Raw genomic sequence first — 288,358 nt, 5'->3', positions numbered from 1 at the left:
AGAAGTATTCACGGTATTTTCCTCATTGACGTTGGGTAGGGGTCAAATGAACTAGCATGTATAAAGTGCCTAGACAAGTGCCAGGTGTGTGTAAAGTTTTTAACTTTCTGGGGTGCCAAAAATTCCACCTTGAAGAACAAATGGTGGGGAAGAGAGACACGTAATCTTAACAGGATGGTTTGTTGAGGGCTCAGGCAGCATAGAAATTATAAATTTTCAGCAGAGCTCAGCAATCTGGGAGCAGAGGCGAAGAAAGCGGAGTTAGAGAGTAGCCAAGATAGGAAGTCAGCAAGGAAGAACCCAGGGAAGAATAAAGAAAGGGATCCATGGGAACGGACCAGCAGGTCCAGGCTGGATATGAAGGAAGTGAGAGTTTCCGGGGAGGATGAGCAGATGAAGAAATACTTTGACAGGTAGAAAGAAGCTAAAGAAGTTAAATAGGTTGTGGTCCACACGGGGCTATGAGAACTTGAGGTGACGAGCCATTACTGATGCCCGTGTTGAAATTATGTTCATCACAGTGAATGATGGGTTGGGCAGAATTTAGTCATTTGTAATTTTCAAAATGATGGTGAATCCAGGGTGTCTGAAGGGTCCCCTCACCACTCAGGGATAAAATGGCTGGGAAAGCTGTGAGGCAGGATAGGAGGATAGGAAAGTGCCAAAAATCAGTAAACGGTTGGAGAAGGTGGCCTATAAGATGGGACAGCGTGCCCAAGAGACATGGTCTGGAGAAACAGGAACTCCGAACCTGGGGAAAAGAACAGGTTTTTCTCCAAACTTCAACCTCTACCTTCAGGGGAGGTAAGAAGCAACCTCTTCTGGAGAGGACAGGGAAACAAGGCAGATCAGGTTTTCATTTAGGATAAGAAGGTGGAAAGAGTATGTGTTGAAAAGGTGGGGAAGGTAAGGAAACATGTTCACAATTAATGTGCTGTACAGTCCAGGGGCAAGGAGTTAGATGTTCAGTGGCCTAGAAGCAGTTAAGTAGAGCCCAGGCCTGTGGTAGGATTACTGCCTGACAGGAAGGGAGCGTGGGAAGCCAAGTCACGTCTGCACACAGCCCTGCCTGGGCCCACCATCTCAGGACAGGACCCTGCCAGAGGAAAGAACCGTGGCCTGCTGGGTCAGTGCGCTAGGCCTATTTCTGTACATTTGGGCTGCTGAGTAATGGCTCCAAAGGCAGTGCCAGCATCTCACAGGGCACAAGGGGAAAGTGAGAAGTAGGGCTTGGCACCTTATTTTGGGACCTGCCGTCACAGGCCCAGCCCTCCAATTCTGCGTGCCTGACGCTCAGCTGTAGCTCTGACTGTGAGCCTGGATGACCAGCCCCACAGGTCTGGCTAAGATGCCCAGAGAGCCCTCAAGAAAGGAGAGCTCTGTGGTTTCCTCATAGATCGAGAATTCTGAGTCCATATTTCCTGAAGGAGGATTGCCAGTCAGGCCAGTTGGTCAACCCACTAGGCTAGTGCCTCAGCTTAATGGCCCTCAAAAGTGAATCCTGTCTTTCTTGCTATTCAGACATTCTTTTAAAATTACTATGAAATGGGATCCCTGGGTGGCGCAGCGGTTTGGCGCCTGCCTTTGGCCCAGGGCGCGATCCTGGAGACCCGGGATCGAATCCCACGTCAGGCTCCCGGTGCATGGAGCCTGCTTCTCCCTCTGCCTGTGTCTCTGCCTCTCTCTCTCTCACTGTGTGCCTATCATAAATAAATAAATAAATAAATAAATAAATAAATAAATAAATAAATAAATAAATAAATAAAAATAAATTAAAAAAAATAAAATTACTATGAAATAACAGTGACATGCAGGATACCTACAAACACTGCTCCAAACCTGAGGTATCAAGGTATGCAGTTTGAGCTGGAATATACTTTGAGCTAGATTCCACAGGTGAAGATCCACCTGTACTCTCCCAGCCAGTCCCCTGTGTGTCCATGGTGAGTACATGTGTGACTGCTGGCTGGGGCTAGGGCTCAGTCTAATGTTGGAAACAGTCACATACACACAGGTCAAACCTGTGATCCCATGAGCACAGGGCTCTAGCAACTCACGCTAACTGGCCCTGAGAGGCCTTAGGACAAGCCTTTGAGTTAGTTGCTACTGAACAGATAGATCCAAAGACTGCCCTGGCAATGCTTGTGGCTCTTTAATTGTAAGTCTGGTTGCCTTAAACCTTCCAGCCTCCCTTAGATCCATCCATGGCCTCCCAAGGTGAATCCCCATTAATACCTTGACTTCCTCTAAACTTAACCCCTTTTCTTAAAAAGTAAACCTTGTTAATTTCCCGGGATTTCTTAGGAATTCAAGTTTTCTCTTATATTAAATACCTATAAGGAATAAAGAAATTGGGATCCAACAGGTTTGAGTGGTTTGTAGTGAACTCCAGAACTCTACAGCAAAGCAGTGATTAGAGCCCAATGGGAGTTCTGCCTCTTTCACTTGACCCACCTCTGCCTGCTTGCCAGTTTGTGCCAGTCTAAGAACCAAACCATTGGTGACTACAGGTATGGGATCCTTCTTCATCAGTGCCACCTATCTCTCTGACAGTCTTGGGCATCACTGCATCACATAGACATTATCATTACACTAGGGGGAACTTTTTTGACACAGACTTCTGGCAATCACTTTTCTACTTTGTTTTTATAAGTTTGGCTTTTTTTTTTTCTTTTTCTAGTTTTTAGATTCCACGTGTAGCATTTGCCTTTCTCTATTTCACTTTTTTCCCTTAGCAAAATGCCCTCAAGATCCATCCATGTTGCAGGATTTTCTTTTTCCTTATGACCAAGTAATATTCCTCTGTGTGTGTGTGTGTGTGTGTGTGTGTGTGTGTGTGTGTGTGTCATATCTTTATCCATTCATCTATTGATACTTTTATCATTTCCATACCTTGACTATTGTGAATAATGCTGCAATGAACACGGGAGTGCAGATACTGCTTCAAGATCCTGTTTTCATTTCTTTTGGATAAATACTCAGCAGTGGAATTGCTGGATCAAATGGGAGTTCTATTTTTAAATTTTTTGAGGAACCTCCATATTGTTTCCCATAGTGGCTACAATTTGCATTCCCACCAACAGTGTACAGGGTTCCCTTTTCCCTACCTCCCCACCAGCACTTGTTACCTCTTGTCTTTTTGATGATAGCCGTTCTAACAGTAACAGGTGTGAGGTGATAGCTCATTGTGGTTTTTATTTGCATTTCTCTGATAATTAGTGATGTTGAGTACATTCTCATGTACCTATTGGCCATCTGTATACCTTCTTTTGGGAAAATGTCTATTCAGTTCCTCTGACCATTTTTTAATTGAATTGTTTTGAGACTTTTGTTTGTTTCTTTCTGAGTTATAGGAGTTCTTTATGTATTTTAGATATAACCCCTTATATATGACTTGCAAATATTTTCTAACATTTAGTAGGTTGCCTTTTCATTTTGCTGATTATTTCCTTTGCTATTCAGAAGCTTTTAGTTTGATGTAGTCCCACTTATTTTTGCTTTTGTTGTCTTTGCTTTTGTTGTAAAATCCAAAAAAAATCGTTGCCAAGACTGATACAAAGGAGCTTAACTCCTGTTTTCTTGCAGCATTGTTATGGTTTCAGGTTTTATGTTTAAGTCTCTAATCTATTTGAGTTGATCTTTGTGTATGGTGTAAGACAGGAAGTCTGGTTTCTTTGTTTTGCATTTTGTTGCCCAGTTTTCCTGGTGCTATTTATTGAAGAGACTGTACTTTCCCCCACTATAGATTCTTGGGTGGTTAAAACGTTATTGACCATATATGCATGGGTCTATCCTGTTCCCATTGAAGTGTGTCTGTTTTTATGTCAATACCATACTGTTTTAATTACTATAACTTTGTGATATAGTTTGAAATCAGGAAGTGTGATGCTTCCAGCTTTGTTTTTCTCTTACAACATTTCTTTAGCTATTTGGGGTCTTCTGTGATTCCATACAAATTTTAGGATTGTTTGTTCTATTTCTGTGAAATATCCCATTGGAATTTTGATAGAGATTGCAATGAATCTGTAGCTTGCCTTGGGTAGTATGGAGATTTAATAATATTCTTCTTTTAAAAAAAAGATTTTATTTATGTATTTATGAGAGACACAGAGAGAGGCAGAGACATAGGCAGAGGGAAAAGCAGGCTTCACTCAGGGAGCCTGATGTGGGACTGAATCCTGGGACTCTAAGATCATGACCTGGGCCGAAGGCAGCGCTAAACCGCTGAGCTATTCAGGGATCCCCAATATTAATTCTTCTAATCCATGAACATGGAATATCTTTCCATATATTTATGTCTTCTTTGATTTCTTTCATTGGTGTCTTATAGTTTACAGCATACAGATCATTCACCTCCTTGGTTAACTTTATTCCTGGGTATTTCATTATTTCGATGCAACTGTAAATGGGGTTCTTAATTTCCCTGTGATCGTTATTAGTGCATAGAAACACAACTGATTTTTGTAAATTGATTTTGTGTCCTACATCTTTATTGAATTTGTTTATTACAGTTTTTTGGTGGAGTCCTTGGGGTTTTTATATATAATAATCACGTCATCTGCAAATAGAGACAGTTTACTCCTTTCTTTCTTATTCAGATGTCTGTTTATTTCTTTTTCTCACCTACTTGCTCTGGCTGGGACTTCTAACACTATACTAAATTAAAGTAGTGAGAGGGCATCCTTGTCTTGTTTCTCATCTTTAAGGAAACGCTTTCAGCTTTTCACTGTTGAATATATTAGCTGTCATATATGGCCTTTATTATGTTGAGGTACATTCTCATTATATTATATATTATGTGCTTGTCATATATGACCTTTATTATGTTGAGGTACATTCTCTCTATACCAAGTTATTGAGAACTCACATAATCTTTACAACAGCCTGCCAAGGGAATCCTTTTATTAACCTCATCTTAAAGATCAGGAAATTGGCCTTACAGCTTACAAAAAGTTAAGTAATTTCCCCAAAGTTTGCAAGTGACAAAGCCAGAACTGGACCCAGCAGTCTGACCCCTCCAAAGCCCCTTTTGAAAGCTGAAGTAGAAGGCCATGGTGGAAGCAAGCTTTAATTGTCGCTCCTCCAGCCTGCAGCATGCCCAGAGAGAGCTGTCCTGTGGTGTCTGTGTTATTCATTTAGCCGTGGATGATACTGCATGTTATACTATACTTTCCTATGTGTGTGGCTTAGTATTTTTATTTATTTTATTTTTTTTAAGTTTGATTTATTTAGTCATGAGAGACACACAGAGAGGCAGAGACATAGGCAGAGGGAAAAGCAGGCTCCTCGCAAGGAGCTCCATGCAGAACTCAATCCCAGGACCCTGGGATCGTGACCTGAGCCAAAGGCAGACACTCAACCACTGAGCCACCCAGGTGCCCAGTATTTTTAAAAATACATTGTGAGCTCCTTGAGATAGGGATCATGTTCCACTATAGCCCTGCACACATGCCAAGCAAACTGTTCAGTAAGCACACTGTATTTGTCCATTGGGGCTCAAAATTACCCGAGGACAGACACATGCAACACAAAAAATCAGAGCTGTATCTTAAAGATCTTCTAGGCTTCGAGTCTCATTTTACAGTTGACAAAACCAAGGCCTAAAAAGTAGAGTCAGAGCCATGGGGTTCAACACGTTCCTCTGGGTGGAGCCATCCTAAATTATTCTCTCTCCCTTGACCCTTTCTTCTGGGACTGTGCTGGGATTCTGTGTATATCATCTGTGTTAAACCCTCAGAATCCAGTGTCTGTAAAACAGCTAAAATCTGGTGTTAACACCAGTTTAATCAGATTTATACCCAGAATATATCAGCCTTATAGTCAAAAAGAGCCTTAGAAATCATTTCCATTCAACTCTCAGGTTGTAGATGAAGTAACAGGCCCAGAAATGGCAGGCAACCTCCCAGTTCATCAGCTGGCCGGTACTTATCATTTAAATGAGGCTCCTCTGGCCAGAGGGAGCAAAGATACATAGGAAATACACATTGGCCTTCTTCTGGTTGGAGCATGTGTGTCAGATGAGGGTGGAGTGTGACTGTCTTCCCAAGCCAGTGTGCTTGGGGAACATTGTCCACTCTTCAGAGTCAACAGTAGCTCACCCTGTGCTAACCCTCTCTGCGCTGTTCTCTAAGCACTAGAAGTCACAGTTTAGGCCTGTGGGGGAGCTGGAACTTGATTCCCCCACTCTTTCCATTTCTCCAGCCCTTCCTTTCCCAGTGCCAACTCTGGCCCAGCCACCAGGTTAGGAATGTCACACATGTACAAATCATTAACTTCTCTGCCCTGCCCTGTTTCTTCTCCTTGGGTAAAAAGCCTAGACCTAAGGAAAGTAAGTGGCTCCATTCTATTTTGCTTTTCACAGAAGCAAAGGGCCAGAGGAAAGAGAAGCCCCACTGCTTCTTATAGGAAGTGTTGGCACCAGAGTATCAAATGGGTAGTGCATTAAAGAAGGCTGTTTTGTCCTCACTAGAGCTTACCAGTGACCTTCCTCGGGAGTCAAGCCCTGCCCCTCCCATGCACTCACAAGCACAGTATGGATCAAGAAGCAGCACATATAAAAAGACCTTTTCTGAAAACTGAAAGGGATTGTTCCTGACAAGCCTGCAGAAACAGCAAAGAGCATATGGGAGGCTGAGCTCTACATAGGGAAATCTGTCAGACTAACAAAAGACAAGCTTTCCCAGGGACAGGAAGTTTGGAAGGTGGACTTCAGAGAAACTCTTTCAGTGGGGACAGAGGAACCATCCTCTTCCCAATTCCCTCCAGCTGTTCTTGGGCAGCTGGCTCATGCCCACCCACCCAGGCCCGCAAGCAGGTGAGAGACATTTTCATCTCCTGTATGGCTAAATTGCAACCACAAATGAACCATTCTGTCTGTTTCCTTCTTGCCTGCACCCAAATACTACTGAAGACAGTCTCACTGTCAGGCAGATGGGTTACTACATCAGGATCACCAGCCCTACATGGGACGAAAGGGTGGATGAAAGCTTATTACTTGTCTCTGGTCAGGTCACACTCCTATCGACAACTTTTTCAAACCTTCCCTACTCCCCTGCCCTTCTGATGCCCTCTGCATCAACAAGTCAACATTGAGTCTTTCATTTGTGTTACCAAATGTTTAAACCTACCCACATATTCACCCTTCCTTCTTGCTTCGTCTTACAATTGAAAAGTTCTTCCTTCTAATTAACCAAGAGCAGTTCCACAACTTGTATAGCCCATCTTTCACCCACATTTTCATGAACCTCATCTGTAATTTATCCAGTCTTGGTCTTGTGTATCCAGTCTTTCCCTCTCTAATAGATCCATCTTATGGTTACTTAAACTCTTATCTTTCTCAACAAAAAAAGAATCTCTGAACATACATCCTCTGTCTGTGGCCTTCTGTCTCTCTTTCTCTATACAATCTAATTCCTCAGAGTAGTTCCACTTTCTCACCTCCCATTTACCGTTCAGCCCACTCCAGCCTGGCTTTTGCTGTTGTTATTCTGCTAAAATAGCTCTGGCAGTGGCCATCAGTAATATCTATGGTCAATACAGTGGTCATCTTCCAATAGTCATCTTGCCTTTTCAGCATTTGACTCTACTGAATTGTTGAATGACCATTGCTTTTTTCTTAAAAAACAAAACAAACCAAAACTTCGCCTGCCTTCTTCTATGACACAATGCTTTTCTTATATCTTTGACCTGATCTTTGACCCTGATCTTGCTAAATCTCCCTTACATTCTTCTCTACCTAGCCATTAGTTGTTTGAGTTCAAGCTATGGAGCTATCTTTACATCTGTTTATTTGAAAGTGCTTTTAAACATCACACCTTACTGCCTTATTAAAATGTTTAAATCAGGGGCACCTGGGTGGCTCAGTTAATTAAGTGTCCAACTCTTGATTTGGGTTCAGGTCATGATCTCAGGGTCGTGGGATGGAGCCCTGCATCAGGCCCTGTGCTGGGGGTGGAGCCTCCTTAGGATTGTCTCATGCCCTCTCCCCCTTTCCTCCTCTTCCTCTCTTAAAAAAAAAAGAAGTTAAAATCAATGTATTATAAACATCTTCCCATATTTGCAAAATTATTTCTATGAGTGCTTATTGTGGATGTACCACAACTTACTTATTTTGCCTCCTGTTGTTAGTCATGTAGGTCATTTCTAATATTTTTACTTTTATAAATAGTACTGTGATAAAATTCCTTGTCTAGTCCTTTCACATGTGGCTAGACAAATGATATTAATATTGATTACTACCATCCAGTCAATAATAAGTTGCTATGGAGAAGTTGGAGATATTTAGAAAATATACACTTAGTGTTTTGAAGCCAGTGACATAGAGTACAACTAACCAAGTTTGCCCACACAGCAAGTGCCCACACAGCAGGACAAAATCTTTGACAAAAGAAACTGGCTTGGTCAAGGATAATATATCTGCTATTTCTCTGTTCTTCTGAGCTTTCAACATGGGAGGTACTATCACAGATGATAAGGAGTTCTGGCCAAGGAACTGCTCACTCTGAAAGTCATGAGCTATTTGCCTTATTCCCACCCTATACTTTGGCAGGAGTCAGTCCTGATGGAGCCAGTTGGATCTCAAATGACTCCAGAGTAGTCTGAGGACATGGATTGACTAGAGCAGTTTCTGAGGCCCGTATCAATCCTGGAACTGATCCGTCAGGCCCAGACTGGGATGGCCACAGGACCAAACAGGTCAGCAAAAGTCAGAGCCAGAAAATCAGCAAGACAGAATGAGGCACAGTCCTGGGAGTGAGAGAGAATGGGGACGGAGGAGAAGGAGAGTTAGCACAAACAACCCCAGGGTTCCTCTTCGTCTCCCAAATATTTAATATTGAAGTGTCCCAGGTCTTAGTCCTTGGACTTCTCTTTTCTACCTATACTTTCTTCCTTGGTGATCTCATTCAGACTCATGACTTCTAATACCATCTATAGAGACCGTTCCCAATTGCATATTTCTAGCCTGATCTCCAACCTGAACACCTGACTCTTATATCCCCCTGAAAAGTTGACAGCCCCACTTGAATGTTTAACAGGTATTCAGGCTTAACATTTTTAAAACTAAACTCCTAATTTTACTCCCCCCACCCCAATTCTGATCAAACCTTAGGTAATAGCAATGTCACCCTTCTAGTTTTGGATCCAAAAACTTGAAATCATCCTTGATTGATACCTCTCTTTTTCTTACAACCTATATCCAACTTAGAATCAAATTCCATTGGCTTTATCTTCAAAATATAATCAGACTCTGCTTCCATCCATGAAAAAATGGGAAGTACTCTCTCACCATAACCAACTGAAAAACTGGATCAAGGACATGATGCAACTATCTTTAGACATTGGACTAGAGGCAGAACAGGACTGTTCTGATCCCTAAGGGAAGAGAAATAAATGAGATGAACCCTCAGATGTGGAGGAAATTTTCAGATTACTCAGCCTCCATTACAGCACCATTGCACAAATTTTTATAGATTGGAAAAACCCTAACAGAGCCCAGTGATCTTGCTGAACTGAGGAGGCAAGTTAGAATTTGAGGAAGCTAAGTCAGCTAAAATTTGCTAGATAAATATCAAAAAGAAAGAAGCTACATGGAGAAAGAGCTCTATATAAGAAGTTTACTCTTTGTACACCAGTCTGTGTGCAAAGGGTGATACTTCACAACTCTAGGCCAAAGAAAAACTGCTGGAAAAAGACTTAATTCCTGAGAGCCAAAAGCTGAAAAATTCTTAAGACTTATGTAGGGCTGGGAATCATTCAAGTTCTTACCAGCCAGAGTAGAGAGGCCTTGTTGTGGCAGATTGTATTTTCCAGTATCTCCCACACCACATACTCTTCTACAACGTGAGTTGCTATACCCACATCAAGAAGTAGTCTTTTTTTGTTTTGTTTTGTTTTGTCCTTTAATCTTGGAAGGTTTATGACTGTTTCTACCAATTGAACAAGGTAGTGATACTGTGTTGACTTTGAGGCTAGTTTGGAAAGGCAATATAGCTTGCAGACCAGAGTCAACTACCACATTTCCCTCAGCTCCTACTTGGAGACATGAGGTGGGGCTCTTATGATCATCTGATAGAAGAGGAAGAAGCTAAGCTTAGGTCACAGTTGGGTCACACCACAAGTGGACTGGTGCTGCTTTACAGCCCATCCAGGGGCAGCCCTGAAAAACAGTGCTCAGAGGAAACTTTAATAATAGAACTTCCACCCACTTGTCATTCTCTTGTAAGAAAAGATAAATAGCCTAAGGCAAAGAATATATAGGTAGCGATGAATAGCTTAGCTGTATTGGTCAGGGGCCTGGAAAGGACAAAGCTTGGAAGATAAGGGGCAGGGAGGTCTGAGAAAGAGGCATGTGGCTAGACCTATGGAAGTAGGCATGAAGTATGATGTATTTTGCCACATATTAATGGCCACCAGAAAGCAACTGCCACTAAACACAAGTAGATGAAATGACTCAGCCAGTTGATCTCAGATAGCTTCTGTCACTGGCTACCTCTGTGCAAACTCCCAGTCGCAAAGGCTAGTCTAGCTACTGCTTCCACAAATGACCAGCCTGCCAGGAACAGAATCTGATGCTCAGCTCTCAATACAGCACCATCCTTCAAGAACATAAGCCAGACACTTATGGCAAGTTGATAACACTGGAACTTTTTCATTTTGAAAGAGGAAACACCAGGTGACTAGCATTAAGACATATTTCATTAACTCAAATGCATATGCATAACCTCATGCATTAACTCAAAATGGATCACAGACTTACATGTAAAATATAAAGCTACAAAACTAACAACAACAAAATAACAGGAGAAAATGTTTGGGATCTAGAGCTAGGCCAAGAGTGATCCACAAGGAAAAATGGATAAATTTTACCTTATCAAAGTGTAAAATTTTTGTTCTGTGAAAGATCCTATAAAGAGGATTTTAGACAGTAATTGGGAGAAAACGTTTGCAAAACATACAGCTGACAGAGAACTAGTATCTAAAAATATACATAGAAAAATCTTAAAACTCAACAGTTAAAAAAATCCACTTATAAAATGAGCAAACACATGAACAGGTATTTCACCAAAGAAGGTATACAGATGGCAGATAAGCACATGGAAGGATGTTCAATATTATTGCCATTCGAGAAATATAAATTAAAGCCACAGTGAGGTATCACTACATACTTAAATAAGTAAGAAATATGACCTCAAATGCTGGTGAGGATGTAGAAAAACTGGATTGCTCACACATTCCTGGTGGGAATGTAAAATGGTCCAGCTGCACTGGAAAAAATTTTGGTCATTTTTTTATAAAACTAAACATAAAATTACCATATGACCCAACAATTACACTCTTGGCCATTTATCCCAGAGAAATTAAGACTTATGTTCACACAAACATCTGTACACAAATATTCGAAGAAGCTTTTATTCATTACAGCTAAAAAACTGAAAACAGCTCAAATGTCTTCCAGGGAATAAATGGCTAAACAAACTGTAGTATATTCATACCATGGAATACTCAGCAACTGAGAATGAACTATTGATGAACCAGACTTGGATGAATCTTCAGGGAATTATGCTGAGTGATAAAAAGCTAATTCCCAAAACTTATGTCCTGTATGACTCTGTTTATAAAACATTTCAAAATGACAAAATTTTAGAAATGGAGAATAGATCAATGGTTGTCAGGCATCAGGGATGGAAGAACAAAAGGAAAGGCAGCTGTGGTTATAAAAGACCAATATAGAGATCCTTGTGGGGATAGAACTGTTCTAGATCCTGACTGGTGGTAGATATTCAAACCCACATGGGTGATAAAATGCTACAGAACTAAGTGCATGTGTACAACCACACACACACACACGAGTACAAGTAAAATTGGGGCAATCTGAGTTGTACCAATGTTGATATCCAAGTTGTAACATTGTGCTATAGTTTTGCAAGATGTACCATTAAGGGAAACTGGATAAAAGAGTACATGGGATCTCTGTTTTAATTTTTACAACTTCATGTGCATTTACAGTTATCAAATAAAGGTTTCATTTAAAAACAACATATTCCTGGTTGATATTCCATATTTGGATTTGCCATTCTTGCCCGTGGAGCCTTGGCCAACACCACAGTCCAAAGGCTTACAGAACACTAGATCCACTGACATGGGATCAAGCGTGACCTTGCCTCAGACGGTGGGCCTCACCTTTCTGCAAAGGAGATGTGGGAGTGGGCACATGACCATGGTATCCCCTAGTTCTATCTCATACCCAGAAGTTACTGGTCTGATGGAGGGGTGAAGTGGCTGCTTAAAGATGCAGCTGAGGCACCAATTTGGAATTGATAACCTGCAAAGTTGGGGTGTTGTCCCCCAGGATGTGATCTCATCCCAATCAACAATCATTATACAGTACTGTGTCTCCCAATAGGCAGAATGCATAAGTCCAGGAACCAAGAGGAAGAACCATTCACCATCACTCCAGTGGCCTCCTCGGGAAGTCTCTGCTTCCAGTCCTAGCAACTTGTGGCTTTGTGGGTCTAGAGGTCCTGGTTCCCAAAGGGAGAATGCTTCTACCAGGAGGAGCTATAGTAGGAGTTCCAGTAAGCTTTAAGTCACAGCTGCTGCCTGGTCACTTCAGGCTCCTCATCCCAAGAGACTGGCAGACAGAAAAGGATCACCACATTGCCCAAGGTCATCAGGATGCTGTGTTACAGGATGCTGGGAGCAAGGAAGACTGTCTTTGGCACTCAAGTAATCTACTGGAGTGTCTCCTGATACTCCCTCTCCCAAGTATAAAGGTAAATGGAAATGTGCAGCAGCCTTAATCTGGGAAGGCATGGTGACCCACTGCTCAGATCAATAAAGGTCTGGGTCACAACACCAGATTAGCCACTTGGAACAGGGGAGATGCCAGCCAGGGATGAGGAGACTCTAGAATGGGTAGTACAGAAAGGAGATGATGAGTATTGGTTGTGGCCTCAAGACTAGCTGCAGTAGCAGTAGTGGAGACAGATAGAGGTATGGCTAGTTCATCGCACTAACCTTCCTTAAGTTCCCCAAGGAAGCAGACCAACTACAGTTTCAGAGAAGCTGTTCCCAGATGGAGTGGATTTGAACAGCACAAGAAGTTGTTTGTAGTGGATACTATGAGGCAGCATCCAGATTCCCTCAGCACCCATGAGTGTTGCCTGTTGATGGCTCATAGCTCTGTCGCTTTCTGGACAATGTTGTCAGCTAAAGGGAGCTTCCTTGGTTCATTTCTACACCCCCTTACAGGAGGCAGCCCACATCTGAAGCCTGGTCACTGTGGGGCTAGAAAGCCCTGGCCAGTGCTTCAGTTTGGGAATCTTTAAGAAGCATTTCAAAATTAATTCATTCAAAACAAAACTCTTACAGTCCTCTCTGAATCTTTTCCCTTTCCCCATTTCAGTAAATGCCAATTCCCTGCTTCCAGTTTGAGAGCTTTCCTTTGACTCCTCTTTTTCTGGTTCCCCAGATGTCTTAATATACCAGCAAATCTTGTTGGCTTTACCTTCATATCCCCACTTTGACCACATCCCAGCATCACCCATTGCTAACCCTCTGGTCCAAATCTGTATAAATTCTCTCCTAACCAGCCTCCCTGCGTTTGTGTTTGCCTCCTGCCATCTAGTCTATGAAGCAACCAAAGTGAATATTAAGAGCTAAGTCGGATCATGACACTCCTCTATCAAATTCTTCTAGTGGCTTCTCATCACACTTGGACTACAAGCTAGAATCTTTACAACAGCCAAGAAGCCCTACATGGTTTGGCCCTGTGCCATCTGTCTTAACTTCATCTGCCACACTGCTCCAGACTCTGGCCTTCATTCTGTTCCTCAAGCTTGCTGAGAAGGCTCTTGCTACAGGGTCTTTGTACTTGCCTTTCTTTCTTTTTTTTTTCTTAAGGTTTATTTATTTATTTGAGAGAGAGAGAGCGAGCATGAGCAGGAAGGGCAGAAGGAGAGGGAGAGAATCCCAGGCAGATTCCAAGCTTAGTGCAAAGTGGATGTGGGTCTCTGGAACTCCCAACCATGAGACTACCTGAGCAAAACCAAGAGTCATTCACTTAACCAACTGCACCATCCAGGTGCCCTGTACTTGCCTTTCATTCTGTCTGGAATGCTCTTCCCCCCAGATAGCCACATGGCTCCATCCCTCACTTCCTTTGGGTTTCTGCTCCAATATTACCTTATCAAAGACGTGTTTCCTGATCATCTTCTATGTAATAGAAACTCCATTCTCACCTTACCACTACCGGCTCTCCCTACCCACCTTTGCTTAACACTTACCACCTGACAGAATTTTTTGGTTTGTCTATTTCCCTCCACTAGAAGGTAAGCTGCATGAGGACAGGGATTTGACCTTTTCGTTCATTGCATTATATCTCCAGTTTCTATAACAAGGCTTGGCATGTGGTAAATACTCAAAAAAAAAAAAAATTATTGGATGAACCAACAAAGTTTCAGGTACTTTGAAACTGCCCTGGCTCCACTCCAAAACCACCATACCCTGAAGTACAGATACGCTGAGACCACCACAGAAATAGCCATAGTCACATGCAACACACAGCCTTCACTGACCCAATAAATATCTTAGGAGAAAAATATCTCTTTGATTGTGAATTCACTGGCCTGAACCATTTTGACTGCAATGGGCCTCAAAGATTCAGGAAAAAGGAAGAGACCCAAACCTGCAGGAATGGCTCATGGCATGACACCAGAGCCAATGTATCTATCAGGCACAGCGTTAAGGTCCCATGATACTTTTATGGCCCACAAAAAAATATTATAATGTTAATTTCTGTTGAAATCAGAAGAAAAATGAGTATAATAATAATAATGAATAGATGATAATAAACCTAGCTTGGATTATATCTATCTTTTTTTTTAAGATTTTATTTATTTATTCATGAGAGGCACAGGGAGAGAGAGGCAGAGACACAGGCAGAGAGGGCAGAGAGAGAAGCAGGCTCCATGCAGAGAGCCCCACGTGGGACTTGATCCCGGGTCTCCAGGATCATGCCCTGGGTGGAAGGCGGTGCTAAACCGCTGAGCCACCCAGGCTGCCCGGATTATATCAATCTTTATGCCAATGTAGTCATAAAATAGAATTTTTAATATTTTTTATGGACGAAGCAGCCCAGGAAGGCAAAAGGGACACATGAGAGTCATAATGTGGCCCTGTCTGACACAGCTCACCTTTAAGGCTCTGGGGAATATCAAGGGCCAGAAGGATGGAGAGAAGGAGGGGAACTGAGGTTCAGCATACTTTCCCACTTATTTGTAACCCCAACCTAGCATTTTAGTCCCATGCTATCAAAGGGGAAACTGAAGCCCTGAAAACTTAAATGTTTTTGCCAAGGCCATTGGGAGAGTAAATGACTGCACTAGGATTGGCACCTAGGCCATTGGAGACCAGGCCACAGGTCAGCTTATTGCACTGCAGCTGACAAATGGTGCCTGCAAACCCACAGATACGGAAATGTGGTTAGACACTTTGCTCAGATCTGCCCTTGCCTGCCAAAGGCTGCCCTACACTGGGTCCTGCCCCCTGAGTCACCCCAGCTCCACCCTGCTCTTTGGGAGCCCGAATTTCCCTCATCAATTTCATCCCCAACGCCAAGCCCCTGCCCCACCCCAAGTTCCCCATCTTAATCACGAAACTTGGGGAGAAATAGGATCAAGTTGAAATGCCCCACCCTATGAATAGGCACGTTGGCTGCTCCCTCCTGCCTGTCAGTCCTTCCAGAGAACAGTAACTTGGTCCTGAAGGAGAAAAGAACAGCCTGGGAGGGATTCATTCTTATTCCCACCACTGGCTGAGTGCCAACTCCTTCCTTGAGCCCATGGAAAGGTCTTCAAAGACTCTTAGGGCATCTTCTGTCTGCACCTAATCCTCCTCAGCACATGCTTGGGGGTAAGTGAGCTCTTTCCTGAGGCCCAAGCAAAAGTTCTCTAAGGAAGGCCCCCTGTCTGTCTCTCCTCCGTCTCTTTCCCCATTTGGTGAACCCTCAGATAGGAGTGGCTGGGTAGTATTCAACCATCCAGGAGAACTAGGAAGTGAAGCATGCCCTTGGGAACAGAGGGCCCAGTTGAATTCCAGCTACGAATAAATAATTTAACCCCTCCAGGTGTCACTGTAACTTGCTAAACACTAAGAGTGAACAAAAGATTCATCGCATGCTTAATAATACAGATTCTGGAATAGAAATACACCAATAAAAGACTCAGTAATCTTTTATGCCTGTTGTATCTTCCACTCTAATTTGCCTGGTTTGGGGGTTGTCATATTCCTGGGTTTCTCATTAATTCATGACACATTTATTGAACACTTGCTATCTGTCAATCAGTATGTAAGCATTGGAAACACAACACTGAACAGAAGAAATCTTTGTCTTTGAGGATCTCCTGCTCTAGTAGGGATTGCAGAGAAGAGAACAGTCAACTACAACATAGTGTGATCATTGTTGAACTCTGGATCTCAGGCAATGGTGTTGCCATCAGGGAACCAGAAACTCAGCTGGCAGAGAAACTATAAGCCTTCAAAAAGTAGGTAATACGTAGATAAACAAGAAATCAAATCATTAGTACACAAGATGGACCAGGATGAATAATAACAGGACCCTGAAACCTTGCATTTGGCCATTTTATAAAATAAGCAGTGTAAACCTAAGTGTTCCTGGCTATTCCCAAGAGAGAGGCTCCTATTAGGGTTCTGGGGAATTAGCCTTAGGAGTTTTCTAAATTGATAATAGATTATTTATATCAGGGCTGGCTTCATGAGTAAGTGGAGTAGGTTGCCACCCACGTGTATGTTCTGAGAGAAACGAGAGGCTGCCTCAGCCACATACTAAAATGCCTCCTTACGTCACCATTCCTGGAAGTCCATCATTAGAGTCAGTCCTTAGGGATACTTTTAGCGCTCAGAGTCTTCCTTTAGAGGCATGTAGTCCAGAGAGAGATGAGTCTTTGCTCTCACTGTTTGTTTGCGTAGGTTGCTCTTTTCCACATATTCAAATCCTGTCTGTCATTCAGGCCCAGAACACTTCCTCAGTGGTTTTGTTCCAGCCTTGCCTACCCTTGTCTTTGGTACAAGTCTTTGATCCAGCAGGTATGGCCTTGTGCATCTTCTTGGTTGTGTGTGTACACTCTTCCTAATTAGTGTCTATCGATTATCAACTAATGTGTCTATTGTTGCATTACAAACCACACCAAAACTTAGTGACTTAAATGATTATTACTCACAACTCTATAATATGAGCTGGGATCAGTTGAGTGGCATTTTGGCCAGTTGGCTAAGTGTCTCTCATGCAGCCGCAGTCATCTGAAGGCTCAATTGTGATGGGAGATCTAAGAAGGCTTCACTCGCATGTCTAATACTTCAGCTGAGGAGATTAGAACCACTGGGGCTGGCTGGCCCTACTCTCCATATGATGCCTCATTCTCGGGGGCCTCTCCATATAGTCTCCTCTCTAGCAGGTTATCCTGGGCTTCTTTACAGCATGGCAGCTAAGTTCTAAAAGGGAGCATTTCAAGAAGTAGAGCTCCAGTATGCAAGTACTTACCTACCTGCTTCATGTGTGTTAATAGTTCTTTGGCTGAGGAAGCCACCCAGCCAACCCAAGAAGCAATGTGGGAAAGGACTTCAAAAGGTACATGTGGTTTATGGTGTGCCACCAATAGCCACAGTTTATAAACACTTAGAGTAGGCATCACATCTTAAAAAAAAAAAAAAAAAATAGAGTATACTGGTAGGTGCTAAATAGATATTTATTGACTGACAGGTATTGAATATAGTTAACTGCCAGCAAAGCTCTATAGGATGGGCCTTGCAGGCAAGAGCTGGAGGTTGCTCCATTAGGAAAGCAGAAGCCTGAAAGGAAAGGTTATTGAACATCAAATACAAATTGGTAGATTTTAGTGAATTTAACTAAGGCCTTCCCCATTGATTTCAAGGCCAGAAAAATGTAAGCAATAAATATCATAAGAAGCCAAAGTATACTCAGTTCAGTACTATGTTACACCTCATGGAGAACACAGAAGAAAGCAGAGCCTGTGATGCCACTGAAGAAACAAGCAAAAATAGGAAAACTTAAATATTATAAGACCTAATAATGTCCCTAACAGTATTTAGCACATAATAGACACTCAAGAAATGTTCTGGAAAAAAGGAATGGGATGTGGTCAGAAAGAGAAAGATAGGGTAGTCCAGGTTTGGCAAACTACAACCCACAGGCCAAATCTGGGCCTCCATCTGTTTTTGTAAATAAAGTTTTACTGAAACACAGCCATGGCCATTTTTTTACATATTACTCATGACTGCTTTTGCACTATCACAGTAGAACAAAGACTCTAAGGCCTGCAAAGCCTAAAATATGTACTAGCTGGCCCTTTACAGAAGTTTGCCAACCCACAAGTGAGTCTAGTGACTCAGTGAATGCTTCCTAGACTCAGTAAAACTGATACAACTTTCCTTGATGGAGGAGCAGGTAGTTAAGCACTAGGATAGGTGGAAGATGAAATACTTTGTGCTCAAAACCATGAATAGTTCTGGCCCCAGTGAAAAATGTTTTTTGGGATCCTCCGCAAGGAAGGAATTGTGTTGATGTGCAATAATCTCAGGCCTCAGCCCCCTGTTTAGACTAGTGGTCCACGTAATTCCTTCTGGCTTTCTCCCCTTCTCATCACCCTGTTTTGCATATCTACCTCTACATTTTTGACCTATGGTGAGGCAAGGTATCCAGATATCAAACTTGGATAGGAGGGAACCACTAACAAGGTAGATGTACTTTCCATTTGGATATATATCTGGGTTCAAAGGAGGAAAGAGAGAACCAAACTCTAAGGAGAAAGGGCTTGGTACCTTAATCCTTATTCCTTCAGCTTACATGGGCCTCAAGAGGTCATCTTGGTCATTCCTCTGTGGTCAGACTGGATTGATTTTAAATCATCTCCTAAATCTAAATCACACTCACACACACACAGGGATACAGACACACACCCCTCACTGTTCCCATGACCACATGCTTAAAAAGAGCATAGTCTCTCCCCAGAGCTGACTTATCCATAGGCACAGTAGGCACAGTGCCAAGGGTCCCATGAGATTTTTAAGGACCAATAAAAATGTTTCAATTTTAATTTCTTTTAAAACCAGAAGGAAGACTGTATGTAATATCAATGGATATATAATAAGCATCCAGACTGAATTATGCTAATCTTTATACGAATTATATAAAACATAATTTTTAATATTTTTGTATGGAGGGAGGAGCCCACAAAGGCAAAAGTACCGAGGGCCAGCAAAATCCAGAATGCAGCCCTGTCATCCTCAAGGAACATCTCTCAGGGTTCACAGACTTGATGGAGAGAGAATGCTTTGCAAGATCTGAGCAGAGTTCCTTCTGATCATGTCCTTCTTTGGCCCAGTCCTTGGGAGAATTTAATACAGCTGCCTTTGACCTTTGAGTCAGAAGAAAAAAAAACAAAAAAACCTCTCTGGGAAGGAAGCGGAGGCTTGCAGCTAGACAAGAAGAGTGCTGGTGTTGATTCAACTGGCCCCAGGGCCTGGCGAGACCAGACTGCCCAGCAATGCCCCCGCCACCAGTGTGTCCACTCCTGGCAGAGCAGAACCCAGCTCAGACCCTTCATAAACAAATATTGCTTCAGGCCCAAGTGTGTTGACTTAAGAAAGCTTCACCTCTCTCTGGCAATGCAGATTGTTCTAGGGGAGCAGCACTCTGGCTAAGAGTTCTCCAAGGAGTGAGCGCAGCCTGGAATTTGCTTTCAAGCTTGGTCAAGTTTTTAGAGCCATAAGTGCTGCATCTCAGGAGCCAAGGATTCTGTTTGTTGATTAACCAACTGCTTTAATTTTCTTCCGCCCCCAGCCTCCCCACTTCTCGTTTTTTGCCTCATACTGGTCCTTTTTGGAAGAGTAGGGTAACTGAAATTTGCTTTCCTTAGAGTCAGGGCAGTTGGTGCCACTTAAAACTCAACTTAAGATTTACCTGGATGATCTTTGTAATGGGTTGAGTTGTGTGTCCCTCCCCCTCCCCCTGCCATTGCAAAGAAGATGTGTTGAAACCTTAACCCCTAGTACCTTGGAACATGACTTTGTTTGGAAAGAGGCTCATTGCAGGTGAAATCACATTTGGATGCAGTCGTATTAATTTGACATGGTTGGTTTCCTCATGAAAAGAGCACTACTGTGTGGAGAAACAGAGTCACAGAGACAGAAGATGATCAAGGAAAACCAGAAGCAGAGAAAGGAGTTCTGCTGTAAGAAGCCAAAGAAACTGGGGCTACCAGAAGTGGACAAAGCAAGGAAGGATAGTCTCCTAGAGCCTTCAGAGGAAGTATGATCCTACCAATACCTGGATATCAGATTTCTAGCCTCCAGAACTGTGACAGAATAAATTTCTATTGTTCTAAGCCACTGATTTGTGGTACTTTGTTCTCGAAGCCTTAGGAAACTAGTACAGTCTTAAGAGCAAATAATCCACACAGCGAGAGCCTCAGGAATCAGTTGACTTGTGGAGCCCTTGGTCAGTGTAAAAACCTTACTTCTCAGAGTTTTTCTTTCTCCATTACCTCATTTTTACCTCATGAATACTTGGTGACCCAGGGCAGATTTTATTATCACTCATTTTACAGATGGCAAAATCTGGAGCTCAGGATGTAAATCATTTACCCCAGGTCATTTGTTAAGTGTCTCTGTGGCTTAGAAGAAAACAGTGAGTAATAGAAATTCAAAGTCAGTTCTGCCCCTGACTAGATGTATAGGGCCTTTGGTGAGTTACCCAATCCCCAAGGGATCTGAACTTCGGAATTTCAAGTATAGTTATATTTGTTTAAAGAATATTAAAAATTACCTTAAATCCTAAAAAAAAAAAAAAAGAAGAAGACCATAATTTCAGAATTAAAGGCACGTCTTTTAAATAGAGTACATCTAGTTAATTTTTTTTAAACTCACTACATTGTCCTTCCTTCCACCCCCACCCCCATCCCCCAGAAAACAGATATAAGGATTGGCATTTGGGAACCACTTCTGAAATCTCTCTAGGCCTCATTTAGCTTATCAGAGAGTGTTGAATTTCTCCTTGATTCCCTTCTACCACTTAACATTTTATGATTCTCTGACCCAAGCCCAGATTCTCTTTCTACTAACAAATCTGGAAACAGGAACCCCTGTGTCTGGATGGCGACGACAGCCAGAATGCTCTGGTCAGAGGAATGTCCAGGTTGTCCTGGTTGAATGAGTGTCCCAGGTTCTGTGCTGAGACCACACTATACCCTGCTGTATTCTGAGAGAGAGCAACCAAGAGTTGTTTTGGTGGCGTGTCAGGTAAGCCGTGAGAAGAACTGTCTCCCTCTTAGGAAGTGACCCCTTCATATTTGAAGCAAAACCGTGTGGGATTTGATGTGCAAACGGCAGCCTGATTTCTCCCTGCCCCTCCTGCCAGCAGGCTGGTTCTGGCTGGCTTCTCTCTCACCCTGAGCTAGAGGTCTCCTTGGCCCTGCAGGCCATCAGTTCCCCTTGCTGCTCTAGGTCACCTGTTTGGAAAAGCCAACCTGGAGAATCCATGCTCCCACACACAGGCTGCCACCGTGCTAAGCCTGAAGCTTGAATGTGCCTCTTAGGTAAGATCATCAGTGATAATAATAATAATAATCTTCTGCACAGTTTTTGAAGGATTTTTAAATCCGCTCTTTTTTAAGATTTTATTTATTCATGAGAGACACAGAGAGAGGCAGAGACATAGGCAGAGGGAGAAGCAGGCTCCCTGTGGGGATCCCAATGCGGGACTTGATCCCAGGGCCCCAGGATCGAGACCTGAGCGGAAGGCAGATGCTCAACCACTGAGCCACCCAGGTGCCCCAAAATCCAGTATCGTCTCTCCATGATATCAGTGCTCAGGGAGATCTTCATGAAAGAAATGGGGCCGGAAGGGTACCCTGCAAAGGCAGGCGGTATTTGAACCAGGAGTTAGGGATGGGAAGGATGGGAATGGGATGTGGGGCGGCTGGAGGACAGAAGGAGCTGTGCTTACAGCTGAGAAAAGCCCTGCCTGAAGGAGGCACTGAACTCCCCCAGGAACAAGAGGAGATGAGCCCGGAGTGTGGAGATATCACAGGCTTTGGAGGCAGCGTAGTTGGGGGTCAGACCCCCATTGGGTTGCTTACAGGAGTGCTTTGGAGGCAGCCTCATTGGGGGTCAGACCCTCATTGGGTTGCTTACGAGAGTGCTTCCCCCTATCTCCTGCCCCCTCGCTGTGAGGAAAAGCTCCCCAAGGCCAGAAAAGTTAAGTAATCCTGAAAAGTCAGGAAAGGGCAGGAACAGAATGAGTCTGATAGGGATTCTCTGTATTAAAAAGTTGTTTAGGGCAGCGGTCACACTGACTCCACCCTCTCAATCTTCTGACCTGTTTGGGTCCCTCCATCCCCCGCTCCCGGCCCCCCAAGGAGAAGTTTCAGAGTAGCAAAAATCCAAGGAAATCAACAGACGAACTTGACCCCTCCAAGGCCATTTGACCAAATCACCAAGCCAAAGAATAGTCCTGCCGCCCCCCCTCCATGATCTCAGGCGGGGTCCACAATAAGGACTGAGGAAGTGACCTGCTCTCAGGAAGCGGGTGGACAAGTGACCTAAGATTCAGCCCTTCCCTTCTTGGAAGGAACTTATCATCTAAAGAAGGAAAGCTTTAAAATGCATTCCTTTTTCAGTGCAGAAGGAAAAGGAGTGGAGGAAGAATTTAGTGTCCTACAATAGTTTCTAGAATATAGAGGAAAAACTTTTTCTACAAATGGACACCTGCTCCCCCCAATCTGAGCGGAGATTCTGCAGCTTTAAAGAGACCTTTCTCTAGGGGCACCTGGGTGGCTCAGTCAGTCCAGCATCCGAGCATCTGAGCCTCCAATTTCTTGGTTTTCAGTCAGGTCTTGATCTCAGGGTCACGGGATCAGGTTCCACATCAAGCCTCGCAGAGCCTGCTGGGGATTCTTCTCTCTCTTGCTCCCCCTCCATCCCTCCCGACCTCTCTAAAATTAAAAAAAAAAAAATTAACAGAGATCTTTCTCTAGAAAATTTACCTTCTACTTTTATTATTGTCCCAATTGAAACCTAGAGGAATTTTTTTTATCATATATGATGTTGATGTGTTTATTTCTTCATCTGTTTTGTTGCCCATCATCTCCTGTTGCAGCTGTTGAGATTCAGACTTGGCAGTATGTGTCGAGATGAGGCGTGTCAACCTAGGAACCAGAGGAAGATTGGGATCAAACTCCTAATTAATATGTATTTGGTTTGCCATGACTTTATTTGAATTTGCGTTTCTTTTGTGAAAGTAATATATATATGTATATATATATACATATATATATATATATTCAACTTTGTGTTTTGATTATGAAAGTAACTTAAGTACCCATTGGAGAGTTTAAAATGAATACAGGTTCAAAATAAAATAATAAAATAAAATAAAAACTTCCTAGTATGGTCTTGTTCTCCTCCGCAGATACACTCATGGTAATTAGTTCCTTATACATTCTTTTATAAAAAAGCATTTATGTAACTATGAGAGTATATCCTTTCTTAAAAACACACACAAATGGAATTGTACTATGCAGATTTTTACACATCTTGCTTTTTTCACCTAAAAATCGTCCTTGGTGATTATTGTTTATTGATAGTGTGATCATATGTCCTAGTTTGTTTGCCTGGGACAGTCCTAGGTTACACCTGCTGTCCCAGCATACTTATCAATAGAATCTACTATTTTCTACTCTCAAAAGAGATTTTGGTTTGGATAAAGCTTCTGGTCACTCTACTTATCAGGCCAAATGGATCTTTTTTGCTTTCCGTAAGTTCATGGAATGTTACACCATGGATAGCTCAAATGTAATGAATCACCCATCTGTGGAAACTTAAGTTATTTCTTGTTTTTAATGACTAGAAGCCATTCAGCAGAGAGCCTCCTGTATACTTACCTTCAAACTCCTGTGAAGGCACAAGTGCAAAATAAGTTCTTAGCAGTGAAAATTGTGGGGGCTCAAGGATTTGTGCCTTTTATATATTTTTCTGTGAAAATATTTTTTTACCTTTCTAAGTGTGGTATTATACTCTGTTATATAAATATATCACAATTTCTTTATCCACTTTTTACATTTTGGACATTCTAGCTAAATACCTCTCCAAAAAGGAGGAACTGCAGGCAGAAAAACCAGCCCAGAGTCACCCAGATCCTCCCACACATCTTCACTGGACTTCTGACCAACCAGATCATGATCCCCCCTCACCTGATTACAGCAGGCTCTCATCTGACCCATCCTCTCCTCCTGCAAGTACCCAGTCCACTTCCTCCAGGAGGCACTGCCTGGCTCCCCAGCTGTGCTCACTGAGACTGGGATGGCACCCCTTATACTCCCCAGCATCCACTACTTCTCCAATCACCACACTCATCACATTGAACTATAATTTCTCCTTTAAAAAAAGAAGATTTATTTATGTAAGAGAGAAAGGGTTAGAGCAAAGGGAAAAAGAGAGAAAGAATCTCGAAGAAACTCCCTACTGAGCCTGGAGCCCTACATAGGGCTCGATCTCAGGACCCTGAGATCATGACCTGAGCTGAAATCAAAAGTCAGATGCTTAACCAACTGAGCCACCCAGGCATCCCCATAATTTCTTCTTTAATTCCCATCTTCCCACTTGAACTCTGTGTTAGTTTCCTATTGCTGCTATTGCAAATGACCACAAACTTAACAGCTTAAAACAACACAAATGTATTATCTTGCAGTTCTGGAGGTCAGAAGTCTAAAATAGGTCTCACTGGGATAAAAAGAAGGTGTGAGCAGGGCTGTGTTCCTTCTGAAGATTCTAGATAGAATCTGTTTTCTTGCTTTTTTCCAGCATCTAGATAGTGCTCTTATTCTTTAGATCATGGCTCCTTCCACCTTCAAAGGCAGCAATGACCAGTTAAGTCTCCCTTACATCACATCACTCTGACACTGACTCTGTCTCCTTCTACATTTAAAGATCCTGTGATCACATTGGGCCCACCTAAATAATCCAGATTACCCTCTGTATTTTTTTGTTTTAAATAATCTCTTCTCCCAGTGTGGGGCTTGAACTCATGATGTCAAGATCAAGAGTTACATGTTCTACCAACTGAGTCAGCTAGGTGACTTATACTCTATTTTGAAGTCACTTGATTAGCAATCTTAATCTCCCCTGCAGCCTTAATTCACTTTGCTGTGTTGCATAGTATATTCAAAGTATTCAAGGATTAAGACATGGACATCTTTGGGGGCCATTATTTTGCCTACCACAAACTCCAAGCTCTGCAAAGACAGAAAATATTTCATAGTCTCTGTTGCATCCCCAGTACCTGGAGCAGGTTAAGTATTCAATAACTGTTTCTCAACTCACTGCTTCCTGCCCTGTGTGATTCTTGAGGGTCTAGTCAAGAGAGGTGGCTCTAGGAGTGCCTGGGTAGCTCAGTCGGTTAGGCATCTGCCTTCAACTCAGGTCATGATCCCAGGGTCCTGGAATTGGCCCCATATTGGGCTCCCTGCTCACCAGGGAGTCTGCTCCTCCCTCTCCCCCTCCCTCCCCCCTGCTCATGTTGCTCACTTGCTCTCTCGCAAATAAATAAATAAATCTAAAAAAAAGAGCTAGCTCTAGGGCTCCACTCATCAAAGTGGGCAAGAAAACCTTGTAGAGGCTGGACAATCCTTTTACAAAAGACGGGGGCCATCGTAGGTGTCGTTCAAGGCAGGGACCTTGTCTTTCATCTCTGTGTTCCCTAGCACAGAGAACCTGGCACACTTTGCATACTCAATGTGTGTTTGTTGAATGGGTCAGGGTGGGACAAGTCCAGTTGGGAAGAGAAGCTAGTAGCAAGGTGTCCACTAGGGCACAGAGTCCAGGTGAGAGAGTTAGAAGTCAGTTGGGGGTCCCTCCTATGTGACCACAGGTTTCTGAGGCAGACCGTGCTATATTAGTGAGGCCCTGAGAGCCACTGGACAGTCAGGTCAGCAGCCAACAGACGAGGGAGTACAACGTGGTTAGCAAGAGAAGAGATGGGGGCTGAGTTCAAGAACCTGGGCATGGATGTTGGTTAAAATGGAGGGAGCACATCAGAAGCCTGCAAGCAGGTAGGAGCAAGCCCAAACATGCCAGATTCCCGCTCCATGCCCCCAGGTATGTATACTGTTGTTCTGTGCTGGGAACCAACTCCACCTAGCCACAAGCCCCTGGATGGTGCCCATGACACGGGAGCAGTAGCAGCCGCTGAGGGACTCTTAACGCAGACCTGAGCTGGGAGCAACACAACAAGCAGCAGCTATAGTAGATACAAAGCTGAGTATGACACAGTCATGGTCCTTGCAAAGTCACAGTCTGGGACAGCAGCCAGGCACTAACCCACTATTATGCGAGGTATTAGATTAGAATAAAAGGGGACTAAACTAAAGGTCTTTACAAAAAACAAACAAACAAAAAGGGTCTCATTTACTCTTCCCAGTAATGCATGTGGTAGATATTATTTCTTCCATCTTGTAGATGAGAAATGTGCAGCTCAGAGAGGGAGGGTAATTTGCCCAAGGTCACATAGCTGGTAAATAAGTTGTAGAACCAAGATACAACCTCCAATTTCTCTTACTCTTAAGCCTACACTTTTAAACTCTGTTCCATAAAAGCAGAGACTGTTTTGCTGTATTGTGGAGCATAGCACCAAACATATCATTCTTCTGCCCCATTACTTGGCACACATTCCTTTTATAGCTCTATTTTAGCTAAGCTCTTGGTAGAATAAGCACATTTCACTCATGCCAAACAGGACTTGAAACAGGATAGCTATATGTTTCTGAGCTTCCTTTCCTACCAAACTGTGAGCTTCTGGGAGAAGGAACTATGGTAGTCCGCCCTACACACACACACACACCCCTTTTACTGCTTTTTTGCTTTTCCAAGGTTTTAGTTACCCACAGGCAACTGTGGTCTGGAAGTAGATGATCCTCCTTCTGATATATCATCAGGAGGTCAGTAGTAGCCTAATGCTACATCACAATGCCTACGTCATTTATCTTGTTTCATCTTACCACGTAGGCATCTTATCATCTCATGTCATCAGAGGAAGGGTGAGTATGATACAATAAGGCAATTAGAAAGAGAGAGACCACATTCACATTAATTTTAGTTATACTGTTATAATTGTTCTATTTTATTATTGGGTAGGTTGTTAATCTCTTGTGCCTAATTTATAAACTAAACTTTACCATAGGTGTAAAAAAAAAAAAAACAGTATATACAGGATTCGATAATATCCACATTTTCAAGCATCCACCGGGTGTCTTGGAACATATCCTACATGGATAAAAGCAAGCTACTGTATATCATCTTAACCTTTTAGCCTAGCACACAGTAAGTGTTCAGTAACTTACTGTATGAGTAAGTGGAGTTTAACCTGATAGTGTTGTAAATCTGTGGACAGGAGGGGTACAAAGGGGATCTGGGCTGGAATGATGGGGGCCCTCTTTTTCTTGTCAGTGTTAGTACAGTGTCTGGCACTTTAAAAGTACTAGTAAACAGCTACAAAAATGAACAGATGAGTGAATCCTGAATGTACCCTAGTTCTAGTTTATAACAGTAGAATCCTATCCACTCTGGGTAGTTCTAGAACCAATAGAGATACTGTTTTACATTCTGGGGACCCTCCCCAGCCCAAGGAATTTCACACTGTGTCTATAGAATCCCCCCGCCTCCAAAGAAACTACATTTCAGTTCCAAGTAGTTGTACCACAATCATAAACATAACCACAAAGAATGGAAACAAACCACCAAAACACTACAAGTGGGAGGCCCAACTCCTCCCAATCAACCAGTCAAGAGCATTTCCAAACAAACACAAAGGGGTTTACACCTGCTCCAGATCCTGCCAAGAGAATAGAAAGGAAACCCAAGAAAGTCAGACTGGCACCAAGTGAGAACCCAAACAGGAAGTTTCCTAGAGGAGGAGAGATTCCAGGGATTAATAGTAGTAGGAGATTGACCTAATTCTACTATCTTTAAGGGATATAATTGCATGGTCCAATGAATCATACAATTCAGGCACATCGTACAAGCAGAGATGATAATAACAACGGACTTTTATTGAGTGAATATGAGGTTCAATGCTAAGCACTCTTTAACATTAGCTCACTTACTCTTCACGGCAACCCGGAGACCTGCTAAGACTGGGCATTGAGGTAATTAAGTCATGTGAACCAGTAAGGTAGGTGAGAGAAAAGTGAAGGTGAGCACAGTGCCACAGCTGATGGCAGGAAGTCCAGATATCCACAGGCGAGAGACCCAGTACCGGTATCTGCCAGACCTCCAACACTTTAAGCTGATGACTCCCAGACACCAGAGTCCTCTAGGGAAGTTTTCAAAAGACAGCTTTCTGGGTCCCTCTCAGACTGACTCAATCTGCATCTCTAAGTAGGGCTTAGAAATATATATTTTAACCTATATTTTTAAAATCTATATTTAAAAATCTCTATTTTTAAAACAGCCACCCTGAATTCACTCTCATTCATGTGTATGTATGCAATATGCATGGGCCCTTAAGGAAAGTGCGAATGTTAAAGTAGTTCAGGTCCCTGGACTGGCTTATTCCCGACTACTTTCCTTTAATACCAGTTTTACCTGGTCCTGTGGCCTCTGGCTCTGAAACCTCCGCATTTGGGGTCCTATGGAGTTGGCGTTTCTCTGGGCTATACTCAGTTTTTGAATTTGAGTCAATCTGAAACTCCCTGGGACTAACTTGGCTCCCTTTGACATTTACTGCTACCCGAGTGGCTATGTCCTCCCACCCAGCTTTTGCATCCAGCCAAAGCAGTGCTGGATGAGGGAAGGGACAATTTGAATTCAGAGTAACAACAATCAGAGCATCTCATAGTAAGACGAGGGCACTACAAGAACTGGCCCAACCAAAGGCTTGAGATCTACTTTCTATTAGGAGAGGAATAAGTGCAGTCCTGAGCCTACAGAGAAGAGGATGCAAGTGAGGAGGACAATGAGAGGCCTGAACTTGAAGGTGGAGCTAGGACCATCTCAACAACACTCCCAGGTTCTGAGTCCTGTTCATGAGCCTTCATTCTGCATCAGTAACCATCTCCACCAACCCCTGTCTCTGGTCTTTACTACAGGTAAACCACTCTGCTCGTTGTTGGCAACCAACCATGACCCACAGACAAAAATAGACCAGCTGGCCTCTACAAGCACTTTGCCTTCACTGATGAGAAACAAACGCCCATTTGGTTTACTTTCCCTTCAAAAGTCCAGGAAGCCTCTTGACAGAAGGTACTGGGAAGGTTTAGTGAAGGCCAAGGGTTTAAGTTTTGAAATCTAAACCATTTGACAGGTTCTGTAAAGGTGATGAAAGCCAAGAAACTTATGGTCAAATTGAAACCCTCCTACTTTATGTCTCACTAGATGTGGTAAGACATTCATCAGGAATGCTTACATGCAGAAAAACTCATGTGCAGTGAAGCAGGCTTGTGCTCCACAGAAAAAAAAAAAGAGCTTTCTAATAGAGCCTTCTATCAGATGAAGAGTCAGCACTGGCAGGTGTGAAGTCATTTTTATTGGATATAACTCCAACTCATATCTGTCAGCCATGCCACAGGTAAGAGGTTGGAACAAGATGACATTTTGAGATATCTTCCAATCCCTACATCCATGACTCCGTGATCATTATCACCATAAACCTTGAAGGCTTGCCTGAGTACCTTTCCCAAATGGGCCTTGCACCAGAATACAGAGAATAAGTAGCTCAGGAAAGGCCTGGTTGAGAAGCAGAACTAGTCATATTTTAAGGGATATTTCTGTGAAATGCTGAGCCTATGATAACTTACCAATATATAATCCTAGGAATATTTCTGGATTTCAGGTATTGAGAATCCAAGTAGCCTCAGCTCTAAGCAATGTCTGCTCATCAGCTCTTTTTTGAGAAGAGTATCTGTCTTATACATGTTCTTCTCCCTGTCTGCAAACACTTGGACCCTAGTTATCTGCATGTCTTGCTCCCTCTTTTCCTTCAAGTATTTGTTCAATTGTCACCTTTGTAGTGAGGCCTTCCTAGACAATCCTATTTATCAGACTATCTTTTAATGGTAGTATTTAGACCACTTATATTTAGTGTAATTTTTGATACAACTGGGTTTAAGTCCAATCTGTTGCTACTTATTTTTAATTTATCCCATCTGTTCTCTGTTCCTTTTCATCTTCCTTCCTGCTTTCTTTTATATATAGAAAAACATTTTTTGTGTTCCATTATAGGTATTTCTCATGGGGTCTTGTTTATTTTAGTGGTTGCTCTAGAAATTACAATATACATTCATAACTTATCATAGGCATATTTTTGAAATAACATTATAATATTAAATCACTTCATGAATAAGATAAAAAAATACATAATAATACTTATTCCCTTTCTGGCTTTCATATTATTATAGTATATATAGTACCATATTATAGTAGAGTATAGTTATTTCTACATATGTTATAAGCCCCACAAATTGTTAATATTTGGTTAAATGTCAATTGCATAGACTCATTGAATTTATATTCAATGACTTATAATCTATTATTATTATTATTATTATTATTATTATTATTATTATTTTGATTTTCAAATTGTCCCCCATTTGGTCAGGAGGAATCCCTTCAAGTTATCTCTTGTGTCCTTTTGGTAGGTTAGTACTTTGTTACCTTTGGTAATAGGCCCTAGGATCATCTTATACTTCTCTGTCCTTACCCTGAAATTAGCCAATTCCCTTGATTCATTTTAATGCAAGGTGATATTCAAAAACCAGGATCTGGGTGCTCACTGTGCTCCTTCCTACTAGAGTCTCATTCATTGCTTCTACGCCCCTGTACTCTCAGTGGACAGAACTAGGAAATATAAATATAATTATAAATATAAAGAAAAAACCACACATCTATATCTATTTCTATCTATTAAAAACCTTGAGATTTCACCAATACCTCCAATTCCAATCCAACATTGCAGGATTGATCTCAGCTTTCCCTTTTCCATACCTGTAACTCCCTTCACTAACAGTGAGAAATTGGCTTTCATTATCCTCAATATATTACATATATGCATAATCCACCAAATGTAACCAGTGTCCTGGCTACTTTGGGGCCAGTCCTTGGTCCTGCAGTCCCACTGATTCCCACAGTGACATCCTGGTTCTTGAGCTGCTCTAATCCCTGTTGGTCATGTTGGGGCAAAAACCTGTGCCCTAATGAAGGGCTCAATAGCCCTGACATAGAACAAAAGAGATGGTTGCATTGTTTGAGACTGACGACCTGTAAAGAAGATGCACTGGGAAAATCAGGGACCTTGGATGCTAAGAATGCCAGAGCATATGCCATCATATACATGCAGGATGTAAAAGAAAAATATGTTAGGAGGTATGCTGCATTGGTAGAAATGGAGGGGTGGAAGCACTGGAGATCCTGATAAAAATTAAGTTCTCTAGAGAACCCAGTCATTTCCAACTAGCTAGCCAAATGTCTGATTATATCTACACATGAACTGGGCTACAGTGATTCCACTGGAACTTTTACTGTCAAGTGGGTCACATCCGGGAGAATTGCCATTACACATTTTTCCAAACGGGTTACAGGTGCTTCCCCTCCAGTAAATTAAATCCTTAATAGCAGAACTAAAGGAAGCACATGTACACTCATACACAGACTGAATATAATACTGGCCCCCAATCAAAAATCATCAGGAAGTCAGACTTCAAGGCAAGCTCCTGTCCTGAAATGACTCTTTCATGATCAGATAGTGCAGGTATCAAAGAGAAAAGGCATAGATGGAGCTTTTGCAAGTGCCTGAACCCAGAAGGGATGAGGTTCTGAGAGACCAACTGGAAATCAGATCTGTTAATACCTGAATATATGAGTAAATGAGCTGGGCCTTGCAGACTAGGATTTCTGTAAATGAGAAGGAAAAGGAGTAGAATTCACATGTGAAGCAACTAAATCATGGATCCAGAGCAAGCCACAAACACACCAGAACTGTGTGACAGAAGGGTGGATGTATCTGCTACCCTAGAGGCAACAGAGGTCAGGGCCTTGGCAGAGTCACATCTCTATCCAAAGCTAGGTGTTTGGTACCACTTGGTAGTAGCTGTGTTGTTAGTTTCCTTCTTCATTCCATATGGTGGCTAGTCGATATCTCCTCTCTCAGAAGACGAACTTCCTCAATCTCCTGCCTCTGCACCTACAGAGTGTTGCATTTTTTAAACTATTTATTTATTTATTTATTTATTTATTTATTTATTTATTTATTTATTTATTTATTTTAAGTGATCTCTACACCCAACATGGGGTTCAAGCTCACGACCCTGAGATTAAGAGTTGCATGTTCTAGGTGGCTCAGTCAGTTAAGCATCTAACTCTTGGTCTCAGCTTGGATTGTGATCTTGGGGTCGTGGAATTGAGCCCTGAGTTAGGCTTTGTGCTCGGGACAGAGTCTGCTTGAGATTCTCTCTCTCCCTCTGCCCCTCCCCCAGCTTGCCCTCTCGCTCTAAAATAAAAAAATAAATAAATAAAAGCTTTAAAAAAATGTGTGAGATGCATGCTTTACTGGCTGAGCCAAGCAGGTACCCCTGAATTATTGCATTTATACCTACTCACAACGTTTTTCCTTCTTTTTTTTTTTTAGAAGATTTTACTTATTTATTAATGAGAGACACAGAGAAAGAGAGAGGGGCAGAGACACAGGCAGAGGGAGAAGCAGACTCCATGCAGAGAGCCTGATGCGGGACTCAATCCTGAGACTCCAGGATCACGCCCTGAGCCAAAGGCAGATGCTAAACCGCTGAGCCACCCAGGGATCCCCAACTTTTTTCCTTCTTAATCACAGGAAAACATATCCTGTCCAAGGCTGATTCTTCAAACTGCACTCAGGCTCCCTTCCTATCTCCCTCCACACACACACACACAATTATCACACTCAACCCTTTTAGGCTTTTTCAAAAGTCATGAAAGGGCAAATGTCTGTCCCATAAGGAGCACATGAAATATCAATCTTCTACAGTTTAGCTCTTGCCCTTTTTAAAAATCTTTTCTTGAGCAGCAAAACTTGTGTTGTTCTGTTGTTAAATATCATCTTACATGTTTCTCTAATTATAAAGGTAGTTCATGTTCATTATAGAGTATTTGCACAAAACTGTACTGAAAAGAACCTTTGTAATCTTGCCACTCATTGGTGGATTTCCATGTGTATAGATCTATGTCTAACACTTAATAGCTGACATTTCCCTGAGTGCTTTCTGTGTGCCAGGCTCACCAGGATCCAGTGAGAGACATGCCCCCAGTTGTGCATCGAGTCAGTGGCATAGTCTAGACTCAGTCCTAGGAAGTCTGGCTCCAGAGCATAAGCTCTTAAATTAGCTCCTTATGCCTCTACTTTTCACCCGAAGCAGAATCATATTATTATAAGTAGAGGGAACATTTTTCTGTATCACAAAATGTTTTAGAAATGTGATTTCTAAAGCATAACCAATATTTTTTATATAATAGCTGGTCAGTTTCCATTCAGTCATCAACCCACTGCACTTTTGCTCCCAGTCCTCACCACTCAACAATATAAACTGACCTCACAAGTGTTAAAGGTAACTTCTTTGACGCCATATCCAATGGACAAGTTAAAACCATTCCCTTTCTTGACTCCCTGACAATATTTGACACCTTTATCCCTTCCTTCCTTCTGTAATTTAGTCAATAAGTATTTACTGAGCACCAATTATGCTCCAAGCACAGTGCTAAGTATCAGAAACCTCCTTCTCTATTGATTTCTGGGACATATTCTCCTTTGCTTTCCTTCTCCTTCTCTGACAATGTTTTTCTTAGTCTCAAACTGCTTGGTCCTCTGGTCCTCAGCCCTGTGTTGGAGTCTTCACTAGTGTCTCTCAGCCCTGGCTGTGCCTTAAAATCACCTGTAACATGTGCCTGGAGATTCTGGCTCAGGGTACAGCCTAGGCATCAATATTTGAAGATGCAACATGTCCTTTACTCAATGGTTGCTCTTCCTCCTGTGTTCCTCATCCCGGGAAATGGCCATACCTCTCCATCCACTTATTGAAAGCTAGAAACCTTGCTTTCCCCTCCTGTTCCAATCAGTCACTATGTCCTGTTGATTCTACCCACATTCCACATCTCTCCATCTCCTTTGTCATTACTTGTATTCAGCCCACCATCATCTCTTACTTGGATTATTAAAATGCCTTCCCAGGTGATCTTGTCTGAAACTTCACCTTACCCCAATCTCTGTCATTTTTGTTGTTTCGAAATGAAGACAGCTTTGCTGATTTTTTTCCTGATTATATAAATAATACAGCATTAATGTAAAAATAATACAGTCATACAAAAATAAGGATAAAAGAAATGATCACCTGAAATCTCACTACCCTGAGATACTTCTACTCCTCCATCAACTTTTGAATGTTGCTCAACCATATGAGAGAAGATTCTGAATTTGTTCCTTGCTGGGATTCAGATGCCACAGAGTGGAAAGAGTGACCATCTAGTTGTAAATAAATGGGATAATATCATAGTGCTATTTTGTTTTGAATAGAGGGCACTTTTTTTTAAATACTCTTTTCCATACCTTCCCTCCTCTCTTTCTCTACTTCCTGCACCCCACCCCCACCCCAGTTAATCAAAGCTAAGAACTTGGTAGGTGTACTTTCATACCTTTTCCTCATGCTCACCTAATCATATACTGTGCTGGGCTCCTCATAATAGTGACCCAACTGCAGAGGTTTAATCTCTTGAGGGTTTATTCTAGGTATGAAGTCCATGGCTCCATAATGTGATCAGGGAGCCAGGTTCCTTCAAACTATCTGCCTTGCAATCTTTCATGAGTCATATCTTCAAACCCATAAAATAGCTGTCAAAGCGGCAGCTCTCATATACCCCTCTCAGATAAGAAAAGGGGAAGACCGCTTTCTAGCTACATCACTCCCTATGGTATGTGCACACTTTAATTTATTCAGTCATTCCCCTAATGGTGGGCATTCACTTTATTTTCAGTGTTTTGCCAACCACAAACAACACAGCAATAAACACCTTTGTACATGTATCCTTGGTACCATGATTTATTTCTACAGACGAGACAGCCAGCAGTGGGATTGCTGGGTTGAAGGACTTAAGTATCAAAATTTGTATGGTCTTTCTCTGATTGCCAAAAAGTTTTGTAGCAATTCACATTTCATCCAGCAATGTTATAAGTATACGTTTCCTCTTCATTGTCACCTGTAGTAGGTGTTATCACTGTTCCTAATTTTTACCAATCCAGAGGATTTAAAGTGATATCACTTTACTACTTTAATTTTAATTAGCATTTTAAGTGTATTTATTGGACATTTGGATTTTCTCTTCCATGAATTGCATGTTCAGATTATTTGCCCATTTCTATCAGATTTGCCTTTTCTAAGCAGTTTCTGAGAGCTCTTCGTATATTACGGATATTAATCATTAATTAGTATACTAATTTGTATACTAATATACTACATAAAAACTTTATTGGATTCTCTTTGCCTATAGAATTAAATCTAAGTGGTTTAACAAAGCCAGGTGTGTTGCCTGAGTGGGAGATGGTATTTAGATGCCTTTGATAAGAACATTTAGGCAACTCCTTTCTCTCTATGTATATATTTGCATCCTCTGATTTACACAGAAGTTGAATAGTTCAGCTGATGAGGAAGGGTCTGAAGCTTGTTCTTGGCTGGATTTCAGTCATCCAATGGACTGGGGTGGGGAAGGGGTAGTGCCTGAGAGAGGCATGATGATAAGTAGCAGAGGCTCCAAGAGTACTAAGTCATCATAGAGAAGAAGGCATCTGGCTCCTTGAATCAAATGCAGCATTTGGGCCAGAGTGCCCAAGGGGAATGGTATTCTGGGTTCAGGGTGGACGCTAGCACTGGAACTTGTCTCACTAACCACTTTGGCAGCAAGTGTGGCTCCTGGAAGAAAGGCAGCTCATGTGGAATTTTCAAAAGCTATTACAGTGCAGTCAAGCAGCCTCACTGTGGAAGCTTTATTTGACCTGTACCCAATAGAAGCATTTCCCCAGAGCAGTGGCAATACTTTCGGGTCCTCCCATGCAGCAGTGATGCTCCAATGTCAACACTACAAAGCTCAACAGACTGCTAGGTATTTGTACCAATGACAACACGAGTCTTCCAGCCTTAGGTTGGCACTCTTGTTGAAGCATGAAGGCCTGGGACTGCAGAATTGTAGCCTGGCTAGCCATGGGCAAGTGATAACCTAGACTATTTCATCAAAACATGGAAGTACTCCCTAATGAGTTCCCTAAATACATGGTGGAAAAGACCCTGAAAATATCTTTGATTTTCTGCCATGATCTTGACTTCCTTTAGTCAAGTTGGCAGGATGCAGAGCTTGGGAGAACATGATATTGATGGTGGGGTTGCCCCTCCACACACTGACCAGTGGGAGCCTGAAACTGGTCACCTTCATTCTTCTTGTACATCTCATGGCCCCTGCCAACTCTCTGGCCTTACCTCCTGCAGTTTCTCTGTCCTTCTCTGAGTTCTGAATGTGCTAAACCAGTAGAAAAGTCCTCCAAGCACCACACTTTCTTTGTCTGCCAAAACTTTGCAATTGCAGCTCTCTGCCCCTGAAACACTTCAGTCAGATTATTTATTGGCTAACTCCTGCCAGCCACTCTCTCCTTCAGGAAGCCCTCCTTGATTCTTCCCATTTGGGCCTCAGGTTTCTCCGTAATGTCCTCAGAATATCCTGTATGTTCCCATACCCCATGCCTTCTATCAGACTGTGAGCTACTTTCTTCAGCATTGAGTACAGTGCTTGACCCATGATGAATGCTCAGTAATGTTTGTTACCTGAATGAGTTAATTAATAAAAAATTAAATGTCCACATGTGCTCGACATTGTACTCATCTCTTCTAAGAGAAATAAAGGGCATGTCCCCTGCACTCAAGTGACTGATAACTCAATTGAGGAGACAGGGTTTTTTTTGTTTGTTTGTTTATATGTTTTTGCTTTTTTCTCCCCAAAACTAGTAAATAATTATATGTATTTAATATTAAATGTTTAGGAGCAATGAGGGCTGGGAAACTGGGACATAATGGAGTCATATACAGGAGGAAAAGAAAGAACACCCTATTCTGTTAGTGAACATCTCTTTATAGTTCAAAAATAGCCCCCAAATGTGTCAAATATTGACTATGTGAAGCCCACTGTACCAATCACAGAAGCTACAAAGAGGGAAAATTACTGCCCTTGCAGACTTACTATCTAGTTGGAACCACCTCAGATTTTGTTTGGAAGTAGGCAGGGTGAACACAGGAATGAAACAGATAACAAACAAGTGCCATAGCTAGAAAGACAGGACGAAATAGTTACATAAAAATAAAGAAAATCCATTTTCACTTATTTAGAGAGCAAAGATAAGGGGCACCCGAGTGGCTCAGTTAGTTAAGTGTTTTCCTTCAGCTCAGGTCCTGGTCCTAGTGTCTTGGGATGGGGCTCTCTGCTCAGTGGGGAATCTGCTTTTCCCTCCCTCTGCTCTTGCACTCTTACTGTCTCACGCTCTCTATCCCCCCTCGAATAAATAAATAAAATCTTTTTTTTAATAAAAGAGCAAAGATTAAAACAGAGATAATAAAAAAAATTTAAAAATTAAATAATCATAAAGATAAAACAGATAATATGCAGCCTTGGTGGTGGTATGGTAAAATGAGTACTATTGCACACTATTCGTGGGAGGGCAAATTGGTACATATTTTCTGGAGGGCAATTTGGCACCATATATCAAGACTTTCAAAAATACTCCTACTCTTTTGACCTACTGGTTCTATTTCTAGTAATTTATGTTAAGGAAATAATCAGAGGCATGGACACTTATGTACCAAGGATATTAATAGCCGTGTTATTTTTAATGGAAAAAATAAAAACAGTCTAAATGTTGAACAATAGAGAATCAGTTAAGTAACTTATGATTCATCTGTGTGATAGACATTTTACAGCCATTAAAATCCATGTTTTTCTCAGAATTTCAGCATTACGGGAAATTTCTCATGGCATAACATTAAGTGAAAAAGCACACAAAACTATATACATATAATCACCCACATTTTGTGGTTGTGAAAAGAGATACACCCAAAATGTTAGCAGTGGTGGAATTGTAATCTTTTTTTTTCTTCTTTGCATTTATTTTATGTTTTCTGTATGTATTATTTTATAGGTAGAAAATGGTTTTAATCTTTTAATGAAAGAAAATTGGTAGGTAATTTATGCTAAAGCAAGATAAACAAGTGACCATAAAGTCACATTCACACAGAATGGCCAGGAATTGCACCCACTCTTGGTTTTCATGCCATGTAGCTATAGCCTTGTACTCTACAAGCTTCGTAGTGTTTGAGAGGGCAATGCATGATGAACAAAGCAGAGAAGGGACTTGAGAGATTCTCCATGAAACACTTGTCATATTCAAGGGCAACTCAGAGGCCGTGCACTTAACATCCCATACCCCATGCCCCTGTGTCCCCTTTTCTTTTGTCTTGTTTTCTTTTTCTTTTCCTTTCTTTTCTTTTCTCTCTTCACCCCTGTTGAAGAAAAGGCTGGAACAATCTAGAAAATTGAGAGGGTTTGCAAGGTAAGGAGAAAAGACTCTCACACTCACACCAGCAACTTGGGATCCTCATGTCTGTCCCCAGGAGTCCATAATGACCATACAGGAATATCCGACCTGCCCCGGGCATAATGAGGTCAACAATGTCTCAATTTTCTTGACTGATGGAGGAGGGAGACTGAGGTAGAGATTGAGGAACAAAGAAGAAGGAACAGTTTCAGATGTTAGTGCAGGAGGTCAACCTGATAATTACAGACGCTTCAAGCGGATGATCAATGTATGTTTGGCATGCAAAAGCTAGCTTCCATTTGTGTCACTTTGGCCCCTGGTTCATTAAGGGCTTTTAACATTTCTTATTTTATGGATTCTAACCACAACCCTGTGAGGCGTTAGTCCCCTTGTTTTGCAGATGAGATCACTGAGGCTCAACAAGATGAAAGGATCTGCCCAAGGTCTCTCTCGGATTAATAGCACTGGAGCTGGAAACTGGGACTTCAGATTCCTCTTTCTTGTTTGACACACTAGGCTGTGTGAGACACATTTTCATACAAGAACACACAAGTAATATTGAACAATAAGAAAAATGAAAGTGTTGCTAAAAGTCCGTGTTTGTGATCTTTGAAATTATTTTTCATTTCTCAGCCTCTCTCATCAATGCAAAGGAGACACACCACAGACAGACCCAAGACACCGCCTCTGATACTTAATGCCATGTTGTGTTGTGTTGTCCAAGCACAGCTGCAGAGCCTGGGCTTAGGGGGAGTTTCTGGGGATGGCCCTGTTTGCCCAAGGCACTGCTGAAGCACTGGCCATATGGCTCGTGTGTGGTGGGCTCAACATTGGTTCTATGTAGAAGAGTCTCTGGACGAGCTACCATCTTGGATAGGCACCCTGGGTTCAGGTTTTCGTCCCTCCAAATGGCACCTCATTAGAGGAAAGCACAGTTAAGGCCTCACATTGGGCACACCTGTTTATCCAGCTCCATCTCAGGCCATGCCCTCCCACTGTGTTTGCTTCTGACATGCACAGAAATGAAACACCTGGAGCTACTTTTGGCCTCATGCTGCATATTGTCACATTTAATTCTCAGTCCCATCCAAAGGAGTCTCCATTTTATAATTAAGGATCTTGTGGAATCAGAGAGGTTAAGCAACTTATTCAAGGAAACATGACTAATAAGTGGCCCAGATAGGACTGGAGCCCAGTTCTTTCTGTCAACAGAACCCAGGCACATTTCAGTGTGTGACCCAGCCTCCTCGGACAATGGGCGCTCTCTCACCTCAGCTCACTGTGATCTATCAAAGGAGACTCGAACAACTTGAATGTTTAAAAGCTGTACTACCACTGTCCATCAGGCGAGTGCACATGAAGAAACATTTGCAGATCATGCATGAGACAGAATAGAGCTTTTTTTCCCATCAAGGAGATTCAGAATCCCTGTTTTCTAGAAAACCTTCCTGGCCCTACCCAAATCTGCTTAACTTTAGAACACCATACCTCCCTTCTTCCCTGTCTTAACCTCCAAATGATTTTCCCTTGAGACCATTATGGAGCAGTTGCAGAAGCATTTCGGACCAGTCACACGGCAGCTGCCTGCATGTTTGCATGGGGGAAACTGTCACAGGATGGGGGAAACTGTCACAGGATTTGGGCCCACAGAAGGCAGGGGCCTGAGCTGCCTGCATCACTCTAGGTAAGGCAGTGAATCCCAAATCAGCCCTGAACCATATGCATCTACCCACCGCTCCCTGCCAGCTACCTTTCCAGGGGGAACAACTGAGTCATCTTCTCAGCCTTCAGCAAGTTCACATCTTGACCAAAACAATAGCAGAGTCTCTCCTCGGGAGATTTTCAGCCTCAGGTGAGAAAAGAAGAGTTCTTTTCATAGAATTTTCTCCTTCCGATCTGCTCTATAACCAGCTTTTTGGACTTTGGATTAGAATTGCCTGCCTGCCTTCTCCCACATGTGCTCAAAACTTGCCCTCTGTGAACTGTGTGCAGTCTTCAGCCCTCCTGTCAGTGGTTTGGGGCTTGACCAAGGTCTGCGATGATCACACATAAGGCAGAAAGTGGAGGCTTAACTCCATCACTACTTTTCCTGTTGCTTAGCATTTGTACATTTTCAACGGATGTTAATCCAGTCTCCCCCAATAAACAGGAAGATCAGAATGTTAGGGATGGGAGGAACCCTAGTTCACAAAGCACCTCCACAGCCTGCCTGCTCCTAGACACCTCCTGGGTCTTTGGCATTTGACCCAGAACTCTCCCCAATCACTGCAGCAGTTCCTAGGGGAGATGCCTCTTCTTTTCCCTTTGCCTCCCAAACTGTGGCAGGTATCTCACTCCCAAATCAGTGCTCAGTGTTCATGACCAGAGAAGCAGAATCTTCAGGCTCTAATTACCCTCAAGGGACCTCTCAGGTTAGCCAACAGAACTGCAGGTGTGGGCATGGCTGCTTGACTTGATTTTGCAGTGCAAGGAAGGGCAGGCGTGATTTCTCTCTGGGGCTACAAGCCACTCGTCCTCCTCTAGCCGCCACTCCTCTGCCACCATCACAGCCTCCCCCCTGCCCTCCCTGGACTAAGCTGCCTCTGTTCTTGGGAGCAGGGGAGTGGGCCTCCAGCCTAGAGGCTCCTCTATATCCTTTTCTGGACAAATCTTGCCTCCACCCGCCAGCGCCCCGTCCCAGCCTGGGAATCCCAGCAGTTCATTTGTGCTCACTGATGGCTGGGGTTGGCTATGGTACTGACGCCCTGAAGAGGATTAACGAGCTTCCCGGGCCTGTTGGTCGACTCTGCCTTGGGAAGCCGTCCAATCCAGAGCAGGGTCTATCCCCACAGCACAGCATGCTTTTCTATGACTCAGAACTTGCAAATGCTGAAAATACTACCACCATGTTCCTTGGGATGACAAATTCTCCCAATTGCCATCACTACGGACTTCCTTCCATGGCAAGCTTCACACTTGGTCTGCAAATCAACGTAAGCCCTAAGACTCTGAGCATCAGGTGAGTCCATTTGTTGTTGTTGTTGTTGTTGTTGTTGTTGTTGTTGTTACTTCCCAATTATTCCTGCTAGGGAAATCGCCAGTGGTGTGGATAATCCAAAGAGACAGATTATTTAGAAATAATTTAATTCTCTCCCTGGAGTGTGTTAGGTGATTTATTTGTTTTAGGCAGAGCATTTACCTTTGTAATGATACTTAAAGTAGGGTAATGAGGGAAAGAAATGGCATTCCATCATCCCAGATTAGTTAGATAGGCAGCTCTGGAGGTGTGGGAGAAAGGGGAACCAGTGGGGCAGGGTTATAAAACAATGTGTTCAACATCCACCATGGCCAGAGGAACCCCCCACTCACTTCTTACCCAGGCTGTTACATGGGCTCACTGTTTTTGCTCCCAGGGATATGTCCACACATCTTGCCATCTTCCCATTTTGCCATCTTCTCATCAGCATGGAGAGGCCTGCCATCTTGGGAGCCACAGAGGAGCAAATCGGGGAGGGAAAGAAATGCTTCTTATGTCCAAGAAGTTGGGAGCTGTACCCCCAAATAAAAAAAAGTAGGCTGGAATGTTCCTTGTCCAGTAAATATGGGAATATACCCTTGAGAGAGTGAAAGAAAGAGAGCAGGCTCTGGAGTTCATGGATGGCTGACTCCCTATTGCTTATTCTAGGATCTCAGAACTCTTGGCCCTGAACATCAGGACACCAAAAGACTCCAGTGAGCAGAGAGGGGGGAGGGAAGGCAGCTAGAGTGAGAACTATACAGAATTCAGATTCAGAAGAAAAGGGTTGCCTCTTGTTGGCTATGGGATCTTAGGCAAGTTATTAACTGTTCTGACCCTCCATATGCTCATCTACAGAAATTAAAACAACAATAATCAGAGTTAGAGCTTATAGATGAGAGGTAACTAAATAATAATGTTTATGAAAGTATTTTGGAGCTGTAAAGTCCTGTGCCAATTTCAGTTATTACCATTCCTTTGACTTGCTCAGTGAGATCCATCCACAGACCTGGATATGCAACTCAAGGAACATGCCACATTAGAGTGTGAAGGACTGTGTTCAGCACATAAGGGGCATATTCAGCACATAAGGAGCATATTCAGGTGTGTTCAACAGTCCTCTCTTATTCGTGGGAGATTTGTTCCAAAGACCCCCAGTGGACACTAGCAAGCCAAACCCTCCATGTACTGTTTCTTTTCTACACATACCTACCTATACTGAAGTTTATAAATTAGGCACGGAAAGAGATTAACAACAATAACTAATAATAAAACAGAACAATTATAATAATATATCATCATGAAAGTTGTATGGATGTGATTTTCCTCTCGGAATCTCTCATTGTACTGTGCTCATACTTCTTGTGATGATGTGAAATGAAAAAATTTCTCTGAGATGAGAAGTGAGGGGAATAACAGACATTGCGACGTAGCACTAGACTACAACCAACCTTCTGATGACGCATCAGGAGGATCATCTGCTCCTGGCCCACAGTTGGCAAAGGATAACTGAAACTGTGGAGAGCAAAACCATGGATAGTAGGGGGACTACTGCCCTTAATCACTGCTGTTCTCACTCTGACGTAGGTAGAGATAGCACAAGAATCCAGCCTTCCTGCACGTAGTCTTTTCTCAGTTTCCTGACATTTGGATGAATTTGTTAATGATTCTAGATCTCAGCCTCTTCAGAAATGCTTGGCAGTAGAATTACCATCTACTTTGGAAGCCAGGCTGGAACCTGCCCGGACTGTCAATAAGAGGGTACTTCTAAACACTCTGTGTGGGGTCCTTTGTGCAAGATCCTTTCTTCAAAGGATGGGGAGGTGGTAGGGAGATGGGGGAATGGGCAAGAGTAGAAGGAACTAGGGAGGGGGTTGGGGGAGTGATAGCCACTGCTGGCCTGAAGGTTTCCCATGGATGGTCATCTTTTCCCATAGAGAAAAGAGAAAAAATAATCATGACTGAAGGGTCAATATGCCTGTGATTTCCTTCCTGGTCTGAACCCTTATTCCCCTCTCTTATTTTGTCTCCTTCTTTCTTCTGACTGTTGCTCCCACCCCTGGCGTTAATGTTTCTGTTCTCTTGTCCTGTTAAAGCCACAGGGCCTCTGGGCTCAAATGGCAGACTCCTTCAGAGGAAAATATGAGATGTGCTCTGGGACCAGCGAGGTAACCTGTAGGCTCTCATTGTTGCTGAGAACAGGGGCAACAACTTCACGTGGATATTGTCAAACGGGCTACTCTGATTTAGGTGAAGTCTGGCTATTCCTAAATCTTCACAGACTTGTGTTCCTTACCTGTCCAAAGCTGATGGAATCTTAATCCTCCTTCTATGTGTGGTCATCAGCGACAACTAATCCTTCACCTCAGGACCTTTAGTTATCCTTCAACCACTTACCCACCACCTCCCAGTGCTTTCTACCCTTCACGGTAACTTGGCAAATTTCAGATTGTCTTCAGTAAACATAGTGTTTCTATAAATAGAGTTCTATTTTTCTTAGGTTTATTTATTTATGTTAGTAATCTACATTCAATATGGGACTTGAACCCATGACCTCGAGATCAAGAGTCACATGCTCTTCTGACTGACCCAGCTGGGCACCCCTTTACAAATAGAATTCTTAATTAGGATTTAGTAAGTCAGAAACTTTCAGAAGGTTCATATCCTGTTGTAGGCTGACCTAATGTGGAGATTCTTGTGCAGGTGACTTTTGGGGAGAGTGCTCTAGAAGAATCATGAAAGGAGAGAGGGGAGCAGGATAGAGAAGGAGAGAAGTTATACAGGAATGTGGTTTCAGGAGAAATGTGGTCTCAAACTGGTCCTTCTGGGAGCTTTGGAGTATAAATGGCAGCACAGCTTGTCCTGCACTGAGGCAAGGAGGTGGGTGCCTTTGTATCCCCTCACCAGTCAGCCACTGGCTGGTAGGCTGTGGAGAGGTGTCATTCTCAGGCACACGGGGAGATGGTTCTGGTGGGTCAAGGTGTGAGTTGTCAGCAGCAGTGCAGGGGTTGGAAGAAGGACAACTCTTACTGTAAAAGGGATCCCAGGGGTACCAACAGCCTCTGCTACATACCCTCTGACTCTTTAATTCCAGTTCTGGAACTCTGCCATATTGAAATAATTCTAAGTATAGAAGGTAAAAAGAGAAAACAAAAATGTTTAATGCAGTGTCGTTGATGATAAAGCATTTCAAAATGCAAAAACCTAAGTTTCAATAGGACAAGAATAAGTTAATTTATATAGTGGTATAATTAAGTAAATAAATAACACACTTGCATGGTATACTTTGCCCCCACAAAGCCTCGGCCCCTATCTCTCTCCCTGATTTTATCTGGTACTAGTCTTCCCCCTTGCTCACTGTACTCTAACCAAGCGGATCTCTGTTCTTGCGGTACGCTGGGCTTGCTATGTCACTGGGGCTCCTGCACCTGCGTTCCCTCCACCTAGAACACTCTGTGCACAGCTGCTCCTAAATCAGTCAGGGTTTAGATTCCAGATCTCGGAGAGGACTTCCCTAAACACCCATCTTTAATAGCTATCCTTGTCACTCTCTAACATATTGCCCTGTTTTATAGCTCTTATTACTCTGTGGTTTGCTCATTTATTTCTTATCTCTTACCTGTTTTCCCTCCACTAGAGTAAAACCTCTGTGAAAGTGGCAATCTTGCCTGTTTGGTTCAGAGCCTGGAGCATAGGAGTTACTCAACAAGTAGCTGTTTGATAAGTAAACAAGTGTATACACAGTTTAAAACAATGTTTACCAGAATCATACAATGAAATGGAAAAATGGCCAAGATCTACTGTTAAGTGAAAACATAATGATTTAAAATGTCATATATTATATCATTATATCTGCATGGAGAGAACTTCTGCTTTCTGACTGTAATGGAGTAACAGGAACTCCAAGAATTTATTTAACTTGAACAACTAAAAATCTGGACAAGCTATGACACAATGGTTTGGACAATAGTCAGCACAAGACTGTGGTCCCTTAGAGAAGGGAAAAAGAAAAAACCAAGGTCAGTTCCATGACTGCTTCAGCCTACTAGCTGGAGACTGTTCCCAAGCTGCAGTGTCAGGAGGAAGAACCCAAGCGCCTGGGGGTCTTACTGAACTGAGAGATTGGAGTTCAAGGAAGCCAAAAAGACTAGAGTTTGGGAGGCAGCATATCAGAGAGGACAGACCTCCCCGAGTGAGAGCGCTGAAGGTCTGTAGATCAAGTCTTTGGCTGAGTACTGATTCACACATGTATGAGAGAATCCTACATGAAGCTAATGGGGGAATGGTTAGAGAGGGGGGCCCAACAGTGGAAAGCAAGAGCCCCCCAAATTCCTGGAGCCCACAGAATTCTATTCCCCTTAGCCAGAATTGATATACCTCATAATACACACAGTGTCAGGGAGAGTCCACAGAAGGGCATTGTCATACCAGTGGTGCTAAATCAGCTCCAAACTCACTGTCACTGAGGATCCACCCCTAACAAAACTCAAAGCAAGCCTTGCAGGAATCAACTGATTCTAAGTAACTGAACTGAATGTCAGAACAACTTGTGCACCATTTCAAGGATTAGAACAAAACCCAGTGCCCAACAATGTAAAATTCACTGTATCCCACAACCAAGCAAAACCTACCACATATGCATCAAATTAGGAAAATACTATCTGTAACCAGGAGAAAAATCCATTAGTAGAAAAAGACCCAGAAATGACAGAGATGATGGATTTAGCAGACAAGAACATTAACACAGCTGAGGAAGATAGAAACATAAACACAATGAAGGGGAAAATAGAAGATGCAAAAGGACCTAAATAAAATTTCTAGAGAAGGAAGTTGCAATATCTAAAATATACTGAATAGGATTAAAAACAAATCAGATAATATAAAAAAATCAATTAATTAAGGACATAGTAATAGAAACAGTCCAAAGGAAAAAAGACTGGGAAAAAAAAAGAGCTTCAGTTACCTGTGAGTCAGTATCAAGTGATGTAATGTACCTATAATTGTACCTATAATCTGAGTTCAAGGAGAGGAAGGAGAATAGAAAAAAGTTTTTGAAAAAATTATAGTTGAAATTTTCCCCAAATTGATGAAAACTATAAACTCACAGATACAAACAGCTCAATAAATTCCAAGCAGAATAAACAAAAAACTATCAAGACACACCATAATCAAATTGCTAAAAGCTGGTGATAAAAATTAAAAGCCATAAATAAATAAATAAATAAATAAATAAATAAATAAATAAATAAAATCCTAAAAGTAGAGGGGAAAAGGATGTACAGAGGAGCAAAAGACAAGAATGATAGCACTCTTCTTATCAGAAACTTTGCAAGTTCGAGACAGCAGAACCTCCTTAGGATGCTAAAAATAAAAGCTATCAACTTAGAATTCTATACTTGATGAAAATATCTTTTCAGAAACAAAAACAAAAATAAATGCTCTTTAAGACAAAGAAAAGCCAAAAGAATCTTTTGCCAGAAGACTTCCACAAGAAGAAATGTTAAGGGAGTTTTTCAGGTGGAAGGTGATGGAAATTTGGATCTACACAAAGGAATAAAGGGCACCAGATGTGTCAAATAGTAGGGCAACTATAGAAGAAAATTTCTTTTCAATATCTTTAAAAGATAATTGATTCATGTAAAAATAATTACAATGTATCTTGGGGTTTATAGCCTATGTTGGAGTAAAATGTATGGCAATAGCACAAAAGATAGGAGGGAAGAAATGGAAGTAAACTGTTGTCAGTTGCTTTCACTATACATGAAATGATATAAAATTATAAAATTATTTGAAGGTAGATTGATAAGATGCATGTTGAAAACCATAGAGAGCAACCACCAAAAAAAAAAAAAAATTTAAGAGCTACAGCTAATAATCCAATAGTAGAAATAGAATCATTAAAAAATCAACCCAAGAGAGGACAAAGAGGAGAAAAGAAACAAAGAATAAATGGGACATGTGGAAAATAATAGGTTGAACTTTGCAACCAACACAGGAGAATAATATCTCTCCCAACCTCTTGATTCGGGGGAAGGAAAGCCACTTGGTTCAGCCTGAGCCACACTTGAGGCTCTCAAGTGGAAAGGGAGTTATGGTGTGAATCATGGCTATACCAGACCCCCACCCTGGCCACCTTCCTGAACACCATCCTAAAGGATACCACGAAGGAAAACAACCTTGGACCTTCATTTGTCAGCCAGAAAAGTCTGTCCATCAGCCACCCCATCAGGCAAATAGCTGCAGTGAGCACTGCTTGTACAGAGAGAATAGCCAGTGTGCCTGGACAGACCAAGAAGGTCCAAACCACTCATGTGCAGAAGTATCTGCTCCAACAAGGTTTCCTCATGTGTCAGTCTTCTAACTTCATAGGCACTAGAGGGGTACGGTCTGCTGAGACCACCAGGAAAATGTATAGTGAATGAAGAGGAGGGCCCAATGTTGTTTGCATGTTAGCATGGATTAGTTAATTAGGTTGGCTGGATTATGCCTTGGAACTACCAACCCTAGGAGAAAGAATTCTTTTACCAGTAAGTTTTCTGTGTTGCCAGGAAGCCAACAATTGTGGGCAAGAAGGTTACAGCAGGAAGAGGAAATTATACCCTGAAGACCAACACTCTTGTTTCAATTTGCCCTTGGGGCTAGTCCTGTTGAGTTTTTAATGATAGTAGTGTGGTGGTTCGTAGTCTTTTTCAGCTGGAGGCATGTCATTGACTACTAGAACTTGGAGTAAAATATTTGGGAAAAAATAAGACTCAATATGACACCAAAGTCAGCAGTGATTTTTACCTTCAGTCATTTCTAGAACACAGCAAGCCCTCACAGCATCTCCGACAACCATAGACAGAGCACTCATGTTTGACCCTTTGGTCCCCTTTACATCATCATGTCGCTGAAAAGAGCCTGTTTATACCATGTCTTACATAATCCTGAGATGAAGTTCTCATATGTTCCAGTCAACACTGTAGATTTTCTTGGTTGTTGGTGTTTCATGGGTTTTCTGGGAGTAGGGTGGGAGGGTAGTCTCTGGCTCCATGTCATGCCATTCCTTTCTAAAAGAAAGTCTGCATCCCTCTCCATACCCTGTGGATGATCTGCTTGACTCAGCATTCTGACGTATGCTGAATCCTCAGCTGTAGCCAAAAAAAGAACTTTATGCATTAACCAACATTTGGCAGCACCCTAGGAAAAGATCAAGAGGAGCAGAGAGAGTAAATAGGAAACAGAGTTCCAGCCCCAGGAAGTACGACTTGATTCGGGCAAGGCTACCCACCTGCCACAGCCAAGGCCTCGAGCCTGAATGGGTCACACGGGATGGGCTTCTGTCACCGGCAAGAGCTCTTCAGCCTTGAGGCCTATCGCTGGGCTGGGGCACAGCCAGTTGCAAGAAAGGAAATCATTTATGTACGTCAGGGATGTGTTTTCTCTTTCTCCCCGCTTTGCGGAGATGTTCTTGGGAATTCTTTGCCAGGAAGTTGGTCACTTCCTGCCCCAATGAGATTTCCGAGAGGCATAAATAGCTTCTCTTCTGTGGCCCCGAGCAGCTGGCTGCAGATGCCTCCACAGTCCAGAAGGCGGGCCTCAGGGAGGGCGCTTCCCAGCGGTGGGAAAGGTGAGCAACTCGGGAGCACGTGAGCAGGAGTTGCAGGCCCGGCCTTGAGGACTGAGGAAACTGCCAGAAGAAGTGTGGGGAAACACATGAGAAGAAAGAAGAAAAGATGAGGAAGAGTAAGAACATGTGTTTGTAAGGAAGGGTCTCAGGAGACACAGCCAAGTCCCAACAGGCATGTCAGGAACCGGTGGGTGAGGGCCACAGGGGGAGCCACACGCAGAAAGAGTTCGAGTGCGCAAAAAGGTCTAGAAAACAATAGCTGCTAGGACAAAAAGCTGTGACACTCGTCTGTCATGATACCTGGTCAGACCAGATGGAAGAACTCCCCAAGTGTGGGCTGGACACCACATTGAAATTTGTCTTATGCATACGTTATTTTTGTGCAACCTAAATGTGTGCTAAAGTTCCACTGGAAGTTTATCCATGTCGATGATTAAATTATTATAAAATACATCTTATTTCTCCCAAGGTGTTAGCCTACCTCGGCAAGAGGAACCCCTGCCTTGGGTCTATGCTTTCGAATTTTTCCTCTTCAAAGTATGGTCTTGCATCGGGAGGGTTGGCATCACCTAGGAGCGTTTAGAAATGCAGAATCTCAGGCCCTACCCAGACCTACTAAATAAGATGAGTCACATGCACATTAATGTCTGAGAAACATGCTTCCTCCAGGTGCATCACTCCTCACTGGACGAGGAATCCTCAGGGCTAAGGAGATCTGGCCACCCAGAGCCTATCTCCCCTTTTAGACCCTGCTCCTGACAGAGGGGAGGCCAGAATCCTTTGCACAAATTGCCCTGCCCAATCCTGCCTCCAGGATGTGCGAGGCCTTCCCCTGGACCCATCCTCTTGGGGTCCACCTCCCTGCCAGCGTGAGATCACCTGAAGGGTGGCCTTGGAGCAGCTGCTTGCAGGGATGGGTTGCAAGCTGGCGTACGCACAGGCTTGCACATGAGATACCTGAGAGAGAGCCAGGAACAGGAAGAGAGAGAAGCAGGGACAGATGGGATGGGGAGGGAGAGGGGAGTCATCATTCCCTGTGCCGCCCCACTCCAGAGCAGAACTCCAAGGAGTTCAAGCATTCCAAGTTTGAAATTGTCCTCCTACATCATTATAAAGGTATATTTGTCAAAGTAGGAGGATGAAACATACCTTACTCAGCAGTTTATTCTCTCGATGCATCACTTAAATATTTAGGTTTATGTATATGGGACTCCATGTCTGGTTTTGCTTGTGCCCCACCAAAGTTTTTGTTGTACCCAAAACGCACAAATCTGGGAAGAGCCAAATGACCATGCTCACCTTAACCGGTCCCCAGGCAGGATGGGACCGTCCCTGAACAGATCTGTCTATAGGCCACCTACCTGGCTGGTGATAAAGGCAGAAAGTATACTTCAGAAGGTGAAAAAGGGTGTTATAAAGCAAAATATAGATTTTTAAAAAGATTTTATTTATTCATGAGAGACACACAGAGAGAGGCAGAGGGAAAAGCAGGCTCCATGCAGGGAGCCCAACGTGAGACTCGATCCCAGGACTCCAGGATCATGCCCTGGGCTGAAGGCAGATGCTTAACCGCTGAGCCACCCAGGTATCCTGCAAAATATGGATTCTTGAAGGTAGAACAAAAACAGAGCAAGAATCAACCATCAACAGAAGTATAAATAGAATATCCTTTCAGCCCAGAGGAAAATGAGATTATTTCAGCCAGAGATGTTTCTATTGTGAAAGCTGGAATGTCTGAGATGAATTAGGAGTAGTAATTCTGGTGGAAACAAGGTAGGAAAGGGCAGCCTGTAGCTCGGTCCAGCTAGAGAACTGAACATATATAGAAAGTCTCAAGGACCAAGTCTGCCACAGTGAGAGGGACCAGGCCGTAGAGGCTCTTGATTTAAAAGATCAAGGGTTCCCAAATTGCTCTGCAGCCATCTTCATGCTTTGAGAGGTTACTAGGATGTTACTAATATTTTTCTTACAAAATTTCTTTAAATATATATATTAAAAAGATACTGCGTAGGACTACTCTGAATCTACCTGTGAAAAAAATTTTAATTTAGACACTGACCTTATACTTTTCACAAAAATATCGTAGAACTAGGGACGCCTGGGTGGCTCAGCGATTTAGCACCTACCTTCAGCCCAGGACGTGATCCTCGAGTCCCTCACCAGCCTCCCTGCATGGAGCCTGCTTCTCCCTCTGCCTGTGTCTCCAACTCTCTCTCTCTCTATGTCTCTCAAGAATAAATAAATAAAATCTTTAAACAAATACATCAAAGAACTAAAGGTAAAACCCAAAACTGTAATATTCCTAGAAGATAACATACAAGAAAACCTGGATGAGCTTGGGTACGGCAATGGTTTTTTAAAATACAACACCAAAGACACAATTTATGAAACAAATAACTGATGAGCTGGACTTTGTCACAATTGACAACTTCTGCAAAAGACAATATCAAAAGAATGATCCAGAATGATCCAAGTCACAGACTGGGAGAAAATATTTGCAAAAGACATCTGATGAAGGACTCTTATCCACAATACACAAAAAACTCTTGAAACTCAACAATAAGAAAACAACCCAATTTTTTAAATGAGCAAAAAAATGTGAACACAAGCACTTCACCAAAGAAGATACACAGATGGCAAGTAAGCATATGTAAAGATGTTCAGCATCATATGTCATTAGCAAATTACAAACTAAACAATGAGATACCACTATACCCCTATTAGAATGGCCAAAATCCAGAACGCTGGTAACACCAGATGCTGGCAAGGAGGTGGAGCAACGAGAATTCTCATACAGTGCTGGTGGGAATGTAAAAATGGTATTGTCACTTTGGGAGGCAGTTTGACGGTTCCTTCAAAAACTGGGGCAGCCCCGGTGGCTCAACGGTTTAGCGCCACCTTCAGCCCAGGGTCTGATCCTGGAGACCTGGGATCGAGTCCCGCATCGGGCTCCCTGCGTGGAGCCTGCTTCTCCCTCTACCTGTGTCTCCGCCTCTCTCTCTCTCTCTCTCTCTCTCTCTCCCTCCCTCTCTGTCTCTCATGAATAAATAAATAAAATCTTAAAAAAAAAACTACATATACTCTTACCATAGGATCCAGCCATTGTACTCCGTGGCATTTATCCAAATGAATTGGAAAGTTATGTCCACACAAAAACCTGCACACAAAGGCTCATAGCAACTTGATTCATAATTTCCAAAATTTGAAAGGAACCGAGGTTTCCTTCAGTAAGTCAATGGGTAAATTGTGTTACGTCAAACAATGGAATACTATTCAGTACTAAAAAGAAATGAGCTATATAAAGCCATAAAAAGGCATGAAGAAATCATAAATGCATATTACTAAGTGAAAGGAGCCAATTTGAAGAGGCTACGTAGTATACAATTCCAGTTATATGACATTCTGGAAAAAGCAAAACTGTAGACTGTAGGAAGACTGTAGGAAGATTAGTAGTTGCCAGGGGTTGGAGGGAAAGAGATAAATAGGCAGCGCAAGAGGATTTTTAGGGCACTGAAAATATTCTGTATAGGTCCACAGTGGTGGAGGATACATGTCATTATACATTTATCACAATCCATAGAATGTACAACACTAGCTCTATGACCTTGAACCGTTTAGTCCATGCCGGTCTGTGCCTCTGTTTCCTCGTCTGTAAAATGCGAGACATTTATAATATCTATTTTTCATGTTGCTTTGAGGATAAATGTCAGTATATATGAAATTTGTTTATTTATTTTAGAGAGAGAGAGAGAGGGAGAGTGCACAGGCGGGTGGGGGGATCAGAGGGAAACGGAGAGGAGCAGAATTCTGTGCTCAGCGGGGAGCCTGATGTGGGGCTCGATCCCAAGATCCTGAGATCATGACCTGAGCCGAAGCCAAGAATCGGAGGCTCACTGACTGTGCCCCCCAGGAGCCCAAAAGCCAGTATATACGAAGTGCTTAGAACAGTGTTGGCAAGTAAGAATCAGCAAGTGCTTGCTATTATCACCAGTATTATGATGTTGTTCAGGAGCTGCTTCTGGGATTTTTCTCAATATCTTATATATAAAAAGTGTTCTGAAGTCAGATGATGTTGGAGAGATGCTGCAACAATGGGGAAGCTTTTTAAAAATGTCTTGAGCAGGGAGGGTCTGCCTCTAGAGTTCAACTACCTCTGCAGATGTGCCCATCAAAGACACCCGGCCCGAGTGACCATTTCCTTCCTTTGTTCCTTACCTCATTTGTCTGGCTGGAATTTTATGTTCTTGGCACGTTGTGACTTTTAACTTAGAGAGAAAAGAATGAAGTCACATAGTCAACTGCGTAATATTATCATCCTCGGCTCCGCCTCATACTCTCTTTCAAAGGCAGAGAATTACAAATAAAAACAGACATCCAGTGAATCTAGCACTTAGTTATGCATTCGATCCCATTGGAATTCCAAGTACAATTTTCGTTTCTTAACAAATGCCTAACTTTAAACCATACTTAATTTTAGTGGTTATTCTTCCTCCTGACCTAACTTGTGGTGTAGCATAGTTACCGGCTCCCCTTGCCCTTCAATTAGGCTGAAATAGCTTCAACCATCTTCCACCCCTAAGTCTGTTCACTCACATTTTCCATTTTCAACTTGCTGCTCTTATTTTAATGCTTGATATTGTAAAACAGACTGAATTTTTAAGTTTTTAATTATAAAAATGCAGGTAATGAAAAAATGTATCATCTTAACCAAGTGTATGGTTCAGCCCAGACTGCATTTTTTAAAGGTTTTATTTATTTATTTATTTATTTATTTATTTATTTATTTGAGAGCCAGGTGGAAAGGAGAGAGAACCGGGGGTGGGGGTAAAGGGGAGGGAGAGGGAAAGAATCTCAAGCAGCCTCCATGCTGAGCACAGGGCCCAGTGTGGGGCTCAGTTCCAGGACCCTGAGATCATGACCTGAGTTTGAAACAAGAGTCAGACCCTTAACCGCCTAAACCTCCCACGCACCCCAGCCTGGACTGTATTTTTATTGTTAATGCTTGTTGTGTGTGTGTGTGTGTGTGTGTGTGTGTGTGTGTGTGTGTGTGTTTTGTCAATGCTTGTTTTATGAACCTACCTCATTTAACTTGTGAACTGTACAAACACAAGGTATACGTAGTTTTGAAGGTTTTGTTTTTTTAAGTCCTCAGATGCATGGTAACTAACACCTCTAGAGGAAAAGCTGTGGAAGGTTTTTCTTTATTTCCTGGGTTGGTTTTCGTTTTTGTTTCTGTTTTTGCTATTATTACTATTTTTTTAAACAGTCCAGCTCTGTTCAGCAAGAAAAGGTTTGGTTTTCTAAGAAAATCTTAGTAATCTGGATAATGTAATTGCTATCATGAACCTCCCTAAACAGCTGATAATATGTTTCCCTGATACCTTATCTCTCTTAAATAAAACGATAAACATCTCTTTCTCAGCCTTCTGGTGAGGGAAAAAGCAGGACAGGTGAATGTGGCTCCAGTCTGGCTGCAAAGAAGGGAGCCAGGTGTGGAGTCAGAGAAGTGCGGTGTCCCAGGCTGCGCACACTGGGCAGGGAAAGCCCCGGGCCACAGCCAGTGGAGAGCCCACTGAGCTGATCTCTTCTAGAGAGCTCTGTGCTCCGCTCAGCTGGACACATCACGCACACTCCACCCAGCCTGTGCAGGGTCTACAGCCAAGCCAGGAAGGTGAGGTGCACATGTATAAATATAGTAAGAAGCAGCTCGAGGCCATATTTAAGTGGACAAATGAACAGTACAGATGGTAACGGCAGAAACTCTGCGTGTTGGAGGCACAGAGAAAGCTTCTTTGGAGAAATTGGCTTTTGCCATTTGCAAAGGCTGTTTTTTTGCTTCCCACCTGTCCTGAAACCCTCCGGCAACCTCCAGCATGTACCTTTTTACATTTTTGTGAACAAAATAACCAGATCTTTTTGGACATTGGCTTCCTGAGGGTAGAAGTCATGGTCATGATGTGTGATGTGGTTGGGGAAAAAAAAAAAAAACACAAGGATCTGCTCTTTGCATCCAGCCATGCACTGAAGATTAGACTTCCCTCCTGGTAAGGGATGCCTGGGGAGTAGTACTGAGGGTGATCATACCTGCAGACATTTCTGTAGATGGCCATTACTAGATAATCTTGGGAGAATGTCTTCCAGCACTGACTTTGAGCTTCTCCATACAGAGATCATGCGTATTGTCCATGACTGTGTTTATTCAACAGCAGCACTGACCAGTATGGCCTCAGAGTCCAGGACTGGCTCAAGTCTGGACCCTGGAGGCATTGATCAACTTTGTGGTCTCTCTTGACCCTCTCGGATCTCAGTCTGGTTACTCAACGTATCCTGGTCATGTGGTCAGCCAAGAAGAAAGGGCTTCTGGGCAGAATGCCATGAGGAAGATTGTCCCTCAGGAAACAACACACCCTTTTATTTATGGTCTCTTACTAATCCCCCATCAAATCAGATTTTGCTTTCTCACACTGCTGAGGTGAAAGAGACAAAGACTTGTATTTAATATGCAAAAGCAGTAGCTCACATCCAAATTGCTATTATTCCTGCAAAAAGGCTTCTTTCAGGGCTTTACAATCCTTTTGCTATTTACTTGCATTGCATGGGTTACATTTACCTATTTTTTTTGTTGTTGCAAGTTTTATATAGCATAATCCCAAGGGAAGGGAAGCAGTTCTAGACTATTTCTTTTCCTAGCCAGCCATCCCATTGAAGTTTTATTTAAAAAGAAGGAGAAGGAGGAAGAGAAGAAGGAGAAAATTTTACCTGGATTTCATGTAAAAGAATTGCATAATATTTGAATTAAATATCATTATTTTTTTCTTATTTTTTATCTTATTTTTTATCTTACTTGCCAAGACAGACAAGAAAGTTAATAACACATGCAAATGTAAAAGCACTATATGCCTTCAATTTCTTTTGGTTTCCTCCTCTATAAAATGAAAGGTTTGCCCTGAATAGATTGTTTTTAAGTTTCCTTCTAGGTTAGTATTTATGATTCTACAGGAGGATATAATGCTGCTTTTGTTAGAAATTCAAGATGGTAATATCATTTTTTAAAACACACAAAAACTAGCAGGAGAGACCAAAATTTGACCTGGAGTAGACTGGTGACCATTACTTAAGGCCACCCAGATCTACAAATGGTTGGCATTAGCATGGGCAGAAGGGTCAGCAGTCCTTCCATTTCCACCTGGAGTTTAAAATTTGCAGCTAAGGGGCACCGGGGTGGCTCAGTCGGTTAAATGTCCGACTCTTGATTTCAGCTCAGTAGTGGTCTCAGGACTGTGGGATGGAGCCCTGAATCAGGCTCTGCACTCAGCGCAAAGCCTGCTTGAGATTCTCTCCCTCTCCCTCTGCCCCCCACCTGGCTCTTGCACCTGGCTCTATCCCCTCACATAGGTCATTTTAAATTGTCTGGTTGGGGATCCCTGGGTGGCTCAGTGGTTGAGCACCTGCCTTCAGCCCAGGGCATGATCCTGGAGTCCCTGGATCGAGTCCCACATCGGGCTCCCTGCATGGAGCCTGCTTCTCCCTCTGCCTGTGTCTCTGCCTCTCTCTGTGTGTCTCTCATGAATGAATAAATAAAATCTTAAAAATTGTCTGGTAACCACATTAAAATAAGTAAAGCCAATATATCAAAATATTATCATTTCAACTTGAAACACATATAAAAATTATTGAGAAATTTACATTCTTTTTTTCATACAAATCTTCAAAATCTGCTATGTATTTCATGCTTATAGCACATCTCAATTTGAACAATCACGTTTCAAGTGCTCAATAGCTACTGTGGCTACCATATTGGATGGTGAAGTTCTGGAAGTTTCCTTGTTCCATTCTTAGCCTGCTCACAGCCAACCAAAGAAGAGCAAAAGTCCCCAGAGGTTTATCTGTTTCAAGCCTCTTATTGCTGGTTAATTAAATCTCTAAGCAACGACTGAGTCACTTGCAACTGCAGAACACAATTTAAGAATCTGTCTCAAAGCCAAGAACATAGCTCCCCACACACACACAAGGAGAGGAAGGCAAGGCCTTTGGGCGAGATGCCTTGAAGGAGGAGGAGTCTGCATTGAATCAGGTGCTCCTGCAGGAGAGGAGAAGATGTCATTGAGAAGGGGAGAGGAAAGCAGGGAAGAGAAACGGGTCTTATTAAGGTCATCATTTCCCTCCAGTCCACTATAAAGGAGAGTCTGCTGTGCTTTCCTCGCTCAGTCCTCATAATGGTCCATGAGGCAAGTACTATATTATTCCCATTTTATAGAAGAGGAAACTGAATCATAAAAAAGATCACATAGCTAGTAATCAGCAGAGCTAGTGTTCAATCCCAAGTTCTTAACCATGAAGGCTATGCTTACGGTGTTCTCACACCATCTCCAAATACACACGGGGCACGTGAACATTGATTGACAAGTTCACAAGATGTGCATGAGTGTTTGGTGTTCACATAATTTATTATTGTCTACATGATTAAATGGTCTATTTTCAGACACATTTCAAACTAAAACAGCACACTGCTTCCTAATAAAAGTGGTCGTTTCTTAATTTTTCTCTTTGCTATTCCTTTTCCCTCACCCACTGTTTCTGGTGGACTCCTGGGAGCAAAATTGTATGAGGGGGCGACACACAGAGCAAAGAGGAAGGAGGTGAATGCCAAGAACCAGCAGAGCTGGCTATCAGCAGAGGAGCTGGCATATCTATAGCATCGGAGAAGAGGGCAATGTCAAAAATCTTGTTTATTAATTTTCCCTCCCGTGATATTTACCGTTAGAATGGACACCAATACTTGAAATCACACAGTGTCTATGATCCATATGTGGCTTCAGCAGAGATTATACTTGGTTATTTTTCAACATGGGTCGTCCTCAATTTAAGATGGTTCAATTTAGGATTTTTCGACTTTATCACGGATGAGAAAGTAATAAGCATTCAGTAGAAATCACACTTTGAATTTTGATCTTTCCCCCGGGGCTAGCAATATTCGGTATGATACTCTCTTATAATGTTAACATTGCCACAATCATGAGAGTAAACAACCGGTACACTTAACCATTCTATTCCCACACATTTATCCTGTTACTCATTTTCAGTAAACTATTCAATCAATTACATGAGATATTCATCACTTTATCATAAAATAGGCTTTGTGCCAGCTGATATTGCCCAACCATAGGCTAATGGAAGCGTTCTGGGCATGCTTAAGGTAGGCTGGGCTAAGTGATGATGTCCAGAAGGTTAAGTATATATTAAATGCATTTTCAACATATGATGTTTTCAACTTACGATGGGTTTATTAAGGTGTAACCCCATCCTAAGTCAAAGAAAATTTGTATTCCCAGAGATGGTGGCCAGCTCTGGCGTAAAGAAAGGAGCCATTCACAGACTCCGCCTGGGGGTGTCCTGAAGCAAAATGGGAATGACTTGGGTGTTATTTACAGCTTCAGACTCCACAAGATGAAAGGCTATGGGGTGCTTTAGCAGCAGAAACATCCAGGACACCCCCAGACTGGGTGTGGTCTGTGAATGGCTCATTTCTTTGAATGCCTTCATAGTATTCTTTTCACCTCTCAGTTATGAACTATTGAAACCCCTGGCATATAGTGGGCATCTAATACCTTTGAATCATGACACTTGGAAGCCACTAGTGAAATCACTTTGTAAAAAAATAACAGTTGTCATTCATATACTTCATATATATATATATATATATATATATATATATATATATATATACACACACACACACACACATATATATAGGCTTCACACCCAATGTGGGGCTCGAACTCATGACCCTGAGATCAAGACCTGAGCTGAGATCAAGAGTCAGACATTCAGGGACGCTTGGGTGGCTCAGTGGTTGAGCATCTACCTTCTGCTCAGGTCATGATCCTGGGGTCCTAGGATCGAGTCCTGCATTGGGCTCTCCGTGAGTAGCCTGCTTCTCCCTCTGTCTATGTCTCTGCCTCTGTGTGTGCGTGTCTCTCATGAATAAATAAATTAAAAAAAAAAACCAGAGTCAGACACTCAACTGACTGAGTCACCCAGGAGCCCTCATATACTTCTTGATAGAGCATTTTCATAAACCCTATTTGTGTAATTGTCACAACTTCTCTGATTATGAAACAGGAAAGAAAAATCTTATTATATTTTCCTGTAAACAAGTAAATAATCAAACTGGAGTTCAGAAGGCTTAACAAAATGGCCCAAGGTTCATGCAGTTAGTAAATAGAAAGTCTCTTTTGAATTTGGGTTTCAGGTTCCAAGTCCTAAGTGTTTCAGTTGTCTGGAAGCTGGAGGCCATGGAGACCATGGTTTCAAGCTGGAAACCACCTCTTGTTTGCCACTTGCCCAGTTAAGCCAGAGATGGACAGAACCACCTTTTAGAGAAACCTTAACAGAGCTGTCCCTCTCTAAGTGAGTCTTGCTTCCAGAGCAGTACCAAGCCACCCCACTTGTTCAGCACCCATAACTAAAGATGGTTCTGGTGCCAAGTACTATGCTAAGTGTTGGGAATGTGAAGAGGAATAAAGCAGGTGAGAAGCTCACATTCCAGAAGTGGTTCCTCTTGATGTTTCTGCTGCACATCTGACACAGAGATGGGTGTGTAGGCCTTGGAAACAGGGCAAGAGGCATCAATCAGCAGAATAAAGGCAAAATATCAATAAAAGCACTAAAGCAAGAAAAGTTATAATGTGAATAACAAAGAGACAACAGCAAAGAAACTGATACTGACTTCCAAGCTACTCCTCTTCCCATCCTTGTTCCCAGTATCTCCTGTTAGAATGTCCTGTGGCTAGAAAGATATTGGTAAAGACTGGTCATATCTTGAGCTGATTGACAGGAGAAGTGGGGGAGATTTCTCCTTTGAAGGCTTTATCCTTGCCTGGACAAATGGGGGAATTACTGCTGGAGTGTTGAGGCAGGATCTGGGAAATGGGGAGGGGAGGATTGCTTGGTCTTTCATCTCCATGAGGCCAAAGAAGCCTCAGACCCTCTCTTCTTCTGGCTGTGTGTTACTGGTTTTGCATCATAATGTGTGTGAAATCTGTGCATTTAATGCTGAGAATGAGATATCTCATGACAAGACTGTAACTCAAGGAGTGAGTGGAGGGAGATATCACAGGGACTCTTCCCCTGTTTTTTTTGTTTTTTTTTGTTTTTTTTTTTAGATTTTTATTTTATTTATTCATGAGAGACATAGAGGGGGGGGTGTGCGGGGCAGAGACACAGGCAGAGGGAGAAGCAGGCTCCTTGCAGGGAGCCTGATGTGGGACTCGATCCTGGGTCTCCAGGATCTGGCCCTGAGCTGAAGGCAGCACTAAACCACTGAGCCACCCGGACTGCCCTTTATTATTATTATTATTATTATTATTATTATTATTATTATTCCCCTGGTTGAGTAGAAGGGAACACCATCCACCACCAGCGACAACCACAGAGCTCACTTCTCTCTTCAGTAGGGTTCAGCCCAGATGGTGTTTTGTAGGGAGCGAATGCCTAATATGAAGCTCTTTGCTTCTAGAAATGGACCGGAGCTTATTTTTTAGTAATGTAGAAACTAATGAACCTCTCCCCACTGCCTGTCACTGCCCACCCCCTAGCTTCCCTATTGCTGGCACCAATCCTCGGTGACCCACATGCCAGGAACTCTGACCAGCAACGGGCAGCTCTTCCTCCTGAAGAAGAAAATTCAGTTTCCTTCAATGCCTAAAGGTCAGCTACATGTCTGAACAGCTCAATAGCTGCCAGGGATGCTCCCAGAAGCTCCATTTTCCATCTTCTCAGAGGGCGTTGGTGTTGAATAAGTCAGGGCTCCATCCTGAAAAGACAAGTGATGCTAACATTGGTTGACCACCAGTCACTGCTGGGCCTACATTAATCCTCACCAAAGCTATAATGATCTCTACTACACAGACGGGGAAACTGAGGCTCAGAGAGATGAAGTGCCTTCCCCAAAGTCACACAGCCAGAAAGCGACTGGGCCTGAATTTCATCACAGATCTGTCTGGCTTCAAAGCCCGCACCTTTCCCACCATACTGCCTGGTGCTATGGGATTTGGGGCACCCCACAGGTAACTTAATATTCTCGTGCACCAGGGCCAGCCAAGACAGGGGACAATTGTGGCTTGTCTATTACCCCTTGTGTCTTGGGAAAATAAGTCTGTCCAACCTCTAGCGTTTTCCATTCGGTGCAAGGACTGTGCCCTTGTTTTTTAACAAACTTGGCTGGTTCCAACGTGAAAGCCTGGTCAAGGACCACTTAAAGAGGCATTCTCTAATCCCACACTGGGTGCATTGTTGGACTGTTGAGTGCTGAGGGTCCAGGCACTCTATGTTCCTCATCTCATTTAATCCTCCTGAAAACCAGGTAAAGAGTTTCCCAATTAGGTACATTTCAGTAACCTGTACAGGTGCCACAGCTGGAAAGTGGTAGGCTAAGGCCTCAAGCACAGGCAGTCTAGCATGAGAGGCTGCAGGCTTAGCCGCTACCCCGTGTGGCTTCCCCACTTGTCCTGCTACATTTTAATGGGGTAAAAAGAATTGACTAGTGGGAATAACTCACTATCTACAGGGCTGAGGTTGATAGGACATTTTGAGACAAACTAAATTTTCAACATTTCCTTTCTCTCCGCCCCCAAGTCAGATGCCGAAGATGTACCAACTCCTCTGCTGAGAGTCAAGCCCTCTGATTCTTGGCATTCACCTTCTCCTTTGCTCTCTCTGTCTTCCCACCATACAGTTTTGTTTCCAGGGGTTCAGCAGAAAAAGTGAGCGAGTGAAATGGAACAGCAAAGAGAAAGGTTAAGAAAATACTGGTTTATTGGGGAACGGTGATATTGTTTCATTTTTATATTTTTAATAAGATTTTATTTATTCATGAGAGGCAGAGACATAGGCAGAGGGAGAAGCAGACTCCCTGCGGGGGAGCCTGATGTGGAACTCGATCCCAGGACCCCGGGATCATGACCTGAGCCAAAGGCAGACACTCAACCACTGAACCACCCAGGTGCCCCAGTATTGTTTTAGATTGAAATCTGCCTGAAAATAGACCATTCAGTCATGCAGACAGTGATAAATCCTGCTAGCTAAGACTTGCCTTTGCCAATGGGCCAGGCATTCTTTCAAGTGGTTTACAAATCTTAACTCATCTAATCTTTACAAGAGCCCCACCAGGTAGGTTTTGTTACTAGCTTCATTTTCCATAAAGGGACACAGGAGCACAGCATGTTTGAGTAACTTGCCCCATGTCTCTCAGATTTGGGAGATGGAACCATGACTTGAAGCCAGGTAGTCCTGCCCTAAAGAAAACTGAGCAAGCCTCTACGTCTGGAAACAGCCTCTTGGACAGTGGTGGACCTGTGCCCAGAAGGAGGGACAGCCTTCTGAGTAACAGCTCATGGATCACCACCTCTTCTCCAACTTGCTCTCCGGGATTACCCAGTTGTTAGCGGTTTTCCAAGGGTTGGAAAGGAAACTTTCCATTTTTTTGTTCTATTTTGTTACACTTCTTCTTCTTCTTCTTCTTTTTCTTTTCTTTTTTTTTTTTTTTTTTTTTTTTAGATTTTATTTATTTACTCATGGGAGACACAGAGAGAGAGGCAGAGACACAGGGAGAATGAGAAGCAGGCTCCATGCAGGGAGCCCGATGTGGGACTCGATCCCGGGACCCCAGGACCATGACCTGAGCCAAAGGCAGACACTTAACTGACTGAGCTACCCAGGTGTTCTGATACTAAATATATTTAATTTAAAAAAATATATATATTTAATTTATATTCTGCTTGGATGATTCCAATATCTAGAGTCTTTGTAACATGATTCTTCTGTTGACTCTCACTCACAGCATTTTATTTCCTTGTGTGTTTTACGATTTGTTTTTTGAAAACTGCAAGTTTGCATTTATTAGATCTTTACCTGATGGAATTCTCTGAGGCCTGGTTGAGGGTGGTGTCTTCCTCCATAGAGGACTTGCCTTTGCTTCTTCTGGGCACTCAGAATCACTATCTACTTAGGATCCGTGTGTTTGTTTATTTTTAAAGATTTTATTTATTTAGTTGAGAGAGAGAGAGAGCACAAGTAGGGAGGGGGGCAGGGAAGAAGCAGGCTTCCCACTGAGCAGGGAGCCCGACCAACGACCTAGACCTAGACCTAGACCTACTGATGGTGGTGGTGGTGCGGGGAAGGCTTGATCCCAGGCCCCCAGGATCATGGCCTGAGCTGAAGGCAGACACTTAACTAACTGAGCCACCCAGGTGCCCCTGCCCACGATCAATTTAAATGAAATACTCAATTGGAGGTTTTCAGCATATGCAAGTAGAGAGAATCTGGACCTCAAACTGAATTGAGGGCTGCTTTATGGTGACTCATATCTCAAGGAGACATTTTTTTCTCTCAAACTGAGAGCAAAAGCCAAGACAAGTGATTCTTTGTGAAGTCCCTTTGTAGATACCCCACTCACACTGTGGTTCAGCCCTTCAGAAGCCCAGTCTCTGATCTGATCCTTCAGCTTGTGTGGGCTCTGTGGTTGCTAGAAATTGAGAGATTTCCTTCAGGGTGCTTCTGGCTTTAGTACTCACTTACCTCTTTAAATTTGCTATTGCTTTGATTTTTTTTTTTTTTTTTTTTTTTTGCCTTTCAGTTTTTCCTTTTCTTGCTGTGCACCATGTGCACACACACACACACACACACACACACCAAAGCATATCGGCTCAGCGGTACATTTTCAAAATTTAAAATTGGGGCACCTGGGTGGCTCAGTTGGTTAAGTGTCTGCCTTCAGCTCAGGTTACCATCTCCAGGTCCTGAGATCAAGCCCCACATTGGGCTCCTTGCTCACTGGGGAGTCTGCTCCTTCCTCTCCCTCTCCTTCTGCCCCTCCCCACCTCTTGTACTCCCTCCTTCTCTCTCAAATAAATAAATTTTAAAAATAATAACAGTTTAAAAATGTTTTAAGTATTTTTTGATATTTTAGGTATTTGGTAGTGATGGGATTTTTAAGACTATCTGGCCTACTTACAGCAGGAAATGGAAGTTACCTGTTTTTTTTCTAACGTAGTAGCATAAGATAATAAACTAAACCTGGAATCTGGGCTAATTTATTCAAAATGGCTACTATGTGCCAAGCACTGTACTAGACACTGGCAAACAAAGTTCTGCCCTTGCCATCAGAGTGCTGCCTGGTTCCATCTTCTTCATGAAGTCAGAACCAGATTAAATTTGGGCTAAGCTAATACCAGCTATATTTCCTTAAATGCACTTCTTAACCTATAAAAAAAAGGAGAGAGATACCTCATGGGCAGTGCTGAAGACTAAGTGAACTCACCTATAAACACCCGTTGGGATGACTTCTGACACAATTGAATCACATGACCTTGCCCAAGCCAGTCGTTGTCAAGGAAAGTGAAAATATCATAATTAGCTTAGACCAATTAATATCTAGCTTTGGAATTGGAGACGGGTCATCTTTCTCTGACCCTCAAAAGGAAAGAATTGATGAACAAAATTGGGGTTCAGCTAGCAAGGAAGAAAGGGAGAACTGGAAGTTGAGTAGGCAGGCCACCATCATGTCCCTCTACAGTCTGCAAATGCCCAGGACAATGGCCACCACCCCGCAGTTAAACGTCCAAAAAATGTTAGTTACCAGTTCTCTCAACTACATCCAAAACTAACTTATCCAAACTGGTTTGAGGTCAACACCTTAAGACAACTCTTCCCCCAGAAATTAAGTTACTTGACAGGTGCCAATGAAAATCTCTTCAGAAGCTTGAGACTGACCGCCTCTGGTAACGGATGCCAGCTCCTCACACCGTGCTCCATGCTTCACAGCACATTGCCCAGCAGGTGTTCTCGGGTTGGCCGATTGCCTCCTCGGCTCTCCTCTGGGTTGGTGGATCCCTTGAACTTCTATACAGCCTTCCTTGTGCAACGGCAAAAAACGTCTCCTCTGGGATAGAGGCCCCACCATACACACACACACACACCCACGCCTGGGAGGGATGACTTCCAGCCCTGTCCTTTCACTTCAAATAAAATATAATAAGAAAGTAAAACAAAAGAGAGAGACAAAAAGCAGAGCAGACTTGGAAAGACAGAAAAAGGAAAACATATACTTTCAAAAAAGCAAGAGAGAAGAAAAGGAGGCAGAGAGGGAAATATCTGTGTCCACTTGAGCTGTGGGGAAACCAGATTTTTAAAACTACTTTTTAGATTTAAAGATTTATTATTAATCATCCCCTTCCTAATAACCCTCTTTTCAGCAGTTTCTTTATTCTTCTGGAAGCAGAGAGAATGAATAAAGGATCTTTCCTTCTCAAGAAACACTCCCCCCCCCCGCCTTCCTTGTCTCCACACCCCTGCCCTAGGAATCCATGATTCCAGGAAACGTTTTCAGATAAAACAATTCCAGTTACTGGAAAAATCTTAAGGCTTTCCTCTGTGGGTTTATAACAGCCTGGTCTCTGACTCACAAATAAAAGAGATTTACTGAGTTAGTAACACCTTTTATGTAGGCTCAAGTCGCTTTATCTTTCCCAGATTCACTCCTTGATCACACAATGATGAAGTTAGATGAATGGGTTAGTGGTTTTCAAACTGCACATGTGTGCGTGCGTGTGCATGTGCGTTCATGCATGCGTGTGTGTGCGAGTACGTGTTTACTTAACAGAACATCTTTTGGGATGATGATATCTTGTGTAAAACGCCACCATAAAAATCAGATAAAAACAGATGTGCTTTGGTTGAAGGGAGGGTGGGAGGGATAAGGGTGGAGTAGGAGGAAGAGGGGGCCTTTGTTTATTTATTTATTTATTTATTTATTTATTTATTTATTTATTTATTTTTAAGAAGGGGCCTTTAAAGGCCCCAGCAGCACCATGAAGTACTGCCCAGGTGAGGCCTTCCTGGGGCTGTGAGACAATCACTGGCCTAGCTCTTCTCTATGGCCCCTTGGTCTGGTCTAACTCCACTATTCTTTCTTTCCTTCCCTCCTTCCTGCCTTCTTTTCTTTTCCTTTCTTTCCTTCTTTCTTCTTCTTTTCAAGGGTGTGGAGACAAGGAAGGCGGGGGAGTGTTTCTTGAGGAAAGATCCTTTATTCATCTTTCTTTCTTTCTTTCTTTCTTTCTTTCTTTCTTTCTTTCTTTCTTTCTTTCTTTCTTTCTTTCTTTCTTTCTTTCTTTCTTTCTTGATTCTTCCCTTTATAAATTCACCCAGTAGCACAGCACACCTTTCATAGCTATGAAGTAGGAGAAAATACATTCCCTTCCTAACCTTTCTCTTTTTTTGGTAATTTTGAAAAAAAAAATTAATAGAAGGAATAGTATATATGCAGGGAATAACATAATTAACACTTACCATCCACTGAGCTGATCCCCTCAGTGGAATGAGTATTCTCTGATTATTTTGCCATGGTCCCCACCCTACTCTAATGAGAAAATTACAATTTGATATATTTGTCTCAAAAGACTTTTTTAAAGCAAAGAAAGAAAACCTGGCAGACAAAGTTGAGGTTCTCTTATTTGTCTCTGCAATCCTCCTTTCTCCCTCTCCTTAGATGAACTCCATCATAACTGAACAATGCCCCTTGCCAAAGCTATCCTTGTGCTTAACTGTGGATATATTACCTTACATGGCAAATGGGAATTTGCAGATGTAATTAAATTAAGGTTTTTGAGATGGATTATTCTGGATTATCCATCTGAGCCCAATGTAATCACAAGTGTCTTTATTAGAGGGTGTGTCAGAATCAGAGAGACCTGATGGTGGAAGCACAGGTTGGTGGGATGTGGCCAAGAGCCAAGGAATGTGGGCAGCGTCTAGAAGCTGGGACAGGCAAGGGTTCTCTCCTAGAGCGTCCAGAAGAAACACAGCCCTGCAGACCCAGTGTAGACTTCTGAGCTCAGGAACTGTAGGATAATAGAGTGGTGTTCTCTCAAGTTATTAAGTTTGTGCCAATGAGTTAAATCTGCAATAGGAAACTATTACAATGAATTAGACAGGTTTCCATCTGGTCAGTGTTTTTATACTTGAACTAGATAGATAGATGGATGGATGGATAGATAGATAGATAGATAGATAGATAGATAGATAGATAGATGATAGATAGAAATAGAGAAATTCTGTGTAATGTATTCTTTATATTCACCTAATGTTTTTGAGGATCTGTCCATTTGATACATAAACAGCAACTTAATCCAGTTCAACTGCTGTATAGTATTTTGTCATGAATATATCACAATCTACCTATATAATCCTCCAATATGGGAATTAGGATATTTTAAATTTTTCATAGCCATAAACATCCTTGTGTTTAACATAAACATCCTGACACACATACCTCTTTGTACATAGACACAAAAGTTCTGCTAGAACACGAACCTAGCATTTGTGATTCTGTCTTCACCCCAGCTTCCAGATTATAAAGTTCAAAATCTTTAGCATATGTTCCCAGACAGTAGACAGGATTACCTCCAGGAAAGCAAATAGGATTTGAAGAAAAGACAGGGACGAAAGCTTTCACATTCGTCTTAATGTTTTGATGTTTGATTTTTTTACAGGCATGTATCACCGCAGTAAAAAGCAAACAAACAAACAAACAAAAATCTAGGTATTTGAGACTTAAAATAGAGTTTGAAAACAGAGGTCCTCAGACTAGATACAGCTGCCAGACATGTTTTGTTTGGCCCACACCGGTTTTTAAAAATATGGCAATATTCATTTATGTTAAATAATGAGGAGATTTCACAAAGAAATGCAAAGTTTCAACTTTGGAAACATTGGACCTGCATGTTCACATAGCAAAAATTGGCAGCAGCAAAGTTGAGCTGATCCCCTCAGTGGAATGAGTGTTCTCTGATTATGTTGCCATGGTCCCCACCCTACTCTATTGCCTTACACCTGCCCGTGTTACTAATTCATTTTATCTCCTAGTCTTCTATAGGCTGTTGAGTTTGCCACCCTAGCTAGAGTTGCCAGATAAAAACCAGAACTTCCAGTTAAATTTGAACTTCGAATAAGCAACAAGTAATTTTTTTTTAGTATAAGTAGGTCCCAAATGTTGTTGAGCACCCTGTAATTTCATTTGCTTAATCTATCAACTCTAACCCCAGGTTTCCAGCTCTCAATAGCCTGGCCTCCCCCCCGTTCCAACTTTATCTCTCATTGATTTCCTTTATGCTCTGGCCAAACCAGACAGCTCGTCAGTTTCCTGAACATGTTGTTTGCATTCTTCTTCTGTCTTGGAGATCACCCCTCTTCCTCTCCAGCTACCTAAGATTAAATCAGTGCCCTTTAAGACCAAGTTGAAGGTCCAGCTCCTACAGAAATTTTCTCTGCCTTGGGGATCACTTCTTCCACCTTATTCCCATGGATAGAACTCACCTAGCATTTTTCATTTTGAACTGCAGTGTTACTTACCTTTTTACAGGAAGGTATATACCTAGATTATAATCTTTGAATTTTTATTATTATTGTACACCTAACAAATGCTTTGATTGTAAGAGACTGTTGGTTGATAGGAATATATAAGATGTGAGATGTAAGGATAATGTATCAGTTAGCTTTTCATACCAACTACTCCAAAACTTAGTGACTTAAAATAACAAATATATATTATAGTTTATGATTCTGTGGGCCAGTTGGGTGGTTCTTCTGGTCTGGGCTGGTTTTTTGGGGGGTTAGATGGTCTGGGATGGCCTCACTTATATATCTGGGAGCTTGAGTGGAATGCTGGACCAAGGGTGTGGCTAGTGCCTCTTTTCATGGGGTGCCTCTCATCCTCAATGAGGCAGGACCAGGTTTGCCCACATGGTGATATAGAGTTGCCATCAGCAAGAGCCTCTTCAGTGTCAAATTTGCTATTGTCCCATTTGCCAAATAAAGTCATACCACCAAGCCCAGATTCAACAGATAGAGAAATAGACTCTGCTGCTCATGGGAAGAGGGAGAGAGTCACATTGCAGTGGCATGCATTCAGGGAGACAAGAACACATGGGAGGCTATTATCATGATAATCTACCTCACATGATAATAAGAACCCAGTTCCAATGTGCTTAGAAATTCATCTCAATTAAAGAAGTATGCTTATTTTCTTTTATTTTTTTTTAAGTATGCTTCTTTTCAATCTTGGTCTCTGCATATCAGTAAAACTGGACTTCTAGAATGCCAAACTCCCCTACCCCCGTCCCTGGGGCATCTCCTATGCTGTTTCCTCTGCCTGGAATGCTCCTCCCCACCTCCTTGCCAGGCTAATTACTACATTTCCTTCAAGTCCTTTCCTAAAGTCACTTCCTTATCAGGAGCCTCCCCTGACTCTTCCGACCAGTCCAGGTCTCCTATTCTGTGCACTCAGAGAGCACCATGGGTGCTGCTTTCACAGCACTCACTGCCACTGTTATGAATTACTTTGTTGTGTACTTATCTAATGCTATCTCTCCCTCTCAACAGAAAGAGCTCCTGGCCTATCTTGTTCGATGTTGAATCCCTGGCTTCCAACACCATGCCTAGCATATAGTAGCTGCTCAGTAGTGGAAGAATAAATGAATAAACATACAAACACATGGCCTACAATTTGCTCAGAGTGGAAGAGAGCTGTTCAGAGCACCCTGAACTCTGTCAGAGTGGAAGGCAGGGGAAACTGCTGTCAATTGGGGAGATGAGAATGGGTTGCACAAAATTATCCAAGAACGACTCAAGACTAAATAGAGGGTTAAATGCCAGGTGCTGGACTGTAGTTGCCATGGGAGATGAAGACGGAGAGATCATGACAGGCCAGGTGGTTACAGAAGGCTTCACATAGGAGGTAGCATGGGAACTAGGTCCGGGGAAGGAACAGGATTTAGATGTGATGAAATTAGGGAAGGAGTCTAATAAGTCAAGGTCATGAGTTTGAGCCTCTGTAGCTCCAGTTAGACTGGTATCATCATAAGCAATTACTCACAAGAAGGAACAGGCAGGAGCATGAGTGAGGATGGTTAGGCGGAGCCATTCCCACAATCACTGAACCGGCTCTAGAAGATGATGTTTCAGAGGACGTTGCAAAGTTGAAAGCCGTCTACACACATAAGAAAACAGCTCATTCAGAGATCAGACTCCTCTGAGCCAGTAAAGAGAACAACAGTAAACATCTGCTTCTGTTCTTCTGGAAACATTGTGGTCCAGATGCTCTCTCTCTTTCTCTGTCTCTCTCACTCTCTTATGCGTGGGCTCCCTCACTTTTCCTCTCTTTCATGTTTCACTATTTATTATGACAACTTCCAAACATAAACAAAGAAAAGAGTACAAGAAACCCCATCCCAACTTCAACAAGCATCAATACTTTGCCATATTTCTTTCATCTCCCTTCCTCTCCAACCTTTTTTCTTCCCTAAAGCATTCTAAAGCAAATCCTAGATACCGTGTCATAACACTTCTAAATAATTCAGTATGCATCTCTGAAAGAAATCAGGGTATTTTCTTACATAACCACAATGCCTTTTACACACCCAGCAAAACAAAGCATGATTCCTCAGTATCATTTAATACCCAGTCTATAGTCAATGTTTCTTGGTTATCGAAGATGCATCTTTTTACAGTTGGTTTATTTGAGTCATGATCTAAACAAAGTCCACACATTAATTTGGTCAACAAGTCTCTTAAATCTCTTTTAATCTAGACTACTGTTAAATTAATTAAACAAGGAGGCCATTAGACTTATGTGGCTCAAGTGCCCTGGCAGCCTAGGAAAGCAAACCAAAATCTAAGCCTGTAAATACCTCAAGGTTATGAAATCAAAACCCTAAGGACAACCAATTACAGCCAACTAGGCCTTAAGCTATGGACAATCAAATAATTTTCTTTGTTTTTGTACTTTCTACATATAAATCCTTCCTCCGGCTCCTGTTGGTGGAGCACTCCTAACCACTTCTAGTTTGCCGCTGCCTAATCCAAATTGATCTTTGTTTAAATAAACTCCTAAACATTTTAATATGCCTCAGTTTATCTTGTAACACTATGGATGTTCCCCCTTTCATTGAGGCGTCTCTTTGCTGACAACCCACCTCAGCCTCACTGCCTTTTTCTCTCTCCTGGATGGGCAGGGAGTGGAAAGATTAAGATCTCAGTTAGAGAAGAGGATGGGAGGGATGGAGTGAATATCAGAGTCAAAGGCCTTATGAAAAAAATTCTAATTGGCTTCAGGGGAAGCAGATTAAGATAAGAGACTCAAAAACTGGAGTTGACCTGCATGTTTTTTTACCACCTGAGAATGAGCGGAATTTACAGAAATATTTTTTAGAAGATTTTATTTATGTATGTATATATGTATGTGTTTATTTAGAGTGTGCAGGCAGAGGTAGAGAGAGAAAGAATCTCAAGCATGCTTCACGTTCAGTGCAGAGCCTAACCTAGGGCTTGATCCCAGGACCCTGAGATCATGACCTGAGCCAAAATTAAGAGTTGGACACTCAACTGACTGAGCCACCCAAGAGCCCTGAATTTACAGAGATAGGAGTCTGATTCAGCTGCAGGCAAGAAAGGGAGGGTGAATAAAAGGAAATCCAGTTGAATCTAATGGACAACATAGAAACACAGGCAGGATCAGCTACATCATTTGTAGGGCTCTGTGCAAAGCAGAGATCCCAGAACTCTTGTTCACAAATTATTAGTAATTCCGAGATGGCTGCAGAAGAGCACTAAACCAAGTACAGGACTTGTGTGACTGCACAGCCACATGCCCCCATGATGCTGGCCCTGACATAGTCCAGGCCCAGGGAGGAGTTCTACAAAGCAATGCTTTATCAAGTTTTGTCTCATTTGTATTTAAGAAACGTGCAAGGGCAGTAGGAATCATTTCCACATCTGGTAGCCACTGCCAGCATCTCAGACTTACCAGGATGCCTCAGAGTAGTGAATGACTTCTGGAAGGTCATAGAGATCAGTGCTACATAGCTCTCAAATCATGGATAGTGATGGGTCTGGATCCCCTAGAGGCTACTCCAATGAGCATAAGCTCTAGAGCCAGAATGCCTTTTTTTTTTTTTTTTTTTAACCAGACTTTATCATTTATTGGTTAGTATGAAACCTTGGTCAAGTTACTTGACTTCTCTGTGCTTCTGTCTCCTCATGTATAAAATAGGGTCAATAAAAGGACCCATCTTATAGAGTTGTTTGAGAATTAAATTAGTTGATTCTGCTAGACCTGTTTATTAAAATAAATCCGGAGACTAGAGCTGGAAGGGTCCAGACAGAGCTCTGGTAACAGTGCTACCTGCAGGACAAGGACTGACTCTGCTCTTCTATAGAAGAAGGCTGTGCCTGGCATCCTCATTGTTCTCCCTAAGATTTTACACAAGGGTAATTAGCTAAATAAGTATTCAGCACCTCCTGTGTGTCAGACACTTGCTGAGTGGAGAGCAAGCCGCATGTGGTCCTTGTCCTTCTGATGCTGGTTGTCTAGAATAGGGAGGGCTCCACCTGCAGAGTCAAGGCCTGCCCAGGTCTGGCACCAGGCCTTGCTCTAGATTCTCCACTTGTAGCCCACCACCAAGGCAGTTCTGCAGCTGGTGAGCAAGATTGAATTTCAGTATCCTGATTCCATGTTATCAATCTGCTTTGTAACATTCTGTTTCACCAAGCACAAATCTTGATAATTCAGCATTCCCTTTGTAATATCTAATAGTTGATCTCCTGCCCCAGAACCTAGACCCCTAGCTTGAGGTCCCATACTTGTTAAAACCCCAAGATGCTGTTAGCCTCCTGCCTGACTGCCTAACAGAAGCTCCCGGATTCTTGGACGAGGTTGAGCCCACCTTTGGTTAAAGTTAACCATAATCATGTCACATTGGCCTTTGTAGGCTGGCCTGGACCCATGTATGTCCATCTATCAAGCAAGTAGTCCCAGACCTCACCCTCTTATTCTCAACTCCTCACCACAGCTGGACTCTGAACAGAGGTGTGAATTTGGATTCCCATCTCACCAACACTCAATTCTAGGATGTGAAGAATATGGGCAAGAGAGGCTCTGGGAGGGAGCCTTAACAATGTCAGTCTGACATTGAAACCAGACTCCTTCCCATCACATGTGGCCCTCTACCAAAGCCTTTGAGGGGCAGTTTGTGTCTGGATGGCTACAGAGTATAAGTCAGGGTGGTAGAGGTGCAGGGAGAGTGGTGATAGAGACCAGCTGCTTTCCCACTTGCCAGCTCCAACCCCTAGGCCACTTTGATCCTTTCTAGCCGGCAGTCCAGGATCACTGTCTAGGACACCACCATCCTGGCCGAAGGCCTCCAGGCAGTTGGACTCTTCGGTAACTGGTGATACAAAGAAGTGGCAAGTGGAACCTAAGGGAGAGTTTTTCTACATATCCTTCTCCTTCCCCAGATTTGCATTTTAGGATTTCTGAAATGGTGAGACTAAAACAAAACAAAACAAAATAGTTTCCCCGGCGTCACTTTGATAGAAGTCACGTATATGAATTTCCCGCCTGAGGGCCGTAGGGCCATGGTAAAGTTGAGAGCTACCAGTCTTATCGATGAAGTATTATTGGAACAGCAGAGAACCAGACACTGAAAGGATTATCCCCAGAAAAATCAAGGAGGACTTCAATGTGTAAATCTGAATCCTTTGGCCCTGGGAAGGGAAACAGCCCAGGCTGGGAAGGGGCCAAGCAAAAGGACAGACAATGGAGAAGGTGGCCAGGGCACAGGGCCAGGACTTCTATCCTATTAGCCCATGGCTTCCCTGAGATTTCTGAATATAAAGCATTCATCGTACAGAACACTGGGCTTCTTAACAGAGGATAAATAAAGATAGTCTTTTGGCTACATTTTCTCTATAAACTAAGAGACTTTAAAGAATTAGTGTTGATGTCCTAAAGCACCAGTTGACAAATTAATTAACAATATTTCCTAAACAAAACCAAAGGCTGGTTGGGAAAGAGAGGAAGTCAAAAGTGTTACTTCCTGAAAGTATATGATAGTTCAGAAAGATAATGTTTTCAATCCTACAAAATACCAAAAAAAACTTTTTTTACAAAGAGAGAAGTAACGATTTACCGACAAATAAAGCATTCTGAGGTGGCGGGAATGTTTCCTGTCAGGCGGGTATATCTCGGAAGACTTAGGAAAGGCGGAATTTGATCTGGGGAGGAATCTGGGGAGGATCCAGATTCCTTCCACATGATGAAGCACCTACTGGGTGCCAGGCACTGTGCTAAGAACCAGAAGCACAAAGACGAGCACTGTGTGGACTCTGTCCTCAAGGAAGGGTTCATAGTCTATGTGGGCAGCAGGTGTATAAACAGAGGACAAAGCCAAGCCCTGGAAAAAGGTGTGATATTTGGGTGGCTGGGAAAGGAAGCCATGGAGAGAAAGTGTGTGTGTGTGTGTGTGTGTGTGTGTGTGTGTGCGCGCGCATGCGCATGCATGCAGGGCATCTAGTGTGTGGAGAGAGAAAGAAAGAGGGAAAGAGGGAAAGAAGGTAGCTCTGGATGGGCTCCATTGAGGATGTAACATTGAGCTGAGTCTCGAAGCTTCAGTGTAGTCTGTGGACTCAGAAGGGAACAGTGAGTGAGAAGGCATGGACGGACACCACTCATTAGAGACAGGGAGAGAATTTAGAGCAGTCTGTGTAACTGGAACAAGGGAGGTGTGGGGGGCGTAATAGCAGGTGAGTCTGGGAAAAGAGGGCAGGAGAAAGATCCTGAAGGCCTTCAGTGCCAAATTGTGTGTGATCTGGAGCCAGCCACAAGTTTTAAGTAGGAGAGGAATGGGCCCATGCTTACCTTTAGAAAGATCACTGAGAGAAAGGAGTCTGGGAGCTCAGAGAAGCCAGAGGAAGGTGACCAGTGTTGGGGGTTGGTGGGTGGGGTGGGGGGCACTGAGCAGCTGCTCATGGGATGCTCACAGCTGGACAGCAGGCAACAGGGGTTCAAGGCAAGAGAACTAGCTACGTTGAGGGAGACTTTTAGGGGCAACGCCCCATGAAAGCCATTTGTTGGAACAAATACTTTTCCATTGTTCCATTTCTTCCCCCAGGAGCACCTTTCATTTTGGAATTGTTGAAATAGCTGTCAGTTCTGTAGTTTTCTGAAGTTTGGGGAACGTTTTCCTTTTTGTCTCAGTTGAAATGGAATCTGCCTCGCAGAAATATCAGAGTTGACCTCAACGTTTTGTCTGCCAAGGGCTGTTTCAGAATGTGTCACCCTTGTTCTGGGGCTGAGGGAAGGTCTGTGATTGTCACACTGCTCTGAAGTTTCTGGAAACATGTACTAAAATCAATTGGCACAATTGTGTGTGCCGAACAATGATACATTGCCCAGAGACAGGCCCCAAATTCTGTACAAGGAGCCCCTTTGCCCCCCTGCATAAACAGTGGGTCCTGAGTTGCTCAGGATACCCACCAGACAGAGGTTTTCTTTTTTTTTCTTTTTTCTTTTTTTTTTTTTTTTTTTTTTCCAGACAGAGGTTTTCTGAGGGTAGCTCTGTCCTCACCTCTGTCCTCCAAGCTGGGCGGCGTGAAAAGGGCACTGAAGGAAGTGACTTTTGTTCTAATGCCAAATCCCTGGGAGACTGGTGTTTGCAGAGTTTACATTCCTTTTGACTTTTTACATGATTTCTCTAACTCTTATATTTCATACACCAAGAGCAAAATAGAACTTGACCCCCAATTTACTACACGGTCAGTCTGCCAGCCTGGCCTGGGGCCTGCGGCTTTGCGGTGCGCAGGGGCTGGTCAGGAGACTGGAGCAGAGGGCAGGTAAGGTCAAAGTCATGGTGGAAATTCCTGTAGAGGCCAGTAGGCTGTGCCTAGCCTGCCCTTCACTCTCTCTGGCTCTGGTCATAAGGCGGTAGGGGGGTAACAATGACTCAACCCAGCCCAGCCTCGCTCTCTTAAATCACATTGTGTGCCCCGGATAGTGGGTCAGTAATAGGAACTTCAGACATAATTAGACCTTGATTCAGAAATTCTTAGGGAAGGGGCACCTGGTGACTCAGTTGGCTAAGCATCTGCCTTTGGCTCAGGTCATGATCTCGGATTCATGGGATCGAGACCCACGTTGGCCTCCCCGCTCAGTGGAGACTCTGCTTCTCCCTCCCCCTCTGTGGCTCCACTCTACTCTTGTTCTATGTCTTTCTCTCTCTCAAATAAATAAAATCTTTAAAGAAAGAAACCATTAGGGAAGAAAGCACCATTTTATGTCTCCCCTCTGATATTTTTTCCAACCTTCAGTAGTAATGTAGAACACCGTTGATTGTGGCAACTGTTCCACTGAACAGAAAATACTTTGTCTGCTGCTCCAGACAGAAATACCTGCCCAACAGCTTAAATTTGCCCCTAAACAGTTGTGGGTACACAGGGTTAGGCCATGCTTCCGCTCCCCACTTCCTCTTTCTCTGCCCTTTGCTCCCTCACCAATGGCCTCTCTTCCCCTGGCAGCCCCTGGAGGCCCTTCTTCTCTCTAACAAAGCAGGAAAGGCTCTTACAATGGTTGTTTGTACTCATGGGTTGACAGATCGCCCTTCACGGCAATGATTTCTGTTGCTATTACTTCAACCCGACATTGCATTTCAAGGTGTTCCCGGGAGGCCGTGGGTGGAGAGCAGCGGGGAAGAGTGGGTAGTCTGGACCCAGATCAAAGCCAGGTCGGGATCTGGTGCTGACAGTCACCAGCTGTGTGACGTGGGACAAGTACTGCACCTTGCCAAGCCTCGGTTCCCCTCCCTGTAAAGAAAAACCCTGTCATGCAGTGTCGCTGTGCAGACTCAGGGAGAAGACCTGTGTCAACTCAGAATTTCCGGGAAATGTGAGCTAGGGTTTATTTATTGGTTAATTGACACACAAATGACTTTATTCTACTGAAGTCCTTAGTATAACACCCAGCAGGTGCTGAGAGTCGTCTCAATTGTTTTTGCCACAAAAAGCTTCGAATGTGTAGAAAAGTTGAAAGACTAGCACAGTTGACGCTCCCATCCGTCTCCTTAAGGCTACGATTGTTTATTCTACAATTGTTTACATTTTGCCATACATCTATATTTTTGTCTTAACCGTTTCAAAGTAAGGTGTAGACATGACTCCTAAATACTTCAACACCTATCTCTTGAAAAATAAGGGCATTGTCCTACATATTCACAATGATCTTTACTAAAGAAAATTGGTGATAATGGCCTAAATCGCGTTAATTCCCAGTCCATATTAAATTTTCCCAGAGGTTATAGGTCTTCTAATAGATTCTTTTTCCAAAGAAGATCCATATCAAATGTCTTACATTGAGTTTGGTTGAAATGTCCCGTTGGCTTTTAATGTAGAGTGGTAGGTGTGCAGAAATTCGAGAATCACCTTGTTACTGAAACCAGCTATGTGAAGGGTTGGCTGCCAGGTGGAAAGGGCCACGGCTCCCCGTGAAGTCTGCTGGCCCTGGCAGGTGTAGTGACACAGGCCCTGTGATCCAACACCATTGTTGGTTTATTGGATGCGTAGGTTACTAGTTTTTCTACTCAGTCACTTGAAGTTAGGGACTTCTATTTTCGTCGTATTCCCTTTACCTGCTCTGTACCTGATACTCTGTACCTGATGGTCAGTAAAAGCGGATTGGTAGGACAAGAGGCAGGGAGGGAAAGAGGAAAAAGGAGGAGAGTGGGTAAGAGGCTGGCCCAGGTAGGCATCTGCATCCGTGCCTGCAAGGTGGCCAAGGGAGGACAATCTGATCTCCTAGAAGCACCCATTCTCCTTTGAGTCCCTTCTTCCTTCTTCTGCTCCTTTTCTCCTTTTCCTGCCTTCCTCACCTGAGAGCTGGGTGGGCTCCCGAGAGACACCCTGCTAACTCTAGTTTGGTCTCTTCCTCTCTTTCCAGGAACTAGACTAACAGTGGACAGTATTCTAAAAAGTAATCTGTAGTGGGACACCTGGGTGGCTCAGTGGTTGCGCATCTTGCCTTTGGCTCAGATTGTGATACTGGGGTCCTGGGATCGAGTCCCGCTTCTCCCTCTGCCTATGTCTCTGTCTCTTTCTCTGTGTCTCTCGTGAATAAATTAACAAAATCTGTGTTTAAAAAGTAATCTATAATAATTTATCTTTTATATATATATTTATTTCATTGGAATTCAATTTGCCAACATATAGAATAACACCCAGTGCTCATCCCACCAAGTGCCCCCCTCAGTGCCCGCCACCCAGTCACCCCAACCCCCCACCCACCTCCCTTTCCACTTTTTCATTTCCCAGAGTTAGAGTTAGGTGTCTCTCATGTTTTGTCACCCTCACTGATATTTTCACTCATTTTCTCTCCTTTCCCCTTTATTCCCTTTCACTATTTTTTATATTCCCCAAATGAATGAGACCATATAATGTTTGTCCTTCTCTGATTGACTTATTTCACTCAGCATAATACCCTCCAGTTCCATCCACATTGAAGAAAATGGTGGGTATTTGTCATTTCTAATGGCTGAGGAATATTCCATTGCATACATAGACCACATCTTTATCCATTCATCTTTCGATGGACACCGAGGCTCCTTCCACAGTTTGGCTATTGTGGACATTACTGCTATAAACATTGGGGTACAGGTGTCCCAGCGTTTCACTGCATCTGTATCTTTGGGGTAAATCCCCAGCAGTGCAATTACTGGGTGGTAGGGCAGGTCTATTTTTAACTCTTTGAGGAACCTCCACACAGTTCTCCAGAGTGGCTGCACCAGTTCACATTCCCACCAACAGTGCAAGAGGGTTATAATAATTTACCTTTTCCTACAACTACATTCATTTTTCCAATGCTCCTCTCCTATGTGATTTCTACCCTCAGTAATGAAATTCCTGCCCACAAAGCGAATCGTGGACAAAGCCCATTCTTTGTTCAGAGAGATCTCATGGTGTTACTAGGAAGTCATGCTCTGATGAAAGGAGAGGACACATGGATTCGCTCCCAAGCCAAGTGGAATGGTCCTCCAAACACAACCAGCAAAGTTTAGTTCAGATTTCAGGGTTAAACTGTTACTTCTCTTCAGTAGAGAAGAGAACAATGACCACAATGACTGGAATACTCCCAAGTTTGTGGAGCGAACTTTCTCCAGAACTCATCTCTAATCCATCTCTAAAATTCTAAGATAGATAAAGGCAGACAAGATATAGAAAATTAATGCGAGAAACTCAAGATTATCTGCCTGGCGGACCGACTAATCTTCATTCCGGGCTGATCGTGTCGATATGCTTCTCTGTCACCTCTCTTTGCTGAGCAGTTGGCTTCTATTCAAGGTACACAGAGCCATTTAATTATTAATAGGAGCAAAACAGTATTAGGAAAGTTAAACTTTCTTGAGTGTGTCTGTGTGTGTACATATGTGGATACTTTTTATGATTAGCTGGCTGTTTTGTTTTGCTGTTTACCTCTCTGGGCCCCTGCTTTTCTCCATTTGTGGCGATATCTATAAAGTTATGACCAACAAGGAATTCCTAAAGGCTTGTTGGTCCTTCCCCCCGCTCCCCGGGATGTGCGTGGAAATGTTTGTCAGCTGTGGAGGGCTCACGTACACAAAAAGCGGCTGACCTTGACCTTTGAGTGGACTGTGTGTCTGTGACCAGGAAAAAGTGCAGTGTTTGTGTTTGATGATGGTTTTATGCCCTGCTGTCAGTAGAGAGTCCTTTACAGGGCTTGCTGATGGCCAAGGGCTCCAGGAACCATCATGATTATTTAGTCAACTATTTTAATGAGTGTATATAAACTCATTCTATTTTTGTGTTAACAGGGAGGGAAAGGTTGGAAGATTAAATATGGGGGAGGATGGGTTTTAGCTTCCCTGCTCAGGGCCCCTGGGGATTCTACAGATTTCAATCCAGCCTGTTCGTACCATTTTCTTATTTCAATGTCTATCATCCTTTCTTCTTCTTCCCTTCTTCTTCTTTCGTGCTTTCTGTCTTTTCCTCCCCTCCTCCTTCTTTCTTTCTTCAACATTTATTGCATGCTTACTATGTATTAGACACAATGCTAAACGCTGGGGATACACATGCCCTGGCCCTCCTGAAACCTGGTTTAATGGGAGAGGCAGACAGGGACACAAATCATTCCAATGCAATGGGTAATGATAGAGGTAAATTCAAGGGAGGGGCCCTTGGCTTGGGGAAGAAGGCAGAAAGCTTCCTGAAAGAGATAATTGGGTGATTGATTGAGGGAGGAGCAGGGTCCAAGGCCAAGCTATACAACAGATTTTGATGTCACTCACTGGGTGTGGTTAGGACCACACAGGAAGGGTGGAAATGATTCCTGCTTCTACTTTGGTAATATACAGGTGACCCTCCATGAACTTATGGGAATTATGTTCCAAGATGCCTGCTCAGATGGCTGGCCCCAGGGAATCCTGGCAGAAATGAAAGCTAAAATGAAGGAAAGATCATCTTGAAGGCCAGTGCATGACATGTGCTCAGGGATGAAGAGTTATGTAAGGGGAAGCCGGCAGGTACTGATAAAGAGGTATGGATGAGGATCAGTGCTCACCAGGGTGGAACAATGGGGGTTGGTGAGGTGGGGGAGATGTCCTGGCCTCCTAGCAAACAAAGCCTACCTCGTCCTGCAAGCTTTATGGGGAGCTCAGGATTCAGGAGGAGTCCTTCCAGCCAGTAGTCAGACACGTGGCCACATTAATTCCTAGACTCTCCAAGGGCAGAGCCCTATATCGGCTGCTCCATGAGACACAGGAAGCAGGAGACCTTTTATAAACTCAGGAAGGTAAGAGGGAGTTTATTGAGGGAAACTTAATTCCTGCTTCTTAGAGATCTCAATCTAATGGTAGAAAGAGCACATATGAGGCAAAAAGACCTTAGTATCATGTCTAATATTAGCAACTGCAGCAAAATAGTAATAGCCATTTTATATTTAGCATCTACTCTGCAGCAGGGCATTGCATGTATTATTTAATTTAATTTTCACATGACTATAGAATGATATATAACGATAGAAGTTATTATCATTCCCTCCATGTTATAGATGAGGAAATCAAAGCTTGGAGAGGTCATAGGTAGGAAGCCCTAGAATCGCATTTGAACCCAGATCATTCTAATTCTAGAACCTCTGATCTCAACTGCTTTCTTGAAAATAGTATGGCTCATTTTTGACTGGAAATAGTGGAATGGAGAGATGTTAGGGACTGATGGACAGCATTTCTGTAACTCTACTAGTTGTTAGGAAGATGCACAACTTTTAATTTTTTATTTCTCTAATTAGTATAGTCTCAGTATACTTAAAAAATATTAGTATTAACCAAAAACATATCATTCAAGGGAAAAAATGCAGATTTGAAAATAGGTTCTCTGAAGACTGTTGCATTGGTAGGTGTTATGGACTGAATGTCTGTGTCCCCCCACCAAATTCATATGCTGAAGTCCTAATCCCCAGCGTGATGGTATTTGGAGGTGGGGCTTTTGAGAGGTCATTAGATTTAGATGAGGTCATGATGGTGGGGCCCCATGATGGGATTGGTGGCTTTACAAGAAGAGAAAAAAGACACCAAAGCTCTTTCTTGACATACACACTCTAAGGAATGGCCATGGGAGGAATAGTGAAGAAGTAGCTATCTATAGAATGACTTCACCAAGAACTGAATATGCCAGCACCTTGGTCTTGGACTTCCTAGCCTCTAGAACTGTGAGAAGATAGATGTCTGTTAGGTATCCCCCCCGATCTGTATTATTTTGTTGCAGCAGCCCAAATGGATCAAATTAGTAGTTGATATCTGCACCTGGTGTAGACATGCTCCTCATGTGTGTGTTCATGAACTAGATCCTCATAGTCAGGAGGATGTTCATCATATTTTGAGACCCTTCGCTCCCCATCTGAGGTTTGGGTGTTCTTTTTCTTATTGACATTTATGAATAATTTATGCAAAAATGACTTCCGTAGATCCTTCTAGGAAAAATATATGAGTTGCCTTATAACCCTACAACAAAGAAGATGTTGGGTGCTACCTGCTGTCTATAGCTCCAAGATGAATGAACAGGGAGAAATATAGGCGGTTCTACGGAGGGAAGAGGGCTAGGATCTATACAACCCATGGACTGCCTGCCTCACTGCTTGCTCTGTCTTTGATGGCCTGAGGGAAACACACCAAGGGGACTGCAGCTGCAATCCCTCTGAACATGCACCAGATCCCCAGGAGACCACCCAGCTTGAGTCTGGTGTGTGTTCAGAGGGACTGCAGCTGCAGTGCCTTGAGGTGGAGAAACACATCCTCTAGAAACAGACAAGTGGAACGCTGTGGCTTGGGAGGGGAGCATCAGCATGCCTCAGACTTCCTTAGTAACCAGGCCCCCCTTGGGATGGGGGGGCCCACTGCTTCCCAACTGGAGCTGGCCCATGAAATCTTCAAGCAGAAGGAATCTGCAAAGGGCTTTTAGTAGAGGGCTTCTCTGTCCCTTAGGTACCTGTGTTTCCCCTGGAAATTTTGTGAAAGGGGAGATTCTTATTCAGCAGGTCGAGGACAGGACCTCTGAGTCTGCATCTTCGACTGGCTCCCCGGTGAAGCTGATGGTTCTGTCTGGGGACCACACTTTGAATGCCAACGAGTTACTCTATCCCTCTGTGTCAAGGTAGGCTGAATTTCAGTGACCATCTCAGCCAAATAAAAACCCACACTGCTGCAGAGAAGGAAATTGTCCTGTTTAGCAGCTCTCTGACCTTTTAGAATTTCCTACTCGGCCAGGCCAAGTCCCTTCATTCAAGTGGATGGAGGCCATTTTGTCAAGCTCTGTTCTTGCTAGAGATGGAAATCCAAAGGAGCCCTCTCTCATATCACAATCCTCGGTTATTTAAAGACTACTAAGTCAGATCTATTTTTAAAAGCACTGCTTCTCCCTCCGTTCTTACACCTGCATTATCCCGAGTGGTTAGGAGGAGGGAAACTATGGGGGCACGGTTGTCAGAGGAATTGGCAGTTGGGAGTATCGTGGGGCTGCTCATCCAGCCAGCGTGTCCTCACACACCCAGATACTATCTATCCTCCATTCTCTATAATAAAGGAGAGGGTGGAGTTATGAAAGTTAAAATCTGAAGAGAAAAATGAAAATCTCGGTTTAACTTTTAGCCTCATCGCTTATGAACTTGATCATATTGTTCACAGGTCACAAGTGATCTAGTCCAGCCAAAGACCTTTTCTCTCCCCCACCCCCCCACCCCGGCTTTGTATTTCTCCCCTTGAGAGACTTGGAAGCAAGGATTCAGTCATCTACCCCAGCCACACAAAGGAGCCCGAATAATCCACATCGTGAATGAGAGTCAGTAGGTTGTATTTTAAGTACCCAACAATCTGCGGTAGATGCTAAACCTCTTCTGCCCCTGTTTTGATTCCCCTGATTTCTGTCCTCTTTCTGTCCCAGGAAGTTCTGCCAACAGCTTTTTGCAACTTTGTGTAACTTTAAATCAATGTATTTCCTCTCTTGGGGGCACCTGTATTTTTAGACTCTACTCTCTGAGTAAGGGATGAGAAAAATCCTTTGTTACAGAGGCTAACAGTCTCCTAGTGACAGGTTATGTTGTGCACCTGCCTGGATGGCATAGTGGGGCTCCTGCACACATTGCCTACGGTAAAGACGCCTTGGCCACTTCAGGTTCACACTGATCTCCTGGGTGGGGCGGTGGGGGGACACAGACTCTTCCAGTAGAATGTGAGGCTTCCAGCAGAGCCTGCACAATTTCAGGTTTCCAGAGAGCAAGAGTATCCAGAAGTCTACTGTTACCCTGGCTCCACCCTCTGCAGAACATCCTTCGTCATTTCAAGAAGGTAAAATGAGACAGGCAGAGCGGGGGACGAGATGGCAACTTCTGGTTTATTCTGACAGCCAGTGTGTAGGGTGCTCTGTGTGGGGAATATGACTCACCAGCCTTGGTCATGACTCCAGGCCCAGGATTCACAAGTGTTCCAAAATTAGCCACCAACCTTGTACACCCACAGAGTAGTAAGACACTTCCCATTGAAAACAATCAATGGGTAAATACATGGAGAAAGAGAAGGTTAAAAGAGCTGTGGATTATTGTAGTTCTTTTGGTTAGTCTAAAGCATTTTCCTAGAGAGTATAGTCTTCTCTGCTTCACCATTTGTTACCTATTCATCCACCCATTCAAAAAGTTTTTACTGAACACCTCCCCTAATGCCTAGCACTGTTGCGGGTCCGAGGGAGGCAGCAATAATAAGGCAATCCTTTCTCTCGTGGAGATCACAGTACAAAGGGGAAACCTTGGCAGAATGACCTAATCTCTTATAGTTTCTTCACCTGCAAAATGGGAATAATAATGTACTGATTCATTGGAGAAGGTGTGTAAACAAATCATCAGAGTGCCTGACACTTAGCAGACATTTATCTAATGCTGGCTGTTAGCTTCCATTGAGAAACAACTGACATGTGATTAAGATCATCCGTGTCCTGGGGCACCTGGGTGGTTCAGTGGTTGAGCGTCTGCCTTTGGCTCTGGTCGTGATCTCTGGGTCCTGGGATCAAGTCCCGCATCAGGGACTCACCACAGGAAGCCTGCTTCTCCCTCTGCTTATGTCTCTGCTTCTCTCTGTGTCTCTCATGAATGAATAAATAAAATCCTAAAAAAAAAAAAAAAAAGATAGTCCGTGTTCTGATGTGCCATAGTCCAAATCTCCCCGCTGGGAGCCCAGGGCCTCACAATGCCATAGCTGTGGCCCCACTGTGGATGGGACTCAGCTTTGCTGAGCTCAACATAAGCCTCCAGTCCACTGAACCAACCTCCTCCTCATTCTCTCTGAAAAGTGCTGGGTAATCAATTAGTGCTTGCTGCTGGTAATAGCAACAATGATGATAAGAATCTGTAAAGTATAACTCAATTTTATAGTCACCATTCATTTCCTCTTCAGTGTGGGAACCTCCCAATCAGATGACTGCACGTGAGAATAAAGTCTTACAATGCCAAGGTGTGTCACTGGTTATGTTCCCCCAGCCAGAAAGGGGAAAGTGGGATTGCAAAACCAGTGTCACCTGCCCTCAGTTGATAAGCCCTACTGCCTTCCAGGCCTGCAGGTTCTCTAGGTCTCACTTCTTTTCCCCGGGTGGTCAGGTGTCTGGGAGTCTGCAGGCACTGATAGTTTCTGGTTTGAGTGTTCGCATAAAACCGTGCACAGGTATCCGTTAATACAATTTCATGGTATTACCATGATGTATTTGTGAATTTTGTAATAGAGTCTATCATTTCTGTGTTCCTGGTGACCTTCCCAGACCTCCCTCTGATTTGGAAAAGGTGGGTTAGACCCTTTGGCCTTCCCCAGTGAGGACCTGGCCGCCGCTGGTGGCGGTGGTAGGAATTGACAGGCAAAGCCAAGTCTCCAGAGGCATCTGTCCCTTCAGCCTCCTTTATCCAATTCCAGGCAAGCGCCTGAAATAACTCTGCCACTAGCCAGTTCCTCAGTCTCTTTAACAAGGGGGCAAGTCTTCTTCCTCAGGGAGAAATGGTTTCGACATACAATGAGAAGCAACGGTTGCTTTAAATAGCCTTAACAAGGGGCATCAGATCACCACTAAGGTTCCCTCCAGTTCTGTGATTCTAGAATCTTAATGATCATGAGCCAGACACAGTTTGAAAGGAGACTGAAAAAACTCAGTGGGGAGAGAAAAAAAAGTTAGATGGCTTAGAACATGAGCGTGGAGAGTGAGAGCAGCTTTGAAATTTTTCCACTTGGAGTTGTGGCTGCGTTTCGAGCCAGTTTTCGGCTCTGCTGGGTTCTCCTTCCTAAAAGGCACGCCACTGTGGGACTTCAATCGGCCCACCCAGCTAGCTCGCTGGTATGCCCTGAAACCAGCAAAGAACCAGGCAGTCAGAGGTGTGGCTCCTTTGCCGTGCCTCATGCTACTCCCAGCACACCCGACCTGCAGTCGGTGGTGCTCTGGGGTCTCCAGGGGCTTCCTTCCCAAGGCCACTGAGCGGTCTCCAGTCCTTTTACCTGGTCTTGTCTGTGTTGAGGTGCCACACAGCCAGACAAGCCTGGTGGCAAAAATCCAGCCCCTGTGACTTATGTGACCTGAACATGTTTCACCTCTCTGGCCTTCAATTTTCTCCTCCATAAAATGGGCCCACGCTAACCTACGAGCTATTACGAGTTCCCGTGAGAATTAGACGTGCACATGCATACAAGGCCATACTTCACTGTCAGTCAAAAAGCTTTAGGAGTAGCGATGAAGTACGTGCCCAGATGGGCCCCTGGGTGGCTATGGGAACTTAGGGAAGTTACTTTACTTCTCTGTGCCTCAGTTTCCTTGCCTGTGAAATGGAGATAATAGTACTATCTACTCCAATGACTTGGGGTTAATGGTTATTAAATGAGCAAACACATGTAAGATGCTTAGGATAGTAATTGGCAGATGGTATGAGTGTGTGTTAGCTATTACTATTATTGTTATTAGTACTACACAGCACACCCAGCCTAATGCTGGCACAGGGAAGTGCTCAATAATCCCTGACACCTTTATACTAAACTTGCTGCCTGTCCTCTGGAATTCCTGACTTTCTAGTCGCCCGGCTCAGCTGAGCCTCTCTCCAGCTAATATGAATCCAGGGCTTCAGGGGCTGCTCAGCAATCGGACATTAAAGGCCCACATTTGGTGGCCTGCCTCCATGGGTGAGCAGGTGGGGCTGGAGACCAAAGAGGTGGGAAGGACCAGCAGTACTCCAAGAGTAAACTAATAATAGCAGGATATTTGAAGTCCCCAGTGTGTCCTTGCCGATATCGGTGACCTGGAAGCCTCCTGAGATTCCTGAGACTGTAGGTAGGGCAAACCGTACTAGCAGAGCCATAATCATAATGGCATCTGCTGTGTACCAGGCACGCTTCTAAAGGCTCTGACATCTATTACCTCATGTAGTTTTCAGAGGAACCTTTAGTAGTAGGCCTTGTCGTCCTTACTGTCACATGAGGAAACCCAGGAACAGGAAGACTAAGTAGCCTAAGATCGCACAGGTAAGAAGTACAGAGCCAGGATCCGAACTTATGACTCTTAGGCTCTCAGGCTCCAGAGACCACAGCTTTATCCTCCTTGCTACGCTACCTGGAGTCAGGGAGGGGGAACCCTGGGAATCATGCAGGAAGAGATTTCTTCTTCCCCCAGGTGGTAGGAAACCCACTGGTTACTTCAGTGCATGGGGTTTTACCCCACAGATCCATCCCCGTGCCTGCCCCTCCTACGGAGGTCACCTGCCTGTCATGCATTCAACACCCGGAGGGAGAATCTGCTCAGTTAGCTCAGCACCACCCAGGAAAGGAATCCCTCTCCAGGTCACAGGACTCCTGCTAGGCCCCTCATAGGCTTTTGGCTAGCCTCCAGATGGCTGCCTTTGCAGAGGAGAGGATGCCAGTCCAATCAGTTGTGACCAGGGTGGTGGGAGGTCATGTGGTACAGAGGAATTAAATGCTTCCCTGCAACCCGAAAGAGCTTGACTAAGACGGGAACCCACAAGGAAGAGTGTGGCTGCTTTGCATCCCTAATTATATTGAATTGTACTGTCTGTTCACTTAGAAGTCTTAAAATTTAAAAAAAGTAAAAAAAATTATACACACACACAAAGTGTATATATACATACATATATATGATTGTTTAATAATAATGAAAAATAAAACTATCCAGTCGTAGAAGATTGGTTGAATAAATTAAGATCCACCCAAACAGCAGATTGCTATACAGCTATTAAAATCAATAGCTGTATAGCTATTGAATAGCCTGGGTGGCTCAGCGGTTGAGCGTCTGATGCTACTCCCAGCAGACCCGACCTGCAGTCGGTGGTGCTCTGGGGTCTCCAGGGGCTTCCTTCCCAAGGCCGCTGAGCGGTCTCCAGTCCTTTTACCTGGTCTTGTCTGTGTTGAGGTGCCACACAGCCAGACAAGCCTGGTGGCAAAAATCCAGCCCCTGTGACTTATGTGACCTGAACATGTTTCACTTCTCTGGCCTTCAATTTTCTCCTCCATAAAATGGGCCCACGCTAACCTACGAGCTATCTCGTAGGCTCAGGGTGTGATCCTGGAGTCCTGGGATCGAGTCCCACATGGAGCCTGCTTCTCCCTCTGCCTGTGTCTCTGCCTCTCTCTCTCTCTCTTTCTCACATGAATAAATAAATAAAACCTTTAAAAAGAAAAAATAAAATCAATGCTATGTAAGTGTATTTATTAACACAGAAAGATGTTTTCAATATGTCAAGACCAGCTTGAAAAACAAAATGGATATTCTGATCCTGTTTTCATAAAAAGCGTATATATGTGTACAGAAAAATTTCTCATTTATACACACAAAATGTTGAGGCTATCTTTGATAGGAAGTATGATAACTTGAGTTCCTTCCTTTTTACTTACTTATATCTACATTTTCTATAGTGAACATGTGTTTCTTGCATAATAAACTCGGTATTTTAAAAATCTAATAGTATGTTGAAATAGCCTTAATTTTGTCAAAAGATCCATCTCTCCTTAAACGTGAGAAAACAAAATTTTCTGAATTTCTTGTTCTCTTTCATTTGTTCCTCCTGCTTTTGGTGGAAAGCAAACAGTATTCACTGTGGAGAATGACTCGAGGCCAGGAACTTGCCTTGAAGTAATGGCTTATGAGAGAGAGGGGGCAGTTTAGAGATTTATCTAACCCAATTCCTTATTTAGCAGATAAGGAAACTGGACCCACGGACTTAGCTAGTCTTCTAAGTGCCTAGTAGCAAAAGCTCAGCTGCAATGCAGGTCCTCAGATGCCTAGCCCAGGGCATACTCTGCACCATCATGCCAGGCCATGACATCGGCCCTCTTGATGCTGAGAGGAGACTGAAGTCACTTATCATGGAGATGATGACTCTCAGTATAGGAAGAACTATTATGCTAACCACAATCAGTCACAGTTCTTCGGCTCTACAAAGAGGCAGACGTGGAAGTTGGGTTTAACTTACTATAGATACCATGGTGAGAGTTAAGACACTGTGGTGGGTGATAGGAAGATAATTCTGGTACTTCCTTCTGGAAATCTATCTGGAAAGGTTTTGTGTGATTGCACATGAAGGCAGAGGCCCGGACACAAGTCTGGTCCCCAGATTCCTTCCTCTTCTTCAGTAGCTAGGTCATAAATGCTGCTTGGGATATTTTCATTCCTCTTCCCAACACTCATCTTTCTGGAAAGTAGAATAGTGACAGTAAGTCCAGATCAGCATGGTATAAACATTGTTCTTAGCCCTTTGTGAAACCAGTTTTGAGAAGCTGCACTGATAATATTGGTTTGTCAACTTCCCTAGAGAATTCTTGGCATTAGCACTACCACATTCATCAAGATTTTTGGTTGCACACATCAAAAACCCCACTTGACCCAGTTGAGGCAAAAGAGGGACTGTATTAACTCATGGAATTCAAGGAAAGGTTGAGTATCTAAACTATGCAAAGATCAGGGATACATGGAGCTAGGCCTCAGGAATCATGAGAACCGAGGACGTCAGTCCCGGGCAGGCCTTGGTCTCTGTTTCTGGCCTCTGCTTCTCACACATGGTTGCTTCATCCTTTTTTCACTGCAACAGGCTGACTCCACTTCCCATGGCCATACTTCCACCTGACAGTCTCCATCACTAGGCACGAATGTTGCTGGGGATCTCTCACTTGTCCCAAGTTAAGAGATCCCTGTGGAAGGGCCAGTGCGGGTAAGCTATGACCAGGGCGCTGGGACATAGAAATACATGACAATTCCAACGGGAATGCAGTGTTTGTCCTGGAGGAAGAGTCCAGGAGACTAGGAGGTATTTGCTGAGACAAGGATATCCTCTTCCCCCTCCTTAGAGATAAGGGCTTGAGGAGAACAGCCTGAACAATGAGATGGGAGTGGAATCCTTAAGAAGCCGAAATAAAAACTCCCGAGAGGGGAATGTGCCTGGCTAGGGATATCCACCCTTACAATGATTGACATCTGGTGGAAAAAAACCTGGAGCAAATCTCTCCTTGATTGGGCCTCCAAAGAGAGCACCTGGCTGTCTTAGGGAATGAGACAAGTTTCAAGAACCGTGCCCCCCCACCCTTTCCCAACCCACTCTTAGAGAACTAAACCGTGGGGGTAACCATCCTGCCATTTTAACTATATTTATAAATCCCTGATCCTTTATGTAGGGCTTTTTTTCTATTCTGCACTTAGCCCAAATGTTGCTATTTTCACAGAGGAAATCGGAGGAAAGAGGCTGTAATTATAGGTCAGACACCAGTTCCGGAAGCAGCCAAGGCAGCAGAGAGCCCATGGCTCCCTGCCCTCTTCCGGGCTGCACCCTGGACCTCTCCCCCCCTTTGCTCGGGCCTAGGGCAGCGCTCGTGCCTTTGTCCCCTTCTCGTCTCTTCCTTTGTTCACCAGCTCCACATATCACGGGACGGAAAGGGAAAGTTAGAAATAAAAGCCAGTGAATTAAAGCACCACGATGCTTGGACAGACCTGTCTCTTGGAGATAATTCAAATGGAAAAGAAAAGGGGGGAAAAATAACACATACACACACACATTTCAGGTCATTGGCCTTTTTAAACAGACCGCCGGCAATATTTACTCCTCCCGAAATAGCACAGTCACATGAAATAAAACCGTGTTCGGTAAAGCCCGCAAAACAAAAGGACAATTTACAGGCTGGCACACTTACTGAGAGTCCTCTGTTTGCCAGCCCCGGATCAGGGCCTGCAGCTTCCTGACTCTCCTGGCCACCTTCTGCCCAAACCCTGCGGGACATTGGGGGGAGTGGGGGTCAAGGTCACACTGCCTTGGAGACCCTCCTGGACATTTGTCCCCTCCAATAATTTGGGAAGGTGGCCGAAGGGTGGAGAACAGGGCTGTGACAAGGATGTGGCGAATGTGGCCTCCATCATCGAACAGGTGCCTAGAAGTGCAGGTTGCAGACATCACAGGAACAGTGCCCCTCACCAACGGTGGCCCTCACCCTCCGGCATGGCCACCTCTGTCTCCCGTCCCTCCTTTGGCTCTGTCTTTTTTGTTGCCTACCTCCCCCCATCCTCTCTTGACTTTCCTTCATTTACCCCATACCCTTTTTTATATTCCCCCTTTGCCTTCTCTCCTTACCTCTTCGTTGTGCTCGGGCCCCCGGGGGACCTTTCCTGAGCAATCATGCTGTAGCCTGACGGGTCAGTGAGTGGACAGGCACAGGCCAGGTCTGGGCTTGTGGTGACCTCCCATGGGGGCTCAGACCTCACTGAGGTCTCAAGGAAAGCTTCTCAGCTTCACCCTTTGAAACTCTTCTCAGTTGCCCAAGATTCCTTTTACAAAGCCAAAAGCCATTTGAGAAAAAAAAAAAAAAATTCATTAGCTTGGTGAGTATGTTTCCCAAAACCCTTCAAAGCCCCTTCACATTCGCTGATGTAATCTTTACATGGACCTCAGGGAGTGGGCAAAGCAGGGGAGGAAGCAGAAAAATAAGGAGGTTCAGTAACCGATCCCGAATCAGTCAGAGAACCCTGTTCTCTGCTCCCTGGGCTTCTGTGCACAGAGAAAAAAGAGGAAAATAAGAGCCATTCCAGTTGCCAGAGAGAGGCTCTTCTAGTATCCAGGGTGAGAGTTACAACATGAGCCTGAATCGCTGGCTTATCACATGTTGGACACTTGGTTGACAGTGGAGCTCATCACCTGGAACCTCACGAGGCCTCCTTCACGGGGGCTCCACGTTTCCTGCCCTTACATCACAGTCTAGCGGCTGTCACCTTCGTGTGTGTTCACTGCCAAAGCTCGTCCAACGAGGCGCAAGGGGTTAGCCAGTGATGTGCATAACACATACTCCAATTTTTTCAAGTGTTTTGTGGTTGTGAAGAAAATTATCTTGAGGGCTCCAATGAAGTTTGTCTGCCAACTGATCAACCGATCAACCAATCTAGCTATCATCTAGCTATCAACAAATAGTTGCTGAGTCTCAGCATCATGCTACGTGATAGCATGTGTGAGGTTCTGATGTTTGTGGGGAAAGGAAACCTTGCCGAGCCCATGTGCTTTCACTTCTAACAGCCAGCACCTGTGTCTCTATGTCAAAGGGCTGTCCTCAGGCTGTCAGGATGTCCTTTGCCTGGGGACCCTGTGAGGTGAGGGCCTGGACCGTCCACACCCATGGAGCAGCCCTGGACCAGTGACTGACAGGACAGGGGCGTTGGTCCCCAGTGGGACTGAGCTTGTCACTTGATTTCATTCCCTGTTTGGCTTCCACATACTCCCCAGGCTACGTTGCCATACTCCTGATTTTTCCTGGAAACACACCCATAAAAACCACTCTCACCTCAATTCTTGTTTTAGGATGTGCTTGCTTTGTCTTGGGCTCCATCCCACGTTGATATCAAGGATCAGAGTAAACGAGAGAGATGAGGGAGGCAGACCAGGCTCTCCTTCCAGCACCACAGAAGCCTGTCAGTACAAGCTGTAGGTGGGGTCTTCCTAAGGGCCAGCGCCCAGGCAGGGAGGGGAACCATGTTCCCAAGTCTGCACGGGGTACAGCCCCGGGGCGGGGGAGCCAAGGACTGATAGGAACTTAAGATCCTTTGACACCTAGGAGTTTCCAGGTTGAAGAATGCTAGAAGACAAAACCGAGACAAGAGAACATCTGCAAAGTGGCCAGAGATGACAGCCATGAGCATTTCTCCCAAGCAGCTTCCACGGAGCAGAAGTCCCTGGGCAGACCTGGGCCTGAGCATCTGGGAACTACCATCTGGGATGCCCAAAAAGAACTGAGAAAAGGAATGAAGTATTGAGACGTTGATACAACACGCATGAGCCCTGAAAACCCAAAGGAAAGAAGCCAGACAAAAAAGGCTACCTAGTGCACGGTTCCACTTACATGAAATGTGCAGAAATAGGCAAATCCAGGGAGATGGAAAGTAGATCAGCAGTTGCCAGGGGCTGGGGCAGGAGAGGAAGAGGAGTGACTGCTTCATGCACACAGTTTCTTTATCAGTGATGGCGATGTACTGGAATTAGTGGTGATGATCGCAAAAACCTTATGTAAATACTAAAGTCCTATAAACTGTGCACTTTAAAGTGGTAAAATTTGGGATCCTGGGTGGCGCAGCGGTTTGGCGCCTGCCTTTGGCCCAGGGCGCGATCCTGGAGACCTGGGATCGAATCCCACGTCGGGCTCCCGGTGCATGGAGCCTGCTTCTCCCTCTGCCTATGTCTCTGCCTCTGTGTGTGTGTGTGTGACTATCATAAATCAATAAAAAAACAAAAATTTTTTTAAAATTTTTATTTATTTATGATAGTCACAGAGAGAGAGAGAGAGAGAGAGGCAGAGACATAGGCAGAGGGAGAAGCAGGCTCCATGCACCGGGAGCCCGACGTGGGATTCGATCCCAGGTCTCCAGGATCGCGCCCTGGGCCAAAGGCAGGCGCCAAACCACTGCGCCACCCAGGGATCCCTAAAAAAAACAAAATTTAAAAATAAAATAAAATGGTAAAATTTTGTGGTATGTAAATGGTATCTCAACAAAACGTAGGGAGGAAGGAAGGAGAGAGGGAGGGAGGAAGGAAGAAGGGAAGGGAGGAAGGAGAAAGGGAGAACAAACAAAAGAACTGGGAACTTTGGGGCAGTGGAAGGAGAGGCTGGAGTCCTCCTTCATTGGGGCTGCAAGTTAGTAGAATTTTGGATATTAATGTATTAATATGTACTCCTTCCTCTTTTGGCTGGTGATGATTGGAATCATTAGTGTTATGTAAGTGATGAAGGAGGGAGGACCTCTGTGGCTGTACGCGGTGGCGGTCCTGCTCAGTGATATATTTCTGTAAACTTCTTCAGCACCTAAGGTCTCCACTGCCTAAGATATAAGGATGAAGGAGATAGAAGGAGACTTTTTTTCCTAATGATTTCATTAGTGTCCATCTCATTCCCCCAACTACAATGTAAACTTCTGAGGGTAGAGATCATGTCCTTTGAGGGAATTTGGGATTCTCTCTTCTTTTCCTTGACCCTGTGACCTCCCCACGCTGACTCTAAACTGAATGTAGACCTGGGGCCTGACGCCAGGGCCCACGCTGGATGAGTCTTCAATCCTCTGTTCTATTGGCTGCTAATTTCTCTACCTTTTTCTCCAAGGATCAGGGATGGTTCACAGTTCCAGAAACTTCCCTCATTTCTGTCCTAATACTTGGCATTATTTGCTCCCTTCAACAGGAAAGCAAATTTGATTTCTGGAGGTCACGTGATACCTGCTTTTTCTTGCTCACAAGACATGCCAACACGGAGCAAGCATATAATGTGACCACCAGGGTAATATATTTGCTATTAAACTCCAGCAAGATTGAGGCTTATGCATCAAAGCCAGTTCAAAAATCACTACACGTTTTCTCTTTCAGTGGAAAAATAAAGAACTTCCAATTAAACTGTAGAATGGAGCTCCTTCCATCCAGTCCCTCCTGTATTTCCTAAACTTCTGGGAATAAAAATAAGTCCTGTTCGGACTGCAGTTAGTTAGTTCCTTTCTACTCTAGAAACTTCTCCATTGTCCTTTGTGTGCTGTGCTGGGGGCCTGAGGCCTCCACTCCTCACCCCACTCCTCTGCCCGGAGAAACAGACTTGTGCCGCCGGGCCAGGCCTCCATGGGCTCACACTTCATAAGGGGGTCTGTCTCCAGACACCCAGGTCAGGTGTTTACTCAAAGGCTTGGATGAATAGGAATGTCACTTCCTTGTTTCAGAATTGGCAGAGTGCCCACCCCTCCCTACCGGCTGAGGGCCAGAGGTGCGAGGTCTACAGGTCCTCTCTACAGGCACATTCTCTCTCTCTCTCTCTCTCTCTCTCTCTCTCTCTTTAAAGATTTTATTTATTTATTCATGAGAAACACAGACGTAGGCAGAGGGAGAAGCAGGCTTCATGCAGGGAGCCCCATGCGGGACTTGATTCCCGGTCTCCAGGATCACGCCCTGAGCCAAAGGCAGATACTCAACTGCGGAGTCACCCACGCGTCCCTAAGGCACATTCTCAATGTCCCCGAGGCCCAGCTACATCTGGACTCAGAATTTCTGCCTCCTGAGGGAGTATGAGTGTTTGTGTATTTTACATGTGTGCTCATGGGGCTGGTATATGCATACTATAGGTTAGAGTGTTTGGGGGGCATATGATATATATCTACACACACATATATATTTATACACACACAAGAACACATATAGATGTGATTTTTCATAAGTGGTATCAAATGATATATTGGAAAGCTGTTTTCTAAGCAAATAATAATAATGGATATTACCGAGTGCTATGGACTAATCTCATTTAACCTTTAAAGCCATTCTGTGAGGTCGGTACCATTGGTATCCCCATTTCACAGATGAGGAGACTAAACTGTGAACAGAGGGAATAAAGTTAGCCTCTGGGGAGTGGCCATACAGCTAGAAAGGGGGCAGAACCTGGATTTGGACTCCTCTGACTCAAAGACTCTGCTCTTGACCATATAGCCCAGCAACAGTAGGCAACACAGGCTAGCAAGAGTCTTGAAGTTTGTTCATTCATTCATTCATCCATTCATTCAGATAACATTTGCCGAGTGCCTTAACGTGGGCTAGATTATGGGAGTAAAAATATGAACAAGACACAGATCTTCTTGAGACTCAAAGTCTTTTGAAGTAGACAAGGGTATAAATAAATCATTGCAGCTCAGAGTAATGAGGCACATTGCAAAGAGAACAAAAGATAAGCCATTAGTACTACCCAGGGAAGTTATAGATGTGACATTTTAACTGCATCTCAAGAAAAGAAAAAAGAGAAGCTATTTGCTAGAGAGTTAAACTGGAGAAGAGAAAAGCAGGAAAGGCCACTTCAGGCTGAGCAAATAGCATGTGCAAAGTACTAGAAATGTCAAGTGTGTTGTGTGGCTGCAGGTAGAGAGTAAGGGAAGGGAGCTCACAGATGAGCATTCAGACCATGGAGGTCTGGACGCTCTGCTGAGAAGTATCTGCTTCATTGTGTCAGCACAGGGGAGCCACTGGGGCAGCATGATCATGGTGGTGTTTTAAAAGGACAGCTAAAAATAAATAAATAAATAAATAAATAAATAAATAAATAAATAAATAAATAAATTTTTAAAAAAAGGACAGCTAGACAGCATTCTGGAGGAAGTTTTGAAGTGGAGGCAGGATGGGGAGCAGGTGAAGTAGTTATGCATAGAGGCAGTAAAATAGTGGTTCTCAACTCTGACTGCCTAGGAGCATCGCCTGAGGAAGGAGCATGGAGTTCAAGAAACGTCTGGGCTGGAGATATTTTGGGAGAGACATGAACATCTGGGGAGAGAGTTGAAGCTATAGAAGTAGGTAGTGTTTTGATTCAATTGGTCTGGGTTACAAATGGGATAAATGGTAGGCTTTAAAATCTCCCCACTTGATTCTTTCTTTTTAAAAGATTTTATTTATTTATTTATTTATTTATTTATTTATTTATTTATTTATTTATCAGAGAAAGAGAGAGCAGAAACAGAGGGAACAGCAGGCAGAGGGAGAAACAGGCTCTCCATTGAGCAAGGAGTCTGACGCCAGGCTTGATCCCAAGAAGTCTGAGCCTGGGATCATGACCTGACCTAAAGGCAGACGCTTAACCGACTGAGCCACCCCAGTTGATTCTAATATGCATCCCACACTCTCCTACATCTGTACAAGGTACTTTTTTTTTTTTCAAAGATTTTATTTATTTATTCATGAGAGACACAGAGAGGGAGGGAGAGACACAGGCAGAGAGGGAGAAGCAGGCTCCCTATGGGGAGCCCGATGCAGGACTCGATCCCAGGACCCCGGGATCATGACCTGAGCCGAAGGCAGATGCTCAACCACTGAGCCACCCAGGTGCCTCCAGTACAAGGTACTCACCAGGGAACAGAGGACCTTGAGCAAGTTTCTTAGTATTTTTAAGCCTTTTGATTTTCTTGTCTGTAAAAGGGAGATGTTATTAGCTTGTACTTCAATCAGAGAAGGTATCAGAGAAGGTATCTACATGTTTGAGCACTGCTCCTGGCACATAGTAAGTATGCGGTGCCTAGTTAGCAATGATTCAGGAAAGAGATGATGAAGATTGAAACTAAGTCAAAGGCAGGCGAGATTGCAAGGAGGATATGAATTAGAAAGACATTTCAGGAGTGAAAATACAGAGCTTAATGAATGATTAGATAGATGGTGGGTGAGGAAAAGAGAAGACTTGAAGAGAACTCCCTGACTTCAAGCTTGAATACTCAAGAGATGGTGTCCCCATCTTGGATGATGGGGTGCAAGGCCAGAGGAAGGATAAATGTTGAGATGGAGAAAATAAATTAGATTAGACGTATTGAGCATGCTACCTGGAGGCATCTAGCAAGAGGTTGGAGTTATAGTCTGGAGCTCAGGAGGGAGATCTAGGCTGTAGATATTTGGGGAGAGCCACTGGGTGAAAAGTTGAAGCTAAAAAAGTAGCTAATGTTTCTCTAGGAGAATATATATAGTGAGAAGAGTTGCGGGCCAAGTACGGAACACGGTGACTGTCCATAGTTAAGAGATTGATAAGGGAGTCTGTCCTCCAAGAATGAGGTAGGGGGTACAAAGATGAAACAACAGGATAATTTATCATAAGGAAAATACTACTATCTGCAGGGAAAGACATAAGCCTGGTATAGGGAAAGGTCTGGTTGAGAGTTGAGCAAAGTAACAAGTTTTTTTGTTTTTGTTTTTTTTGTTTTTTGTTTTTAGTCACTTTGATTCTAGGATGCTTTTAAAAAACTTTCAAGTTTGGGGCACCTGGGTGGCTCAGTCAGTTAAACATCTGAATCTTGATTTCAGCTCAGGTCATGATCTTAGGGTCATGAGATCAAGCCCTGTGTGGGGCTCTGTGCTCAGCAGGGAGTCTGCTTGGGATTCTCTCTCTCCCTCTCCCTCAGCCCCTCCCTCTGGCCTCTCTCTCTCTCTCTCTCAAATAAATAAACAAATCTTAAAAAAAAATACTTTCAAGTTTTCTCATTTTTCCCACTCCTTCCTAAGGGCATCTTTTCCATCCATATCTGGATACAACACTGGAACAAAAAGCCTTAGCCACATCTTGCCTGTGACAGTCCTATACTGGGGCTGCTGGGAACCCCCATACTGGGCAAAGCTGCATGCATACATATTATATGCAGAGCCCCTGGCTTGAAGCTTTTAAGGATCCAGGCCCCTGATACCCTGCTCCTCTCAAACTTCCTGTGCCTCACAGGGCCTAGCTGACCTCTCCCTCCACTGGAGGAAGCCACTCCTCTATCCCACATTCAGGCTCCCTCATCTCACCCCTATCCACCAGAAAACAAGCCTTCCAAGTAGCAATGTCCCACTGAAAGGTTTCGACAACCCAAGTCACACACCGAGTCTCAGAAGTAGGTAGCCTTGGGAATCAAAGCTGCATAATGGCCTGGGCCCCAGGGACTGTAGAAGACTTTCTGAAGCTCACATCTCATATTAGTGGTTCTCAAAGTTTGACAGCAGCATCACGTGAGAGCCTGTGAGAAATGCAGATTCTCAGGCACATTCCAGACTTACTGAATCAGGAACTCTGGGATGGAGCCTAGCAATCTAGGTTTTTAACAGGCCCCCCAGTTGATTCTGATGCATGTTCAAGTTGGGAAAACCACTGTCCTGCATAATTAACAGCACTGAAAACATGAAGGTTAGAAATCCATCTCTTTATGTACGTCTCTCTCTGGTACATAATTCTGCAGACAGTAGAGCTCAAGAAAGGCTATTTAGCAAGTATTTATTGAGGATCTGGTATGTGAACAACCCTTCATAACAAAAGTACAAATACATACAGATACACACACACACACATGCACTTTTTCTTTGGGAGTTTGTACTTCCAGCGAAATTAGCAGGACAAAGACAAAACTTAGTCAAAGACAGTGTAAGGCAACATATAAGGGTTGAAATGAGTGGTCTGTAAATGACACCACAAGGAAGTGATCAGCCAAATCTAGAATGTTAGACATTACACAGGATAGTTAACCTGGTCTGTTTATTTAATCAATGGCATGGCGGAAAAAGTGGAGGAAGGACTCTTTTAGTTTAGAAGGTGTTAAAAGAGAACTCACAGACGTAACCAAATGCAATGAGAAAGTTCGTTGCTATTTGAATGCTGATTAAAATACACTCAGCTCTAAAAATCATATTTTTAAAGATAATTTAGGGAACTTGACTGTAGACTGAGAAATAGATGGTAGGGAGGAGTTAGTGATTTTATTAGGTGTGAGAATGGCATTGTGGCTGTGTAAAAAAAAAGGTCCCTTTTTTGAGGTGCATGCTGAGATATTTGGGAATAAATTGACAGAATGTCTGGAATTTGCTTTAAAATGGTTTCCTACCCCACCCAGCCCCCCAAATACAGAGGGAGGAGTGATGAAATAAAATATGGCAAAACTTGATGGCTCATAGAAGCCAGCAAATGAGTCCATGAGGGTTTTTTTTATGCACGTTTGGAATTTTCCATGGTAAAAGCTTTGGGGCTTGCTTGTTTGTTTTTTAGTGAGTGTAGACACAGATGGAACAGTTCCCAGGCGGGTGCCCATGGTAAGGACTAGAATGGTTGGTGGAAGAGATGAAGCTGAGCGCTTCCTCCCTCCTGGCCTCCCTCCCTCTCTTGCTTCCCATGAGTTAGTATCTGCCCCCCACCAAGCAGGGTGCAGTATTAAAAGCAGCCCGGTGGGAGCAGTGGGTGTCTTTTGGGGAGTGGGGAGATTGCCTGGGGAAGTTGGCAGCCAGAGCACAGAGGAATGTGGGGAATGCCCAGCTGGGTATCTGGCTGGACTTTGCACCATCCACCCGTGATGGGGCTTCCCTGCAGAAAGGGGAGTGATGAAATCTGTGCTCTGGGTGAATTGATTTTGACACGCCAGGCAGCACAAAATGAGCTGAGAAGTCTGGTAGAGGGTCGTTAGTGAGGTCTAGGCACAAGGAAGTGATAAAGGCTGGGACCGTCTGGGGGTGACCATGACGAGGGGGCCCGTAGAGTGACATCTCAGACGAATCAAGAATCAGCCGAATCTGGTGGCGCCTGTTTATGAGGCTAGCAGGTGTGAGTCAAAGCTTAACTTGAACGGCCGGGCAGATGGTGTTGTGTTTAAGAGAGATGAGGAGACTGGGCTGATTTTGAAGATGAAGGATTGGTTGGGAATGTGCAAAATCTGAGATGAGGACAGAACAGCCGAGCTCCCATATTTCCAAGAATAAACTGTTCCAAACAATAGGCCATTTCATGGGGAGGTGAGGAGACTCAGAGTCAAAAACATTGGTGAAATTTTTCACTTCGGCCTCCCCTCCCCACAACAAAGCCTGATTCAAGTTTGGAAACAGAGGCCCAAAAAGATCTGGAACTGTGAGGGATTTAGCAGAGATAAGAGGTGAAACCGAGGGGAGGGTGGGCAGGCAAGTGGGTATTTCCAAGGTGCTGAAGAAATCTTGCTTTTGACATCTTGCTCTCCCATGACATTTGCTTCCTGTTGTGATAGAACCTTCTCAGGGTTCCACGGGGCACGGCTCCAGTGGGGCACTCAGTCTGCTCTGAGGAGCTGCATCTCAGTTGGTTAACTGATGGCTGGGGAAGGACATTAGACAGGTGCTCCCTGAGGGTGGGACCAGCTCTATGACTCCAGCCCCAAGTACCCGGACACAGCATGTCTTTCTGGAAACGTGGGCTAGCTGCTGATGTCCACACCTCACAAAACTGAGGAATGCTTCTGCCATGATTATTTAATCACTGAGCTAGCAAACAAGAAAAAAAAAGTCACACGGGGCAGGATTTCAAGAGCAGAATTACTTCAGCTGCCTGTGGAAATAACACTGGGTTGTGCAACAAGACTTTTAGGGCGAAAAGGGCACATTAGATCTTGGTCTGAGAGTCTGACCACTCTTTAAAACACAGCCCATTTTTCCTTCTTTGGAACTGCGGATAGGATGCTGGTGAGGCACCCCCTTTGTATTTCCCCCCCAAGAAAAGTCAGAGAGAGAGACCTGATATTTTGTGACACCCCAGAAGCCTTGTGTTGGTTTCTTTCTGATTCTTCATTTCCAGAGAATGATACCAAGAAGCCAATAAGACACATGATAGATTTTTTTCTCAACTGCCTTCCTTCCTGCTGAACCTTCTCAAGCTCTGCCCCTCCCCTCTGCTTACCTCGCTCTCACCCCACCACAAACCCACTTCCTTGGCAGAGTCCTAGCCAGCCCAGTAACACCCCAAGTCTCCCCTGTCCACTGTGTTCTTCCTTCCATGGCTCCAGTTCAGGGGTCATGCCCAGGCAGCCTGATCCTGGCCGAATTTCTTACCTCACTCAGCAGCCCTGCACAGAACTGGCACTGCCAAGCTGGGTCACCTTGGAAGAAGGCAGGCGGGAGCCACTGGGGCAGGCAGGTCGGGGGGGCGGCGCTGAGAGTGCAGCTGACCTGGGCCCTCTCTTGACTTAATCATTTCAAATATGACTTCTTATCATTACGGTTCTTAATGTCATTAATATAGGAAGAAGAGCTACCATTGAGTGAGTGCGTAGCTATATGACAAGCACAGTGCTAAGCACCCACATGCCTTTTCTCATTTAATCCCCTCCCTGCCCCCTGCAAACACATGAAGTAGGTGCTATCACTATCCCCTTTGTAAACATGAGGAAATAAGGTTTAGAGAGGTTGAGCCACTTGCCCAAGACCAGAGAGCAACTAGGTGGCTGTACTGGGATACAGGCTAGGTATGCCTCATTCTCAATCCCCTGCTCTTTACCGTCATGACTCACTGCTTGAAAGGCATTTCACTTGACTTATTCCCACCTGCTGAAGTGGGGAAGACTATTTCAAACATGAAACTATTTGGGGGAAGAAGCCGGACACCAGGGATCTGGGGTCAGCCTGCCCCAGAAGCCAGAAGGACTTGGAACTGGTCATTTGCAGGGTAGCCTGTTCTTTCACAAGTTTGTGATCATCAAGCTCCGGCTTTGCCAGGCCTCTGGGCCTATTTCCTACTTGAGTGAATGGTAATAGGGCCAAGGTCATATTTCTGATTCCTTTGTGGATGAATTCACTTCCATTCCATCCTGTGGTCACGGATGGTAGTCCTGACTTTGGCCAACATTTTTCAAGTGCAGACCACTGCATGAGAACAAAGTGGTTTAATATAGCCCTCTGTTTTGAAAAAGAAAATTAATAAGCAAGCCATAAAAGCATGAACCTACAGATGGATGGTCAAGAGTTACAACCTTGTATAAAGATAGTTTTCTATCTGCAGTAGAGACCTAACATTTTAGTGAATCCCAAAAATCCCTTTTAGTGAAAGGCCAAACCTCGATATGTACTCCTTCTCTCCCAAAAGGTATACTGGGTAATGGTTAGAGGTATTCCAACCCAGTTGAAATATTATATCTTGTTTAATTGTTCTAAGCTTGTTGAGGTCAAGACATATCAACTCATCAAACATCCCTGAGACAGAAGTGAAATCTCTTAGTGTTCAGTAGCTCAGCATAGATCCAGTACAGGGCTCAGTATACAGTGGACATGAAGTGATACAGGGAAAGCTGTACAAATTGGCCTCTTGCAGTGATGGCTAAGATTGCAGAGCTGTGAATTGTCCCAAACAGGCTTTGGACCAGTGAAGGAGGCAACTTGCATTCTGCACACAGCTCTGCAGAGGGCTCGGTGGAGAGCCACGGCCATCTGTCAAACTTTGACCAGAGTGGAGGAGACAGGGAACATACTCATGCATGCAGAGATAGACTCAGAAACTCGCACCCAAAATATAGCACACATAACCATGAAGGGGGCCAAAGAGATGAGGCAAAAGAACCAAGTGGGTTTAAACAGGAAACAGATTTCCAAAAGAGGGAAAGCATGGCCCTCAGAGTTGATGTGTCCAAGTCTAGAAGGTGAGAATAGTGTGAGTCTATGTGGAGAAGGGCCTAGGTTAGAGAGTGCCCAAGGAGCTTCAGTTTGTGCGAAGAGAACTAGAAACAAAGCCAGCTGAGGGATCCTTGGGTGGCGCAGCGGTTTGGCACCTGCCTTTGGCCCGGGGCGTGATCCTGGAGACCCGGGATCGAATCCCACGTCGGGCTCCCGGTGCATGGAGCCTGCTTCTCCCTCTGCCTCTCTCTCTCTCTTTCTCTCTCTCTCTCTCTCTCTGTGTGACTATCATAAATAAATAAAAATTAAAAAAAAAAAGCCAGCTGAATTCTATGGCACCATGCCAACGCTAGTTGGTTGGGATAGTTCTAGCCCCAATCTATACCTAATCAACTAGTTGAACATTTATTGATCTTCTATAAATGAGTGACATTTGTACAAGATGCCAGAAATACAATGATAGTTAATACATAGTCTTCCTTTCGAAGAGCTTATGGCCCAGTCTAGTCAGGAAACAGTAAAGCAAAGAGGTGATAGAGGACCCTGTCATGAAGACCATGATGGACATCTGCCTGGGTGCTCAGAGCTAACAGAGGAGGAAGACCAAGCTCAAGGGGGTATCAGGGACGGCAGCACCTGACTTATCTTAAAGCATAAACAGAAGATGGAAGGCGAAAACGGTGGGAAAGAGCATTCCCAGGGAGAGTTCAGCATGGCAGAGGCACTGAAAGGAGAGAGGTGGGGCAGGGAATGTTGTTGAGAAATGAATTTAAAGGCACAGGCAGGAGGCAGGTTGGAATTTGAATGGCAAACCAAGGATGCAGTGGCAAAAACCTGGAGATGAAAGAGTTTAAGTAGGGAAATCATAGTGTTAGAGTTTAATCCTTCAGCAGTCAGCAGTCATGGATCTAGGGTGAGAAAACAGAAGAGCTTATGGAAAATAATGACAACATCTTCCCAAATGCCCACCAAACCCTCACTCTTACAAAGTTTCTCTCTCTTTTCCTCTTGTACTATTCAGTGTGCATATGGAGAAGATTGGGGAGGGCAGCCTTATTCTACTTGTACTAAGGAACACGAGCAGACCCGGGGTCGAGCTTGAAGGCCTCTATATGAATTTCTAGAATTCATCCAAAGGTGGTCTCCAAAGATACTCAGGAGACTGAGAAATGATTTGCTAGGAAAGTGCCTTCAAAGTTCTTACAGATATCTCTTACGTGCCATTCCAAAATTCCATGAAAGAAAGCTGGCTCTAGGAGTTGTCATATTCATGATCTTTAATGATATTAGCCCAGAACAATCTGAGAGTAGGTAGGATACACGAGAGAGAGACAGAGACAGAGACAGAGAGACAGAGAGAGAGAGAAAGACCAGTACTAGTTTTTGTATCACAATCCTATCCTGCTACCAGCATTTCTCTTTTTAACACTACTGTCTCTTTTGTGAGAACTTTAACCTATTTACATATGATTATTCTTCCTCTAAACCCATGGCTAAAATGCCCATTTGGTTTCTAAGAAGCAGTGGGTATTGGGCGCACGGACTAGCTTTTTAAATGGGTTTGTGTCTTTCAAAACAGGAAGCAGCATTGGCCAACTTCATTAAAAATCAGCATTGGAGAACACTTACTGAGGACTTAATTACGTAATCAGATTTCAGCTTGGGGGCTGGGAATAAAGTGAGAAAGAAAGAGAGAGAAAGAGACTGGTTGTACCTGGGAGGATGGAGAGCGCATGAGCAAGTGATGAAGACAGCTCAATGCCTCCCCTGTGAGCTGGCCTCTGTTAGTCACAGGTCCCTGAGCCTGGTAGCCAAGATAACCAGATCGGAGATGTCCTACTTCCCCAAGCCAAGTGGTTAGTGGCCCTTTTCCCTGGGAAGTGTCCATCCCCTTCCAGGTATGATTGTCATTAGTGCATCATACCTAATGGCAATGGTATTTCTGTAGAATAACAGCAGTTTGACATGAGACAGCACCTCTGCATTTTTCAAATCCAAATGGGTTAGTGCCCAAACTCATACTGAAGTTAGTGTTAAGACCTGAATCTTGCCTTTCCTGACTCCCACCAGGCTGCCTCCCTTTCCCTTTGCCAGTTTGCCCTCACCTTAGAGCAACACAAATGCAAAATAAACTTGAACCTTGTGTTGAAAGTTACATCCATGAGTCATGTTGAACAACAGCCTTTTTTCTCTCCACATTAACTGTATTTTTCCTCCACTGTGGCCCGAACAGGAATCAACCATGTAACATTAGTTCATCCAGTGGTTATGGGGTGCCTGTTATAGGATAGGCACTGTGTTTGGATTCTACAATGACCCGGGCAGGAAGGTGTCTTCTGATAGAATGCCCAGGGGGGATTTGTGAGTGCAGAGGAGAGAAGGTCACCTGAACTCATTCACTTTCAGGTGGTCAGCAAAACTAACGCAGAGGGAAAGATTTCCAAACATCTTAAAAACCCATGTGTGGAGAATGCTCCCAGAGCGAGAGGAAGAAAGCTCTGGGAATAAACCATCTGACATCAGCAAGGGAACTGATTGGGATGAGACCTTGTGTCTCTTTCTAAAATCAGAGTGGTTAGAAATAGCTGTTGGAGGGTGTCTGGGTGGCTCAGGCGGTTAAGCATCTGCCTTCAGCTCAGGTCATGATTCCAGGTCCTGAGATCGGCCCTGCATCAGGCTCCCTGCTCAGTGAGGAGTCTGCTTCTCCCTCTTTCTCTCTCCCTCTGTGTGCTCTTTCTCTCTCTCTCAAATAAACAAATAAATCTTTTAAAAAAGAGAAAGAAATAGCTGTTGGATGGACTGTGGGAAGAAGCAGCTGTGTCCTGAGTTATAGGACTGTCCTTTGGGTGGATGCCCACTTTGCTCTGTCCTACCCCCTCCACCCTTCTCACTTCCCATATCAGTTCTGGCTGGCCATTGCATGCTTATCTCAAAGTTTTGCTTAAAACTTCCTCTCTTCGGTGTACTCTTTGTTCTTTGTAGAAGATACATGGATCTCCCCAGTCAGAACTCTCTATTCCCCCTAATTTTTCCAATAGCTCCCACTTATTGACCAAATGTTTCTTGAACAGTTATCATGTGCTATTGGGGGAATTCACAAATTATAAAACATTCACTCTAACCTGACCAGAGAGACATACCCATGATTACACTAAACAACAATACAAGGTAGTATATGATTAAATGCCAAATATACACAATGGGTGGCAAATATTTCAGGAATTTAGAGGAATTTAGAGAGAGAGAGAGAAAGAGAGAGAGAGAGAGAGATCATACTGGGGGTGGAGTCCAAACTGAGGGCCTTCAGTCTAGATGATAAAAGGATCGAATTAGGGAGGCCCCAAGAAAGGCTAGTTTAGGGAACAAATATTCGAAGCAGGGGTTTCATGGTGGCAAAAAATAAGAATAATGTTTAAGAACTCAAGGGCACCTAATGGTTTGCAACTGCTTTCACACACACACTGTTGAATTTAAGAATGGTGAGCTGAGCCAGATTACAGAGACTTCTGAATGCCAGCCAAGATCTGAAGATTCAGCAAGCACTCGGTGGTCACCTACCTCCTGTCGAGCAGTTTTACATATGATATCTCATTAGTTCAGGAGGACATCTTGTGATGTAGATGCTGTTGTCACTATTTTAGATTTTACTAAATTATGGTTAAGGAACTTTCAAGGTCACAGAGTTAATAGATAATCATAAAAATGACAACAGCAACAGCTATTTCACACTTGCCAGACACAATTTCCCAGTATTCTTATAACCACCCCTTTAGGTAAGAACTATTGTTATCCTCATTTTTTAAAAGGATTTTATTTATTTATTTGAGAGAGAGAGTAGGGTGAGGGGCAAAGGGAGAGGGATGAGCAGACTCCCCATTGAGCAGGTAGGCTGATGTGGGGCTCAATCCCAGGACCTGAGGTCATGACCTGAGCCAAAATCAGATGCTTAATTGACTGAGCCACCCAGGTGCCCCATTGTCCTCATTTTGAGACGGAAAAACACTGAAGCAAATTTGCCCAAGGTACACAACTAGAAGTGTCTGGACTACACTTAAATTCAGGCTGTCGAGTTTCAGAGTCCAGGTTCTGAAACCTCTAATGCAGAAATGCCCATAGAAATATCATGATACAAGGTTGTACGTGAATTTCAGCTCAATAAAACTGGAGCGTTAAAAAAAATACACACCACAAATGTGAGCCACATGTGTAAGTTTAAATGTTCTAGTAGCCTCATGAAAAGGTAAAAAGGAAGAGGTAAAATTGGTTAATTTTAATAATACATATATTTAACCAAACAACTCTAAAATATTAACATTTCAACAATGTAATCAATAATGTCTCATTATAGTTTTCACATTTTTATGTGAAATCTTCTAAATCCAACATGTATTTTTCAACTTAGAGTACATTTCAATTCAAATGCTAAATTTGCATCAGAAATATTTGATCCATATTTATATTTCACATAATTTATAGCTGAAAAAGTAGATTTACATACCCAAGTTTTCCCCAAACTTAAAACTTTTTCAATAACTAAGTTGAATTCTAAAAATCATTCTTTTAATATTTGTCAAAACTGGTTCTTGTATTTTATTTTTTTAATTTTTATTTATTTATGATAGTCACATAGAGAGAGAGAGAGAGAGAGGCAGAGACACAGGCAGAGGGAGAAGCAGGCTCCATGCACCGGGAGCCCGACGTGGGATTCGATCCCGGGTCTCCAGGATCGCGCCCTGGGCCAAAGGCAGGCGCTAAACCGCTGCGCCACCCAGGGATCCCTGGTTCTTGTATTTTAGAAGAAATAATCTGACTTTGAAGCAAATCCTGTGTTTCAAAATTGTTTAAGTTGGAATAATTCACTAACTCTTGTGTCACCTCAGTAGTGTTAACATTGAAATCAGAGTACTGCATAAACTAAAAGCAAGTATAAATTCATAAATAATAGTGGAAGTTTCATATTTTTTTAGTTTTTAAAATTAATTTACATAATTCTCTTGCTTACAACAAAAACTTTCTGTATATTAACTCATGTTAGAAAAATGGGTTAAATTGTTGTTATTATGAAAATTTTCCATTTCATCATAAATTGCTGTACCTTCTAGCAAATACATTTTTCCTTCCTTGGAACTTCAAATTTAGTTCATTCATATCCAATGTGCTATTCAGTAAGGAAATATAAATCACACTACTATCTTTTTGTCTTTGATTATTGAATGTTTGGCAGGTAGTCCTTTCACTTAGAGAAAATCTTCAATCTGAGTTAACAGTATGATAAATCTTTATAAAGGCCCTCCCTTACTCAACCAATGAGCTTTATTTTCTATTTCTACAGTTCCACAAGCTGATAATTCATAGCATTTGTACATTAATGGAACAATTTTAACTACTATAACCATAATACTGTCCAGAAAACTAAACACCAACGTCTCCAGTATGTATCATATAAAAAGAATTAAGCAATAGAAGAAAGATTAGTTTAATACATTAACAACTCAGTAAATCCAGACTTTTGACTACATGGTTGGGGAACACATTACTATGATAGAAACTATGTTTTCATACCAAGATGAAGTTTCTCTTTGACAGACAGAAATAACTCAACCTTATCTACACAATGTGTTCAGTTTTTAAGCTGTGAAATAAGACTTTTTTCAAGTAAATTTGAAAATCTTTTGAGGCAAAACATATCCAAAGTATTAAGTGGACGGCATCTCTTATATTGCATGATTTTTCCAACGCTAAAGAAACTTCTTGCTATGTTTCACACTTTAAATCAATTGAAGTTCGATATAGTAGAAAGATTTTGTATCCAGTGGGCAATTGTTTAGAGACTTAATTGAAGAGCTTTTACTTTTTTTGTAAAACGTCTGTTTTACCTTTTTAAAAATACTTTTTCAACAAAATTTTCATAACTGAGTTTTATTATCTCTTCATGTAAAAAGGATTTTTTTGTGTGTGCAAGAATCTAAGTCATCTTATAGCTGCCAAAGTTAGAAGTTTGAATCCTGCTAAAAATTGTTTTTAGGGGTGCCTGAGTGGCTCAGCTGGTTAAGCATCTGCCTTTGGCTCAGGTCATGATCTCAGGGTCCTGGGATTGAGCCCCATGGAGCGGGCTCCACACTCAGCAGGGAGTCCGCTTCTCCCTATCCCTCTGCGGATCCCCCTGCTTGTACTCTCTCTCTCTAATAAACAAAATAAAATCTTTTTAAAATCGTTTTAAACTTATTTTTTGGACATTGAATTGTAATTTCAGGCACTAATATTGATTCTCTTTTGACTGTTGAGAGGAAACATTTTAGCAAATTCACTGTGTTGGCTGAAACTGTCTCCTAATATTGCCCACTTTATTATCTTTAAAATTATTTCTTACAAGCAAACAGCTTTTTCACTTTGCTTTGCTGCAGCAAATTGCTATTGTCGTTAATTGTGAAATTTGCGACATGCCTTCTTTCAGTCTCTTTTGTCTTTAGTGACTTATTTAGAGTACACCCTAGCTTCTGCATCTCTATTCAATTCTGCATCAGTAGTATGCTTGCACTTTAAGCATGAAAATTTTTCCATACTTATTGTTTTAAACCAGAAACATAAAAAAAATAAACCAGAAACATAATTTCTTATATCAAAATTAAAATCAAGTATTTCAATTTTATTACCAATTATGATTTACATAGGTATCATCGTAACTTGCATTGTCTACATAAAATATTCAAAAAACATTTTAATATTACACTGGTGTGTAAAAAAATTATTCAAACCAGTCAATCCATTGATATCAGTTAGATAAGAGGTGTGTTTATGTGTATGCATGTGCCTGACACTTACACAATATAACAATATCTTCTGCAATGTGTTTAATGGCAAAATGATTTAGAGTGCTTGAGGTTTTATTTTTTTTTTAAGATTTTATTTATTTATTCATGAGAGACAGAGAGAGATGCAGAGGCATAGGCAGAGGGAGAAGCAGGGTCCCTGCAGGGAACCTGATGTGGGACTCAAACCCAGGACCCGGGGATCACAACCAGAGCCAAAGGCAGACGGTCAACCACTGAGCCACCCAGGTGCCCCAAGTGCTTGCTCTAGGTTTTAAATTACAATTTGATTTAATTAAAATTAAATAAAAATTTAAATTCAGTTACTCAGTCATACCAGCCACATTTCCAGTATTGAATAGTCAAAAGTAGCTAGTGGCTATCATATTGGACAACACAGCTCTTGCCTCTCAGCAGAATTGCAGCTATAATTCAAACCCTGATTCTAAGTCCAGTAAGCCTTTCTCAGCTCCCCCTCCCCCTTGCCAGGAATTCTGGCTGCAAAGAGATATCCTGATGGCCTCCCAGTTTCAAGGCCTATGAACTGGGATTAAGAGTGCCAACACAGGTCTTGAACAACTCTGGACATGGAAGAGACTAAAAGGACAGGTGTGGGTCCACTTAGAAGCAAAAGAAGGGAAATGAAGCATAACTTCTGGTTGTTATAATCTATAAACTCATAGAGACTTGGGCTCAAGAAAACAACACAAAGTAGGGAATAACATGAAGCCCTAAAGACAGGAAGCTTTGAGAAACTGAGGGCCAAATCATATCTGTTTAATTGTGGGGAGGCATGGTCCATCCCTGTGGCAGTCTAAGTGTACCAGTTTCTCTAAAGATGTCTGGCAGAGGAATGCTGTGATTCCTTAGGGTAAGAAGGCCACTCTGGCAGCAGTGAACTACAAGATAGACTGGATAGGGAAAAGAATGGAGCTCCAAATCCAGTTCTGAGATGACTATCATCCAGAAATAAGTTATAGTGAGAAGGAGATCAAACAAACAAATATTTTTTTTAAAGGAAGAAACCTAGAGATCCTATTCTAGCCTCCTTTATTCTCATGAGTTTTTCTCCTTGCTCTGCAATATGTTGGTACTTCCCATATTCAGGTTCTCCAGACAGCCCATCTCTTCTCCTTTATTATCTTTCCATATTTGTATCTTCTAGACTGGTTTCTACTTTCTTACATTACAAGTTGTACAGTTACCTCCAACTTACAGATCTTTCCTTTGCCTCCCTGAACTAGCACCTTTAGGTATTGGTCCATTCAGAAAATCACTCCATTGTTGAAAAAACTCAGAGTAAAATTTCTGAATTTGGTGTTTTTAATTCCTACGAATTTTTTATATATTTAAAATGCTATTTATTGTTTAGAAATATATATATAGTTTTGTGTGCATGTGTGTGTACATATATAACTCTATATAAATATACTATCTAGGTATCCCTAAACAATAAATACTGTTTTATGTGTTTTTAAGCTCCATTCATTAATTCATCCAGAGTTATAGCTTTTTGAGCTTCTCTTTCTGGACACAGTAGATAAAACAAAGAGACATTCAATGGAACTCTATTTACCAGGAGCTGAAAGATCTCCTGGAATTATCTTAAGGGACCAAGGAGCAAATACACCTGCATGACCCAATATACAGCCTTGGTCATCTTGGGGAAAGAGCAATTCTGGCTGAAGCAAGGTTTGGTCTTTGGCTCTAGTTCCTGAACACATGGCAGAAATCAGGGGAGAAAAGAAGGTTACAAGGAAGAACTAACTGTACAACTACTACTGATGCTACCGCCACCGCAACTGATCATAATCAGATCTGTCCCACATACCCGTTATGAGCACTGTGGTATTTTTTTAAAGCATTCTTTCTCAAAGTAAACGTAGTCGTTCCTGTTTTTTAGATGAAGAAACTAAGGCCACAAAGACCTTAACCATGTCTTTCTCCTGAACACGGACCCTCATTCCAAGTGTTAGTGAACATCTCCACTTGGAGAGTCCACAGTCGTGTTAAACCCAATTAAGTCTAATATTTCTCTTTGCTTGCAGCCTCTCCTCCCTTCATTTCTCTAACAGCTGGAGGCTAAACATATTATATCCAGGTCTGGTCAATCACTGCCCTGCTCCAAAGTCTATCAACAGCTTCTCACTACTGAGGATTAAATACAAACTCCTTACTCTGGCATTCAAAGCCCCCTGTAGTAGGCCCCCAACCTGTGTTCTACTTTATCTCTTATTACTTTGCTATACGCCAGCCAAACTAATCTACTTCCTGTTCTCCAAATATGCCACACATATTCCCCTCTTAGCAACCTTGCTCATGCTCTTCCCCACCTGAGTAGTTCTCTACCTTTCCTCTCCATATCTATCCATTGAAATTTTATGCATTCTTCAAGGTTAATTTTAAATGGCCCATTCCTCCTTCTTATGTGTTCTTCATTCCCTATTGGATTATCTTTCTTCTTTTAGTTTTTTTTTTTAAGATTTAGTTATTTATTTTAGAGAGAGAGAGAGTGGGGGGAGGGAGAGAGGGAGAGAATCTTCAAGCAGACTCCCAATCTGAGTATGGAGCCTGATGTGGGGCTCAATCCCATATCCATGAGATCATGACTTGAGCCAAAACCAACTTAACTGGACGCTTAACTGACTGTGCCAGCCAGGTAACCCCTTTCCTCCTTTAGTTCTAATTGCATTTTATTTGTGCATTTCTTATCTTAGCTTATACTGTGACTCTCTGTGTTTGATTTTTTCTTCATGAAACTGTAAACTCCAAGAGAACAAAAGCTTTGTCCTCCTCACCTTTATTTTTCTAGCATATGGACTATAGTTCTTAGCATACAGAAGGAAATGATACTATAAATCATGAATTAATGTAGTACTTTCTCTCTTTTGAAGACTAATACTCAATTCATGTTGAAATACGGAGTCCAACATGTGTGAGGACTGGAATCTTATCTTACACAGGTTACAGTTATTCTCCTGTCTGATCCCATATCCTTGGCCCAAAGTAAGCTGGGAAATACAATCACTATAATTCAATGTGAATGAGTGGGTCTTAGCTACTGAGGCCAAGAAAAGGCCTTAGCCAGTCAAGAAGCTGGGAAAGCTGGTAATCTTACATAGTCCTTGCTTGAAACTGGAAGGAAATCCTCAGTCAGTAGATAGATTTTTTGCTTCCCCTATAAAGGCATTGTGAAGAGATTATGTCATAGTTTTGTGTGAAGGACACAAGCAAGTGGGTGAGTGTGTGTTTGTGTGTGCACATTGCACATGTGTGCACACACGGTGTTTTTGGAGGCATGACTGAGCTCTCTTTGTGAATAGTGAGGGATGCCTCATTCCTGATCTTTGGCCCATTGCCGCAGCCGATGCAAGAGGCTGCACTGGGCCCTGGTTCTCTCTTGTGCCATCCCACTGATCATTTGACACTGGAATCTACTGAAGACAGGCTACACATCTTTTACCCATTTGTTTCTGTCATGAATTTTTTTTCTTACAGAGGAAAAAGAAGCTCATGTTGTTTGTGTAATTTCTTTCTTTGCCCTGGCTTACTCCAGGCTGTCAGCCCAGGCTAATCTTCATCTTTCCCCAAATTAATATACAACATGTCATCACCTCCTTTTAAAAATAAAGACTCAGGTCTCCAGCCTCAATGACCTTAAAAAAAACTCTGTTAATTCAACATATGTAGCCTCAGACTCATCTTTGCTTCCTCTTTCCTGCCTTCCTCTGATATTCTTTTCTTCCCCCTCCCACAAAAGAAAACTGGCTTAGCCTTTGGACTTTTTGATTGAGGTCCCCGATCATCTGGCCACCCAATTCAAAACTTTGCCATCATTCATTATTCTTCCCTTTGACTTGCCAACTCCCTTAATTAACTTTTTCCAGTATATCTTTTGTAATGTCTCTCACATCTATTCCCAATGCCATTTTTCATTTAAGCCCATGATCATCAGGGGATGGAGGACAGGGTATGAACAGGGTTGGTGGCAGTGGGGAGAAGGTTGGATTGTCACTTGTGAATTTTTTCAAAGTTACAGTGTAGTCTGAGTAAGTTTCACAGGTGATGTTGACAAACTGCTTAGTACCACTCAGGCAGGCCTTTATCACCTGGACACCTGTTCTCACCTGCAACCAATCTCTTTGGCTTCCACTTCCCAGTATTTTGGGTGAAAATACTACTTTCAGCATGACATCTATTCTTCAAACATTCTTCATTTTCCCCACTGACCTCAGGATAAAGCCCAAACCTGTTAACATGTCATCAGTGGATGCTACCTTCTTTCTCTGCAGCTTTCTCAAATATGGGTACCCTGGGCTTTTTTTCATCCTCCTTCATTCTTAGGCTACACACTCTGCCCAGAACAACAAGGGTATTCTTAGAGCTCATCTATTATCTGTTTACTGATGACTCTAAGATCTCTATGTTCAGCTACATCTCTTTCCTTCCAGACGGCACTATCCAGCTGCTCACTGCATATCTTTCAAAATCAATGTCCAACTTATAATGTTCTGTTATATTCCTCCCCTCTTTGTCTCACTAAATGCCATTGCTGTACACCTGTTACTCAATCCAGATACCCATGAGGCATTCTTTTCTCCTCTCTGTTCCTTACCTCCCCACCCCTACTCCCCAGTAGATTGCTATGTCCTTTGCTTACAATAACTCCTAAGACTGAACTTTCCATCCTACCTCACAAACCTTTTCAAGTTCTCAGTATTCCTCTTCTGGCCTGCTGGTCTACCTATCTCTGGCCTGGCCTTCTGTAATCAATTTATCCTCTACACTGCCAACAATGTAATTTTCCTAGAATGTATCTGTGATTGTGACACTCGCTTTTTAAAAGCCCATCAGTATATCCCAACGGACTTGAGAACAGAGTCCAATAACTGCACACAAGACCCTTCATGACTTGCTTTGCCCTCATCTTCTGTCCACTGTAGAAGGCTCATACCAAATTCCCTTCAGCTTCCTGGTGTATCCCCTTCTCCCAAGGCTCTGCACTTTACATATTCTACTCTAACTTCTTATAATGTTTCCCTTTCTTTTCCTAACTCCTTATAGTTCTTCAGTTCTCAAGTCTAGAACCTTGTACTCTAGAAAGCTTTTCTTGCTTCCAACCCCATAGACTCTGCACTTCTCCTCTGTTGCTTACCTCTGTCATAGTATTAATTGTATTATCTATGCTCCCCCCCCCAAAAAAAATTGTATTATCTATGCTCATTTGTGGGGGTTTTTGGTTTCTGGTTTTCTTTCCCTTGCCAGAATCTCTGAGGAAAAAAAAGCCTGTGGTTTCCCCCCTTTCTATTCCCATAACCTAGACCAGAAAATAGCCAAAAATAAGTGCTGAATGTTTGCCGAGTGAATCAATATAGCTTTTCTAGCTTTCTCCCCACCACTCCTCCAGAAATCACTTTCTTTATTTTATTTTATTTTATTTTTTTAAGATCTATTTATTTATTCATTCAGAGAGAGCGAGAGAGAGGCAGAGACACAGGCAGAGGGAGAAGCAGGCTCCATGCAGGAAGCCCGATGCGGGACTCAATCCCAGTCTCCAGGATCACACCCTGGGCCACAGGCGGCGCCAAACTGCTGCGCCACCAGGGCTGCCCAGAAATCACCTTCTTTAGCCAACACATCTAACTTCCCCTGTATCTGCCTCTGCTTCCCCACGCATGCCTTCATATCACTCCTTCCTTGACTGACTGGTGGACGGTGAACCAAGTAGTGACAGAGAGGGGAGGTAGAGGTGGGAATAATAAGTTGGACATTTTTTGGGGGGGGGGCGAGGACCCGGACTTGCAGAATAAATATTGATGTGGCTGTGGACCGAAAAAAAAAATAAGTTGGACATTTTGAGTTGACAGACACTCATGTAATTATGCCCAACCTTCCAGGTCCAGCTTAAACTCCATCTCTTCCTCAACACAAACACCATCTATGAGCTCTCAGAGTTTATGGTCTCCGCTCTCATGAAGAAAAGTTATCTTTTCCTGGATACATGCATCATCTCTTCCCCTAAGGGCTCATGCTCCCTTAGAGTTGAGACCACAATATTTAGCCATGAGCCTTGGCTCATGATAGGCCTAATAAATAGATGTCATTGCTTGTTTGGTTTATAGGGTGACCAACTGTCCTGGTTTACCCAGGACTTAGGGGGCTCCTGGGACAAGGGACTTTCAGTGTTAGAACTTGGAAAGTCCCTAGTAAACCAGGACCAGTTGGTCACCCTGTTGGTTAGCTAAACAGCTGTGTACATCTGTGTGTTCAATTACATGATGTTTCTTCTGGTGCATATTCCCTACTTTGTTTTCATAATTGAGCATTAATTAATATGAGCTTTCCCCACTGATGGTGAGCTCCATGCAGACAGACTTTGTCTCATCCATGGCTATTCTCCAAGGATCTGGAATGGACAGACACATTATAGGAAGTTAATGGGTATTGTTTGAATGAATGAATGGGAAATATTGAGCACTATTATATCTCTCAATAGTCTCATTTTCTTTCTTGGTAATGGGACTTGGTATACTAAATTGTTACAGTGCTAGGCAATATTATGGTCATGACAGTCCAATCTATTCAGTATCTTTTTGTGTGTGTGAATGACTCTGTATAGAGTGAATAAAAAGAATTTGAATATCCACTGATTTTTACAAAAGAATAATAGAGGACCCCAGAGATGCTGGAATACAAAAAATTGCTCCTGAACATGACAAGAGTCACTAGGACCAAACTCTCAGGGGATCAGAGAGGAGTGTCACACAGATAAGAGAGACTTTAAGAGAGGATCTTGTTTGATCTCTTTTTGCTGGATTCTTCATGAGAATGGTGTTAGTTAAATTTATGGTAGTGATTACACTTATCCATGGCCACAGACGTGTGTATGTGTGTGTGTGTGTGTGTGTGTGTGTGTGTGTTTAAGCTATATCCTTTGGTATAGAAGTCAAAGTTTAGGATCTGAAAATACTGGGGCATTTCCAGTTCAATGTAATACCTGAAAATCCCATACTATTAATATTGCTGCTTTAAATCATAGGCATCACCTGACACTGAAGAAATAATATCAACTTACTGAATTTTTCAAATTGGTTGTTTTTGCAAGTGGGAGCCCAAATAGCAAGCCAATAAGAGAAAACACATTGCTGACATGTAGGAGCTAGATATTTTAAGACAGGGACTGTCTCAAAACCTAGACGCTTCTTTCAGGTGGATAGAAAGGGAAAACCATTTATAGATTTATATAAAATTCACATATGAGTGGAACATTAAGAAAGCATATAGTATTTTTATAATCATTGCTTTGCCAAATATATTCAGAGGGTAGTCATGTTGAATTTAATCTCTGCTTTTTCTTTAACTATCCACCTCCAGGTCAAATTCTGACACAAGGTGTGGCATAGTTGATTCTGTTGCACTGGAATGTCTTCTTGGCAACATATTGTGTGAAATAAGCAAATTCATTGGTGGAGATATGAAAACCTTCTTAGTGATAAAGAAATGTGGGGAAGCTAATTTATTGAATGGCAAGTTTTTGTTGTTGTTGTTGTTTGTCTTATCCATAGGAAAACTGTTTTAAGATTCACTTCAAACATTACTTTTTCTGTTAAGTTTTCTCTGGTCCCCCCTCCCAAAACAAACTCGGATCTTCTTTTCACTGTTTTCACACAACACCATAAGGAACACTTATGATGTAGTCTTCGATCATTTGTTTATGTTGCCCCTCCTCACTAAATTGTAAGGTCCATGCTTTATTTATCTTTCCATTCTTAGTGTCTCGCATATTGCCTGGTACCTAGCAGGCACTTGAAAAATGCTTTCAGGGTTGAATTAAAGTGTGGAGAGTTTGCCAACAACAGGTTTTTTTTTTAGTCACATTCTGCAAGGACAAGAGGATATGGCATGAGCAGAGTCCCTTTAAATTCTATCCTGTTTCCTCATCTATACAGATAAAGGTCTGGGTACATCAGGGGTTTTCAGACATTTATGATTAAAGCCTGTTTAGATGAACCAAAAGACCTCACAGCTATGGGAGATTCCATGATAATCATAACATGTAAGTTTATCAGCATGTTTTGGGAGATTAATAATACCTTCTGCAAGTCCTATGTACTCTTCTTCTAAGATAGATCTCCAATTTAACCCATCTCTACTGCTACTGACCTTGTCTAAACTTCTGGTTGACCAACACAATAGCCTGTATAACAGACTACAATGAACTGATTTAATAATGATAAGCTTGACTAGAAACAATTTATAATTAAAAAGCAAAAGTAGTGGCAACTGAAAACCATGACTGATCTTGCCCTGATAACAAAGGACCCTTCCTGAAAATTGCAGGAATTCTAATCATCTCAGTGAGCACTTGTGCTTGCACAAGGGCCAGAAAGACAACACAGAACTAGAGTCCTTGAAAAATTTTAGAGAAGTGCTGAGTTTAGTTTATGAAAATCAAATTTCAAGAAGCTTTAACTACTTGCATAGTAAGTTATTAGACAATCTCATTGTACATAGAAACAAAAGACTCCTGTAAGATATTTATTAAAAAGGACTTTCCAACTTGGACTAGTTTGCAGCATGTGAAAAGGACCTTCTTGGTCTACCTAGAGTCATGTATCAATTAACCAAACCTGTACTGATCAGCCATTGAGACGCCTTCAGCTTTCTAATTCTGTTGGTGCAGAACATGCAAATATAAATATGTTACATGAGTGAATTAATAAATAAAATAATGAATGAATGAATGAATGAATGAATGAATATGCATAAACCTGTAAGAACTCTAGAAGGCTTACTGAAGTCTGGAGCAGTGTGAAATACCTACAATCATGAGCTTCTTAAAATGTGAGTTTATGAAATCTTAAGGAAGTAAACATATCTCTGAAAAAAAGCACATGTAAGAATCTGATAGCTACCTCTGAGGAGGGCAACTGGATGTTGTGAGACAGGGATGGGAGCAAGACTTTTTCCGACCCTTTTACTCCTTCTAAATTTTAAATAATGAGTGTATTTACACAAAAAAGGAGGTATTAAAAATCAACATTTTTGGGAAAACTGGGTGGCTCAGCGGTTGAGCGTCTGCCTTCAGCTCAGAGCGTGATTCTGGAGTTCTGGGATCGAGTCCTACATCGGGCTCCTGGCATGGTGCCTGCTTCTTCCTCTGCCTGTGTCTCTCCCTCTCTCTCCGTGTTTCTCATGAATAAAAAAATCTTTAAAAAATAAAAACCAACATTTTTATGACAAATCGGATACCTTCTTGATAGTTTCCATTAAAGTGGTAGTGAGAATGAAATTTTTTTTTGGAGTTCAATTTGCCAACATATAGCATATCACCCAGTGCTCATCCTGTCAAGTGCCCCCCTCAGTGCCCGTCACCCAGTCACCCCAACCGCCCGCCCACCTCCCTTTCCAACTACCCCTTGTTCGTTTCCCAGAGTTAGGAGTCCCTCATTTTCTGATATTTCCCACTCATTTTCTCTCCTTTCCCCTTTAATCCCTTTCACTATTTTTTATGAGAATGAAATTTTTAAGAAAAGTATATAGGACAAATTTTTATTTTTGTAAATTTGGAAAACACCATCACTAGTTGATTCTGCAGATAAAGCACATTTGTCTGGTGTTCTGTCAGAGCACAGTTTGGGAATCATGGCTCTTAAGGAAGGAGAATGTTGACAGCCAAAACCTTGCTTGGGTATGTTTTAGAGAATTTCACCGTGATTTGGAAAGAACACTCTCTTTGATGCACTCTTTAAAACTATTAAAGAACCATGATTCTGCTATTGTGGATGTTGTTGTTTCATGAATTGCTCATTTTCCTCAGCAAGCTAGGCATTATGAATACAAGAACGAGATCAGTAACTGTACTTATGTTTATGGACTAAGGAAGTCAAGTCATGTGAGGACAAACCAATCCAAAGAATTTGCCAGTGATGAAGCCTTGGCCTCTGAATCAGTGTCTGCCAAGGGTCTTCACAGATGGAAAGAGGCAGGAGGTCTATGGCATGGAAACATCATCAACACTTTTCTTGCATCAGAGGCTCAAATAGATTAGTACTGCAATTGCAGTTTCCTGATAGATGACTCTTAGTGACCAAATCTCTGTTTAGGACCCAGATAACTTATTTATTCATGTCAGTGCATGAAAAATCATGTGTGTATAAAATTATCATGTGAATAGTTTTTGCTTTCCCAAGTATTTTCTTTTATGGGTCACATTTAAAAATCATGCCAACCCCGTAAGGAAGACTATTCACTTAATTTTTTTCCTGATGTACACATGTGGAAACTAAGGCTCTTGAGAGAGTGAGTGACTTGGCAGGATCATACTACTGGTAAATAATAGAGTCAGGCCTTTCAATTCTCGGGCTATTGTTCTTCCCATCTCCCCCAAGATGGAATGTTATCCTTCTCTCTTTTCATATTTTGACTCACTCTTTCTTTAAAATTGTGCTCAAAATTCTTCCCCAAGGGGCCATTTGGGAAAGCCTTGAGATCTTTGCTGGTTCCGCGTCTCTCAACAACTAGTTTCTGTTATCTATTTTCCATCTATTCTGTTATTTTCCAGTATCCATTATCATATTTCAGGATGAATTTTTAACTTTACTGGTTTGCTTTCTGCTATTTATTTCCCCTTCGTATCCTACATAAATTCTCTTTATCATTAATTATACTACCTCTGACTTCTGGACGTTTACAACCTTTTAAAGTAATATCCAGGGAATCCCTAGGTGGCTCAGTGGTTTAGCGCCTGCCTTTGGCCCAGGGAGCGATCCTGGAGTCCTGGGATCGAGTCCCACGTCAGGCTCCCAGCATGGAGCCTGCTTCTCCATCCTCCTGTGTCTCTGCCTTTCTCTCTCTCTCTGTCATAAGTAAATAAATAAATCTTAAAAAAAAATAAAGTAATATCCAGAGAATAGTAGTTTCAAACATCCGTGTGGATAAATCTAGGGAGCTTATGGATTTCTCAGTGCTTTTCCCATCGGTTCTCATTCTGTGCGTCTGGGACCAAATCCAGGAATCTACATTTTATTTTATTTTATTTTAAAAGATTTTATTTACGAGAGAGAGAGGGAGCACATGCATGGAAGGAGGGACAGATTGAGAGAGGAAGAGAAACTCTTCCTGCTGAGCATGGAGCCCAACACAGGAGCCTGAGATCATGACCTGAGGCGAAATCAAGAGTCAGATGGGACGCTTAACCAACTGAGCCACCCAGGCACTCTGGAATCTGCATTTTAAATAAGTACCTCAGAAGATTCTGATGGTGATCAAATGACCACACTTTCATTAACCCTGCTCTTGAGAACTAAAAATTAGGTTATGTACTATATGTCTGTCCTGGGCTCAATTGGGAATATGAAGGTATAGAAAGACTAAATTCTTGATCTCTTGGTGTTTACAAACTTTCAGAGGAGGAAGAGCATAGTGCCATCTCCAACAGTACGTGAGGACAGGCCATGTGGGTGATGCAGACAATAAATGCTTGGGCAACGTAAAGAAGTGAGACATCACTTCTGGCCAGATGACCATAAATGGCTTCATAAAAGATGGGGATTGAGCTGAGGTTTGAAAAAAATATAGGTTTCAACCAGATGGAGAAAGAAAGATTACTTCAAGATGTCGTAAGAGTAAAGACCACAGGGGTGCGGGGGTGGGGGTGGGTGGTGGATCAAGGGAATATAACTAGTTCTAGGGGATCAGTATACGGAATGATGTGTCTGACCTGAAAAAAGAGTTTGTGTAGGGACATGGTGGGATTTATATCTTGAAAGGTAGTTAGGAGTTAGCTTAAAGAGAGCCTTAAATTTGGACTCTTTCTTCAAACATGTGAATAAGATACGAATGGAGTTTTAAAAGACCGATCTGGCAGGGAAGTTCAAAGCTCTGAAGTATGTTTGGAGCCAATTGTGCAAATTGTGAGAAGGCCTGGTCTGAACGTTTGTGAAGGTAGATTCAATATGGTCTGGAGCTTGACCTGATTGTCAAAACTGGCTGCTGAGATTTGAACCTCCTTGACTAGGAGAGTCGGATACACTTTCACCACTCTTGAATTTGAGGAAAGAATTTTGAAGCGATTTAGTTCTGGATCTAGAATCCAACTTCCTACCCCCCAAGTTGAAATCTTCTGTACATAGGCATCAGGCCACTTTTGTTTAAACACATGGCACCTATTTTTACCAAGTGGAAAGGAAAATGTCTGGAGCTCCTCAGAGAAGGAACGGAGATCTGGGCCCCCCAAGCGCAAAACCCCTAAGCCAAAGGGAGACCGTTGCGCTTACGTATTTCATTCTCACAACTTTTCTAGGCTTACATTTAGGCTTAAAGGTTTTCTAAGACTTCTTCCACTCTGTAGGTGTTTATCCATTTTACATACGTGACAACTCAATTCACGAATTCCGTTTAGTACTAGCGCTTTAGGTAGCCAGAGTCTTATAATAGGTTGGAGAAAGAACATTTGGTTCCCTGTGAGTACTTCTCATACAAATCAACTCACTTATTTTTATTAAACACGATACGCAAAGCACCGCACGTACACACACATACACGGTGACCGATCCTGGTCTTTAAGAGGTTTCAAATCTGGGGATCCCTGGGTGGCTCAGCGGTTTAGCGCCTGCCTTTGGCCCAGGGCGCGATCCTGGAGTCCCGGGATCGAGTCCCACGTCGGGCTCCAGGCATGAAGCCTGCTTCTCCCTCCTCCTGTGTCTCTGCCTCTCTATGTCTATCATGAATAAATAAATAAATCTAAAAAAAAAAAAAAAGAGGTTTCAAATCTAGGCGGAATCTCCAAGGAAGAGACCACGATGAGAGTAAAGAGCAAGCCCCCAAATCCACAAGCCACTGATCATGCACTCTGCACTCGTAACGTGGGAGAAGCTGAAGACCTCCGGTGCAAGAAGAGGTGAAGACGAATGGGATGCCAGGGCACGAGAAACCTCTTCTTGGATGGTGTGGCCGGGGGGGATTCTTTGAAGCAGAAGGTGCTACGTGGCCCGCACCAGGCGCGAGAACAGTTCTTGGAGCCACCGTGCCCGAACCCCTCAAGAGCTACACCTAGCTACACCTTTAGTCCGCCAAGTACCAACTACGCGATTTAGGGCCAGGGGAGGCCCCAGGGCCCGCCCAGAAATCCAGGGCCCAACTCCCGACAGGACCAACTCGCCTCCTCGCCCTCCCCGGGGCCCCGTCGCCCATTAACCCCACCGCCCGCTTCCCCAACCTGACTTCTGCTCCACCCATCTTAGTGATGCAACACACCTGGCGCTCTTTCCCGCCCTAGACCTCAGACAGACCCCATCAGTCGCTTCAGTCCCTCATTGGCCAGCGGGGAGCACAGGGGAAGGGAAAGGGCCTTCCATTTTGCTCTCTGAAACTACCCACTCCGGTTCCCTGGTCTTCTCATAGGCCGTCGGGAGAGCAATGAGAGCCCGGAGCTGCCGCGCACGCGCGCGGAGGAGCCCGCCGGAGGCGGGGCACTTCCCCTTTCTAGCAGGAGCATTCATCGCGCTGTTGTGACGTAGCGGCGCGCCGCTCGCCGTCCTCACTTACGATTGGCTGTGGCAGAAGCCCGTCACACAGCCACGCCCCACTCCTCAGCCTAACCTCCCCGCTTCGGAGCCCGCCCGGGAGGCCACGCCCCACCCCGGTCCCGCCGCTTAGGCCTGCGATTGGCTGAGGGAACCGGCATGGTTACCCGCCTCCTACTCCCTCCCCGAACGTCCGAGGCCGGCGGGACCCCGCGGAAGGGGTCCGTCAATCTCCTCCTTCCCCACCCCTCGCCAGCCCCTCCCCCGGCCGCGCGCACACGCACACGCACACGCGCACACTCTGCCCGCGTCCTGCCCCCTCCCCCCGCCCCTGCGTGCGCCCTCCGCCTTCTCGAGTCGTTAGCGGCCGCTCGCCGGGGCTTGTCCGTGGGCGGCGGAAGGGCGCGCGGCGGAGGGCGCTCGGACCGCGCGGCGCCGCGAGGAGCGAGCGTGCGCGCCCAGAGCCCCGCGGCGGGTCACCGCCCCGGGAGATGAGGGTCCGGCGCTGACGGGGAAGAGCGGGCACCGCGGCGGCGGCGGCTCGGAGGGGCCCCGCGATGGCAGCGCCTCGGGAGGAGGCTGCGGGCAGGGCGGGCAGCGCGGGCAGCGCGGGCAGCGGCCGCTGAGGGGCCGCCGGCCGCAGCGCGGGGCTGAGGAGGAGCGAGGCGCGCGCGGCGTCCGCACCCCCGCGCCGTCGCCGCAGTTGTCCAAACTTCGGGCTCTCTTCCACCCGCCCTCCGCGCCCGGAGTCAACAACTTCTTCACCCCCCTCCGTCCCCGCCCTCGCCTCCGTCAGCCCCGGGAGGCGGCGGCCGCGCGGCGGGGACCAGGAACCGCCGGCCCTGAGATGTGGCCGTGAGGCGGCGGCGGCGGCGGGCGGGCGGCGCGGAGAAGCTCGGCGGCGCCCGGGAGCCGGAGGGCGGCGCGGCCGCGGGGACGGGGACGGGGCGGAGGGGCGCGAGCTCCCCGCGCCTCTCCCCCCGCCTCCTCCTCCTCCTCCTGCCGCTGCCCGTTCCCTGCACGCAGCAGCCGGAGCTGCCAGGCGCCAGGGCCGCGGCGATGTCGTCGTCGTCGTCGCCGCCGCCGCCGCCGCCGCCGGCGGGGGCTGCCGGCGCCGCCATCTCGGCCTCGGAGAAAGTGGACGGCTTCACCCGGAAATCGGTGCGCAAGGCGCAGAGGCAGAAGCGCTCGCAGGGCTCGTCGCAGTTCCGCAGCCAGGGCAGCCAGGCGGAGCTGCACCCCCTGCCCCAGCTCAAAGGTAACCTCCGAGGGGGCCGCCCCGGGGCGGGGGGAGCGGGAGTCGCGTCCCTCGCGTTGCCTCCCGGCGCCCGCGCCCGCATCCAACAGGTTTGCTCTGCAGAGTTTGCTGCAGATGCCAGCCCCCTGCCCACCTGCGCGCTCGCTCACCTGCGCCCGCGCCTGCAGCTCTGCGGCTCAGCCCCCGCCGGGCGGCTCTTCGCGCCGGCCCCGGGCGCGCGGCGCGGGGGGTGGGGGTGGGGGTGGGGGCTCCTCCAGCCTGCCCTGCCCTGCCCTGCCCTCCGAGACCCTCCTCCGCTCTTCCGACGCTTGGCACTGCCCCTTTACTGCTTCAGTCGGCCGGGCGTCTGCGCGCACCCTCGCCTCCCCTTGCCCGCGGAGGGAGCGACCCCAGTTGTCACAGCGAGCGGGCCCTCGGTGGCCGTCCTGCCGCAGACCGCGACGGGGAGTCGGCTGCCCGGCACACCCGCTCCTGAAGAACGGGCGTGAAAACCCCACTCGTTCGTGCAGCGCCTTATTTGCTGGGTCGTTTAGGTTCACGTGGTATCGTTAACTCCGAGAGTGGAAAGACTCCGAATACTTCGTTGCCGGGGAAGATATAGACATAGATACACACACGTACACGGTAAAGTTGGGGAAGTTGCAAAAGAGTCCATAAATCCAGTCGCTTTGCAGCGGATTGGGAACTTGGTTCGCGAAGCAGGGATTCCAGGGGACCGCGTAGGTCTGGACAGTGATTCAGATTCGTGCCCGCGCGCAGGGCTTTGCAGGAGAGCTTGGCGCTCCTCGGCGCGCGCGTACTTTTCCCACAAGGGCTCAGGGGACTTTTAATAAAATGTTTCCCGGTGGTCTGGTTTATTCTTGGTGCGTTATTCTCTTTAAATTTTGTAGTGTTCGTGTCTTCGCTTCTCTGTGAGAGAGAGAAATTCGCTCGGAACGAGAGGATAACCCTCCTAGATATTTCAGACAACTCTTAGCACAAAAGAAACCTGATAGAAATCTAGATCCTCTGTTTTGCGAGGCCTGGAAATTAAAGGCTCATGCTAAAATAGAATCGGCGGTGAGATTTTTCGATCCGTTTCGCCTCCTTCAAGGATAATCTGGTTCTGATTTGTCTTCGGACCTCGCCTGAGTCTGGCTAGGAGTCTAAAGAAAACCCCAGATCGAATCACAGTTGACCTGCGATAGATCTGGAACCCCGTTCAGACCCTATACTGCCCTGTCTTTTGGGGGTGCTTCTAAATCAGGGACCTCCACAGCCAGAATCCAACTAGCTTTTGAAAGGTTTTATTGAAGAAACGTGTAGCGTAACGTGTGTGGCTGCATTTATCGTTTGCCATGCAGCATGCAAAAATGGTTAAAATTTACATATCATAGTCCTTGGTAAACCACAGTGGTAGGCATTGCCAAGATTTTAATTCTTGAGTGATATCATAGCTATAAAAGAATATCGTCTTACCTGTTAGGACATTGGATTGCTATTCATGGATTTCAGTTGTAAACTTAATTAAAACGTTTTTAAGTCATTGATTTTTTCCCATTAAATTGTGGAATTTCTCATAATCGGAAGTTTGCTGCTAGTGTTTTTCATATTTATTAAATTTGCTTTTTTAGTAAGGTATTGTGGGTCCTTACTATTGTCCTTATTAATGTATTTACTTTTATTTAATAAAAATAGTTGAATATTAAACATGGTTAGGAGATGGAGTTTTAATGCAGTTTTTAAAAGCTTGACAAAAATATGCAGAGCCAGTAATCCTTTTAAATTATATGGTGCGTAGTTCAACAAGTTGAAGGTGCCATTGAGTTTTTTTTTTTTTTTTTTTTTTACAGTATTTGGTCACTAGTGGAGAAAAAATAAAATTGGAACTTTAGATTAATTCTGCATATTTAACATGAAAATACAGTGTTCTTTAAAAGGAGAGTTCAGGTATTCGAGGTAAATTTATGCAAATATAATTGTGGAAATAAGACCCTTACTGGGATTACCCACTAATAAGAGCTACTTATACTCCAAATGCCAAAAGGCTTGAAAAGTGCTTTAAAAAAAAAAAAAAATCCAGTTTCTTCACATGGTACTTGGCAGTGTGCTTGATACCACAAAGTTGTGTGCTTTTTTCTGTCTGTAGTAGTTTTTTCCATTTGTGGTCTTAACAAAAACCAGTGGAAAACCCTTTAGTATGTGTATGAAAGAGAATTTTTCTTCCTGCTCTGAAATATAATCTTCCTGTGGAGAGATTCAGATATTTGTGGGCAACCAAGATCTTTCAAGTGTTTATACTAACCTGCTTATGTTACACTTTGTCCACATGGATCTAAGCTGGAAAGGTGCCAGCTATTTTCCTCAAAGCTTACTATGGGTAAGGATTAACAAAATAATCCAACTTTTTCATCTATAAGAAGTTTATTTGTGCAAAATCATTTACCAAGTAGGTTGCAGGATTTTAATAGGGAAAATGTTCAGAGAAAACTATTTAGTTATAGAAAGTTTTTAATAAAAAAGCCTTGTTAAAAGGATTTTTTAAAAAATTAGGACCTGCCATGTGGGTCCTGAAAATTCAACTGCCTGATTTGTATAGCTTAAAAAATTTTTTTTCTAAGCATTTTTAAATGTTCTTGTTATGTTAATTCTATAAGCTCCCCCTGAGAACTATGTACTAGAAAATAAAAACAGAGGCATTTTATCAACCTTTTTTTTTTCCTGTTTTTAAATTTAAGTTAATATAGGACTTAATTTTTCTACCTTAAACTTTTACTCTAGTAACAACAGTTAGGAAACTTTTAACATTAAGAAAATCTGTTATTCAAAATAGGGAAGTTTTCCAGCTTGTTTTAACCTATTTTGTTTAAGTCTCTGGAAGAATTTATTTAGTAAAGTAGTAGCTGCTTTATATTTATATAACTCTTAGCATTTACAAATTGTTTCAGACTTTTTTCCTACAATTATAAAGCAGTATTGTATATAATAAGTGAAACAGTCCAAAGAGGTGGAGTAAAAATAGAGAATCCTTATTCTTGATATACCTTGCTTTTTCACACCTATTAAGGTCATGCTTTTGCATGACAAGCCATAGCTAGGTGTGTTTTTACAAACATTATATTTTACTGGGTCATCCCAGCAACTCTGTGCAAAACCAGTTATCATTTACATTTTATTGATGAGAATGTAGAAGCTTATACAGCTTAGTTTCAAGCCTGTGACTATTTATGTGATATTGCAACTGATATGGGTCCTCAGGTCAAATGATTTCAGTATTTTTGCTGTTAACCTACTTTATAAAAATTTAAACCAGTGTTGTAGAGTTGGGTTATTGAGGTCAGTCTTGGATCGAAGGTAAATTTCTAATCTTTCTGAGTTGTTTTGCTTATCTGTAAAATGGGCATAATATAGCTCCTCAGGATTGTGGGGATTAAGTGAAATAATGTAAAGTATCTAAAAATAGGCAGTGTTAGTTCCCATTCTCTTTGGTATTTGAAAGTCCTGATTAAGAATATTTTTTAATGAAGGACTCATATAAATAGTAAACTTTGCTAGTGTACTTCAAGAATGATTCTATTTTTAACCAGTTTTCAGAAATGATTTATGTGAAGTAAGGTGAAACTATATCATTTTTCAGCATAAGTATGGAACTGGAAATAGGGTGGGGTTAAGATTGTTTAAATTATTAAAAGCTGTAGTTAGAAGATTTTTACCAAGCAAAGTAGTTGAATTAACCAATAGAATTGTATAGATGTGCATTTCTCCTAAGAGACAGCCAGTAAATAGCAAAGAACAATGAAACTGGCTTTGAGATTGAAGTGAAAAATTTCCCAAGTATCACTCAGATTCTTTGTTGGTATATTCTTAGAAACTGGGTCCCAGGCAGCCTCCAGGGGGACTCAGCGATTTAGTACCGCCTTCAGCCCAGGGCTTGATCCTGGAGACCCTGGATGGAGTCCCATGTTGGGCTCCCTGCATGAAGCCTGCTTCTCCCTCTGCCTGTGTCTCTGCCTCTCTCTCTCTGTCTCTCTTGAATAAATAAATAAAATCTTAAAAAAAAAAAAAAAAGAAAGAAAGAAAAAAGAAACTGGGTCCCACTGGTACCCAGGCCAGTAACAGTGATGCTGATATGAAATGCTGTGCTTACCTTGAGGGAAAAAATTTTTTTTTCCCTTGATGAGGTATTTGGTGTTTTAGGATAACTGGAACAAGAATGCTGAATGATCTGAAGTTTCTTAACTATCTTAACTTTCTTGTAGTGGAGGAAACACTACCAACTCATCTTTTAAGATTTATAAGTCTTCTCAAAGTTACTATCATTTTCTATAAACCCCAAACCCCTTTTTATAGTTGGGTTGTCACTAAAGGAGACTTGAAATTCATCTGAATATATCAAGAAAAATGTTTGCAAAGGGATTTAACATTTTTGTCATTTTAGGATTATTTTCTGAAAGTAATGTCATATTTCTTCTAGAAGACTTATTTTTTAGTTAAATTTTAGAATATGTTTGTTAGAGAAATTGATAATGTAGTATCCTTTGCTGCTGGCATCTACATGAAGGAAAATTTTTCTAATTAACATGTACAGAATTCTTATTTAGGGTCAACTTCCTTTTCCCCCCAGTTTTATTACCTCCTCTGATCCTTAATTGAATTTTGGATTATTTTATGAAATGTCTAATTGACTAAAGTGATAATGCAATAAAATGTGTTTAGTTAAAATAGTGTGATCATTATTGGGATAGAGTGCTATCCTGTAAATAGTAAACTTGAGTTGTCTTTTTGCATCAGTTTAATAATTTTTATTTATGAGAATTATATTTTTCCGTGATAAAATAACAAAGATGAATTAGTTCTTAATGAGTTTTTGTCCCTCTTTGAATGACAAAGATAAGTTTATCAACAAAAATAATGTATTTGGGAAATAGATTTTTATGCTTTATTTTAGGAATTTTTTAAATAGTAAAAAGCTGGTAATGGAGACTAGCTTATTTTTATTTTTGTGTTTAGCACTCTGGTTCTCAACCATGTCTGTATACTTGGAGAGCTTTAAAAAATATCAATGCCAGGCCCATCCTCAAGAGATTCTAAATTAATTGGCCTAAGGTAGGATACAGGCATTTGTAGTTTTAAAAGCTCCCAGGGTGACTCTAATGTGCAGCCAGGGTTGAGAATCACTAAGTTAGCATTATCTGTCTATTGATTTAATTCATTAATTGAGACTTTGTCCTTTTCTCTGATACTCATGGCTCATTACCCAGCCTATTAACATTTCCTGCCCTCACTTCACCTCCTGCTATTTACTTTTCACTCTCTTAACTTTGCTGCCCCCTATAGCTAATCAGCTCCTTTCCTTGAAGTGATGTTAGATTCTGGAGTTTTAGGTACAATGAGATGATTCTATAGGATTTTTCTGTAGTTACCATAATTAAAACTCAACTGTTACCATTTTATAATAGGTGGTCCATTTTTCTTTTCTCTGATTTTAGAGCTGTGGCTGAGTAAAATGAAAGTGAGAAGTAAAACGGGGTTTTAATCCCATCATTCAGGGTAACATGATGATTCCTACCACTTTGGATTGTAAAGCTGGTATTTGTTATGCACTAAAGGCATTGTTCTGCTTCTAGCGTATATGTTGAATATTAGATATTGAACCAATGAACTTTTCTTGAACTTAACTGTATTTTTGGTCATGCCTTGTACTTATTCAGTGACAAGAAATTTTTTTTGCACAATATATTTTACTTCTATCATCTTAATCTTGACTACAGCTTTTTATTGAAGATAGAACACCAAGGACCACTTATATTTCATGTTCTTGTTTTGTCTTTGGCCTTTCTGTTATGCAATTTGAGTAAGACTCCTATTTGTTGATTTTTTTAAGTCAGTGTTCAGTTATGGAACAATGTTCTTTCTCCAGAATGAAAGACTTTGAAAGCAGAAGTCATCTGTGTTTTCACATCCTATTGTACCAAATAACAGTATTCTGTGCATAGTAAATATAGTTCTGTAGTTAAAATAACTCTTGTCAAATAAATTACCTGTTAGTTGTCTGACCCTCCTCCCTTAACACTCCTCCCCCTATCTAGTTATTGATTTTCTTTCAGTGATGTTTGTTCAGTGAAGTTTGATGCTATCAGCAGATTGGTTGCCTTCTGTTTTTTGTCTTTAAACATTTGATCTATTCATGAGAGACACAGAGAGAGGGGCAGAGACAATAGGCAGAGGGAGAAGCAGGCTCCCCAGAGGGAGCCCAATGTAGGACTCTATCTGAAGACCCCAGAATCACACCCTGAGCCCAAGACAGATACTCAACTGCTGAGCCACGCAGGCTCCCTCTTTTTTGTTTTTATAGATATAAATATATATCTATATTTTAGCTATATTTGTGTCTAAATATAGTTCAGGGATTTTAAGGAAATAAACTCTGGGCTTTTGATACCATGACAGTAAATAGTAAATGTAGGTTTAAAATGAAGGATGTTTGCTCTTGTATTTTATGCTTTGCAAATAACTGGTTTAAGTGATTCGTAGGTAACATTATTGATAGATTTCCTACTAGGAAAGGTGTTGTGTAAGGTTTGTGTGGAAAAGTAGTACTGAATTGACTCTCAATCTGGACATGTGTATGCAAACATTAAATGAACTCAAATAATTAGTTTGCAGTAATTTCCAAATTTGACTTGCAATCTTTATAAGGATGTCCTTGAAGGAGATGAAAGGAACAGATTTTAAGTATATAATTACTTTTAATGTATTATTGTGTAACAGGGAACCTAAATGCATTGCTGAAAGAGTTTTACATGTCAGAGTAGGTTTATGCAAAATAAATTCTACTTGTCAGAACAGGATATTGACTAATAAGCAGTTTCAAAGCTACTTTTTATGTATATCTGTTTGAAGTCTTTCCTGAAGGAATTTGTTTATGTGGGCTTTTTTGAGTGAGTATTGGTGAATTTTAGAAATCTGCAATTTTGATCAGAAATCCTAAAGAAATGTATTATGATTTTCAGAGGAATAATTTGCTGAATATGATAGGCTCACATGATAATATTCAGAGAACCTATTTCTAACTTGGACACCGAAGGCAAGGGATTTCTTGGGAACACACTCCTCCTACTGGAATGGTGATGCTAATTGCAGCTACTATAACCTCACCATATTATATCTAGTTGAGCCTTCTGGTGGTGAATGGGACCTCGGAAGTCATTGTAGTTTAATCTCCATTGGGAGTCAGTTTCACTCCTATTCAAAGTAAATAGCTTGTCATTTCATCAGGGAAGCTTTTTTTTTAACCTAGGGAGGAGGAAATATGGGGTTTTTAAGCTCTTAGATGTTTTCTCAGATTTTGCTTTATTAATGAATAAACTGTATGGGCAGTACGGAAAAAAGAGGTTAAATGTCTAAAACAAGAATTTTTTAATGGCTGGACTTAAAACTTGTAGTTCAGGAGTATTAGATATGACTTCAAAAATTATACATTTTCTCTTTTAAGTGATTTTGCCTTTGTTTCACACCCATTGGTAAAAGTTAATCTATAATTACAGCTGTTATCAGAAATTAGTGATTATTTGAACACATTGTTAATCTCATGCCTTTAAATTAATAAAGTGAAAAAGATGAAACCGTTTTTGTTGTAAACCCTGAATTTTGATTTAGCAAAACTGAGTGTTTTAGACAGACTTTTCTAATAATAAACATCTGCTGAAGCCATAAATTATAATTTCTGTAGGAATATGTATCTGCTTTTTTAAAAAGATTATTTATTTGAGAGGGGGGGAGACAGAGGGAGCGAGAATTCCAGACAGACTCCCTGCTGAGTGGGCAGCCTGACACAGGGTTTGAGTCCCACAACCCCAAGACCCCTGACCTGAGCTGAAACCAGGAGTAGGATGCTTAACCTCTTAACTGACTGATCTGCCCAGGCGCCCGTGTATCTGCTTAAAACTAACAAAAAACCCAACTTACACTACCATTCTTCTTTTAATTGGCCAGAGGAAAATTTTTGTTTGCCTGCTGTTAAAACTAGATATATATATATATACTTGCTTTCACAGTCTGGTGCAGAAATATTTTCCTATTTTCCTCTCTTTGGTGTTCATAGTACTTAAAATTTAGAGATTAAAACTTAAGTGGATAAGATGAATGCTTTTTAAAAAAATTAAATGTCTTTAGGAGCTTGTAGTTTCGTGGGGAATATAGACATATAAGGCAGTTTGAATTACTATCATGTTTTGTGATAAGAGTAAGCAGTAAGTGGCTAGAGTAGTATATGGGGGACCCAATCCAGTTTTGGTATGTAAGGAGAGAGATCAGGTAAAGTTTCCTGAAGAAAGCAGCAGGTACACTGAGACCTAAAAGAGGTGGTCAGCCAAGACAGATGGGGTCTGAGAGGTCCACCTAAAGGGTAATATGTGTAGCCCTAGAGGTGAATGAGTATAGCATATTTGAGAAACTTCCAGCAGTCTGTGTGGCTGTGATAAAGGATATTGTAACAGGGAACTGATCAGACAAGAGACTGATGAAGCAACAATTAGAGTCTATATCATAATCTTAATGCCATGTGCTGTGTTTACTCCTGATAATAGCACGAAGAGTGTATTGGAGGATGGGAGTAAGGATGTAAGTTAGGATGCTGACACAGTAATTCAGACAAGAGATGACAGTAGCCTTGTCTAAGGCAGGACTTTGTGAGAGGGAAAAACCAATGACGATACATTTCTAACTTGGGCAACCTAGAGGCATAAGAGCAATTTACTGAAAGGGAAGAAAAGAGGAAGATCAGATTTGGGAGAAAATGTTTTTTTGTTGGACAGGTTCAAAGTGAAGCTGTCCACTAGGAAGTTAAATATTTGGTCTACACCTAAACAGAGCTATCCTAGAGAAAACAATTTGAGAGTCTTTAGATTAAAAGTAGCATTTGAAATGATTCACGTAGAAGAAACCACTGAAAATGTGTGGAAAGGGAAGAGGCCAAGGAATACCATCATTTAGATGATGGTCACAGGAAAGGGGGTAATCTCAAGGCAAGAGAGACAGCTTGAGTGGAAGCAAAGGGAGACCGGTAAGAGTAGAGGCAAGGCAGTCACGGGAAGAGAATATTTAAAAGTGGGGGTGGGGGACTAGTAACATTGAAAAAGAGCTGTTGACAAGTCAAATAAGAACTGAAAAGTCTCCATGGGTTTAGTAGTCTTACTAACATTGGTGACTTGAGAGGCATTTCAGAGGATTGATGCGAAATTCCTGTAAAGTGAGGAATGAATGAAAACTATTAAAGTCAAATTAGTAAGTATGGACATCTCTTTCAGGAAGCTTGACAAAGAAAAAAACTACATCATTAGCTCTCGGCTGCAGAACAAGATTTTTAGAAGGGGGACCAGTTAGATTATTTTATTGGGCAAGGCAAGACATGGCATGGCTTCGGCTAAGGGTGGTAGTAGTTGAAAGGAAAAGTAAAGAGATGTATTTGAGATGTATCTTAGATAGGACGTTAATTATTTGAGGGGAGATGGAAAGATAGGAATCAAGGGTGATTTCCAGGTGTTTTAGCTTGGACCACAGAATGGGTAGATCTACCACCACAGAGAAGGAATACATTGAAGAAGGAACCAGATATAGAGGGAAAAATCCAGGATTGCATTTTGGAAATTTGAGGTTGGAGATACCTTTTGGCAATCCAAGTAAGAATATCAAATAGATATTCTTTGGAAAGGGTGAATCGCAGAGTGCCCATTTGGTAATTTCTGTAACTTCTAAACATTAATTAGAAGATTTTCAAGTTTGCCTGTTAGAAAGTGGTCATAGTTTGGGATGTTGGCTACTTGGTCTTCTGGCCTTGTTGGGCTCATCTAGTCACTATTCAGTGGAATGTCTGTGTATACCAGATGGTGTATGTGTGAGGGAGATCACAAAATATGTTGGGACGAATGCATGAGTAAGGTTAGTGTTCTTAGTGTTTTCTGTGTTTAGACTCTAAGTTAACTGGTTTAAGACCTGAGATCTAGACCTTCTCACCAGCATTTAGGTAGTCAGTTCTTGGTTTTATTATTTATTAAATGAAATAATGAAGCAAAAGCTATTAAATTGACTTAAGGAAAAGCACCATTTTGTGTCATACAGTGATTTATAATTTTATACGGACTTACAATGTTTACATACAACCCTAAGTTAAGCATTTTGTTGTTAAATCAAAACAGGTGGGTTGTATATTTGTGTAAGTCAGTATCTTATCAGTTAGTTATTGATTCGTCCTCCGTAATATTAAACTGAAGATATGTATTGCCTGCACTAAAGCAATATTAACATCTTATTTTCTAACAGTACAAAGGAGAAATAATAGTAATTGAGCTTTGTCAAGGTATTGATTTCTTTTAGGTCCTGGGCAGGTAGACCACTACTGAACATAGTTTTTCTAAGAATCTTCAATGCAGAGGATTTTTGTTTCTTAAATTCCTCTGATATAAAAATCTTCATTGATCTTCTTTGGTGTCTCCCTTTTAGCACTTCCTCCTTTTTTTAGAGTAATGAAAACTTTTCATTGGAGAATATTTAACATTTGTTTTATGAATGAGTAGTGAAAAGATGAAGTGAATTTTTAGCACTTTTGTCAGAGCTAGGTTTGGGGCACCTGGGTGGCTTTTGTCAGCACTTTTGTCAGAGCTAGATTTATAATTTAGGGTTAAAGTTACAATCAATAATAAGCAGTTTTAATAAGTTATTATGGGATATCAAGAATTGATCAGACTGTCTACTTGTTTTTGCCTTTCTTTTGGAGAGTTTAGGAAAACTCTCCTATACAAGCTGTGTACACACAGTTTTTGAAAATTTGTATTTGTGGCCATATTAGCGTCGTCTTTCTGATCATCATTTGCCAGTTTGAGAGAGGAAATAAATTGAAGTAAGATAACTGAGACTTGGATATAAAAGTAAATTGGGCTAATTCATCTATCACTTTACTGATTTTATTCTGTAAAACCTCTAAAAAACAAATTGGATGATGTCATCTCCTTAAGTAGTTTTCTACATAGATTTGTCCTTCTAGTGAATTAAGCAGCCTAAATTTGAATCCAAAGTGGAAATAAAGTAGTAAATGTAACAATGTACCTTTTAGGAGGTATTTAGTTTTAATAGTCATATTTCCTTCATAGGAAATTTCTATCATTCACTTAGGAAACTTAAAAATAACCCAGCTTTTACCTAGCTACTGAATACCCAGGCACTGATGTTGGTATTTTTTTTTTTTGATGTTGGTATTTTATATATTTTGATATCCTGTTTTTAATTTGGACCACATGGATGACCTTACACATAACATATTTTGATATTTTGAGAACTGCTTTTTTTCCTTTTTTCTTTTTCTTTTTTTCTTAAGATCTAGAAAAGTAGCTTCTCCTGTGGAATAGGAATGACTATTTTAGGATACAATACTTGCTGTGAGTCATGAGTGAGTTTCAGTTTTCATGGTTTTCTAAAATAAACTCACTTAACGACGTGCCATAAGAAATGTCATATTCTTAACTACCCTATTTCCTTTATAATGGCTTTATTTTTATAAAAACTTACAGACTTCACTGTTAAGTCAAAAAAGAATCTTACAAAGATAGAAATAAAAATTCTCAGAGAAAATGTCTCTTAAAATTTTGAGTATCTTTTTTCTTTTTTTGATTTTTATTTATTTATTCATGAGAGACATAGAGAGAGGCAGAGACATAGGCCTTCCATAGAGGGAGAAGCAGGCTCCCTGCGGGGAGCTGGATACAGACTCAGGATCATGACCTGAGCCAAAGGCAGATGCTCAATCACTGAGCCACCCAGGTGCCCCAAATTTTGAGTACCTTTCTATATTTTCCCATTAAGTGGGATTAAATAATATATGCTGTTCTGTGTGTAACCCATTATTTACTTTAATTGAATATTATAAGTGTGCTTCTGAAAAGAAAAAATTAATTTAGATTTGTTTCTGAATACAGTTTTTATTTCTGGAAATACTAAATCAAATTACTGTAAACCTTGATTAGAAAAATTCCTTATATTAAAAGGAGAGGAAATCATTTCTAAGAACTATACAATCTATAATACAATAATAGATTTAATTTTATGGAGATTATACATGGATATCTTGGAAAACCTGATTAAAGGGATGTATCATCTTGGAAAATATTATATACAATATTGTGTATATAATTTGGGGGTTCTTTGATTCACCACCACCACCACTCTGAAGCCCATCTATGGTCTGATGGTGGAGGGAAGTAGGAGTGTTTTTGTAGACTTTGGGGCCTGTTCTAGAGACTTGAACAACCTTGTTAAGTCATTAGTCCCTTTCCTTAACACGGTAGCAGGTGTTTTTTAGGAGTTACAGGAGGAGTAGTTACCAGATGGAACCTCATCACAGTCATCAAAACTGAAAATAGCTTATAGAGGCATTGATCTGCAAAGATCTGTTTAATACTTCTTGTTCCCCCAAAATTCCAAATGAGAAACAAAAGGCTTCTAGAAATCTATTTTATTTAATGAATAACAGGATTTATATTCAAAATGGAGTCTGGGGGTGGGGAGCGGCTGGAAAAAAAAAAACAAAAAAACAAAATGAATCAAGCAAAAACAATGTTTCATAATTTATCAGAGAAAAAACCCAGATACCAAAAAACAAATTGAATTAAGCAGATGACACAAATATTCCATTTATAGACATAAATCAAAGCTATTGCAGGTTTGATCCCAGACCACCACAATAAAGCAAATATCACAATATAGTGAGTCAAATGAATTTTTAATTTCCCAGTGCATATAAAAATTAACACTGTACTATATAGTCTTTTAAGTGTACAATAGCATTGTCTAAAAATACCTACCTTAATTTAAAAATACTTTGTTGCTAAAAACTGCTAATCATCAGCTCTCAGAAAGTTGTAATCACTGATCATAAGTCACTATAACAAAGTAATGAAAAAGTTTGAAATTTTCCAAGAATTACCAAAATATGACAGAGACATGAAGTGAGCAAATGCTTTTGGAAAAATGGTGCTGACAGACTTGCTCAATGCAGGATTGACACAAACCTTCAATTTGTAAAAAATGCAGTATCTGCAAAGTGCAATGAAATAAGGTATATACCTGTACTCTCTCAGGAGCCTTTCAGTATTCAGCCTTTCAGAAGTCCCAAGTTTCTACATTCCAGGGAATTCATATAACAAGCCCCATTCTCTCATCTTATTTCTTGTTTTCTATTTTATCAGAAGTTATTTCTGAAGACAAAAGATAATAAAGTTCATTTTTTTGAGATAAAAATCGAACAGCACCTTCTTATCCTTCTATAATGCAATAGTTGTGGATGTATTCACATCTGAATAGTAATGGAGTAAAGCATAGAAATATTCTTCAAAGTTTTAGATTGTGTTCTAACAGTTTTCTTAGAACAATATTTGTATACTAGGATTCATTATCAAAATGGTAGGGTGGATGTGTTCAAATTTCCTAACAGGTGATGCGTCCAGTTTTTTCCAACCATTTTTCAATTTTAATGAAATCATAGATCCTTAACTAAGTCCTATTTGCTAAGCTGTGAATCATTTGTTAATAAATGTTTCTATTGTTCCTTTATAATAGTTTGAGCCTCTAAAGTTTAAAATAAAAGCTGATTTTAGAGTCTTAGTTATTAATGTTCTAGGAGTATTGCCAAAAAAAGCTACATGTCCTATATTCTGTGCCAGTTTCTTAAATTAGAATCTTGGATTGCATCTTCAGCGTGTCACTGTAGTGGTATTGCTGGGTTGCTATGATACGATGCTTGTTCTAGAATTTGTAGCATGAATCCTATATGAGCTCCTACTTTAGATTTCAAAAATATGAGCAGCAGTAATTGGAAATATGACATGTTTTTCCTTTAAGGAAAATTATACCTATAAAACTTATTTCTGTTACAAATTATACTTGATCCTTTATTCTTAGATCTAAAATAGAGAATTAACAATGAACAACTTGAAATAATTTGGTTATCCTTTAGTTTTACCACATTGGCTTTTATGAAAATGGGCAAGAAAAAGAAAGGTTTTATGATAATGAGCATATTAAAATCCCATTGTTCTTCTCCTTGATATCTGAGGTCTTAAGAGAAATGAATATAAACTAGATTTTCTGGTAACATGAATTTGAGACCATACCAGCAAAACTACATTACAAAGGAAAACTCCAAGTTATCTTACTTTATGGAACTTATTTTTTTATTCAGTGAACTATTCTTAAAACTAACCTTATGTAGCCCTATTGATAAAATATTCTTTCTCATTTTATGTGGTGGTTTTTGTGTTTCATGTACATATTTCATATAAATTAACATAGGTGGCATAAAGACAAAACAGGGGTATCCTAGGAATGTGTGGTGCATACATTTTTGGTAGAATGAAGTTTTTATTATTATTGGTTAGTAGCATTTGACCTTTAAACCACAACTGATCTTTAAACTTTTACCTCCTTTTAATGCTTTAAACTTTTAATATTTTGCATATTTGATATGAAAGTATTTTAGAGACCAGGACTGAAACAAAAATTTTTAACAGCTTTATTGAGATATAATTCACACACTGTACTATTTCCACACTTAAAGTATACAAATCAGTGGCTTTTAGTATATGTACAGATATGTACAACCATCACTACAGTCAATTTTAGAACATTTTAATCTCAGAAATGCCATACCATTTAACTGTTACTCATCTCATCCATCTCCTGGCCTAAGCAACCAACTAATCTACTTCCTGTCTCTATAGATTTCCCTGGCTGGGCATTTTACATGAATGGAATCATACATAGTCTTTTGTAAATCTTTTATACCAAAGGCTTCTTTTCACCTAACATATTTTCAAGGTTTGTCCGTGTCGTAGATGTTTCAGTACTTTGTTCCTTTTATGGCTAAGTAAGAATCCATTGTATGGCTTTAGCACCACATTTTGTTCATTCATCAGTTGATGGACATTTGGGTTTCCACCTTTTGGTTATTATGAATAATGTTGCTATAAACATTTGTATACAAGTTTTTGTATGGGCATGTGTTTTAATATCTCTTGAGTATATACCTAGGAATAGAATTGCTGGGTCAAATGTAATTTTGTGGGTTTTTTCCCCCCATACATTTATTTATTCATTTGAGAGAGAGGGAGAGAGAATGAATAGGGGGGAGGGGTAGACTTAAACCTAGCTCTATATATTTTAATAATCTTATCAACCTTCATGCTATTTATATTAAATTTAGGGAGCTTGTTGCAGGACTCGATCCCAGAACCCAGGGATCGTAAACTGAGCCAAAGGCAGAAGCTTAACAACTGAGCCACCCAGTTGCCCCTGTTTTGCATGTAGGTAGTCAGATGTCGTAGCACCATTTGTTAAAAAGACTGTGCTTTCCCCCATTAAATGGTCTTGATGCCTTGTTGAAATCACTTGGCATATGGTTTGTATCTGGGCTTTCAATTCTATTCCATTGATCTATATTTTATTGTTTTGTCAGTACCACACTATCTTGATTACTATGCTTTGTAGTACATTTTGAAATGAGTCTTCCTACTTTGTTCTTTTTCAAGATTGTTTTGGCTATTCTGGATCATTTGCAATTGTAAAAGTTAAGTTACTGATTTGAGATCTTTGTTCTTCTATAGGCATTTACAGCTATAAATTTCCTTCTAAACTGCTTTAGCTACATCCCATTTGTTTTGGTATATTATATCTTCATTTTCGTATTTTTGGATTTTCCTTTGCTATCTTCTTTGATGCACTAGTTATTTAGGAATGTGTATGGTTTGATTTCTACAGATTTGTAACTGTCCCAAGTTGTTTTCTGTTACTGGTTTATAATTTCATTTATAATGGTCTGAGGACATCCTTTGATATTACTATTTATATGTTTTTAAATTTGAGGTTGGTTTTATGACCTGGCATATGATCTGTCCTGAGACTTTATGTGCACTTGAGAACATATATTCTGCTGTTGTTGGGTGGGGTATTCTATAGTAAATATAAATTCTATAGTGTTCTATAGAAGTCTGTTAGGTCTGGTTGGGTTTATAGTGTTAAGTATTTCCTTGATCTTCTGTCTAGTTGTTCTATTATTAAAAGTTAAATATTGAGGTCTCTTCAACTGTCATTGTTGAATTAGCCATTTCTTTCTTCACTTCTGTTTTAGCTTAATGTATTTTGAAACTGTTAGTAGGTGAACATATTTTTATAATTATCACATCTTATTCATGGATTAACCCTTTTATCATAAAATGATTCTCTATCTCTAATATACTTTTTTTGTTTTAAAATCTGTGTATCGGGACACATGGGTGACTCAGTGGTTGAGCATTTTCCTTTGGCTCAGGGCATGATCCTGGGGTCCTGGGATTGAGTTCTGCATCGGGCTCCTCACAGGGAGCTTGCTTCTCCCTCTGTGTCTCTCTTTCTCTCTGTGTGTCTCTCATGAATAAATAAAATCTTTAAAATCCATTTATCTAATATCAATATATCTATCACTCCAGCTTTCTTGTGTTTGTTTGCATGATGTATCACTTTCTATCTTTTTACTTTCTGTATGTGTCTTTGAATCTATGGTTTATATTTTGGAGACAGCATATAGTTAGATCTTATTTATTCATCTGAAATCTCTGCCTTTTGATTGGGTTATTTAATCCATTTATATTTAATGTTATTTGTTGATATAGCTGGATTTATGCCTGAAATTTTACTTTTTCCTATGTCTCATGTCTTTTTTGTGCCATATTCTTTCTTTACTGCTTTCTTTAGTATTAAGTAAATATTTTTCAAAGCAGCACTTAAATTTGTTTAATGATTTTTTTTTACCGTATCTATTTTAATTCATTTTTAATTGAACTCACATTGTTCTTGGGCTTACCGTATATATATTAGTAGAATCATCTTTGGATTTATACTAGCTTAGTTCCAGTGAGATCTAAAAACATCACTTCTATGTTCCTCTATTTCCTTTTCCCCTTTATAATACATTATTGTTATTCAGTTACATTTATTGATGTTATAAACCCCAATAGTACATTTTTGTAATTATTACTTCACCATCAGTAGTTATTTCTTTAACCCAGTACATGTTTGCTCCCACCGACTCCTTTGTGCTGTTATTGGCAAATGTATTACACTTCTGTATGGTAATGACTTAAGATGTGTGTGTATATATATATATATACATATTGCTTTATACAGTGTTTTTTTAATCGGTTAAGAGAAATAAGAAAATAAATGCAAAAAAAAAAGAAAATAAAATAAACGCACTAATACTGCTTTTTATAATTATATGATTAACTTTATTGGAGCTCTTTGTGTGTGTGTGTGTGTGTGTGTGTGTATTTGATTACTTTCTATGGTCACTTGCTTTTAGCCTGATGGAATTCCTTTAGTGTTTCTTGTAAGGCAGATTAGGTAGCCAGTCAATTTTTGTTTATTTGGGAATGTTTCTATTTCACCTTAATTTTTGAAGATAACTTTGCTGGATATAGGATTTTTGGGGTGACAGGTTTTTTTTGTTTTGTTATGGGCTTTTTTATTTGTTTTTGAGCAGTCTGAATATGTTTCTTTGTTTTCTAGCCTCTACTGTTTCTGCTGAGAGTCAGTTGTTAATCTTAGCCCTTGTGACTAGTTGTTTTTTTTTTCCTACTTTCATGATTTTCTCTTTGTCTTTGACTTTCACCACTTTTATTTCAGTGTATCTGTGAATCAATCTACTTGTATTTTTCCTTCTTAGAGTTTGTGGAGCTTCCTGGGTACATAGGTTAGCATTATTCAGTAAATTTGGGGAGTTATTGGTCATTATTTCTTTTTCTTTTTTTTTTTCCTGCTCCTTTCTCTCTTTTGGTATTCCTGTTATGTGCATGTAGTATACTTTATGGTGTTCCCCAGATCTCTGAAGTTCTGTTCGTTTTTATTCACCTTTTTTCCTCTAATGAGATTTCATAATTTCTATTTATCTTCAAACTTACCTAATTCTTTCTTCTGCCATTTCACATCTACTGTTGAGTCCTTCTAGTGAGTTTTTCATTTTGTTAATGTATTTTTTAATGCAGAGTTTTCATTTGCTCTTTCTCTCCCTCTCTTTTGTAAATTCTGTTTCTTTATTGATATTCTCTATTTGATGTGACGTTATCACATCTTTCCTTCATTATGGTTATTTTTAGTTCTTTGGATATATATAACAACTTAAGTCATTTTCTATTAGTCCAACATCTGGTTGCTCTCACAGGCAGTTTCTCTTGCCTCTGTTTTGTTTTGTTTTGTTTTTTTCTTTTTCTTTGTACATGGGACATAGTTTTCTGTTTCTTTGTGTATCTTGTAATCTTTTTTGTTGTATACTGAACATTTTAGATAATGTATTTATTGTATTACAGTACATTACTGCAATACAGTACTGGGTACCAGTTCCAGCCCTCAGAGGTGGTGTGATTTGTTTATGTGTTTAGTGACTGGTCTAATGTGCTTCAGAGAGATACAGCTTTAGGTATGCCAGTAGGCACCCTGAGATAACAGTACTTTGAACGGGGCTCTATTTATGTTTTCCTAACTACACCAAGTTTAAATTTCAATGACTTTCATCTTGCTTAATTGTTTTCAACAATGTTCTGGGGCATAAATTGTTTTACTATTTTTTTCTGACTAATCCAGTTAAATTCAGACTCCTCTGAAGGAATAAGAGTTCCTGAGGTCAATGTCTAATATTTGTTCTGACACCAGGATGGCTCCTCCAAGCTGTTTCCCTGGTGTTCTCTTGCAAACTAGCTGGTTAAAACCTATTTCCTCATTGAATCTTCCCATTGCCTTTTGCCACTACCTCCACTGTTTTTGAGAACACCCCTAACTTTGAGCTTTTCTGTGCTCTGTTACAAAAATGTCAGTTCTTCATGAGAGACACCTAACTCTGGGAAATGAACAAGGGGTGGTGGAAAGGGAGGCAAAGGGGCGGTTGGGGTGACTGGGTGATGGGCACTGAGAGGGGGGCACTTGACTGGATGAGCACTGGGTGTTATGCTATGTGTTGGCAAATTGAACTCCAATAAAAAAATATACAAAAAAAAAAAGTAAGTTCTTTTGGGAAGAGACATAACAGCTGTTTTATGGCTTGCTTCTCCCTCCAGGCAAAATTTCTGAGTTAGGACTCTAGAGTTGGCTGGGGAAAGGGACAATGGTATATTTCTCTCTGAGTGATAACCCACTTCAGGAGCTGAACAGGAGGTGGAGAGGGAGCAATAGCCTCAGATCTTTTTGGCTTGCCTCTTCCAGCATGGAACCCCACCACCTTATAGGCCAGGACTAAGATAATGGCAGCACCAGTATTCTCAGTGGTGCTGCTCCAAAGGTAGAGGCTTTGTTCCATGAGTTGGGCAAGAGAAGGGAGCCCCTCTTCTCAACTGCACTGGCTCAGAACATAGTCTCAGTAATAGATAGTTGAGGGCAAAGTGAGAAATGCCAGTGTGATGCTTCTCACTTGAAGAAAGCTGTCTGACAAGGAGCTGATAGTGAAGGGATTCTTGTGTTCTTGGCTGCACCCCTCCATAGTGAAGTATCTGTCTAGCTAAGTTCAGAGGAGAGAGACAGGTAGCTGTCTTTGTTCAAATACCACACATGCTTCTTGTTCTTAACAAATTTGCATAAGTATTCTTGGATAGATGTTTCCTCCTTTGCTCTTTGACTTAGGACCATTTCCAGAGGCTTTCAAAGTATGTTTTAAGAATAATTTTCATTTGTTTCAGTGGGCAGTGTTTCAGTTCTGTGGAGGTTTTTACCTCGTCTTGTTAGAAGTTAGAACTTCCTGTGGACTAAAATTTTAGCTTCTCTTGTAGTAATAATTAGTACCTTGTTCTTACCTAGGAATTTATAGCTTTCAAGTATGTAATCATGCCAACAAATTTGAAAAAGGAATTGGGAAAAATAACTTGAAATAAAGAGCTTTCTGAAACACAAAAAGAAGCAAACATCTGAGTTAAGTCTTATAGCCGTTTAATTGAATCCTAATTAAGAACCCTGACAAGGACATTACAAGAAAATAAAATTACAGACCAATATCCCTTATGAACTTAGATGCAAAGATGTTATACAGAACATTAATAAATTAAATTTAGCAACATATAAATAGGATGATACATCATGATCATATAATATTCATGACAGAATCCAAGGTTGATTTTATATTAAAGATGACTTGCTGGGGTACCTGAGTGGCTCAGTTGATTAAACTTCTGACTCTTGGTTTTGGTTCAGGTCATGATCTTGGGGCTCTGCACATAGCATGGAGTCTGCTTGGGATCCTCTCTCTTTGCCCCTTCCCTCATCCCCACATGTGTGCATATGCTCTCTCTCATTCACCTGCTATTAAAAAAAATTTTTTTAAAGACTTGCTGTGTAAGCAGATTTAAAAAGTGTCATCACTTAAATGTAAACAGAAAAATAGAAATTTCTTCTGTATGGTACCTTTCTCTCTAGTACTTTAATATGTAAATTCTAGGCACCATATTAACCCGGATCTCCACTTACTGCCTATTTAGCTCAGTAAGGCTGCTTGCTATTTTGAGGCTTCTCGCTGTGGTACAGTCTGGAAAGTGTTAACAGAGAGCTGGTATGATTGTGGGCCTCACTCTGTTTCCCTTCTTTCCGGTATCACAGTCCCATATTGCCTCTTTGCCACTGTCTGAAAGCAGTTATTTTACATATTTTGTCCGGTTTTTAGTAGTTTACAGTGGGAACATTAGTCTGCTCGAAGCAGAAGAGTTTCCCACACTTTGTCATTCGTATGCAATGGGTATGAAATGATGTATAGCATTTCATACATAAATTTATAAATATCGTTTTTACATTTTTCTGTTTCCTGTGTGATTGAATGTCTTCATATCTGTTGGTCATTTATGTTTCATGTACCTTTTTCTGTAGATTTGTCCCTTTTTTTGTTTACAGATATTCTTTTGTGCATTTTGGATGCCAGTCCAGAGTTGGTTTTAAAATGAGATGTTTTGTAGTTTTCCTATTCACATTTGGTCTTTTAGCTCTCTGGAGGAAATTAATTTTTATAAATGGTGTGAAGGAGGGATCTATTTTTTTCCTTATGAATAGCCAGTGGTCCTAACATAACTTTTTAAATTAAAATTTACTACTGACTTTTTTTAAAAAAGCCAACTCTATTTATTATATATTAACCTTTTGTTTATGTACACTAGACTGTCCCATGGTACCTTATTTTTTCTTCTCCAGTCTTTTTGTCTCTTTCTGCCCCAAATCATGTAGTTTTAATTACTATAGATTGTTAAGATTAGTCTTCCCTTCTTCATCTTAGAAATCATCTTGGCACTTCTTGGCTCTTCATTTTTCCTGATGAATTTTAAGAGCAATTCTTCAAGTTCCGACAAAACACCCTGCTAATGGCAGCATCATGTTGCAGTCTAAATTGCATTCCCTGTATATTCATTGGGGAAGACATTGAGTCTTTTCATTCACGACTAATGGTATATCTTTGTTATTTACATCTTTTATATATTTCATAAAAATTTTGTAACTTTCGGGATGCCTGGGTGGCTCAGCGGTTGAGCATCTATCTGCCTTCAGCTCAGGGCATGATCCTAGAGTGCTGGGATTGAGTTCTGCATTGGGCTTCCTGCAGGGATGCTGCTTCTCCCTCTCCCTCTGTCTTTGCCTCTCTCTGTGTGTCTCTCATTAATAAATAAAATCTTAAAAAAATTTTTTTTTAACTTTCTTAAGAGTCTTTCTTGTTTTTTGTTAGACTTCTTAAATTCCTTACCCTGGAACTCAGTCACCGTATTGTGAGGAAGCTCCAGCCACATGGAGAGGCCACATGTGGGGTTTCTGGCACTAGCCCCAGGTAGACCTTCAGTCAAAAGCTTGAATTAACTATCAGACATATGAGTGGTTTAGCCTTCACAGGATTCTACCTCTTAGCTTTCTAGTTTTCTAGCTGAGGCCTGAGACATCATAGAGCAGAGATAAGTTGTCCTTGCTGTGTTCTGTTTGAATCTCTGACCCAAAGAAACTGGTAATAAGCCACTAAATTTGAGATAATTTTTACTAAGCAATAGAAAATTAAAATACCAAACATCATTCTGATTATGTTTTGGCTTCTTTAGGTCTGCCTAAGGAACACATAATATAATATTCTAATATTGTACACGGGGGAATGATTTCTTATCCTAAATTAATAAATTGGCATTTATTACTGTGTCATGAATTTGGTTAATTTATATTTGTACTGTGTATGATAAAAAGAAACCATGTATCTGAGTATATAAGACAGAGAAATAGGCTCAGACATTAACTTAAAGCTATCTTGGTAGTCTTCCTAAATAGTTTCATAAATTGACACCAAAGAATATAGTGTAAAACTTCCTTACCACATTTTCCTAAAGATTCTAAATCTTCAAAATTTTTTTTTACAAAGTTTGCTAGTATTAGATGAGTTATTGTAATCATCCAAACAATATACTCAACCACATAGGTATTATTTTTCTCAAACAGTCTGCTCTATGAACCTTGAGGTCTTGTATAACTTACCCTGGTTCTTTTTAGGAAGAACCAGTCTCGAAAGTTATAGGCCTTACTTTTATGACCTAGATTTGGAAGTCGCATACTTCATTCTGCAATACCGAGTCTGTTCTTTAGAAGCAAGTCTCACTAAGTCCAGCCCACATTCATAGGAGAAATAAATTCCACCTTTTGAAGAGAAGAGTGTCAAATAATTTGTGGACAAAATTTAAAACTAGTATACTTGCTGAGCATGAAATTAGAACAAAGGAAATTTTATAAAGAATGGTATTAGGCTAAAATATCCTAGTTCTCTCATAGCAGGGGATATTATCGTGTTTAAACATCGTTAATTGTTCTGGTAGATTTGAAATCCTTTGGCTAAAGTTTTTTCTTATTGGTTAGTGTATAGGTGGGCACTATCTTTATTCGCTTCTGAAGAGGTTGAAGAATAATGATGAGAGAGTGCATTCCAACTGGTTCATGTAAATCAGGAAATTTCAAGTGTCAGTATAAATGGAACATGGGGAGTAATGGGAAATGAACTTGGAAAGGTGGTGCCTTTCAGTTTCTCCTTTTCTCTTTCACCTTCAACTTTAGTCATCTTTACGTTACATTTTTAAGGTTGGTAACATTTTCTACACTATAATTTTCTCTAAATTGTAATTCTAAAAGTCAAAAGTCAGTGAGCATGACTTATGTTGTGTGACTACATAGGCTTCAGAGCCATATAATGTAATTACAGGGATCCCTCGGTGGCGCAGTGGTTTGGCGCCTGCCTTTGGCCCAGGGCGCGATCCTGGAGACCCGGGATCGAATCCCATGTCGGGCTCCCGGTGCATGGAGCCTGCTTCTTCCTCTGCCTGTGTCTCTGCCTCTCTCTCTCTCTGTGACTATCATAAATAAATAAATAAAAATTTAAAAAAAATGTAATTACATTTCCTTATATAGTTGTTTTTTTTTTTTTTTTTTAGTATTTCCTGGAGTTTCCTTTTTTTTTTTTTTTTCCTGGAGTTTCTAATTGTGTTTTTCTTGTACTTTTGACATACTCTCAAGTTTTTCTTCCATGTAATAAGATATCCTATTGATTGATCCTCTAGTAGGCATCACATGGGGCTTATTTCCTCTTGTTCTAAATGGCTTAGTTGCTCTCTAGGACTTTATTGCTTTTCTAGATTGATTCCCCTATTCCTAGATTCCATTTCTTTCTCTTTTTCCTTTATTGTTGCATCATGCCCTTAGGTAATTTCCTAAGAAAGGTGAGGGTGTCAATTTTTCCAAGTATTTGCATGTCTGAAAATATCCTTATTGAATCATTATACTTAATTGATAGTTGGCTAGTTATATAGTTCTAGACTAGGATTCAAATTTGAATGCTATAGCTCCATTATCTTCTGGCATCACTCTTGCTGATAAGAAATCTAATGGATATTCTGCCTCTGGTTCTTTTGTGGTTAATTTTTTTTTTAATCTGAAAGCTTTTAGTCTTTTCTCCTGGGCATCTGAAATTTCAAAGTAATATGCTAAATTAACCCATTGCTTGGAATAATTTTTTCCTGATTGAGTAATCAGGAAATCTTTCATGTTTCAAGGCCATCCTTGACTATCTGGTGATCCTTTATTTTCTGTTAATATTAGTGAACAACAAAAAAAGTCACTTTATAAGTTGGATGGGTTTACTGACTACCTGCTTTTGCTTCGAGCAATTGGTCAGGGGACTAACTAGTAAAAGCTATTTTTCTCTGGGACAGTTGAGTTTCTTTAGGAAGGCCCACCACCACCAGCACCCCCTTTTTTAAATTTTATTTTTTTGCCTAAAGCATGAATGCTTGACTGTTTTTTAGACTGAGATGGTAGATTGTTCAGTACATACGGATTTTTTTTAAAGATTTTATTTCTTTATTCATGAGAGACACAGAGGCAGAAACATAGGCAGAGGGAGAAGCAGGCTCCCTGTGGGCGCCTGATGTGGGACTCAATCCCAGGACCCCGGGATCATGACCTGAGCCAAAGACAGACGCTCAACCACTGAGCCACCCAAGTGCCCCCATACAGATTTCTGTAATCTCCTATTTTCAGTTTATGTTTTAATCTCATCCTGTATTTTACCAGGCAGTTTCTAATTTATTGTGTTTAGGTTTTTTCACTTAGCAGTTCTTATTGTACTTTGAGTTTTCCCAAAATTTGTTGAAGTTTTTTGCCTAAAGGCCTATTCTTCTATTCTCTTTGTTATTGTGGGGTTACACACACACACACACACACACACACACACACATCTGCATTCCTTTTTTGTTTGTTTAGTCTTATTTCAGAGTGAAGGGGAAGAAGTAAACAAATTTGTCATTTTTAACATGCATTGTGAATCTCTAGTTAAGTATTTAGAATATAGCTATTGGAGCAATTGATACTTTTTCAAAGACTATAGTCATATATTTGTTCTTGCATGCTAAGTGATTTGAATCCCATTTTCATTACAGATCTGTTTTGTGATCATGGGCGTGCCTTACATATTGTAAAGTAGTGGCTTTCAAACCTTTTGACTGCAAACTATAATAAACACGTTTTATGGGATCCCTGGGTGGCGCAGCGGTTTGGCGCCTGCCTTTGGCCCAGGGCGCGATCCTGGAGACCCGGGATCGAATCCCACATCGGGCTCCCGGTGCATGGAGCCTGCTTCTCCCTCTGCCTATGTCTCTGCCTCTCTCTCTCTCTGTGACTATCATAAATAAATAAAAAAAAAATTAAAAAAAAAAAAAGAATAAAAAAAAAAAAAACACGTTTTATAAACACTGTACTCATATACATGCAACACATTGTTTTTTTTTTTTAAGATTTATTTATTTGAGAGACAGTGAAGAGTGTACAAGTGAGAGTGGGGGGATAGACAGTGAGAGAAAATCTTCAAGCAGACTCCCCACTGCCCATGATCCCAAGGACGGGGTGGGCTTGATTTCAAGGACCCAATGAGATCTTGATCTGAGCTGAAACCAAGAGTCAAACTTTTAACTGACTGAGCCACTTAGGTGCCCTGCAGCACATTGATATACATTTTAAAATTCTGGTCATGACCCACTAAAATATCTACTCTCCACCTATGAGTTACAATTCACACCTTGGGAAATAGTTCTCTGGAGCAGTATTTCTGTCTTTTTTAAAAATATTTTATTTATTTATGAAAGAGAGAGAGAACATGAGCACAAATGAGGGGAAACAGATGGAGAAGCAGACTCCCCATGAGTGGGGGCCTGACATGGGGTTGGATTCTAGGACCCTGGGATCATGACCTGAGCCAAAGGCAGAGGCTTAACCTGAGCCACCTAGGCATATGACCTGAGGCAAAGGCAGAGGCTTAACCTGAGCCACCTAGGCATACCAGAACAGTATTTCTTAAAATGTGAGCCAGATACATATTCACATTGCATTTTTTTTTTTTAAATGCTTAGAGATAAGTACAGGATTTTTGTGAGTTGCTGTTTTTTTTGTTGTTGTTTGTTTTTAAGATTTATTTTAGACTGAGTGAGTATGCGGGAGCATGTGACTGTTGGAGGGGCAGAGGGAGAGGGAGGGAAAGCATCTTAAGCAGACTCCTCCCACAGGCTCTGTCTCACAACCCTGAGCTCATGACTTAGGCTGAACCTAAGAGTTGGATGCTCAACCGACTGCACTACCAGGTACCCCAGGGCTTTTGTATTTTAAAAGTTGTGTTAATAATTCTTCAAAGATGAAATGTTTCACTTTCCTAAAGTTGTCTTGATTCTCCTTCTGCCTAAGACCATGCAGTTTTACAGTAGTGAGAATTTTTTTAGTGGTATCAAATTTCAGTCTTTATAAATACATAAAGGTATTACTAACTGAGAAAACTCGTGGGTATTTCCTCTACAGTATGAGTTGAGAAGGAGTCTCATAGCTTAAATAATCACTCCTTTTCTAGTGTATAACACATACCAAATCTAATAAGTTTAACATAATTTGGGAAGCTTAAAAAAAGCAGAGGTATTCGTCTTATATTTTTTAAACTAAGTATCAGTATTAAGTAGACATCTCTGTGATTTTTAAAAATTTAATCTCAGTAGTCAAGAAACTTAGAAATTGAGCTAATTGAAGGTCCTTGTTTACAGATGTGAAAGTTCAGGATTGAAGTTTTGTTATTTTTCAAATGTTGGAAACAAAAGGATTTAATATATTTGTTAGAATCAAATCAATATAATGTCCCCATATTTTTGTTAAAAGTAGAAGGTAAAATAATAAGCATTTACTGAGTGTGTATTATGTGCTAGGCACTGTGGTAGATATGAGGTGATTGGGAGGAGGAGGAAGAGGCAAAAATAAAGATCACACTTGTTTCCTATCTTTAGTGGTCTCGTAGTCTAGGTGTATTATACATGTAAAACATAATTGCCATATAGCACAATAAATACTATGGTAGAGGTACTCACCTAAGATACATTTGGGTAAAAGTGGATTAACCAATTAACTTTAGTTGTTTTAGAGTTTCTGAGGAGGGTGTTTCTGCTGAAACTTAATAAATGGGGAGAGTTCCCAGGATGGGAATGTGGGAAAAGGGCATTCCAGGCAGAGGAAACTAAAATCTTCACAAGTTGCAGGGAATATGGTTTAACCAAAGTGAGGGTACATGGCTGAGAAGTGTTGAGAGATGATTGTTGACAGTAGACTGCTGAATTTTATATGCAATCCTGAGGAGTTTGAACTTCAATTTGTAATTTTTGGAAGATCATCGAGAAGTGCTGAATATGATCAGAATGATTCTCCTTTTAGCAAGAGCATAGCTTTTGAGATCGTTTAGAAGATAAATCAGGTGTTGTAGTAGTTAATGGGACCAGGCAAGAGGAGCAGTTAGGATATCACTATTGTATTTTAGATGATGGATGATGAGGATATTAAAATGACAGTGGGAATGACAAGAAAAGGATAGATTCCAGATATGTTAAAGAAACAGAAGGGATCCCTGGGTGGCTGAGTGGTTTAGCCGCCTGCCTTTGGCCCGGGGTGTGATCCCTGGAGTCAACAGGATCGAGTCCCACGTCAGGCTCCCTGCATGGAGCCTGCTTCTCCCTCTGCCTGTGTCTCTGCTTCTCTCTGTGTGTCTCTCATGAATAAAAAAATAAAATCTTAAAAAAAAAAAAATTGGGATGCCTGGTGGCTCAGCGGTTGAGCATCTGCCTTCAGCTCAGGGCGTGATCCCAGTGTCCCGGGATCAAGGTCCACATCGGGCTCCCTTGTGAGAGCCTGCTTCTCCCTCTACCTCTGTCTCTGTCTCTGTGTTTTTCATGAATAAGTAAATAAATCTTAAAAAAAAACAAAAAAAAACAGATTCAGTAACACTTAATGATATATTAGGGGTAGTGAGAGAGGAGGAAAAGTCATTGTTTCCTGGTTTCTGGCATGAATGATGAAATTAGATGGGTTAATTTTTCAGTGGGTTTTTTTTTTCCTCACTAGATTTTTGAGAGAAGCTTTATGTGTATGAATAGCATCTATAAAATTAATAACCATATTAAAGGTAATCTCTGAATAGGTAATTTCTAAGGTTTTCTTTATTTTTATTTATAGATGCCACTTCCAATGAACAACAAGAGCTTTTCTGTCAGAAGTTGCAGCAGTGTTGTATACTGTTTGATTTCATGGACTCTGTTTCAGACTTGAAGAGCAAAGAAATTAAAAGAGCAACACTGAATGAACTGGTTGAGTATGTTTCAACTAATCGTGGTGTAATTGTTGAATCAGCGTATTCTGATATAGTAAAAATGGTAAGATTTATATAAATTCAAGTAAGATCTAAGGTGTGATTAAAAATTATTGAGACTGATATTTAATAAATGTGTAATAATCAGTATACTCAAACTGGTTTTAAAATAGTCCATTTGGAAAATTATCCATTCATTCCAGTGAGGCTGTTCTTGCTTCTATTAGATTGAAAATTCAGTAGCCACAGTGGCTGGTGGCCGCCATATTGTATAATGCAGATGTAGAGTTTAAGAGAAAGATGTAGGCTTAAGATTATACAGACTGATAGATAATTATCAGGGTGGAATTGTTACCAAGAAGAATGCCTAAAGTGGGAAGAGAATAAAAAACTATGGGACTCTACGCTTCAGCAGTTGGGTAAAGGAGTCAGGTCTGAAAATTATATTAATTTACAATACTTTAGTATATTTATAGAGTCTATTACACTTAAATTTTAATAAAAACTCAGGACCCTTAAAAAGTTAAATAATATAAATAAGTGTATCAAATCTCTGTGAAAAAGAAATTACTGCTAACTTTATTAAACTAAGGTTAAGATACTGTTCATTAATAATTCAACTTATTCTTCATCAAACAGAAATTTGTTTAGGATTTGGGATTTTTGTATGTTGGTGCATAGTAACAAAATACAAAAAATTTAGTTGGAGTAATTAGAGAGTCACTGAGTACATAATTGAAGCTTAAATGTTACCCGAGTATAGAAGGTTATAGCAAGTATAATTTGTAGTTATCTTCATTTCCTTCCCCTTGCCCAATATATGTTCTGGGGGAAGAACAAAACAAAAATTTAATGTAGTTAAATTTGACCCTATTATGCTAGTTGAGTTTTCTTTCATCACACTGTACTAGAAAATTTTTGTTTTTTGTTTTTGTAAAATGAAAATAAAAGTCTTAAAGAATATTTAAGAGATTAGCTGTACAGGGAACATTGATCAAAATAAAATTGGCTTCTTAAAACTCTCAGACAGTAAAAAGGGACTCTTTGAAAACAGAAATATTGAATACTGACAAACTTATTTTGTGTTTTGTTTTGTGTTTATCATTAAAATATGTTCAGGAGAAAGCAGTATTTATGTTCAGGAGAAAGCAGTATTTCCATTTTACTGATTTCATATGGTTTGTATTCAGGAATTTTGAAAATCCTGGAAAGGTACTTTATTTTTTATCTCTGTAAAGGTACTACTGACTTGGGGGGTGGGGGGGGCACCTGACTGGCTCAGTGGATAGAGCATGCAACTCTTGATTTTGGAATTGTGAGTTCAAGCCCCATGTTTTGTGTAGAGATTACTTAAAGTTATTGACTTGGATATTGAAAATACTTAAATATTTGCATATTGAAAATACTCAATTTGAGTCAAATTATTTTGTAATTTGCTATATAATAATAAACCCTGGGATTTAATTTCTTTCCCCAAGAAAAAAGGTGTGTATGTTTTGTCTTTTTTTTTTTTTTTTTTTTTAAACTTCTGGTTATGGAATTTCTGGATAAGCATGAAGCCAACTTACCCTGTTGGCCCTGTAAAACTTTTATATATATTTGTTATATATAGTTACTTCTGGTTTTGGCTACAAGGTTAATTTTATTCTTTTACTACCAATAATAAGTATGATCTCAAAGGCAAAGTTTGCCCTCTTATGGGATATTTTTACTTTTCAGATTTTATCTGTGACTTTCTGCCATTCTTTGTGAAATCGATACCCATCAAACTATTTATTGGTTCTGCCTTCATATACTGGCTTTGAGTTCTAGCAATCAAATTCTAGGTTATTACTTTCCAAGTCTTATGGTTATAGTAATTGTTAACAGTTCTTTGGCTGACTCTAGATGCCACTTCATAAGAATAGTTGGCAATTCGCTTGCCCCACCAAACACGTCTTGTCTCATCCTTTATTCCTCAAGTAGTTTATCTCAGGTGACAACTCCTTAATGGTTTGGCCTTAAATGTTTACTAAACCATGTGGTCTCTCAGTCTGTTCATCATTCTTCAAAGAATTGTGAGTTGGCACCACAGTCTAATAGAGAAAAAAGATGCGAAGTTTACCTTGGTGCCTGGACAGTGCGAACGAAGAAATTATAAATACTATATTTCATTGAATCTGAAGTGAAGAATCTCAGTCTCACGTCATGATTTCAGAGAGATTTTTTTTTAAAGGCTCAGAGTAGATGAAATACATTAGATTACATCACCAGTGGGGTATTATAAATTACGTCTGTAATAGCAGTGAAGGTATTCTGGCCTCCCCACCCTTTTCCTTAGTGTGGTGTGTATGTATATAAATGGAGGTCTTTTATCACACTCTTCTGGATTGTAAGGTAAATAAATGGCTGGGTTAGAATATGGAGGGAATTGCAGAAAGATGAAAAGGACCAAGTTAGAGATAGGTAGAGTTAGGAACTTTATGCTTTCCCCCCCATAATTCCCTCCCCTCCTTTTTAATTTTTTCCCATTAAGCAAAACTTGGAAAGAATGACTTGTAATTTAAGGAAGCGGAATCTAGAGGTAATCTGTATGTAATCTTTGGTAGTTTGGCATCTGAAGAAGTCATAATTGTGAGATGGAGAAAAGAGAAACAAATACCTGCCTTCTTCACATATTGATGAGGTTTATAGGTTTTGAACTAGGTATATTGTCACAACTTAACTTTTTCCTTAAAGTTATCTTTAAAATATTTTGTTTATGTCGTTTAATTTAATTGTACAACAAAGAATATAAATCTAAATTTCTTTTTCTTTACAGATCAGCGCTAATATCTTCCGTACTCTTCCTCCAAGTGATAATCCAGATTTTGATCCAGAAGAGGATGAACCCACGCTTGAGGCCTCTTGGCCTCACATACAAGTATGAAACATACTATATATTGACAATTTTGCATTTATGATATTCTGCTGAAATCATGGTAGTTCTCTTTCAGATATGAATATGAATATTTTTTAAAAAGATTCATTTATTTATTCATGAGAGACAGAGAGAGAGAGGCAGAGACACAGAAAGATGGAGAAGCAGGCTCCTCACTCGATCCCCCGACCCGGGATCACGCCCTGAGCCTAAGGCAGATACTCAACCACTGAGCTACCCAAGCATCCTGATCTGAGTGTCTATTTAAAAATATTTGACTTTTAGTACGTTTTCTTATCATTATTTTCTTTTCCCCAAAACTTTTTCAGTTTCTTTAATTTACCATTTAAACCATTTTAAAATGTACTATTCATTGGTACTAAGAATGTTCACAAAACTGTGCAACCATCACCACTATCTAATTCTAGAATTTTTTTCATCACCCCAAGTGGAAACCCCCTTCACAGCAGTCACTTCCCATTCCCCTTTCTCTACAGTTCCTGACAACTACCTATCTACTTTTTTGTCTCTGTGGATTTGCCTGTTCTGAATTTTAATATAAATGAAATCATATAATATGTGGCCTTTTTTGTCTGGGTTTTTTATTTAGCATAGTATTTACAAGGTTCATCAGTGTTGTTGCATGTGTCCATACCTCATTCTTTTTAATGGCTGTATATTTCTTTTTCTGGATATACTATGTTTTGTTTATCCATTAATCAGTTGATGGATGTTTTGACTTATTATAATGAGAGCTATTATGAACATTGATGTACCAGTTTTTGTTTTAATGTTTCCCATAAATTTTTGATAAGTTCCCTTTTTTTTTTCATTCACCTCAGATATTTTCTAATTTTCCTGTGATTCCTTCTTTGTTATTTAGGAGAATGTGTTTAATTTCTACATATCTGTGACTGCCACATTTCTTTCTGTTACTTATTTCTATTTCATTGTAGTTAGAGAATATACTTTGAAAGTTTTCAATCCTTAAATTTATTGAGGCTTGTATTAGGGCCTCACATACAGTATATTATGGAGAAAGTTTTGTGTGTACTTGAGAAGAAAAGAATGTTATTCTGTTGTTGGGTAGAGTGTTAGAAATAGAAATAACACATTTCTAATAATAGAAATAGAAATCTGTTAAGTCTAATTGGTTATTGACTAACGTTATTCAAGTCTTCCATTTCCTTGTTCTTTTATTTACTTCTATCCACTATTGAAAGTGAGTTGTTGAAGTTTTCAACTATTGTTGTTGAATTGTATTTCTCTCCAGTTCTGTCAGGTTTTGCTTTATGTATTTTGGGGCCCTGTTATTAGCTGCTTATGTTTATAATTATTATATCTTACTTATGGATGGATGGTCCTTATCATTATAACTCTAAAAGGTTTCATAAGTTTATTTTGTCTGATATTAGTATAGGTACTCCACCTCTCTTTTAGTTACTGTTTGCATGATATATCTTTTCTGTTATTTTACTTTTATAATCTGATTTTTTTAATCTAAATTGTCTTGTAAAAGTTGGATCATGTTTTTATAATCAGTTTTGACAGTCTCTGTCTTTTGATTGGAGTGTTTTATCCATTTACATTTAAGGTATTTACAGATAAGGTAGGATTTACATCTGCCATTTTGCTATTTTCTATAAGTTGTATGCCTTTTTGTTTCTCTAGTCTCCATTACTGCTTTTTGTATTAAATAGATATTTTCAAAAAAAAAAATAGATATTTTCTAGGGTACCATTTTAACTCCTTTGTATCATTAACTGTGTTTTTTATTTTCTTAGTAATTACCCTGGGGATTACTGTTAGCATCTTAAAACAATCTAGTTTGGTTGAATACTAACTTAATTTCAGTAGCATGCAAAGTTTTGGTTCAATATACCTCCATTCCCTTCCTTACCTCCTCTTAGTGGTTATTCATGATATTGTTGTCATACAAATTAGATCTTCTTTTTTTAAGATTTATTTATTTATTAGAGCATGTGCACGAGCACAAAAAGGTAGGGAGAGGGAGAAGCACACTTCCCACTGAGTGGGGAGCTCAACACAGGACTCAATCTCACAACTCCAAGATCATGACCTGAGCCGAAACCAAGAGTCCGATGCTTAACTGACTGAGCCATGCAGGTGCCCCACAGATTAGATCTTTATACATGCCCATCAATGTAATTATTCCTTTATGTGCTTGTCTTATAGAGCAGTAGAATAAATGTGTTATGAATAAATACATTTATACTGTCTTTTATATTTATATATGTATAGTTGACCCTTGAACAACTTAAGTTTAAACTGCATGGGTCTACTTACATGCAGATTTTATTTGCTAAATACTGTACTGTAAATGTATTATTTCTTCCTTATGATTGTAAAAAAATTTTTAATTTCAGTATAGTTAATATACAGTGTTAATGCTAGTTTCAGGTGTGCAGTGTAGTGATTGAACAATTCTGTGCATTTACTCAGTGCTCACTGTGATAAATTTACTCTTAATCCCCTTCATCTGTTTCATCCATTCCCCTCACTTATCCTCCCTTTGGCAACCATCAGTTTGTTTTCTATAATTATAGGGTCTGTTTTTTGGTTTGTCTCTTTTTTTTTCTTTGTTCTATTGTTTTGCTTCCTAAATTCCACATATGAGTGAAGTTATATGGTATTTGTCTCTCTCACTGACTTATTTCACTTAGCATCATACTCTATAGATCTGTCCATGTTGTTGCAAATGGCAAGATTTTGTTCTTTTTTATGGCTTAGTAATATTCTGTTGTGTACACACATATATCACATCTTTATCCATATTCATTTATCAGTGGACACTTGAGCTACTTCCATAATTTGGCTGTTGTAACTAATGCTACAATAAACATAGGGGTGCTACATCTTTTTGAATTAGCGTTTTTGTATTTTTTGGATAAATATCCAGTAGTGCAATTACTGGATTGTAGAGTAGTTCTATTCTTAATTTTTTGAGGAAGCTCCATACTGTTTTCCACAGTGGCTGCACTAGTTTGCATTCCTCCTTATGATATTTTTAACATTTTTTTACTCTAGCTTACTTTTTTTTAACAATACAGTATATAATATTTATAACACATAAGATACGTGTTAATTGATCTGTTACCAGTAAGACTTGCCCTCAACAATAGACTATTATTAGTTAAACTTTGGAGGAGTCAAGAGTTACACGTGGGTTTTTGACTGAATGAGGAGGGGTCAGTTCCTTTAACCCTTCCATTATTTAAGGTTCAATTGTATGTTCTTTATTTCTTCTTGTGGATATCCTTTTATTTCTTCATAAAGGAATCCCTTTAGTATTTCTGGTAGAGCAGGTCTGTTAGTGAATTCTCTCAGTGTTTGTTTATCTGGGAATGTCTTAATTTCCCGTTCATTTTTGAAGGACAGTTTTGCTGGATATAGAATTCTTGGTTAACTGTACTTGTCCTTCAGCACTTAGATTATGTTATCCACAGGTCTTTTGGTGTCCATGGTTTTCTGATGGTAAGTCAGTTGTTATCTTATTTAGGACCTCATGTATACAATGCTATTTTTTTCTTGCTGCCTTGAACATTTTCTTTGTTTTTAATTTCTGTCAATTGGATTGTAATGTGTGTAGATGTGGATCCCTTTGACTTTATTCTGCTTGGAGTTCATTTAGCTCCAATAAGAGTTCATTGTGTAAATTAATAGTTTCATCAAATTTGAGTTGGTTTTAGCTATTATTTCTTCAGATATTTTTTCTTCCTCTTTCTCTTCTCTGAGACTTCCATCATATATATGTTGCATGACTGATGGTGTCTCTCAGGTCTCTGAAACTCTGTTCCTTTTTGGTTCATTCTTTTTCCTTTCTGGCCCTCAAACTGGATAATCTCTTTTTTAAAAAAGATTTTATTTTTTTATTTGAGAGAAAATGAGAGAACAGAACAGAAGAGAAGTGGTAGAAGGAGATGGAGAAGCAGGCTCCTCACTGAGCAGGGAACTCAATGCAGGGCTCAGTCCCACGACTCAAATCAGGACCTGAGCTGAAAGCAAACACTTACTGGACTGAGCCACCCACGGACCCCTGGATAATCTCTATTGATCTACCCTCACATTCACTTATTCTTTCTTAAGCCAACTCATACTGTTTTGGATTGTTTTTGTGGGTCAGCAAGTTCACTGGAGTCCTTAGTCTGCCATTCAGAAGTCTTTCTCTGAAGCACGTCTCTTTAGTTGAGACTGATGGAAGGATAGTCTTTCTGACCTAAATGCCATTGTGTGACAGTTCACACCTCAGACATAATTGGAAAATTGGTAATAAAAACCTATTATGTAGGTTTTTAATGGCAATTCTGCCATTAAACCTTCCCTGTTTCTATCTAGCTCTAACTGCTTCATCCAAACATCCCCTCAAATATGTGGCTTTAACATAATGTCATCTAGGGTTCACTCAGTAGAATCACATTAGCACTACCTCAGTTGATACTTTAGTAACTAGAGCTCTTTAGATAGGATTCAGGGTAGATCATCTTACAGTACTTACAAACTGTTACAAAGATTCCATTATAGCCATAAAATATTATACTATACACACATCTGTATAGTGTTTCTTTTGCACATGTTTTTATATAAACTAGCCTGTGGTCATGGATTTTTGTTTGTTTGTTCCCTAGTTGTCTAGTTAAAATATTCTGAGAATATTCAAATGATACTTTTTATTTTTAAGCAGGGCTCTGTGGGAGAAAGTAAAAGTTCAAAGGACTCTTGCCTTAATGCTTCAAATAAATTTTATACTGAAAAAATAATATTAATGACCTGAAATCTGGGATCCCTGGGTGGCTCAGCGGTTTGGCACCTGCCTTCGGCCCAGGGTGTAATCCTGGAGTCCCGGGATCGAGTCCCACATTGGGCTCCCTCCATGGGGCCTGCTTCTCCCTCTGCCTGTGTCTCTGCCTCTCTCTCTGTGTGTGTCTCTCTCATGAATAAATAAATTAAAAAATGACCTGAAATCTGCAGGCAAGCACAATGATGTTTATCTAGAGAATTTTTTTTTAAAGATTTTATTTATTTATTCATGAGAGACACAGAGAGAGAGAGAGAGAGAGAGAGGCAGAGACACAGGCAGAGGGGCAAGCAGGCTCCATGCAGGGAGCCCAATGTGGGACTCGATCCCGGGACTCCAGGATTACACCCTGGGCCGAAGGCAGGTGCCAAACCGCTGAGCCACCCAGGGATCCCCATATCTAGAGAATTTAATTAATATGTCTACGTATGACCAATAGTACTCATTTATAAGACAAGCTAATTATATTATAGCAATACCAATAACTATTGAGCACTTACATGTTTCAGAGATAGTGACAACTGCTTTATATACACCATCTCATTTAATCCTTCTGGTTACACAATTTTGTTCATATTTTAGGGTAGGGGGATGGGGTAATTGGGGCAGTAAGGGAGAGCACTTTTTATAATGAACACTGAGTGTTATATGCAACTGATGAATCATTAATTTCTACTCCTGAAACACTATATGTTAACTAAATTAAATTTAAATAAAAATTTTTAAATATTGTTCACATTTTCTAGATAAGCTTATATGAAGCTAAAAGAGATCAAGAAGAAAAAAAAAAGGATCAAGAATCCTGGCCAAGATTATAAAAGTAATAAGTGGCAGAATTAGGCTTACCACTCAAGTATTACTCCTGAGTACTTGCTCTTAATTTTTAAAAGCTTTAGTACCTCTTCTAAATATACTTTGTGGCCCTAAAATAATACAGACCAATTCTTAGTGAGGCTTATTAATTCATACATTTTTAGCTTCATTTTAACACCATTGTAACACCATTGTAGATTAGATCTTCCAAATAATTCAACTAGCCATACTTTTTCTTTTTTAGCCCTCATAGGTGAGTTTTTAAAGGTGTTACTATATAGGTACAGATGTACTTTGGTTAAATGGAACAAAAATTTATGTACTATAATAATTCTAACAAGTAAGAGAATTATTATCATTACAAAGCATGGTGAAATGGAAATGATCCTTGGCTAAGCTGCTTAACTTCTCTTTATCCTCCTTTATAAAACTGGAATAAAATAGGATTGGATTGTATAAGGATTGAATGGGATAATATATGCATAGAACCTAGTACAGTTTTTAAGACTATACTGTTTTCCCTTGTTTTCTTAAAAGATAAGTACTTTTGGCATGTGGGTAGAAGTATATTTTTGTTCTTATTGTTATCTTTATGCTGATACCTTTATATGATACCTTTGATTCTTACAGCTAATTTATTAGTTCCCTAAAATGAACAATACTGAAATTCTCACCCCCACTTCCTACTTCCCTAGCATCTAATGTAAAGTAATAACCCATTTACTCTCACAGTAAATACCTTTATAGACATTCAAAGTTTCTACTTTCCTTTTTTTTTTTTAATATATTTATTTGACAGAGAACACAGCAGGGGGAGGGGCAGAGGGAGAAGCAGGCTCCCCACTGAGCAGGGAGCCTGACATGGGGCTTGATCCCAGGACCCTGGGATCATGACCCGAGCTGAAGGCAGACACTTAACCAACTGAGCCACACAGGCACCCCTCAAAGTTTCTACTTTCCATACACTCTTCTCCATCCCCTTCCTCAACTTTATATTTTTATTATTGTATAATACTTACATGGTTAGAATGTGTAATTGTATACTACTGTCACCTTTATGCCCTTTGCTTGTTACTAGTTCTACAGGTAATATATTTAATTTTACTGCCAATCCTTATATCAAAGTTCCTCTAATCATTTCTTGGTAATTTGGAGCTCATTCTTTTTTTTTTTTTTTTTTTTTTTTTTAAGTTCTCATTTATTGAAGTAATCTCTACACCCATTGTGGGGCTCAAACTTGCAACCACAAGATCAAGACTAACATGCTCTTCCAGCTGAGCCAAGGAGGTGCCCCTGGAGCTCATTCTTTATTAGAATGACTCATGGGAATATTATTCCTTGAGTTTTTGCATGTACAACAGCAGTTTGTGTGTAGCTTTAATTTTTAAACATCAACTTGATTTGATATGAAATCTTTGATTCATTTTAAATATTATTCCATTGTCTTGATTTCAGTCTGATTTTCTTTCCCTTATATAACAACGTGGGTTAAAAAAAAAAAAAAAAAAAAAAGACGTGGGTTTCTTGTTTGGATCCCTAAAGGATGTTTTTCCTTTAATGGCCAAGTGCTTTACTGGTTCCACATAAGTGTTGATTTTTCTAGATAAATTTTCTTAGTTGAATCGTTACTCTTTCCTTACAAAAGTCCACTTTTATTTCTGAAAAGTTTTCTTCAGTATTAGTTTTTAGTATTTCTTTTGCTGTACTGCTTTGTTTTTCTTCTTTGGGGATGCTAGCTATTCATATGTTGGCTCTTCTTTGGCTCTCTGTTTCTCTTAAAATCTTAATATTTAATCTCTTTTTTTATTGTGTTGGATTGTTTTTCATCTTTCTTATTTCTATTCCCTTTTTCCTTTTCTCTAGTTAGTTGTAAGGCAGCCTGACAGTGAGTATTAGAGACAGGCAAGAGGAAGGGAATGAGTATTAGTCAACCAGCGATGCCTGCCACAGGCTACAATCATTGGAGGGAAGAGTCTGTTTTGAGTAAAATGAAAAATAATATATTTTTAATGACAATAGGTTGGATAATCAGCAACACCAGCTATTTTCTATATAGTTCCTGGGAGGTAGAGAGGAACCCTGATTTACATTTGGGTGCTAGCTGTTCACTTCCAATTACAGTGTTGATTTTTATTTTGCCAGAACTTATATTTTTAGTGGTCATTCCATTTTATTTTAAAAAACAAGAAAAAATTTTTATTCTGCACTCTTGGGGATGCTTTAAGTAATTGTATTGTTCATTCATTTATTTATTTTATCTAACATATATATCTAAAGTAGAAGAGGAATCCTAGGATTAGCAAAAGCTAATAAAAATTTTAAGATTTATCAGCATGTTAGAGCTTATAGAACTAGAAAATCTGAAGTGGAAAAATTTTTAATAGTGTATACCAGTTCATGTGAAATTTGAGACCATAGTTGATATAAAACTAATTATATATTTAATAATACAAAGGTTTTAGAGGTATGAAATTCTCCTAAGCTGGTAAGTTAATGTCTTTTTTTTTTTTTTTTTAAATCACAGGTAGTTGGATAATCTGAAAAAGTTTCCTCAGTCTTTGAATTTCTAAAAATAGTATCTCCGTTAAGATATTTTTATATGCTCATGGAAATTAACAGTGAAAATTCAGCCAAACAAACATATTGTTTGGCCTCATTGGAAATTTCATTAAAATTCCCTGAAAATAGCAGTGGGTGCTATTTTTAACATTTTAGGTGGGTGGTGAGTTGCTATCAATTATGATTTTTAAAAAATGAGTCTTCTCCCAAGACAGAATACACAGAGACATACAAGAAATTTTCATACCTCCGTGATCCCCTGATGAAAAAACTCTGTCCTAGGTATATATGTTTATAGTTTAAAATCTTTCTAGTAACTAAAACTTGGTATACAGTTTTTAAATTTGGTAATTAAATGGTCTAGGTACATCAGAAACTACTAAATGCTGAGTGAGCTGATTTATAGGATCAGTCAAGAATATTGTTGCCACATTATTATTTAAATTATTGTTTTTTAGGGTGGAGTATATTAAAGCTGCTTTGGTAAATGAGATTGTAGACAGTTGTAGCATTGAGGAAATTTGCTCAATGAAAGTTTTTCTGTTGTTAACATACTTTGTATCAACTCACTTGAAATTTTTTGTTCTGTGTTAGAAGTTTACATTTGCATTTAGCTTATCAGAAACTCGATTTTAGAAATCGATTTGATAGGATGAAAAATAAACATTAAATTAATGGGGGAAAAATCACAAGTAATTTCAAAACCTTTCAAAATTTTGTTTCTTCAACCCTGTTCATGAATTTCCTAAAAATGTGCTAATTTTTTTCCACACCGTAATGGAAATACTATAAACAATGGAAAAATGGAATAAATGAAATAAAGAAACAAAGAAAAAAGGGACAGAAGAAAAACTGTTTTAGTAGTGGGTAACTAGTCATATTTTTTAATTTATAAAATATTACTATATGGTGATTATTAACAGTTACAAATTATTTTTGTTTTCTTTCCTAAGTATTATTGCTTTGTTTTTATTGAGGATAAGCAAGATTATAATTCTCTGTATGCTGACTTTTAGGTAATTAGGGAGGCTTGGCTGCTGTATTAGCCTAGAATATAGGCAGATTATGTAGTAGTTTAATTTTTTTATTAGTTATTTTCTTTATGGCACAGATACCTAAGATGTAATTATGTAGGGTACAGACTAGAATGTAGACCATTTTAGTAATAACCTGTATTTTAGGGACTAGAAACTCTTCTTTGTGACCTCTATAATTAGACATGTAAACTGGGAACATAACATTTTACACTATACACCTTCACATTCAAACAGCTCTTAAATTTAATGTTTAGACACTTAATATGAAGTATCTCATTTAGTTCAGTATATGTTAGTTCTTACATGAATTCTTTCATATATATTTTTAAAAAGATTTTATTTATTCATGAGAGACAGAGAGAGAGAGAGAGAGAGAGGCAGAGGGAGAAGCAGTCTCCAGGCAGGGAAGCCCGATGTGGGACTCAATCCAGGGTCTCCAGGATCACACTCTGGGCTGAAGGCAGCACTAAACCGCTGGACCACTGGGGCTGCCCGAATTCTTTCATATATTAAATCAGTTTTAAAACCCATTTCAGGGCAGCCCGGGTGGCTCAGCGACCAGGATCAAGTCCCGTGTCGGGCTCCCTGAGTGGAGCCTGCTTCTCCCTCTGCCTGTGTCTCTGCCTCTCTCCCTCTCTGTGTGTCTGTCATGAAAAAATAAATAAAATCTTTAAAAAAAAAAAAAAAAACATTTCAATGAGTTTCCTCTTAATAGAGTTTGGAAAACATTGGGCCACCATATTCCTTGAAGAGAGCCTTTTGTGTGTATACAGTTCATTAAAATTGGTTCTTGGTCTTTTGCCTCTCTGGGCCAAACATTTCTGGTTTCTTTAGCTTTTTTGTATAGATCTTATTTTCAGATACTTAAATCATCTATGTTATTTTTGCTGTACCTTCTTATAAAGTCTTTTACTGGTGAAGATCAGAATTTTAAATATTTTATTTTAACTGCCTTAGGAAAGTACAGTCATTATGAAGTAGAATGGTAAGATTATCCTTTTTTAGTTATCTTTTTATGCTTTATACTTTTATCTTTTAGGATTTTTTTTTTTTTTTGGTTCACAAAAGGAGGACCAGCCATACATTGAACATATATGATGTTTGCCATTTTACTAGAGAAATTAATCCATTGCTAAAAGTATCTGTTGTTCTTTGCAGCACATTTCTTAGATTCTTAGAGCAAATTATTTCTTCATATAGAAGAATATAGAGAAAGTTTAGTAATTACACAGAAACAGTCACTCATCAACTATGATTTTTATTCAGTAAATGTGTTCAAGGCATTGTTCTAAATACTGGAGATAAAGTACTGAACGAATAAGCAGAATCCTTTAATTCTAGTGGAAAAGAATAATAAATAATACTATGTCAGGGTGTGATAAATACAAGAAAAAAGTAATGCAGAGAGAGAGACAGTGGGGGCAGGGTACAATTTTATGAAGCAAAGTCTTAATTTTTGCATCCTGAAGATTTTCAGCTCAGATCACTAGTGTTTGTTTTACTTCTGTTTGACATTACTTAGCATGTGTTTATTAGATAAACTTTTGTTATCATCACTTTAGTGGTGCTAAGTTGGCTGCATAAAAGCAGTTTGCTGCTAATCTTGACTGGTCAGGTAATGTTCATTATGTCAGTTAAATGATGTAGATGAAAACTATGTAAGAAATAATGTGATATCTGTGATAGGTATAGGTTTCAACTGAATATGTGATTTAGGGGATTCAGCTTGCTGTCATGCAAGTCTCCCAAAAGACATGCGATTATTCTTAATAGTATTCAGCCTTAAGCCCTATATTTCTGATGCAGATCTTAAGAAGTAAAGCATATAGGCTAATGCATGCCATACTTGACTCATGTTTAACTTTAACTCATGTTAAACTCATGTTTAACCCATCTTACCATGCATCTTAACTTCTACTGAACTAGGATCCACATAAAGATTGAGTCTCTGATTCTATACCCACCAACCCATGCCCTACACCATCTGCTTCTCAAGACATCTCCTACCTTTCTATAATAAGCCCTCTTTCTTCTTGGCTGATCCAAAATCAAATCAAATATAGGGCTCTATTGCACGTCCTCCTTAAAACTTTTCTTACTGACTTTATTCCACATTGATACAGCCTTTTTCTAAATGTCTCCTCCATAGTCTGTGCCATATAATTCTTTTGTGTGTGTGTGCCATATAATTCTTTAAGATTTTATTTTTTTATTTAGAGAGAACACAAGTGGGGGCAGGGGGAAAGAGAATCTCGAGCAGAGGCTGACATGGGGCTTGATCTTATGACCCTGAAATCATGACCTGAGCCAATATCAAGAGTTGGATGCTCGACTGCCTGAGCCACACTATACGTAGCTAAAAGGAAAACTTGTTTCCTTTATCCATAACACTTTTGACACCAAATGTGTGGATTTTCCACACCAATAAATTCTCCACTTCTCTGCAAACACCAACTGAGTGTCCTATAATTTATTCATTCCTGACACTAATGACCCAGAGTTACCATAATTACCATGGAGAAGGGGTTCCATGTACCACCCTCCCAGCACCTTGATATGTTCACCAACCCAGGAGTTCTCCAAACCCCTTTGTTGGGAATTTTGATGGTAGTCCCATTAGGTGAACATGATTCATTAAATCACTGGCCGTTGGTGAATTGAACTCAGTCTCCAGCCCCTCTTCCCTCCCTGGAGGATGGGGAGTAGGGGCTGAAAGTTTCAACCCTCTCATCATCACGTTGGTTCCTGTGATAACCAGGCTTCATTTTCCTAGTTATCACATTAGCTTAAACTCAAGCATGTTTGAAAGGGGCTTCTTAATACAGAACAAAAAAAAAAAAAAAATGCATCTCTTACTTATCACTCAGGAAATTCCAAGAGTTTTAGGAGCTTTGTGCTAATAACCAGAGAGGAAGATCAAATATATATTTTCTTATATCACAATAGGCAAGTATTGGACATGAAAAATAGGCAGGCACTGAATAGGCTGTGCCAGTGAAATTGTGTAGCAGTCTGTGAGACTGTACTAACTCTTCAGAGGACTCTGATAATTTTTGTGTCTTTTTGCATGCAACCCAAACCAAAATTATCTGTATAGTTGGTTGATTATTTATAAATTAAAAACTGATACCATTTTCTGTTTTTGTGTGTGTGTGTGTGTGTGTTACAATGCATACTTAACAATAAAGTTAGACAATAATTAAACCGATAAGTATCACTCCTTTGGATAGTTGGGCAAAGATGCATCAGACAAAACCAATATTTATTAAGCTCCCAAAACTGTTGATAAGCTTAGAATATTATTGAACTCCTAGTAGAAAAATTTGTTATTCTATGGTGAATGATAAGTTCCAAATCTGGTAATGCTTTTTTTGTGTGTGTATTGTAAAGTCTGTACGTTTAGTGTAGCAATTTTTCCCCCTTCTATATGTGGCCTCACTACCTAAATGTTTATTGAATGACTGTTTTTATTTGGGATGTAATCTAACTTGTTTATTTTTAGGGCACTAGATTAATATGTTGTTTGATAGCTAATAAATTAAGGCACAATTTGGGGCTATCCTCCTGCCCTTTATAGCTGTTGGTTTACAATAAAAAAAAACTTTAGTGTATTTTCCTTTCTTCTTAAAAGATAGATATAGGTGTGATGGAGGCAAGTTGAACTAAACCTTTTTTTTTTTTTTTTTTAAGATTTTATTTATTTGAAAGAAGAGAAAAAGAGCATGAATTGGGGAAGGGGAGGGACAGAGGGAAAGGGAGACACAGATTCCTCATTGAGCAGAGAGCCTACTTGGGGCTCAGTCCCAGGACCCCAGAGATCATGACCTGAGCAAAGGCAGGTGCTTAACTGACTGAGCCACCCAAGCACCTAAACCTTACTTTTAATTCTGATTTGTGGCAGCAAGTGAACATTTCCTATTTTAAGATGCTTGGCACCCATATATATATGAAAAGATATATATATGTAATATTTATATATATTAATGTATATATATTATATATATTTTTTATAAATATATACACACACTTTTTTTTAGAGAGAGCATGCATGGGAGGAGGGGGGAGGGGCGCAGGCTCCACATTCAGCACAGAGCCCAGTGAGGGGCTTAGTCTCACAACCCTGTGCTCATGACCTGAACCGAAACAAGAGTTGAATGCTTAACTGACTGATCCACCCAGGGGCCCCAAGATGCTTGGCACTTTTTTTTATTTTTTAAAGATTTTATTTATTTATTCACGAACGAGAGACACAGAGAGAGACAGAGACATAGGCAGAGGGAGAAGCAGGCTCCATGCAGGGAGCCTGATGTGGGACTTGATCCCAGGACCTCTGGATCATGACATGAGCCAAAGGCAGACGCTCCACCACTGAGCCATCCCAGTGCCCCTGCTTGGCACTCTAGGTAGAAGTCTTGCTATGACTTGTAGTTTATTCACTGTGGTAAACAGACATTGCTTCCTGAACCCTGAACTTACATAACTTAGTTCATTACTTCCCAAATGTAAATATGGTATGCTGGTTTTTTTTTTTTTTTTTTTTTTTTTTTATTGATTTAACTTTTTCCCATTATAGTTTTATAGAAGAGATACGAAGTTTTTTGCTCTTTATTGTTATTGATACAGTATCCTTTACAATCCAGTTTATTCTTATCTGGTGGTTTCTGATCTTGTATTTAAAGAACTCTGGAGATTAAATTAAGGTGGATTAGGAGTTCACTGGAGCAAGAACTCATTCCCAGTGAGTATGGACTGCAAAATAGTCTTAGTTAAATATTTTTTAGGTGTTGTTTTTATTTTTTAGCTCCTATAATTTCACAGTTGCAACAGGTGATATGAAGCAATAAATCCCCAAATTTACTAGCGTAGGAGGCCAAATTCTGAATATGTATTTAGTTTTTAAAAACTGATACCAACTCATCACATTTTCTAATGAGATTAGAAATCTCCCTCCTAGGTTGATAGAGAAGGTATGTTTGATATGAAGTGATAAATTAGGGTAAAAATTTATAGGTATCATCTTAGCTTTCATATGACTTTCTTTCATAGTTGGTGTATGAATTCTTCTTAAGATTTTTGGAGAGCCCTGATTTCCAGCCTAGCATTGCAAAGCGATACATTGATCAGAAGTTTGTACAACAGGTAAGGAATTCTTAGTGTCTTAAATTTTCTTACATTCATCTTAGCAATGATTTATTAATTTGTGATTAGAATAGTTTTTCAAAACTTAAATGGTTTATTTCACTTTAACAGCATTTAATACTCTTGCCAGACAGAGTAAAGATGAAGTAGCTTTGAGAATGAGAGTATTTTAATCAAGAGTGAGCTGCTAATGAAGTTGAGTCATTTTATCCAATGTTGAATTCTCATAGTAACTTTATAAAGACAAGAAAAGCAAGCCTTTCTGGACAATCTGAATGACTGTTCAATCTAGCGGCAAGAAGCCGCCTCTTAAATTTTTAAATCTTTGAACTTTGACATATGTTTTAAGCATTGCGACTTTGAAATGACAAAGAAAAAATGGAAATGGGATCATTGTTAGGAGTTTGGGCCTTAGGCTCCTTTCCTGTTATCAATTACCAGTGACCTTTCCTTTTTCCTTTCCCCTTCCCACTTTAGGCATTCTAGCCATCCAGTTAAGGAGATAGAGTGAAACATGTGATAACCTTTTTTTTTAAACTTAATTTTTTAAACTTTTTTTTTTTTAAAGATTTATTTATTTCAGAAAGTGAGCATGCACAAGTAGGGGTGAGGGACAGAGGGAGAGAGAGAACCTCAAACAGACTCCCTGCTAAATGTGGAGCCTATGCAGGGCTCAATCCCAGGACCCTGACCTGAGATCATGACCTGAGCTGAAATCAAGAATCTCCTGCTCAAATGACTGAGACACCCAAGTGGCCCCTTTCATTTTTTTAATTGCTTTTTAGCTATTAAGTTTTAGAACCTATATATTGAAAATTAACTCCTCAGAATGTGTTCATTTTTATTTTTATTTTCACAATCTTTTTTTTTTTTTTTTAAAGATTGTATTTATTCATGAGAGACAGAGAGAGAGAGAGAGAGGCAGAGACAAAGGCAGAGGGAGAAGCAGGCTCCATGCAGGGAGCCTGACGTGGGACTTGATTCCGGGTCTCCAGGATCACGCCCTGGGCCGAACCACTGAGCCACCCAGGGATCCCTCACAATCTTTTCAACAATGTAAATGCCTCTTTTTAACTGTGGGAATTGGTTGGCCCTAGACAAGATTGTGAAGTAGACCAGATCTTTCTGGGTTCACTTTTTCTCTGGGAAATACTTACCAGTATGTAAGGTCACATTAGGAATTTGATGCTCTCCTCTTCTAGAGTTATTTGCATTTTCAAAAAGATTTGAAGATGAGTGAGAAGGTAGTGATGAACCCAGTGTTGGTAGGATTAAAATCATTATGAGAACTTTTCCTTCCGTCTTACTACACTGTATGGTAAAGATTCTACAAACATGAATTCCACATATTTGGAGTTCATTTTTGGTCATTCATAACTACCTCTGACCTCACATGAAGTATTCTCACTAGTTGCTGTGAGTGTATTGATTGATGGAGAATACTGTCAAGAATATGTTCTTCAACCATTCAAGCAGCTCCTCGTAAATTATGAAGAAATATTAGATTTGTGCTAAGAGTAAAATTTACATTTCCTTCACAAGTAAAAAAACAAATTAAATGGAGCTTTATTATTTTGGTAATTGCAAATGAATGCATATTTATTTTCTTCTGTAGCTCTTGTGTGCTACAGAAGGAATATAGTATATTAAGGAACTCTAGTAATACCATATTAAATTATGTTTAAGATAAAAGCAAGTTGAGGGGAGCAGTTACTTTAATGCTTCTTCAGTCTGCAGCTTGAGGTATTTCTGCTGCTGAATTATTTCATAGGTTTGAGAGGGAACAAGAAAAAAACTGGTTAGAGTGGGACCCATTTTCTACCTTCTCTAAATACCTGAGTTTAGAGAAACCAGAGCCCAGTAATTTGTTCTTAGCAGCTTAAATGACTATGCTTGCATAGATCACTTCTCCTAGTTATTTTTTTTCCCTCCTAGTTATTCTTATGTTACCTTTGTATATAAGGGAATTCTCAGCTTTTAGTATTTTGAAATTATTTGATTGCATAGTAATTTTTAGAAATATGGGAGAAAAAAACCCTAAGTATAAATGTGGACATTCATTATTTCAAAAGAATAAAACACTTGCATAATTCCAAGTTATGTTCAAATTCTAGGATTTCAGAAGAATAAAGGAAACTAAGAATTATTGAGGGTGTACTTTTATGTGCCAGGCACTGTCCTTATATGCATTTATATAAAGAACTAGACCATGTTTAATTCCACACAGCTAGTAGATGGGACAGTCAGAATTGGAACTAGACCATGTTATTACGTTCACGTAAAAAAAAAAACAAGATTACTTTCAACCTTACTCATTTTATCAATGATGAAGAATGACAGAGGTTATGATTTACCTTTTAAAAGCGTAGATATAAGTATCAACGCCAGAATAAGAAACAATTTTCTAATAACTAGGTTTGTGTTTATTATATGAATTTATATTGATTTATATCTATTTGTATTTCTAAATAGATTATTTTACTTATATTAATACTTCAAAATAGGTTTCTTTAAATAGATTTGACACTTGGCTAATTGCTATTCTCTAGGTTAATATTTTTCTTCTGAGGATCAATTTATACTAGATTCTGTTCTTGAATTAAGCAAGTCGGCCTTAACAATTAAGAGCCCCTTTTATTAATTTAAAAGCTTATCTTCTAAGTAAACCCAACATCAGAAACTGATTTGAGTGTCTCAAGTGAGTAGTTTAGCCATTTTTAATTACAATAATTTGAACTGAATTTATTAAGTATATAAACACAAATTCTTGTACTCTGGATATTTTTGGCTGGAGCCTCATTCCGGACTTTAATAACCTAGTGAACAAAGAATGCAAACTATAAACAAGACTTTTGTTTAGGGGTATATAAATATGACTAAAGTCATCACTGCCTTCCACTCTACTAGAAGAACTGCATATGTAAACAATTACTTATAATTCAAGACAGAATGGGCAAAGAACTTTGATGAGGTTCAGAGCTTGCCATCTTGACTGTAATTACCAATATCAAAGTACAGAACATAAAATTTTTTGATGACTTCATATAGGTGATTATATAGATAGGGAATATTTTTAAATTTTTCCTAAGAAAATCCAATGTTTTATTTAAAATACAGTAATACTATTTTTTGACAGAAGAAATTCAGTTTCTTTACCATTTAGAAATGGAAGTTTGAGCTTTTGACTTTAAATTTTTCAAAGACCTCTTTATCGTGCATTTGCTGAAGAGTTGTGCAGAGAGGTATAGGAAAATGGTGATTTGGCCAGTTTGAACTGGTTTAAAATTTTACAGCCAGTTGCTAAAGTGACTTTAAGTAAAAATGTGTGGTCTTTCTCATGTTTGATTTCATTATTTCATGTATGTTTTTTATTCTGTTAGCATGTATATGCTGACTTGATTTTTTTATTGTAAAACCACAAAGCAGCTTTGGTTTGTATAAATCTTTCTAATAAACTGTGAATACTCATTTACACGTGTATTTTTTAAACTTCATTTATTTAATGACATGCAATTTGCAAGCTTAAGGTTTTTGTGTGTAGTTTTGAATTATTATCAGAAAGCATTAAAAAATCTCTCAAATTTCAACATTGTATAATTATGAGCTATGGTTAGTAGCCAAGAATAGGATAGAATTTTAAAATGAATGGCTAGGAAAAAAATCCCACTTTTTTTTATATTGTTGTTTTTGAAACGAAATACTCCTTAAGCTTTTCTTTAGATTCATTATTTAGCAAGAATAAAATCAACCTAAGGCAGAATCTCTAAGAATCTTTAAAATTTTTTTAAAGATTTCATTGGGTTATCTCTAAATCAGATTAATATAAAGTGAAGTTTTAGCTCAATTATTTTTAAAAAGTAATTTCTCAGATTTTTTTTAAAGCTCCTGGAGCTTTTTGATAGTGAAGATCCCAGAGAACGTGACTTCCTGAAGACTGTTCTGCACCGAATTTATGGGAAATTTCTTGGATTAAGAGCATTCATCAGAAAACAAATTAACAACATTTTCCTCAGGTAAACTGGTCATATATTCATATGTAGCACTTTTTCCCCCCTCCATGTCTTTTTATTCTAGTTCCTTTAGATTAATTTTTAGTATCAACTCCGTTAATCTGATAGTATTTGAGTCATTTTTAGCCTATATTGTGGGTGTTATTGGATTGCATGTAACTTTTTACAAACTTGTAACCTACTTCTCATGTGAAGTGGATAGTAGTAATGAAGACAGTTTTTAGGATGTAATACCAACACTCATGTTTAAGATTTATTGAATTTGTCTAGTTACCTATTTGAGCTTCTTTAAAAAGGTGTATAAATACTATTTAAATCAATAGCTCTTGAAAGTACTTTCATTAGATTTTCTGACAAAGCTAATTAAATTTATATGGAACCTGTATTTTGACTCCTTTATAAATGATAATCTGTTAAGCAGTTGCTTCTACTAATTAGGAGATTTTGCTTTAATATACCCACATTTCAGGTTTGGTTTGTTTGTTTTAATTGGAAATCTGGCAAAATTCGGCTAGCATTCCCACATTGTAACAATAAGAAATCAGTAACAGCTGCCTCCTCTATAGAGAGCATCTTTCTGCAGGTCTCTTCCTCTCCTAAGTCCACTTATTTAACACCTTCCCTGTCCTGTAGTCATTTATGTGCTTTAACAGCAAGCCTAATCTTGGAAAGCTAGGCAGCTGTGCAGCTTAGGTTTAGTGAAGCTATGAATAAAAGTGGCTTTATTACATATGGGTCCTTTTCTCTTGGATTTTCCTATGGGTAGAGGTTTTCCTATTTTGAAAAGTATTTGCTTGAGAAAACCCATCTTTCTTTTACATTTTTAATAAATAAAACTTTCCAAGTGAAATAATCCATTATCTTTATAGCTAATTTTAACAAAAGTAGTAACTAATTTGGACAAAATAGCTTACAGAGAGTTCCTGAAGGATGCTTGTATATTTCTTCTAGTTGCCCTTAGGATTGATTTCTTTACCTTCTTGAGTCTCCTCTCATTTTAGTTTTCTAATGTTTGAGTTTTCATTACATCTCTCTTTATTTTAAATTCAGGTTTATATATGAAACAGAACATTTCAATGGTGTTGCTGAACTCCTTGAAATATTAGGAAGGTAGGTCAGTTTTTTTGTTTTTAAAGAGTTAAATAACTTTGAATGTTTTATGTATTAGAATCTTAGCTGGGGTTGGAGAAAATATTTCGTATTTAGAATTTAAATATAGAGCACAAGACATAGTTTCTCAACTGAATTCTTTTTATAGCTTTTAAGCGGTCAGCATATTAAAGTACTTGCCATGCAAGACATCTGTTTTAGAATAGGCTTCCTGCTTTTGAAGCTGTGGCATGTTTTATGCCTGATCTTGCCAGACTGCCTTAGAAATTTCTAAGATCTGATTGGGAAGAAATGAAATAAACTATTATGAATGTTTGATGAACTTATAAGAGTTCTTGTTGAGATATTGATAGGCCATTCCAAACCCATCGTTCTTTTTAGAAGAATCTATAGCCTCAAAGTTTATATAAACATTTTGCCTTCCTTTTTTTTTTTTTTTTTTTTTTTACATTTTGCCTTCCTTATTCATCACACAGCAGTATTAACTTGAGAAGATTAGGCCCCCTCTATTTCTAGTTAGAGAATGATTATGGAGAAAATTCTTAATTTCAGATCTTTCAGCAAAGTAAGAGAAACTCTAGACTTCAGAAATATTTTTTGCTTCATAAAATATGGAAAGTTCTAACAACATTGTGATATTGACACTCCTGTCAATAAATAAAGTGATAGGCTTTATAGAAAATGAAGATAAAAATTACTTTGTGGGACTTTAATTGGCAGTCCATGAATGACTTAGAGGAACAGACTAGTTTGAAAATGGTAAGTCATTCGACACCAGAATTAAAGCAGAACACTGATCCTTATGTACTCATGGATATAATTTTTGGAAATAAAGTAGTAACTACTTAACCCTTCCCCCTGCCTTTTTTTCCCTCCAGTATTATCAATGGCTTTGCATTGCCACTGAAAGCAGAACATAAACAATTTCTAATGAAGGTTCTTATTCCTATGCATACTGCAAAAGGATTAGCTTTGTTTCATGCTCAGGTAAGTTTCAGACAGATTTCAAATAAAATGAATATTGTTTCAAAGGCTGATATAAAGGCAGAGAAATTGAAGAATATTAAGGCAGCAATTTTAGATATAATTAAATAATTTGCTTTGTAAATTGCTTAAGGTAAATTTTCATTATAATTTAAAAGTATTACGATAATTAGCTTTATTAAATAAGCTCAGTACACTTCAAGTGTAAATATAGGAGAGATAATACCAAATTTTCTTCCTTTTTTAGTCCAAGCCTTGACTTTGAATGAGTCCCACGTAGCTATAGAATGTTCCGTGTAGCCTTGATAGCGTAGTTGGACAATAATTTTAATCTCTGAAAATTTAGAGAATAATATCCTATCAGCACAGGTATACATGCAGAAATTTGCTGAAAACTAAAATTAGCTTTTAAAGTGTCAGTCTTTAAATTTATAAATAAATAAATAAATAATAAAGTGTCAGTCCCATTTCATGTTGTATCAGAAGTTACTATGAAAAAAGAACATCTTTTTTGACCTAGAAGTTATTTTCAAGGTTAAAATTTACACAGTTGTGAGGATATTCATGTTTATATATTGAGATAGGGTAAAATTTATTAAAATGATGTAGTCATTTTTGTTAACTAAATATAAACTTCTTGTATCACTGTTATTTCATTCAGTAATATTTATAAACTGTCCCTTATATTTTAGCTAGCCTACTGTGTCGTACAGTTCCTGGAGAAGGATACTACACTAACAGAACCAGTAAGTACTCTATTTCTTTTTGTCTCTAATCTACGTTTTAGCATTTTGTTGTAGCCTTCTTTAAACCCCTATAAAGTTATCAAACAGTAGTAATATACTTTAAAGTCATTTAGAAGGGATATTAGGTTAATCTGCATTCAAAGAACAGGGTGGAGTTCCCACAAGTTGTAAGTTGTGTCTTGAATAACTTAAATGTAGATTAATATTAAAGTATCATAGTTGAGGGCAGCCCCGGTGGCTCAGCGATTCAGTGCCACTTCAGCTTGGGGTGTTATCCTGGAGACCCGGGATGGAGTCCCACGTTGGGCTCCCTGCATGGAGCCTACTTCTCCCTCTGCCTGTGTGTCTGCCTCTCTCTCTCTGTGTCTCTCATGAATAAATAAATAAAATCTTTAAAAAAATAAATAAAAATAAAGTATCATAGTTGAGATGTGTGATGACAGGATCCAATGACTGCAGTGAAATTTTTTATACATAATATCTTCACTAATAATCTTTTTATTCTTCATTCACCTTTTGTTTTTTTAAGATTTACTTATCTTTAGAGAGAACATGCATACAAGCTGGGGGAGAGGCAGAGGCAGAGGGAGAGGGAGAGAATCCCAAGCAGACTCCCTGCTGAACACCAAGCCTGACATGGGGCTCAGTCACATGATCTTGAGATCATGACTAGAGCCAAAACTAAGAGTCAGACACCCAACTGACTGAGCCACCCAGGCACCCTCTTCATTCACTTTTTAAAATTAAAACATACTGTGAGGGTTCTTGGAGTTTTGTTTTGTTTTTAGAATAGGTTTTTCCTTCTTATTAATGTTAAACCACATGATAGGGATTGAAAACATTTCCTTGCCTTTGGTGATCAAGATGCAATCTTGGAATAAAGGTTATTTATGAATCAGCATAGCAATTCAGTCTTTGAATTCTGCTATTTGCCTACAATGAGAAGATTCAGGAGAGAATAAGAATGTTATGAAAATTGAAGATCCAAGAAAAACAAGGTAGGGAGAAATAGAAAAGTATGAAAGCAGAGAAAACAACCTTTTAACATTGATAAAGTATTTTGAGAGAATGTTTTCAAGGCATCCTAAATCTAAATATTTAAACTGAGAGTTCTTAAAGAATACAAAGGATTTGAAGGATTTAAATAAGATTTTCTTTATTATGAGTTACTGAGGCTATCCCTAGGCATGCTTAAAAAGATTATGAACTTAATGTTCTTCCTCTGTCTTGAGCATCCTGTAAAGGTTAAAAAAAGATATCTTTCCACTCCCTAATGCTTAGAGTTTTTTAACTTTTAGACTTGCAAATCTTTCTGGAAACAGCTAAAAAAAAAAACCAGTTTTTAAAGACAAATCAGAATTGGAAGCCTGGTATTTACATGAAACCATATAAACCTCTAACGATAATTAAAACTTAATATAAATCCATGGTACCTCTCCTCAGAATTGAGACAAAACCCATAACATAGTAAGTCATGGTTCATAATTGAATTATAGACATGTAATTTAAACATAAGTTAATATGAGGTAGATCGAGGAGAAGATAAGATAGGTGATTTCTTTTTAAAGAGTAGATTGGGAAGAGGGATGATGGCCAGATGTCTGACTTAGGTGAGCTGAGTTAATGGAAATAGAAACAGGATGAAGAGGTAGGCAGGTAAATATCCAAGATGATGAAGGAAAGTATTTTTCAATTCATAATGATCTGTAGATGTATAGATCTTGCAGTTTCTACCATAGGCCATTCAGCACCCAAATTATGACCATGATACTTGGGTTTGTGCCTTCACATATCAGTCTCTAGAAACCTGGTATTTATATCAAAGCTTCCTACAAATTATAAATAAGTCAGAGCTTTGGCTTTTTATTACATTATTTATGTACCTAGATGTTCAGTTGAAATTTTATTTTCTAAAGTGGAAGTGGCTTTATTGTTACTTCTATTTATGAAAGTAATGTGTAGTTCATATAATATAAAGTCATAAAGCACAAGGTGGAGTAAGTTCCTTAAAATCGTGTCCCCTAAAAGATAACCATATAATTTGGTTAATATATTTCTAGAAATTTTTCTTTTTTTTTAATTTTTTAAAAATTTTTATTTATTTATGATAGTCACACAGAGAGAGAGAGAGAGAGGCAGAGACACAGGCAGAGGGAGAAGCAGGCTCCATGCAGGGAGCCCGACGTGGGATCCAATCCCGGGTCTCCAGGATCGCGCCCTGGGCCAAAGGCAGGCGCCAAACCGCTGCGCCACCCAGGGATCCCTCTAGAAATTTTTTCTATGCATATATGTATGTGTGTGTGTAGGTTAAACAGTGGGACAGTGCTGATCAAGTTTTTTCACTTCTCAATATAATGTGGCTACCTTTCCTATTAATCTGTTTCATTATTTTCACTGGTAACATCAAATTCCATTATATGGATTACCATAACATATCTTCAGTTAATGGACACATGAGTAGTTGAAACATGTTGCCGGGTAAGAGGATGTTTAGGGTGTTAGAATTGTTCTGTGTCCTGTCTGTGGTGTTAGAAAAAAAAAAAAAATCTAGCTCTCAGAACAGCACACCAAAAATTATTATTATTTAATGTGATTTTTTTCAAGTATTTAATTTAAAAATTTTTTAATAATCTTTTACCCAATGGGGGACTCAAACTCATGACCCTGAGATCAAGAGTTGCATGCTCTACTGACTGAGCCAGCCAGGTATCCTGTGTATATAAATGTTTAAAAATCATTACAATTAAAGCCATGTTGCTGGGTCAAAGACTACATGGAAATTTTAACATATTCCATCCAAGTTGTCTTCCAAAAAGTTTGAACAATTTAATATTTCAGTCCAGAGTCTGAAGATGCATTTTCTTCCCTCACCCTGGCCAATGTTGAATATTAAGCTCTAAAATTTTTGCTAGTCAAATAGGTATGAAATATTATTTTTTAAAGATTTTATCTATTTGAGAGAGAGAGCCTGAGTGAAGGGAAGTGGCAGAGGGAGGGGGACAAGCTGACTCCTTGTTGGGCAAGAAGCCCAACTTGGGGCTTGATCCCAGGACCCTGAGAACATGATCTGAGTTAAAGCCAGACATTTAACTGACTGAGCCACCAGATGCCTAGTATGAAATAGTATTTTAATAGGCTTTTTAAATTATTATTACTACAAGGATTACACCATCCTTTTATACAGTTGTTGGTCATTTCCATTTCTGTGTCCTTTGCTTACTTTAATCATTTTCCTGTTACAGTTTGCAAATAGTTTTTATGCATTTGGAGTTTTTAAATTTGAATATAGTTTTTAATCTTTGCCCTAAACTTAAAAAAAATTATGTAGTGGAATCTAATCTATTCATCATTATGGTTTCTGGCCTTAGTGCCATGTTAAGAAAAAAAAATTTTTTTTTTAAGAGCGAGCTTTGGGGATTGGGTGGAGGGACAGAGGAAGAGGGAGAGAATCTTAAGCTGGCTCCACACCCAGTGCAGAGCCCAGTGTGCTGCTCTATCTCATCCTGAGATCATGACCTGAGCCAAAATCAAGAGTCAGATACTTGACCAACTGAGCCACCAGGTGCCCAGAAAAATCCTTTACTTTTTGAGATTATAAAAATGTTCTCCAGTATCCTATTTTATGGATTTAGTTTTTACCTGTGAAAACTTTATAGGTAGAATATCAGTAATAGTTTCCTAGTGCTACCATGATGAATTACCACAAACTTGGTGTCTTAAAATAACAGAAATTTATTCTCTCAGAGTTCTGAAGGTCAGAAGTCCAAAATCAGTGTGTCAGCAGGGCATCCAGCAGGTGCTCCAGCAGAGATTCCATTCCTTGCTTCTTCCACCTTCTGGTGTCTCCAGTGTTCCTAGCTTATGGCATGGCTCCAGTCTCACACTGCTGCCTCTTCTCTCATGTCCTGTGTGTCTTTTTATAAGGACATGTCACTGGATTTGGGGCCTGTCCATATAGGGCTACCATATAGAGACTACCCAGATAATCCAGGATGATCTCATCCTGAGATCTCAAACTAATTAAATTTCCAAAGATCCATTTCCCAAATAACTCATATTCATGGATTCTAAAGATAAGGACATGGACATATCTTTTTTGGGGCCACCATTTAACCCATTACAGCATTTGAAATTGAAATGTGTGACACAAGTAAAAAATATATTAGTATTTTTGCTGTATAACAAATTATCACAAAATTTAGTGGCTTAAAACAATAAACTATTATTATCTTATTCTGTGAAGCAGGAATCCAGGGATTACTTAGCTGGGTCCTCTGCTTTTAGGGTCTCTCAAAAGGCTGCAGTCAGGGTGTTGGCCCAGGCTGGGGTCTCATAGGAAAGATTATGTGAGGAAGGATCTGCTTCTGAGCACATATGGTTGTTGGCAGAAATCAATTCCTCAAGTGCTGTTGGACTGAGAGCCTCAGGTTCCTAGCTGGCTCTTGGCTAGAGGCCACCCACAGTTCCTAGTCATGTGGGCTTCTCTAGCATAGCAGCTTGCTTTATCAGAGCTTGCAAGATAAGAAGGCTCTAGAGAGTCAGCTAGTAAGCTGGAAGTCACAATCTTTTGTAAACTACTCATGGGAGCTATATTCAGTCTTTTGCCACATTCTGTTGGTTAGAAGCAAGTCACTAGGCCAGCCCAACTTGTGGCAACAGGATTACACAAGTGTGTGAATTCATGAAGTAAGGATCATGGAAGATCATTTTAGGAGTCTGGCTACCAATAGAACTACATTTTTTCTAAGTGGTGGGACAGTAGTCAGATACCACCACTTAACTGGCTAATTCATCTATTTCCCAAGGAATTGAAATGCCACTGTTGTACTAAGCCCCATTTACACGTGAGTGTAGATACTCCTCTATTTCATACCCCCCATTTTAATCAAGTATGCTTTACACCCAGCATGGGGCTTGACCTCATAACCCCAAGATCCAGTCGCATGCTTTTACTGAGCCAGCCAGGCATCCCTATTTCATATCTTTTTGTCAGTTTCTTTGCTAATATCTTCTTGTTTTAGTTGCTGATATCAGTAATGCAGGTTCCATTCCATTAATTTTTCCCCTCCCCCCACAAAAAATTCTTAGTTATTTGCTACATTTATGGATTTTAGAATAAATATTTCTAATTTCAGAAAGGAATTCAGTTGGGGGATCCCTGAGTGGCTCAGTGGGTTTAGCCCCTGCCTTCAGCCTGGGGCATGATCCTGGAGTCCCAGGATCGAGTCCCATGTCAGGCTCCTGCATGGACCTTGCTCCTCCCTCTGCCTGTGTCTCTGCCTCTCTCACTGTCTCATGAATAAATAAATAAAATCTTTAAAAAAAAAAAAAAGTAATTCAGTTGGTATTTGATTGAAATTACATAAAATGTAAGAAAAGTACATGATATTGAATCACGTATTTGAAGTGTTACATGATCAGTAAACATTTCTTGCAAATTTTATTCTTTACATTAGTTTTTATTATGAAATGCATCTTTTATTACTGATACTTTGTTTTATAAAGGTATTGATTTTTACATATTTATCTGGCCACATATTGAACTTTGCTACTGTTAGTAATTTTTCAGGTTTTTTAAATTAGGGGGTATATAGTCATTATATATTTAGACAAATAAGTATAATTTGGTATTGGTATTCCTGTCCAAGATTGTTCATCACATTCTTTTTATCTTACTGGATTGTCTCCTGAACTGTGTTCTTCCCAATTTTAATTTGAACAAGTGTTTATTACTGAACCAGGCTATAAAATATAACTGGACTACAGCTATAGAATAATCTAAAAGGCTATCAAAGATATATTTCTACAAAACTACCTGGCCCTGACAGTTTACAGCCTACTTCCAAGAAATCATTATATAAAATGACTGCTGATTTCTGAGACATCTTCATTCTAGCTTTAAATTTTTATCAGAATATATAGTCAAACATACCGAATAACTGTTCAAAATCTTTTGAGATGATCACACAGTTTTTCCCTTTTAACATAAAGCTGTAATGAGTTGAACTATCCTGGAATTTCTGGAGTAAGGCATAAGGGAGCAAGTAGTTCTGTCAATATACTGTTAATGTTTAACATAATACAAATTTCTGCAACTGGGTTCCACTTAAATTCATAATCCCTTCCTTGTATTTTGGTTATCAAGATGGTGCTAGCTATGAAATAAATTGGGAAGCTTTCTGGTGCCTCAGATGGTTTTAAGTAACAGGAATTCTTTGTGCCTTAGTTTATCCTTACAATAACTTCCTTCCTTCAGCCACACCCCGTCGTCATCATCATAGTTTCCTTTATTTTCTTACAAGTAGCATTTACTATTAAAATTACTTTTGTGTTTAATGTATAATTCCCATTGGTACACAGTAAATATTTGTTGAATTATTAAAAGTGTAAAGCTGAGCAGAAAATCTGGGGATACACTGAGATATTAAATAATACTGATCTACTTCAGAATGATTATTGATATAATCACAATTTTTAAAAATTTCCTGGTATTAGCCAACTTCATTGCTTGTGCTAAACTTTTTCCTTTTTGCAGGTGATCAGAGGGTTGCTGAAATTTTGGCCAAAAACATGCAGTCAGAAAGAGGTAGGTTTTGTTCAATAAAAATGGTATGATTTTTTAAAAATTCTTTCATCTTAGGGCTTAATTATAAACCATGCTTCTTTGAGCTGGCTGTATTGTCTCCACTACAGAGTGTAAGATATGGTCTTTGGGGGGTTAGAAAGGGAGTTGGGGGGATAGCTGAACATTATAGTAAATTGCATATACAACTTCTTGTCCACTATGTAATTTGTAAATTAACTTTCTCCTTTGTAGTTTTCTATGTTAACATCATATAATTTGTCATGTTATGTTTCTTAAAATTTTTTTAACCTAGGTGATGTTTTTAGGAGAAATTGAAGAAATCTTAGATGTCATTGAACCCACACAGTTCAAAAAAATTGAGGAGCCTCTTTTTAAGCAGATATCCAAGTGTGTATCCAGTTCTCATTTTCAGGTATGATATTTTCATGAAGCCATGTTTATACTATTATTCTATTTCCTCTTTTAGTTTTGACATTTCTAAATGTCTTTTTAGGTTGCAGAAAGGGCATTGTACTTCTGGAATAATGAGTATATTCTTAGTTTGATTGAGGAGAACATTGATAAAATTCTGCCAATTATGTTTGGCAGTTTATATAAAATCTCCAAAGAACACTGGAATCCGTAAGTATCTTTTATGTTGATTGTATTATTGTGTTTGTGCTGTTTGTCTTTCGATCTCGTAATTCATACATGAAACCCATACAGATTTGGAGCCTATCCCAAGGTTAACATCATAATTCTATTGTGTATTTGACATACATATAGTTTTATAAAACTGTAAATATATGTATGTTCTTAATTTCTATTTAAAATTGCAAATCTCTCTGAAGGGAGAACTATCTTGTGTGACATTCTGCACCACTGTGTGGTCAGACCCAGTTGGGGAGACCAACCCAGCTCTGGGTTAGTGCTCTCCCAGGGAGAAGTTGAAGTGCTTAGAGTCCTATCAGCAGTGTTCAGATTGTGCAGACTGAACATCCTTATCCTACTTTGTTTTTCTCACAAGTTATGGTAGGTAGTTCCTTTTCATCTTTTAATACTGTTAGCTTGAGAAAGTAGACTGTAGAACAGACAAGAAGGTAACTAACATTTTTTAAGAGCTTAAGCATAAGACAGACATGAATTTTGGAATTAGATAGATGATCTCTATCACCACTGGCTGTGTGACATCTTGCATCTTAGTTATCTCTAAAATGAATTGATGGGAACCCTGGGTGGCGCAGCGGTTTAGCGCCTGCCTTTGGCCCAGGTGGTGATCCTGGAGACCCAGGATCGAATCCCACGTCGGGCTCCCGGTGCATGGAGCCTGCTTCTCCCTCTGCCTGTGTCTCTGCCTCTCTCTCTCTCTCTCTGTGACTATCATAAATAAATAAAAATTAAAAAAAAAAGAAATTAAAATGGATTGAGTCAGCCACCATTTAGGGATGATAATGTTACATTTTCTGTGGCCCAACACTGTTTATTTTCATTTTAGGACCATTGTAGCACTGGTGTACAACGTGCTTAAAACCCTAATGGAAATGAACGGCAAGCTGTTCGATGACCTTACTAGCTCATACAAAGCTGAAAGACAAAGGTATTGGGCATTTTTAATTACCAAGTTATCTATACATTTTAAGTTAGTTGAATGTGATTTAGTCCAATAAGGTAGCTTGCCTAAATTAAAATTATAATGTTTAAGTCAGTTAGAGACTTTCAAATTGTAATACTTAAACTTTTAAGTAATTTCTAAATAAAAAACTTACCCTACCGGTTAGATTATAATTTTAATGTGGATTATAAATCCTGTTTATCTCATTCACAATTTATGCTGGATTTATATAACAATTTCTTATTGTTAGGTATTTATGAAAATTGTTTTTGTTCAGATGGGCTTCCATAGTGAGCCTTACTCTTCAACTGCTCTTTGCACGACAGTTTGGGAGTGTCAGGTTGCCCAAAGTGGTATCTTAAAGTCTGACATAGTTCTTTTTCAGTCAAAGGGAGCTCACATAATATTTTGTTACTTGCAACAATATTTAGAGATGGTAGCATGTAGGAGCATTTACAAACCTGCCTAAGTGATTGCCTCTTTTGGAGAACTTCATATATAACCATCTTAAAAATCACTTCTCATTTATTTCAAACATTAGACGGGTAGTAACCACTGTACCTGAGCCCACCCACCATTTGAGGATAATAGATACCATTTACCTCTAAGAAGCTTATTACCTATTGTTGGGAAAAGCTGGTCTCTCTTGACTAGAAGTTCCTAATCAGGGTTTTCCTGTGGCAAGTAGAATATCTTTAGGGCTATCCTAGTCCATCAATAACTCTAAAAAAAAACATAGGTACCTAGTTTAACCCTTGGGAAGCATAATTATAATCACAAGAAACTTGTGTATTTCACGTCACAAAGAATAATCATAACTGCAAAAATTAGTACCTTTGTCCCCTTAAATGGTATTTAACTACAAAACTGTAAGCCCTTCTTTTGTTTTTATATGTTCATATAGCCGTTCAAAATAGTTTGGTCCAAGTTATTCAGAAGCATTTTCCTTAGAATTAAAATTAAATAGTTGAAACATAAATATTTTGAAATTGTTTTTTTTTAATCAAACTCTAGTTCTTATTTGACATCAAAGATACAGACTGGTTAGTGGCTAGAGAGGTGATTCCGCCAGAAGTGGCTCCAGCCTGACCTCACAGCCACCCTTCGATTTCTGTAAAAGGTGACCATCCTGGCTGTGGTAGCTATGAGAGGGTTAGGTGAGAGTGAGTGTAATAGAGTGTGAATGACAACAGTGGTCATGGATGTAGCAATATGTAGGGGAAAACAAGGTGTAGCTGAGTTGGTACAGGAGACCCATAGACCTAGTAATCACAGGAGAGTGACAGAGCAATTAGGTGCTCCTGGTAATTGGCCTTAAATACTTCAGTAAATGGATTTAAGTGAAATGTGGGCGAACAGTGTGCTCTCCTGCAAACTGCCAAACAGCAAGTTTCTTTAGGTTCTAAATGAAAGGTTTTCTGACTACAAAAATCTTGGTTTATCTACAGAGAGAAAAAGAAGGAATTGGAACGTGAAGAATTATGGAAAAAATTAGAGGAGCTAAAGCTAAAGAAAGCTCTGGAAAAGCAGAACAGTGCTTACAACATGCACAGTATTCTCAGCAATACAAGTGATGAATAAAAAAAAGCCCACCGCCTCTGTTGGATAGGCAGTTTTGTACACTTTTTTGAAATATGTAAAATTATGAAACAAACCTCTCAGTATAATATAATTAAAAAAGGCCAACTTTTTTTCTGGCAACTGTAAATGAAAAATATGGACTAAACATAGCCCTGTGCTATATCATGTCCATAGTATATTGTAACCTTTGTCTAATCATGGATTTATTGTGTCACTTCTGAAGTTTCACAGAAATGAATGAACTTTATCATCTATGATATGAGTGAGATAATTACGGGAGTGGTAATAAGAATTATGACTTGAATTCTTTGATTGTGTTGCACATAGATATAGTAGTCTGCTCTGTATATTTTTCCCTTTTATAATGTGCTTTTCACATTGCTGCAGACCTTAGTTACATCCTAGGAAAAAGAATATTTCCTAAAATAAAACTAAGGTATAATCCTTACCCTCCCCTCTGTTGCTCCCAGAAATACAATGGGGAGAGTTACCTGCCCTAAGCCTTCCTTCCTTCATTAGAGATATTACTGCACTCTGGAATTTGAGCAGAAACTTAAATCTCCAGACTTTCTAAAGCACAAAATATAAATAAAAGCTGGGAAAGTAAACCAAATTCTTTAGATTGTTCCTCATGAATATTCCCCCCTTCATCTGCAACTCCCCAGAGTGATGAGCCCAGACTCCTGGAGGCAGTGCAGGTGAACACTGAGCCTGCCTCTCAGTTCATTCCTCCTCTTCCTCCTGAAGGCTGAAGGCAGGGCCCTTCCAGTCCTCACAACCTGCCCTTCCTCCTGACCCAGGGAAGGAGGCTTTGAGTCCCACAATGTGGTGACGCAGAGCGCTCACTGTCACTGCCTGGCTTTATTTAAAGGAAATGCGGTAGGCTGCCCCTGTAGAGTTCCTGACTGTAGCAAGGTCTTGTATGTTTTCACTTGGTCAAGTATTTCTCACATCTTTTGTTATGAGTACCATTCCAATCTCTTTACTTGCAGTTGTGTGGAAAACTGTTTTGTAATGAAAGATCTTCAATGGGGGATTGAGCAGCATTTAATAAAGTCTATGTTTGTATTTTGCCTACGTGGTCTTTGCTTTCTCCAGCTCTAAGCTGAGGCATCCAGAGGCAGCCTGCTGCCCCTTTAGGTTCATACAAACATACACGTGTGTACGTGGAAAAGACTTCAGGTTATGTGCCAGAGTTGACCACTACGGCCGCAAAGTACATCCGTTTTACAGAATCCCTGCATAAAATTCTAAATTTTAGGATACCCTTTCATCTTCCTGCATGTCTGTGTTCAGAGAATAGTGGTTTAAATTACCTTAAATGTCAGTTTCATTAAAACAGACCCACAATTTATAATAAATAGCGCTTCCCTGGGCGAGGTGTCCAGGGAAATTGTGGCAGAGTCAGAAATTAGACAATATTATAAACTTCCCACTCTTTTGCATTCATGAAAAACTCCAGCCTGGGCCCTGCACAAGATTCCTAGGTCAAGGTAAAAGCAACTCCTTTCACCCACTGGAGCCCCAGGACAAACTCTTCCTTTCGGTTCACAGCTCATATTGTAGCGTCTCAGGTAGCCACCTCATTGTGGCCACCCAGATCAATGTGCCCTTGCCAAACCCCCCACGCTCCCCAGGGCCAGCCAGTGTTCCTGACAGCTGGCAGCAGGCAGGGCAGAGCGAAGGTTAGGTCTGAAGGTCTGTGTAGTGGAAGGTTGTTTCCTTCGCTGAGGAGCAGCCACAGTGGATTCGGACAGGCTGCAGCTGTAGACATTAAAGTTTTTTTCTTCCACAAGCTAAATATGCTCGCTTCCTAACTACCTACTTACTCTCAAGCACATTTCCACACTACGGGAAACACAGTAGGTTTATTATTACTTAAATCTCTAATAAGCTCAAATAAAGCGGTGTGTCATCTTTAGAGATATTTTAACACACAGACACGTGTTTCCAGTATTGTTAAGGGAAGCTCGCCTGGTTTTGCATTTGCTTTACAAGGAAGACCTTACCAGATCTAGCCTCCCATTTGAATGCGCATGCTGCTGTGCACAGCAAAGGAGCAGGGAATATTTCTTTGCACAAGTTTATCTTTAGTAATTCAATCAAATAACTGTGTCTTGCTAGGTTGAACATGAGATAAGAATGCCCACTTGTACCTTTGGGTTTTTCTTTAAATTACCTAAAGCCAGGTTTTAAAATGCAGGACATGTGAGCGAGTCCCCTTTGGAAGCAAAGGGCATGTACATGATTTCAGACTCTGGAGACAACTTTCGTAACCTTCGATGATCTCGTTGCTACCTTGTGAAAAATACTCAGTACTCCTCTCTGTCGAAAGTTGGCTGAAGGCGACTTTGAGGGTCACACCTGAGGGTCCCTTTCTCAGATGGGTGCTTTTGTGAGACAGGAACAGAATTTTTATTTGTGGGACTAGATCCGTCATTGTTCCTATCTGCCATCAATCCCCACTCCCAGCCTGCGCTTCCTTGGACGCAGCCATGACGTACCTCAGGAGTCCAGATCCATCCATCTTGGGAGTCCAAGCTCACATGGCCACTTACTGGGACGTTACAGAATGAAAGTATACTGGTGCCTCCTGGTTTAGCAGATACTCACACTGGCAAACTGACTTTTTGCATGAACCTAACTTTTATTTACCTGTTAACAAAATCATGGGGGTCCACTGGGTAGGCACCTCCTAGGTACACATGTCCCGGTGCTTCTGCAGGTTACTCTCTCTGCAGTCTCACACCTTCATCAACAAATACTCTGGCCCGACAGGAAGGTGGCTAGTCCATCCACAAGAAACCTTAGTACTACTTTCTAGTAGCTTTAAAAATGTCCCACTTGGAATTTAACAAATGAGAAAGCATGTCGGAGGCTGGATATTGTAACTGGCAGATGACGTCTCTGGACCAGGGATTTTGCTCTCGTGTGCAGTGTGCGGAGGCTTCAAAGCATAGCTGCACACCTGCATAGTCAGGATGTGGGGGGGAATCAGTCTCTTCCATCGACCTGAAAACCCTCAGGGGGAAAAAAAAACCTAAGGTAAAACGTAGAGCCTTAATCATCCTGTTAGAGTTGAACTATACACCAAACCAGGTAAGAAGGGCGGCTTCACAAACCTTCAGAACATTTGATAATCCAATTCCGCCTTCCACAGTCCCTATTCACATGTCCAAAAAATGTTCATTAATAATTTAAACACTTAAATAAGGTTTTATGTTATCTGCTGGATCTGTTCCATCGGGCTCTAAACATCCTGTTTTGGGGGCCAGGTCAGAAGCTCTGGTTTCGCAGACCGTTCCTCCCAGCGAGGCCCGTTTCAAGCGAGCACAGCAGTGCTGGCAGCTCCATCGATGCACACAGAAGAGAACTTCCATCACTGCGGACAGTCTTACGGACGCCACAAGGCCGCTTCAGCTTATGTGGTTTGCTGCCTGACCTCTTTTTTTAAGGTACCTCTTCCTAATTTTGATCATCCATTTCACACTCAGTTTGGCAAACTCTGCTGCTTTAAATAACGCCAAGAAGGCCCCACAGAGAAGGGCGATTGTGTTCCAAGGGTTGGCGGTGATGATCTGGAAAACAGCAGCGAACACAAGCTCATCAGCTGGCTTCAACTCTGATTGCTGGGTCCTATCAGCGTTACTGCCAAGGGCCTCCCACCCCCAGGTTACTGGAGCAACACAAAAAACACCTGGGTTCTACGACGGCCCTAACTCCACTTCGTTCTGACTGTATCTTTAGGATACAGAGCTCGAGTCTGAGAAACAAGATACTAACCTCTTCCTCCCATAAAGTCATCCAGGGAAAAAAGTTGTGTTTCTCAAAAAAAAAAGCTCTGCACAAATCAGATGTTCCATACTGAGGTTTAGATTTCTGGCCTAATAATGCCCAGTAAGTGAACTGGATTTGAAACAAATTTCCCCCAAAACCATACCCACTCCGTTGGGTCAGTTCCTCTCGCTTTCTTCCCATCTCACAGTTCCTCAAACTTGCCTCCACCTGGTCCAGCGACAGTCTCACCTCCTGGACTCCTGCCTCCTGGCTGTACCCTCATTCCCCGGCCCGGGGCGCTTTCCTGCTACCGAGCTTACTGATCCTTCCCAGCTCCTTGGAGCACGACTCTGACCACGAAGCCAAAACCCTCTTGACTTTGGCAGAGACATTTAACCCACAAGCTCCTCTGGCAGCCACTTACTGTCTGGAATGCGTCCCTGCACCGCTCCCAATCGTGCTCCCACTAAATGTTAAAACACTTCTAGGCTGAGGTCACGTCGTGGATTTCTGAGTCCCCAGTGTGGTAACCACAGCACTCTTAGGTCATTTAGCAGGGTGACCTTGGACAGTCTCAGTGTCAGGGCTCCCAGATGCTAAATGCTTATTACACCGGCACCCCCGTTCAGGGCCGTGAAGAAGCTAAGTGACCTCAAGGGGAAGGCAGGCCTCTTTTGGGCGGGTGTCGGCCTTTACTCGGCTCGATGGGCACCTCCTACTGAATAATAGCTAAGTGAAAACTGGCTCATCACACGCTTTACGTGTAGAGCTGAAGGCGTTCCTTCTTCCACCCAGAACCCCGTTGGGTAAGCGGCACGTGCCACTGTGTACAGGGCCCTGCCGGCCCACGCTCACGGTGGTGCTCAGAGATCATGGAGCAGCTCGTGTCACAGAGGCCCTCCACGTGTGGGTCTCAGCCAGGAGGGGTGCTTCCCCTATACCACAACCACATTGGGACATTCTGGAATTATCTAAGCGCCCATCCGTGTTAGATCAGGGACTGGCTCTGGTTCCCTGGAATGTTGAGCAAAGCTGTCCCGGCATTCCTCTCCTCCAAGACTGAGTCTGAGAACCTGGCATTCACTGATGCATTGTTAAATTTTTTTATGTACCCTTCTGCTCTGACAACAAATAATAAGGAATATTATCCAACAGAGACTCATTAAAATAGAATGGCTTCCAACAGCCATCATCTAGACAAGCTTAATGCAATCCATGCTTTCTGCTCGGTTCATTGACTCAACATCACTCTGAAGCAAGTACTCTGTACTAAGCACTCTGCCAGACGGCGGATAAACGATGGTGAAGAAAAGATGAAGTCCTCACCTTTGCAGGGCCAGCTGTCTAGTGATGGCAGGGCCAATTAAGCACAAACAACCCAGAACGTGAATGTCACCAATGACAAACTGATTCGTGCCATGAGACAAGACGAGGACAGCCTGCAAGGATGAGTCAAAATACCTCGGGCAGGGAGTCTGCTCTTGTAACGTGCAGTAATACTCACATCTTGGACTTTCTGGATGAAAGGATCTTTCCATTCAAACACCACAAAAAACAACTGGGCACTTTTTTCGGCAGCTGGCCTCTGGTCAATGTAGTTAACCACACTGGTCTAGGTAAGAGAAGAGAAGGGAGGATTACCACCTCTGCCCCTCCCTGCCCTGGGTCACAGGCGGGAGAGGGTAGTTAGAGGATCTTGGACCTTGGTTCTCCCCACACCAGCTTCTGGACGGAGAAAGCCAGACATCTCATAAATAGCATCCTGAAACTGGTACCAGAGCCGAGACTTTACCCTGGTTTCCAGTTCTTTGGGGGCAACGAATAGGATCTGGGATGTACAACAGGTGTTCTGGATTATCACCACAAGGTCCCTTATGTACCTGGACTGGGGATTAAACCATTCTCCACGTGTGATGTTCAGGCATATTCAGAAGTCACAGAAACCTCAAATTTCAAAATACTTATTCTTAAAAGCTGAGTAGTTCAACCCTTCGGGTCTACAGGGACAAAGTGCGACCTCACAGATCCACCCGGCTGAGCATTCCCTGGAAATATTTAGTAGGCGTGCTTGGGAAGATCGGGTTATCAATCACTAGAAGCTCTGCGAGGTGTCACGGAGAGCAGACGGGTGCCAGAGGCCGAAGCCCAGCTCCAGCCGGAGGGCTGGGGCCCCCGCCCCGTCTGAGCCCCACTCTGCCGCTCGCAGATGAAGTGTGAAGTGCCTACACCACCGAGGCGTGGTCGGCATCAATGAAGACAGTACGTACAGAAGGACCTTAAACTTTAGAACATGATATAAAAAACCTTGTAAACTTCATTCAGAAGAGTTCACGCCACCCACCAAAAGACTTCTAATTTAGGCCCTAACGAACAGCACAAACGTTCTAAAATCTATATACGGGTTGGGTTCGCCGGGATTTGGGCCCCCCTGGGTTCCAGTCACGGGGGAGCTGCGGGGAGACCGGGCAGCGCAGGGGGAGCGCGAGTCTCCTCTCCGCCGCTGACGGGCCAGGGCCAGATGGGAAAGTCCTGGGAGTTCCCAGAGGAAAGTGTGGAGCAAAAGTCCGGGACGTGACAGTTCTCCGACAAACTAGGAATACTTTAAGGACCCACTGCCACGGGGGTCACCACATCTTAGGGGATGAGAAAAGGCCTGTCCTCTTGAAGAAAACTGGCTTTAAGCCCTTCCCAAAGGCATCAGATCTGCAGTGGTCCGAGGCCCGGGGACGGGACGGACCCGGACAAGGACGTGGCTTCTGGCCAATGAGACTCTTCGGTGGGAGTCAGTCCTAATCTAACCGCCTTTCCCGATGCTGCCCCTCAGAGTCCAGCCCAATGGAACAACTCCAAGGAAGAGCAGAATTTTCTAGAACAGACTGTCTCCTCACTGCCTCAGCAGGCACCCAGCCACCAATACGTGGGATGGCTGGCTCTGGGCGTGGATGGGGGCAGGGGGCAGCCACGCCAGGGTGGAAGTTCCAAAGGTGGGGGTGCGGCCTTGCTTTCGGGGGTGACTGACAAACAGCCCTCTCCCTCCATCCCCACCACCAGGCCTCTGCCCAGGTCCCCTCCCATCTCCGGCTGGTACCGTGGCTAGAAACCCCTCACACATCTTGGGGCTCCAGGCCGGTGGGCTGAAAGCCCTCACATTTCCCACTGGTAACACACTTTGGGCACATACCCAACATATCGTGACTTTCTTAGAAGTGATGTAACGTCACTCTTACTGTTCTGTTACACACTTTTCAAAGTATTCAGAAATAGGAAAAGGAGGAGATAAAGAAATTAACACAAAAAGAAAGCTAGTGGGCAGCCTGGGTGGCTCAGCGGTTAGCACCGCCTTCAGTCCGGGGTGTGATCCTGGAGACCCGGGATCGAGTCCCACATCGGGCTCCCTGCATGGAGCCTGCTTCTCCCTCTGCCTGTGTCTCTGCCTCCCTCTCTCTCTGTCTCTCAAAAATAAATAAAATCTTTAAAAAAAAAAGGAAGCAAGCTAGTATTTGCCCCAAGCATCTCAGTGGATCCTCCTGTGCACAGCACTCCAGAGGCCCCGTACCTGGTCTCTCTTCCCTGCAAATCACCGATCTTCCATGCGGCCTCTGAAGGCCAAGGTCATGGGCTGTGGGGGGCAAGTCACCTGCTCCTTGAAGTGGGGCGTCTCTGTTTGGCCCACATGTTTGCTGAGGACCGACGGTGGCCCAGGGAAGGGGCTGCAGAACACGTCTCCCCCCAGGCACGGGGCCCCTGCTCACTGTGAAGACTGCCCAACGCTCATCTCTTCTGCACAGCTTCTCTCCCTGCCCCCGGGGCCAAGGGTGCAAGGGGCCGGCCGGGAGCGCAAACCCAGCGCCACCTACCTCCTGCCGGAACTCCACCGCTTCCCGCCCGTCCTCCTCCTTGGTCTTCACCAGGGACATCTTGACCCAGGTGCGGAAGCCCCCGGAGAACTTCCAGCTGGAGTAGGCGCTCTCACAGGCCTGCATGAAGCCCACCCTGTCTGGGCTTGGAACACAAAGAAAGGGCCACGTGAGGCCTGACGGCAGGATTCAAACTCCAGCCCCTGCTTGCAGCTGGTTGCTTGGCTGGCACCGCCAGGGTGCTGCCCACTTCCTGCTTCCTTTCCAGGCTCTGCTTCTTGGTTTTCATACGGAGGGAGAGTTGTCACCCACCTGGAGGGTGGGGGAGTCCCTCCTCCCAGAGCGCTGGCCCCGTGCCTGCGGGTGCGTCGGCCAGCCTCACGACTCTGACCTCAGGGGCCCCGAGGAGCCTCACCGGCCTGCCAGCCTCCTCTGGGAGGCCCAGTAGGGGACCACACGGACACCCGTGGCATCGGCCCAGCCAGCACCTCCCCCAGGGGGATCTGGGCGTCACACAGAGCAGAAGAGACCACAGCAGAGGCTGCAAGCTCTGAAACGGAAGGATGGAGCAGTGGGATGTGAGCCAAGGGGAGGTGGTCCTTGGCCACAGCCAGGGAAACGGCCCCTCCGCCGTGGTGACGGCCACCCGCCTTCCCTTAAATGGAGCCCTGGGCTCTGAGGGACCTGAGGCAGGCGGGCTCGGGGAACATGCAGAGAACGCTCCCAGTCCCAAGGAGCACTTGGCCCCAGAGAGGGCACCAGAGTGTCCCCCAGGCAGACAGGCACTTTTATCCCCATATTAAACACACTCGACAGGGATCCCTGGGTGGCTCAGCAGTTTAGCACCGCCTTCGGCCCACGGCGTGATCCTGGAGACCCGGGATCGAGTCCCACGTCGGGCTCCCTGCATGGAGCCTGCTTCTCCCTCTGCCTGTGTCTCTGCCTCTCTCTCTGTCCCTCTCTCTCTGTGTCTCTCAGGAATAAATGGGTAAAAATCTTTTTTAAAAAATAAATAAAATTTTTTTAAAAGATAAATGAATAAAAACATGCAACAAACCCACACTGAGCCCACACTGCCCCTGACACTGCAGGGAAGACCTGGCCGGAACTCAGGGGGCTCACAAGGTCCCAGCAGCGACAGGACCAAGCCTCTCTGCCTGTGGGTCCCAACACTCGCCACCCAGATCTGCTTCGCTTTGTGAAGCCAGGTTTCCCGGGGCAGCTGAGCTCCGGGTCAGTCCCCGGGCTCGGGGGTCACCGCCGCCCCAGGCCCTGCCCCGCCCCGGGATGCACGAGCTGGGACGGGACTGCGCACGGCAGGCCCGCTGTGGACTTGAAAGGCCACCTGTGCAGGAACTCCTGGAAAGACGAGAAGAGGAGGTAATCGATGGCACTGAAGTCCTCGCTACTCTCATTCAGGCGGAACTGGAGGAAGACCAGCTCCCGCTTCTTCACTTCCCGGGGCCCCTGCACAATCAGGGCGGATTTCTGCAGAGACAAAGGCCAGAATTAGCCCTGGGGGAGCCCAGGGTGCTGTGCTCCTGCCCCCCCACCCCTCCACCCCAACCTTTGTGAGACTCCCTCCCACCTCAGACACGGAGTATGAGTGGAAAGCTGCTCGCCCCGCAGACCCCAGATGAGCACAGGCCACCCCCACCACCCCCTGCTCTCTTCTGCTCACCTCTCCAGCTCACCAGAGCTGAGAGCCACTGGCCTCCGTCCACTTTTCTCAGTGGCTCCCTGCACTAGGGGGCCCTTTACTTAGGATGCTGCTGGCTCAGTCGGTTGAGCATCTGAATCTTGATCTCAGGGTTGTGAGATCGAGCCCCAAAATCAGGCTCCCTTTCTGTTTGACTTACTCTTTCTTTCTTTCTTTCGTAAATAAATAAATAAATAAATACAAACAAAGGATGTCAGCTTACATCCATTGCACATACAAATGTTCTCTTCCAGTCTGTCGCTTTTCCATTAACTTTGCTTCTAATGCCAGTTGTTACATGAAGCTTTAAATTTGATATAGTAGTATCTGTAGATCTTTTTCTGTGTAGCTTCTGGGTTTTGCTTGCCAAGGAAAACCAATATGACATCAATGTTCTGTATCTCTTTTTTTTTTTTTTTTTTTTTTTTTTTGAGAGAGAGTGCATGTGTGCCCTTGAGAGAGTGTGGTGGGGGGTAGAGGGAGAGATTCCCAAGGGGGCTCCCCACTGAGCCCCACCCCAAGACCCTGAGATCATGACCTGAGCTGAAACCAAGAGTCTGACACTTTTAATCGACTGAGCCACCCGGGTGCCCCTCTCTCCTATATTTCTTTGTAACACTTAAACTTTTTTACCTTCAGATGCTTTATATGCCCCGCTTTCAGTTTTATATCTGGTGTGAAATAGGGATCTACCTTCCACTCCCCAGACAACAAACAGACGAGGGTTTGATCCCCGTGGATTTACACTGTCCCACCATGTGTCCCGGCAAGTCCCCTTCACGGCACCGCTCCCCGTCCCCAAACCCGGCGGGGTGATAATATTGTACATGTGCTTTTCTAAACGTACTTTTAAAAAACTAGATTGTTAAATTCCATGAAAAAACCAACTGGGACTTTTAACTGATGAGACTGGATTTAGACATTAATTTGGGAAAAAAAATCTTTACATCAATAACTTTTATAAATGCTCTGCGGGTATTTGAAAAGGCACAAAGTGCTACCCACACACTCACTCTACACTTGCGAACTGTGCTGTTCACTTTTTATCCTTTGTCCTTTGTGTCTATTTCATCTGTGGACGTGGGAGAGAAAAGTGCGAATTTAGTCACCCTTTAAGGCAACAGGTATTTTTTATTTCTAACAGGTTCTGCCTAAAATATACTAATGGAATGCTGTTTTGCACATCAAGAGTTCTGACTGTTAAATCATAGTGGAGAGTCCTAGCTTCTTCGCTCCGTCTCACACGCCCCTCCTGTACCCCTGCGCCCGGTACAGTCTAACGCCGCCCCTCACTTTTCCTGCCGCGTGTTTGTTGCATTTTCCCGAGAGATCTCTGTCCATTTTACTGTCCACCTTTCCGTGACAGGTCAAGCGGCCGAGGATGCTAACTGTTCCCACTTCCTCCCAGGGAACTAGAACCACTTCCCCAATCCCAAGTTTCCCCAGAACGGCCACCCCACTGGAGCCTCATTTCTGCTCCAGCTGCGGCCACGTGAGGAGGTTCCTGGAACGTGCACCGGGCCCCTCACACAGGGCACCCTCCCGGGGCGGGCCCTGGGACCACACCCTGGGGACGGCAGTGACAGGGGCCGTCGCTGACCACCTGCCCCCGGTGCCCACCGCCCACACGCCCGGAAACACGCTGCCCTCTGGTCTCAGCCGCTGTGTCTGTTCTGGGCTTTTCTGCACAGCAGCTCGGCCCATTCTCTGCCCAACACACGAGCTGTTTTCTGGAACTGGAACATTCCGGGAACAAAGTGAGAGAGGCAAGGGCTTAACATCTGGACCCTGGGAGTGCGGCCTGCGGTGGGGACGGGACAGGTCCCACAGGCTGGGAGGGCGGCGGCCTGAGCTGTGGCAGAGCATGCTACCTGATGAGGGCACGACAGGGGCGGGGAGACCTGGAGGCTGGCAGAGCAGAAGCGGAGGCCCTGCTGGGCAGCTCCATGCGGCCGCACCCACTGCCAAGGGCCTGGGGCCTACCTACCACCGAGGCGCCTACCGGAGCAGGACAGCGGCAAGCCAACCTCCAAGTCCGGGCAGTGGGGCTGGAAATGCTGGAAATGGGGATCGAGGTGGGGGGGTGTATTTTCTTGCGTCCACTCCAGGCTCAGCCACGGAGGACCTCCACCAGGCACAACCTGCCAGCAGCCACAGCCAGGGGCCACGGCGGGCACAGGCACCTCCAGCAAGGTGTTCCCTGGGTGCCTACAGGGGCAGGACCTGCCCAGGCTGCCCCCAGCAGCCTCACTGGGGGGGGGGCACTCCCCCCCCATCCCCGCTGGAGCTCTCCTGTGCTTCCCTGCCCCTCCCACTCTTCCACGGCCATGGGCTTGGGGGCGCCTGGCACCCAGAGAGGACAGGACTCCTCCCAGTTCATGGCTGCAGAGACCAACCATCACCCCGAGCTGGAGGCGGGAACTGCCTTCAATGTAGTTCTCAAAGGAACAACTCTCCTTTTGTGCCCTTATTTCAGGGCTGTTTGTAGTATTTATTGAAATGACATCCCAAGGGCGCAGCCGGGGTGGCTCAGCCACTTAGCATCGCCTTCAGCCCAGGGCCTGATCCTGGAGACCCAGGATCGAGTCCCACGTCGGGCTCCCTGCATGGAGCCTGCTTCTCCCTCTGCCTGTGTCTCTGCCTCTCTGTCTCTCATGGATAAATAAATAAAAACTTAAAAAAAAAAAAAAGTCCAAGTGGCGCAAAGGGGCCTGGATTGAAGGTCAGGGGCTCGGGGGCAGCGCGGCTCAGCTGCGGCACCAGGAGAGGGGTCCCCAGAGAGCCCGCACACAGCCGGGGCCCAGCTACGTGTCCCAGGGCAGCCAGCAGGAGCCAGGACCCCACTCGGTGCTTCTAGGCTCCGTCCGCTCTTCCTTACACTCTAAAATCTCCTTTCCTCTTCATTTACACCAGCACCCGGCCCCCTGTTCCGGAGGCCGTCCGTCCGTCCGTCCGGTCCTCTCCGTCGATGCTGCTGGCTTCACGTGCAAGTGTCTAGCCAGCCTTCATTCCCCATTCCCACTGCTGGCAGCCGGGCCGGGGTGCCCAGCCTGGGTGTGGGGTGCCGGTGCCCCCCCAGCGGTTCGCGCTTGGCCTGCGCTCGCCTGGGGCTGACGGGCCTTGGCAGCAGGCAGGGACCCCCAGCAGGTGTTCCTCTTCTGGGAAGAGATTCCCCCCAGCACCTGTCGCCCGCTCCGCCACGGAGGCCCTGGGCCAAGGCCTGCTCCGTCTCCCTCTGCTGCCCCAGCGCCCAGGCAGGGCCCTCCTTGGGCTACACAGAGAATGTTCTTACCCAGACGCCAACGCTCTCCCTGGCAGCTCTGGGTGCCCTGTGAGGGCAGGAAGCACAGCAGGTCCCACCATGAGGCGGTCTGGTGACAACTGTCCGGTGATGACGGCCCTGCGCAGCGCCCTGCCCTCTGAGCGCGCCGACACGGAGCTGGGAGCCGCAAGGAAGGCTTTCGCCTCTACCAAAGCGTCACCTGCGCCTGTTTTAGGGCGTGGGATTTCTCTGCTCTGTTTGCTCGGTCCACCCGACCCGATTTACAGCTCACACCAGTTCAAAGTATCTCATCCAGTCGCAGAACCTGTGGTGGCTTTGTGGGGCGTCCCGGCAGCCTTATTTTACTCTAGTTGCTGCAGGAGAGGAATCATTTCAGCCAGATCTCAGGAGGAAGCCTCGAACGCACATCAACAGAACCATCTCGGCGGGACTCTCGACCTCAGACCCACCCCAGGAGCACGCGTGGCTGCACACCAGCCGTTACTCTGTCCGCAGCTCCGCCTCCTGCCGCTCCTGGGGGGCACCTGACCCTGCGGACACTGTGCACAGACACACGGCAGCACGCGGCCTCCTCCACCGGGACACCCTTCCTTCCTCTCTTTAATCCGGAAAACCTTTACTCAGCCCCATTCGATCCTTTCTGAAACAAGGATATGGGGTGCAAGAGAGAAGGTGTAAATAAATATAAAATTCCTTTCCTGCCTTCAAAACCCTGTGCAGGTGCCACCATGGCTGGGGACCCTTGTTCCCAGACGGGATTCTTTATGTTGGCATATTTATTTCAAAACACAGATTCTCAGATCCCCCTCCTGCCTGGCCCATCCCCAGGAGGAATGATTCGGTTGGCCCATGTGGAACCTGGAAAGCTTTATTTTGCAAACCTACCCTGGCAGTTCTGTTGGGCACTCGGGTATAGGACTCGCTTAACTACGTCACACTGGCCTCATGCTGCGGCCCTTCGTCCGTCCATCAAGGACAGCCTCTAACCACACTGTCAGGAATCCCTGAGGATCACTCAGAAAATGCTGAAGCCTTCACAGCCCTTCCTGGTGCAGGTCAGCCAGCCATGGCCATGACTCCACACGGGACAGGCTCACAAAAGGGAGTGAGTCACCCCGTGGCAGGAAGAAGACTGGGGCCCACGGGCCATGGCGCTGCCACGGGGCACAGGGTGGCACAGGGCGGCACAGGGTGGCACAGGGCAACGGGAGTTACCAGGGTCTGGTTGGAGAACGGGTCCGGGTAGTTGATCCTCTGGGTGGTGCAGTTCATGTCGCCCGGCTGGCCAGGGCTCCTCAGGGGTGGAATGACCTCGTAATGGTGCTTGCAGCTGAGCAACTGGGCCTGACCTGGGTACAGAGCAATCCCTCAGGGGCACAAAGGGAGGAAAGGGAGTGTCAGAGTCACGGTCCCTGATCGCACCCCTCAAATTACATCACACGCTCTTTTCACACCCACCAACAACCCAAGTTCAAGACTCCCTACTCTAACGATAGACATAATCCCTTTCCCAGAAGGCCCCTCTCCTGGCTTGCGGTGCAGCCTCCCTGGTGCCTGCATCAAACCCCACCCTCCTTCGCAGTCCTGCTCGGCACACCCGAGGGTGCCTCAGTGACTGAACCTGGCAGCGCCAGCCCACTGGCACCACCGCCCACCTGCGGATTCACTGGGAGAGGCCCTCACTGTGGCACTGCCCACATCTCACCTTGCCTCTCACCTCCTGCTCTGATCAGGGGCCCCAGGTGTGCAAGTCACACCCCAACGGTCCCTCCCTTCCCCCACCCCCGGCACCTCATTCAAGGTTCTACTGATGGCACCTGTCCAACCTCCGTGGCAGAAACAGGTGATAGCAGCAGTGGCACCAGGCACAGGCACAGCTCAGAGAGGCCCAGAGATCAGAAAGAGAAAGTAAAACCCACAGATAAAGGGACCAGAGCAGACACACAGAGAAGAGGGACAAACACCAGATAGGCCAAGATGGGCGAGGAAGCTGCAGGCAGCACCCTTTCCAGAAGCCCAGGCAAAAGGCACCTGGGCCTCTGGCTTTGCCCTGTGGGCAGGCCATGCAGAGGGAGACTCAGGCCCCCTGTGGGCAGAGCCCGTGCACACAGCAGGAGGGCACAGCCGGAGCCCTCAGAGCCCAGGCCTGCTGGTTCTCGCCCACACTTCCAGAGCCCAGTGCCAGCCTCACTGCCCTGAAGCAGACACTACACCCTACAGCAGAGATGACCGCCTCCTCAGGGACTGGCCTCCCACTGGGCCAGGAAAGGTAGGGAGCCCCCTACCCCTAGGGAGGGCCCCAACACCTCTGATTGGCTTTACCTCCCCTGCCACACCTTCACTCTCACTGCTCCTCATCACCGGCCTCTAGCTCTGGGCAGGCTAGACACGTCTCTGCAGAGATGCCCTCTGTCTCCCTATGCTCACCTTTTCTCCTGCTGATCCGCCTTCCAGAAAAACTCTCCCCTCATCTATCAAAGCCCAGCTCACATCCTACGTCTGAGCAAAGCCTTCCCTGCCCACCCCAGTTATGCAGTGACCAGGCCCCGTCTGCCCCTCTGCCGGGCACAGGACACTCTCTGCTGGGTACAGACAGCAGCTCCCCGGGTGTAGACTCTACACCTAGACTGTGCTCGGGGTCCTCTGCCTCTGAGGTGCCCAGCACAGTGAGGGAGGACAACGGGGCTCGTTGGTAAGCCGACGCCCAGACCTGGGCCCCGACGCCCGTCCGGCGCAGGCTCTACCTGGGGCGTCATAGCGATCCACCTCCTTGTAAGACACCGACATGACAGGGTGCTTGAGCTTCTCACGGAAGTCGGTGATGGTCTGGTAGACCAGGAAGACGGCCACCGCCATGAGCAGCAGGTAGATGAAGATGAGCAGGACCGAGAAGACGTTCTTCAGGCAGGCCTTGCTGAAGCGGAGGCTGCTGGAGGCGGACTCGCTGTCCAGGCCTGAACGACAGCATCACACGGGTGACCTCCAGGCCCTCCACCTGCTTTACCGAGGAGGCGAGGCCACCCGCACGCCCCACCTTCCCACCTCAGCCCCCTCCCCCAAACCCTAAGGCATGGTGGGGTCGACTTGCACTGTGCACTTCCTGTGCCAGAAAGGGGGCTCCAAGTGCAAGGAGACAGTTACTCTCTTTAAGAACCTCCCAACTGGAAGACAGAGTTCCAGTCCAAGAAGGAAACCAGCCCCAACCTACTTTTCTGGCCTGGTCCCTTCCCATCCCGCTCCTCCGGCCCCTCCTGCTCCAGCTGTGCAGAAGGACCTTGTGTGTGTGTCCCCACCCCCCCACTGCGTGCAGATCCTCCCTCAGCCCTGGGCCCCTCCCAGGGCCCCTCCACATCTGCCATCCCCATGCTTGGCCTGAAGCACTCTTCTTCCCCAGCTGACTTCTGACTCATACTGCGGCTCTGGTCTAGAAAGGCCTTTCCTCAGGAAGCCTTCCCTGACCCATAAACTGAAGCCAAGCAGAGGGGCCTCGAGAGAAACCAAACCTGCCAACACCTTGATCTCGGATTCCCAGTCTCCAGAACTGAGGAAAAAAAAAATTCTGGTGTTTAGGCCACCCAACCTGGGGTACTTCGGTAGGGCTCCCCCAAGCCTGAGACATTCCCATGGGCTCCCTGCACTGTCTCTGTTCCTTGCTGAAACTGGCGCTCCCCAGGGGAAGAGCTCTGTTCCCTCCACAGCGGCTACGCCCAAGGCTGAGGAGACATGCGAGTTTAAGTTCAAAAAGGTAGGGGATCCCTGGGTGGCTCGGTGGTTTAGTGCCTGCCTTTGGCCCAGGGCGCGATCCTGGAGTCCCGGGATCGAGTCCCGCGTCGGGCTCCTGGCATGGAGCCTGCTTCTCCCTCTCCCTGTGTCTCTGCCTCTCTCTCTATGTCTATCATAAATAATAAATAAATAAATATAAAAAACAAAAAAAAGGTACACGCTCGGCTTCTGGCTTCCAACAACGACCTTTCTACAGACAACAATTACAGAATTAAGACAAAAGCCTTAAAAATCATGTGAAGGCACTGGAGAATGACCAAAAACAGGCAGAAAGGAGAAGCATCCATCTTTGAAGGAAAAAAAACTTCACCTGATCAGATTTATAAATTTGCATGTTTTGCCTGAGGGCGCTCACCATCCCCATGAGGCAGAGCAGTCAGAGTTAAGGGGAACCTTGAAAGGGATTGGGAAGGTGAACCTGCAAATCTGCAAATAAAATAGGTTTAAATTCTTGGCTGGAGACACCAGAGGACCCAAGAAAAAAAGCAGCAGCTGGAAACTAGAAGAAGCGAGAGGATATTTCAGCTGCTGCTAATACAGGGAGCCTAGGAGTTTGGAACTTGAGTCTCATAACATTAACTACCTGCTAAGACAAAAATCCTTCAAAGGCTTGTAACAGAATCCAGAATCTCCATAATGTACAGTATCATGTCTAGTGTTAAATCAGAAATCACTAGGCATGCAAAGAAACAAGAAAACGTGACCCAGGTATGCCTGGGTGGCTCAGTTGGTTGGGTGTCTACCTTTGGCTCAAGTCATGATCCCAGGATGCTGGGATGGAGTCCCACACTGGGCTCTCTGCTCAGCGGGAAGTCTGCTTCTCCCTCTGCCTGCTACCCTGCCTACTTGTGCCCTCTCTAATAAATAAATAAAATTAAAAAAAAAAAAAAGAAAGAAAAGAAAAACGTGACCCATACTCAAGGAAAAAAGTAGTCTATAGAAAACCAAAGCCAAGATTACTCAGATGTTGCAATCAGCAGACAGGAACTTCATAGCACTTGAATGAGCTAAAGAAAAATATATAGATACGGAACAGACAAAGGGAAAATAGAGAAATGGAAATTACAAAAAAGAACCAGGGACACCTGGGTGGCTCAATCAATTAAGCATCTACTTTTGGCTCAGGTCATGATCTCAGGGTCCTGGGATCAAGCCCCAAGTTGCACTCCCTGCTCAGTGGGGAGCCTGCTTCTCTGTCTTCCACTGCCCACCCCCACTCATACTCATTCTTGCTCTTTCTCAAATCAATACATTTTTTTTTTTAAAAAAAAAAGGACCAAATGGAAATTCTAAAGCTGGAAAGCAAATGAAATGAAAAATGCACTGTACTGTCTTAATAGCAAAAGAAGCCAGAAAAAAGAGTCAGTGTATTTGAAGTTAAATGAACAGAAATTAACCAATTTGAAAAAAATAAACAAAACTGGAGGAAAAAATGAACTAGATAACTGTGCAACAATATCCAGCAGTCTAACAACATGTAACTGAAGAGAGAAAATGGGTCAAGAAGAGTATTTGAAAAAATCATGGCCCAAACATCCCAAAACTAGAGGAAAAAAACATCAATTTGCAGATCCCAGAATCTCAATACATGCCAAGCGGAATAAATAAGAAACCACTTCTAGGCAATCATTGTCTAACTGCAAAAGCAAAGTTAAGAGAAAAAAAAATCTTGAAAGCAGGGCAGCCGGGATGGCTCAGTGGTTTAGCGCCGCCTTCAGTCCAGGGCATGATCCTGGAGTCCTGGGATCAAGTCCCATATCGGGCTCCCTGCATGGAGCCTGCTTCTCCCTCTGCCTGTGTCTCTGCCTCTCACTCTCTTCCTTGTTTCTCATGAATAAATAAATACAAATATTTTTTAAATAAAATAAATAAAATCTTGAAAGCAGCTAGAAAAAAAAAGACATTATATGCATGATATTATATCTAACGATAAGTAACTTTTGATCAGAAATGATGGAGGCCAAAAGGCAATGGAACATCTTTAAAGGGCTGGAAGAAAAAAAAATTGTCAACCCTGAATTAAAGTCCAGCAAAACTTAACCTTCAAAAAATGAAGGTGAAATAAAGATATTTTCAAACAGGGCAGCCCAGGTGACTCAGTGGTTTAGCGCTGCCTTCGGCCCAGGGTGTGTTCCTGGAGACCCAGGTTCAAATCCCACACTGGGCTCCCTACATGGAGCCTGCTTCTTCCTCTGCCTGTGTCTCTGCCTCTCTCTCTCTCTCTCTCTATGTCTCTCATGAATAAATAAATAAAATCTTTAAAAAAAAAAAAAAAGATATTTTCAAACATAAAAGCTGAGAGAATTCATTGCCAATAGATCTGCACCACAATTCTCACTAAAGAAATTCTGAAAGCCAAAGGGAACTAACACTAGATAATAACTCTCAAACGTACAGGAAGGAATAAAGATCACTGAAATGCTAAACAGGTGGGTATATATAAAAAGCTATGTCTTTTTAAAACATAAGACTTTCTAAAGCAAAAATTATATAACAATATGATATGGTTTATAACTTCCAGGAATGAAGAATGGAGAAACAAAAAATACATGCAACGAAGAGAAACCAGCAGAATGGTAGAACCAAATCCAGCCATATCAATAATTCCATTAAATGTAAAGACACTGGGACCCTGGGTGGCTCAGCAGTTAAGCGTCTGCCTTCGGCTCAGGGAGTGATCCTAGAGTCCTGGGATTGAGTCCCACATCAGGCTCCCTGCATGGAGCCTGCTTCTCCCTCTGCCTGTGTCTCCGCCTGTCTCTCTGTGTGTCTCTCATGAATAAGTAAGTAAAATCTTAAAAAAAAAAAAAAAGTACAATCTCTATAAATAAATAAATAAATAGATAGATAGATAGATAGATAAATAAATAAATAAATAAATAAATAAATAAATAAAATGTAAAGAGACTAGAGGAGGGGCCAAGATGGCAACATAGGAAAACCTTGAACACATGTCCTCCCATGGTCATGCCAATTCCACACCCACATATAGAGCAATTCCTCCTGAAGAACTAATGGCTGATCGAATAGCTTTTGCACAACAAAAGAAGAGGAACCAACAGAGAAGGGCACAAAAGATGGGAACACAGTAACAACAGACACCCTTCCCCTGACACTGCAGACTGTAGTAGAGGGGGACCACACTGCAGAACCTTTGTGCAGATTTACCTGCCCTGGGGCACACACACAAAAAAAGCTATGGTTTAAAATGTTTAAAAAAATAACCCTACAGCATCTGACAAATGGTGGGGAAATTGCTAGAATCTTCTCTGGGGTCAGAGGTACTGGTGAGCACCACTGTTTACATTTCCCTTCCACCTTGGTAGCACAGATAAGAGCAGAGGCTGGATGCTCTAGCCTGTCTACTACCTCAGTGAGACTTGGATCCCTAGCCCACACCAGCTCTAGCCATATTCCCAAGGTGCCCCCCAGCCACATCTACCCAAGCACCAGCTGACCCACCAAGATGGCCCCTGCAGAGAACACCTAGGGACCCCTAACTGGCACCCACTACAGCTTCAGTCAGCCAACCAAAGCTGCCAGGCACACACAGTCTATGCAGGTAAGTTCCTACACAAGGCTACTCTTTCAAAACAGGAGAGGTAGCTCTTTCACCTAATTCATAGAAACAAACACAGAAAGTCAAACAAAATGAGGAGGCATATAAACATGCTCCAAACAAAAGAACAAGACAAACCTTCAGAAAAAGAACTAAACAAAGACAGAGATAAACAACCTACCTGATAATAGTCATAAAGAGACTGACCAGGCTTAAAAGAAGAGTGGAGGAACTCAGAAATTCAACAAAGAGATAGGAAATATAAAAAGAACCAGCCAGAGTTGAAGAATATAGTAACTGAAATGAAAATACAGGAGAGGACATCAACAATAGATTAGCAGATGCAGAACGGATCAGCAATCTGGAAGAAAGAATAATGGAAAGTACCCACTGAACAGCAAAAAGAAAAAAATGTATGGACAGATTATCAACAGATGAATGAATAAAGAAGATGTGGTATATATATACAATGGAATACTATTCAGCCATCAAAAAATGAAATCTTGCCATGTGCAACAATGTGGATGGAACTAGAGGATATTACACTAAGTGAAATAAGTCAGAGAAAGACAATTATCATGTGATCTCGCTCATGGAATTTAAGAAACAACAGAGGATCATAGGCTAAGGAAGGGGAAAATAAAAAGACGAAATCAGAGCAGGAGACAAACCATAAGAGACTCTTAATCATAAGAAACAAACTGAGGATCACTGGAGGGGAGGAAGGTGGAGGGATAGGGTAACTGGGTGATGGGCATTAAGGAGGGAATGTGATGTAATGAGCACTGGGAATTATAGAAGACTGATAAATCGCTGAACTCTACCTCTGAAATGAATAATACCTTAAATGTTAATTAACTGAATTTAATTTAAAAAAATGGGATATAGCTGTCATAATATTAAAAATCTTAATTGAGGGCAGCCCCCGTGGCTCAGTGGTTTAGCTCCACTTTCAGCCCAGGGCCTGATCCTGGAGACCCAGGATCAAGTCCCATGTCGGGCTCCCTGCATGGAGCCTGCTTCTCCCTCTGCCTGTGTCTCTGCCTCTGTGTGTGTGTGTGTGTGTCTATCATGAATAAATAAATAAATTTTTTTAAAAAATCTTAATTGAAAAAAAAAAGAAAATAGATCCTGTAATGGATCTCTGAGATAACATCAAGTATATTAACATTTGCATTATGAGGGTCCTAGAAGAAGAGAGAGAAACGGTGCAGAAAACTTATGGAAGAAATAATAGCTGAAAAGTTCTCTAACCCGGGGAAAGAAAGAGATATCTAGAGTCCCCAACAAGATGAACACAATGAGTACCATATCAAGATATTAGAACATCAAAGACTAAAGGTAAAGAGAATCTTAAAAAGAGCAAGAGAAAAGTAAAAAATTACTAACAAGGGAAACCCCATTAGGCTATCATCTGATTTTTCAGCAGAAACATTACAGTGGCAAGATATATTCAAGTGCTGAAAGAAAAAAAAATCTATGACCAAGGATACTCTACCCAGCAAAGTTATTATTCAGAATGGAAGGAGAGAGAAAGTTTCCCAGACAAGCAAAATTTAAAGGCATTCATTACCACTACCTGGCCATTAAAGGGTCTTCTTTTAGCAAAACAGAACATAATTAGAAGATTATGAAAGGAAAAAAAATCATGGGTGAAAGCAAACATATAGTAAAGATAGTAGATCACCTACAAAGCTAGTATAAAGGTTAAAAGACAAAAGTAGTAAAATCAATTTTTTTTTAGTAAAATCAATTCTATCTAAAACATTAATGAAGGGTGTTACAACACAGAAAGAAGTAAACTCTGACATCATAAACAAAAAATGGAGGGAGTAAAAATTTAGTGCTTTTAGAATGTGTTCAAATTTAAACAACCATCAACTTAATATAGATTGCTATATACTCAGGATATCATATATGGGCCTCATGGTTACTATAAACTAAAAATTTGTGATACACACACAAAAATATAAAGAGAAAGGAATCCAAACAACACCAAAGAAAGTCACCAATCACAAGGGAAGAGAGCAACGAAGAAGAGAAAAACTACAAAAAATCCACAAAACAAACAAAATGGCAATAAATACATGCCTATCAATACTTTAAATGGTCTACATGCTCCAATCAAAAGACACAGGGCAACTGATTGAATAAAGAAACAAGACTCATTTAATGCTGCCTACAAGAGGCTCACCCTAAACCTAAAGACACATAGAGACTGGAAGTGAATGGATGGGAAACACATTTACTATGCAAATGAAAGCAGGAAAAAAACCAAACACACACCAGAATAGCAATACTTCTATCAGATAAAATAGACTTTAAAACAAGACTGTGTAGCAAGAGACAATGAAGGGCATTACATAATGATAAAATAATGCAACAAGAGGATATAATAATTGTAAATACCTATGCCAAACACTGGAGTACCTAAATACATGAAGCATATATTAACGGACATGAAGAGAGAAACTGATGGTAATACAATGATAGTAGGGCACTTTAACACCCCGCTTCAACCAATGGATAGATCATCCAGGCAGAAAATCAATAAGGAAACAGTATCTTTAAACAACACTAGACCAGATAGATGTAACAGATATATATTGAACATTCCATACAAAATCACCACTAATACACATTCTTTTCAAGCACACATAGAACATTATCCAGAAAAGATCACACTAGGTCGCAAAGCAAGTCTACATAAATTTAAGAAGACTAAAATCATATCAAGCATCTTTTCTGACCACAATTGTATGAAACTAGAGATCAATTAAAGGGAAAAAAAATCTAGAAAAAAGCACAAATACATGTAGGCTAAACAACAAATGAGTCAATGAAATCAAAGAGGATGGAGATATACACACACACACACACACACACACATACACAGACACACACACATACCTGGGAACAAATGAAAATAGAAACACAACAGTTCAAAATCTTTGGGATGTAACAAAGGCAGTTTTAAGAGAGAAGTTTATAGCAATACACGCCTACCTCAAGAAACAAGAATAATCTCAAAAACTTACCCCTACACCTGCAGAAACGAGAAAGAGGAACAAAGCCCAAAGTTAGTAAAAGGAAGGAAATAATAAAGATCAGAGCAGACATAAATTAAATAGGGACTAAAAAAATAAAAATAGAAAAGATCAATGAAACCAAGAGCTAGTTCTTTAAAGGATAAACAAAATTGATAAATCTTTAGCCAGATTCATCAAGAAAAAAAGGGCAAGAACTCAAAAGAAAAAAATCAGAAATGAATGAGAAATTAAGATTGATACCACAGAAATACAAAGGACTATAAAAGACTAATACAAAAATTATACACCATCAAATTGGACGACCTAGGAGAAATAGATGTAGAAACATATAATCTTCCAAGACTAAATCAGGAGGAAATAAAAAATCTGAACAGATTTCTGTTCAGATTACCTTGACACCAAAACCAAAGACACTACCAACAAAATGATAGACCAATATTCCTGATGAATACAGATACAAAAATACTCAACAAAATATTAGCAAACCAAATTCAACAGTACACTAAAAAGTTCATTAACCAAGATCAAGTGGGATTTATTCCAGAGGAATTTATCCATCGATGGTTCAATATCTGCAAATTAATCAATATGATACACCACATTAACAAAATGAAGGGTAAAAACCATATGATCATCCCAATAGATACAGCAAAAGCATTTGACAAAATTCAACATCCATACATGATAAAATCTCTCAACAAAGTTGGGTCAGGGGGAACATACCTCAACCTAATAAAAGCTATATATGACAAACCCACAACTAACATCATACTCAACAGTAAAAAACTTAAAGCTTTTCCTCTAATATCAGGAACAAGACATTCTTGCCATTTTTATTCAACACAGAGTAGCAAGTCCTAGCCATAGCAATCAGACAAGAAATAAAAACCACCCAAATCAGTAACAAAGAAGTGAAACTGTCACTATTTGCAAATAACATGATACTATATATGGAAACCCTAAAGACTCCACTAAAAATCATCAGAACTAATGAATACAGTAAAGTTGCAGGATACAAAGTTAACATACAGAAATCTGTTGCATTTCTATACACTAATAACAAAGTAGCAGAAAGTGAAGTTAAGAAAACAATCCAATAAAATTAAAAAAAAAACAACAATCCCATTTATGACTATATCAAAAAGAATAAACTACCTCAGGAGAAAATTTAACCAAGGAAGGGAAAGACTTGGTCCTCTGAAAACTACACAACACTGTTGAAAGAAATTGAATACCAAAAAATGAAAAGATACCACACTTACAGGTTGTCAGAATTAATATTGTTAAGAAGTCCATATTATCCAAAGCAATCTACAGATCCAATGCAATCCTTTTCAAAATACCAATAGTATTTTTCAAAGAACTAGAATAATTCTAAAGTCTGTATAGAACCAAAAAAGACCATCAATAGGGCAGCCTGGGTGGCACAGCGGTTTAGCGCCACCTTCGGCCCAGGGTGTGATCCTAGAGACCCGGGATCAAGTCCCATGTCGGGCTCCCTGCATGGAGCCTGCTTCTCCCTCTGCCTGTGTCTGCCTCCCTCCCTCTCTCTCTCTCTCTCTCTCTCTCTGTATCTCATGAATAAATAAATAAAATCTTAAAAAAAAAAAAAAGACCATCAATAGCCAAAGCAATCTTGAGAAACCACAAAGCTGGAGGTATCACAATCCCAGATTTCAAACTATACTAGAAAACTATATAGTAATCAAAATGGTATCTGGCACAATACAGACTCCTAGGTCAACAGAACAGAACTGGTAGCCCCAAATAAACCCATGTTTACATATGGTCAATTAATCTACAACAAAAGTGGCAAGAATATACAATAGATAAAAGACAGTCTCATCAATAAGTGGTGTTGAGAACACTAGACAGCTACAAGCAAAAAAAATAAAACCGGACCATTTTTGTACACCATACAACTTACATCATACACAAAAGTGCACTCAAAATGGAATAGAGACCTAAATATATGGCTGGAAACTAGAAACTCGTAAAGGAAAACATAGTAATCTCTTGGATACTGGCCTTAGCAACACTTGTCTGGATCTGTCTCCTCATGTAACAGAAGCAAAAGCAAAAACAAACTATTGTGACTACATCAAACTAAAAAGCTTTTGTACAGCAAAGGAAACTAACAAAATGAAAAGTCAACCTACTAAATAATGATAACATTATTTGCAAAAGATATATCCAACAAAGGGCTAATATCCAAAATGTATAAAGAACTAATTCAATTCATGTAACACCCCCAAAAAATCAGATTTAAAAAATGGCAGAGAATCTGAATAGACAATTTTCCAAAGACATCCAGATGGCCAAAAGACACATGAAAAGATGCTCAACATGCCTAATCGTCAGGGAAATGCAAATCAAAACCACAATGAGATATCCCCTCACATCAGTCAAAATGAGTGGTACCAAAAACACAAGAAATAAGTGTTGGCAAGGATGTGGAGAAAAAGGAACCTTCATGCACTGTTGGTGGGAAAGTAAGTTGGTGCAGCCACTATGGAAAACAGTATGGAGGTTCCTCAAAAAATTAAAACTAGAAGTACCATTCCACTACTGGATATTCACCCCAAGAAAACTAAAACACTAATTCAAAAAGATATATGCACTCCTCTGTCTATTGCAGCACTGTAGCCAAGATATAAAAACAACCCAAGTGTCTGGCAATAGATGAATGGATAAAGATGTGGAATATTACTCAGCCATTAAAAAGAATGAAATCTTGCCATTCACAACATGGACGGACGGATGGACCCAGAGGGTATTATGCTAAGTGAAATTAAGTGAAAAACAAAACAAAACAGAAACAGACTCATAAATACAAAGAAGTTGGAGGTTGCCAGAGGGGAGAAAGGTGGGGGTGACAAGCAACATCGGTGAAAGGAACTAAGAGATTCAAACTTCAAGGCTTTCCAGCAATGACAACCTCCCAGAACATGCCTCTTGCAAATGACTTCCTCTATCCCTCCCTGGAAGAACAGAGAGGAGGCACAAGAAGCAGAGCCTGGTGCAGAGCTCTAATTCCTACCTCACAGATATAAAATCACCACCATCTGTAGCCATGCACAAATAGCAGTTTTATGTATTGGCTGTCCTTTGCCAACCTATAGGGAAGAAAAGCAAAGCTTCCAGGATGCTCCTTCAGACAGAAGCATCACTAAAAGCAACTTGAATCAAAATGAGTGGAAAACCATCCCAATAAACACACTTTAGGTTAAAAAAAAAAAAGGGCCCCAAATTTCCAGTTATAAAGTAAGTAAATTCTGAAGATGAGAAGTACAGCATAGAGAATATAGTCATTAATTTTGTAGTAACTTTGTATGGTGATGAATGGCAATTTATTGTGGTGAGTATTGTTGAACACTATGTTGTACACCTGGAACTAATATATTAGTGTACAACAAGGTCAACCATACTTCAACTTAAAAAATGTAAATGGACCAAACATTCCAATTAAAAGGCAGAGACTGTCAACCTGGATTAAAAACAAGACCTAACGATATGCTCCCTATATTAAAAAAAAAAAAAAAAGGACTTTAAATCCAAAGATAGAAGAGTATTTGCTCATAATTATTTCATTTTCTTTTATTTGAAAGCACAAAAGCAGGATCAGCACAGACTTATCAAAGGGTTTTAGGTCAGAGAAAAGTAAGTCATTCATTTCATACTTCTACAAACATGCACTAACACCAACTCTGTGTGCAAGACTTTGTGCTAGGTGCTTCAGGGATGTACCAAGAGAGGAGAACTGATGGTCTGTGCTAAAAGTGCCACAGAACTCAGAAGGACAGGAGGATGTAAACTGTGAGATTTCTCTGCTTGGGCTGAAGTATGGATGTAGGGGAGAAGGGCAGAGATCAGCCAAGGCTCTGTGGAGGTCACATAGCCCTGTGCCCAAAGCACCAGGAGGTTCTGACAAAGGAATAATTTGGTGTTCATTATTCAATTTATTTTCTGAACTGGAGTCCAGATATCCAGTTGAGTGGTTAAAAGCATGAACTTTAGCATGAACTTTAGTCAGGGATCTGGACTCCAGCTCTGCTGCAGACCACTCTGAGACCCAGGACAAATTACTTAGTGCTCCTAAGCCTCACTTTCTTCATGTGAAAAGGAAATAATTATTTCAGTGTTATAGGATGTCTAAAAGAAATGAGAGAATGTTGCAAAATGCACTATATATATAGAGTGTTTGCTTAATGCATTAATGTTCTTAGAGAAACGGAATGTACCCTCTACCCCTCAAAAAACAAAGCCTTCAATGATGAAGATAGCAAAAATGAAGAGCACAGCACTACATACAGTCTCTTAATAATGATAAATTAGAAAAAAATAGGCCAAAGATAAAATGAAGGTGAGGCAGAAAACAGTATCTTTCACATAGGAGGCATGTAATGTTTCCAGGCCCTTTTGATGACTGAATGACCCAAATAACAGAGGGACCAAAGTCTTGCAGTGCTAACAGCTACCTTCCATTTGTAGAACAGCAGTGCGCTGCAGGTATGTAAAACCATAAAGCAACTGGTGTGCCTTGCGATTCATGGCGGAATGCTTTAGAGTTTTTATATTACACAGAAGTGCAAATTCCCAGAAGTGTCTATGAGGTTCCTTCGGGCAGTAAAGAGCAGGTGAGTGCAGGAAACAGCCACTGACAGCCACAAAGAGAAGTGAGGAACCAGGAAGCCCTAAGGAAGCCCCTTGGGCAGCTGAGCACGAGCCACCATGGATGGGGACAGCTCTAGTTCTCCAAGAGGAATGAAAGCAAGTCTCTTTTTGAACTTTCGTCTCTGATTCTACTTTTACCACTTCTTACTGTTATTAGCAACAATGTCCATTTCTGCTCCCTGGTGGCTTCGCTACCTGCCTGCTCTCCATGTTTCTCTAGGACTTTGCTCCACTGCACCAGCGAATTCCCTCTCCCAGAGAGTATCCTGTATAGGGTGTCCTGTCACACACATCACAGGACACTGCTGTCCTTCAGACCTAGTCTCTTGCTGCTTCCCCTTAGCTCAGACGCTGATTCCTGATCAGTCATGTGTAGCCGGGCTGCAGGGTCACAGGACTCAAGGTATAGTGGCCTGTGTACACACGGACCTACTCATAGCTGTTGTGCCTGGCAGGCACTCCCAGTTCCCATGGCCCATGTGGGATCGCAGGTTCACTTCAAGACTTTTTATATTTTTAAGTAATCTCCACACCCAACACAGGGCTTGAACTCAGAACCCCAAGACCAAGAGTCCCTACTGACTAGGTCAGCCAGGTGCCTCCCACAGGTTCACTTCAAAACATGGCAGGTCAAAGAACGTTCCCTGTCACGAGCTGCTCATAACCGCGGGGTCAACAGGGATCAGTTTTCGACATCCAAGCGAGGTTTGAGAAAATCATAAGACCAAACTGAAAGAACTCTGAAGTGACTGGTTTGGTGTATAACATCTGAATAGAATTTTTTTAAGAGTTGGCAGGGACCTAAAAGGCCATCTGGTCCAAACCCACTCTGTGCAGTGATCCAGGCCCCAGAGTCTGTAACTAGCACAGAATAAAAGCCCTGAGGTCCCAACTTCTAGTCCATGTTCTTTCCCTACACGGCAGTGAACATTAGTAGTTAGTTCCAGTCACTAGCAATGACAAAAGGAGATCTCATTGAAAGAATATAACTTCATGCCAAGTAGAACCTCAGGGCATTTTCAAGTAAACTGTATCCTTCATCCTGGCTAACCCATGCAATGAAGAGGAACAATAATGGGCATCTGTGGGCTGGTATTCACTCTATCATAAGCCACATAAACATGATTTGCAATGTTCCGCCTTCATGATGCCTTTGGTTAAGGAAAGAGATGAATCTCCCCCTAAATCTTCTTGAAAATTCTAAAAAAACTAACTGAAGGCACAAAAAGGTCACATGACAATTTGCATCCCTTGGATTTGCTTGGCAGAGTTACTTAGACAAATTACTCTCATGGGAACACTGTCCAAGTGCCTCCTCTGCATCTCTCAAAGAAGCCAAGGTGAACTTCTCTACCACCTTTTCTTGTAAATTAAATAAATTAATGTAAATTAAATAAAAACTGTAAAACTCTTTATCATCCACACATGCTGTGGCACTCCAATTCTGAAACAAGACACCGGGATGCCTGGATGGCTCAGCGGTTTAAGTGCCCGCCTTCAGCCCAGTGTGTGATCCTGGAGACCTGGGATCGAGTCCCACATCGGGCTCCCTGCATGGAGCCTGCTTCTCCCTCTGCCTGTGTCTCTGCCATTCTGTGTCTCTCATGAATAAATAAAATCTTTAAAAATAAATAAATAAAAGGGGAACATAATAGGTTGAATGTTTAAAAAAAAATGAAACAAGACACCATTATATCTTACCATTTAAATTTTTTTTTAATTTTTATTTATTTTTTTTAATTTATGATAGTCACACACAGAGAGAAAGAGAGAGGGAGAGAGAGAGAGGCAGAGACACAGGCAGAGGGAGAAGCAGGCTCCATGCACCGGGAGCCCGATGTGGGATTCGATCCTGGGTCTCCAGGATCGCGCCCTGGGCCAAAGGCAGGCGCCAAACCTCTGTGCCACCCAGGGATCCCCATTATATCTTACCATTTAAAAAAAAAAAAAGATGCTGGACATTTGAAAAAAATGTCCTATGCACTCTGTAGTCAGAAAAACCAAACACTGGCTTTCTGTGGCAAGCTGGAGGAATGTGTTGTAAAAGTATACATCCTTTTAAAAAAAAAAAAAAATTATTTATTTATTCATGAGAGACAGAGAGAGAGAGGCAGAGACAGGCAGAGGGACGTGGGACTCGATCCCGGGACTCCAGGATCACGCCCTGAGCCCAAGGCAGACGCTCAACCACTGAGCCACCCAGGTGTCCCAAAAAGTATACACCCTTTATATGAATGCAAACCCATGACAGTAGGAAGTAAAAAATATAGGCGCCTGGGTGGCTAAGTCAGTTAAGTGGCTGCCTTTGGCTTGGGTTATGATCTTGGGGTGCTGGGATCAGGCCCCATGCTGCTCAGCGGGGGAGTCTGCCTCTCCCTCTGACCCTCCTACTTGTACCCTCTTTCTCACCCTCTCAAATAAATAAAATCTAAAAAAAAAAAAAAAAAAAAAAAAGTCAAAAATAATGCACAAGATTTTCTTGCAATAGGTAATCTAGGAGTTTTACAAAACCCATGACCGCACTCCTTCAAAAACCCAGACTTGCCTCAGAACGTAAGTCAGCCATCAAGGGGGTGTGTGATGAGTGATCCAACTGCTGAAAACCCAGTGGGACCCTTACTCACAGGAAGGGGGAACTAATGGTCTACTGTAACTCTGCAAAACTCTACCTTGCAAACAGCACGGGGCCAAGATGCATCCTGAATGCAAAGAAGGAATGAACGGTTTCTCCTTTTTTTTTTTTTTTCCTTTTAATGATGTGGTCAGTTTGTTGTTATTGTGGGGTTTTTGAGATATGGTTTACATACCATAAAATTTACCCCTTTTAAATGACTATATTTAGTTTTTAGTATATTCATAAGGTGTGCAACCATCACCACTATGTAATTAGCAGAATGTTTTCATTACCCACAAAGAAACTCCATACCCACCAGGAGTCACTCCTCCTTCCTCCTAGTCCTTGGCAATCAATAACTGGCTTCCTGTTCTATGGATTTGCCTATTCTGGACAGTTCGTGTAAATGGAATCACTCAACATGTGACCTTTGGTGTCTGACTTCTCTCACCTAATATAACATTTTCAAAACTGATCCATGATGTAGCACACACATTGGTTCTTCATTTCTCTTTATTGCCAAATAATATTCCATTGTGTGACTATACCATTTTATTAATCCATTCATCACTTGATGAACCTCTGGGTTGCTTCCACTTTTTGGCTCTTATGAATAGTGCTGCCATGAACATTCATGTACAAGTTTTTGTGTGGATGTTTTCATTTCCCTTGGGTATATATACCTTGAAGTGGAATTGCTGGGTCACATGGTAACTCCATATTTGAACTTTTAGGAATTGCCAGACTATTTCCCACAGTAGCATATGCTGTGGCACTCCAATTCTGAAACAAGACACCATTACATCTCACCACTGAAATTTTTTTAACCAATTTACATATCTACCAACAATCTATGAGGGGTCCTAATTTCTCTACATCCTCACCAAACCTAGTCCATCTGATTGATTGTAGCCATCCTCAAAGGCTACAGAATGATACATGTCTCCCTGCAGTTTAGATATGCATTTCCCTGATGATGAAAGACGTCAAGCATCTTTTCATGTGTGTATCAGTCATCTGTGTTGGAGAAACATATTCAGATTCTCTGGTCATTTTTCTACTTGGGTTGTCCTTTTATTATTGGATTATAAAAGTTCCCTGATCAGATCTATGATATGAAAATCTCTCTCATCCTGTGGGCTGTCTTTTCATTTTCTTGGTAGTATTCTTTAATGCACAAAAGTTTCTCATTTAAAAAAAAAAAGTTTCTCATTTTGATGAGATCCAATATATTTTTTCTTTTGGTTGCTGATCTTCGTCAATTCTATTAATATACAGTTGTTTCCACGGAGAACGGACTACAATGACTAATTAGCCAAGTGTCTTCCTCATTTTTATTACAAATGTGATATAACAAACTGCTTATTCAGTTAGCATGTCTGCTCTCACTTCTCCCTTGGAAGAGAATAGGTGGTTGTGATTTGTTTAATGGAGAGGAAACAAATTGAGGCTTTCATATTATGGATTGGAAATATTCATCTCAGAGAGTAAAATTGGGAATATAATCCTGAACGTCCAGGTGCTTCTTTTTTTTTTTTTTTTTAAGATTTTATTTGTTTATTCATGAGAGACAGAGAGAGAGAGAGAGGCAGAGACACAGGCTGAGGGAGAAGCAGGCTCCATGCAGGGAACCTGACGTGGGACTCGATCCTGGATCTCCAGGATCACGCCCTAGGCTGAAGGTGGCACTAAACCACTGAGCCACCCGGGCTGCCCCGTCCAGGTGCTTCACTTGAACTTCTGCTGCCCGATGTCAACAGGCCCAACATCCTAGTACCCTCCTGTCCTGCAGCTCCCACCTCCAGGCCCCCCACTGGGGCTCCGGCTCCACCCTCTCTTCTGGCCCCCCACTGTGACCATTCCCCAAGGCTATCTCCACAGCCAGCTCCCTCTATATGCTGTCCCTGGCTGCCTTCAAGGCTCCTACTTTCACTAGGCCAGTCCTCACCTCCCTCTGCCTCTGGGCCCTACCAGCCCAGACACCTGCAGCACAGAAGCACCTTCTCTTCGAGCCACTGACCCCTCTGAGCTGTATGATGTATATCTATGTTCTCCCACTCACCAGGCTTCAAACCTCAGAATCTTCTTTGATTCTTCCTTCTCCCGCTCCCCCACATCGATGCCACCTACCAGAGCAGCCTCTGACCCAGCACGGTTCTCTCTCCACCCTAATCTCTCCAGCCCTAGGGCACTGCCACACTGTTCCTCCTTGAATTCTCGTTTCACTCCTGCTCCTCTGCTCCAATCCCATGAAATACTCCCTGCCACCTAAAGCCCTCCGTAATGTGACCCAATCTGTCCTTCCCACCTCATCTGCTTCTACTTTTCTCATCACCAACCCTCCACTCCAGCCACACCATGCTACCCACTGTTTCCGACATGCCCTGTTTCTATCCTACAGGACGTCCACATGGTCATGTATGCCATCCCTCCTCCCCGGCCAGCCCCTTCTTTTCCACCTACCAATCCGTCCTCCTCAGTTCAATCCCGCTTCCTTCATTAACCCGCCCCTCTCCGTTCATTCCTGAATCACCTGTCTCTACCATTTCCTGGACCCTCAACCATTCATTCTAGTTGCTCAGATGAGATACGTTCCTGTTCCAAAGCCCCACATCCCCCTGAGGGTACAAGTAAACACTGAGCACCCATAGGTACTCTGCTAGGCATCAGAGCTACAATAAAGGGAGGAAAAGAAAAAAAAAAAGGGGAGGAAAAGACAAAAATTCTGGGATTGTCTCACAGAACTCGGGGGCAGGCCCAAGGGGTTGGTAACGACTAATTAAAGAATTAAATTCAAGGGGTGCCTGGGTAGCTCAGGTGGTTAAGCGTCTGACTCTTGATTTCAGCTAAGTTCATGATCTCAGGGTTGTGAGATCAAGCCCTGCATCAGGCTGTGCACTCAGCAGGGAGTCTGCTTGGGATCCTCCCTCTCCCTCTGCCTCTGCCCCTCCCCCAGCTCGGGTATGCTCTCTCTCTCTCAAATAAATAAATCTTTAAAAAAAGTTATATTCAATAAATGTGCTCTTTCAACTGTGCTAAATTCTACAAAGGAAAAATACTAAGCATCAGGAAGGCACAGGGCAGGGAGAAAAGGCCCTCATTAGGTTGTTCAGGACAGGCTCTGCAGGAGGAGGGTAAGTTCTTCTTTAGGTAACCTGCCTTCTCTCGCTACATGTCCTGAGTTCCTGGAGGTAGGCCCTGCTTCATTGGCCCTCTTAGTGGTCTTAGCACATGGCATAACAGGTGAAGGAATCCGTGAGTGACTCTGGTACAGGAAGGGGAGGATTCTGGAGCAGGAAAGCATATCATCCGGGAAACAGCCCTGGGTTCAAATCCCAGCCCTGCCACTCATAAGCTCTGAGCATATTATTTGACCTCTCCATGCCTCAAAACTAACCATCTCCCTCATAGAGTGGCGGTGAAGACTCTGTGTAAGTATATATGCAAAACCCTATGCAGGCCTAGTACATGAAAGCACCCAATAAACAAATGGTGGCTACTGACATCCTTATCATTATTTGTATTATTGTTAGAGGACTCAAAGGCAGGAAATGAGCTCTGAGAGTCATAGATTAGGTTATCAAATTTGGGCCAACTCACTACTGAGACTTCTTCTGAGTCTGGATTTTCTATGGTCTACAAAGGCAATGTGCCCAGGAGGGTTTCCCTGAAAGCACGCAAGGCTCTTGCCAATCCATGATCTCCCCAAAACTTGCTCTGCTTGAGGTCTGGTTTCCTGTTCTGACTGACTTCACACTTTAAGTAAGGCCCCAGGAATCTGAGGAAAAAGAGAAGCAAAGGTCATCATGGCCACTTCCTAGTTTGCCTGGCACTTATCTATAAAAGGAAACACAAAAGAACGCTTCACCCTTCCAAGTCTGGCCGCTCTCTTCTGCTGGCTGTCTCCATCCATCTTCCCCCGATTGGGGGCAGGAGGGTAGTGCAGGGTACAGCAGGTGAAATAACGGCCTGCCAAAGACGTCCAAGTCCTGATTCTTAGAACCATACATATGTCAAGTTACATGGCAAAGAGAAATTAAGGCAGCAGGTGGGATTAAAGCTGCCACGCACCTGACTGTAACACAAGGACATGTTCCTGGGTTATCTAGGTGAGCCCAATGCAATCACAGGGTTCTTCAAACGTGGAAGAGGAAGCAGAAGTCAGTGTCAGAATGATATAGGAAAGACTCAACCGGCTACCGGTGGCTTTGAAGATGGAAAAAGGGCCATGAGCCAAGAAATGTGAGCAGCCCCTAGAAGCTTGAAAAGGCACTGAAATGGATTTTCCCCTAGAGCTTCCAGAAAGGAATTCAGTCCTGCTGAAACCTTAATTTTAGCCCACTGAGACCCATTTTGGACTTCTGCCCTCCAGCGCTGTAAGATAATAAATCTCTGTTGTTTTAAGCCACTAAGTTTGTGGTAATTTGTTATAGAAACAACAGAAACTAATACACAGAGCTAATGCAAATAAATACGAATGTACTGTTCTCTCCCTGGGGCTTTAGGGCTTCAGAGGCAATGCCTAGAGTCAGAGTGGGGGCAGCCAGTAAATGCTACTACCTTTTACGCAACAAGCTTTAATAAAAGGATGCTTAAAATAGTTCTTAAGAGGCACTGGTGCAGTAGAAAGAGTTTGAGGGCAGGCGGAGCTTGATCCGGTTTATCAGCTATGTGAGTTTTCCATACTTTCCTTAACTCCCCTGGGCCTCAGGTCCTCATCCATCAAAATCAGGATGACCACCCCACAGGAGGTGAAAGTTACAAAAATTAAATGGGGCCCTGGGGATGACAGAGCTTGGCCCCAAGGAAGCAGTCAGTAAACAGCTACTCTTCCAGCCTCCTTCCTTCTACAAAGTCTCAAGGATTAGGCACACTCACAGAATGTCCTAGTTCATTCCTCTCCCTTATAGATGCAAAGATAGAGGAGCAGAAGCCCATCTCCTTCAACCTACCCAAGAAGTTGGGAGTCAGGCTGAGGCTCCATACACTCATTTATTCAACAGATCTTTATCGTAAGGCCAGGGCTACGGTGGCAAGCAAAACGGACTGGTCTCTACCTTCACGGAGCTTACATGCCAGCAGAACCGACGTTCATCAAGTGCCAGGCAAACAAATACATAGTCCCATCACGGATAGATAGCTACAAGGGAGAGGTGCGCAGGCCATGAGGGACGAGATCAGAGAGTGGATGCGATCTAACCAGGACGATCTAACCAGGACGTCAGAGATGCTTTGTGGAAAACAGCAGAGGAGCTAAGAGCTGAAGGACGATTAGCGTTAACTAGATGACACAGGGATAAAACAAAAAGGCCCGATGGTGAGGGTAAAGCCTAAATAAAAGAAGGCCAGCATGGCTGGGGGGTAGAGAGAAAAGGGGAAGAAGGGAAGGAAGGGGAAGAAAAGAGTTCTCTGGTTTGACTGGCTGGGTGATGGGTTCCATTCCCCAAAACAGGAAACACTGGAAGAGGGCCATGCTGGAGGTGAGTTGGGGAGGGGTGGATCCTGAGGTCAGTTGCAGATGTACGGGGTACCTCTGGGACGTCTCAGCAGAGCTAGCGCCTGGGCATTTGGATATATAAGATATGTAAGTTTGGAGTTTACATGGAACCTCTGGGCTGGGAGTGTAAACCTGGTGTCACATGTGAGCAAACAGTGATGGAAGCAGAGAAGGGGCCTGGGTAGGACGGCCTACTAGAGAGACAAGGAGGCCTCTGACAAACATTTAACACCCAAAAGCTGGAAGGTGACTGCAAAGGCAGCTGCAAGGAGCAGGTCTGGGAAGCAGAGTGTCACATCACATATGAGAGCAGATTGTATCCAGGAAGAAGAAGTGGTCAACATTATCCAACATTACCATAAGATTCCGTAAGACGCCACCTGACTGATGGGACCCTGCTTGCCCAGCTGGGTGACAATACTGGGGAGACCTGATGTCCAGGAGGTGAGGCCTATTAGATATTCTCCTGGAGGGCCCTGGGAAGTGACTCAGATATTAAGAAGTTCAGGGATCCCTGGGTGGTGCAGAGGTTTAGTGCCTGCCTTTGGCTCAGGGCGCGATCCTGGAGACCCGGGATCGAATCCCACATCAGGCTCCCGGTGCATGGAGCCTGCTTCTCCCTCTGCCTGTGTCTCTGCCTCTCTCTCTCTCTTTGTGACTATCATAAAAAAAAAAAAAAAAAAAGAAGAAGTTCAACTGTTACCTGCTTCCTAAGGAAAAACAAACATCAGAGCAGAGACCTGTTGAATCCAATGGCCTGGCCTCAGGAACTGGCTCAAACCAGAGTACAGAAAAGAGCAGATACTGGCCTGAACACATCCCCTGTCCCAAGGCTGGTTAAATATGTATAGCTTTAAAACTAGGGCAGTACTTGAGACCTGACACCGGGGCGCAGGGCAGGGGGCTCCTCCTCTTCCGCAGGTACCCAGCTGGCAAGGCGCCTGGACTGGAGCCTCCCACTGAAGCAACAGCAGAGCCCTGCTTTCCAGCCCTTCTGCCCCCAGCACTGAATCCACTTACCTGGTAAGACTCCTGGACCTTGGACTCTGTCCGTCTCCTTTTCCTGCTCGTCTGCTCGCTCTGAGTTCTCAACCACCTGATCCAACTCCTCACTCAGCTAAAGGGGGAAACAAAGAGGGCAAACCGGTCAGCTATAGCAGCCTTGCTGGTCGGGACTGGAATGAGAAAGCAGAAACTGCCTTTCAATTGTCACACACACACACCACGATGTAGGGTGTGTTATACCAATTCTACAGATGAGGACACTGAAGCTCAGAAAGTCACGTAACTTCCTGTATACTGGTTTCCCAGGGCTGCTGTAACAAAGCACCATGGGCTGCAAGGCTCAAAATAACAGAAGTTTATTCCCTCATGGTCCCGGAAACTAGAAATCTAAAATCAAGGTGTTGGCTGGGTTGGTTCCTTCCGAGGGCTGTGAGGAAGAATCTTTTCCATGGCACTCTCCTAGCTTCTGGTAATGGTGGGCAAGCCTCAGCGTTCCTTGGCCTGTAGATGCATCTCATCTCCAACCTCTGCCTCCATCTTCACACGGAGTCTCTGTGTCTCTGGTCTCCACACGGTCATCTTCTTACAAGGACACCATATTAGATTAGGGCCCACTCTATTCCAGAATGACCTCATATTAACTAATTACATCTGCAATGACCCTATTTCCAAAGAAGGCCATTTTTTGAGGTACTAGGGGTTAGCACTCCCCACATATCTTCTTGGAGGAACATAATTTAACCACAACACTTTCCATGGCTATAGAGCCAGAAGTCAAATCCAAGTTGGTCTAGATCCAAAGCCTATGATCTTAATGGCTTTCCAGAGGAGGAGGAAACACAGCTAAGAGTCTGCTGAGAGAGAGGAGGAAACTGCAGTTGGTAGCAGGGCTCTGCAGGACTCTGGCTCATGTCCACCGACTCAGGCTGCAAATAACAGAGCAAAATGGGGAAGGCAGTCCATTCCAGAGATAGAGCTGATTAACAGCCTGGTGGTAGGCAACTTCAACCTCCCCTCATCAGTGTTTTCACCTGCCAAATGGGGGAAACACCATTGAGAAGGGGGGGGAGGGGAGTGTCTGTGGGTGGCCCAGCAGTCGGGCACCTGCCTTGGGCCCAGGGCGTGATCCTGGAGTCCCGGGATCGAGTCCCACATCAGGCTCCCTGCATAGAGCCTGCTTCTCCCTCTGCCTGTGTCTCTGTCTGTGTGTGTGTGTGTGTGTGTGTGTGTGTGTGTGTGTGTGTGTCTCTCATGAATAAATAAATAAATAAAACATTTAAAAAAAAGAGGATAGAGGGCAAAAAGGATACAATGATAACCAACAATTCTTGCAGCATTGAGGAGGAAGGCAAAGGAGGTCAAGACAAGAAAATAGGGGACCTATCAATGATTGGGAGAGGGGGAAAGGGGATCACTTTCCTAAGCATTTTCTTAGGTTCACAGTGTCAACACTTAACATATCAAAAATTTTTCATTAAAATTAATCTCTGAGAGACTTGGATTAAAATAAAACTCTTATGTATCTACTATATTTCCATCTCTCCCTCTTTTATTTTTTTTAATTTTAGCTTTAAGTAATCTCAATACCGAAAATGGAGCTGGAACTTCTACAACTCTGATATTGGGAGTCACATGATCTACCAACTGAGTCAGCCAGGTGTCTCCATCTTCCTTTCTATGCCTCCACTGCTGCCCCTTAGAATCAAGTAAAACCTCCAATTTAAAGACTTCTAAGTTCACAAGAAAACCAACAAGTGGGAGAGGGCTGGGAGGCTGGGGAAGACGCCATGAGATACAGGCAGTGGGAGCACACCGCAAGAGGTTTCAGGAGCTCTCCAGAACAAATAAAGGATGTCAGTTCTGGGAAGGCCCAGAGTTCTTTGATCCAAGCCTCACCCAGTTTGGCCCAACCCAGTTTCCTTCCTGACTACCTGCAGCCATAATGAGCCCACTCCTTGCCTGCCCCATCCCCAAGGCCAAAATCTCCCTTCAGCAAAGAAACGTTAACTCAGAGCTAGGTCCACTCTCAGAAGGATCCAGGCAAGATAGATGCAGGCCACTCTCTGGGAGGCCTCCTTCTTCTGAAGAAGGCAAGAGACAGGGACTTCAAAACAAGCCCCTGAAGAAGGTAAGGGGGAGGGTCCTTCCAGTGTCTTCCATCTTGGAGTGCCCCCAAATAGAAAGTTGACTCCACCTTTGGCTTTGCCCCTGCAAGCAGGATAACTGCTCATATTTTAATAAGCATTTTGGGAGCCCTGCTAGGGAAGGAGATACTGCAGGTTATGTATGGATGGTGAGCAACGTGGTCCTACAAACCAGGACCCCAAAGCTCCCCAGAAGCAGGAGCTACCCACATCCTGTTAACAAGAGCCATGGTTCACTGAGGGGTCACTCCCCGCCAAGCACTGAGCTAAGCACTTTCCATATACCAACTCACTGGTATATGAGATAAGGACTATCACTATCTTCCTTTGCAAATGAAGAAACCCAAGGCTCAGGAAAGTTAAGTGACCTGACAGATGGCCAGAAGCAGAGCCAGAATAGTAACACAGACTTTCTGACTTCAAAACAGTATTTATCCATTATGCTCTACTTCCTGTAAACCTAAAAACTTTCAGAGGAAAGACACACTTTTTCCTCAGAATTCCCTCACTGTCTAGGGTATAGAATCTAGGAGCCCACAGAATCCACAGCACTGGTTAAAATTCATCTGGTTTCTTTTGGATAAAGGAGACAGTAGGAAAAATACAGAAATTTGTCCCAAAGTCAGATTCCAAACCAGGTCCTATACTAAAAGTTAGCAAGTTTTAGGTAAGTCCCAGCTGCCTTCAATCCCAACTAAGCCATCTGCTTTCTCTAATCCACAGAGTATTATTTACAAAGGGAGGAATGTACATCAATATTGGTCAGTATTGATCAAGATGGCAGGAAGTACAAACGAGCAAGATCTGCAAAATGCTAGTCTGATCTGGGGAGTCAGTCTCCGTGGAGCATGTGGCACTTAAGATCCCTCCCCGAGTAATGGTGGAGGGAGGGGGGAGGGCAGGGATTTTAACCAATGGAGTTTGAGAGCGAGTTAAAGAAATGGTGTGAGAAAGGGGAAAAAGGGACAGGAAAGCAGGTGCACGTTGGTAAACAGTGAGTTTCCAGCATGGTTTGAATATAGGTGGGTGAGATGATAATCCAACATATAGCTCTGAGCTGTGCAGCTCTGAAAGCTGCTAAGAAGTCTGGACTGTTGGGGCAGTGGTTTAGCACCTGCCTTCCGCCCAGGGCATGATCCTGGAGACCCGGAATTGAGTCCCACGTCGGGCTCCCTGCATGGAGCCTGCTTCTCCCTCTGCCTGTGTCTCTGCCTCTCTTTCACTCTCTCTCTCTGTCTCTTATAAAAAAAATAAATAAAATAAAATAAAATAAAAATAAAAATAAAAAAATAAAAAATAAAATAAAATAAAATAAAATAAAATGAAATATAAAAAAGAAGTATGGACTGTTGCAGGTAAATCAAGGCAAGGCCAGCATCAGGGGTCTATTAAAAGGGATGTGGTGGGATCATGGCAGGGCCACAAAACAAACCTGCACAGCATAGAAGACACCAAAGGGAGAGGTGGTAACACACAGCGTCTCTCAGGTGGCCAGAGCAGACATAAGGACACAAACCTGAGGGCCGAAGATGTGGAACTGACCCAACTTGCAAGTGAGGGGACCACCGCGCGGGCCACGGGGGAAGATGATCACCAGAGATGACCAGGGTGTAAGGCCAGACAAGAGGTGGAGAGCAGGTCACTAGTTCCAGAGAGCCAGGAGGTCTGCGGGAAAGCTGGAACCCGTAGCTCAGGACCAACAAGAAAGAGACAAAGAGCTGGAAAAGTGATAGTAAAAGTAGTGGGAGGAGGCGGTTGGGGGCTGGTGAGAAAACCCGAGCACAGCGCGGAGCACCTGGGTGGCGGGGGCGAAGGCACCTTTCCAAAGTCGGGCGGCCCCCAAACAAGCCCTGCTAATTCCCGGCACGTACACCTGCAAGGGGCCACGAGGCCCTGGGCTAGCAGAGGGGCTGATACCCCGGCACGTCCGCTGCAGCCGGGAGCGGGGCGCCGGTGCCTCCACTTGTTGCAAAGCACAGCCGAGGTCAAGGCCGGCGCGCGGCAGCCCGGGCAGCCCGGGCCCGACGCAGCTTTAATCATTCACCTGCCGGTTACGGGTCGCGGCTCCGGGGCCCCGGCTCCATCCCGCGCCCGCGGCATCCGGGGGAGGCTCGGCGTCCCGCCTCCTTCCCGCTGCCGCCCCTCCGCACGCGGGGACCCCCCCCACCGCACGCCTCGGAAAGCGCGCTCGACCCGCCGCGACCCCCCCCCGCCCCGCCCCCGGGACCCGGCTCCCGAGCCCCACGACAAACTTTGCTTCGGCGCCCCATTGCCTTGTACCTCCTGGTAGGATGTGGAAAGCTCCTGCCGGATCATGGCACTGACCCGAGCCGAGGCACCCCGACACCGCTGCGGCCCGGGATAAGCCGCGGGGCGAGCACCGGGACCGCAGCCTCCCAAGCTGCCGGCTCCCCGCGGCGAAACCGGTTCGGAGGTGCGGCCCGGAGACCAGGCGGGGCGGCCCTCCGCGCCTGCGCCTGCGCCTCGCTCCCGCTGGAGCCGCGAAGGACGCCGGGAAATGTAGTTCTGGGCGAGAGGCACAGCTTGAGCCGCCTTTAAGCCGAGGGTATTCTAGAAGGCACGTGCTCTCTCTCCATCTCTCACTTCCTCTGTTTGTTGGAGGAGGAGGGACGGAGGAAATGAGTGGAAGTGCAATAAAGAGGTCAAGTCAGATATGTGGGAGAGCCTAATCTATAACTGCAAGAGGCAGCCTGGTGGTTTATAACCACTAATAAATGTCTGCAGGGCACTTTTTATCTTACAAAGCACTTTCACTCATATTATTCCCTCGATCCTGCAAGGAACTGTGTGAGCCGGACATCTTTCTCCCTGTTTTACAGAAGGGGAAACTGAGGAACCTCGTTTCAGAAAGGATTTGGGAAGGGCAGCAAAGAAGTTTTGGTGGTGGTTGTTTTTGTTTTTGAAATTTATTTTTTTTATTTATTTATGACAGTCACACAGAGAGAGAGAGAGAGAGAGAGAGAGAGAGAGAGAGGCAGAGACACAGGCAGAGGGAGAAGCAGGCTCCATGCGCCGGGAGCCCGACGTAGGATTCGATCCTGGGTCTCCAGGATCGCGCCCCGGGCCAAAGGCAGGCGCCAAACCGCTGCGCCACCCAGGGATCCCCTGTTTTTGTTTTTCTTTTGAAGTGAAGGTTATTTAATCCAGGAATGGACTCTACAGGATCCAAGTGCTTTCCATTATTCCTAGGGCAGACACTTGGAGTCAGGATCCCTCTGTTCTTGGCCAGGCCCCCAGCCTCTCTCCCGCAGGTCTTGTAGTACCCTCCTCTCTTTGCCTAAACCGTGCCTTGCTCACAGGGCCTTAATGAGTCTAAACAGATCATGCAACAAAAACCCAAAGCGCTGTTCCCTGCAGCAGAAGCCTTCTGTCCTGAACGTGGTGGAGAATATGGTGTTTGCCTTGTAGCCCGGTGAATCTGAGGATGGCATCTTCCCGTCCTCCCACTGCCTGAAGGGCTATTCTGTGTGGCCACCCCGGGCTGATTAGTGGTGAGGCAAATAGAGGTTGCTTATGCTTTGGTGAATGCTACTCTGTGTCCTGGCAGCTGCAGCTCTGCAACGCCCTGCATGCAGGCCACTCGGGGCCTCTTCCCTCCTCAGCGGCAACCACAGTAGCACCAACCACATCAAAGCCCCCTGGACCTCCAGATCATTAGCAGTGGGAGGCCTCCCTCCCCTCTTCTGACCACCCTCCCCATCCTGGGTTTCTAGGTCTTGCATCTTTAATGGGACTGTGTATATATTTATAGCCCCTAACATATTGAAGGTGCTCAACAGTGTTCAATTTATGAATGGAACACTTATTCCAGCCATCTAACTGTTGCTTGTAAATACAAATGACAACAAACAACTCATCAAATTCCTAGCTGTATTAATACAAGTTTGGTTGATAGAGTGGGTCACATAATCATAGATTTTTAGAGCTAGAAGGAACCGGAAAAATCTACTTCAGCCCTATCATTCCTTTCTACTCTTTGTTGCTGTGGCCAAACTGGAAAAAGTACAGAGTCCCACCTTTGAAGGAGATACTGGTGCAACAACATTTAACATGGTTTTACAAATACAGCCCTGGACACTGGGATAGAGAAACAAATGGAATACTCTCAGGTCTTCGTCCTTCTGGCTCTTCCATGTCAGAATGGAGAAACCATGAACACATAAATAGAATTTTCTGTATTAGCTTTTCCTAAATCCTTTCCTCCCTTTATTTTATGAGCACATACGCATCAATCAGACTTTCATCCTCTCCACTCCACAGAGATATGCTTGTCAAGGTCACAAATGACCTCAGAGTTGTCAAATCAGATGTCCATTTCCCTATCCTCCTCTTTTCTAATTTTTTTTTAGTATAGTTGTAACACAATGTTACATTATTTTGAGCTGCACAACAGAGTGATTCAACAATTTTATAGGTTGTGCTGTGCTCACCACAAGTGTAGCTACCATCTGTCACCATACAATGCTATTATAATATCATTGATTATATCCCCTATACTGTGCCTTTTATTCCAGTGGCTCATAAGTTCCATAACCACATCTCTCACTCCCCTTCCCCCATTTTGTCCATCCCCTCTAGCAATCATCAGTTTGTTCTATGTATTTATAGGTATGATTCTGCTTTTTCTTTGTTCATTCGTTTTTTTTAACCTCTTTCTTGATCTGCCAGCAGCATTGGCCTCAGCCGCTCCTCAGCTCCCTGTCTCCTTTCCTCCTCTGGCTTCCAGGACCCCAGATGCTCCCACATTGCCTCCTGTCTCACTCACTGCTCTCTCTCCAGGCTCCTTTGCTGTCTCTCCCCATCCACTCAATTCTCCAAGATGTCATTCCCAACCAAGCTAGATCTCTGATCTCCCTTCCACTCACTCCCTAGGGGTTAGTGAAATGGGCTCCTCTCTAGTCTCATGGTTTGAATTACCATCTGTATCCCAAAGATTCTTGTTATGGGTTGAATTGTGTTCTTCAAAAAGATATGTTGAAGTCCTAACCCTTGGTATCTCAGAATGTGACCTCATTTGGAAATAGATTGTTGTAGACATGCTAGATACAATGAGATCATACAAAGTAAGGTGATCCCTTCATCTGTTATGACTCAGGTCTTTACACAAAGATGGAAGATGATAGGAAGATGGACACACAGGGAGAATGCCCTGTTACAGCAGAAGCAGAGATCACAATGATGCGTCTCCCAACCAAGGTGGGTTTAACTATTCACCTGCTGCTTACCGATGAAAACGCATTTTTCACAGAGGGCAGAGACTGGCCCTTGGCTAGGTTTCCACTGAATTTAATTAAGAGGAAGCATTGCTCAGAGATTGGAGGGGGTCAGGACAAGAGAGAAGCCAGGGTTCTTCTTTTCCTGGCTCCCTGTTCCTAGAAGTTTCCCTTCCATGGCTCCAGCCCCTGATGCAAAGGCTTTTTGTGGTTCTAACTGGTGACCCAGGTCCTCAGACTCTAATACTACCACCCTTTCCCTTCTAAGGGTAGGATGGTGTTAACTTTCCTGCTGTTTCTAATCTTCTGGTTACCTCAGGGATTCTTCTCAGCCTCCTTCAGCCCCTGTGCAACCAACTGTCTTATTACAAATCATTCTGTTTGGGACACCTGGGTGGCTCAGTCAGTTAAGCGTCTGCCTCCAGTTCAGGTCGTGATCCTAGGGTCCTGGGATCAAGCCCCACATCGGCTCCCTGCTCACAGGGAGCCTGATTCTTCCCTCTCTTCCCAGCTCGTGCTCTCTCTCTCTCAATAAATATATAAATAAAATATTTATAAAAAAACAAATCATTCTGTTTCTCTTAGAACATTCTGTATTCTCTTTGCAGGTGACTGATTCATTTGGGAAGACGAAACTGGGTTCAAGTAGGAAAGGGCAATCAGAGGAATGCCTAGAAAAATCCAAGGGCATATGTGAGCATGCTATGAAATCCTAGACTTATACTCAGTATCTCAGAGAGGGGAAGCTAGATCTGATCAGTAGAAATTATAGGGAGTATCTTCTGGTTCAAAGAAATTACTAACAAATAGAACTGTAGAGAGAAAGGGCTCAAGCAAAGAAGCAGCACACTATATGGCAGGGACATTATTAAGGAGCATGATGCATCAGGAAGGGGATGATATTCTATTTAAGGGTTTAGAAGGGCTTCTTCTTACCTGAAGATCCTGTGACACAGTGTAACATAGATTCTGCACGCTGCAGCTTACACGGACTTTCACATCCATTACCATTTTTGGTTTCAGCACAATTCCATCAAGGAGGCAGGTTGGTATGTTACTAATACGGAAATTAAGATTCAGAGGGTTTGTGATAGATTCTGTTCAGGTCGCTCTGTACTAGAAGCTCATTCTGTAAATAAGTAAATGTATGAAAATTTGGTAGTCACTGAGGGAAGGTGTAGCCTGATGGTTAAGGGAAGACGCTGGAAGGGGGCCTGGGCTTAATTCTTGGCTCTGCCACCTATCTGCGATCTTTGCACTGTATTTAAGATCTCTGCATTTTAGTTTCATTATCTATAAAAATGAGTGATGATACTAGTGCTTTATGGAGTTAAATCAAAGATTAAATGAGTTAATACTTGTCAAAATGCTGAGCCAGTGCTTGGCACATGGTAAGTCCTTCTTTGCCAGTTCTCCCACCCACAAAATGTTGGCCAGGGCCCAAGAACTCAGTCCTTGGTCCTTTCCACCTTCCTATCCACCTGCATGTCTTTGATGAGCTCATCCATTCTGTGGCTTTAAATACAACCTACATGCTAATGATCCCATGATTTATATCTCTAGCCTGGAACTCTTCCTTCAAATCCAGACTCATATAGCCAACTGTCAATTTGAAACTTCTATTTCAAGATCTATGTGTTCTCATACTGAACAAGGCTGATCTTGCGCTTCTCCCCCCAAACCTCCTCTTCTCACCATCTCTCCTTATCTCAGTAAGCGGCAACTCCACCCTTGTGGTTGCCAAGGCCAAAACCCTCTGGGTCATCCTTGACTCTGCTCTGTCTCTCTGACCCCGTGTCTCCTCTCATTTGTCAGCAAATCCTGCCAGCCACAGCTTCGAAACACATCTGCTGCTCACCACTTCCCTTGCCAGCACTCTGGTGCAAGCCACTATCACCTCTTGCCTGATTACTGGCTTACTGCAGTAGCTCCCTGATTTAGTCTGTTCTCAATACCATAGTCATTCCACTAACATTTTGACTCCTTCCTCTGTTCCAGTCACTAAGGATAAAAGCCAAAATACTTTAAAAATGAGCTGTGAGGTCCCATGAGACCTGCCCCCCATCTCTATTCTCTTTTCCCCTTGATCTCCCAGGCCTCATCTCCCACAACTGTTCCCTCCTACTGTTTCTCCAGTAAGCAGGGCACTGTCCTTCCTCAACATTTTTTTTAATTTTTAAAAAAGATTTTATTTATTTATTCATGAAAGACACAAAGAGAGAGAGAGGGAGGCAGAGACAGAGGTAGAGGGAGAAGCAGGCTCCATGCAGGGAGCCCAATGTGGGACTCGATCCCAGGATCCTGGGATCACAACCCCAGCTGAAGGCAGATGCTCAACCTCTGAGCCACCCAGGCATCCCATTCCTCAACATTTATGCACCTGTCTTTCTCTTTGCAGAGAATGCCCTCCCCCCTTGTTACCTCCCTCACCTCCTCTTATACAAATATCACCTTCTCAGTGGGACCTTCCCTGATCAGCCCGTTTGTTTGTTTGTTTAGTAAGATTTATTTATTTTAGGAGGAGGGAGAAAGAGAGAGAGAGAGAGAGAGAGAGCAAGTGAGCAGGAGCAGGGGGATGGGCAGAGGGAGAGAATCGCAAGAACCAAGCTCCCAAGGGGGGAGGGGAGGCTTTCCCATAACTCATGAGATCATGACCTGAGCTGACTCTGAGTTGGACTCTCAATCCACTGAGCCACCCAGGCAGCCCTGGTCAGCCTATTTAAAATTGCAACCCTCCAATCCTCCCTATCCCTTTGCCCTGCTTTATTTTTCTCCCAGGTATTCATCATCTATTCCAAAATGTGTGTATCTTATTCTTGTCTATTTCACCCACAGAATGTAAACTCATGGAATGTAAGCTCCATGGGGGACGTGGATCCCTTGTTCAGGGAGCTGTTCCCAATGACCTGATACACAGAGGCTCTCAAAAAGTATTTGCTGGGGATCCCCTGGTGGCTCAGCGGTTTAGTGCCTGCCTTCAACCCAGGGCCTGATCCTGGAGTCCCAGGATCGAGTCCTGCATCAGGCTCCCGGCATGGAGCCTGCTTCTCCCGCTGCCTGTGTCTCTGCCTCTCTCCCCCTCTGTGTGTGTGTCTCTCATGAATAAATAAATAAAATCTTTAAAAAAAAGTATTTGCTGAATAAATGAATGAAGGAATCTTTGCACAAATATTAGCACTTCACTTCAGTGCAGTTCTGCGCCATGCCCTACCATTTGCAAAAATCCCATTGGGGATACAACTGGGAAAGAAAAGAAATCAGCCAGAAGTAAAAGGGGATTTTTAAAAAGACTTTTAAGTAAACTCTCCACTCAGTGTGGGATGGAACTTACACCGCCCCCCCATCAAGAGTCTCATGTTCCAGGACTGAGCCAACCCGGTGCACCCCAGAAGTAAGGGAATGAATAAAGCTGGGGTCCTAGGTGATGAAGTTTTGGAATATAATTAGTGAAGTCCGGAGCCGATGACCAGGAAAGAAATTTTGAGATGTCTTTGGTGCAAAATGGTGGTTTTATTAAAGCACAGGATTAGGACCCGTCGGCAGGAAGAGCTGCTGCCCCCGGCCTGTGAGCCTGGCTGATTGTAGACCTGGGAGTTGGGAGGGGTCTGGGGATACAGCGTACTCTCTGAGGAGTTTTGGAAGCAAGGTTCCAGGACCTTGAGGGGCCTAGCTATTGTTGGGAAAAGGTCACTTATTACCGTCTAATAAAACCTGAATCATGAGACTCTTCAGATGTGTATTGGTGGGCCATGTGCTGGGGGGATGATTGCCAGCATGTATCCTGGGGATTTAGAGATAAAGGACATTTCTAAAGGAATTTTTACATGTCAAAGTAGACTTACAGGATCCTGAGGTCGGGCTAAGTTTGCCTTCTGCCCTTAGCAAAGTATGAACATCGAGGCAGTTGAGTCTGTAGAGGAGTGCCCCTCTCCCTGTTTCAAGGACTTGTCCATGTGTTTTGTCCTCAGCTAGTCCTCTGTTCCATCACTGGGTTTATACATAGATCTTCCCAGGTGCCGAATCGCGGGGCTGTGTCGCCCGCGTGTCACCTGCTCAGGAGCTACTGTAACATAGCTCCCTCTCTGGCACAGCTTCCAGCCCGTGACTGGGGAGTCAGAAACCCCGGGCAGGAGAAACCAGGCTCCCCGCCTCCAGCGGCGCGGTCCCGAGGGCGCGGTCCCGAGGGTCCGGGGCGGCGGGGCTGGTGGGCACCGGCCCCGCCTCCCGGCCCCGCGGGCCCCGCCCCCACAAGACCACGCCCCCGGCCCGCCCACCCCGAGGGCCCCCGCTCCAGGTAGCCCCGCCCCTTCCCAGGCCACACGGGCCCCGCCCCTTCCCAGGCCCCGCCCCCGGCGGCCCCGCACCCCCTCCCGGCCACCAGGCCCGGCTCCGCGCGCACCATGGCGGGCCCCGCGCCCCCGCGGCGGTGGCGGTGGCGGCGGCTGGCGGCGCTGGCCCTGCTCCTGGCGCTGGCCCCGGGGCTGCCCGCAGTTGGAGCCGGGCAGGCGCCGCGCCCCGCCGAGCAGGGGCCCCCGGTGCGGCTCTTCACGGAGGAGGAGCTGGCCCGCTACGGCGGCGAGGAGGTGAGGCGGCGGGAGGCGTCGCGGGAGGCGCGGGCCCCGAGCTGGGCGCCAGGCCTGCGGGCTTCCTCTCTCCGGGCCGAAGGCCCCCGCAGCGAGCCCGCACACCCCGCCCCGCGCGGCCCCCTCCCTCCGGCGAACTGCCCCTCCCCCTCCCCCTCCCTTCTCCCCCCTCCCCCTCCTTCCTCCCCCCCCCCCCCGGCGTTGGGCGGGGGTCCGCCCGGGAGCCTCGGAACCTCCGGGGTTTTAAATGCTAGCACCGGCTGGGGGCAGAGCCTCCGCGTCCTCCGCGGGGTGAGTGGCGAGGGAGGGAGAGAGGGAAGTGGGAAGTGGGGCAGGCGCAGGGGCGATCCGGCTTCCTGCCGGGACTCCTCAAACCCACTTCTAGTGCCTGTGCTCTCGGCTGAGCTGGAGCTGGGGGTGGGGGTGAGGGTGGGGGAGAGGAGGTTAGAGGCAGAGACAGCCATCCCCCTCCCCCCAGCACCCCACATCGGTCAGTAGCCTGGGGGTGTCCAGGAAACTCCTCACCCCGCGTCCATTTGGGCTGCTGGGGTCCGTGTGATGCCCAAGAAGAGCGGGAATGAGATGCTGCACGGGGGGGCAGGGCCATAGCGGGCTGATGTGGGAAGAGAGGAGAGCAGTTTGGTGGGGAAACCACCCTACCGTAGTAGCATGTCGGACGTCCTGCCTTTACACACGAGGAAACTGAGGCATGCCACCAGTTAGTGGTAGAACGACAAAGAGACCCAGTGTTGTCTTGTTAAAACCCTCCAGCCTGGGCTCCCTCACCGTAAGTTGGCTAGCCCTTCGATAGACTGGGTTCGCAAGGGGGGAGGGGTTCCCAAGGGGGGGGGGTGCGGTCAGAAACTTGGCCCTTAGGCAGGGATGGCTAGTTTGAATATCTCTGTAAAGAGATGTTGTTTAGAAGCCTGAGTGGAAGAGAACATAGAGGGAGGGGACCGGGATGTGACTAGATGTTAAGGGACACATATCTCAGGGCAGCAGGGAAGCAGATAATAGGGGATCCAGGAATCTGTGCTGAAAGGAGTTAACAGGCCTACTCTCCTTAGAAAGGCCTGCTGGCAAGAGCGGCTGTTGGCTGATGTCTGGAATTCCAGGGTGTTCCACACTTCCGTAATGGAGGAGGGTGGCTCAATCTGGGCTCTTTATACAGTGTATTTATGTTGAACACTGCTAAGCAGAGAGGGCCTGCGTGGCCAGCTGCCAGTAAAAACCTTGGGCTCTGAGTCTCTAATGGGTTTCCCTGGGTGGAAACATCGCACACGTGTTGCTGTGTTGTGTTGCTGGTGGAAGAGTGTGCTGTGTGTGACCCCTCCTGGGAAAGACCGAGCATAAGGAAATCCGCCCATGGATTCCTTTAGATTCTGCCCGTGTCCTTTTATGATCTGGCTGTGTATCCTTCTCTAGGGGTGTAATAAATCTGAGCTGGAAGTACAACCGGATGCTGAGTTCTGTGAGTCCTTCTAGTAAATCTTCAAACATGGGGGCGAACTTGGAGGACCCCCCTCCCCTCCAGAACCCAAGAGAAGAGAGAGTTCAGGGTCGAGGATACTTGCCGCAACAGCTCCAGGGACTGCAGGGTGAGGATGGAGAAAAGATTTTTGGCTTTTTTATGCTGACATTATTGATTGATACTTAACTAAGGGAAGGGGAAAGGGAAGCTTGAGATGGAAACAAGTTAAGGAGAGAATTGTTTTGGGTGTCTATAGGCAGAGAGAGGAAAAGTCAGGTAGGAGAGTTGAGTGCAGTTGAGTAGAGCGTGCTGTGCTCTGATCCACCCTAGATGGTTCTGGTTTATGCCTGTTGCCTGGGAAGAATTACTAATAGCACCCCCCTTTACTCTCAGAAGTGTGACTGTCTGTATAATACATGATACGGTATCCTTGTTAGAGCCTTACACCTTTGGATCATGCCGGGCTATGAGTCCCTGTTCGACCATGTGACTTTGGGCAAATTACTGAAGCTCTTGGCATCACATTTTTCCCCACATCTGTAAGATGCTTTTATTAGTCAGAAGTCCACCAGAAATGGAACCTATATTTGCATTATTGCAAGGAATTGGCTTATCTAATCATGGGTGCTGGCCAGACAAGTCTGAAATCCTTTGAGCAGGCCAGAAACCCCTGGGCAGTAGCTGATGCCCCAGCCCACTGATGGAATTTCATCTTCTATAGGGAAACCTGTAGAATTCTGTTCTTAAGGCCCTTCAACTGATGCAGTTAGGCCCACCCAAGATTATTCAAGATAATCTCCGTTGTGTAAAGTCAACTGATTGTAGACTACAGAGTATCTTCATAGCAACACCCAGATACTGTAGTTATTCAGAGTTGGCACATCAAATTGACCATCATAATGGCTATCATAAGAGTTCCTACTCTATATAGGGGTTGATTGAGGATTAAATGAGATAGTGAGGGACTCCTGAGTGGCTCAGCGGTTTAGCGCCTGCCTTTGGCTCAGGGCGTGATCCCGGAGTGCCCGGATCGAGTTCCACATCAGGCTTCCTGAATGGAGCCTGCTTCTCCTTCTGCCTGTGTCTTTGCCTCTCTCTCTGTGTCTCTTGCGAATAAATAAGTAAAATATTTTAAAAAAGAAAAAACGAGATGGTGATATACAAACTGTAGGATAGGCCTGCAGTAATCTTAGCGTAGTAAGTTAATAAATCTTAGCTGCTATTTTTATTAGCTTATTATTAAAGTTATAAGCAAGAGGCAGTATAACAGGTCCATAATCATTTTATGCAGTTCAAAAATCAAATAAGCTCTGAAACAAGTAGGATTTGTCTTTTTCTTTGAAGATTTTATTTTTTAAGTAATCTCTGCACCCAACATGGGGCTTGAACGTACAACCCCAAGATCAAGAGTCACAGGCTCTCCCAACTGAGGTAGCCAGGTGCCCCAGAAGAGTTGTTTTTGTTTTTTAATAAATCATTTAATAGCAAAACCCTGTCTGATCTTAACTCCTTTGGTGATAGAACCTTGCCAGAACTGACTCGAGTCTACTTATCATCTTTACATATTATACTTAGAGTGAATATTCATGTTCATTCTTTACTGTGGCAATATTAATATAGTTGATTTGGGGTGCTGCCTGAGACCTCCATAGGGAAGATGAGGTGACTTTGAGGATTCTCTTTGGTTCAGAGGGGATGTCATCTTCCACATTCCTAGTGCAACATGATTTTTACCATCAGAAAAATGTATTTTCTGCCTTAATTGCATTGGAGGCTATCAAGGGCAGAGAGGGTCACCCCGCCTGCCCCCACACCCACCTGACTTCTGGGCCTGGCACAGATGTATGTATTTAACTCATATAGCACTAACTCTGTCAGGCACTATCCTAACCACTTTATTTTTTATTTAAGATTTATTTATTTATTTATGATAGCAGAGAGAGAGAGGCAGAGACACAGGAGGAGGGCGAAGCAGACTCCATGCCGGGAGCCCGATGTGGGACTTGATCCCGGGACTCCAGGATCGCGCCCTGGGCCAAAGGCAAGCGCTAAACTGCTGAGCCACCCAGGGATCCCCTCCTAACCACTTTAAAGCACCAACTCATTTAATGATGACCACAGGCCCATGGGGTAGGTGTTATTATCTCATTTTTCAGAGGTGAAGGAGGCAAGGGGAGGTTAAGTAACTTGCCCAAGGTTACACAGCAAGTGAGTTATAGAGGTGAACCAGGCGCTGCTCCCTCTGGCTTGTACAAGGGAAATGAACTACCAAGAGCCCCTCCCCCTCCATGGCTTCAGGCAATGACCTGATCCAGGGGGATAGTGGTTCTAGAAGAAGGTATCATATCAGAGTGCAAGCGTGACCAGAAATGTAGTTTAGCATCTGGATATCTTCAGTGTGATGCTGGGCCCTGAGTTGCCAAGGCCCCCTCGGCTTCACGGTTATTCCTCATAGATAGACGTTGTCTGTGCTCAGCACCGGCTCTCCTGGGAAATCTGTGCTAAGGTGGGGAGGCGGACAGGGTGACATTTGTTTTCTGCTTTTCTAAAACTTAGTGATAGTGAAGAGCAAGACTGTGCTTCCTCCAAAAGGATCGTTCTGGACAAAGATTATATAGGCAGTGAAGGCTGTGGGATGGAGGCTGGTGAATAAAGAGGTGAAACCACCATCTCTAATCGTACAATCAAGTGATGGCTTGTGACGTTTGACCTGTGTTATGTAATACATTCTCCATCCTCCCCCTCGTCCACACACAGACACACATACACAACAAAAGTTCCAGAAGACAATGCCTATTCTTTCTTTCTATGTGTGATGCACTTCGACGTTTTCTATTTTCTGTTCTATTTTAAACTTTTCTTTTTCTGCTTCATTACACAAAACTTGGTTAATAAATCACTAAATTAATCCCGTGATCCACTAATAGGTTACCGATGCCAACTGTAGTCAGAAACTAACCCGGCCTCAGATCCTCAGAGGGCCCCATTATTTCTGCAGAAGAAAATATCCACAGCGGTTTCGCTCTTTACCAGCGAGGCCCTTTGGCTCTGTCCCCAGGCCCTGGTGCAGGGTCTGAGGCTCAGGGGCCCACCTTCCTGCCTGCACCCAGGCTCCTGGCCTCTCCCTCCCAGCTGTGGGAGAGTCCCTCTTTCCTCTGCCCTGCTGCTTTCATATGCCCTTCCATGTAGTTCCCATGGCATGCTACTGGCCCTGCTTGACTCTAAGCAGGGAGGAAGGCCAGGTGGTGAGGCGAGCCCAAGACCCAGAGGAGAGAAAGGCCAGGTCTCATTCATGCAGGTGGTTCCCTGATTCCCCCTGGGTGCCTCTGACCCACCCCGTGTCTCACCTGGTGGTCCTGAATCTCGTGGATGAGTTTTCCAGGCCACCCTCACCCTCCTGGTCCCAGGCAAGTGTGTTGTCCTCGTGCTGTGTGCCCTCTGGTGGAGCAGGCCAGAGAGTGGAATGAGCTTGGGTTCCAAGGCTCCAGGTTCCAGAGACTGTTCTAATTCCCTCTGTGACTCTGGGCAGGTCTCCTAATTTCCTGGCCTGGAGAGCTGCAGCTGTAACATGAAGGTGTTGGATAGATTATCTTCAAGGCCCTTTCAGTTTTAAAATTCCTCTAGAAGCCTTATTTGTCCCTTGGGAATTGCATTTTTTTTTCTCTCTATCTTTCCTTTGGGAAGATCTCCAGTCATCTTCCACTTGGTTATCTGATTCCTCTTTGATCTTATAACTTTCAAAATCTGGAGCAGGATCCAGGGAACTAACATTTATTTCCCCAAACTGCGACGTGCTTCATATCTCTTGCCTTGGTTAATCCTGACAATAGCCTGGTGGATACTTTCATTATCGTCCTTGTTACAGAGGAGAAAACTGAGGCACAGAGAGGGTAAGTCATTTGCCCAAGGCATCGCAGCTTATGAGTGGTGGCTCAAACCCAGGCCTGTTTGACTTGAACACTTGTGCTTGGAGTCACCACTACTCCCTTGGGCTCTTGGAAAAAGGCAGACCCTCTGTGCAGACAAAAACCGAAGCATCCTTCCAGGTGGATGAGAAGGTGGGGGGCTAGGGTGTGAAGCTGGTGATGAGCATGTGTGCCTCTGTCGTGTCTCTGTGGACATTTCTGTTTCGGAGTCTGCATTTATGCTCCCAAGGCTTCTACTCACCTTCTACCTTCTCAGTTGCCACCCCCGGGGCCTGGAAACCATGCCTGCTGCTCTGCTGCCCGCGGACACCCAGCTCCACAGGCCAGGAACTACCCCCACGCCCACCCCCAGCACACTTGAGGTTTTGATAAAGCCATTCCTCTCTGGAATGTCGGTAACAACATTCCTGTCTACCCCTTTGCAGGGACTTCCTTTTAGCACTTAGACCTTCAAAGTATGGTTTCATGGGGAGATAAGCAATGTAACTGTTGGAGAAATTGAGGGTGTGAGTGATAAGATGCACGCGTTTATATTTTATACGTAGGTGAATGTCATGTTTATATGCCTTTTTGCACGCAAAAAAGGAATAACCTATCAAAGGAAAAGCAACAGAATGAGAAATATGACAAAATGCCATGGGTAAAATTATAACTTAATATATGTTTTAAATTGAAATGATATATAACCCCACTTGATAAGCAACTGAAATCAAGATATAGATAATCACAGTGAAAGAAAGGCCGTAAAGAATAATGCAGGCTGCTGGCTGGTGATTTTAAAAGGCCTTTTACAATAACCCTTACTGGGGCGCCTGGCTGGCTCAGTATGTAGAGCACGAAACTCTTGAACTCGGGGCTGTGCGTTTGAGCCCCACATTGAGTGTGGAGATTACTTAAAAATAAAATCATTAAAAAAAAAAAAACGATTAAAAGGAACACCTGGGTGGCTCAGTGGTTGAGCATCTGCTGTTGGCTCAGGTCATGATCCCGGGGTCTTGGGATTGAGTTTCACATCGGGCTCCCCGCAGGGAGCCTGCTTCTCCCTCTGCCTGTGTCTCTACCTCTCTCTCTGTGTGTCTCATGAATAAATAAAATCATTAAAAATAATAATAATTTTAAAATAAAAAAAATAACTCTTAGTTGAAGTGGAGCAACCGTCCACCAAGCAGCAGAAGTTCTGAGGACTACATGTCTGAGCTAATAGGGACTATGATAACCAGCCATTTACTGAGCTCCTGTGCTGAGCCTACCGTGTGTGCACGTACACTGTTCCCTTCAGCGTTCCTGCAAGGCCAGTGGGTGTTAACCGTATATAACGGTTAGAGAAACTGAGGCCTGCAAAGTTATGTGACAGTGAGATGTGTTTCCTTGGCCACGTTGCTTACCTCTCTGAGCCCCAGCTCCTCTCGGTTAAATGAGGTCATGAAAATACTTGGCTTTAAGCTCCATGGAGGGTGAGAGCCTAAAGGCCCCTCCCAGAGAAGACCAAGCCATGTGCTCTTGGAGATCCAGAGATTCCTGAACCCCTGGCTGCAATGCCCCCCTTCACCCCAGTCTAAGAGCCGACTGGTCGGTGACCCTGGACCTCCAGGGGGGCCAAGACAAAGGAAACCTGGGCTTGTCTGTCTAAGAACTGTGCCAGTCGCCCCAGCCCCCAGTCCACCTGGATAGAATCCAGAAAATTCTTGCTGTTTTTGTGTAATTCTCTTTGGTCAGGGATGGGGGGTGGGGGTAGGAATCTAAAGATAACATTTTATACCTACAGATATAGCAAAAAATACAGTATAAGATTCACTTAGTCTTTTGGGGAAACAGCATTGCTTGTGTGTTTCTGGCACTATAAATGGTTTTTTGAAGGAAAAACTGGTTAAATTTTTAACAAAAGTGATTACATCATTCATATACTTTGGTCCAGGAATTCCATATATCCCACGCTGCAAGGAAATAACTCACCAAATTATAAAGTAGCTTATAGAAAGATATTCATAATCCTTCCATATATTTATAATTTTAAGGAATTGGAAAGAACACAAATACCCAAAATAGAAGAATAGCTAAACCAACAGGTACACAGTATGGCTAATATAAGAGACTGCTGTTTCAGTGACAACCATTTTGGTTATTTCAATACATGGGAATGTTTATATGAAGCAATATTGCCTGTAAGAGGCAAGATATAAAATTGATCATTTAGGGGCACCCGGGAGGCTCGGCCAGTTAAGCATCTGCCTTGAGCTCAGGGATGGAGCCCAGAGTGGGGCTCCTGCTCAGTGGGGAGCCTGCTTCTCCCTCGCCCTCTGCTCCTCCCCCTGCTTATGCACTCACTCTTTCTCTCTGTCAAGTAAATAAAATTTTTTTTAAAGATTGTGTTTATTTATTCATGAGAGACACACAGAGAGGGGCAGAGACACAGGCAGAGGGAGAAGCAGGCTCCATGCAGGGAGCCTGAGGTGGGACTCGATCCCAGGACCCCAGGATCACGACCTGAGCTGAAGGCAGATGCTCAACCGCTGAGCCACCCAGCCATCCCATAAATAAATCTTATTAAAAAATAAAATAAAATTGATCGTTTATAGTGATTGCTGCATGTAGGTGCATTGACAAGGATAAAAGGAAATTTAGGCTGATTTAGAGAATTAATCATTTTACATCCTTTGAATTTTTATCTGTGCAGAGTTACTTCAGTCCCTGGGTTGTTCCCTCCCCGCCCCCAATGGTATTGCCATGCCCTTTGTCAGGATACTTTATCACCTTTCCAAAGTTTGTGGGTGGACATGACATTGGGCAGGTAGGGGCAAGCTCCTAAGAGTGACCAGCTTGCTGAGGACCCGCTCAGGCTGCTTTGTACCTTCAGCCACTGCCGTGTGCACAGCCTGTGGTGGGAAGAGATGCTACTAACTTGGGCTAGAGGAGCAAAGCTCTTGGGCTCCCCCTAACAGCTTCTCCCCTGCTTCCCAGGAGGACCAGCCCATCTACATGGCTGTGAAAGGAGTGGTGTTTGATGTCACCTCTGGAAAGGGTAAGTGGCTCGGCTTTACGAATGCTTACTTCTGGGGAGCTCTGCAGCCAGAGTGGGCACTGGATGCGTGCAGAAAAGGAGGGAACGCTGGCCAGGTCCTTTACCCTCAGACTGAGTTAACAGTCTTTGTCAGTGTTGTACTACCACAGTTTTTCTAATAATGCCATGCCCCTGCTCAAGAACCTTCCATGGCTCCCCACTGCCTAATGGCATCAATTTCAAATTTACCACGGTTGAAGCAGTGAGAGGAAATGTGTTGCTTTGCAAGGCTCTGGGGTCATAGAACATGATGGAACATATTCATGCCATTCTATGGTTTCTCCAGTGGTGACGACAGATGATATTGTGGAGGTAGTTTTGTTGCGGTTCATTGTTTAGCTGATACCAAACAAAAGGTGTTGAACGGAAGTAGACTTGGCTTCCACGAACGTTTAAGAAGACTGAACTCTCTTCTTGTTTGCATTTTAAATATTTTTAAGAGATTATTTTCATTCTGTATATATATGCATTTTTTAAATCACCTTCAGTCCAGCATGGGTGACTTAACTCCATATTCTGAGTTAGTGGAATCCAGACAATGGCAAAGGGTGGCTTATTGGGCTTCACATCTTCACTGCTTCCCCTCTCCTTGGGCTTGGAGGCTTTTTCAGTATTGGATTGGATCTGAGAAGCCCCCGTCTCTCTGCCCTGTACAGACTCCTGCCTATTTCGCACGCACATCTAGACTCATGTCTTCTTCCTTCTCCTTCGCTGCAGAGTTTTATGGACGAGGAGCCCCCTATAATGCCTTGACTGGGAAGGACTCCACCAGAGGGGTGGCCAAGATGTCCCTGGATCCTGCAGACCTCACCCATGACACTGTGAGCCACATTATGAGCTTCTGTTAAAATGTCCCACCCCCTTGGCCATGGCCTTTTTGACCCCTAGGCAATAGCAAAGCTTCCTAATTAGCATATTGACATTCCAGTCCTACTCAGGACCCTTCCATGGTCAAGTCTCCAGACTCTTGTGAACTGGTGATCACACTCAGTGATCTTCACAGTTTGGCTCCAGCCTGCCTTGGCAGCCCCATCCCACTTGCAGTCTGCACCCGGCACCCCCAGCCTCTTGTAGGTTTGCTGGTTGGGTCTCGGATAACCCACTCCCCAGGCCACTGAGCGTGAGCAGGGTTGAGAAGCAGAGTATCCCCTCTGTTCATATTTCTTGTGAAGGAGAAAACAGCATTGGCAAAAGCCATTTCAGGGCCTCAGTAATTCTAGCAGAGGGGCCAGCATTCACGCTGACTGTGCTCAGATGAGTCAAACTCCTAAACCACAGCATTACAGAAACATTTAGAAGTCAAGGAGCGGGGAAGGTCGCATGCATCTGTACTGGGAGGGGGGCAGAGAGCCGTTAAAAGGAGGTGGGTGCAGACTGCACAGAGTGTACCCCACCCTGCCCCAGGCCTGGTGTTGGTTGGAGTCTTGAATTCCTCCATCAGTCAAACGGCAAGCCCTGATGAGGCCAGGCCTGCCCCTGGCACCACCACCCTACCCACAGACACTCTTGAAAAGTCAGTTGATTAGCTGAGATACTTTTTGGCTGGCGTTAGGGGCGTGCGGGGAGGTGGGTGGGGTGGTGAGGGTCCAGTGCGAGGCACGACTGGCTCATCCCACCCCCCCGCCCCATGTTGCTTGGGCTTCCACACCGCCCCCCCCCCCCACCCAAGACGGGCCTGACAGCCGAGGAGCTGAAATCCCTGGATGACGTCTTCAACAAAGTGTACAAAGCCAAGTACCCCATTGTGGGCTACACAGCCCGGAGGATTCTCAACGAGGACGGCAGCCCCAACCTGGACTTCCAGCCTGAAGACCAGCCCCATTTTGACACAAAAGATGAGTTTTGATGTTCTATCTGCAGAAGCCTGTTCCTGATATGTGGGGGTGCGGGCAGGGAGACCTCATGTGCCAAATCTGCAAAACAGGCCACCTGAGCCTCTGGGCTCCCCGGACCTGAATAAAGCCGATGTTGAACCCGGGACACCGAATGCCTGTTCTTGAGCTTGGCTGAGGGTTCTGTCCCCGTGGCATCCTCCCCACACACTGGCCAGGTGGGGAAGGATGGCCGAAGCGGGGAGCCCTCTAGTGTCACCACTGGCTATCTGGGCAGTGGAGTTACGTGGGATTTACTTTTTCTTTAGATTTCTCTTTTTCTGTACTTGCCAAATTTACCGTGACCAGGTTTACTTTAGAGTGAGTGCAAAAATACACTGTGCGTTTTGTTTTCTTTAAAGATTTTATTTATTTGTTCATGAGAGACACAGAGAGGTAGGGAGAGAGAGAGAGGGAGAGAGAGACAGAGAAGCAGGCTCCATGCAGGGAGCCCGATGTGGGACTCGATCCCAGGTCTCCAAATTCACACCCTGGGCTGAAGGCGGTGCTAAACCGCTGAGCAACCCAGGAGTCTCATTTTCACAAGAGAGCACGCCCTCTCCTTGAGGCCTCATCTGCTCCGTGGGGAGGGGCAGTCTTGTGCTTGGGCCACCCCATCTCCGTCCTGCCTTGCCCGCCCCCCGCCTGTGAGGGGCTGTCCCCAAGCTGGCAGAAACCGGGAGGATGCACGGATGTGGCAGGGAACAGTAAGGGGGGTGTTAAAGGGTCTGGCTTTATGCCACCTCCAGGAGAGCATGACCATGTGGATTGGCTTCAGCTCTTCTGCAGCTGGAGCAGTGAGGAGGCCGCGGGCCGTGTGGCCAGAGTCTGGCCTGGAGGTCGTCCTGAGTGTGGGAATGCACGTACCACACACAGGACTAGGGTCAGACCTCCGCCTCCTAAGGATTTCATCCCTTTTGAGGGGGGATTTTTTTCCCTCTAGTGTCCAGAGACGTTAAACTCAGGGCACAGGATAGCCCTCCCTCCCCAGACAAACAATGATCTGGCCCAGCATGTCAAATGTGCTGAGCTTGAGAAAGCCTACATTAAACTTATCCTGGGAATTTTATAGTAGAGATGAATTTCTTTGACATAAAATAAATAGCAACTACTCCCAAGAAAGAATTTTTACATTAAGCTGAAGAATCTCCTAAGGTGACTATTCAAAATGCTGATTCTGGGTCCCACCTTCAGGGCTCTTGATTCCATATTTCTAGAACATGGCCTGGGAATTGCATTTTTAATGACTGCCCTCCCCCTGCCCACTCCAGGAGTCCATATGGATGGGCTCAGATAGACTTTGAGAAATACTACCTTCCGCCTTCCGCCTTCCGCCTTCCCCCTCACCTCAAGGAGAACCCAGCCAGAGCCTTTCTGAGAACCAGGTTTGGCCTGTGCCTTACTCTTTTGTGCGTCCAGACTAGAGATGCTCCTGGTGAACTCCTGGGTCCCGCTCAGAAGCTGGGAGCTTGGTAGCCACCTGCCCAAGATTAAGGGGCCTGGAACTTAGCAGACGGGATCCTTTGGCCTGGAATTCAGAAAGTCCTTCACGTGGCCAAGGCGGTCTGTACTGGGACATGTGGCCCGAAAACAAATGACGCGTGAATGAAGACAAATGGAAAAAAAAAAAAAAAAAGACAAATGGTTACGAGTCCTTGGAAACACCTGAGAGAGGACTTCTTTTCCATATGTGCCACGCGCTCCCCCCATCATCAGGCAGTGAGAGGGGTAGGATTCCATTCCTTAGAGCCTGGTCTGCAGGGTGGGAACTTCCAGGACCACTGTTTCCCCCACTCCCCTCTTTCTCTGCCCCTGCCCCCTCCCCCAGCAAAGCAGTTTTCCCTCAGGGCTTCAGGCTCCCCACTCCTGGGGCATTTATGCCCAGTTCACTGCCCTACACCCCAGCAAGGGGCTTCTCTGAAGCAGAATGCCCCTCACTTAGAGATTCCAGGATAGAGCTCCCAGAAACCTGGGTGGCTGGAAGGGGCTCCACATAGGATGTGTGCATCTCAGGGAAGGAGAACGGGCCTGCCTGGGGACTGGCATCATGGGATGTGCACAGGACCCAAAGGCAGATGGCCCATCGACCCTAACTCCCGCATTTACCTATCATCTTTTCTTTGCTTTCAAGTATTATATCCTTACAAGACTCTGGACACACATCCTCTGGGGTCCTCTATAGCTTCTCACTCACCTGCTTGGCTCTAACTGCCTGCTTACAAGCCTGCCGCCCCCCAAACAGGAGGACCTCGGGGCCCAGCACAGATCCTCACTGACAGTGGCTCACCTTCTGCCTCCCAGGAAACTCAGTGTGGAGCAAACCCCAGGGGACCAAGCCATAGCACCTGCTGAAGCCAGGCCTCCTCCCAGCAGAGGGGCTGCAGACATAATGGGGAGGCTTAGTGCCAGCTTGGGATGAAGAAGGGAGGAAGGAGCTCTGCGCCTTTACCCAGGAGAAGAGAGGGCTGAAGGAGAGGCATTGGAGAGTGGGAAGGGGGTGGGTTCTTAACCAGTCCCCATACAAGTTCAAGTTCAACCTCTCAGAGGGGCAGCTCCCCGCCAGTCCCCACATCAGCGTGTTGTTGATGCAGACATAATTGGTTAATTCCTCTCCTAAATCTAAGTTCCTTCCACAGGTGCAGCCCATCCACAGCCTCTCTCAGGGGAAAGGGAGCAGTTCCTGCGTCATGTTTCCCTGCACCCCGGAGTGTTGCCCAGTTCCCTCCCTCTCTGTGCTCCAGGGTCTGCAGCTGCAGGTTCTTCCTCCCAAGCTGCTGGCACAAGCCAGCTCCCTTGCATAACAGGGAAGAAGCGGCTTAAAGGCAGGGAACAGAGCCCTGTTCTCCATTTGGAAAATAAGACCGCCAAGTATTGAATGCTCCAGAGGGGTGAGCGCTGGAGCTGACCAGCAACCCAGCTCCTGGAGGCAAGGTCATGCAGAGGGCATCTGGCCCACATTCCAGCCTCACCCTTGGTTGGACAGGCCTGCAGACTCAGACCCCTCAGTCCTTTATGCATCTGCTCCTGTGGGTGGAGGTGCTCCTCACCACATCATTAGCTTCTAGGAGAAAAGCTAAGGGTCTGAATAAGCAACCTCACCCTCTGCATTGGCTGCCTTTAAAAGGCTACTTCTCAGAGCCCCTGTCTCCAAAGAGCATGGCCTGCTGGGGGACTGTCGGTTCTTGCGGTTGCTTCTACAAGGGCCTAAAGCTGGAAATCCATGCCTGGAGCCCAGTCTCCACCAGGCAGTGAGTGCCCAGACCCCGGGCCTCCCCCAAGGATCCCTGTAATTTCTAGAGACCACCTATAGGGCCCAGCTCTGAAAGGTCTCTGCTTTGAGGACACAAAGGCTTGCTTTAAGCAGGCCTGCAACCGCACAGGCTTTTCCAAAGAGGCCAGGCAGGCTGCCTCCTGGGCCGTGGGGAAGTTGGCCGGGCAGAGGCATCCACCCAGGACATCACACGTAAGCGCCGCCTCCAGACTTATTTAATACCATGGACATGCCACTCACCTTTTGTGCTCTAATTCGCTGCCTGTCAGCCCGGCCCACGTGGTGTAATCTCTCAGCGCCAAGTTCAGCGTTTTCTTCCCTGGGCTCCTGTGCCAAGCGAGCCCTCTGAGCCACCCTAGGGCATTCCAACCGGCAAGGGCAAAGAGCAGCGAACATCCCCCAGGAACAACCCTCGGCCAAGAGGGGCTGGAGTCCGCAGACCACTGGAGTCCGCAGACCACTGCCATACCCCAGGCTCATTCTGCAGGCTCCCGAGGAAGCACCACCTGCACACAGTGGCAATCAGCTCAGTAACCCTCCCTTGAACTGGCTGAGCTTCCTTCCCCGTGTCATTCTCCCCAGTGTCCTGAGCCGGAGCCCATGGATCATGTCCCACATGTGTGTCCCTGCACACAAGCCCTACCCAGTGGAGGTAGATCCCAGGGCAAGACACAAGCTTACTTCCTCAGACACCAACACGATCGCCTTACACCAAACTCAGGTTTACCAGTAACATCTTCCACGTGTAAGCGCTTTACAGTTTACAAAGTCTCATTCCCGTGACTATAGCTGTATAAGTGATTACCCCCGGGACTTACTGGTATGAAACGGCTGTTCCTGGTACTCTGAGATTCTGTGGGTCAGTGACTCTGGGAGGTCCCAGTGGATGGGAATGCTTGTCCACCCTGCTGCTGGGGCCTCTGCTGGAATGATGAAGGCTGGCTCGCTCACGTGTCCAGCGGGTGGAGCCGGTTATTGGCAGGGAGTTCCACTCACTCCTCTCCACGCGTGACTTCTCATGGCCGGGTGGCTGGGCTGTGCCTCCTATTATGACCCCACCTCTAGCATCAGGCAGTGTCACTTCCCACTCACCATGGCAGCCACAAAGTCCTGCCCAGGTCAAGGGACACCAGGCCGATTTGGGGAAATACAATCTACTACAGGTCCCTTGCACATGATCTCATTAGATTCTTACAGAAGAACCTGCATCTTTCCAGGTTTCCAGTGTTTAGCTTGCTGCTGACACATAGCAGGTGGGCAGTACATTGCATTTCTCTTGCGGAGAGGGACAGGTTTTAGGGTCAGACTGACGTGGGTATGAGTCTCGGTATCCATGCTTACTGCCTCCATAATCCTGGACAAGTTATTTAGCTTTTCAGAACCTCAGTTTCCTAATGTTTAAAATGAAAGCCCAAATTCCCATTTCACAAGACTGGTGCTAGCACCGGATGTGTCGTGCTGTAATGTGCCGAGCAGACTGTAATACCCGGTGGGTGCCCATTTTTTCGGTTTCTTCCCCTTCCATTCCATTCCACAGCCACCTCAGGACTCAATGCTTCTTGGACTTCCCAGCAGGTTTCACAGACCGACAGCAGAAGAAATCTTCAGTTGTGCGTCCAGGGTCTTGGGAGCAGGCTGGGTGGAAGAAGGGTGACCGGTTTCAGCATGCTCGCTTCTCCTCCCCGGACACTTGCTGCTCAGCCCAGAACTTTGAGCAGTAACCCAGCTCCCCTTATGGCATCTCCCTCCCACACGTCAGGCTCTTTGGTTTCTCAGATGGCCTAGAGATTCTCCCAGAGTCCCATGGGCAGTGGGGAAACCTGCCCACCTCCCCCAGGAGCAATGCCTGGACTGCAGTCTCCCTGCCAGAGGCCTAGTATCAGGTGTGCTGGGGTGTACCCACTGTGGTGCAGCTTGTCCCACCCCCTACCTCAGCTGATGGTCTGGGTGCCTGCTTGCCATTCACTTCCCCTGGGGTTGGGCCATACCTCACATTCTAGAAGTCAGGTGACTTCAGTTCCAGAAGATGCCTTACTTACAATAAGTAAGGCCCTGGGCCCTTGCACATGCTGTTCCTTCTGCCTCGAATGCTCTTCCAACTAACTGCCTACCCTATGACTTTCCTCTTGCCCGCATCCCCTACAAAACCTTATCTTGGCTTAGGTATCACCTCATCAAGGAAGCCTTCCCCGACCCCTCCCTGCCAAGATGGCAGCCTGCACCCCCTGTGGCAGCACTGGTCCTGCTGCCCCAGAACTGTGTTTTAATGTGTGTCCATCCCTTCACCACCTGGCACAGTGAATGCCCAGCACCTCCTGTGCTTGATGAGTGAATGAGAGTGAATGTACTCCCACAGGTGGGGTACCCCTCTCCTTGGCGGCCCCCCTCCTTCGTCACTCGGGGACATAGGTCTGCATTCTGGGCCCCATCCTGGGGTACCACAACAACTTCCCACCCCTCACCAAGGTCCCCAGTAGAGCCCACTGGGCATCACCTCCGGGATCACTCCTGGACCAACCATGCCTGAGCCTTTCCAAAGCCTCCTCATGTGGGCAATGAACAAAAATAGTAAGTGGTTCCCCTGGCAACCACCACAGCAGATGGTAACCAGCACGGACAGCCTTGGAGAGCCTTGAGGCCGGCGGGGGGCGGGGGGGAGGAGAAAGCCCACTCCGACTGGTAGCTTCCGGACTGGGCCGGGCAGGGGCCATCTGAGCGGCCTCTCCTCCTCTCTCGGCTTCCTGGGGACCACCTGCTCCGAGGCCCAAAGGGAAAAAATGAGTTGGAGGAGCTGCCCATCTGCCCTACCATGCATCACTGTCATTCCCCGTGTTGTTGCCTCTGTCCCCTCCCTGTGGGGTCAGTGAGGTCCTCCGCTGGCCGCCCTGCCCTGTCCAGATGAGGCTCCCACCACGAGACTCCTACCAGGTGTGTCCCTGGTGCCAAGCTTGTCCCCGGCCTCACCTGGAGTGTCTGGGTCTCTGCCCAAGCCTTCGGCCCCCGGGTCCCGGATCCTCCCCCAACCCTCCAGCCGGGCCCACAGCCTGGGTCTTGGCAGCCCTCCTGCTCCGCCCCAGCCCTGCCTGAGCTTTGCTCTTGTCACCACCTAGCTCCCCTCTAGGATGAGTACAGGCCCTGGGGCTCCACGGACTGAGGTTCTGGAGGCACCTGGGGTGTGGGAGTCGGGGGGGCGGTGTGGGGCAGGAGCTGCCGAGGGTGCCAGGGAAGGCAACAGAAAAGCACTGCCAAAGGGTGAGGCCAGCGTGAGCTGCAGTCTGCAGGAAGCTGGGCTCTAGGGGAGGCCCCCCTGAGGGGGGAACCCAGCTCTGAGAGGAAAAGGGAGGGGCAGGACCCGGAGTGAGCCGCTGGGGTGCTGAGGTGTCTGGATGGGGAGCCCAAGGTTTCCAGGGGTGGTTGGTGGCTGTGGCCCTGGGCGGGGTGCGGCCTGGCCGTCATGCTGCAGCTGTGTCTTCCCTGCGGGTGACTGAGCCAGCCTTTGGCCGCCCGCTCATTCCCCCTCCTGGGACATTGACTTTGCGGTGTCCTGCCAGCTGTGGTCACCTCGACTCGGACAAGCCCACGCCTCTACCCGCCCCTCCCGCTGCCACTGCCTCCTGCCTCCTCTGCCCACTCACAGGCTGCAGGCCCCTTGTTAGCATCCCCTGCTCTGTCGGTGACGTAGCAGACGTGGCACGTCGTGAGCTAGGTCGGCACGAGCCCTGAGCCAGCACTGCTCACTTGCTACTTCATTTGACCTTCTGGAGGGAGGTGTAAACGTTCTACGTGTGACAAACTGGGTCTCGGGAGGAGCAAGCAACGGGCCAGAGAAACCACCCCTCTGATGGCAGGCGGGGCCTGGAGCTGGGCCCCCAGCACCAGTCTTCCTTCCATCCTGTGTTCCTCCCACCCTGACTCATTCCACCTGAACATCGAGTCCGCGAGGCGAGGCCTGGCCCAGGGCAGGTGTAGTAGGAGGCGGCGGGCTGGCCTGGGGGCAGAGACTCGGAAATCCTTGAGGTTCTCTCGAAAGAGACTCCTTTGGGCCAAGGATGTGTGGTAACAGGATCAGGATGCTGAGCCCCATGGCATCACCCCAGAGGGAGGCTGGGTGACCCAGGAGGAGCTCACAGCCTGACAGTGGCAGCCGCGAGCCACCCCGGAAAGCAGGAGAGGCGAACAAGCCACGCGAGCAGCAGTGCCCACGTGGAGGGAGCCGAGCCATGGCTGGGGGCCGCTTGGGCTCGAGCCCGTGTTCCTGGGGCTCCTGCCCTACGCCCTGACCTAAGGGTTTGCCGTCAGCATTGGGCAGCTCTCACTAGCTGGGTCCCAGAAAGACATCTGTCCCTTTCCCGCCTGCCTGAGCCCTCTCGGCCCCTCTTCCCATTTAGCCATGACCTTCCCCTTAGCTGTCAGCAGGAACCCTCTCTCTGGTCCCCGCCGCTGCAGACTGGCTCCCGTCCCCGTGAAGCCCGGGCAGTCTCTTTTCCACAGTGTGTGACTGTCCCCAGGTCTCACACAGCCGTTCACCCGGCTGCCGTAGGTATACTTCGTGCCCACTGTGTGCGCGGCACTGTGTGCGGTCTTGGGGCTGGGGTCGGGAAGAAGCCCGGAAAATAAATGTGAGGACTGGCCGGGCCCTTAAGGGTCTCCGAGGAGGAGAACAGTGGCTTGAGTGGCAAAGCGGTTTCCCTACCCCAGGAGCTGGTGATCTGCAGGGACCCCAGCCACAGGGTCCCGAGTGTGACAAAGCTGGGACGGGGTGGGGTGGGGGTGGGGGGCAGCCCGGTGGCCCAGCGGTTTAGCGCCGCCTTCAGCCCAGGGCCTGATCCTGTGATCCTGGAGACTCAGGATCGAGTCCCACGTCGGGCTCCCTGCATGGAGCCTGCTTCTCCCTCTGCCTGTGTCTCTGCCTCTCTCTCTCTCTGTGTCTCTCATGAATAAATAAATAAAATCTTAAAAAAAAAAAAAGTTGGGGCAAGAGGTTGCTGAGGGATGCTGGGATTTTCATGGAAACTTCTGGCCCGCCCGTGGCCACTTGCACGGGGCGACAGTGCCTCCTGGTGGGTGATTCGCAGCGCTCCCCAGCAGCTGTTTCCCTAAAGCCCAGAGGATTAAGCTCTCCTCAAGAACTTCTATTTTGGGTTCCCAATATTTCCATAGCGACAGGCTAAGGGGAGCAGCCAGAGGGCTTCTCAAGGGCCCGGGGCAGAGCCCTCCAGCCCTCTGGTCGCGGGGCTCGGCCGCTCTTGGTCTCAGGTGCGAGGCTCCCCTCCACGGGGCTCGATGGAAGGGGCCCAGGACAGCGGCCGTCTGTCCTTCCTGCCGAGTCTGGCCTCAGAGGGAATGCCGTGTGCGCATCGGAGTGACGTGTTGCAAAGGACCCCGGGTCCGGGTCAGGAGGCCTGGAGGCTCACCCCACATCAGCCGCTGCCTCGCCGTGAGACGATAAGCACAGTAAGAGCTGCACTGATTCAGTATTTACCGGGTCAGCCATTGCAACAGGAGCCTTAGGTATGTCACATTGATCCTCACAGCAAACCTCTGAGGTTGGGGTCATCGTTCCCATTTTATAAGTGAAGAAATCGAGGCACAGAGAGGATAAGTAACCTTCCCAAGCACACAGTGCCCGGCAGTCAGGACTCAGGTTCACGCTTCTGCTACACTGAATTATGGGCCTGAAAGAGTCAGGAACTAGGGGCAGGATCCACAGAGTGGTGTTTTTAGATGTTCCCCAGGTGATCATGATGTGGAGCTATCCTCGAATCCATGGAGTCCCTCCAGCTCCAGTATTCAACTCCATCTGGGGTTCTGGAGGCGAAGTCCTGATGACGGAGGGTGAGGCCCTAATCCTCTTGGGTGTACAGCAGGGCAGAGGCACAACAGAAACCACACGGAGGGCCCAGCAATCCTCCTGCCTGCCATCCTGTCAACGGAGGGTGATTGCCTTCTACAGCATTCTTCTTGGAGAGTTTTGCCACAAATACTGCCAATTCATCACCAATTCACCCATTGGTTTACCACAACTCATCTAGAGCCATTAAAAACATTTTTTTTAATTTATTTATTTATGATAGTCAGAGAGAGAGAGAGAGAGAGAGGCAGAGACACAGGCAGAGGGAGAAGCAGGCTCCATGCACCGGGAGCCCGACGTGGGATTCGATCCCGGATCTCCAGGATCACGCCCTGGGCCAAAGGCAGGCGTCAAACCACTGTGCCACCCAGGGATCCTTAGAGCCATTTTCTTTAAAAGAGAGAGAGAGAGAGAGAGAGAGAGAGAGCATGCAAATGGTAGGGAGAACGGCAGAGGGAGAGAGAATCCCAAGCAGATCCAGGCTGAGTGTGGAGCCCGAGGTGGGATTCGATCTCAAGACCATGAGATCATGACCCGAGCCAAAATCAGATGCTTAACCAACTGAGCCACACAGACATGCCATTTTATATTTTTGAGGTGATGCATTTCACCTACTCTTATTGAGACCTATTGTGTGCCAGGCACTGGGCAAGGTCCCAGGCCTGTAGTGGTGAAGGAAGCCGCATGGCCCTGCCCTTGCGAGTCTGCTGTCTAGAGGAGGCAGGCAATAAACACACGATAATGAAAAATAGAACTGCGCTTCATGACACGTGCTCTGATGAGAATGACAACGCACGGTGATGGAGAACAACAGGGTGGCAGGGGGCCCTAATTAGAGCGGGCTGCGAAGACCTCTCTAAGGAGGTGATGCTGCATTTTTAGCTTGTACCTCCCATCCGTAAAGGAGTTCCGCTGTGTTTACTAGGTGCTGAGCAAGGTAGCCCAGAGGGTACTTTTCTCTGAGCTCCTGGGATCCTCATGCAGGCAGGCATTATAACATTTTTCTACTGGATCCCTCCAGAGATGAAGGGTTTGGAGCTTCCTTTGGACAGAAGATCTCCACGCAGGGCCTGTTTGGGGTGAGAGGGTATGGGGCCCAGGGGCTGGCAGTTCAGAACAGAGAAGTCCCCGGCAGCCAGAGCCTTGAGGTTTGCTGACAGCTCTGACACCCACAGGGCAGGACTCACAGTCTGTTGGCAGGGAGGGAGCTTATGGTCTGCACGCGTGTGCGCACACACACACACACACACACACACACACACACACACAGGTGCATGGGAGCTGACTCCAGCTCCAGCTCACCGGTGTGCCCATCTTTCTTCTCACCTCCCTTCTGTGCGGCTTCAAACCACTTGTGGCTTTGCCAGCTGCTGCCTGTTGGTGGGTGCCAGTAGGAGGCGCTAGAGGGCGCTGGAAAGCTGGAGGGGACACCTGCCGCCCCCTCCTTACCTCCCACTCTAACACCTGGGAAGCTTTGTCACCCCCTCACCCACCCCAGAGATGTCAACACCTGCAGGCACGTGCCCCCACCTTTGAGGCCTGGGTGCGCCCCTGTTTCTAAGTTTTCAAAATTCCAAATGCTTCTTGTTGTTGCCTCGTCCCGGGGGGTGGGGGGGGTGGGTACTTCCATGCCACCTGTGTGACACATTTGTAGCATTCTCTGACATCAGTGTCAGGGGGCCCAAACCATCTTCTGGCCTCTGGGATCCTTTCGTGCCAGAGTGGACTCAGGGAAGAAGAGCAAAACCCTGCAGGTGATTAGTCACTGACATCCCCTGAGAAAGAAGGGCCACGTTGTCCCGAGAGAGGTCAGAGTCTGTTCTCAGCCCCAGTGCAGGCCTCTGCATCTCCGGGAGAGGGGACAGTGAGGAAAAAGGGGAAAAGTGCCGTCTCAGGTCCAGGTGTCTCTGGCACACCTCACCCCTCCCCTGTCTCCTTGCTGAACTGCACCTTCCTACCCCCCCACGCCCACCCCCGGCCTGGCCTGTCCACAGAGCACTCCCAGGAGACAAGGCCGCAGGCTTCTCTATGGCTCCCAGTGTCCAGTGAAGTTTGGGGAAGGGGTGGTTGTTCTGGATGTCCCTCTGTGAGTGTGATGTGGCCATGCCTAAGCCCAGGCCAGAGCAGAGGGCTCCAGAAGATCTGCCGTACAGCTGAAGCACGCGGTCACCCGCCCCTGCAGCAGCCCCACGGGGTTGGCCAGCCAGCAACCGTGCCCTGAAGAGGTGGGCTATTCGGTTCCCGTGTTGGAAAGTTCCAACGGATCATAGAAGCTGAGCTAGCTGAGGGCACTGAGGGGGGAGTTCTTGAGCTAGGTGGCCAATGCCAGCAGGACTCCGAGCAGGGGTAGAGGGAAGCTGGGCAGAGCTGGGAGACGGAGGACAGACTGATTCTGGGGCCTTTCCGGGAGGGACAGGGGCTGCTGCCTCAGCTCGTCAAGAGTTTCTGTTTCCCATTCGTGTCTTTCTTGCCAATAAAAGCTCTTCCTGCAGTAACTTGACTTAGCACCAGAAAAGCCCAGGAGGTGGAATCTAAGGGGAAGGGGAAGGAAGGAAGAGGAACCCAGCATTTAAATACCGAGGACCTGCCACGTAGCAGCACCGTCCCGGGAGCAGCTCCCATTGATGGAGGTGACTGGGGAGATACAGTTTCTCAACCCAAAGCAGCAAAACAAACAAACAAACAAACAAACAAACACTGTGAAAAATATACCTCTGTTGACAGAAAGAGCAGGCAGGTGGTGTGGGTAAACACCGGCTGGCCTGGGTATCGGGCTTCTGGGTGAGGAGGGACATTCCGGGCACACGTCCTCCACCAGGCCTGGCCTCACTGCAGAGATGCACCCGAAGGACCCACGCAGCTCCAGTTCATGAGGGCCGCCACCCTGCCAGGGGGTGTTTCTGAAAGGACCAATATAAAAAACCCTTGCGTTGTCTGGCTTTTTTGGCACCTCTTCAAAATCTTTCATAGCTACCAGCCCAGCTGATTGTCAAGCATCTGGGACCCCCGTCTCCCTAGCTGTGCAAATCTGGAGGGAAAATAAAAAGGTCACATGGGGGGATCCCTGGGTGGCTCAGCGGTTTGGTGCCTGCCTTTGGCCCGGGGCGTGATCCTGGAGACCTGGGATCAAGTCCCACGTCGGGCTCCCTGCATGGAGCCTGCTTCTCCCTCTGCCTGTGTCTCTGCCTCTCTCTCTGTCTATCATGAATAAATAAATAAAATCTAAAAAAAAATTATTAAAAAAAAGGTCATGTGAACAGGAGTTAACAGTCTTTCTTGGGCTTTTGTGCCTCCCTCAGCTCCCTCAGAAGGTGCTGCATCAAGCGGTTGTGGGAGAAGGATGGGGTGGGTGGGATACTGCCCATGTGGGTACCAGCTCCTACAGGGTGAGCCAGGTGGCCATGGTACATGGCACCCTTCTTTGAGGGGAGACACCCTGCCTCTGCCCGGGGCCATATGTCAGTTCCAATGCTGGTAGCTTTGGGCTCCCTGGGTCTCACCAAGGTTCTTAGGCAAGCAGCCTTCATGGTAGTCCCCTCAGGTGCAAGTCCTTAGGGCCAGGCTAGAAGCCAACGTGAGTGGCCGACACAGACTGGTTCTCCAAGTTGTCCTTCCTCCTTTTCCTCCCTGGGAATGTGCTAGTCACTCTTGGCCAAGACCATCTGCCTTTTCCCTTGGGATGAATTCTTTCTCAAAAGATACCAGTGGAGTCCTGGTATCCGAGCTCACAAGACACGTCTGACCCTCAGAGCAAATCCAGCCAGGTGTCAGTTCTATTATCTTCATGTTATGGGTGGGGAAACCGAGTCCCTGAATATCACATGACTTGCCTGAGGTCACACAGAGTCTTCAGAGCCCTAACACCTGGTCAGTCCTATGTTCTGCTCCCCACATGGTGCTACGCATGCATCGCCTTCCAGTTGGATGGAAGGTTGTTTCGAGATGGCCACCCTGACTGTCCAAACCCAGCAGGTTTCACACGGTGCCTCGAGGCGTCGCAGCAGTGGCTCCCACCCAGACCCTGCGTCTCTTCTTCTTTTTTTTAAATTTTATTTATTTATTCATGACACACACACACACACACACACACACACACACACACACACAGAGACATAGAGGAGAAGTAGGCTCCCTGCAGGAGCCCAACGTGGGACTCGATCCTGGGTCTCCAGGATCACGGCCTGGGCCGAAGGCGGGCGCTAAACCGCTGAGCCACCCGGGCGTCCCATATAGTCTCTTTATAGTGAAGGAGCACCTTCTGAACCTTTGCCCCTGGGGATACACAGCGTTGGGTTCCTGCAGCCTCTGGACACGAACTTTTCAATCAATAACCTTGTTTTATGTGTGTTTTAGTTGAGAGACTGTCACACGTATTGCGATTCCTTAATGCTGCACCCACGGCCCAGGGCCCTGTAATTCGTGCCTGCCCGAAGCTTGCCGAACACTCCCCCTTTTCTCCGCAGCGCCTACCACAGCCGTCTTGTGCTTGGCAGCACCACACAGCCCTGCAGCACCGCCCTGGTGTAATCACCAACAGAATCACAAAAATAGAAAAAACCCAAACAGAAAACCACGTCCCTGCTGAGACTGTGAAAAGGACCCTTATTCCCAGCCTGGACGCGTCATGTCGCGCCCTCGGCTGCGAGTGTCCAGAAGGACAACTCAGATTTTCGCCACTCTGCGTGTTGGCCACGCATGACCACAAAAGAGCCCTGAGGATTGGTTTGGGGGGTGACGAGTTTTAGCGAGCAGGTAAATCTGCAGACAGAATCCATGAATAGTGAGGATCCACTGTGTCTTTATAGCTCCGTTTGCCCAGCGAAGTGCTGCGTCTGAAGGCAACTGGCAGGGGAGGTGGGAAGGGGGTGCTAGAAGGTGCAGAGGACAGAAGGTGAGGGGGTGCTCCGGAGGGTTGGGAGAACAGCCTGGGCTGTGTCCACAGAGGGCCTCGAAGCCAGCCGAGCAGCCCCCGTGGGATCTGCGCTATGACGCTGCCCTCCCCTCACACCCAAAGCACCACAGATCCTGGACTTCCACGGCTCTGCAAGCTGCTGGCTCAGGATTCAGAATTTGGTTTCCCTGCAGAAATCATGTTCGGTAGGTTGGTCCTCAGCCTAGGTCACAGAGGCCCATCCCGCCTGGTTAGGGAAAATAGTGGCATCGCAGGGCACCGACCCAAGCCCTCACCACAGACCCCCACTCACACCCCAGCCAGGCTCCTCACGGGGCTCTGGGGCCCTGAAATGCAGTGGACAGGGGGTCCTCAAGCAGGGTCTCAGGTGTGCTGGGCAGGCAGTGGGAGAGGTCTGTGTTTTGTGAGGTGGGGTGACAGCCAGGGTCAGGCTTTCCTGTAGGGAAGGAGCCCAGGCATCTGGGGATGGAGATGGGAAGGGGGAGTAGAGAGGAGGTCCGTGAGGACAGGCCAGGGAAGGGACATTCTGGAGCCCCAAGCCTCCCTCCACTTGCTGCCCACTGTGTCACGGACAACCTCTAAGGTCATGGGCATGGGCCTGAGGGCCTCCAGCAGCTCTAAGGACATTTCCAAGAGGGGGGTGTACAGCTGGGCCCGTGTTAGAGCTGAAGCCGAGGCCAAACCTTGTGCTGCTCTCACCTCCAGAATAGGATCTCAGGGGAGTTGGGACACCCTCCTCCCACCTAGAGCTGACATATCACTGAACACCCCCCAACCCCCCTCAGACACTCTTGTTTGCCCTGCCCCCCGCCTGCTGCCCAGGACCAGCTGAAGCAGGGACGGGGATGGGGCGGAAGGAGCAGCAGGCCCAGCCTACGGAGTGGGCCCCAGAAGATACAAGCTACCGGCAGACCTAGAATCTTGCTCTGTGTGACAATGCGGCTTGTCTTCTACACGTGTCTCTTCCGTAAGGTACACCACAGCCTTCTCACGCTTAGGGACAGCCCTGGTCTGATGTGCCCCTTGCCTGCCACAAGACAGGAAAGGGTGGAGGCCTGACCCAGCCTGTTCCAGAAGCAGGTTAAACAGAGTTCACAGTTAAGCCTTGTTTAGGAAGCTCTGAGCCTAGAGCTCAGAGGAGGACTTGGGTCCAGTCAAGGAGTGCTGAGGAGTGGCCTCAAGTGACTAATGGCTGATGCCTGCTTCTAGGGGGATGAGGGCTTTCCTGCATCGAAGAAGAATGAAGCGTGAGGGTAAGAAGGCTCCTGAGCTGAGCTGGGGAGGGGGATTCTGAGACTGAGCTTTGCACACCAGCCTTACAATCAGTGCCTGCCCTACCTGAGCCTGGCCCACGCAGGGAGCTCGGCATCCTGCCCACTCTCTACCTCTGGTTCACTGGGCTCCCAGCCATGTGTGTGGGAGGGGAGGTGGCCCTTCTGGGGAGCCCTTGCCCCGGGTTATTGCAGCTTCCAGGAGGATGATTGGGGTTGAGAACCTGTGAGGACAGCAGGCATTTGGAGCAGCTCCTGTCTGATGCTCCTGAGCTGAGCTTTACGGGACCTGGAGAGTCACCAGCTCAGTTGTGGGCAGGGATATGTTTGGGAGAGCACGGCCACATCCACCATTCTTGGTACAGTTGGGCTCTTAGGAGGTTTTTTTTTTTTATTAAAGATTTTATTTATTTATTCATGAAAGAGGCAGAGACGCAGGCAGAGGGAGAAGCAGGCTCCCTCTGGGGAGCCTGATGCGGAACTCGATCCCAGGACCCTGGGATCACGACCTGAGCCAAAGGCAGATGCTCAACCACTGAAGGTGCCCCGCTTTTAGGAGTTTTGTTAAAAATGAAGTGAGTGTCCCTAGACAGACACCCTGAGAGGGCTCCAGGGCCTTTGGGGACAGCAGGCATAACACTGGGCCTTCAGAGTCAGCCGCACGACAGCAATTTTCACTTCCACCCTTCAACTGACTAAACTAACCTCCCTGCCTTCCCCCACCAGTAGAAGCAGGGAAAGATGTGGCCTGTGGGGTCCCGGACCGTTACCTGAGTGGGAGGTCCGGAAGAGGGGGAGTTTCGGACACAGGAGAAGCTCACGTCAGTGGCAGGGTGAAGGATGCCTCCCGAGAGAGGGGAAGGAAGCAGGTGGCACATCAGGAGTGGCTCATGGCAGTTGGAGTGACCTGTAACAGAATGGGAAGTAACTGACTGGCAGGTCCCAGGAGGGGAGCTGTGGACATGCAGACCTTGTGAGGTCTGCCCCGGTCCCCACCGCAGCCCTACATTCTCGCTTGTCCACCCAGAGAACATCACAGAGAACCAGGGGTCAGGAGAACAGTGAGCCCCAGGCTGCACATACTCCCAGGGCTGCCCTGCCCACAGGCACCTTGGGAACGTCTTTGTATTACTGAAGTCCTCCATGCTTGTGGGGAAGAATAATGGGAGCAAGAAACACACGAGAAGGAAGATTCTCCTCCCTCTCCATCAATGGCCTCTAGCCACTTTGAGGCCAGGCCCAATCATCCCTCACTTGGGAAAGCCAAGGATGTGAATTAACGTGTCCTTATGCCTGTGGGTGTGTCAGCGGATGTGTATTTCCATGTGACAGCCTCGACTCTTCCCCCAAGCATGTGAAATAAAGAGCTCAGGGCTTGGTGTTCCCTGTGGGGAGCGTGATGCAGGACTTGATCCCTGAACCCCAGGATCACCCCCTGAGCCAAAGGCAGATGCTCAACTGCTGAGCCACCCAGACATCCCTAGTTTCCTGTATTGATCAGAATTTTTGCATAAACAGCAGTGGGTGTGATGAGCACCTCTCAGCCCTAGCTGCTCCTTGGAGTCACCCCCAACTTCCACCCAAATCTCTACCACTGCTAACTTATGTTTTCTAAAAGGGGATTTTGATACAGAGCCAGGAAAGACCCACTGGACCTGGTGGCCAGCCAGCTCTGCTTCACCTCCCTCATCCTTTCCCACCTGCACAAAACCCTCCAAGCCCACCCTGGGGACACTGTCCCTTTAGCTCTGGGGCATCCCCTCTCTCCTCCCTCTCCAACAAGGGAGGCCCCTTGTGTGAAACAACCAAGAGGATCCTACTCTTGAGTCAAGGTTTAACCTATACAAACCACGGGTGGGCATGCTGGAGACTCAGAGAAGAGGGATACAGTCCCAGAAGATGAGAACACGGATGTCATGAAACACATCAAGGGCTTTGGAGTGAGGCAGACATGAGTGAGCCCATCACCACTTACCAGCTGTGTGACTTTGGGCAACACACTTCACCTCTCCGAACCTCAGTTTTCCCATGTTTAAAAATGGAAATAATACCTTCTTTGTATTGTTGTGCAGGTTAAATTGGACAATGTAGGTGAAGGGCAGTATCTGGCCGACAAGAGGAGCTCTGCACACAGATGCAGGACAGGGACAGGATGCCTGGGGCGAGAATTCTCCTTAGTGAGTGCATGACCTCGGGCAAGCCATTTCATGTTTCTGTGCAGAATTTCCTCATCTGCAAAACGGCTTCACCTATGTTCTCATAGGGCTGTTGGGAGGATGAAGTGGGATAGGACACGTCAAGGCCTTAGACCATGCCTGGACTCCGTAAAGTCTTCATGAGCATGTTCATCAGTTATGAAGCCCGCTCTGGCATTGGCGAGCTCATGTCTCCTGTGCCTGCAGGGCCCTGGGCTGTGTTTCTGGGAGGTGGATTGAAAAAGTTGGAGCCTGCTTCCTGGCTTTCAGGAGAGGTTGACCATATTCTCCCCACATCTGTCTGCCTAATTCCTTTCTCTTATTCCCCTATCCTGGATATTCCATCATTTTCACCTCTGCCCTGTTCTCTGTGACCTCCCCAGACACCTCTCGAGCAGCCTCTGGTGGCCTGGGCCCTGGTGTGTGTGGGAGGCACTTGGGGCTGCCCTCTGGGTGAGAAACCCCATTAGTCACCACAGAAGATGAGCCCGGAGCTGCACACCCTCCGCTGGCCAGCACACATGCCAGGCGGGCTGGGATGAATCACTTCCCACGCTGTGTTGTCATCCAGGCTCGAAACAGAGGCCCTGTGTGCAGCTTTTGTGTATAGTGTTTCTTTCCATTCCATGATTCAGAAAATGCCACTCACTCAGCCATGTGATCCCCTAATCGTCTGCCAAGGAACTGAGTGCAGAGGGTTGCTGGAAAACCCTTGAAGGACAGGGGAGGGTGGCTGTGTTTGTTAAAAAAAAAAAAAAAAAAAAAAAAAAAGTGGATTGTGCCCAGAAAACTGCAAGCTGGAACTCAGGAAACCATCACTGGGAAAAGAGCACTGGGGGCTCAGGTATTATGAGACCAGAGACCCGCCCGTGAGAGCATTTGTCGTTGTGCAAAGTCCCTAATGTGGTTGTGTACAGATTTCCACCTGCTCCATGCCCAGAAAAGTAATGATTATTTTCTCTGATTATGAATGTGAAACTTGTTTATGCAAAAATTCTGATCAATACAGAAAACTAGGGATGTCTGGGTGGCTCAGCAGTTGAGCATCTGCCTTTGGCTCAGGGCGTGATCCTGGGGTTCAGGGATCAAGTCCTGCATCACGCTCCCCACAGGGAGTCTGCTCTCCCTCTGCCTGTGTCTCTGCCTCTCTCTGTGTCTCTCATGAATAAATAATTAAATCTTTTTAAAAAAATACAGAAATCTATAAAAAGGAAAGGACTTATGTCCTGTAGGCTATGACCAGACGTTGTTTTCATCCCCTGAGACATTGTCCATGTGTCTTCAGGCTCAGAACCGCCGGTTTCTGTCTGGTGCCTTGTGCTCCTGGGCCACAGCCTGGGTCTGATCCTGGCTCCTGGGCCACTGCGCCTCCAAACGCATGGGGAGGTTGGACAGATCTGGACCCCAGCATTTGAGTTCTAGGCCCAACTTGGCCATTAGCTTGCTGTGTGCCCTTAGGCAAATCACTCTGAGTCCTGTTTTTCTATTCGTTTAAAAAAGGGATAATAATTGGACTGATTTGTTGAGAGGATGAAAGGCTTGAGTGGATGTGAAAACTGCAAAGCCCCCAAATCTCTTCAGATATAAAGGGAGTGCTGGCCTGATGTGGCTGCTGTGGCTCATTTAACCCCAGGCTAGTGCTGAACCAGCTCCCTGCCCACGACGGTACGCACTCTGCCCACATTGACCAAAGGCCTTCCCCAGACACCCTCAGGATTGGCTCAGAGCAGGGATGTCTCAGGCCAGGGGCCCCCAGTCATGGTGGCACCACGCCTGGACATCAGCCCAGCACTGCGGTGGGCAGGCACCTAGTTCAGAAACATTCAAAGCCCTGTTTCGTCACCAGTTTTGAACCAAGATAACTCTCTTCCCTCACCTCCCACACGGATACTCATTGTCACCAAGGCTGGGCTGATCCTCAGGGCCATTCCTGCTCAGATGCACTCTCTGATTTCAGAGAGTGGATCCCCCAACTTGTTGCATCATTTTTATATTGTAAATGAATTTTAGTAAAGTCCTTAGCTTGAGAGGAGATTGTGCGCCTACACCAGCGACAGTAATGACAATAGAAGAACATTAGTTTAGCTTGCTCCCAACCACTTCTTATATTCATCTTATGACACACCAGGAACCCACCTATTTGGGACATCACCTTTCCCATGTTCTGGAAGAGTTAAAGGAGGCTCGGGGGATGTCCTCATAACCCCAGACCCCACTTCCCATATCTCTGCCTCCCTGGCTTCCCTCCAGCAGAGCCAGGAAGCCCCAGGTGGCCAACAGCCCCTCCCTACATAGCCTCTCGGGGCAAGAGGGAATCCAGGTTGACCACTGCAGCCTATCTGTTGGCACAGTGCTCACAGACTGTCCCCGTATGGATTCCAGAGGTGGCAACCCGTCAATCACCTGGGTGTGCATCCAACCTTTTCTCATGAAAATAAGTCCTGCCCGGTTCACGTGTCTGGGTGTTGACCTCAGTGCCCTTGATCTGCGGCCCTGCTCCCACTGTGTGTCCCTTTTCCCCTCCAGGCTCCCTTGAGCCCCACAGGAGATGGTCATGGATTGAGAGCCTGCATCCAGTTCCACCCCCACCCCACCCCCAGTCCCAGTTCCTTCCCCGGCCTGCTGTGAGCATCCGCTGCCAACATACCTCAAGCCCTGGGCCTTGCCTCATTGGCATGACCCTCCCCCCAGCCCGTTCTCATTCCCTCCAAGCAAACAGCTATGCCTCCTAAAGGGAAGCAGCAAAGTGAGGCCTCGAACCCGGGTCCTCCCATGCCATGCCACACGTTATCTTGTTCAGTCTGTGGTGAGGACTGAGGACCCAGCATCCCTCAAAAAGCCAGCCTTGGAATGGAGGAAGTGCAGCTGCAGGTAGAAGCCATGGCCAGGTGAGACAGGGGGCAGGACAAAGGGCCCTGTGGGAAGCCAGAGGCCTGATAGTGGGGAGGGCAGGGGAGGGTTGGAGAAATAGACACTGGGGTTAACCAGGAGGGGCCTGTGTGGCTCTCAGATCTCTGGCCACTCTGGGGCTGCCCAGGGCGCTGTAATGATAAATAATACATTGTAATAATCATAACCACCATGACAGTGGCAGGTGATACACAGTGAGCACTTACTGTATGCTCAGTATGGGGCTAACATGCCTTACCTGTATCACTTCATTGGCTCCTCAGAGTCACCTGCCCACACAGGTGTCATCGGCATCCTCCGTGTTACAGATGAGGCCGCTGGAGCTTGAACTGGTTCAACAATTTGCCCAAAGGCATTATTTCATAAGCAGAAGATCTGGGATGAGAGAGTCCGGGCTGTCTGAATTTGCATTCCACTCTCTCTGACTTCTTAAGATCTGCTTCTTGAAAAAAACAAAAACAGAGATACAATCCACCCTGCCCAGAAGGTGGCTCAGGGGTATCAGGTTTGTCGAGGAAAGAGGAATGTATTACAGGTGTGTGAGTGTTTATCTGGCTTCAGCACCGGGAATCCCTGTGATCCCAGGGTCTGGGATGCTCTTGGGGGTCTTGCTAGTGGAGGTGGGCGCGGTGGGAGGGGCTCCCTGGGAGCAGCCAAACCAGGCCTGCTGGTTCCGGGCTGGTGAGTGGTGCCCACACCACTCTCCCACCCACACCCCCGTGCATTTGTACCTGGGATACGGGGAGGAAGCCCAGTAAACTATGCCAGGACTGGCTGGAGAGGATCAGGGAAGAATAAATGGCAAATTCATAAACTGGGTTTTTAAATTAATTAATTAATTAATTTAAAAAGGATTTTATTTATTCATTCATGAGAGACACAGAGAGAGGCAGAGACATAGGCAGAGGGAAAAGCAAGCCTCCTGTGGGGAGCCCGATGCAGGACTCAATCCCAGGACCCCAGAATCACGAGCTGAGCCAAAGGAAGATGCTCAACCACTGAGCCACCCAGGTGCCCTAAACTGGGTTTTTAAAATATGTATTTTATAATAGGATTTTAATGACAAATATCCACTGGGAAAGTATAGCTGAGTTTGGCCTCCAACAAGGTGTGTTAATTCAAACAATGTAATTCACTGACAGGCCCCAGGGTTTAAGTGCTCGAGTTAAGCAGGTCAGGGGAGCGTGAGCTGGGCCACCATCTGTGTGGCTCCTCTGCTCCAGCACGGGAAGTGTAGACCAGCTGATTGAAACTCACTTTTACTTTTCCAGTTGAAAAACTGCTGCAAATAAGTGTTGGAAAAGCAAAAGGGGAAACATTTAGACATGTGGCTCTTTAATCTTTCTGACTGCACTCATGGTGAGAAACATTTCATATCAGCCAAGTGCACGTGCACACACACACACACACACAGGTGCACGCAGCTAAAACAAATATCCCTGAAACAATTTTTAGCCATAGTACATGAAACGCACCGGACATTTCAATTTTATTCAATTTCATTTAAATTTTACTTTGTTCAAAAAAAAAATTTTACTTTGTTCAATTTCATTTAAGTAAAATTTTATTTTACTCGATTTAAATAAAATGCGGTTTGAGATGTACTAAATTGTTTTCATGACTCCCAATGTGTGGCAACTCACACAATTAAAAACAACAACAACAACAACAAAAACCTAGCTGACCACACTGATAGCAAGAAAAAGGAACAGACCAGAGAGTTTTTCTTGACTCCTCAATCAAGATCTGGCCCCAGATCAGAGGCTGAGCCTCCGGTTAGTCCTGGTGGACTGCACCCATGCATCCATGGATCCTCGGAAAACACAGACACTGTGGCGACCACTGGGATTCTAAGCAGATGGGGAAGGAGGTTCCAGGGGAGAAGGCAGAGGGGCCCTTCCAGAGTCACTATTTAATTGGGATTATGTAGCCATAAAATGACCTTCAGGGAGGTCATTGAATGGAGGTGGTGAATGGGATAGAGGGTGGTGAAAGGTAAAATGCTCCCCAAAGTAGTTTTGGGCATCCTTGTGTGATCAGCACAAAGGGGGGGGTGCGTAGCATGTGATTAAGAACAGAGACTGGGGAGCCAAACTTCTACTCCTGCCAGTGCTGCCTCACCCGTGCGACTGTGGGGTGCCTCTTCTGTGCTTCCATTTCCTCATCTAGAAAATGGGGACATAATAATATTTAGTCCTTAAGGCTGTGACGGATCAACATGCCAGCTGGTGCTAAACAAGAAGGCCGCTGACCTGCCCGCGCAAACCAGGCTCCAGCTGCTGCCTGCGAAGGTCAGTGTAAAGCATAGAAGAGCTCATGCTAAGTGTGTATAAGGGGTGGGGAGTCCCCGAACCCCCACAGAGGTGGCTGCTCCCAAAGAAGTCAAGGTGGGAATCAAAACACTTCCACCCAAAGTTGAGGCCAGGGGTTGAGTGTCTGCCTTCAGCTATTTAGTTATTTAGTTATTCAGTTATTTATTAATCAATAAATTAATATTAAGAGTCATCATTTTGGGGGTGCCTGGATGGGTCAGCAGTTGAGCATCTGCCTTCAGCTCAGGTCGTGATCCCCCGGTCATGGGATCCAGTCCCACATCAGTTTCCCTCCATGGAGCCTGCTTCTCCCTCTGCCTCTGCCTCTGCCTCTCTCTGTGTGTCTCTCACAAATAAATAAATAATTTTTTTTTTTTTTTAAAGAGCCATCATTATGTAAATCCTACTTTTTGAGGGTCACCTGCTTCCTGGGCCTGGCTATGCGGCGGGAGTTCACTGCTTTCCAGGCCTCACCCCACTGGCCTCTCTGAGGCTCCCCAGGTCCTGGACCAGCCCCTGAGGGGGAGCACAGGGATGGTGCCACTGTTGGTTTGCGCCCAGTCTTCCTGCACAATCTTTGCTCGCCCAGAGGTAAAGATCCCTTGAGTGTCTGTGTATCTCAGGGCCAAGATTCTCTGGCTCAGCATGTGGGCGGGTGGGTGGCTTCCTTCCACTCTGCATCAGGCGGGGGTGGGGGTGTATGCGGGCACCTGGGGACCCCAGCCTGGCACACCGTCCCTGGCACCCTGTCTAATGAACCAACAAGGAAGGGACAGAGGAGTCCCTTTTTCAAGTGCCAACGTGATCCTGTTACCTTCCTTTCTCCCTGTGTGACACCCCCTGGGATCCCTGGGATCATCGAGCCACGGGAGGACCTTCAGGGAGGGGGACACAGGCTGAATGAAGGAGGTGAAGGTAAACCGCTCCCCACGTCGGGGCTCCCCGTGGATCAGCACCGAGGGGGGGCGGTGCAGCCGGTCTGCACCCCGCTGGCTCCCAGGTCCCGCCCCGCGGCCTCGGCTCACCTGTGGGCCTCACCTCTCCCGCTGCTCTTCCCGAACACCTGGCCTCGCTCCCCCGCCTGCGCGCTGCGGGCCTCGCACCCCCGGGCCTCACGGGCGGGCGCCGGGACAGGGCTGCCACGAGTCGCCACGCTCGGTGGAGGCGCCGGCCCTGCGGTCGCGGAGCTCGGCCTCCCGCTCCCACGCGCTCCCGGGACCCGCCGCGCGGCCCCGCGGCCTAGACGCGCTTCCCGGCTCCGGCCGCGGGGGGGCAGTGCGGTGCAGGGCGCCCTGAGCCCGCGGGCGCCGGGGTCCCCTGCCGTCCTGCCGTCCTGCCGTCCTCCTGTCCTTCCGCGGCGCTGCTGGCCTTGCCATCCCCCCTGGGACGGTGCCCAGCCCCTTGGCCCGGCTCTGCTGCTCCTCCTTCGCTCCTTACACGGGGGCTGCCCCAACTTCCTTAACTACTTCCTTAACTAGCACTTTTTTTTTTTTTTAAGATTTTATTTATTTATTCATGAGAGACACAGAACGAGAGAGAGGCAGGAGGCAGAGACAAGCAGAGGGAGAAGCAGGCTCCATGCACCGGGAGCCCGACGTGGGACTCGATCCCGGGTCTCCAGGATCACGCCCTGGGCTGAAGGCGGTGCTAAACCACTGCGCCACCCAGGGATCCCCCTAACAAGTACTTTTATCCCTTTTCCTTTTCTCCCCCTCACCCCACCCTTCCTCCAGAACATTCAGTAGCTCCTTATGCTTTCCATATTAACCCCAGACATCTCATTCTGGGGGTTCTTTTGTTCATTAAAGTGTTGCCACTTCAAGAACAATGAGAAATGAAAGAAAAAGAACTCATAAGTCCATTCCATGATTTTGTCATGTTTTGCCCTCTTTTATATATATATATATATATATATATATATATATATATATATATAGACACACGTATATATTTGTTGCTGGGGTCAGAGTATCAATACAATCTTGAATTTAACAGTTTCGTCTTATTTTGAAATTATAGACAATTTTTCAAATTACCATTTGGCTGTATAATATGCATCAATATGTCAATACGCAGGAATGTCAGCTTGGGGCTCCAGGCTATGCCTCCAGCCCACCATTCAACCCACACCAGTCTCCATTATGAGGCTGGTCAGAGCCAGCCCTCAGAATTTGTGTGGAACAAATGCGGGCAGCTCCCAAATCTGGCCGATCACCAGAATCACAAGTGTGTTAATGGGACGTGGAAAGTGCTTCAGTCCAGGCTCCCACGGTGGTTCAGATCCAGGAGGTCTGGGACAGGGCTGGTGTATCCGTCAGCATCGGGTAGGTTCTGTGACAGTGACAAACAACCCTAACTTCTCCTGACTTGACATAAGGGAAGTTTCTTTCTTGCTTACTCCTTTCAAATGATCACCTTGGGTTAGCTAGGAACTCTCACATGACTTGTCCTTATCACAGGTTCCAGACTGACAGAGTGGCCACTATCTGGAGTGTGTCTGACCTCTGTGATGGGGGTAAGGAGGGGGAACGTGGTGAAACGCGGTGAGCTGGCTTTTCACACCAGTTCCTCCCGGAAGTGACACTCATCACTGCTACTTGTATTTCTTTGGCCGCTGATTCTCCCATGATGGGGAGTGCAATCCTGTATGAGGCCCCTGGAGGGTCCTGTACTAGTTTTTAGAAAGCACTACAGTTTTGGGAACCATGGGACGAGGTAGCTCCAGAGGAAGATCCTGGTTTACACCCTTTAGCACAGAGTCATCACATCTCTGACTGGGTCTCCGTACCCACCAGGGCACAAGGAAAGGGAGCAATGAACAGCAAGGGTGAGCCCTGACAACCTGCAGGTTTTACCTGGGAGTGCTCTTGTGCCAACAGCAGGAACTCAGCCTTCTTAATGAGCTGATGGGAAAGGATATTGGGTGATTCAGAGAACTGACTAGAAGCCTGGCAAACCAGGTTCAGTGAAATGGGCAGGGTACCCCCAAGGGAGGTCCAGCAGCTGAGAGCCCAGTCACAGACACTCAGTCTGGTTAGGACACCAGTGTAGATGCTGCTACTGGTCCCGTTGATTGCTGACTCGACCCTATCACGTCACCTCTAGCTGTCTGTCTGTCCCTTGAGGGTCAAAGCCCAGAGCATGAGCATCCCAGGGGCTGAGTCTGCATCACACACAGGCTTAGAGGACTGTCTGCCCCTCTCTAAGACCACACACTTGTGGATCTCCCCCAACAGGGAAGGGAGCTCTGATGTGGGCAGGCAAAAATCAGCAGACATTGTCTACTGATAGTTACCTGTTCCCTCTCCAAAATGAGCTCATCTGGAAGGCATTCAGGAATTCATGTGCTTCTCTACGGAGCCCCTTCACTGCTTTTTTCAGGGAGAGTGAAGAGAGAGAGGTATGCATTTGCTCGGCATCGGTTCCACAGGGACCACCAGCGTCCACCCAGCAGAACCAAGCTAACTGGCTTGGAGGTGGTTGCTCTTCTGCCCCAGAAGGATGGGCTGGGAAACAGGAAGGAAGAAGGAACACAACAGCCCCGGCTCCATCGGATGCCTTCACAGAACAGCCACAACAGTGAGAGGCGAGGTTCCAGTGAAAACAAGGTGTGAAGCAACCTATGTTGGACTTGAAATGGTTGGGTGAGCGGACTAGCTGCTTGTCATAAATGGTGGCTATGAATCAAGTTATTTTGACCCATTTTTAGCAATAGCCTTTTCCCACAGCCTGGGATCCACAGCCTAGGGCATGGATGCTGGGGGAGGAGGCCTCGGCCCTGCTTAGGAGAGCAGCTCCAGAGATGGGAGAAGGAAAACAATATGGGGGTCGTGGCTTTTCCTAAAACAGTGTTTCATAAGCAGGTCTGCACAGCCCCAGGAAGCCCCCGGGGTTCCATGTGTGCACAGGCCAGGGGGAGAGCCACCAGTTAAATATAGGACACTCAGTTTAATTTAAATATCACATAAACAAACAATTTTTGTAGTGTAAGTGTGTCCCATGCAGGTTTGGGATATACTTTAAAAATTATTTATTTTTCTGAAATTCAAACTTAACTGGACATCCTGTATTCGTACTTGCTAAACCTGGCAACCTTACTTGGGTGTGCTGCCTTTCTTTGATGTGCTTTGGGGCTTATGTTAGATTTTTCTTGGATTTAAGATTTCGCTGCCAAAAGCATGAAAGTGGCAACTCTTCATGTGTTTTTTTTTTTTTTTCCATACTGAAAAACTTAGGTGTAGTGAAGGTTTAATTCATTCTTTCAACCCATACACAGGTTTTGGAGCCCCTCTGACAGCCCAGGTACAGTTGTAGACAGCGGGGCTAAAAGAAGGCAGAGCTGCTGCCCTCTGAGAAGTATCCCGAGTCACCAAGGGAGACAGAGCCAACCACTGATCTCACGTGGTCGACGTGCAAGGTGCAACAGAGAGGGCTTTAACACCATGCAGGTCTTGGCAGAACAATGAAGAATAAAGCAGATAGTGAAAGGGACCATAAGGGAAAGGAGAGAAACTGAGTGGGGAAAAATTAGAGAAGAAGACAAACCATGGGAGACTCCTAACTCTGGGAAACAAAGGGCTGCAGAAGGGGAGGGGGGTGGGGGATGGGGTAACCGGGGACGGGCACTAAGGAGGGTGCACGATGGGATGAGCACTGGGTGCTAGGCTATATGCTGGCAAATTGAATTTATTTATTTATTTATTTATTTATTTATTTAAGATTATATTTATCTATTCATGAGAATACACGGAGAGGAGAGAGAGAGAGGCAGAGACACAGGCAGAGGGAGAAGCAGGCTCCATGCAGGGAGCCCGACGTGGGACTTGGAAGGCGGCGCTAAACCGCTAAGCCACCCGGGCTGCCCGCAAATGGAATTTAAATAAAAATTTAAAAATAAATAAAAATTTTAATTTATTTAAATTATAAATAAAGAAAGAAAGAAAGAAAGAAAGAAAGAAAGAAAGAAAGAAAGAAAGAAAGAAAGAAAGAAAAGCAGAGCACTAAAGAGACGCTAACCCGGGATTGCCACTGGCACTCTGGCTGCCACAGGTCCAGGGGTTGAAGCTGATGCGCGCAGAATGTGGGGAGACACTGATGCTCTGGGACTTTCCTTTTTCCCCTACCTGATAGTTGAATAATGACTCGGTTGAGACTGATGAAATAGTAAAGCAACCACTTTGTGTTTGGTTGACTTAGAAAAATATGACACCGGCAAGACATCTCCTAGGTCTCTAGGACGGAACACCGGGGCCAGGCCGCGGCCTGCTGCTGGTCTGGGCTGCAGGGGACGTGCGTCCAGGAGCCCCCTCCACGTGCCCTTGGCACTCTGCCCCCTGCCCTTACCTGTAACCACAACATGGCCCAGAGAAATTAAGAGCCTCTGAAGAAGAGAAAGGTTCAAAGGGCAAAAGAATGCTCTTCACCTTGTTAACTCCTGAGTAAACACCTCCCCGAGTGTGGGTGAGTCAGCGCCAAGGAACCCCGGTCTGTGAGGGGCGGGCGGCTCTCTCGCCCACGGAACCCGCGAGGGTAAAATGAGAGTTCTGTTGCTGTGAACCTTGATCCTTGATACTTGTCCTTTTTTTTTTTTTTTTTTTTTTTTATCATTTGAACAAACAATTTCCTTTCCTTTCCAGAAGTCTATCTTTTCTGGGAACTGGGCCTGGTTTTCACACCCTCAGGTCTGACCGGGACCCGAACCTGGGCATCACGGGGGCTCCCGGTGGCTGGACCGTCTGAGGCTCAGGAGACTCAGCCTCGGAGCTTGGCGGCTCCGGCCCCGGGGCTCAGCAGCAGCGTGGGCCGTGGAACGGGGCCCGGAGACGGTGTTGTGAGTCCGGCACAACCTCACGTCGCCCAAGGATTCGCGCCAAGCGCCAGCCTGTGGACAGAACGGCCCTCACCCTGCTCCCACGGGCAGCTCGGAATAGCACTCTGCCCTTCGTCCTGAGCAGCGAGGCAACTGCCTGGTGGGTGTCCCTGACCACAGGCCCCTTTGTTCCTCTCGCTCACATGGTCCCCCTCCGTCCCTCCCCCCTGGCCTTAGCTCACAGCTCAAGGACCCTTGGGCCCACGCTCAGGCCCACTGTCTGGCACCTGGGCCCAGGTGCTTTGCCCACTTTGACCCTGGGGCCCAGGCTCAGGCCCACCATCTGGCATCTGGGCCCACGTGCTTTGCCCACCTGGACCCCGGGGCCCACATTCAGGCCCACCGTCTGGCATCTGGGCCCACGTGCTTTGCCCACCTGGACCCCGGGGCCCGTGCTCAGGCCCACCGTCTGGCATCTGGGCCCACGTGCTTTGCCCACCTGGGCCCCGGGGCCCACGCTCAGGCCCACCGTCTGGCATCTGGGCCGAGGTGCCTTGCCCACCTGGACCCTGGGGCCCACGCTCAGGCCCACCGTCTGGCATCTGGGCTGAGGTGCTTCGCCCACCTGGACCCCAGGGCCTGCGCTCAGGGCCACCGTCTGGCATCTGGGCCCAGGTGCTTTGCCCACCCTGGGCACAGAGAGCGTGTCTGGAATGTGCTGCTGATGAAAGCAACACAAACGTCTCCTGCCCGGCGTGGGCACTGCCGCCCTGAGCCCTCCGCAGGTGCACCGACCCTGACCTGGGGCTATGCCCGAACCTTTGGCTGCTTCCTTGGAGCAACCTCAGTGTTAGACACGTGCGTCTAGGGTTTTAAAAACTTCAGCAACTGGGAGCCACGGTTAAGAAATACTGTGCATCCTACACCGCATCCTGTGCACACATCAGGCACCCGACGACCTCCACGCGTGGACCCCATATGCAGCTCCCTGCTTTCAGGCTTCCCCAGGGTGCAGCTGCTGGGAAGCCCTGGTGGGAGCCGGAGGCAGGGAGAGGGGCGAAAGTAAGTATTTATTCCCCCTGGAGGTCAGCCCAGCCTGGCTGGCAATGCCCTGGCTGATGAGCGCAGCTCCTGTCTGCGCCCTCTCTGCATCTCCCTGTCTCCAAGTTCTGGAAACACCTTCCTCCTTCGAGCCTCGAGCCTCAGGGTGATAACAAAACCCTGCAGTTCCTAGACCTGGCTCTGCCCTAGCTCTTGTGATTCCCTACAGCCTGCCCACGTCTTTGTAAATAGTCCCTCTTATTAATGCCCTTTAAATAACCTGATCAGGGGACGCCCAGGTGGCTCAGCGGTTGAGCATCTGCCTTCGGCTCAGGGCGTGATCCCCGGGGTTGGGGATCGAGTCCCACATCGGGCTCCCTGCACGGAGCCTGCTTCCCCCTCTGCCTGTGTCTCTGCCTCTCTCTCTCTCTGTCTCTCATGCATAAATAAGTGAAATCTAAAAATAATAATAATAATAGAAATCAATGACCTGATCAGAATGTGCCATCTTTCTATTGCCATATTCATGTAGTGTGTGTGTATATACGCACATCCACACAACACACACACACACACACACACACAACACACACACACCCATGAATGCAGAAGACTTCTGAAGTAACATCGACCCTTACTCCCTTGATGCACTTGGATGTGTGTGATTCTATTCTAATTGTTAAAAATGCTCATCTGATCCACGGAGCTAATTCCATGACCCGCTTTGGGGTCTCCATTCCCCAGTGTGAAGAGCATTGCTCAGGACAGTTCAGCCCCGTCGAGACAGCTCTCAGCTGGCCTGGATATGGCGTCTAGAGGTCAGCATGGAACATGCCATGGGGGCCATCAGGTGACTGCAGAATGGATGTCATGTGGGACTCCCCTTGCCAAAGGCTTGCCTCCCCTTTGGGGGTAGTTCCTTTCTGTGGTCATCATGTTCCAGTGCTGGGTTTCCACTTCCCAGGCTTGGCTCTTGAGTTGGTCTCAGAAGCCTGAGAGATGGATGTATGTGTTCAGGGGTGACTCACTCCAACACGAGCGTGAGCACCAGTGCTGAGTCAGCCACTCACAGTGAGGATACAGCCCCGAGTGGGCTGATGAACCACGTTCACCCATCAGCGCTCTCCCTTTGGCGGGGAATTTTATCCAGAAAGCCAGGCTGTCCTCAGAAGGGGCTTGGGCCCCTGGGGGCAAGGGAGGTCTTAGGAGCCCAGAGCACACCTGGATGGCCCGAGCACCTTCTCTCTGAGACGTCTGCCTCACTGTCTCTCCTTTGTCCTCACACTCTTGCTGACCTATGAACTTTCTTGTTCTCTTCCCTTCTATGTCTGAAGACTGGGGCTCCTTATTTCACTTCTTGGTGGCAGTGGCTGGGGGTGGCTGTGCCCACCGAGGCCCCCCTGTGGCTGCTCAACAGGTAGGCAGCACCTGTGTTTGGGGGGGAACAGCAGGAGCTCCCTCTGCTCCATCTTCTAGGTGGTCCAGAGATGTGTGGGCAGCGTCGAGCCAATCAGCAATAACCATAAATGCGTATTTCTGGAGTGCTTTGTGGAAAGCTAGGTACGGTGCTGAGCGCTGCATTGGCACAAGCTCATTCCTCTCCTATAACAGCTGATGAGACGGTACCGGTTTCCTCGCTTTGTATAAAAGGAGACTGGGGCTCAGATAGGTCAGGTATCTTGGTTGAGGTCCTAGCATAAGCCAGCTGCTGGGCGGCCCTAGAAGCTGTCTGTGAATACACAAGCGTACTCTGGAAGGGCGGAGGATGTCCTCTCTCCCCATGAACTGTCACTCCCCAAAGGCAGAACTGTGCCCCCTTCAGTAGTTCCCTCCCCACCCTGCTCGCCACCTGCAATGTTGGGGGGGGGGGCGCCCTGTCACCTGCACTTGTTGACAGATGCAGTCCAGTCCAGGGACCAGGCTCCAGGCAGAGGGAAGGCCATGGGAGCCTCAGACCACAGGGAAGTGACTCTGCAAACACACCAGACCGTGGTCAGTGACTCAGCTGCCTGGCTGATGGACGGCGCATGGACGTCAGTCCTCACTCTGTGGCCTTTCCCTTTTCTCCCCAGAATAATCACAACTCCTGGCTCTGGGATCGGGTTTCCCTAGGAACAGGAAAACATTTGATAACATGGGGCCTTTGGACAGGTGGGCCGAGTAGGTCCAGATGAAAACAACCCTCTCCTGCCCTTTCACCCCAAACCCAGGCACCTCCCCAGTTGGACCGGGTCAGGTGAATAGTCAGGGGCAGGGACACCACCCTCTGGATTGAATGCCCTTGTCCGACCCAGGAAGTCTGTGTGCCCGTGGGATCCGGCCCAAATTCCTGCTGGAAGCAACTGGATCTCAAGCACTCCTGTCCACTTGGGAGACTGAGTATCACACGGTGTGCCCCCCCCCGTCCACCTGCACACGTGGACCCCGTCCTGGGCTTGGGGAGCCCGAGGGAGGGAGACACTGGCCCCCATGCTCAGAGAGCCCCTGGTCTGCTGGGCACAGGACACACACCTGTTAGCTCAGGAATCACCAGGGAGGGAGGGACTGGGGAGGGAGCCCCGGGGAGGGGGGGCGTTCAGAGGAATGAACTAGAACTCTCCATTCCCAACAAGCCTTGCTCAGTCACTTGCCCCTGAGGGGCCATGGACGACCGCTGGGGCCAGGGGACCGGATTCTCGTCCGGGCTCAGCCACCTTCTCGGTCCTGCCACCCTGCCCATCACTGGCTCAAGGCTCACTGGGTCCCTCCTGGAGGACCCGCTCAGACGGACACCTTGACAGTGATGCCCCGTGCTCCCCAAGATTGAGCAGGTTCACTGCCCCCCCCCCCAGTGCAGCCTCTCCCCTAAAGCACCAGCATGATTCATTGTTCCAGCCATTCTCCATGTCCAGTGGCCAAGGTCGGCTGAGGCTCCATCCACGTGCGTCTCTCCCATGGGGTCCTCCCTTTCCTCCCCACGCGGCCACCCTGGGCCACCTTGCATGTGACCCCCATAGCCAGCTCCTAGATGTTCTCTTTGTGCCATTCACACTCCCTTCCCCAGTTTTGAAACCTGGAAAGCCTGCTGCCGCCCCCCATCCCTCCCTCCTCACCCCTCCTGCTGCTGGGGAGCAAGGCCCGTGCACCTCCGCCCAGGAATGGCTTCTGCTGGCTTCTGTTCTCCCGTCAACTGCCTTGGTGCCGCTGTGCCCTCTCCCTTCTCTCTCTCTCCCCTTCTCCTCCCTCCCTCCTTCTCTCTCTTCTCTCTCCCTCCCTCTGTCCCCCTCTCTCCCTCTCTCTAACCCATCCCTCTCTCCCTCTCTCTCCCCACATCTCCTTCTCTCTCCCTCTCCCCCTCCTCTCTCCCTATCTCTCCCTCCCTCTCTCCCCTCACCCTCTCTCTCTCCCCTCACCCTCTCTCTCTCCCCTCACCCTCTCTCTGCCCCCTCCCTCTCTCCCCCCTTCTCTCCTTCTCTCCCTCCTTCTCTCTCCCTCCCTCTGTCCCCCTCTCTCTGCCCCCTCCCTCTCTCCCTCTCCCCCCTCCCCCCCTCTTTCTCTCCCCTCACCCCCACACATGCACACACCACACCAGCCTGTCTCCGTTTCTGGCCCTCTAGTAGCACTGTCCCATTCTTCGTGTTGACCCTGCCTGAAGCCCCCTCGCAACCCCAACTCAGGGAACCCCCACCCTGCCCCAAGGCCCAGGTCCAGGGCAGAGCTCAGCACTCCCTGTCCAGTGCACCCACAGGACCGAGCCTTTTCAATGCCCAGCAGAAATCTTTGTATCCGGCGTCTACTCCTGGCCGGTGACCCCGGTGCTGAGGCTGTCTCATGCCTCTTGGCGCTTTAATCCGTCTCGCTCAAGCCAGGTGCTCCGGGAATGCCGCCCAAACCCAGCACCCACAGTCTGAGCCCTTCTTCCTACCTGGCGCTCAGCATCTGCCTCAACGTCCCCAGCTCTACCTGCAGCCTCCCGAAGGGGGAGTAACAGGAGCTCAGGTACAGGGGCTGAGAGCTTGTCACCTGCTCACAGAAGGGCTACGTGACCTTCGTGAGGGATACAGGGCCCGGTCGCCCCGCGCACCAGCCCCGTTCCATCCTCCCATCAGTGTTTCTTCCCCTAGACTGTGGGTCCCTGTCACCCATCCTGAGCTGCTTTGTGTTAGTCACTGCCCCCAAATGTTGGTCAGAGTGTTGGACCCTGCCGTTCCCTGTGCAAAGCCCTGCGGTGGCTCCCTGGGGCCTGTGACAGGCTGGGACCTCAGGCACACAGGGAGGCTCATGGTGGGGCTAGTGGAGTTTGTGCTGCTGCTGCGGGACACAGGCCCCGGCTGGAAGGGTGGTCCCCTGAGCTCTCAAGTCAGCCACCCCATAAGGAAACCCAGCCACCCCTGCCGGCTGGTGACCCACAATTGCTAGAAACTTCCCCAGCTCCCTCCTCCCCAGCCCTCAGATGCTTCCTCCACCTTCACCATCCTTCCTTCCATCATTTCCATCATCCCAAAGGCAGAGACTTCACAACTGCCCCCCCCGCCCCCTCCCACACCCCTCCTCCTTCTCGCCAATTGTATCTTCCTGCATTTAACCTACAGTCTGGTTTGTCCATCCCCTCCTGGCCCACATACTCTGCAGGCAATCACCCATGCAATTTCCCTTCTCTGGAACCCCTCCCTTCTTTTCTCCACTGATCCAAATCTATGGCTCTGGTCTCCCCCTTCTCGTGAATTCTCTGACGCAGAACTGACTCCCTGAGCCACATTACAATCCTGTTGCAGCCGGCAAGCATTGCACCATTTAATATTTAATTATTCTCTGCACTTAAAAAAAAAAACGCACATCAATTTTCCTTCCCCGCCTCATTTTTAAGCTTCTACGGGGTAAAACTATTTTGTATATTGGGCGAAGGCAGGAGAATGCAGGCTTTCTCTAAACTCTCTCAGCTTCTTGTCTGTGTACCCAATTTTCATAAGGCCATCTATTAGGCATCCGGTAAAATCTTTCTTGGGCAACTCGGAAAACTCTGTCACAGGTTACAGGAGGCCTCACGCCATAGGCTTCCCAGACTGAAAATTTACGGACCAGAAGCCCCACTTCCTCATTCCGCCTAGCTCGTTGGGAGGGTTCTCTGAAGGTTAGAGAAATGAGGACCTCTGCCCCGTGGGAGGAACGGTAGCCCTCCTCGGTGGCAGCTGAGGGGGGCCATCCATGAGCCGGGGCAAGGCCGCGAGGTGTCGTGACCCTGGCACCTGTGCCCCAGGGAGGGGAACCGCTTGTTCCTCCACTTGACCCCACAGAGAAGCCCCCCCTGGAGCAGAGGGCAAGGCGGCCGTGAATCCGGGGGCCTTGTGACATCCCACCTGGCACCGGGCCCTGGGACTGCCCCACCGTGAGCTTTGGAGAGAGGCTTTAGCAAGCTGATTACAGTGAGAGAATCCCTGGGAATTTTTTTGACATAACCTGGCCCAACAAGGACTTCCATCAGGTCAGGCATGTGTGTGGCCAGGCCGTGGGCAAGCCCAGGAGCCCCTGGGGCCCTGGGAACATGCATGGTACGAGCCTGGCATCCAGGAAGGGCTTGGACTCAATGTCCAGGGCTCTTTTTTCGCTTTCTCTCCCTCACTTCCCCTCCAGCTTCTGCACCTGCATCCCGTGCACCTCACATTAGCTCTTTCCTGCCAAGCTCATGGCTCCTTCAAGCCACACCTTCTCCTCCCCTGGAGCTCCCCATATAGTCACCCGGGGAACTGACTCTTCAATAACCTCTACCTGACTTATCTGGGGGCCACCCTACCCCCCTCCCTGCTCTAGGAAACTGGACTTCCCAGAGGCCACGGTGGGAATGACTATGGGCCCTGGAGTCAGCAAGGGGTGGGGTCTCCTGGGGCCCACGTGCCTCAGGCCACGGCACACACTGAACCGTTCACTGAGCACTCAGTGTGGGTTCTGGGGAACCATGGGGGGCAGACACGTGGTGCCTGGGCCTTGGGATGTGGTGGGGCCGCAGAGGATGTGGCCAACGAGCAGGCCACTGCCATGTGCTGTGGTGCCAGGCACAGAGGGGCAGCCAGGGCCATGATGGGGAAGGTGACCCAGGGGAAATAATGTCCAAGGGGAGGCCTGGAGAGAGACTGGAGGTCGGCTATAGGCTTGGGGGAAATTCTGTTCTACACAGGAAGAAGTCAGAGACAATGAGGGTTCTCGGGGAGAACCGCTGGCAGGTTGGCATGGCTCGGAAGGGAGTGAAGAAGAAGGGGCGAGAGGCAGGGGAGACTCAGGCAGCAACCTCGGTCCATGAGAGGAGACTGGACTCCATCCAAGAGCCCTGGGGAGTTGCTGCAGGGCCTTACACAGGGGGTGATGATAATGTTAAGGTTTTCATTTCGAGTCACATAACGGGGGGAATTCAGAGGGAGGCCTGCTGTTGCCCAAGTTCACGTTCAATGAGCAGATCGAAGAAGAGAGGCCTGGAGACCTGCCCCAGGCCCTCAGTGGGCAGGGCCGAGCTGGCACTGGACCCTGTGCCCGTGTGGGGGGAAGCGGGGCAGTGGGGGTGTAGGAAGAGGGCAGCAAGCGGAGAAGCTGAGGTTCTAAGGTTGTAGCTGATGGAAGTAACCAACTTGATTTGACTTACACTGAAGGGGATGCTGGTTGTGAGGCTGCAGGTCCAGGGCAGGATGACAAGAGGAGCCCTGATTCAGAAGTGGGGTATCCTCAGGCCCCTCCCTCCCACGTCTGCCTCTGCCCATCTATGTCATCTCTTTGCACCCGTTCCCTTGGTCCTGCTTGCCCCATAGCCCTTCAGGTGGTGAGTCATAGGCTGGCTCTGGGTTGGAGGTCCAAGTTCTCAAGAGAGAGGCTCTGAGAGCTCCCAGAGCATCTAGCATAAGCTGCTATGGCCAGCGGTGTCACGTGAACAAATCCAGGTGCTGCGGCTCATGATGGGTGCTGAGGATCACCCCCAGAAGACTGTACTAGCAGACACCCCCATGCTGCCAAGCTCAGTATGCCATGCTCTCCACCCTTCCTGGGTATATACAGAAAACTTTCTAATCTTGTAGGAAGGAAATACACAGGTTCCTATAATCCAACCTATAATATAGGTTCCTTTGTTCCTAAAATCCAAAGGATTTTAATGACAGTAGCTGATATCTTTGAGCGCTTACTCTGTGCCGGTTACTTCACTGACTGATTTACACATATTCTCTTACTTAATTCTTGTGGCCCAGAGAGGCAGATGCTATTATTGTTTCCAATTTATAGGCAAGAAAACATAGGTACAGAAAATTCTGGTTGAGCTTTCCTGTCCAGTTTCTGAGGCATAACACCTGTCTCAGAGTGCAAAGGAAGAGAAAGGCTGCACTTTTATCCAGTTGTGCTAGTTAATGTTCAAAACCCAGCAATCTGGGGGTGCCTGGATGGCTCAGTCAGTTAAGTGTCTGACTCTTGATTTTGGTTCAGGTCCTGATCTGAAGGTTGTGAGATCAAGCCCTGTGGCTGGGAGTCTGCCTGAGATTCTTTCCCTCTGCACCCTCCCCCCCTCCCCAAATAAATAAATCTTTAAAACAAAACAGAACACAACAACCAGCAATCTGGAGAAAAAGCTCTGGTTTGTAGCATTTGCTGATTTCCAAAGTGTAAATACTCCCACCATGGCTGATTTCAAGCTACCAACTTCCCAGAGCCAGTTGGAGCTGGCTTCTGCATATACCAACTCTCACCCCTTCTGGGCAACTGGTCTGGTGGGGCTGTGCCCAGGAGCTATGGGATTTAGAGCAGGGGTTCTCAGCATGTGGTCACCAAAAACTTGTTAGAAATGCAAATTCTCTGTTCCCACCCCAGACTGAATGATGAGAGACCTTGGGGTTCAGGCAAGAGGAACAGGACTCTGTGTCTTCACAGCCCTCTGGGGGCTTCTGATGCATGCTCAAGTGTGCGGACTGCTGGAGCCAATGGGTAATATGCCCTCTTGCAAACCCGGCTTGTCCTAGTCCTTATCCTGCGGTAGGGAGAATGGGGCTCATTTCCCACTCCTTGGCAGGTGGGCAAACTGAGGCCAGAGAGGTGAAGGTGCTCTGGAAAGTGAGGGTGAGTGAAGTGGGTTAAGCTGTCACCCTGCCTGCCTGGGTCACCTCTCCCAAAAAGTAACAGTGGGGGGGATCTTGGCAGAGTGCCTCAGCCCTGGCCCTCTACAGCTCTGTGAAGAGACGTGCCATGCGCCCAAGATTGGGAAGGCTGAGCTCTGACTCCAGGCAAATGGCCAGGGCAGAGGGAAGGGGGACTTCAGGGGCCTCCGGTGCTGGCTCCTCTGAAGGAGGGGAAACCAGGGAAGAGGCACACAGAAGCACCTGGCTCTGGCCCTTCCAGGCTGGCCCCAATCTGCAGTAAGTCCTGGGCCTGATTTAGGAGGGGCTGGCCCAGCAGCCTCCAGCCTCAGATCTGAGCTGAGAAGACCTGAGAAGGTTCCTGGGGCAGGGATGGGTGGGGAGCTCCTGTCCAAGTCCCAGCAAGCTCTCTATGGGACCCGTCTCGTCGTCTCGTCGTCTGGTCTCAACAAACTCCCTCAACCCCAATCCAGATTAACTATTAACCAAAGGCAAACAAATCCAGAGCCAAGTATCAGAAATGATGCAAACACCATGTCAGCCCCGGGAGGCCCTGAGACACCTGGGCAATCAGCAAGGGTGAGAAATGCTCACTCACCCGGTGAGGACAACAGTCATGTAATGTCTCCTGTGCAACCGGTCACATAGGGGGTGGGAGGGTTCCCCACTGACCTCCGTGTTTCCGATGAAGAACCAAAACACAAACAGAAACTGTCCTGTCACGATGAAATCTGTAAGTCACGTGAGTTTTTCTCTCCCAGAGTTTGACACAGAGCAAAGATCCAGAGCAGGCGTTACTCAGCAGAACCAGGCCCTGCTGGGGTGCTGGCCTGCTTTGGCTTGGCTGGAAAGTCGGAATCCCAGTTACTCTCCTTTCAGGAAAGAAGCTATGCATGACAGTTTCCTCAAAGGAATCTGCTCAAGAATTTCTTTAGTGAAAATCCTGGACCCAACGCCAGCCTTCCCCTCCTGGGCTACTACGTCTCCAGTCTCCACGTTGTCCCATCCGGGTTTGGCCTCCGTGTGGGCCCCCGGGGAGAGGCAGGCTGCCTAAGCTGGCGCCCCTTCCTCCCAATCCAGAGTGGCCCATGTGGGGGAGCTTCAGATATTGCTGGTTTAAACTCTAAGGGAAGGTTTGGCCTTTCCACAGACAGAGCATTCAGCTGAGCAAATGCTGAGCAAATGCCTGGTGGCGAGTTGAAGGTTTTGAGTAGCAGGGAGGTATGCGGAATCAGAAAGGAAAGGGCAATGGCCCCCTCCATTCTCTTGCCCCCATTCTTCCAGGCTCTCAACCAGCAACTGTTGATCACCTGGCATCCTGCCACTGGGCCACGGTGTGGGCAGTACGCGAGTGGGTAGCCAGGTCCCTGCCCTCCAGGGGCTTACATTCTATTTAGGAAGATAAAACCATCACAGGCCAGCACAAAAAGCAGCACTAGGGAACAGCATGCACCACAAACACAGAGCACTGAAAGCATGGATGGTCCCTGCGCTAGACACACTGCATCCGAGTTCTAGCCCTGACACTCCCTAGCAGCTGTGTGACCTTGGGCAAGTTGTTGAAACTCTCCGAGTCTACACATCTGTAAAGTGGAGATAAAAATTCCCAGCTCAAAGGGCAGTTGCGAAAAACGAAATAATGGTTGCAAGACAGCTGATAACATGCGCTGCACACAGTAGGTACTTGATAAGTTTTAACAGTCTCCTTAATGCCATTTTGGACCAAGATGGGCTGTAAAAGATGAATCATTTAAGTCTGAGCTCCAAACTTAGAACAGATTAGAAGCAATAAAACGAAAGGAGGCTTTAAAAGAACAGGGAAGGGGTGCCTGGGTGACTCAGTGGTTGAGCCTCTGCCTTCAGCTCAGGTCGTGATTCCGGGGTCCCGGGATCAAGTCCCACATCCCACAGGGAGCCTGCTTCTCCCTCTGCCTGGTTCTCTGCCTCTCTCTCTGTGTCTGTCATAAATAAATACAATCTTAAAAAAAAAAAAAGAACAGGGAAAAATGAACATTTGAAGGCCTGACAGTACGATAATACCTAGAAAAAGTATAAAAGCAGATGAATAAACAAAATAGTGCCTGGGGACCCCACAGTGTGGAAGCAAACAGCCACCTCCACTCCACAGCCTCCAGGGCCATTGGAATAGATGACGTTCACAATGAAACCAAGCTCAATAGCCTCTAAGAAGTCAGGGATGAGCATAGTGTGTTTTAAACATATTTTCATCCAAAATGTTTACCATTTAAAAAAAAGTGTGGGGTTAGTGCATTTTTAGGTGTCCAGAAGAGCCACCATATCCCAGCGGTTGGATTAGCTGGGTTTTCACTCTACTTTTCATAGATTTGTCAGAGATCTTAGAATCATGCTGAGCACATTATGGGGGCTTAGCAGACTCCCGTTTACTGATAAATCCATGCAGAGTTGAAATATGGTTTGCTCTGTTTGCCATTTTCAGCCGTTTTATTAACTGAAGTTAGGGCTAAGCTCCATCTTCTCTTTGAAAAGACAATAACATGCCCAGCCTCTCCTGACACCCCCACCAACCTGTCCCTCCTTTTACACTCCAGGTTTTTATTTTTTAAAGTTATTTTATTTTATTTTTTAAAGATTTTATTTATTCAATCATGAGAGAGGCAGAGACCTAGGCAGAGGGAGAAACAGGATCCATGTAGGAAGCCCGATGTGGGACTTGATCCTGGGACTCCAGGATCTCGCCCTGAGCCAAAGGCTCAACGGCTGAGCTACCCAGGCGTCCCTATTTTTCCAGATTTTAGTTAACAGGACGGTCACCTACCAGACAACAGTATTAAGTTCTCCGTTCATGAGATTAGCAGGTAACTGCAGTCCCAGGTCCTGCCTAGAGGGGGCGCCCCAGGTGCACCCTAACCCCTAAACTTCCAAAACTGAGGTGAAACCTGAGGCCCTAGGATTTCCCTGGTTTGGGGACACCCCTGTAGGAGTCGGGGACTCCAGTTCTGTTCCACTTGAGCCACACAGAAGCCTCGGAGGACAGGAATGTGGCCCCAAGCAGAGAGCACTCAGAGCTTTGCCAAGGGTCACCTCGCCACGGGTGACAGTGTTCCCAGGACACTGAGCTGCCAGGCTTTGTTCCTCACATGACCTGCCTCCCTCCCCCCAGCTCCTGGCAGGTGACAGACTGCTGGCTGCTGGCCAGAGCAGGAGGGACTTGGTGGTGCCTAGAGCCCCACTGCTCCCCTGCCCTGCTGCTCCTCCCAGCCAGGGGCCGGCCTCTTCCTCTGTCCCTTGCCTTGCCCCTGGGGTTCCCCACAAAAGGTGCTCTCATCCCAGGCTTCCATGTGATTTTTGACTTTTACTTTATGCAAATGCCTTTTCTTTTCTTAAAGTGTAAAATAAATTCTTCTGGGAACCAGCCATAGGTAAATATCTTTATGTTCAAAAATTGCCACTTGGAGCAATCTGGGAATCTCTATTCCCTATTCCTCCCTGTCAGGGTCCTGGTCTGGATACACACTCTCTGGATCTTTCTTTCCTTCTTTGCAGAGGCATCCTGAGATGGGAGGTGAGCCTGGAGGGGAGAAGGGAGTGTGGTGGAGTCTGGAGTTTGAATCTGGATGCCATTTACTAGCTGTATGACACTGAGTGAGTTATTGAACGTTAGGCTTTGTTTGCCTTATCTCTAAAATGGGCGCTGGAACTGCTCCTTCACGTGGGAGGGTAATAGGAGAAGCCTCCCTTCCCCTACCTGTAAGTGGTAAAGCACCTGGTGCATGGCAACTTATCTGATCCTACAGTGCTCTGCTTCTTCATGAAGTCTTCCTCGATTATCCCAACTGGGGTAGAGACAGCGAAGTACCCACTCCAACCCTACTCCCCCCTTTCCTTCATGAACAGAATCTCAATTTTTTTATTTATGGGCAGCAACGTGCCCAGCTGAGAAGCTACATTTCCCAGACTCCTCTGCAGTGAGGGTGCACATGGGTCACACGTAGGCCCGATGAGATGTAAGTGATAGTCACTGGGAAAGGCGCCTTAAAATAGGCAGATTCAGCTGTGCTCTTGTCCCTCACTATTTCCCCCTTTTCCTTGGCTGGAAGGTGAATGTGATGAGCTGAAGTCACAGGGGCCCTGTCACATGACCACATGGCAGCCCTGAAAACAGAAGTCACATGCTAAGTATGGCAGAGCAAAAGAGTAGAAGCAGCCTGGGACACTCGAAGGCATGGTCCACCGGAGTTCAGGGCTTATGTCACATAAGGGAAGAAGCACGGGTTCTCTAAGAGTCCTGTTACATGGAGCCATGTGATCCCATGGATCAGTGGCTTGGTGGCCCTGCCTGAGCTCCACTCACACAGATGGTCACAACTGTATTCCAGGAGACTCAGGTCATAAGCAAAGTTGCCTAACAATCTAGACTTTTGGGGACCCCATGTGTGAGGAACAGGAAGTTTTAGATTCCCAAAGGGTGACTGTGCCTGACAGCCGATGAGGTGGTGCGTTCAAGTTCTCCGCCGCCTGGTACCTATGGGAGGAATGCGAGGCAGATGAGTGCGGATGGAGAAGCCAACACTGCAGTTTGGCAGGATTTGCTACCTCATGGGCAGCGAGAGGGGGGGTGACCAGCAGAGGCCGGGGGACCTCCAGCTCACCTCTGAGGTTGGGGAAAACTTAGTCCATTTTGTTTATAAGTGCATGGGCTCTAGATCAGGGGGAAGCACTGAGTTCCACCTTGGGCCAAGGTAATTATTTCTTCACGTGAGCTCAAGCTCGCAGTTAAATCTAAAGGCGTTTGCTGTGCATGTCCTGCGTGCAAGTTCCTGTGCTTCGTGCTGGGGGAACTCAGAGAGGAAGAAGACCCAAGCCTTGCCCTCGGGGAGGGAGTCGACAATCTAGCTAGGGGATGG

At 44.2% G+C, this 288,358-nt stretch overlaps 3 protein-coding genes and 2 long non-coding RNA genes across 20 annotated transcripts; 2 read left to right on the top strand and 3 right to left on the bottom strand.

The window, feature by feature from the left end:
* Positions 1 to 87,867: 87,867 nt before the first annotated feature.
* LOC140635869 (uncharacterized) lies at positions 87,868 to 124,883 on the bottom strand. Of its 2 annotated transcripts, XR_012033188.1 has the most exons (4): positions 124,812 to 124,875; positions 92,505 to 92,795; positions 91,307 to 91,500; positions 87,868 to 89,383 (listed from the first exon to the last, which is right to left on the bottom strand). It is a non-coding gene; the product is annotated as an uncharacterized lncRNA (long non-coding RNA). The 2 variants fall into 2 exon arrangements; XR_012033189.1 differs by lacking the exon at positions 92,505 to 92,795 and having other exon boundaries at positions 124,812 to 124,883.
* On the top strand, positions 124,414 to 187,807 carry PPP2R5A (protein phosphatase 2 regulatory subunit B'alpha). Of its 2 annotated transcripts, none has more exons than XM_072831135.1 (13): positions 124,414 to 124,662; positions 152,731 to 152,927; positions 155,664 to 155,765; positions 170,034 to 170,126; positions 174,009 to 174,139; positions 175,187 to 175,246; positions 176,125 to 176,233; positions 176,923 to 176,976; positions 183,512 to 183,562; positions 183,855 to 183,974; positions 184,056 to 184,183; positions 185,037 to 185,138; positions 186,602 to 187,807. In XM_072831135.1, exons 1-13 carry the CDS (start codon positions 124,464 to 124,466, stop codon positions 186,732 to 186,734), a joined length of 1,479 nt encoding a protein of 492 aa, XP_072687236.1. In that variant the 5' UTR covers positions 124,414 to 124,463; the 3' UTR covers positions 186,735 to 187,807. The 2 variants fall into 2 exon arrangements, with proteins under 2 accessions (XP_072687236.1, XP_072687237.1); XM_072831136.1 differs by lacking the exon at positions 124,414 to 124,662 and adding an exon at positions 153,983 to 154,075.
* Positions 187,808 to 189,361: 1,554 nt separating this feature from the next.
* PACC1 (proton activated chloride channel 1) lies at positions 189,362 to 228,147 on the bottom strand. Of its 4 annotated transcripts, XM_072831140.1 has the most exons (9): positions 227,957 to 228,104; positions 227,193 to 227,394; positions 223,548 to 223,644; positions 202,095 to 202,304; positions 200,566 to 200,717; positions 195,714 to 195,856; positions 194,369 to 194,513; positions 192,016 to 192,123; positions 189,362 to 190,312 (listed from the first exon to the last, which is right to left on the bottom strand). In XM_072831140.1, exons 4-9 carry the CDS (start codon positions 202,204 to 202,206, stop codon positions 190,151 to 190,153), a joined length of 822 nt encoding a protein of 273 aa, XP_072687241.1. In that variant the 5' UTR covers positions 202,207 to 202,304; positions 223,548 to 223,644; positions 227,193 to 227,394; positions 227,957 to 228,104; the 3' UTR covers positions 189,362 to 190,150. The 4 variants fall into 4 exon arrangements, with proteins under 4 accessions (XP_072687241.1, XP_072687240.1, XP_072687239.1 ...); XM_072831139.1 differs by lacking the exon at positions 227,193 to 227,394 and having other exon boundaries at positions 200,566 to 200,699; positions 227,957 to 228,144; XM_072831138.1 differs by lacking the exon at positions 227,193 to 227,394 and having other exon boundaries at positions 227,957 to 228,142.
* Positions 228,148 to 235,278: 7,131 nt separating this feature from the next.
* NENF (neudesin neurotrophic factor) lies at positions 235,279 to 245,928 on the top strand. Its single transcript, XM_072831134.1, has 4 exons — positions 235,279 to 235,493; positions 243,849 to 243,909; positions 244,666 to 244,769; positions 245,618 to 245,928. The coding sequence occupies exons 1-4, from the start codon at positions 235,311 to 235,313 to the stop codon at positions 245,792 to 245,794; spliced, it is 525 nt and encodes a 174-aa protein (XP_072687235.1). The 5' UTR covers positions 235,279 to 235,310; the 3' UTR covers positions 245,795 to 245,928.
* A 244-nt stretch (positions 245,929 to 246,172) lies between these two features.
* Positions 246,173 to 269,750, bottom strand: LOC140635866 (uncharacterized). 11 transcript variants are annotated; one of them, XR_012033187.1, is made up of 6 exons: positions 269,567 to 269,750; positions 266,468 to 266,671; positions 261,895 to 262,031; positions 249,909 to 250,725; positions 249,331 to 249,596; positions 246,173 to 247,389 (listed from the first exon to the last, which is right to left on the bottom strand). It is a non-coding gene; the product is annotated as an uncharacterized lncRNA (long non-coding RNA). The 11 variants fall into 11 exon arrangements; XR_012033180.1 differs by having other exon boundaries at positions 246,174 to 247,384; XR_012033182.1 differs by lacking the exons at positions 246,173 to 247,389; positions 249,331 to 249,596; positions 249,909 to 250,725 and adding exons at positions 255,172 to 255,331; positions 257,654 to 257,841 and having other exon boundaries at positions 269,567 to 269,748.
* Between the last annotated feature and the right edge of the window lie 18,608 nt (positions 269,751 to 288,358).

Source organism: Canis lupus, chromosome 6 (assembly GCF_048164855.1).
Source record: "Canis lupus baileyi chromosome 6, mCanLup2.hap1, whole genome shotgun sequence".
Lineage (NCBI taxonomy): Eukaryota > Metazoa > Chordata > Mammalia > Carnivora > Canidae > Canis > Canis lupus.
This window is presented reverse-complemented; position numbering and strand designations above follow the sequence as displayed.

What these genes read in the sequence shown, in the direction of transcription:
- PPP2R5A (XM_072831135.1), top strand. Translation starts at nt 124,464, where the DNA reads ATGTCGTCGTCGTCGTCGCCGCCGCCGCCGCCGCCGCCGGCGGGGGCT. An exon ending in ATCAGAAGTTTGTACAACAG is followed by an intron (nt 170,127 to 174,008) that starts GTAAGGAATTCT and finishes TTTTTTTTAAAG; the next exon opens with CTCCTGGAGCTTTTTGATAG. An exon ending in TATCCAGTTCTCATTTTCAG is followed by an intron (nt 183,975 to 184,055) that starts GTATGATATTTT and finishes ATGTCTTTTTAG; the next exon opens with GTTGCAGAAAGGGCATTGTA.
- PACC1 (XM_072831138.1), bottom strand. Translation starts at nt 227,992, where the DNA reads ATGATCCGGCAGGAGCTTTCCACATCCTACCAGGAG. An exon ending in AGGTCCAGGAGTCTTACCAG is followed by an intron (nt 202,305 to 223,547) that starts GTAAGTGGATTC and finishes GCTGTCGTTCAG; the next exon opens with GCCTGGACAGCGAGTCCGCC. An exon ending in TCATCCAGAAAGTCCAAGAT is followed by an intron (nt 190,313 to 192,015) that starts GTGAGTATTACT and finishes GCTGTTTTCCAG; the next exon opens with ATCATCACCGCCAACCCTTG.
- NENF (XM_072831134.1), top strand. Translation starts at nt 235,311, where the DNA reads ATGGCGGGCCCCGCGCCCCCGCGGCGGTGGCGGTGGCGGCGGCTGGCG. An exon ending in TGATGTCACCTCTGGAAAGG is followed by an intron (nt 243,910 to 244,665) that starts GTAAGTGGCTCG and finishes CCTTCGCTGCAG; the next exon opens with AGTTTTATGGACGAGGAGCC. An exon ending in CAGACCTCACCCATGACACT is followed by an intron (nt 244,770 to 245,617) that starts GTGAGCCACATT and finishes CCCCCACCCAAG; the next exon opens with ACGGGCCTGACAGCCGAGGA.